Below are 288,358 nucleotides of genomic sequence, written 5' to 3' on the forward strand. Positions count from 1 at the left end.
AAGCAATTTACAAAAGAAAGAGGTTTAATTGGACTTACAGTTCAATTAAAATGGGCTTTAATTGGCTGGGAAAGCCTCACAATCATGGTGAAAGGCAAGGAGGAACAAGTCACATCTTACGTGGATGGTGGCAGGCAAAAAATGAGAGAGCTTGTTCAGGGGAACACCTCTTTATAAACCATCAGATCTTGTGAAACTTACTCACTGTCACAAGAACAGCGTTTGAATGACTTGCCCCTATCATTCAATTGTCTCCCACCGGGTTCTCACACAACAAGGGGGAATTCAAGATGAGATTTGGATGGGGACACAGCCAAACCATATCCCCATGGTTTTGTTTATCTCATACTTATAGTATTATAGACAGAACTACCATTATAATGTTATTGTAAAATAAGTCACAGTTACTATAGCATGAAACATTTCTGAAATTATTTCACGTTGTGGTTTTAGGAAAGAGTTAACCGTGGATTTGTAAATTTTTTTTTATATTGTTTCTTTTTTAACCCTGAACCATCTCCTTCTAAATATTGACAGTTGGATTTATTAGATGAATAGTGAATGAGGATTCTGCATGGGTTGCTATGTACAGCTTACTGAACTTGGAATGGTTTAAGCGAGATATTTTTCTTTAAAAAATTTTCTGTAAATAATTCTGCAATCTATGGATCTCCTGACTGCAGCTGTACTGAGCAATGGTTAATCATACAGCCAGTACAGGGATATGAAACTAGCAAAGTACCAAAGTTGAGAGACCCCAAAGACCTATTAAAATCATCCTCTGGCAAGTAAAACACATTTTGGTATATATAGAAAAAGAAGATTTGATAAGCTATGTCTGGTGAATTCAGACTTGCTGGATTTAAAATGCCTTAGGCTGCTGTTCTTTTTTGGTATCTTTTGCAAATCATTTGTAAAGTTTGTATGTAAGTCTCTTTGATGATTTGGGTCTCTGTGATCATGCAATTTGTATAATATTTACTTTGTTCAAATGAAATCTTTATAAAAATTATATGATATTGGGTAGCACAGGTGTTACTAGCTACATTTCAGAAAGGGACTTATACTGTGGTGATAATAGCAGCACAAAGAAATCTAGAGTAGCAGCAATTTCTTTATAGCTGATATATGCCAGATTTTGTGTTAGGTAACTCATATGTTTTACAGTTATCCAGTATGAAGCCATCTATTTAACATGAATCTCATAAAGCTTAAGCTCCAGGACACTTCTTTTGCATGGGCTCCATTTAAGACCCTGGGAGGTCTCCTAGAAATATGTCTGCATGGTCATATTATTAGTAAAATTTGCCAGAGTAAGATTGACCATGATTAGTTAAGAACGTTGTTTTACCACTGCAACTACTCTTTGTCATTTCGCCTTTTGTTAGGTAGAGTGGAAGGGGCCAGCAAGGAGAAAATTCAAATATAGATTCATTTATTTGGGGTTTGTATACTATATTTACATGATGGGGTATAATTATACAACCTGTCATTATTTTATGTATATTAATGCCGGCAATCCTAGTGTAAATGGCTTTCTGGAATAACCCTGTCATCCACTGATATAGTTGGGATATGTGTCCACACTCAAATCTTATATTGAATTGTAATCCGCAGTGTTGGAGCTGGGACCTAATGTGGTGTAATTGGACCTGGGGGTGGATCCTTCATGAAGAGTTTACCAGCATCCTCTTGGGCTGTTTTTGTGATAGTGAGTTCTCATGAGATATGGTTATTTAAAAGTGTGTAGCACCTCCCCTCTCACTCTCTTTTGCACCTATTCCAGCCATGTGAGACGTCTCATTCTCACTTTGCCTTCTGCCATGATTGGAAGCTTCCTGAGGCTTCTCCAGAAGTAGAAACTGCTATTCTTCCTGTACAGCCTGCAGAACCATGAGCCAATTAAACCTATTTTCTTTATAAATTACTCAGTTTCATGTATTTCTTTATAGCAATGGAAGAATGAACTAATGATATGTTATGATGATCACAAAGAAGACTGAGTTTGTACCATGGCATCCATGTGTTTTATGGTTCCCAGAACATAAAATCTATAGGCAGTGGAGGAGAAACAAGATTTGAAATAAACAGAATCAGAAGCTAGTCTGTGGAAATTTCTCACAAATTTTGTAGTGCATATGAAATATATGTAATAGAGATTTTCCTAAATTTTTAAATAATCTAAAAATTTTATAATACTTACTTACCAATAACAAGACATGAAACAGAAATATTTCTAAGGTATCAATAAGAAACATTTTTTCACCTTGCATATTAGAGTATCTTACTCTATATTAAGTTAAATTATGAAATCTCTTATAAAGAGGCACTCAAAGAGACTGCAGCCAAAAATATAATATTAAAAAATCACAGAAGTGTTTCAGAAAGAAAAAACATTGTTTTCCCAGATTTCCTGTTTTTTTAACTTTTTAATAAAATTAATAATTTGTTGTAATATCTTTACTCATTATAGTCACTTCTGTACCTTGTGTTTGTAGTTTTATTTCTTAAAGTTAGATCAAATTTCATGTGCATTAAGTCCATGATTTACCCTGCCTTCAAGGTCAATACTGTTCTTTGTATTCATATGAATAACATACCTGCTGGGGCCAGGATTAAAATGTCATCTAACAAGTTTTTTCTATTCTGGTGAGCTTTCTTTTGTCTAGATTACATCAATCATAAGGGAGAGAAAAAAGTCTGACGTCCTGAAGAAGACTATATCTATATATGGAAAGAATATAAAAGCATAGACATTCAATTATCTATTCATTCTATTGAGTGCCAAATTAAAGTTTATTTGGTTTAAATGGATAACACTGCATCCCTGATGCAGGCTAATATGCAAAATATTCTGTTATTGCTATACTTTCATCATTATGTAAAATATGTAATTACAAAAATATCTCTTTGAAATTTTAAGTATAATCTACCTTTATTTTATAAATTCAGTATTACCATGTCCTTTTCACTATCTTATGCATGTGGGGGATTTAGACAACTTATCTCTGAATGGTAATATGTTTGTTCAGAAGTGTAAAACTGTTCTAATCTGGATGGTCAAGAAAGAATCAAAAGCTTTATCTGAAATTGAGAATAATTTGGAACCTATTTAAGAAAGAAAATGACCAATCCAGGTAGCCAAGACTTGAGTTTATTTATTGGATTCATATCTCCCTTCTTAAAAGGACATTTACAAACTCGATTTCAAAAATAAAAGAAATTCTTTATGACAAATTTCACTTTTTAATTTCAATATTACAGGTATGTTCTTTTGTCATAAATTATCAGTTGAAACTGTTCCAGTGAAATCTGGTATCAATTAATTTAACACTTTATATAAGAAATAAAACATTTATTTTCAAGTCTTACATATATTACTTAAAATAGATACAAAATTCAGTTTTTAATTTTTAAATTGTATTGCTATTTCAAGCTACCTTAAAGTAAATACCTTAGTGGAAAAAAAAGTTTAGATTTTCCTGAATGACTTAAAACAAATACTCTTAATAACAGTCCACCATATGTTATTCATTTAGCAATTAGGTAGGTCAAATGATTTATAAAATTATCTTGAAAGGAAAAAAGTAATATTTGTTGGGCAAGTAAAATAATTTTCGAGACTGTTATAATATGCAACTTAGAATCAAATTCAAGAACTTGATTGATAAGAAAATCTAACATTGCACAAATTCATAAATAATTGCTTAATTTCCATCTTTAATATTAACCTGCATTATTGAAGCACACTGAAAACAAGGAGATGAGATAACGTAGAAAAAAAGTATACATATGATTGTTTGCTTGACGGAGGCATTGATTTGTTAATATACTTTCTTACACACATTTCCCTGTCCAAAAATATAAACTTGCTTGTTTTCCATATATACAAGTATCCTGTGAAATCCTGGATTCTGAGAAGAAAAAGTTTGAGGTATAGCCTTGAATAAAGCATCAAAATGCATAATATTTTTGGCTGAAATTCAGCAAAATGACTGTCGGCAGAGAAGAGTTGATCAGAGTGTGCTTCCAAAAGTCTTCCAGATTTTTGCCCTCTGAGAATTTTGTTGGCGACATCAAATAATTGAACTCTTCAACATCAATATATACAAAGGCATTTTATTATTAACCAAAGAAAGGGACTTAGAGTCATCAGAAATTACAACTTTATTTTTTCATAATACATATATTTATTGCCATCAGAGTTCTGCAATTCTCATAAAATTAGAGTCAGATGGAATTCAGGGACACGTGCAAGTTTTGGAAATGGACACAGATAACAGTATAGAACTGTACACAAAATAATTACAATTTATTAAACACACTGTTTTAGTACATCCTGGATGGATGAGAATGAGCACCATATTTTTTATGAATATATATTTTTCTTTTTTTGTTTTCTACAGCACCAAAGAAATTCAAATAGGAAAAGGAGAGTTGAGAATTGGGAATCAAGAATCAGCCCTGTTTCCATCTTAGCCACACCAACTTATATCTTTATGATTTTCAAAGCTTTTGCCATGTGATTCTGCCCCCACAAAGGCATCGGTATTTCCTAAATGGTACCTGTATATGCAGCGTTGTTTTCTATACCATCCTTATTCAAAACTTGCATGTGGCACAAAATGGGTTGGTGGCACCAAGGTATATTTTCTGTTGATTTGATATGTTCTTTGTCTTAATCTTAGCCAAGAAAACAAACAGGACCAACTTCAAATCCGAACTTCTGATTCTGATCACCAAAGTCATTGATCATGACATCAACAATAGGTACTTGATCAATTTTTGGTGTATTGATTTCAATGACAGTCTTTTCATAGCCTTTTCTGGACTGTAAAATAAAGCAGAAATAAAAAGTTATACAATCTTTTAATATTTTTAAATGCATCTTATTTTTTCTTGGGCTTCTGAGTGGAGGTAAGAAGCTGAGAGAGAAGAGAATAGAAAAACAAATTTTCTATTATCTATGTAATAATTCTTATCACTGTATAGTTCTAAATTTTGAATATTGATTAGTACATTTAATACTTAGCTGTAATTACTTAACTATGATAGTGCTATATATTTTGTAATTAAAAAGAGTCTTGAGTTTCATAATAAATACAATTTAATATGAAAATTGATGTTGGTATTGAATCCTCATATATATATATATATATATATATATATTCTTTTTCTTTTCTTTCTTTTTTTTTTTTTGAGATGAAGTTTTGCTCTGTTGCTCAGGCTGGAGAGCAGTGATCTCAGCTCACTGCAACTTCTGCCTCCTGGTTTCAAGCCATTCTCCTGCCTCAGTCTCCTGAGTAGCTGGACCTACTGGCATGTGCCACCATGCCCAGCTACTTTTTGTATTTTTAGTAGATGAGGTTTCACTTTGTTGGCCAGGCTGGTCTTGAACTCCTGACCTCAGGTGATCTGCCCGCCATGGCTGCCCAAAGTTCTGGGATTACAGGGGTAAGACACCACACCCAGCCCCTCCAGTATAAATAATACATCTTTACCATTATAGTTAAGATATACATAGTCAAATTCTCTTACAGAAAAAGTTAAATACAGGTTCACAACTATAACACACAAGGTCAAATGTCAAAAAAATTTCTTCTGCTATATGTTAATTTTATGAATATTTAACAATAAACTATATTGGAAAAGCTTTTCCCAACTCTTGCTCCATTCATTTGCTTTACTCTCTCTTCTTCATTCTACTTGCACTCCACTCATTTTGATGAAAACATGAACTTACTTATTTACAATTGTGACTTCTCTTCAGTCATCAATACTCAGCTAAAGCAATGAACTTTTTAGGGCACCTATTTATTATTTTCTTATGTAAAATCTTATGTGTGTGAACAAGGTAGTTCTATAAGATAGAGATAACAATAATGATACTGGATCTCAAACTGATATAGTACAAATTAACAAGCTTCTTATAAACAAAATATAGGGCTAAAAATTATTGATATTATAAATGGTATAATGGTGATTCCTTTATCTGTCATTTTAAAATCAGCAATAAGGAGGCAAATGAAATAAGTGTTTTTATTTTCTTTTTCATTTTAGGAATAACTAGCTGTGATATGATTCAAATGTCAGAATAAAATAACATATAATCCAAGATTACCTTCTGTATGCCTTTAAAAATGTTTCAGAGTGTCTATGTGCATAACTGTGTGTGTGTTAACATTACTGGTTTCTCACATACCATAGTTTAACATGTCAAGATTAAGCAACAAATGTTAATAACAACTGACGTCCATTTCATGAGAAAAATCTGGCTAAGGACCGACTGAAACGGTGACATGCTGCCTATCATCTCTGTGAAGGGAGACAAGCAGAACTTATACTCACCGCACAACCATCATACAGTGTTTTGATAAAAGGATTATTGTCATAGGACATCTCCTCATCATTTGATCCCAGGAAGCGAAGTGCTTTGTCATAACTTCCTGATGACACATCATACCAGGCTGCTGACTGATGACAGTGGTAGGTGAAATTTTGCCGAGCAGAGGCAGTCAGAAGTTTCAGGAATGTCATTTGCACCATATTGATGGAATTTCCTTCAACATCTAAGTATGAAAGCTAGGAATAAAGGAATAAAAAGACACCTAATGACTCTTTTCCTCTTTTATGCTACAAAGAATTAAATCACTGCAGACAGTGAACTGTGATGCCAGAAGCATGTAGATGAATCAAAAGACCCACCTTAACCTAATGAAAAAAAGTGTACATTGAGGGTCAGAAGACCCAGAGACAAGATTTTATGAATTGTATCCCACCTAAGTTACTGTAGCCACTGCTTATCTTTGAAAAAACCACTTTATCTCTAAGTCTTAGTTTCCTAAACAGTAAACACTATAAAAAATGCTTTAGTTTCCAAGAAATGTTTCAATATATTTCTGTATCTTTTTGAAAAAAAAATTGGTAAAATAATGGAACAATGAAAACCAAGGAATCTCAGAATAATGCAAAGATTAGCTGGTTTTATGTTGTTTGATTTTGACTATTCCTTTCAAACATTTCAAAATGTATCAACTTTACCCAAATCTGTAAACATGTTCCTACACTTTTCATTTTGGGGCTATAGTCCTCAAAGGTTATTAATATTTTCAGAAATGCCTGTTTATCTATTTTTAGATGATGTGTGTATTCAACATTGTATTGCCAGCAGCAGGCATAATGTGCAAGACAAGGCAAGTTAATATTTGTTGAGTCAATACTTATTCTGAAATTATAGCAGGAAAATAGTCTCAGTTGTAATTTATTAGCAACTGTCTCATATCATCTTTATAAATTGTCTTATTTTTGGTAATAAAAATATCTGAGTTCAGCTGTAACATATACACTTAAATTTGAAAAAAAAAAGGTTAAGATGTTCACCTAGATTATAGATTAGGTCAATGTAAAGGCAGTTATTTGTTACTTTCTTCCTTAAAACAGATTTTACTTAGTTCTTACTGAATAGTAGGTCAGATCATGAGTATTCTTGGGGGTTGAAGAAAAAAATCTACTGGGAAAATTCAATCCACACACATAGAGTTCTATCTGTATATATTTTTAAACTTATACAAAGATAATAATGTAATATGGATATTTAATATGCAACTTGAAGACTGTAATAGAGAATTATAACTCCAGTGGAGAGTGTCAATAAAAGTGGTTAATATGCATGAGTTTGTATAGAAATAATAACTGTATAAATAATCATAAATGGAAAATAATAGCTTTTCAAAGAAAATTAAACAACTGAATAATTATCTGGATAACTGGAAAACACTTTAAATTCAATAACTTCTAAATAAAATACTTTAAACACATGTATATGATTAAACACCTTTTAAAGATTAATTTAATTTTGACATCTAATCTTAAAATATCTTTAGAAAATTATTGAAATGAACTGGTAATTGTATGGAAATCTTTAAATTTGTGCCAGAACAATCAGAAAAAGTTGCACATTCCAACTTATTGATATGAAGAATAAAGAAGGAATTAGGTTTCAAGCAGACAGAAAGTGAAATAATAGGAAGATATTAAGTAGATATTATATTCTTTATACCTGATATTTCTAACATAATCAATTTTTATGATGTCTATCTCAGGTACTTAATAAATTGTATGCATGATTTGATCCTTGTTTTCCATAAATTTAGCATATTTCCATTTACTTTTATACAAAAATGTTAGGTTGCTTTAAGATACCACAGTGGTCTAAGAGATATTAAGTGGAACAAACTAGAGACCACAGGGAATCCTCATTTAGCATAATTTAGACTTTCACTGTTAAAGTCCAGAAATACATAATCAGAATGTCACTTCTTGAGTTCGTGAAAAATCGTTTCATGTTGAGGTAATAACATACCAGTTTTCCCCTCTTAAATTCACTAAACCAACTTCCTGGTTTCTCCTTTGGCCATGATGAAATTCTTACCTGTTGCAAAGGAACAGAAAAGTTAGTGAGTAGGTGAAAATTTACAATATAAACAGTATTTTTATATACATATAATTCATTTTCAGTAAGACTAAGAAAATAAAGAGTGCTTAAAATCGTTTTAAAATGACACAAATTAGATTATACAAAATGAGACAAAGAGAAAAATTTGAGATAGATCCTGTACATTCTATGTAGTGAAGATTGAGTCATTTCCTTTTTGTTGTCTTTATCAGCTCTAAAGGAAAAGGGGAAAGACAACCGGGTATAGGCATACTAAGGGTTATAGGGGACATTGGTGGAACACTCAGAAACCCTTTGCAAAGGAAATCCTCAAAATGTCAGTCAGCTTCATCAAGCAAGGCAGGTACCATCTTCACTCCATAGCCAAGGAACATGTTTGAAAGTATTTAGCCAGTAGCTAAGGAGATATACTGTGTGAAAGGCACTGATTGGAAGCAACCTGAATTACTCCCTGCTGGTTAGAATATTTAGAATCTTATAGATCTGCATTTATTGTTCTGCTTTGTGAAGAACAGCAAAGGGTATATAAGTCTTCACAATAGGGAACTCGAGTTATCTGTGTAAGAAACAACATTTTCTGTTTTTCCACATTTCTCTGGAGGCTAGGGGAGCTTTACTGTGCTTCATTACATGCCAAGTAGTGTTGGAAGATGGAAGTTGTTTTTTCTCCTGCCCTTACTACCCACTCTTTACTCAGAAACTTAACTTTTCTCCCAAAACCATTAGTCACACATAAAGCTACTTGTTTTGCCTTAAGGAGTTTCTGTGCCTCTATTGTCCACACCATTTACTAGGAAGAATGAGATTTATTACATGAATACCAATAAAGACAAAATGTCCACTTATAAAATGTTTGGAGAATATAGTTATGCTCGTGAACAAACTTTCTTTACATTAATGATTTGCATTTAGCTTTGAAGACAGAACTCAGTGTACTGGTAATAATGTTAGGTAAAAATTAAAGAATTTGTTTAAAGAAACTAAATATTTAAAAAATATGTAAGTGCAGAAAAGACTTGTATATAAAAGTTTAATTCTTTATAAAATTAGATATTTTGGGTGTAATATGCAGCTGTGAGGTCTCTGATGTGGTAATTGGGCAGAAGAACACTTTAGTGGCACTAAAATTTGAGATTCAGCTGTGCTGTGTCATGGAAATCCATAGAATTTTAGTGAGCAAGCAGGTGCAGAAAGAATACATCTGGGTAAAAAATAAAGAAGAGAAGTATTTGTTAACTCTGTGCATCAATTTGGTGCTTATTCATGTTTATGCAAATGAAGTACTCTAATTATTTTGTAAGAAAAGCAGATAAATGAAAATATGACAGTATAATTTTCCTGTTTAGTTCAATATTGCAAAACATGGCAGGAACTGTCAACATTCACCACCAAAACAGATTGGTACTTACTCCCTCAGATTTTTTGTCTGGATAAATGCAAGTCTCACCACCAGATGTGAAATTACAGTAAACTTTGAAGGAATCTCCTGAGCAACCTTGGTTAGGATCAATCCAATATTCACCTAGAAGGTAGCAAAAAATATGTCATATAAAAATTCATTGACATCATTGTTGAATGCATTAGATGTCAAATTTTGTTAGAAAGAGAAATAAGGAAAATACATATTAATAGATCTTTTGCCTTTTAAGCTTTTGGGCATATTGGGGTACGGTTTTTAATAAAGAGTGATACTTTCTCTTGTCTGCCTCAAAGCTTTGCAAATGCCCCATATGTTCTACCTGGAATACCTTTTTAAAATTCTTAGCATGCCTATCACTTTTTGGTTTCAACTTAAATATCATCTCCTCAAATATTAACATTCCATTTATCCCTGTGTAATAAATTGCATGCATATTGAAATAAGATATACTTGACTCCAAATCTCATAAGTATTATTTACTACTTAAGTAATCTGAGTAGTGTAATCAATATATTTTCTTCCTAGTTTATTCATTTGTAACAGTGGAGGTGATATCGTATCTACTTAGCCTCAGAGATCATACCTCTGCCTTATTTTATAAAAAAAAAAAACTTCTTGCAATAAATGTACTCTCTCTTTGAAGGGGGGTCCTAAGAAGGACTACTTTATATTTTAATGCAGCCTGCTATTAATGCCATTGCTGAAATGTTGCAGAACACATTTTATTATGTGAATAATCATCACCATTCATTTGGTGTTATGTGAGTAAGCATGGAAAATAGTGGGAGTAACAAAGTTATTCTTTAGATAACTGACAATACGGCTTTAGTTAACAAAAGTTACTAGGAGCCAAAAGTGATATACATGTAAACATTACTTTGCTTCCTTCTGTTGGGACTCAGAAAATGATACCCCAAAGTGAAAGCCGCTGAGGCAGTTTTTCTCTGACCTCTGCCCTCCTGTCTCTCATCCCTCATTCTCCCTCGAGGCAAGTCATGGAAATTAGAATCCCTCCTCCCCAAAGTGGGTCATAGAAACCAGAACCCCTTTTTTGCAAAGCCAGCTATAAAACCTAAACATACTACTCTAACTGTTATAGTAGGTAGTCAGACATAAACAGGGCAGGAGAGCCCTGCCAATCCCACCAGGAATGTCAGGCGACCATCAGATGAAGGTCAGGCAGTTGTTAAACTGTCTTGCTAAAACAATTGGTTGCAGCTGGTGCCAGGGAATGGCAGTCTTCCTGTTCCTCATAGAAAACACCTGAAACTGGTGACCAGCAGCTTCTTTATACGATCTCAGGAGGTGGGCTACTGGGCTCAAGCATGTGCACTAAGATGCAAATGGTTGGAGTTTAACTGGTAAATAACCTTCCTCTGGGAACACTAAACTGACGCCTCAAGTGAGCATGCGCACAGCTCCAGGAAACAAAATGTGTGTGTGGCCCCTCCCAAGTGCTGGCAGCCCACTGCACTTGTGGGCAGCCCACCCCAAGGGAGGAATCAGGCGAGAAGAGATGCAAACCTCAGAAGCATGCCAATGTAGAAAACCCCAAGTCAAAGGTCAAACCATGCACTTGAAGCCCTCCAGTCGTCCGCTTGACCCTCTTCCAAGTGTACTTTACTTTCTTTCATTTCTGTTCTGAAACTTTTTAATAAACTTTCACTCCTATAACCCTTAGTATACCATATGGATTTGCCACTGTTAACATAACCTTCACCCACCTTTCTGTGTAACAGCTGGCCATAAAGAAATTAAAACCCTTATTCCAGAGGGGTTCTACCCCGTACCTGGGAGGATGGAATACTACAACACAGGCCAGGGAGTATCTGAACAGAAGGCCTTACTAGGTTTCCCTACTCGGATTAGTATCATTAGCTCATACCCTTTTTTTGTCCAATATTATATTGCATTTCTACACAGCTGTCCCTGCCTTATCGAACCTAAGCATAAAATCAGATAGCTTCCTCTGTATCTTTCGAGCTTGAATCTGAAGGCGCCTATGTTATGTTGAACTATAATCAAATACATTTTTAATATTTTTCTCTTGTTAACCTTTTTTTTTATAGGGGTGTCAGCTTTGACCTTTATACTGAGAAGGAAAGGAATCGAATTATTTCTACCTTTATACTTCCAACTGTTTTTCATGCTGCCACTTCATTTGAAATATTTGAATTATATAAGTCCACTGGTTATGAACTTTTAATATTTTAAAAGCTCAAATTGCTTATCTTGGTGCTGGAACTCTAAACAATGCAATATCAACCTGCTTTATCTTCTGCTACTACTTGTATATAAACAGGAAAAGTATTCTAATAGTCGCATAACTTTAATATCTTTAACAAAAACATCTATATTTTTTCAGATTATACCATTAATATAATCATGTCTGAAACAAATTAGAATTCCCAGGAAAAAAATACAAGGAAATAAAAAAAATCATCTAAGATTTTACCAAGTAGAGATAACCACTGTAAACCTTTGATATATCTTACATGGTTTTTAGGAGTATATAACATTGAATTATCTAAATCATCTACATCTTTTGCTTAAATAACACCAGTTAAAAGTAAATCTCCTTATAAATCACTAAACTAAATGTATATTTTTCAGATAAACATATTATAAACATGAAGATGTTAGATACCAGTTTGTATAGGAACGCTAATAATTACCTGTGTTTTACCTTTAACAGGCTATGCTTGATTAAGATAAGAAGATTTTTGTGACATCCTTTTTTTTATGCTGGCTGTTTCTGAACTACACTGAACTTTTCTATCTGCATTGAGTTACTTAGATCACAGTTATAACTGACATTATATGATTGGTAGTGCAAAACAATATTTTCTACAGAGTAAAGGGGAGACAAAATAGTTCAACATGCAGTGGGAAATTTAAAAATCAGATGAAGATCTGCCCCTTGCTACTTTAATAATTGTAAGAGTTTAGTCAACTAACTTAGCAACCTGAAACTCTTTCTTTCTCTGACCAATAGGTATATAAAGGTTTTGTCAAAGAGTTGGTATGATGAATTATCCTAATTGTTATTAGTAAGTAAGCTATTCACAGCTGTTTGGAATATCTGTGGCTCAATTAAAGATACATTTTTGCCCCAAGCTATCCCAGTTCTTAATATTCTGTTCACCAAATCATTGCCAAACTGATAGATCAAATATACATCAGTTATGCTATTTACACATATCCATATATTCATATTAATCTAAAATAATAATCATATTAATGTAAGTATTCACATTAACATGAAGTTAGTAATCATATTACAATATACACATGTGTGTATACACAGTATCCATTCTGTGATAGTTATTACAAGCAAAGTACATTTGTGTTAGCTGTAATCATCCAAAAATGATCTTGTCATAATTTAATAAAATCCCATTTAACAGACAAGGATTTTCCAAAGCAAATCTTGATTTATGCAGTATAAATGATTTTTTCTGTCTAGAAGATAATTAATAACTGTTTCATTTTATTTAGAGACTGTATTAAACATTTAACTAGAATGAATGAGCTGCCAATGCACCTCAGAAACTCAGGGGCTCGGTACATTTGCTTTGTCATGTATTATTTACATACCATCTGGGAAGTCAGGATGGCTGAGTTGCAGGTCTTTACAAGTTCGGGCTGGATTGGTCTGAGTACCCATTGGAAATTTCATATGCTCAATGTCTTGTTTCAGGGAATTGAGGGAACCAAATATTTCTTCCATTCCATCCGAGTAATCAAGAATATTATCATCTGCATCTGCTTGCATGCCTTCAGTATGTCTTCTCGTTTTTTTGGAGGACAAGATTGGTAAAGGCTGAATGACTTCACCAGGTGGACCCTGTAAAGAAGATAATGTGAGTGCAATTGTTTCATAAAGTGGAATATTCTGCAGATATTAATTATTACTGGTTATGTTTTTGTTATAAGAAATTAGAGTTGGTTTAGCTTTTCATTAGCTACAAAATTTATGCTATAGGATAAGTTTATAAATATATAAACGTCATAGATTCTTCTATGATGAACTTGGTGGAGATATTGAGGTAGGTGAATAAGTTAGATGATTTCTCACCCTTTATCTATACAATAATATAGCACAGATTTGTGTAGATATGTTATATATGTTAGTCTCTTGTTTATTAATTAGTCATCATTTATATGCCCTAACTCCACAACTAGATTGTAAAGTCTCTGAGGATTAGAACAGCACTTTAAAGCTATTGCGCTATCTAATCAACTGTGTATTATATTTGATGATAATTTATATTATAAAACATTAAACTTTAAAAAATATGTACACATTAGTTTGCTTCAAATATGTGTGACTTAAATCATTATAAATTAACAAACTTAAAATCAATGCAACCCGACTTGAATTTACATTACGAGCAGAGCTATATCAAATAGTTATCATATTGTCATGGGTTGAATTGTATCCCACAAAAATTTGTAATGTTGAAGTCCTAATTCTCAGTATCTCAGAATGTAATCCCATTTGGAAATACAGTCACTGAAAATATAATTAGTTAAGATAACATCGCTAGAGTGGGCCCTAATCCAATATAAGTGATATTCTTATAAAAAGGAGAAATTTAAACACAGATACACCCAAAGAGGGAAGATAATGTGAAGAGACACAGGGGAAAGACAGCCACCACAAGCCAAGAAGAGAAGTGCAGAACAGACCCTTCCGCCATGGACCTCAGAAGGAACCAACACTGCTGACACCTTGTTCTAGGACTTCTAGCCTCCAACACTGGGAGACAATACATTTTTGTGGTTTGAGCCACCGACTCTGTGGTACTTTGCTATGGTAGCCCTAGCAAACTAGTATACATATAGTTGGAAAGATTTTAGCTCAAGAAAGAAGAATAACATTTCTTTCACATGGACCTATATTTTAATTCTACCATTTAATTAGTTATGTGAAGCCTAGAACATTTTAGTATTAATAAAGTGGTAGCTATTACTATTGTTTTTATTAGTATCTTTATAATGCACTAGGAAAAAATGTGAAGCATCTGAATTTTTGTCATTATTCCTAGAGTCAAGTAAAAATGTATCTTTACGGCATAAAATAAGTTGGTTTCATTAACGTGACAAAATAGTATATGATTCTCTTGAAAAAATAATAAAAACAAGACTATAATATACAATTAAGGCATTTATATTTGAAGAGTGAAATCAATTAAAATTTAAGTCTTGGCATGTAGATTTGATTACTTAAATGATATAATGTTTCCTATAAAATCAGCACTTTTGGCAGAATGTGCTTTTTGTCTATCTTATAAGTTCAGAGAAATCATTGGCAGCTTCCAGATGCAAACTGTCAGAACATCACTCTTGTTAACATATACTTACTGGAGACCCAGGAGGCCCTGGAAGACCACTGTCACCTTTCTGGCCAGCGGGTCCCTGTTAGAAAGAAGAGAGAGGACATAAATAAAGAAGAGGCAATTAAATAGGTTTCAATGCAAAATTAAATTGTCAAAGGGAAAAGTACTTACAGTAGAGCCTTTGTTACCCTTTGGGCCTTGAGGACCCTACAAAATGCAAATGCAAAAGCACAGATAAAAATCTGGAGCATTTGTGTCTCTGTTATATTTGTAACTTAACCCTACCTTATAAGGTTATTTTGTCTTGTACTTACTGGTAAACCTGGAGGACCAGGTGGACCTAAGGGACCAGCAGGACCAGGAATTCCCTAGAGAGAGAATCAGCCAATTTAAAGGGATTTTCTCAGCTATTTCATTTTCATGTTTTCATAACTTTTCAATATTTTCATAACAGCATACACTGTAAAATTTAGAGAATGCAAAAATATTTATGAATGGCTTAAACATTTTTCCATGGTGAATCTAAAAAATAACTTGTGCAAAATAATCAGGATTTTTCCTATGTTGCTACAATATCAATGAGGTTTTTGTTTTCAATCTATATGTGTTAATGTGTATATTCCTTTATCCCTCAGAATATGATTTACAGGTGATGGGAATTTAGTACATGTTTGTTTAAATAATACTCAACTGTAATTTTTATGGTTTCTAACTTAAATATTTTAAAATTTATTTACTCTAGGGCTGAATAAAAATATCTTTTTAAGAACATTACTGACTTAAATTAGAATTAAGACACTCTAAATTCTTTCTTTGATCATACTTAAAGGACTGTGTGTGTGTGTGTGTGTGTGTGTGTATTATTGGAAATGAGTAGAAAAAATAACCTATATTTTTACTCACCCCATCCCCTTTTGCTCCTGGAGATCCTTGAGTTCCAGGGAGCCCTCGGTCACCTTTTTCCCCTTGTTCTCCTGGAGGACCAATCAGGCCAATTAAACCAGGATGTCCCTTTGAAAGGCAGAGAAAAAAAATAATAACATGTACATTACTATCTTCATAAAATTTTAGTTATAAAATATTTGCACATTAAATTTCTAAAGCATAAAAATGAACAATGCTGATAAAACAACATTAAAATACCCTTCTGAATGAAATATACAGTTAAGAATCTCCTTCTCATCACCTAACTGGATCTTTTACTGCTTACTTTAAGTGAGGGCTTTATTAAGCATTGGAAATATTACAAAACAAAATGCTTTCTAAAAATATCATTTTAAGTGTTCCATTTGAGGAATCTCTAAACCAATAATGATCTCCTATAATATAAGTTGAATAAATAACAGAAAACTCATTATTTTAATAGGCATCTCATTTAATATGAAATAATTTCTACTCTTCAGAGACTCTGCAGTCTTTAAAAGGCATTTGAAGATTTAAAAATAATCCAAACAATAATAATACCATTTTTAAAAAGGCTAATTTCTCTAAGTACTTGGTGCAACTCAGCATAAATTCTAGTACATCAAATTAGTATTTGAAAGATATTTCTAGTTTAAAATTTTTATTTTCACATTTAAAAACATAAAAATAGATATTTTGTTATTCAGTCTGTTTATTTTCTGAATAGTTATTTTAGTATAACCATATGCTTTCTACATATGGTTGCTATAATGGAACCTTGAGAAGATATAGCACTGAATTCCAGCACATTTTTCACTATTTGCATATTTTCTCCCCTCTACATACATCTGGGAAGCTAAGGATTGAAGCTTTTTTCAGGGTTAGAATGAAGATATTGTTTGAAATTTTCTTTTGAATGATTTTAATCTGCAAAAGCAGGGCTATTAGTATATAAAAGCATATTCTTTTATTAATAACACATTCTTTTATTCTCACCTTTTCACCCTTGGAGCCAGGGTCACCTTTGAGACCAGGTAAGCCAGGAGGTCCCTAAATAATAACAAAAAAAAAACCCCAAAACAAAAACAGAGTAGGTATGAATTAGAGAATCCTATAACTAGTCACAGACCTAGTTTAGTTTTGAAAATACGGAGTTGAAAATAGTAATGATTAATGTTGCTTTATTTTTAAGGCTTCTAAGTAAATTTATATATTTAAAACACTATGGTTTAATTTGTAACCATAATATTGATAATTTTGATTAAATGAATGTAAAGTTAGAAATAGAACATGGTTATATGGCTTTTCAGTTAAGAATAAAGTGTCAATTTTTAAGTACACTAGTTTTGGAAGGGATTTCCAAATTATATATCCAGTTACTCAAACATTTTTATGTTACATGAATTTAAAAGTTTATGATATTTTTAGTAACATTTTTGAAAAAACTCAATAAACTTTTGAACAGTCAATAGATCTTTGATAACCACAGGAAAAAAAATAGACAAAATTTTAATACACTGTTTGGTTTGTATTTAAATAACAACCTCTATTTGTATATGTTAGAATGGTTGCCTAATAATATTCTATAGAATAAGAAGATAATTCCTATATATACTAAATTAAAACATGGAACTCTGTAATTCTTCTAGGCCATGGCCAATTTTCTGAATTCTGATCTCAATTCTTATTCTTTGTTCTCTTGAAATCAGATGTCCTTCACTATGATTACTGGAGAGAGACATATACTACGAATACTTAATAATCCCAATAAAATATTGCATGTATATTATTCATGAAGAAGTTAGAGATCATGACTATTAATTTCTCTAAGCTAAAGTATAAGACGTTACAAACTACATCAAGATGGTACTTTCAGCTGTAATTTCTAAATTGCACCTCATATCTAAATGATTTATGAAATTAATAAAGAAATTTATTTTTTATATAAATATACTTCTATTTCAATAATTTAACGTTTTTAATAGTCCCAGACTAAGACATTTATCCTTTTAACTTACATTCTATGAAAATTATGGCATGACTTTAGCAACCAACTCTGTCCTGCCCCCCCGCCCAAGGAAATTTTCATACTGATGACTTTCGAACAAACTGTTTTATCTATAAATTGTTGTACTCTAGGCCAGGCACAATGGCTCACACCTGTAATCCTAGCAATTTGAGAGCCTGAGGTGGGAGGACCGCTTGAACCTAGGAATTTGCAACCAGCCTGGGTAACACAGTGAGACATTTTGTCTACAAAAAAAAAAAAAAAAGCAAAAACTAGAATAATTGGTGGTGTGCACCTGCTGTCCCAGCTACTTGAGAGGCTAAGGGAGGAGGGTCACTTGAACCCATGAGTTTGAGGCTTCGGTGAGCTAAGATCACACCACTGCACTCCTGCATGGGTGACAGAGGAACACCCTGTCGCTAGAGAAAGTAAACAAAACAAAACACAAAAACACACCACACTAACAAGCCAAATTGTTGTACTACAATTTTGAAGACAACACAAAATACAGTCCTTGTGAAATTATACAAGTGAAACTACGCAGGCAACAGATGCTGTTGGAAGTGAAACTGATGCTAAAAAAATGATTTATATGTGACTTATGAAATTAGGGCCACGATAACCTAGATATGTCACTATGTCACTACTGCTTGCCGCAAGTCCTAAGGCACCCAGCAACAAAAGCAAACTGTTCATATGGTTTCTCTATGAATTAGAATTATTTTGATAGAATTCAATTAGCTCAATTATAATTTCAGTAATAATTTTCATCATGGCTCTATGACAGCAAATTGTTTTAACTTTTTACCAAAGTACATCATGAGTCACCACTATTGTATCTTCTACAAGGCTACCATGAGTAATATTTTCCTCTATCTGGAAACACTATTTCTTCAGTGTAAAACAGCACATTATATCCTGGTCCATAATTTTTGTGAATTTAAAGCCTTAAGAACTATGGATCTGATCCAAGCAGTATGATGTACTAGGAAAAGTATGGGTTCAGAATAGATAAGGTCTGGCATAGATACCAAACTCTCTTCTTAGCTACTTAAATTAATTGGACAAATAGAGCTTCAGTTTTCTCATCTACAAGCTGGGGACTACAATTCCTATCTCATAGAGCTGCTGCATGAATGAGGATGGGCCCTCCCTATTCTTTAGTTTCTGAAGCCTGCTTCTCAAACCAAAACTGTGAATATCAGGAAAGAGCAAGAATAGTGTTAATATAAATTAGCCCTTGTGTAACAATGGTATTTTAGACTATTATTAGGTATACTTATGTTTTTTAATTCATAACTGAATTTGGAATTCTCTAAGTATTAAAGTGGACAATTTCCCTATATTATTCAATTAACAACAGACAAAAGTTATTTTCATACAAGCACATGCAGTTTTAAGTGTAGATATGCTTAATAATAATCTTCTAATAAGGAGAAAATTACTAATCCTCAGAGTCAAATTTATATGAATTTAGTTACATTCTCTTTTGTATAAGAATAAACAATCATCCTGCCCTGTTAAATCTCAGACAAAAAGACCACAATGAAATTGTCAAATTCACTTTCAAGTATATAGTTATCTCCCCATTACTGGGGCTTTGCTCTCCATAGTAAAAATTGTATAAACAGTGAAGCATAATATAAATTTGAATTATTATCATTAGTTTTAGATATGCTACAGATAAATACCTGTCAACTTTCTCATCCCATTCTAATAGAAAAAGCTAAAATGGCAAGAAAAGAACTACTAGTGATTCTAATTGCTCAAGCTTAGTGAAAAATATATTAGACATTATTTGTGTTTTAAATGCATTAAAAATCCTTTCCATAAATATTATTCATGAAGTTAAAGATAATGAATATTAATTTATCTAAGCTAATAATCTCTCTTAACATTATAAACTACATCTAAAGATGAGTTTGCCAAACAAAATCAGTTTTTATTTTCATCAGCTGGAAATAGAAATTGGTATGATATCGAGAGCAGTTATAAATAACCCTTTGAACCTGAAACAGATCAAAAACATCAACTCTGCATATAAAAATGTTATTCTAACTATACATATTTTCTATTTTTCTCTTTCGGATATTGTAAATTGAAAACCCCCAGGGAAATACATAATTCATAAGTAATAAAGTGAAAAGGAAAACAGGGATGATACATTCTTAAGTGTCTAGAATACACAAGCAAACATTTTCCCCTGCAGTATTATACTTTCTGGAATATTTGCTTTGATCTGCATTTCAAAACTCTAGTTCATTGAAATTTAAAGAAACTGCAGATCCTACACTTTATTTAAAATATAAAATTGTGGAATAATATTTAATCTGGTGAAAAGCAAATGCTTTTTTATTTAAACCTTTTTAATCATTGTGGAATGCTACCCATATCACCCTTGTCTACAGATAACTTAAATGTAGGATTAAAGAAATAAACTCTAATTCAGTATCCCATCCTATCTTTTAAGTTTTTATTGTTTAAAAAATAATGCTATCAGATATTTTATTTAACATTTTGTTATCAAAAGCAGAAATGTGTGATAATACTAAATAATCTTTTTTGAACATAAATGCTGAATAATTTTTCAGCTGCATTAAAACAAATAGAGTCTTAAAAGAATACAAAACAAAACAAAATAAAACCTTAAAGCTAAGACAGATGTTAATTCTGACTTCAAAAAATCAAATACATTTTAGTTTTAAAAGTGACTAAATCATTTTAATTTTGACTTTGTATCAGAGGGTAGAATTTAGACATCTTCATTCTTCTCTTTAAAACACTCAATTGGCCAGGCTTGGTGGCTCACGCCTGTAATCCCAGCACTTTGGGAGACAGAGGTGGATGGATCGCTTGAGCCCTGGAGTCCAAGAGCAGCCTGGGCAACTGTCAAAAACCTATCTGTACTAAAAATGACAAAAATTAGCCTGGTGCAGTGGCACAAACCTGCAGCCCCAGCTAACCGAGAGGCTGAGGCGGGAGGATCACCTAAGCCTAGAAGGACAAGGTTGTAGTGACTCGTGATTGTGCCACTGCACTCCAGCCCCGGTGATAGAGTGAGACTCTGTCTCAATAAATAAATACTGAAACATTCAGTCTTATTCCCATTTAATGTTGGTTGACTACTAAAATAGTAGTATAATTCAACCAATACAAAATTCTAATGAAAATTTTAAAAATCCTTTAAGAAACCCTAATAAAATTATATTATACCGACTCTAGCAGAGTCCCACTTAAAAAAACAAACTCCAATAGAGTTATTTATATAGGCTGATCATCATCCTTAGCTTTTGATTAGCTTCCATATGTGCTATTTATCTTTTTTATTTTTGAAACAGAGTCTCGCTCAGTCACCCAGGCTGGAGTGCAATGGTGTGATCTTGGCTTACTGAAACCTCCGCCTCCCAGGTTCAAGCTATTCTCCCACCTCAGCCTCCCGAGTAGCTGGGATTACAGGCGTGAGCCACCATGCCCAACCCTTATGTGCTATTTGTCAATCTTCAGTTCCATACGGTGATCTAAGTACACATTTGTAGTGTGTGTGAGTGTGTGTGTGTACACCTATACACATATACAAATGTAAATATATGTTGAATTCATGTTTATAAACAAGTTTTTTACCATGTGAAATATGTACTTTTTCAAGTAAAAAATAAATACTATATCACATCTGACTCTAGTAGAGCTGATAACATAGTGTGGGCAGACACCAAGCAGAAATCATTTTAAGAGTTTAAAAAATCAGTTTGTTTTACTCTACCCCAAAGAATTTCATATCCAGAAACTTCCTATAAAATTGTTAAACTTATCTATGTGTCTAATGGATGCTCTGTTAGATATTTCAATTGTCTAAATAGGTAGCTGCCAATCTGGAGAGATGAAAGTAGGTAAGTTGTACTTACTGAACAGCTAGGTTGTATTTAAAAGGTGGGGAAAAGGGGAATGTCTTGGTAGCTTTATCTCACCAGTAGAAACAATACAGTAGGTAGTTACAGGCAGCTTCTAGAAGGGGAAAAGAGACCCAATAGGTACTTGTGGAACTCCAATGATAAGCAAATTGAAGCCTGTGTAGATTTGGATATGGATGTGAATATATGTTATAATGAGGAAAAAATTCATCATGGAGAAAGTATTATTATTATAGCTTTCACACAGATTAATTTCAGAGATTAATAGAAACCTCTATGAATTTCCAAATCTCGTTAATCTCACAGCCACTGTGTTATCCACACTTACACCTCTCTGTTCCTTCTTTAATAATCGTATCATATTTCTAAACAGGGAAGGGTCCCTAGAGGAAATTACATTTAAATGGTCCAACTCTGTGTATATCTAGTATCCTCTGCTTGAGTCTATCATAGTACTTAACATGTTAACACTCTAACTTTTCTAAGTATAATTGTACTTGTTGATCTCTTCCATTTGCTTTAATAGTCAACAACTTGCATAAGGTTTATTGATGACACACATGCATGAATGAGGTCAAATTTAGTTACTTTCCACTAAGAATATAAAATTGATTGGTTTTCAACATATTTATCATTATTTCATTCATTTAATGATTCTTGATTTGGTGCTACTAGTGCTAATTGTTGATATAAAAGTGATTTACAAGCAATTCATTTAATTAACTTAAGAACCCCATGGGGTAGAAGATATCCATATCCCAATTGAACTCACTTAAACTTTAGAAATATCACTGGATAGAGGCTAGCAATATTCCCATTTTATAAATGAAGAACTTAAAGCCAAAAAAAAAAAAAAGGTAATGTTCCTAAAGTCATCCACCAAGTAAGTGGTAGTGATTGTTTCTGAACCCAGGAGTTTGGCTCTAGAGTCGATAACCTTAACTAGTAACCATAATAAGTTACTTCTCATTCTGATTTAAAAATTACCTACTAAAATAGATCTTTCTTAGTTGAGTTGAAAGGCTCATTAAATTGCCATAAATGGCATTTTGAAGATGATTTATCTGCCCATCCTCACCTCATGAAGACCAAGTAGCATTTTCATTGAGATTACATATCACAAGTCAAGACTAATTAAAGCTATGAAAAAACTACACATTATATTCACATCGTAAGTACTCGCCATAAAACAAGCAGTCAGAATGGAATGTGCCCATGCAGCCCACTTCTGATGTTTATCATTCCGCTTTACCTAAAGGATTTGGAAATTATTCTGTCCTCTTGCGCTGTAAACTCACATTTATTTAAAAGACAAAAATACAAAAGTTTGTATGCCAAATCAGGTGGTATGTCAGAAGGTTTTATTTTTAATATTAGCTGAAGGAAATCTCCAGCATGGTGCTTTTTATTTCATCTGCAGAAAGGTCAAAATATTTACCGGAAAATCTGAAATAACAAGAAAAAATCTCTGGCAAATTTTAGAGTGACATTAAGGCAAGGTATTTTTTCCTTCCAGGCTCTGACTCTGGGCAGTTATGAGTTTATCATATCTAAGGAGAATATTCATAAGTAATGGTACAGATGTGGAGCTGATCCTGCTTCAACCGGGGCCCTTTTCCTAAGCTGATGAGATAATGGGCAGAACTGATCATCTCCTGCTTGAAATCTACCAAAATTTGATAACTTTTATCTAGTTACTAAATAAGTGATCTTTAAATTCTTCAGTGAAAGTTTAAATAATCTCTTTAAAACTTATGAAATATTTGGTAGGTATGCTTTGCATACCAAAGATGCTGTGGCATCTTTGTTAAAAGGAATAACCAAAATTTTTCCTGAATGAACTGTGAATCCCAGTTGTGATGGCTTTGTGCGTATGTTTCTATCTCTGAGATAATTAATATATTTATGATAAAAGGCATTTGAATAAATTTTAAAATACCATATAGCAGGACTTAACTAATACTCACCACACATACGAGTGCTATATGTATGATTTGCCATTTTGATTAATCACTCCACACTTAACTATTACTGGATAATGACACTCAAAAATCTCTACCATAAGAAAAAAAAATATATATATATATAAAGCAACTAAGTCACCTAGTAAGGAATTATTTTAAAGGGCAAGTCTTTTATTCTCACTTTTTGCCCAAATTTGTATCAAGTATAGCCTCAGATCCTATAATAAACTCCACCTATGAATAGTATCCCAGTCAACAAAATACTTTATTGCATTTCTCAAGCATGTTGTTTGCACACAGATTTAATGATAGTGACCAAGCTTCAGTGTTACAGTAGCCATATCTTTTTTCACTGAGTTTTACTGTTTTATGTTTCAGCCTGTATGACTCACGAAGAGAACAATTTGTTTCGTCAAAGAATCACTCTATGCTGGTGCCAGCATACTTTTTAAAGTGAAATGCCAGGAAAATAAGTGTAACTGCAAACGTTTTAGGGAACTATCCAGACTAGGAAAAACACTGGCTGGATCATTAGTGGCATTTCATTCAGAGTGGAAATATTTTTTCATCCAAAGTGCATAAGAAAGAAACAAATCTTCTGATCAAGTGGTTTATTTTCCATATACCTATCAGTTAGGATTACTTTCCTCTAAGACAAAATAATATACTTCTTGGACTATTAGAAAAAATACAAACCTATTTATAAACTAAAATGTCAAAAATTCTAGCTAATAAACAATTTTGTTTTAGAAATTCTCACTTTTTAAATGACTGAAAAGATCTTACTCACCATAGGACCAGGTGGTCCATCTTGGCCTGCAGCTCCAGGGAGACCTTGTTCTCCCTAGAGAAAATAAAAATGATTGATTTTTAAAATTAATAAAATAATACATATTTATTTATTTATTTTAAATTTTAGAAATACAATAAGAAAACAAAGGAAATATCACCCTTAAGTTCCACCATATGGAGGACATCTACAAATATTGTAAATAATTTTGTGTCTTTAATATGTGTATATGTCTATATTCAAATACACACCTATATATACATATACATAGGTTATATATAAACATTTCACATCATTGAAATTTTAAAATTTGGTTTTCTATTTTCTCTTTATAAGTTAGTGTTTCACCATGAACTTATTAAATAAATGATATACTTAAATATATGAAGAATATCTTTTTTACATTATATTTACAGAATTCCCACAAAATTATCCACGTTATAACTTATGAAATAATGCTAACATAGACACCTTCATTCAAAATTTTTTTAAAATAAAAATGTTATTTTCAAAATGGCATCTTTTTAACACAGATGCTCACCACAGGACCAGGGATGCCCCGAAGACCTTCTGGACCAGGCTTTCCTGCAGGTCCCTGAGGACCGACTGGGCCGGTTTTTCCAGGAGGACCTTCTGCACCTGCTTCCCCCTGTTAGAAAGTAAAATATGGGAGCACATTAGTGATGAGAAAATACTTTTATTATTTTATTAAATGCACTGAAAAAAGTAGATCAGTTTATGCATGAAATTTTCAAATATAATACCTTGTATATATAATATATAATATATATTATGTATATATTATTTTTTTTTTACCTTAGCACCTTTTTCACCTTGTCTTCCCTCTGCACCTGCAGCTCCAGGAGGACCCTATAGACATAAGATTTATTGTAAAATATGTATCACATATAAAAGTAATGTTAATGAGCACTTGTTTACAAACACTAAACTTTAGTTTGTAACAGATGAATAAATTGTAGTTTTCTATCACTATTTGGTTTAAAACATAATAACGAAAATCAAAACCCATTTTATGTACAAACTTCCTCTTAGAATACTGAAAAACAGCACAAATTAAGTATACAACAATCACTTCACATCAATATAAGAAAGCAGTAAAAATAAAGTTTTTAAAGAAATGCTGATGAATTAAAATCGCCACCCTGAGTGTGTTAAATACTGATATATCATTTATGTTTATTATTAGAAATTAATTTAATATATCTACTTGTATTCTACTTTTATTCTCATATGTGTTTTAAGAATGGCCCCTTCCTTAATCTTAGAATATGTATATGTTCATGCATTCTTACAGGATCACATAACAACTAAAGAAACACAATATTTTAAATTATGATGGTCAACAGACACAGTATTTTCATTTTTGAGAACTATGCAGTTCACATAAATAGGTAAAATGAAAGCAAATATCACTTTTTAAATCCTAATATTAGAAGTAAAATTGAAAAAAAAATTACACTTTAGATGCCATCCAAAAGCATAAGTACAGAATGACTGAAAAAGAAACTTAATGATCTCTAAGAAACTGCTTTTCATTTTTTTCCCTCAGACTGTCTTGTTTTTCCATTCATTTACCTTAATTTTCATAATAAATTGTGCTCAAAATCATTAACTGAGATTGGGGTTGGTGGTTGCAGAGAGTAGTCATGGTGGTGTTAATTGGTGAGAATAAGGTGAGGCAGGAGGGTGACTGTTCCTTTTCAGATGCCATATTAATATTTTAATGGTGAATATATCCCAGCCTTTTATATCGTATTTTAAACTGAGTATCAATAGTGGTGGATGATGAGAGGTTGCTTGGAGGGTACAACGTGCATTGCTTCAGTGATGGATGCACTGAAGGCCCAGACTTCATCACAATGTAATATCAGTATAGCAAAATTGCACGTGTACCCCATGAATTTATACACAAAGTAAAGATGAATAAAATGAGTATCAAGCACTTCAATTCCACGAACTCATTTTATCTCAGAAAGAGTCAATGATGACATCATTAGTAATGATTTTCTCAATATCATTCCTATAACTATCTATTATTAGACATTCATTGTACCTCAACCCAAAGATAAAAAATGTATAAATTCTATGGGTAATCTCTTGAGGTGGAATCAATATGCTAATAATAATATATACATTAAAACTTCAAAGGACATCTTTCAAATTTCATATTTAAGCAAAAGGAATTCTGTGTTGAGCCATGAATTTCAAATTTGTTCTATTGTTAAAATGTTGAGCCAGAAATTATTTTGGTGTGATCTTTAAAATAATAACATATGCAAAGTAGATACAACAATAATAATGATTATTATTTGGGAAATAGAAATAATGACATTCAATGAAATAATAGCTTTTCCTTATTCAATGACAGTTTTTCCTTAAACTAGTAACATAATGATATGTGGGCTTAACCTGAAAAGATTGCATTTACAAACATGAAGTTTATAGTAGAAAAGATATATCAATACATGGCTTTTAAAAAAGCAAGCCATCTATTGTCTAAAATTGGAAGGAAAATATCACCTTTACTTCAAAGGAGAAAGAAAATCAGTATTAGAAGAGCCCAGAGAATTTTAACATAACTAAATGACAATACAGCAACTAAGTTGTGATTAAAATAAAGGGCTTCTTGTCTAAATAATTTCTTCCTTCTGTGAACAAATATCTGTCATAGTAAAAATTTTATTAAATGACTTTGTTCTGTTCTTTTTCTCATTTTTCCCAATTTTATTTATTCCTTATATGTTTTCCAGATGACAAAAAAATAAGAAAAATGACGACAAAAGCAGATATACTTTTCCTGAGAGAGTAGTAAGTCAAGTGGGACCTAATAGAAGGTGTTAAGGTCATGAGGGCTCATGAATTGATTAATAATAAATATAAAAGGGCTGAGGCAGCCAGGCACAGCAGTTCATTCCTGTAATCCCAGCATTTTGGGAGACCAAGGCAGGCGGATCGCCTCAGGCCAGGAGTTCGAGACCAGCTGGGCCAACACAGTGAAACCCGTCTCTACTAAAAATACAAAAAATTAGCTGGGCGTGGTGGTGGGCACCTGTAATCCCAGCTACTCGGGAGGCTGAGGCAGGAGAATCGCTTGAACCCGGGAGGCAGAACTTGCAGTGAGCCGAGATTGCACGATTGTGCTCCAGCCTGGGAAATAAAAGCAAAACTCTGTCTAAAAAAAAAAAAAAAAAACTGAGGCTGTGAATTTGATGTCTTGCTCTTTCAAGTCTGCTCCTTGTCCTTCCACCATGGTATGACACTGCAACAAGGCCCTTGCAAAATGTGGCCACTCAATCTTGGATGTCCCATCCTTCAGCCAATAAATCTGTGCTTATTATACATTACAGAGTCTGTGTTATTCTGTTATAGTAGTACAAAACAAAGAATGCCTACGGACAAATTGTTGTCCCAATAACTTATTCCTCATATGTTTGCATAAACGAAGGGGCAGAAACTTAATCTGGTGAGCTCTTGCTGCACTTTGATGAAGTAATGAGTGTTCTTATTGAAAAATACCTCATAAAAACATAACCCACTAAAATAGGGCCTAGTTAATTCTCCACCAGTAGTTATTGTTATAACAGATTTTTCTACTCAAGAGAACTATTCTTCATATAAAGCATCTAATATAATCTTCTTTTCACTATTCAAGTTTTACAGTATGATTCTGTAATTTAATCATTTTTCCACTCATGTCACAAACATTTAAATATCCCTTATATTCCAGAATGTGCTATGCATATACATAACATGTAAAATCAAATCCCTAAGAAATTCACAGAATTTAGTCACAAACACAGATACAAAAATTAACAAATAGAACACTGTAAAATAAACAAAGATGATATCAGTGTACAAAATAGGTACAATGATCCAGTTTGGCAGTATAGAGGATTTTCCTAAAAACCTAGTCTCTGATCTGAATCTTACAGTGTGAGTTGATGAGAGAGGGATGGCTTCTTCTAACACTTTACCTTCTGATCACTCACGTGCATGCTTAAAGGAATAAGAATGGAAAGTACATGATAGTCTCTATGGACCTGTTAAGAGTTCACTTAGGCCAGTAGCTAAGCATCTATGCATTTGTCTTGCTATGAGTCAGAATATTAGGGTGCATGAGTATGTGGTGACTTGAGAGTTAGGGAGGAAAAAAGAGAATTGGAGAAAGGCAGAGTCTTGGCATATGGAGATCTTGATTTTTTAATATTAGCAAAATAAACTGCCAAATTTAGTATACAGTTAGCTATTTGGATAAACAGACATTTTTGAACATGTTAAATGAACAAGAATTTTTGTTTCCCCACATTAAAAAATTAGAACAATTTTCCCAAAAGTATTAAAAACATTAATATTTAAAATAGCTTAAAAATAAATAAATTTGATTCAAAATTTTTAGAACCTTTAATACTCTTCTTGAACTATGAATCTCCTAGAAAGGTATATAATCTCTTCAGTGATTCTCAAATTAAATGCAGACCTTGTTTTCATAATGACCTTACTTGGAAGGCACAGTTTTGTACCACACAGAAATTTTAAGAGGATTTATAATTTATTTTATTATTACAATGTACTTTCTATCTATACATTTATATTAGAATTTTTCAAAGGACTTTGTAAAAGAAAATGTCTGAATTTGAAATTTGAATTAATACTATATATAATAATACTTTATATGTGTGTGCATATATATATATACACACACATAGTACATGCATATACAAGGTACACACACATATATATATACTATATTATATATATGATGTGTGTGTGCATAATAAGTTAAAACTTCATCTGTCATTATAACCAGTTAATAACAACAGTTACCATTTTAATTTTTTATTGTGAACTTCCCTTTGGCAATATGAGCCGAATTCAAATTTCCATTTAATATGTGCATTTTCAGGTTATAATGCTTAAATTATTTTGGTCAGCTCTAGATTTTTTTTTCAGTAAAAGGACATGGAACTAGCTAAAATGATAACTTTAGTATTAGAAGTCCATGGCTTATTGAAACAAGCTGTACAAATCTTCCAGTCCCTTAAGGAAATATACATTCATTCTCAAGTATTACAAATGCATGACAGAAAGTACATGTACTATGAATGATAATGTAATTCTCCTACTTGTTTAATAACCACTAGAATTTTCTTTCTCAGTATCACTGCCACTTACAACATTATGATCAATATTCTGTTAGGAAGTTTTATTATCATTCATGCGTAAGATTCAATCACAGAAAAAAAGTGGTAATACTTTTGAACACATTTCTTGTCATTGCTACTTCCGCCATAAGATATTATAAAAAAAATTGTGGCTTTTTTATTGTTTCCACAGTGGGAAAGTAAGGATCTGAGAAATGTTAATTTCCACAAAATATATACAAACCTAATTTAAGATTAACATTTCTAGATGGACTAAAGGGAAACAGATTGTAAGGCAAATCTGTATTCAACCAAAGCACAAGCCTGTAGAACAGATATTACCTTACTGCATAGAAATATGCTCTTGCTATTTTCACAAAAGTGGTATTAAATTGATTGCTGCATCAGATATTGAACTCAAAGGTTTGTGGTGACAGTATTCTCAAATCAGTTTCAATTCATAGAATTCACTCTGCATTATACCCCTCTATGATTAGATGTTTGTGTTCACCTGTGGTATAGACAAAGTGACCTCACATATGTACAGTGTATAAACAGAGTGATCTCACTTATGTACAGTACTTTCTTCTTTTCGACACAGGGTCTCACTCAGTTGCTCAGGCTGGACAGCAGTGGTGCTATCTTGGCTCACTGCAGCCTCGAACTCCTGGGCTCAAGCTATTCTCCCACCTCAGCCTCAGAGTACCTAGGACTACAGGCTCATGTCATCATACCTGACTAATTTTTGTATTTTTTTGTAGAGACAGGGTTTCACCATGTTGCCCAGGCTGATCTCCTACTCCTGAGCTCAAGTGATCCTCTTGCTTCAGCCTCTCAAAGTGCTGGGATCTTGAATTAAATTTTGTATAAGGTGTAAGGAAGGGATCCAGTTTTAGCTTTCTACATATGGCTAGCCAGTTTTATACAAAAATTAATTCAAGATGGATTAAAGACTTAAATGTTAGACCTAAAACCATATAAACCACAGAAGAAAACCTAGGCAATACTATTCAGGACATAGGCATGGGCAAGGACTTCATGTCTAAAACACCAAAAGCAATGGCAACAAAAGCCAAAATTGACAAATGGGATCTAATTAAACTAAAGAGATTCTGCACAGCAAAAGAAACTACCATCAGAGTGAACAGGCAACCTACAGAATGGGAGAAAATTTTTGCAACCTACTTATCTGACAAAGGGCTAATATCCAGAATCTACAATGAACTCAAACAAATTTACAAGAAAAAAACAAACAACCCCATCAAAAAGTGGGTGAAGGATATGAACAGACAGTTCTCAAAAGAAGATATTTATGCAGCCAAAAAACACATGAAAAAATGCTCATCATCACTGGCCATCAGAGAAATGCAAATCAAAACCACAATGAGATACCATCTCACACCAGTTAGAATGGTGATCATTAAAAAGTCAGGAAACAACAGGTGCTGGAGAGGATGTGGAGAAATAGGAACACTTTTACACTGTTGGTGGGACTGTAAACTAGTTCAACCATTGTGGAAGTCGGTGTGGCAATTCCTCAGGGATCTAGAACTAGAAATACCATTTGACCCAGCCATCCCATTACTGGGTATATACCCAAAGGATTATAAATCATGCTGCTATAGACACATGCACACATATGTTTATAGCGGCACTATTCACAATAGCAAAGACTTGGAACCAACCTAAATGTCTGACAACAATAGACTGGATTAAGAAAATGTGGTACATATACACCATGGAATACTATGCAGCCATAAAAAATGATGAGTTCATGTCCTTTGTAGGGACATGGATGAAACTGGAAACCATCATTCTCAGCAAACTATCGCAAGGACAAAAAACCAAACACCGCATGTTCTCACTCATAGGTGGGAACTGAACAATGAGAACACATGGACACAGGAAAGGGAACATCACACACCAGGGACTGTTGTGGGGTGGGGGGAGGGGGGAGGGATAGCATTAGGAGATATACCTAATGCTAAATGACGAGTTACTGGGTGCAGCACACCAACATGGCACATGTATACATATGTAACAAACCTACAGGTTGTGCACATGTACCCTAAAACTTAAAGTATAATAATAATAAAATAAAAATTAAAAAAAAAGGAAAGAGAGAGAAAGGAAGGAAGGAAGAAAGGAAGAAAAGAAGGAGGGAGGGAGGAAGGAAAATTAGTGGTGCCTTTATTTGTACCCTGAGTTGCTAAAGCACCCATATAAGTTAAAAAAAAAAAAAAAAGTGCTGGGATCGTGGGTGTGACCAAATACCTCTTTCTCAGTTGACTCATAGTTTAATAACTTTATTATTTCTTAAACTGGTCTTAAATATCTACTGTTTGACAAATCCATTTTATTAAAATATACATGAAGTTGTCATGAGTTTAAATGCTTCTATTTTTGGTAATTGTTCTCATAGGAAATTCTTTACCATATATGTCACATGAATTTGTACCAAGGGATAACCAATTTATATTAGTATTACAAATATAAATTTCCTTAAAATCACAATATACTATACTCTGAAAGTGCAGTTAATTAATATTCTATATCCTTTTTGTATGTGTATCACCCAGTTAGTTCAGTATTGGTCACTGCTGAACTCAAACAACAAAGCAAAATCAACAATAAACAAAACTAACTTTACCATGAATTTATTGCTAACGAGCTATCATTTCATGTATACAACTAGGATATTGGAAGAAAATATTTTACTCCTTATTTTATATTTTATTTAATAATAGGTTTATTTAGTTTATAAATGATACTACAATTGGAAACCCTTATTCAATGCTTAATAATAACATCCACTGTTTGAGATTCTGATAGATTCAGGCATTAGGCTTTGTGCTTTAAATATACATTTTCTTAATTTAGTCCTCACTTCAGTATTGTAAATTAGTTATTATGCCTGCTTTTTAAATGAGAAAACTGAGACTCAAATAAATTAACTTATCCCAAGTCACATTTTTAAGTAGCAAGGATTTGAAACAAGTTCTGTCTGATTCTGATGCAACAGCATTCTGGTCTCTACTTTTCAGTGAAATTAAGATAAAAGGAGTGTCAGTTTATAGGTTGCAAATAATGTTAGTAAGTAATTTGGGCTTCAATTTTTGGGTTTACTTTTTGTTTTCTTGAGAGAGGGTCTCCCTCTGTTGTTCAGATTGGAGTACAGTAGAACAATCATGACTCACTGCAGCCTGGACCTCCCAGGCTCATGCAATCCTCCCACCTCAGCCTCCCAAGTAGCTGGGACTACAGGCATGTGCCACCACACCTGGGTAATTTTTAAAAGTTTCTGTGAAGATGAGGGTCTCACTATGTTGTCTCAAAGTCCTGGGCTTAAGCAATACTCCTGCCTAAGTCTCTGAAAGTGCTGGGATTACAGGTGTCAGCCACTGCACTTGACCTGTGTTTCCATTTTTTTTTTCTTTTTCTTTTTCTTTTTTCAAGCTAAGCCACCTATTTGTTTATGTTGAGGTAGAGTTATTGACTAAATTAACTAGTGCTGTAGGCTGTAAATTAATGGTGCAAGCATTAATTGCTAGTGTTAAATCAGAACAAATCATAGTTTTGGTAATAAGATTGTTGACATAAGAGTAATTTTTCACACCATTAAAATATATTTTACTCTGGTGAAGAAAATAGATTATTATGTAAAACAGAAAGAAGCAATTAAGCATGCCAGTTTATCCAAACCTAATATAGAAAACAATTTAACATATTGTGTTAAATGGTTTTCAGTTTCAATTTATTGTTGCCATATTTTAAAAGAGAAAACCCTGCATATTATGCTCGATCGGGCTGACCTAAGGTTGATTTTTCTATTATATGAAAATGAATGTGAATAGCTTTGTAAGCAATGCATAGTCACCACCGTTCTCATGTTATTATTAATTCATGAATACAAAGCCTTCTAATTTTGTTTACAAAGTGACTAGAATGGATTAAAATAGCTCATCATCTTTCTATAAATTGTAATTTAAAAAGAGAGGATAGAACAGTGCTAAAATTTTTATGAGGTTATTTTAAAATAATTTATCAAAAATCAAAGGGAACTCAACTAATGTACTATCTCATAATGTTAAAGAACATATGCTAGAATGACTCAATATTATATTATTTTAGGCTTTCAACCTAAATGCACTACATAATACAGTATCATTAACTTAGAAGCTTCCTACATACCACTCGTAACAATTGCAACCCACTTTTTTTCCACAGAAGTAACTACCATCCTAAATTTTTGTTAATCATTGGCTTATGTTTCTTTATCATGTTTACCACTTATGTTAAAATGCTAAACATATCTGTAACAATTCTGCATATTATATAAATGAAATAATGTAATATATATTTTCCAGTTCAACGTTATATACACATACACACACAAGACATACATATACACATACACATATTTATTCTGCTTAATGTTTAATATTAGATTTTGAGATTCATCTGTTATGCATGCATCTGTAGTGCATTTATTTTATTAGCATACAAAATTTTAGTTTATTAATATACTTCAATTAACTTATATTGTCTACAGTTATTATTAACAAGGATAACAAAACATTATTCCTTGAGTCTTTTGGTGGATATGTGCAAAATGTCATCTAGGATATGTGCTTAGAAATGGAATTACCAGATGACAGAAAAAGTTCATGTTAGATTCTATTAGGTAACATAGAACTATTTCCCTAAAGTGGCAGTGCCCAGTAACTCAAAACAGCCATGCATAATAATCTTCACTGTTTTTTGAAAACATTCTTCCCAATACTTGGTTTGTCAGAGTACATTTTTGTTAATTGGTGTATGTGATATAGTATCTCAGTGTAATTTCTGGTACACACTTTCCTGATTTCTACAAATATTTTTTCTTGTTTCATGGGGTATTTGTGTCAAATACTTTTTCATGCCTTTGGCATATTTTTTTCTATTGTTTTTTCTTGCTATTATAATTTGTAAGAAATACTTAGATATTCTAACAAATTATTCTATGCATGTTTCCTGTATGTTACAAATATTTTCTCCTAATCGGATCTTTTTGTTCCAATGTCTTCTAAGTATTTTTGGATAAATAGGAAATTTCAATGGTCATATATTTGATACATCAATCTATTCCTTTCTGATTACACCTGTGTGATCAGAATTTATGACTGGAGGTCAAAAAATTACTCTCAAATAATTTTTGGTAAAATATTTCAAAGTTTACCTTTGACATTTATGATTATAAATCAATTAGAACTGAATTCTGTTAAATGAGCTAGATGAGGTATATTTAATCTTTTTCCATATAGAAAATCATTTCTCCCAGCAGAATTTTTTCAATAGTCTATCCACTTTCCATTGATGTGTAATGTCCAATTTGTTACAAATAAGGTTTACATATACCCTTAGGTATTTTCTGGTCTTTTTCTTCAATGAGACCATTGCCTATATATCTATATAAAAAAATCAAGTATAACTTTGCAAGTAAATTATCTTAATTTCTTATTTTTTACCCACCTCATAAATCCACTTAACCATAATTTTATTTTTTTAAGGGTTTTTAAATACATTTTAATCAGGGGAGTTAACAATGTTGTCTAGTTAGAAATACTGGCAGGAATGAGAGTAACATAATTTTTCTATTTTCTAATTGTATTTGACATTTATATCTAAAGAAAAATTTACCAATTGCTTACAATTTCACAATATCATGTAATCTTTAATTTTGGATGAAAAAATAATTATTGATTATTGCTATAATATGGATATTTCTCCCCTCCAAACCTCATGTTGAAATTTTATTCCAAATCTTGGCGGTAGAGCCCAATAGGAGGTGTCTGAGTCATGGGGATGGATTTCTTATGAATAGATTAATACCTTTCCAGGATGGGTGTGAGTGGCTTCTCACTCTGTTAGTTCCTGAGAGAGCTGGTTGTTAAAAAGTGCCTGGCACCTCTGCTGCCCCTTCTTGCTTCCTCTGTCACCTTGTTATCACTGCACACACCCCCTCTGCTTCTCCTTCCAGCATGAGTGGGAGCAGCCTGAGGCCCTCACCAGAAGCAGATGTTGGCATCATGCTTCCTGTAGAGCCTGCAGAACTGTGAGCTAGATAAACCTCTTTTCTTTATAAATTACCCAGCCTCAGGTATTCTTTTATAGCAACACTAAATGTACTAAAAAAGGATGCTTCATGTTCTTAAAGCAACAAATAACTAAATTTTTTTGTACATTATATTTTCATTAATATACTACTATATTTTATTATAACTGATTATTTCTAATATATGAAAATGCATCCTTCATTATAAGAGACAAGAATTAAGAATCAGCAATTAACTCATGTTTTAAAATTATATCTCATTTAACTAGAAATTGCAGAGGTCCAACTCAGATGTAAATGAATAAGAATGTAAATACATGGACTTTCTCTTACTCAAAACTACTTCGGTGTTGTAGAGCAAATATATAATCTAAATCTGAATATGTATTGAATTTTCTACGATATTTTCTCAATTCCAGAATTGAGGGGAGGTCTTCCTAGGAGTCTGAGTTATTCACTAAAATTATAATTGTCGATCATTATCCATTCCAAAGTAATAAACACAAATATATTTTAAAAATATGTTATAATAAAGAATAAAAATTTGCTGCATTATATTATCATGATTTTAAAATTAGTAAATATGACTGAAAATATTTTGAAAGTTTATAATATCAATAGCGTCAACATTATTATGTCAAAATAGCTTCACACAACAGTTTAATAGTTTTAACATATAATATTTTTATGTGATAGTTATAGGTTTATATATAAGTTTTGGGTCATATTATTATACTAAAAGGCTCATGAGATTTACTGGTTCACACATATATGTCTCTTTTTTATGTTTGCATTAATACTCTTTAATAGGTTATTTTATTCTATTACTTAAAAAATTTTTCAAAAATATTCAGTTGTTTTCAAAATGAATAATTCATGTGACCCACCACTGAATGGCTAAAGAAACAAATACATTCTATAACTCTGTTACCATGTTAAGATACTTCATCTCAAATATCAAATGATAATTACTTAAATTTATTAAAAAATATAAATATGTACTTTTTTGACATATTTTAAAATGAAACTAGACTAGATAGCACTTGCTGAGAGTTTGACTTGAGTAATGAAATGAGCTGAGAAGCTGCCAATATGTAATAGAATATTTAAAATCAATTTTGATATAGTCTCTCCTTTTCTAGCTGCTACCACATTTTGAAGCAAGGTTTAATTTCCTTGCTTATATTAAAAGCATCATACTTTATACTTGTATGATGATTATCCCTGTGCTCAGAAGTGTTTAATAACTATGCCATAACTCAGTGCTAACACAGCAACAGTTATGAGGTGATTTTTTTTTTTATTGTGTTACATGATTTATCTTATGTTCAACCCAACACTAGGGTGGGTGTTAGGTCCTCTGAGAAACAGAAAATACACAATTTGCCCAACGTAATACAGGTAATAACTGGTGTAGCTGGGTTGAAAGCCAGCTATTGTGACTGCATTGTTCTACTAACCACATTATATAGCATCCCACCATCTGAGGCCAGAAAAAAGATAAAAAAAATGATTTCCTGTTGTTCCAAGAAGTATTTCAACTCATTCTCAAGGATGTTTTTTATAGTTATTCTTCCAAAAGGTCTGAAATAGTATAATAGACAGCTATGCATCACAGTTTTATGAGCAGCTGGACTTACAGCAGAAAGAGGCAATGGATATCAAAAATCATGTACACTTTCCAATTACTTTCTAAGAATAATAGTCCCATGGTTGTTTGGGGATAAATCTATTGACACTGAGACCATGCTTTGGGGTTGTAGACACAATAATAATAATAAAAGAAAATGTAAGAAAATGTACTTGGCCAATGAAGAGCAAATTGTTTTCAGAGACAAGTTTTATTATAAATTAAATATATTTTTGGAAAGAGAAATGTTTGTAAATATTGATTCAAATTTGTATTGCTGAGAGACAAGTAAAACCCATTCACATTCTATGTTTAATGTGAGGATATTCAGTGTGAAAAATACCCCTGAAATAAAGATACCATTAGAAAACAGTAGTGGCCCCAATTGCCCTGTGACTTTGGATTACTGAAGAGGGAATCAGCCTCATAAATATATTTTGATGTTTATCACATATTTTACTCATGTGCCGGTTTGAAAATAGACTGCAGGTGGTACAGAAGAACACGCTAAAGTGAGATAGCTGCTGTAAGAGGCAGGTCTGCAGAGATTGCTTTATTATGAAAAGAATGCATCAGTGAGAAAAGGACAGGAAAGTAAATCTCCTAGGGTCTACTGTGGCCAATATTGTCAGCAATACCTATTTATTTATATTTTGCTATAGCACATCATTAAAATACTGTTTCCGAGCCAGAGAAGTTTGACAGTGTAAAGCAATTTAACATTATATACTGATTCCTGAGCTCATTTCACCTCATTTCATTGATGCATTCATGTTTTTACAATGTTTTAAGCTAGCACTGGACTTTTGACAGCTCATCCCCATGTATTACAATAGGAGTTAATGTTCAGGATACCACCAAAGTCTTTTATAATAATCTACTACATTTGTACAAAGGGGAGTTCTAAGCACAGAGGAGTGGAAAGCTCTTTAAGTAGAAGTTGTTTTTCTCATTTTTATTGTGACAGTGAAATAGTTAGAATATGTTCTATTTTAGTTATTATTTGGCACATTTAAAAATTGTTTTTAGGATTTATGATATTTCTCATTATTCTTATAACATGCTGCCTGCAGCTTACACACATTATATAAATTTATCCATGGTGACTAATGAGCATATGTTTCAAATAAAGAATTAAAGAAACTTACTCGTTTTCCAGGAGGACCTGGTGGGCCAGCCTCACCAGATGGGCCAGGAGGACCCTATAAAATGTGAAAAAATACCTTTAACAAAATTGGATATTATTTTGTGGCCCACATAAATTTTCAAAATCTGGATGGAAACCAACCCTCTTTCTTCATTTCCACATGTCAATATTTCCTGGAAAATCTCAGCCCTATTTCAGATACCTAAACTTCCTCTAGATATTTATAGTTAGAGCTGGTAAATTTAGATGGTAAAATTATTTATAGTTAGAACAAAGTGAATCAAATTCTCTTTATTTAAAACTGTGTCCTATTAAAAAGTGCTAATTTATATCTGGCAAGCATTAAACAGGCATGCTAATTAATATAATCATATGGTTAATAATTCTGCTCATATCACATAAATATGTGAAAACATAATACTATTACTTTTAAATTTATTTTTGTACAACACTAACATTCTATGCCAAGTTGTATATAACATACTGATATGGTTTGGCTGTGTCCCTACCCAAATCTCATCTTGAATTGTAGTTCCTATAATCCCCATGTATCCTGAGAGGGACCCAGTGGGAGGTAATTGAGTGATGGGGGTGGTTACTCACATTCTGTTCTTGTGATAGTGAGTGAGTTCTCACGAGATCTGATGGTTTAATAAGTGGCTTTTCACCCTTCACTTTGCACTCCTCTCTCCTACTGCCATGTGAAGAAAGACATGCTTGCTTCGCCTTCCACCATATTGTAAGTTTCCTGAGGCCTTCCCAGCCATGCAGAATTGTGAGTCAATTAAACCTCTTTCCATTATAAATTACCCATTCTTGTGTACCTCACAGCAGTATGAGAATGGACTAATACACATGCTGAGATATGATCCACAGGTCTGTCTATGCAGAATAAGCCTGTATCTGTGATAGCAAAGCATCTAGTGGGAATGGCCCCAGAGACAAAATTGTGTTGAGGGACCATTGTCTTTGGCTCCTAAAGTGAGTTCCCTCCCTTACTTTCTCCCTAAATAACTAAATGTGGTCAAAGTACACTCCTGTATCATTCACAAGTTTTTTTTAAAAAGGCCTATACTATGTTGAGAGTTCATTTAGGTTCACAATTAATATAATTCATGCTAATGATGGGATAATAACTTTTGCTAATGATAGGAAATAACTTTGCTTTTAGTATTATTAGTGATTTTAATTTTTTAACACAATGGATAGATAACTGAATTTGATATATTGTGACAACCTTATTAGTATAATATGATTACACTTTTCATTATAAATACTGTTTATTAATTTACATCAAATAAGAAACACTCCATGTAAGATTGATTTTTAATGGGAATTCAAAAATTTTTTTGATAATTCTTTCAAAAAAGTGCATATACATAGAGCTATGTTTTTCAAAGGCTGATTACTTCTAATTATCTCATTAAAATGCCTTGAGACTATGTAAAAACTTAAAAATAAATTAGTGCATTTACTCACCGGTTGACCAGGATCTCCATCTTCACCCTTGTCACCACCAACACCATCTTGACCCTATAAGAGGCAATAAAATATGAAGCAAGATATATCTCAGTATCAATAAATCACACTACTTATCAGGAAAAAAGTATGTTAGGCCATCTCTTGAGAAAAATTATCAGATGGACAAGTAAAATCATTATATTCTTTTAACCTTTTTTAAAAAGATTGTGGTACCTCTCACTCTCCGCAAAAAAATTTGTAAAACTGCTACTATTAATATATCAAATTTAAAATCCAGCATGCTCTTTATATAAGGAAGAAAGAAGATGTCATTAGTATACAATGTCAGTGAATCATTTCACCATGAACAAATATGGTATAGTTTGAAATAGGATTTGCATTATAGAAGAGAAACAGAAAAGCAAAGATCCTGTAACTTTGAAATAATAATAATGATGCTACTCAGATAACTTGTTTTTACAACCCATCAAAGTCTAGGAATCTAATCCAATTGTTGTACCTATGTTGCATGAAGAGCTTAATCACTTAGTGTTGGTGCAATAGTCTCCAACTATATGGATTTTCCTGCATTTGCAATTACTTTTTATGTTTTCTTTTTCTTTCTGTTTTTGGGAGTTCACTTAGGTTATTAGATTTTTTTTTCTTTATTAACAATACAGAAATTGGAAACATTCACTCCAAAATAATTTCTTGATTTTTCCCTGATACTTACTGCAGGGCCAGGTTCCCCAGGAGGACCAGGATCTCCAGGAAAACCAACAGGACCCTAGAATGACGTTTTGAAAGAAAAAGAAATAAATGAAAAATAAATTTTTATAAAATTATGACATTCTGGAGGTGAAGAGGTTAAAGTCATGACAAAACCTGCTGAGAATATTTCTCTTCTCCCGCCAAAAAATTTCTAAAGAATTAATTCAATTGAGAATGCTTACGAATATATGAAATGATGAAAAGTCAGATTTACCATCTATGTTCCAGAGTCTCAGGATTTCAAATCTTTCTAAGAAAAGCTCCAAGGTGAGTTTGGCATAAATGCCACATTAGAGGGGACCAAACTCACTTACCGGGTTACCCTTAGGGCCATCATCACCTGGTGGCCCCTTGGCACCTGGAGGTCCAGCAGCTCCAGGTGGACCAGCTTCCCCTTTCTCTCCTCTTTCTCCTTTGGGACCCTAAACAATGTTAAAAAAAAAAAAAGAAGAAGAAGGAAAGAAGAGTTATCTTACAAGTTTTGCATAAAAGTTTATTAACCTTGGCACACTGGGCCAGAATATATTTTTTTTTTAGACGGAATATCACTTTGTCACCAAGTTGGAGTGTAGTGGCACAATCTCAGCTCACTGCAACCTCTGCCTCCCAGGTTCAAGCGATTCTCCTGCCTCAGCCTCCCAAGTAGCTGGGACTACAGGCACGCGCCACCAGGCCCGGCTAATTTTTGTACTTTTTAGTAGAGACGGGGTTTTACCACGTTGGGCCAGACAATTTTTGCTGTGGGGAGCTGTTCTCTGCCCTTTAAGAAGTCCAATGGTATCCCTGGCCTTTACTAACTGGATACCAACCCTCCACGTTTGAAGACCAAAAGTGTCTCCAGATATTGTCAAATATTTCCTGGTGGGCAAATTTAATCGCGTTTTAAACTAATTAGAATAATATAGTCACAATACAATTGACACGTTTATTTAAGGCAGCAGGACTTCTTTGTTTGTTCCTTTTATGGACAGTTCATCAAAGGGAATGTATACAGTAAACAGCCCATAGTTTTAATGTTCTAACTTCAGCAAATATGATATTTTTTCAATTTGTTTATCAATCCACATATGTAAAGATATCCAAAGTTATTAAACAAGGCTTTGTATTTGTGATTTTCCTTAATGAGTTGGGAAGGGAAAGTAAAATTCGAACCACAGCTAAGAGTTGTTACATGTTTGTAATGCTGTAAAAGAAATTCCCAAACCAATAATACACTATGTTAACAATAACACAGTACTTACGCCTACACCTGCTTCCCCAGGAGGCCCTGGGTTCCCTGCTTCTCCAGGTTCACCCTATATAGAGAAGATCAAATTAGTATTAGAATACAGAGATGATCTTTTACATTTATAAAATTCAAATGTTATCATATCATTTTAGATTAGCCCTTATTTTTTTATATTATTTAAAAGGCATTGAAAAACTTTAATAACAAAAATAAATTTTTCTATCAGTGACTCCAGTGCTTTTATTTCTCAGGTGAGTAGACAGAAATATGCAGGCTTGATGCTGTAGTTGTCACTGGTTGGTTAATAGTTGGCATATTAATCCAGATTACCACAAAACCATCATAACAGACATATGCATGTTTCCTAAAATATTGTGTATTTGCACTGTGTCAATATTCATATTACAATAAAGTTTATTGAGTGAACACTTTCAAATTGTTGTTTGCTAAAATGTAAATTTATTTATCTTAACTACAACAAATCAACAGATGACTTGCTGGTACATATGTTGATATTTTATAGGATTTGTTTAGTAGGAATCTAAAGAACTTAGAGGAAAGACAATAATTATAATATATGTAAAGGTACTTAGACGTTAATTAAAATTGCTCCATTTGAGTATACACATAAATGTGATAGCCTTTATTATCTCCCTGTTTACATATGAATGGCTTTTTTTCTAGCCCAGTGGACTAATAAATAAATCTCTGTAACTAGTAGGGTTTAGCTATGAAAGTCTGTTGCTAATGCCCCACAATTCAAAATGCACAAAAATATAACATCTTGTTCAAGTAATCATTTAAGTAAAACAATACATTCATTTACCATGTTTCCACTCAAAATCAGTCACACTAGTGGTCTCAGCAATTGTGAGGTGGAAATTGTTCTTTTAAATTGAAAAAGAAGTGAGGCCTAAATTTCCCTTACTTTTTAACTCTAATATTTCCAATATTCCTGACACAAATCCACTGCTCTTAAATAAATGTGTCATATTACATACAAACATAATTTCAGGGCAGAGACTATTTTGTGTACATAGTTTCTTACTGTGAGAATACACAAATATTTTAAATTCTTAAATTACCCACTTAATGGTGGAGACATCAAGTACTTTTCCAGAGTTTATTATAAGTAGTGTGATGTGTAAATTATTTCATCTCTCAAGATGAACAGCAAATACTTCCAGAATTTTTGGATAACTCTTACAAAAAAAAATTGCATTTATATTATTTATAAAGAGAGGTATCATTCATCTCAGTAGAATGTAATGATGTTAGTGATGTTTCCAAGGGCTGATATTCATATCTTAAAAATGAAACAAGTAGTTTGGCATTGAAATCAATTGTAAAATGTCCATGTTAAAATATTTATTTAGAAATATGATAAGTCTATTGAGCATGTACATTGAACATGCCATTTTTCATATAATTAGAAAAAAAACCTAAAATTCACAGGAAACCAAAAAAAGAGTCTTATTGCCAAAGCAATCTTAAGCAAAAAGAACAAAACTGGAGGCATCACACTACCTGACTTCAAATTCAACTACAAGGCTGTAGTAACTAAAAAAGCATATTTACAGCAAACTAATCTTTGACAAAGTTGACAAAAACAAAAAGGAAAAGATCCTCTTTTCAATAAATGGTGCTGAGAAATCTGATTTGCCTTAAGCAGAAGAATTAAACTAGACTCCTATCTCTTACCATATACAAAAATCAACTCAAGAAGGATTCAAGAATTTAAACATAAGACCTGAAACTATAAAAATACTAAAAGAAAACATAGGGAAAACTCTTCTGGACATTGGTCTAGGCAAATAATTCATGACTAAGACCTCAAAAGCACAGGCAAAAGAAACCCCCAACTAGACAAATGAGATTTAATTAAACTAAAAAGCTTCTGCACAGCAAAAGAAATAACCAAAATGTTTTCTTATGTACCACATTAATTCATGGTAACATCACAGAAAGTTAGAAATGCAGAAGAAATAGTTGAAATATTTCGTAGTAACCCTCTATATGTTTTGTTGTTCTCTTTTCGTTCTTATCAACTATAAAGTTAAATTTATGGATATTGTGAAAAGATTATTTTCTTTTTATTAAATGAGTGAAATGATATGTGGTAAAAAGATAGGTTTAAATAATCTTAGAATTTATGTATGTGCTTTCTAATGATAAATGCTTGAGGTGATAAAAAATTTAAAATATATTCTGCTTCAAAAAAAGTATGAGCTTTTTACTACAAAGTTTCATTTTTAGAATAATATATTAATATTCATTTGTCCAAAATATATGAAAACTACCATTTAGTATGTTAGATCCAAGTGTGCACAATGTAAAATGACAATTAGCTAAAATGAAATTTAAAATTTATCTAAAATGTTTCATTTAAAAGAAAGGTGGGACAAAATCACAAATCAATAAATCATTGCAACAAGACTAATGTTATATAAATTAAGTCTATATTTCTAATACCAAAATGCTACAAACTATTCATTCTGAAGAATAATAATTAATATGTTTTATGATAGAGCACTGATATATGAAGGAGATGTTAGATTATGAAGTCTTCATCACTTATCGTGTAACTATTTACCTCATTATATAAAGCACTTGTTTAGGTACATATTTTTTCAGAAAGAACAACAAATTACTCTGTATGTACAAAGTTATAAAATATGTATAAATCTTAAGAAAATATCCTGACATATTTCCAAGTATTGACAAAATTAGTGAAGTGCAAAAGTTATTTATAGCAATTTTACAGTACATGAAGAACAGGTTAAATATATTTAGACAAAATGCAATGTGACTAAAAGATACTGGTTTTTTTATTCTTCATTGTCAGTGACTGGAAATAAATTTTCCAATTAGAAATGGGTATACATTCAGCCAGAATCAAAGCTGATGTTAGAAATTTGTAATCTATTAGAAATTATACTATTCTTGATTAAAAAACATCAACAACAACAAAAAACAAACAAACAAACAAAAAAATGAAGGTTAGAATTCTGCTTCTATCGTGCTGTCACATAAAAAAAAATCAAAAGAAAGGAGCAAAATTAAAACTGTGTTTTTTAGTGTAACTCATTTTGACTGGGATTGATTCAAAATGATTCAGATTGACTGAATTATTCTCATAAGAGTCAAAGTTGGCAAAGTGTTACTATAATATACATAGGCTTTAAATTAAATGGAAACAATGTGGAAGGAAGTTTCTCAGAACTAAACACCTGGCATTCATGCCTATTTTCAAGAGTAGCACTGAAATAATGACAACTTTCCCTCTGCATTCAAATTCTTTAGGAAACAAGATAAGCCGATAAAAGCTAATAATCCTAGAGACTAGCTCCCACAACAATTGAGTCAGCATTAGAGCCAAAAGGAGATGATGCAAAGAGAAGAGGAAAAGGTGTGTGCCTTGGTGCCTTTTGTCTAATCTGATGATATCCTCAGAGACAAGTGCTCTCCCATAGGAGACTAAGCAAGATGAAAAATGTTTTCTAGGACAACTGAATGGAATGAAAAGTGTGTTTTCAGTTTCAACACCAACTACTGGAACAGTTTCAACACACAACTTTAAATTTAAGAATATATTAAAAAAGGCAGTCAATCAAAGAATGCAGTAAGATTTATCTAATGAGTTAAAAATTATCTTAATCAAATAATGATTATAATCAAAATACTAGAATACAGGTGTCAAGCTGAAGTAGATATCAAAATATAATAACAATCTAATCTTATTACATTTTTCTGAGAATTAAATGCTTTAATTAAAAGAAATAAATTTAAATATAATATAAAATACACAAAAAACTTGAGACCAAGAAAGGAAATCATTTTTAAGAATAGAGTAAGTCTACACTGCAGATATCCTTTAACAAGTAGCATATTAAGGAATTTTTTAGTGTTTTCACTGCATAATATATGATGTTATAAATATAATTCTTCCCTTTCTGAAAATTGGTAGTTTATTTTTTAAAGCACGCAAATATCCATGATAATTTTCTTGAAAATTCTATTAAGAAGTGAGCATGAATGCATAAATAAGAAATCAATGAATCATTTTGACATTTTTATAAAAGGAAGAGCAGACCTTTAAATGAAATCATGTTCACAAGAAAAAAAAAGCTATTCTGAGCCCAGATATTGTGGTTCATGCCAAATATTTTGACAAGTGACAAGGATAGGTCAGAGTATTCGTAATGAAAATATAACTCAAAATATAACAAAATGAATGATTCATTCCTTTGTGGCTTGCAGGATTCCTTTTTCCCTTTAAGTCAGTTACATCAACCAATCTCTTCTATTTTGAGTACTATTACTAGACATTCATGGACTGCAGTGTATCCTAGCTTAGTCACTTTCTAAGGAAAATCTTTGATGAAATTACAGGAATCCTCTAGGGCTCAGCTTTCTCAGCTTATAAATGTGGATATTAAGGACACCGTAATTGTGAGGTTCCTGCTTAAAGAACATAATGCCTGCACTCATTCAATATAATAATTGGCAACCAAAACACAATATTGCAAAATCATTTTAACTTTAATTTTTGCAACTACTAGATGACATGTGAATCATATAACTATGTAAAAGGCTTAGAAACACACATACTAGAAGCACTTAAACTACTACCCAATATTATTACAGTTCTTAATTCATGCTGTTTCAAACTGTGTGTCACTAACATATTTACCTTTTCTCCAACACCACCAACTGAACCAACAGACCCTGGGGGTCCTTGTGGTCCCTGCAGTGTAGAAAAAGGAATGTAATTATCCATATTCTTATTAAAATAATGCATTCGTAAACATATGTCTAGTTGTTCTCAAAAAAGAGAAATAGATGCATGAGTATTCTTAGTCATTTAAAGAATGAGACTAAATGATGCTTAATAGAATTGTCAAATGTGTTGGAAAGCAAATAATTCAATATATTACACTGATTTTCAAATTCACTATAATTTTGAAGATAAAGCAGGAGACTTTCAAACTCTGGTTGATTCCTGAAACATAATTTCAATCTCTTTGCCAATAGAATAGTCAGATTGGTTTTAGGCGGTGATTTTGTAGTGAATCAAAATTATGACACTGGTTAAGAATTACATAATCCACGCAAGAAACAAACCCCTTATAACATCTTTTAGCTTTTAAATTACCTAAGAAGAATGAAAATCTAAAAACTCTTTTAATTCCTCTCTTTCTAGTCTATTTTTACTCAGTTCTGGCCTGCCAGAATTAAAGCAGATATTAAATAATGAAGAAAATGAAGACCAGAGACATGAAGGAAACATAGACTTCTTCATTGTGAAAAGTTGGCCAGAAGGAAAAATATCATCAAAGCCATGGATCCATTAATGGTAACAGTAAGATAAATATGGCATTATATTTCAAAATCTTATAACATTAAAATAATTTTTAAGCTTGGAGAATATCATCTTTATACAATTAAGAGAAAACATTTTACATGATAAAGGGTGCACCTATCACGCACATATTGCTGTAACATTATATAGTCTGAAAATACAAAATGCAAAGCTTTTACATGAAAGCCACTGTTAACAAGTGCATAAGAGTTATCATATGCAAGGCACAGTCTAAGTATGTTGGTTTGAACAATGTAGTAATTTTAATATACACAACATTATAACATTTCTCAGTCACCAGTAAATATCTATTGAATGGAAAATGTGTACCTATGTTACATTTTCCATGATTTGTTCACTATAAATTCCATTTATTTCATTGTATAATAAAGTGGAGTGAATAGGTGACCCTTGAGTTCTTAACCACTTAATATTAAACAATAGTTTAATATTGTTATAACTCACAAAGAGCATCTGCTATAAAATAACAATACCTATATAACTTCAAAATAATTAACATATATTTCAGAGTTCTTACATCAGCTCCATTGGGACCTTGAGGGCCTCTTGGGCCTGGAGGACCAGGTGGCCCCTGTAAGAGAGAAATATTGAGGTTTACAAAGACCAAATTCAAATGTGTTTCCAACATTTTCATTTTATGACTGAAAAATCTAAAAGAAGTTTAAGCTTGTAAAAACTATAGTTAGTGAAGCACATCAGGGTTATAAGTCATCCTTCATGGATACAACATCATGTTAGCAAATGAGCCTTTACACATAGCTATGAGGAAATTAGGATTTCAAGAGAAACAATTTGATTAGAAAATGGGCCAAGAAAGCCTATTGCTACTGTCTGGTATAATGTGTTCACAATATAACTAGATATATTTCATGCTAGAATATGTTACAACATAAAGAGAATGTAAAGTTGGAAAAATAAATGGTGCTTGAATAGAATTAGAATTCATTAACTCAATAGAAGTATTTTTTGTTGATAGGTATTTTTAGCTTTTTCTATGTCAACTCTTAGGTTCTATATGCTAGAATTAGAAATAAGAATAATTATTTAATTTCATTGTAAAACAAAGATTTTCTCTCCTGACAGTGCAGTAAAATTAACTTGGAAAACTTTTTATAAAATACTGATGCCAGAAACTCCTATCTCAAAGTTGTGATTAAAATAGTCTACAGCGAATTTGTTTTTCACTGTACATTAGTACATTTCACTGGACATTAGTATTTTTAAAAGATCTCAGTTTATTCTAATGCCATGGTTGAAAAGCTTTTCTGTTATTATCTACTACCGTGTAATCAGGAAGAATATATCAATGATTCATGGAACGATGGTAACCATATCTGGAAAGGAACTTGCTATGTATCTGTTACTGCTTGGAAGTATTAACCAGTTATTTGAATCAGAAAAGTGGTTTTTTTCTGAGACGGAGTCTTGCTCTGTCGCCCAGGCTGGAGTGCAGTGGCGCGATCTCGGCTCACTGCAAGCTCCGCCTCCTGGGTTCACGCCATTCTTCTGTCTCAGCCTCCCGAGTAGCTGGGACTACAGGCACACGCCACCATGCCCGGCTAATTTTGTTTTGTATTTTTAGTAGAGACGGGGTTTCACCGTGTTAGCCAGGATGGTCTCGATCTCCTGACATCGTGATCCGCCCGCCTCGGCCTCCCAAAGTGCTGGGATTACAGGCGTGAGCCACCGCTCCCGGCCAGCAAAGTTTTTTATGCATTTCTTATATCTAGGTTTATTAATGATGATATGGATCATTTCAAAGAATATAATAGATTTGAGTGTAATTCCTAAGGAGAATAAAACCTAACAGACAAGTGTTAAAATTTCAAAATGTGTATTTTGAAGGAAGTGAAAATTGGGGGCAATGTTGAAGGAAAGGGCCACTTAAGACATGCAGTCATCACATTTCATTATGGATTTCAATTACCTTTGCTAATTATTTTCTTATCTAAGGTAGTGCTTCATAAACAATTATATGCATTTCAAATTTTCAGTTCAGGTCTTAGAGAGCCAGAATCAATAAATGCAAATAATTATAAGTCATAGCATTCTAATTAAGACAGAATTATTAAATTAAGAATTTGTTTCAAAGTAGTTAATTTTTGATTCTGTATAAATTGCTAATTATCTAAATCTTGAGTGAATATTACCTATTCTCTACCTGCTCCAAATCAAAATCCAGAGCTAAAGACTAATATATAACTAAATCATGTCAGTTGCTTATATACACCTCAATAATATATACATAGTAATGAAAGAACACATAATACTTTACAAACCAGTGACTGCCATGCATATAACACATACCCATCAAACACCAAAAATAAAAACTTACCATGGGACCAACATCCCCATTTTCACCTTTTTCACCAGGTGGGCCTGGCAGACCCTAAGAAAATATAATAGAAAAATAATAAAAGTCACTGATGTCTTTAAAAAAAAAAGTTTGGTCAATTTCTAAGATAAAATCAAGTATAAAGTTCAATAAGTACATGGAAATTAAGATTCAGATACTAACATTTGTTAAAATACCTACTATGCAAATGTTGACCACATGTGATAAAATCTTACACCTACATTTACAAATAAAATTTATGTTTTGTATAATATTATATTGTTTATTTTTAGTTATAATAACTAAATATTAATTTGATCTGGGAATTTATGAACACCCAACCATTTGCTCAGTCCCGTACAAATAATATATAGAACTTCCCTGGTACAGATTTCTGGAATCTTTTGACTCAAAATATTTTAGTATATGAGGTTTTTATAGTTAGGTACCAGTCTGGTAAAATAAATATTCCAATACATTTCAAAGGTTATAAATATCTTCTGAATTTTTGACCTGTTAATTCAATTTCTGAATCTTACAAATCAATGAGCCCATGAAACCTACTATATTATACTTTTAAAAATTCTTTCAGGCCGGGCGCAGTGGCTCACGGCTGTAATCCCAGCACTTTGGGAGGCTGAGGCGGGCGGATCACGAGGTCAGGAGATCGAGACCATCCTGGCTAACACCGGTGAAACCCCGTCTCAACTAAAAATACAAAAAAAAAAAAAAAAAATTAGCCGGGCGTGGTGGCAGGCGACTGTAGTCACAGCTACTCGGGAGGCTGAGGCAGGAGAATGGTGTGAACTCCGGAGGTGGAGCTTGCAGTGAACCAAGATCGTGCCACTGCACTCCAACCTGGGTGACAGAGCAAGACTCCGTCTCCAAAAGACAAAAAAATTCTTTCAAATCTATTTCCATTGTATTCAATTGCACTGTAACTGATATTTAGGAAAAGCTCTGTGTTACAGTATAAAGGAAGACAGAAAGATTGCACTCAAATTTCATCTGTCTATGTCTTCACCGAAAAATTATTTTAGTTCTTGACTACTTATTTGATCTTCCCAAAAATTATTCCATGAAGATTATTATTTCCTCTTTCATGTCACAACAATACTTTGTACATACTTCAATTGTACATTTATAAATTTTCTTATGTCACTTTTGTGTATATTTACAGTCATGAACTACTCTGGGGCATGCATTCATCAGTGATCTTTTAGGTGTTAACTGTTTAGGAACTAGCAGAGGAGCAATCAAAAATTAAAATGTTTGTTGAATGAATGAACTCTAAGAAAATAAACTAATAAGGATAGCTACATTCAATAAAATGTTTCTTGCTAACAGTAGCTATGATACTGAAAATCCTGTCATTCCAAAAGTTTAATCTTAGAAAAAAGAACTAAAGAAATTCAGTTACATAAAGTAGTGGAATGTTATGTGACTATTAATGTGATACTAATACTCTAAACATGAATAATATATACAACAAATAAAAAATACAAATGAATATGCATAAGTTTAACTGTAAAATATGTAGGTAGAATAGGTATGCTAATTATCAGACAAATAGCAAACATAGTAATCGTTTCTAATATTGTAGGATTATGGATTTTTTTCAGTTTTTCATGTTTTTAGTGTATAATTATTTATATATTAATACATCTTATATATGCTATACATAATTAATTTTTAATGTTTGCATAATATTTTAGATGTAATCTATTTTAGACATAAAAATACAATGTAAAAGCTCTAAATAACTGCTAGTACTTTCGTGACATTACTGACTTCTTGACACTGCACTGTAATTGCTGAATATTATTTGACTGTGAGCCACTGTGAAAAATGTATTTTACTTAATGCTCCCTAACCATGCGCATGTAAAGTAGCTGAAACATGAGTTTCAAAAAAGCAGTACTTAGCCTTTTGCATAGATGATAGCCTTTGATATTTTCATTCTATTTTACCTTATCATGTTCTATTTCATTTTTTCAATGCTGGTAATGATCCACAAAATTTTTTTATAACCTACTATATCCACATGACTTTCAGTTTGTAAAGAAGGAACTTTACTGAATATATTTATATATTTGTTTAATTGTGGCATATATTCATTTTTATGAGGAAATCTTAGTTACTAATTTGTAACAAAAAATATGTACCAGAATTTCATTTTTTTCTCAAATGTCAGTAAGATGTCTAAGAAAAGAGACTGCTATATATACTTCCCAAACTGTTACCATCATCTGATGACTGTTTCTAGAATTATAAGTGAAGTTTCTGGAAGAAAAAGACAGGTAGTATTTCTCAGATCTTATAGACCTAAAAATTGTAGGTGACTGCAAAAAATTTTAGGTTCTAAATCAGTCAATTTCAGAAATTCAAAATCTGAATTTGATGAAACACATAAACTTAAATTCTTAAACATGCATGTATATTTTAACACAGTTTAAATAAATATTTCACTTTAACACCATTTTCTTAAATAGCATACACTGCAACTTAAACATAATTAAGTTTCCAAAAACACCATAAATTTAAAATTACATTCCTTATTTTTTGTCCAGGTTTTCACACCCTTTTAGGATAGAGTGCATCTAATTTAGTATCCCCAAATTAAAAGGTATGTCAATATTAATTCACAGTTTTTTTATTACAAACCCAGTTGTGCATTTTCATCTTTTTTATGCATATAATTATTCCAATTAGTTCAATAAAAATATCCCAATAGAAAAAAATTTATTTATTTTTAATTCAGTTAGATCATAGTTTGTATTGATTAAGACAAAAAATTATTATTATTACAATTAGTGGAGACACAATGAGTCAAAATCTCTTGTTGCATGGAACTAAACACTCTGAAAAGCACTCTAGGGTTAATCCATTCTCATGAAATGTCCTACCTTTCTCCAAAGAGGTAATTTATGCGTGGAGAGATTCTGTTTTAAGGTCTGTCAATTTAAAATCATTGCCACTTAAATGATGAGTTGAAAAATGAAGTTAGGCCAAGAATGCACACTCTCTCTCACTCCATATATGTGTGTGTGTGTATATATCCTTCATATGCAGATGACAGTAAACATCAAATTGAAAAATCAAGACATGTAACCTGAATATTAGATTATTTTATTTATGTCTATTATAATTGCTAATATCTATTCTGCCATGAAGACTCAATTAAAGGAGGCAGATGCAATTGTGAACATGTTAATTACATTAGCATCATTCAGTTTCCTGATTTACAGAAGTAGCTGTGGGAAAATGCAATCACTTTTTTAAATGAATTGATTTCTTGAGTCACCCTCATCAAAGAGCACATTTCTTCGTGAAAATGAAGATGATGTTTATTGAATATTTTATAAACATAATCTACAAGACACCTACTTTAATCATGAGAACTGTTTCTAAATTACAGTTTTATAGGATTCAGAGTAGTCAAATAAAAAAAAGAAAATGAATATTAATGTACCCATTGACAATCTAATTTTAATGCCTTGTTTTCAAATATGTATGCTTCACACACATATTGATATGTGGTACTTATGACTGTTTACGTATAATTGTCTAACAAGTATAACCTAAACATGACAAATATGAAAGTGAAGTTTTTGCACTCTCCAAGTTTAAAAAGAATTATTTTGACCTTAAAATGAGATAAATAAAAAATCTTGTTATCTGATAAACATTTATTAAGTGTTTTAACAGTAATAATTCATTATATTGTGTTCATGATGCAATTTGTGTAATTATGCACATAAGATATTTAATATCAACACAGTAATTTTATAATCATATTTATAAAAATAAAGATACAAATTTTTTATATAAATTCAATTTACATAGGCTTTTCTACAAGTTCACAAATTTCTAGGTTCAGTGAACTAGATGACTTAATTTACCATTTCTAATACAAATAATATACCATAAGTTACCCTCATGTGGGACCTCAATATCATTTAAGACAAAATGCTATAATCTTTCCGTGGATCACTAGGAAGAGACAGAATAAGCAAGTGGAAGAAAAAAGCTCAACGTTTCCAAGGTTTATAGGAAGCAGTGAACATCAAGCGGAAGGTAAAAAAACAAGCCAGAATACGGCCAGGCGCAGTGGCTCACGCCTGTAATCCCAGCACTTTGGGAGGCTGAGGTGGGCGGATCACGAGGTCAGGAGATCGAGACCATCCTGGCTAACACGGTGAAACCCCGTCTCCGGAGAATGGCATGAACCTGGGAAGCGGAGCTTGCAGTGAGCCGAGAGCAGGCCACTGCACTGCAGCCTGGGTGACAGCGTGAGACGCCGTCTCAAAAAAACAAAAAAAAAACCAAAAACCCAGAATAGAAGGTATCTGTTCTGGAACATGTTGTTTAAGAGTCCAATTGTAAGATATATTTGAACAGAGGCTGTAGTGTTCTACAATTTAATATTTATTTTCCTGGATATGTTTCATAAAATTCAAATTACAATTTTAAAATGATAATAATCGATCTTAAATGATCGACTTAATTTATTTTACCTATTATTGTTTAACATGTGCTGTTGGCAGTTGCTTTTGGCAGGATCCCATTTCTCAAAATGCTTTCAATTTTTTTAGCCATCTTGAAAGTAAAGAGTCATAGGTCGAGTTTCTCCGGGGAAAGGAAGCGAAAGTGTCTCCAGATCCGCCCCTGTCTGCCTGGGACTTCGTGTTCCTCCTATTGCTATCAATCTGAAGTACTAACTTATCTTGTTATGAGTCCTATGAGAGGACCCTTCTAATATCTTACTTTTTTTTTTATTATACTTTAAGTTTTAGGGTACATGTGCACATTGTGCAGGTTAGTTACATATGTATACATGTGCAATGCTGGTGTGCTGCACCCACTAACTCGTCATCTAGCATTAGGTATATCTCCCAATGCTATCCCTCCCCTCTCCCCCCACCCCACCACAGTCCCCAGAGTGTGATATTCCCCTTCCTGTGTCCATGTGATCTCATTGTTCAATTCCCACCTATGAGTGAGAATATGCGGTGTTTGGTTTTTTGTTCTTGCGATAGTTTACTGAGAATGATGATTTCCAATTTCATCCATGTCCCTACAAAGGACATGAACTCATCATTTTTTATGGCTGCATAGTATTTCATGGTGTATATGTGCCACATTTTATTAATCCAGTCTATCATTGTTGGACATTTGGGTTGGTTCCAAGTCTTTGCTGTTGTCAATAGTGCTACAATAAACATACGTGTGCATGTACAGCAGCATGATTTCTAATCCTTTGCATATATACCCAGTAATGGGATAGCTGGGTCAAATGGTATTTCTAGTTCTAGATCCCTGAGGAATCGCCACACTGACTTCGACAATGGTTGAACTAGTGTACAGTCCCACCAACAGTGTAAAAGTGTTCCTATTTCTCCACATCCTCTCCAGCACCTGTTGTTTCCTGACTTTTTAATGATTGCCATTCTAACTGGTGTGAGATGGTATCTCATTGTGGTTTTGATTTGCATTTCTCTGATGGCCAGTGATGATGAGCATTTTTTCATGTGTTTTTTGGCTGCATAGATGTCTTCTTTTGAGAAGTGTCTGTTCATGTCCTTTGCCCACTTTTTGATGGGGTTGTTTTTTTCTTGTAAATTTGTTTGAGTTCATTGTAGATTCTGGATATTAGCCCTTTGTCAGATGAGTAGGTTGTGAAAATTTTCTCCCATTTTGTAGGTTGCCTGTTCACTCTGACGGTAGTTTATTTTGCTGTGCAGAAGCTCTTTAGTTTAATTAGATCCCATTTGTCAATTTTGGCTTTTGTTGCCATTGCTTTTGGTGTTTTAGACATGAAGTCCTTGCCCATGCCTATGTCCTGAATGGTAATGCCTAGGTTTTCTCCTAGGGTTTTTATGGTTTTAGGTCTAACGTTTAAGTCTTTAATCCATCTTGAATTGATTTTTGTATAAGGTGTAAGGAAGGGATCCATTTTCAGCTTTCTACATATGGCTAGCCAGTTCTCCCAGCACCATTTATTAAATAGGGAATCCTTTCCCCATTGTTTGTTTTTCTCAGGTTTGTCAAAGAACAGATAGTTGTAGATATGCGGCATTATTTCTGAGGGCTCTGTTCTGTTCCATTGATCTATATCTCTGTTTTGGTACCAGTACCATGCTGTTTTGGTTACTGTAGCCTTGTAGTATAGTTTGAAGTCAGGTAGTGTAATGCCTCCAGCTTTGTTTTTTTGGCTTAGGATTGACTTGGCAATGCGGGCTCTTTTTTGGTTCCATATGAACTTTAAAGTAGTTTTTTCCAATTCTGTGAAGAAAGGCATTGGTAGCTTGATGGGGATGGCATTGAATCTGTAAATTACCTTGGGCAGTATGGCCATTTTCATGATATTGATTCTTCCTACCCATTTGCATGGAATGTTCTTCCATTTGTTTGTATCCTCTTTTATTTCATTGAGCAGTGGTTTGTATTTCTCCTTGAAGAGGACCTTCACATCCTTGTAAGTTGGATTCCTAGGTATTTTATTCTCTTTGAAGCAATTGTGAATGGGAGTTCACTCATAATTTGGCTCTCTGTTTGTCTGTTGTTGGTGCATAAGAATGCTTGTGATTTTAGTACATTGATTTTGTATCCTGAGACTTTGCTAAAGTTGCTTATCAGCTTAAGGAGATTTTGGGCTGAGACAATGGGGTTTTCTAGATATACAATCATGTCATCTGCAAACAGGGACAATTTGACTTCCTCTTTTCCTAATTGAATACCCTTTATTTCCTTCTCCTGCCTAACTGCCCTGGCCAGAACTTTCAACACTATGTTGAATAGGAGTGGTGAGAGAAGGCATCCCTGTCTTGTGCCCGTTTTCAAAGGGAATACTTCCAGTTTTTGCCCATTCAGTATGATATTGGCTGTGGGTTTGTCATAGATAGCTCTTATTATTTTGAAATACGTCCCATCAATACCTAATTTATTGAGAGTTTTTAGCATGAATGGTTGTTGAATTTTGTCAAAGGCTTTTTCTGCATCTATTGAGATAATCATGTGGTTTTTGTCTTTGGCTCTGTTTATATGCTGGATTACATTTATTGATTTGCGTATATTGAACCAGCCTTGCATCCCAGGGATGAAGCCCACTTCATCATGGTGGATAAGCTTTTTGATGTGCTGCTGGATTCATTTTGCCAGTATTTTATTGAGGATTTTTGCATCAATGTTCATCAAGGATATTGGTCTAAAATTCTCTTTTTTGGTTGTGTCTCTGCCCGGCTTTAGTATCAGAATGATGCTGGCCTCATAAAATGAATTAGGGAGGATTCCCTCTTTTTCTGTTGATTGGAATAGTTTCAGAAGGAATGGTACCAGTTCCTCCTTGTACCTCTGGTAGAATTCGGCTGTGAATCCATCTGGTCCTGCACTCTTTTTGGTTGGTAAGCTATTGATTATTGCCACAATTTCAGATCCTGTTATTGGTCTATTCAGAGATTCAACTTCTTCCTGGTTTAGTCTTGGGAGAGTGTATGTGTCAAGGAATTTATCCATTTCTTCTAGATTTTCTAGTTTATTTGCGTAGAGGTGTTTGCAGTATTCTCTGATGGTAGTTTGTATTTCTGTGGGATCGGTGGTGATATCCCCTTTATCATTTTTTATTGCGTCTATTTGATTCTTCTCTCTTTTTTTCTTTATTAGTCTTGCTAGGGGTCTATCAATTTTGTTGATCCTTTCAAAAAACCAGCTCCTGGATTCATTAATTTTTTGAAGGGTTTTTTGTGTCTCTATTTCCTTCAGTTCTGCTCTGATTTTAGTTATTTCTTGCCTTCTGCTAGCTTTTGAATGTGTTTGCTCTTGCTTTTCTAGTTCTTTTAATTGTGATGTTAGGGTGTCAATTTTGGATCTTTCCTGCTTTCTCTTGTGGGCATTTAGTGCTATAAATTTCCCTCTACCCACTGCTTTGAATGCGTCCCAGAGATTCTGGTATATTGTGTCTTTGTTCTCATTGGTTTCAAAGAACATCTTTATTTCTGCCTTCATTTTGTTATGTACCCAGTAGTCATTCAGGAGCAGGTTGTTCAGTTTCCATGTAGTTGAGCGGTTTTGAGTGAGATTCTTAATCCTGAGTTCTAGTTTGATTGCACTGTGGTCTGAGAGATAGTTTGTTATAATCTCTCTTCTTATACATTTGCTGAGGAGAGCTTTACTTCCAAGTATGTGGTCAATTTTGGAATAGGTGTTTTGTGGTGCTGAAAAAAATGTATATTCTGTTGATTTGGGGTAGAGAGTTCTGTAGATGTCTATTAGGTCCACTTGGTGCAGAGCTGAGTTCAATTCCTGGGTATCCTTGTTGACTTTCTGTCTCGTTGATCTGTCTAATGTTGACAGTGGGGTGTTAAAGTCTCCCATTATTAATGTGTGGGAGTTAAGTCTCTTTGTAGGTCACTCAGGACTTGCTTTATGAATCTTGGTGCTCCTGTATTGGGTGCATATATATTTAGGATAGTTAGCTCTTCTTGTTGAATTGATCCCTTTAGCATTATGTAATGGCCTTCTTTGTCTCTTTTGATCTTTGTTGGTTTAAAGTCTGTTTTATCAGAGACTAGGATTGCAAGCCCTGCCTTTTTTTGTTTTCCATTTGCTTGGTAGATCTTCCTCCATCCTTTTATTTTGAGCCTATGTGTGTCTCTGCACGTGAGATGGGTTTCCTGAATACAGCACACTGATGGGTCTTGACTCTTTATCCAATTTGCCAGTCTGTGTCTTTTAATTGGAGCATTTAGTCCATTTACATTTAAAGTTAATATTGTTATGTGTGAATTTGATCCTGTCATTATGATGTTAGCTGGTTATTTTGCTCGTTAGTTGATGCACTTTCTTCCTAGTCTCGATGGTCTTTACATTTTGGCCTGATTTTGCAGTGGCTGGTGCCGGTTGTTCCTTTCCATGTTTAGCACTGCCTTCAGGAGCTCTTTTAGGGCAGGCCTGGTGGTGACAAAATCTCTCAGCATTTGCTTGTCTGTAAAGGATTTTATTTCTCCTTCACTTATGAAGGTTAGTTTGGCTGGATATGAAGTTCTGGGTTGAAAATTCTTTTCTTTAAGATGTTGAATATTGGCCCCCACTCTCTTCTGGCTTGTAGGGCTTCTGCCGAGAGATCCGCTGTTAGTCTGATGGGCTTCCCTTTGAGGGTAACCCGACCTTTCTCTCTGGCTGCCCTTAACATTTTTTCCTTCATTTCAACTTTGGTGAATCTGACAATTATGTGTCTTGGAGTTGTTCTTCTCGTGGAGTGTCTTTGTGGCATTCTCTGTATTTCCTGAATCTGAACATTGGCCTGCCTTGCTAGATTGGGGAAGTTCTCCTGGATAATATCCTGCAGAGTGTTTTCCAACTTGGTTCCATTCTCCCTATCACTTTCAGGTACACCAATCAGACGTAGATTTGGTCTTTTCACATAGTCCCATATTTCTTGGAGGCTTTGCTCATTTCTTTTTATTCTTTTTTCTCTAAACTTCCCTTCTTGCTTCATTTCATTCATTTCATCTTCCCTCGCTGATACCCTTTCTTCCAGTTGATCGCATCGGCTCCTGAGGCTTCTGCATTCTTCACGTAGTTCTCGAGCCTTGGTTTTCAGCTCCATCAGCTCCTTTAAGCACTTCCCTGTATTGGTTATTCTAGTTATACCTTCTTCTAAATTTTTTTCAAAGTTTTCAACTTCTTTGCCTTTGGTTTGAATGTCCTCCCGTAGCTCAGAGTAATTTGATCGTCTGAAGCCTTCTTCTCTCAGCTCATCAAAGTCATTCTCCATCCAGCTTTGTTCCATTGCTGGTGAGGAACTGCGTTCCTTTGGAGGAGGAGAGGTGCTCTGCTTTTTAGAGTTTCCAGTTTTTCTGTTCTGTTTTTTCCCCATCTTTGTGGTTTTATCTACTTTTGGTCTTTGATGATGGTGATGTACAGATGGGTTTTTGGTGTGGATGTCCTTTCTGTTTGTTAGTTTTCCTTCTAACAGACAGGACCCTCAGCTACAGGTCTGTTGGAATACCCTGCCGTGTGAGGTGTCAGTGTGCCCCTGCTGGGGGGTGCCTCCCAGTTAGGCTGCTCGGGGGTCAGGGGTCAGGGACCCACTTGAGGAGGCAGTCTGCCTGTTCTCAGATCTCCAGCTGCGTGCTGGGAGAACCACTGCTCTCTTAAAAGCTTTCAGACAGGGACATTTAAGTCTGCAGAGGTTACTGTTGTCTTGTTTGTCAGTGCTCTGCCCCCCAGAGGTGGAGCCTACAGAGGCAGGCAGGCCTCCTTGAGCTGTGGTGGGCTCCACCCAGCTCGAGCTTCCTGGCTGCTTTGTTTACCTAAGCAAGCCTGGGCAATGGCGGGCGCCCCTCCCCCAGCCTCGCTGCCACCTTGCAGTTTGATCTCAGACTGCTGTGCTAGCAATCAGCGAGACTCCGTGGGCGTAGGACCCTCTGAGCCAGGTGCCGGATATAATCTCGTGGTGCGCCGTTTTTTAAGCCGGTCGGAAAAGTGCAGTATTCCGGTGGGAGTGACCCGATTTTCCAGGTGAGTCCGTCACCCCTTTCTTTGACTCAGAAAGGGAACTCCCTGACCCCTTTTGCTTCCCAAGTGAGGCAATGCCTGGCCCTGCTTCGGCTCGCACACGGTGCGCGCACCCACTGACCTGCGCCCACTGTCTGGCACTCCCTAGTGAGATGAACCCGGTACCTCAGATGAAAATGCAGAAATCACCTGTATTCTGCGTCGCTCACGCTGGGAGCTGTAGACTGGAGCTGTTCCTATTCGGCCATCTTGGCTCCTCCTATCTTACTTTTAAGTATCAGACTTAGGCAAGGTTGTAATTCATTTTCCAAACAAAATGGGAGTGAAGAAAGGAAGTGTAATAATTAAGGTGGGTCTAAAAATACTCCAGAATCAGGAGCGAGGGCTGATACATGTTCAGGAGAATTAATCATACATGATAAAATGATTTCAAGTTCAGCTGCTCATTTAAAAATAAAATGATCTTTATGGATAAACATTGTACCCAAGTTCTTACGTAGAAAAAAAGAAAAAAATACTTTGTTTTACATCCACCAGAAAACCTGGTGAGAAGTAGGTAGAAATGATGGAGTAAACAATGACAGGATCATCTTACCTGAAGACCTATTGGACCAGGAGGTCCAGGGAAGCCTCTGGCACCCTCATCACCTTTTTGCCCAAACATCCCCTGCTGTCCTCTAGGACCTGGTTCACCATCACCTCCCTAGAGAAGAGAAAGAAACATTATCACAAACTGGAAAAAATCATTACGATATGAGTCATTAAAAAATGTGGCCATTTCTAATTTAATCAAAGCAGATGTATTTAAGAATAACCAAGTAAAAAGTAGACTGAATGCCCATTATCTGCTCCAATATACTATTGTTTGTTTTGCTTATTTTCTTTGCTTCTGGATCATAACTGATTTTGATTTGATCCTGTATACCAAGTGAAGTAAAAGCTGTCTAATAACGGAAATAATTTTCTGAATTATTATCTATTAAGGAATTCTCAACAAATTATTACTTACTTTCAAATGAAGTTACAATATGTTTTGTTTCTAAGAATCAGCACGGCTAGCTATATTTGATAATTTAAATTTGATTTAATGTCAAACATACAAACAAAACTTATTACCCCACAAAATTGACTGGTTATGGGACAGTATACAAATTTAATCAGGGAGCTGTAAGGATTTAGATTTGCTGAACAATGTGGAATACTCACAGCAATTCCAGGGGCACCAACTGGTCCTTGAAGACCTGGGGGACCGGGAGGGCCCTGCAGTGAGATAAAAATAAGTAATTTTTAAAGTGAAGCCAGAAGAGCCTCAGCCATATGAAACAGAACATTTAGCCTACCAAGATCAAACACTTCTGCACTCCTTTGGAAAAAAAGAAGCATCACATAGAATTATTTTGCATTTACTGCAATCATTATTTATTTTACTCCTTGAGACTCAAGCTTTCACATTTGAAATCAATTTTAAGTTGACATTTGTTGAAAACACTCTCATTTGTAATGTTGTGAATCTTCAAGATAGATTTCTATGCTATCAGACATCAAGTTGTAAGATTCGCATTTGAAAATTTTCAAAGTATCAGATTTCTTTAATGAGATAAATATGATTAGGAAAGGGCCCATGAAAAAATTGTCTATATACTGTCTTCTGAGTGAATATCAGAATTCTGAGGGTTCTATACAGATAGAATGTAGTAATATATGAAAATTTGGAATTTTCACATATGCGTACACATGTAAACTAATTGTTATATATTAAGTACACCAGGACCTCTTATTTTGAGCAATAGTTTTCAAAAGACATTATGAGTCTTACATGCATAGATATTTCTTCATTGTCTCATTTTCTTACATTAGTAACGGGTCAGGCAATATAAAAGGTTCAGGCATTAAAGAAATAAAACTGTCATTGAACTGTATTGTTCTGTATTGTAACTACTACTTGTGGGGGAACTGTTAAAGCAAGATTTTGAAAAGCTGGTTCATGGGCCATTGGGAGTTCTTGATATGCTTTTAGGATTCTGCTAGTTCATAACTCTTCTCATAACAACAGTAAGGCATTTTTTGTCCTTTAACTATATAGACTTTTGCACTAATGATGTAAAATCCGTGGTGAATAAAGTTGCTGGTAACTTAGCGCTTATCATGTTGGTAGCTACCATTTGTAATAGCATTAATTGTATTTTACCACGATATACTTTCAATCAACACAAAAATGGCTGTTCCATCTAAGAATGTCATGGATGTAATTGTATTGATGAGGCTTTGAAAGTTATTAATATTATTAAATATTGACCTTGAATATGTGTCTTTTCATATTCATTTGACAAACTGAAGACATACATAAAGTATGTTTGCCTCATACTGAAGTACAGTGCTTGTCTCAAAAAAAAAAAAAAGCCCTACAAACATTTGGATTATAGTTTGAAATGCTGGCTGAACTTTTACATGGAACACTAACTTTTACATGGAACGCTATTTTTACTTGAAAGAGCGGCTGACAGAAAAACTATGATTTTTTAGTTATAAATAATAAATGTGATTATAAATAATCAGTTATAAATAATAAGTGTGATTATAAATAGTAAGTATGATTTTGGCAGATGTTATTCAATATAAAGGAAGCCTTGGATTTCAAAGAAAACAACTGACAGTATTTACTGTCAATAACGTTCAAACTTTAAAGCAAAAATTAGAATTTTGGAAATGTCTCATCTGCCATTGCAGGCTTTATATCTTCCCAATCTGAAAGTATTTTCCTATGATATTAATATCGCATAAAGAATTGTGTCAACACTTTGAGGACCTTACCCAGGAAATCAATAATTTCCAAATTATCAATGAAGGATATTACAAAATTATGTATGAAACATAGTCATCAACGTGCAAGATAGAGCAGTGGAATATAATGTAATAGCACAAAAAGCTCACTGTTTTTGTTTCAAATTCTGTTGTGCAATTGACCCTTAAGAAAAACTACCACTTATAAAATTTCTATGTAAAATCAAAGAATATTCAAAATTATCTGAAAAGGTACTGAAAATGCCCCTCCCTTTTATAACTACATAATTTATGTGAGCTTAGATTTTCTTCATGCTTTCAACCAAAAAAACATGTCACCACAGGCTGAACTAGATATGAGAATATAGCTTCTTCTATTAAGCTAGACAAAACAAATGTAACAATGGTACTCTTGGGACTATATATTTTTATTTGCAAAAATATAGCTAGTTTTTATTAAAAGTGCTTTGGGCTTATTATTCTTAATTATAAATAAATCAATACATAAATATTTTAAATATATCAGCTTTCATTCATATGATAGTAACCCACATAGACAAAAGCTTTTTGGGCTCCTAAAAACCTTTCCGAGTATGCAAGGGTCCTAAGGCAAAAATATTTGAGATTTGCTGGCCCATATAATGGCCATGCAGTCATTTTAGCATTGCTTTTAAGGAGTAAATAAAACTTTTAAAAATGTGGCTTCTGTCGAGTGTATAAGGTAGTCTAATTAAATCCATAGTATTTATTTATAATTAAGAAATCTAAATGGAATCTAAAGTAATTTACTGCTATCGTTTGGATATGGTTTGTCCCCACTAAAACTCATGTTGAAATTTAATTCCCAGTGTTGGGGGTGGGGCCTAAATGGAGGTGTTTTGGTTCTTAAGGTGGATCCATCAGGAATAGCTGCATAGCGATTGAGTTCTTGCTCTGGGGAGATTGAATTGTTTCTTGAAGGAATGAATTAGTTCCCATGAAAGAGGGTTGTTTTAAAGTCAGCACTCCTGTAGGGTTTGGTCCCTCCTTGTTCAGGCCCGGTTCCCCTTTGAACTTCTCTGCCATGTTTTGACACAGAACAAAAGCCCTCACCATAAGCCAAGCAGATGCCAGCCCCAGGCTTCTTTGTACAACCTGCTGAACTGTAAGCCAAGTAACCCTATTTTCCTTATAAATTATCCAGCCTCGGGTATTCATTTATAGTAACACAAAACAGACTAAGGCAGATACCAAAATACATTTTGTAAATGTATAGTCAATACTAACTGCATCAAACATATGCAGCCGGTTTTCTGTACACAATTTCTTGTCATAATTTTACAGCATGGATCTGGAGTATCAGTGCTATCACCTGTTTGTTGGTGTTTTGTTTCACTGCATATAAAAATGAATTATGCATTAAATACTACAATTATTACTACAAGCTTTTTCTCTTTTCATTCTAGTGTTTTCTTTTTAGTTAGAAAAATTCATCTCATAGGACTATGGTAACTCTTCAGTTTGGGATTCCATCAATTCTAATAAAAATCTTCTTTCCGTTATGTGTTAATGTAGGCAGTAAATCCAACCCTAAAAGCATCAGACTGATGGATCACAAAATAGAACCAGACTGGTCTGTTAGAATGAAATTGCTGGGGATAATGTATAAACTTCCATACTAGGTGAAAAAAAAAACTTGAAGGACATATCTCTGTACTCCCCCAATTTATGTTTCTATCAGAGAGCAAATACATGAACACTTAAAGGGAAAAAAAAATTAAAAAAAAAGAACTTAGAAAATAATGTCCACAGATATTCTTTAGAGAGTATAAATTAGTAAGGAAGTGCTGAAGCATGTGACAGTATCATCATCTAACATATTTCATTTAAGAAGTAGGAACATGTTTAAATACATAATTTAAAGAGAATATATACTGGTAGTGACCAAAGAAAAACATCATAAAGACAAGAGTGAACACACCATTTGAATGAACAACCAAAATTATATTGAAGTTTTATGATTTAAATGAAAAATTTTAAAATAAGTATTTATAACATATGGGAATAAGTGACCAATTTGTATACATGTAGAACATAGTAATACTGTTAATTTTGGTAAATATATGTATACAAAATTTCTCATAATCATACAAAAAAGACTATTTCATTATGTTACTCTTTCATGTGCTATAGCAGAGTTATAAATAATGGCCTTACAATCATCATACTTTACTTAATCACAGAAATAGAAAACTTCACAAATATATAAAATTATAGAATGATATAACTGCAGAGGTAATGTAGTATTGGTATTATAAGTATTGGCTAGGAAAGTAAGTAGCACTATATAAAAATATCAATGGTAAACAGTAAAAGTTGTTAAATAAATAATGTTCTCTCAGTAAGAAGTAGGAAACTCACATTTTCTCCCTTGTCACCCTTGCTGCCTTTTTGTCCCGGCTCACCAATTTCACCCTGAAATTGAAAGATTTGACTTAGAGTTTATCTCTAACATGCTATTGCATTGTCTTAATTATCATCAAACAGTTAAATTTTACCTTTAATATAATTACATGCTAGTGTGTAATGTCACTGTTTAAAATGGAAAATCTTGGGTTCCCACTGCTTCTAGCTTTCTAATATTGACTAATATGTTAACAGACAAGTCCGTTTAACTTCAAAGTATACTACAACTGAATTTATAATTCAAAAATCAATTTTGTCTCAAATATTACCTGTATAAACTGGTAACGGAAATACACTGACATATAAAATCTATAATTACACATTAATCAAAAATTACTTTACCAGCTAGGTTCTGGGTCGCGCACCTGTAATCCCAGGTTTTGGGAGGTTGAGGTGAAAGGTTGGGCCCAGGAGTTTAAGATCAGCCTAGGAAGCATAGTGAGACCCTGTCCTACAAATAAATGTTTTTAAAAAGTTAGCTGCACATGGTGAGGCATGCTTGTAGTCTCAGCTACTTGGGAAGCTGAGGTGGGAGGATCGCTCAAGTCCAGGAGTTTGAGGCTGCAGTGAGCCCTGTTGCACCACTGCACTCCAGCCTGGGCGACAAAAAAAGACTCTCTCTCTCAAAAAAGTAAAAAATAAAAATAAAAACAAAATAATGGAAAAAATTCTTTTCTGCTAATTTTCCAGATGCTAAAATGATGCACATTATCAGAGTGCTGGTTTAAAAATTTTTAAATAATATTTTAAAATAATATAATGATGTATTCAATTGAAACATTTAACACACAGCCATACATTTGGAATTAGGAGCTTAGAGTCTGTACTCACATGTTGGTAAATGATAACAGGATTATGAAGTAAATATGTAGCTCATTCTTAAGTCTTATTGTACAATATCCAAGACATGAGGACTAACCATATACATGTAATTAATTTTTTTATTTTATATTCATTTCAGAAGGATATTCTTAAAAATAAATAAATTTTGGCATCTACTAGTTTTTCTCACTACCACTGTTCTTTTAATTGAGTTTTCTGTTTATGTATCACATACTATTTTATGGAACAGATACTAATTCTGAACCTCTTAAATAAAACTTTTGAGCATATGAAAATGTGTGTGAAACTTTGAAAAAGGTAACCTTTCACCTGGCGCCTAATCATAAAGATTAGAATTATCTAGAATTCTTGACAAAAATTAAGCTTTTTCACAGGATCTACTAACACGAATAATGAATACCAACCTTGTCTCCGTCTTCCCCAGGGGAGCCGGCAGGACCAGCTGGCCCTGGGAGACCAACAGGACCTTGAACTCCATCTCTCCCTGCAGGCCCTTGGGGACCTTTTTCTCCCTGTATTGAATATCCAAAGATCATTAATTTTACAGTTTTGAAGTGCAGCTACAAGAGTAATAATCTAGCTTCTATATTTGACAAGGATATTGTTTAATGTTTTTTAGAAAAACATTTTAAAGAATAAATGATACATGTTCCCTACCTTCATTTGTGACTAAGAATACTATTTTTTTAAATCACTTATAAATCTTAGGCTATGATACACAAAAATAATTAGGACCCAACTTAGAATTTTTCTTTCAAACATGCAATTATTATATATTGACAAATCAGATTTCTTACATTTGCAAAACTTTGCTGAGCCTCTTCTCCCCTTCCTTAGTGCCACTGGCATAGCTGTGCAATGGGTATTAGGCTTTAGAAATCAAAAAATGCAGTTGCTCATATGTCCAACTTTGCCATATGCTTTATATGTTTCATATGTAACTTTCTTATTTTTAAGTGTTTGTTTTGGTTCTCCTGGTTTTTAAAAATGGCATTATTTTCATGTTTAAATTTACCTATACTGTGTAATTTTTTAAAAGTGCCTTGATAATGAACTCAACTTCTGTTTCCGATAAAATATATTTTTGTAATTTAAAATAAATTATTTTCTAAGAGTCAAAATTTCATCAGTTTTGCACAAGATAATATTTTTGATTGCATTCAGAGGTCCTTTCTGTCCTTCTGTTATACAAGCTGGGAATCTACAAGTCATTAGGTTTTGCCTTTTCATTACCCCACTTTCCCTCACTTCCCTTAACATCTCCTGCTCCTTTAAAATGACTTAGTTTTAGACATTTTATCTCCTAATTATCTCTTGAATATATTGACTTTATCTCCATCACTGACACCTTACTCTATAATACTGGTATCCTTGTTCTGAGCTACTGAAAAAAACCTCCTGCCTTTCCCCATACGTATTCTTACTTCCTTCCAATCTATTCATCACACTGCATCCAGAAAGCCAATCAGATCATGTTACCTACATTCTTAGGTCAATTTACTTGTTTACTTTTCCTCAGATAAAGACTTCATGGCTTAGGGCAGCCTACCATGATCTAGCTCCTGCTACCTGCCCAAACACATCTAGCCTCCCCTAACCCTTGCTCTCTGCATTCCAACCCTTCTAGACATTTTTCTCAGTCCCTTAAATCTGATGCCATGTCCATTCCTGTGACATTGCCTGAGCACATTTTTTTCCTCTGGCCTGGAATGCCCCTATGAGAACTCTTTGCATAGTTAATTCCTTCTCATCTTTTACATCTCACCATCAATGCCTTGTCCAAGGAAAGTCCCCAATTCTAGCAGGTCTCTCTACTATAATCTGACATACACTATTACATTCCATTCATATGAGTAACCTGAGTTTGCCATTATATATGTATTTAGTGATTCTTTGCATATTATCAAATTGCCCTATCAGATAATAAACTATGTGAGGGTAGGAATTGTGTCTGATTTTGCATTCTATTATATATCTCTGGCCTGTGGACCAGAGTAGTCACTTAAGGAACTGTTGCTACATTACTTAATTAATGACAACAAAAGTAACAACATTAATAAGGCAAAATTAAATTGTTAACTAATTTATTACTTGCCTGGGTTTCATATGTTCTTGTTTTTCAAAAGGATGCCATAATTATTATAAGAAGGATGCCCCTGATGTCACTCTGGAGACCTTTTATCTTCTTCAAATAAATATGATATTTCAAATCTATCAATACTCATAGGATGTGCTGTGCTATTCACAGTAAACTTCACTATATTAAATACAATAGTTGATTCAGATAGTTCCCCTTAATTTGAATTCCCTTGCTAGCCTTAAACTCTAAAAGTCAATCCTTTTGTATAAGGTTTCCTGTAAATAAGGCAGATATATTCTCTTCTGCCTTCATTATAGTACACATAATCTCTAGCCAGGAATCACTTGCCATTCATTTCTTCTGACCCTGGTCTGTGTGATGTTGGGAGAAATTCAACAGATCTACAGCACTCTAAATTTATATTAGCCATTTATAATTCCTCAAGATGACATAACTCTTCCTCCATTATGTATCTCTTGGCCCACAATCTGCACAACTACTGGAAACATTCATCTCTCCTTGTAACCGTTCTTTATTTCACCACTTCTAACATTCCATTTACGTTAATAACTAAATCTTTCCTTAAAAAATGATAGAATTAGCTAAACATCCCCATGTCTTTTGTTTGATTTGGCATGGTCTTATATTTAACCTATACTCACACCCACAACTTTTATTACAATTCACAAAATCCATCACTCCTTCCTCAAAAGCTCATTTGTGTATTCATTCTCAGTTTATTATTTCATCCTTTTTTATGGCACTCTGATTCACACACTGATGGTAATGATAATACTACTACTAATAGTAATGATTATTCTGAACACTTCTCACAACTTATCACAATTCTGAAAAATGATTTAGAACTATAATTTTATCTAGTCCTCACAAAATACTGTGATTATCTTCTTTTCAGAGATGGCCATCTTCTTTTCAGAGTTGAGAAAACAGAGGTTTTGATTTTAAATAACTTAACCAAAATCATGAACTAAATAAATGATAGGGGTAGCTCCCAACCCACTTCTGGTTGTCTTCAAGCAGGCAACTTGAGTCTACTCTCATTTCCTTAACTCCTTAACTTTTCCACTGACTATTTTCTTATTATTGATAAAGTAGATAAATATATGCACCACATAATAATAATAATGAGGCAACGCATTCAATCTTATTAGTACTTCCACCTATGGCTCATTTTTCTATGGGTTCCATGCCCTGCTTGAGGTGATTTACATGTCCCTACTCCACTCCTCTATAGTCCATTTTTTTTCTTTTTGAATCAATTTAGAATTAATCTAAAGGTATAAATACCCAGCAGGTAAAATCCCAGTCTCTTTATTTCTTTGTCTTTCGGATTTCAGTATTCTCGATCTTTTACATCCCACAAAAGGGAACTTGTTTATGTCTTGTTCTGTTTGATGGCATGCCTCTGGAGATACACACACACACACATACACACACACACACACACACACACACACACACAAACAACCTCATGGACTATTTTTCTCTCTTATTAGATGCTTTCAGAACTTACACCCATTATAATTCTCCATTAAGACTTGAGTCCAGGCTTCTGTTTTCTCTCAACACTACATCACGTGGTAATCCAAAAATATGCTTTTAAACATCACTCTTATTTTAAATGACTCCCAGACTTACAATTCTGGCACTGATTATTTTCTCTGCAATTATACACACATACATGCTAGAAATTGTAAATAAGTATTTGAAGAATACTTTTCCTAAAATTTCAAACTGCTATTGCCTAATTCAGTTATAGTTAGTGCATTGACTTCACTGTGTTTTAGATCTAGCTCTTCCCCCCAATTTCTACAACTGTCCCCAAATAGATGCATAGTTAAAATCACTTCTTCTCTGTAATCTTTGCATCCAGTAACTAATAGTTTTCATTAGAATCAGTTTCCCTATCAAAATTTTCTATCAATGAAATTAAATTGGAGAAGGTTTTAGCCCCTTTCTTCTTACCTGCTTTCCAGACTCACCTCCTAGAGTTTCTAATCTAACTGATTAATAATATAGGGATGCTAATTAGGACATTTCTCCATTCTAGGAAGCAGGGTTGATGGGTAGGTAGACCAAGGGCTTGTCTTCCACAGGTCACATCTTGCCTTTCTTTTAATGCAAATGTAAACCTGCTGATAACTGCATAACATTTTTATAAGATAAGCTGCTCAGCAGAGGTAAGATCTAAAATTTATATTTGAAAAGAGGAAGAAGTAAAGTCTAGATATAACATTTTGCCCAACATTTTCATCAGTTTTTATTAAACTTCTGAATGGATATCTATAACTCCTTTCACTGAACACTCTTATTACCCACTTTATGTTACTGTCCCTAAGCAGACAGCTCCTTCAAAAGTATAATGCTAACAATACAGTGCCTACCCCTTAGTTATTCTAAATAGCTAATTTTGGCTAATAGAAAATGGAATGAGCATGCTGGAGTTGTTGTCCTTGGCTGGGATAACTGAAAGAGGATGGGGAAGCAAGGCATTCCCTTTTCCCTTCTCTAGTTATGATATCACTAATTACCAACAAAACTCAGGCCTGAATCCTGGCTCTTACAAAGGCTAATGTCAATAATTTTTCATCTGTCTCACCTAATTAATTTCTTATCGGTTTCAATGTTTTTTGATATTCTGATCTTTATTTCAATAACTTACTTATTCTTCATAAATCTAAGGTTTTTATCCACTTTAAAATCTACCATTCAATATATTATCTTCACAGAAATATTGACTTATCTAATTAGTATATTCTCAATTTGTATACAAAGCAATTTATGTCTATTTTCTCTGTATGCATTATTTAGTGTATTGTGCAAAATATGTGTTCCCTATATTTTTTAATTAATTTGTATTAAAGGAACTGAATCTATTTTCTATCTTCTCCTAGTACACAGTACACTATAAAATATATTTTCTCAGCATATTAAAAGTGCTTTTTCTGTCACCTAAAAGTTCTATCCACAGGTGGCATGGCCCATTCCAACATTCTAACTCTTTCTGAAAGGTAATGGATTACAGAAAACATTTTTTTTTTATTTGCTACAGTTTGAATGTGTCACCAAAAAAACATCTTTTGGAAACTTAATTCCCAGTGCAACAGTGTGGGGGAGTAGGGCCTAATGAAAGCTGATTAGGCCATGAGGGCAAAATGAAATTAATTAATGCCGTTATTGCATTAGTGGGTTCATTAAAACAAAGGGAATTTGTTTTCTTTTTACTCTCTCTCTCTCTCTCTCTCTCTCTCTCTCTCTCTCTCTAGCCCTGTCTTTCTCCATCTACCATGGGATGATGTGCCAAGAAGTTCTTTACCAGATGTGGCCCCACTATCTTGGACTTTCCATCCACCAGCACCATGAGCCAATATATTTTTGTTCATTATAAATTACCCAGTCTGTGGTATTCTGTTATAACTGCACAAAATGGTCTCAAACAGAAATATTGGAATAATATCACAGAATAATCAGAGAAAATGCATAGACAATGAAAGCAAATCAACTTGATAAAACTGAAGTCTTAGTGATAGAGGAGTATTTTTGAATATAAGCTTAAGCTTAATTTTATATATCAATACTTACCAGTATACAAAAATATTCAACTTATATTTTTGTGTATCAGAGCCAATACTTTTTATCTACATTTACTGAAACAGTTTGTGTTTTAATCTTGTAGGAAGAGAGAATCATTTTTAAAAAATACAATCATATCAAAAGCAGGAAAAAAAATAGAGAAGAAATCTTAACAAAGAAACCTAAACATAATGAGTGGAATAGTCCATAGTCATGTAAATATAAACTGAGTATATACCCAAAGGACTATAAATCATGCTGCCATAAAGACACATGCACACGTATGTTTATTGCGGCACTATTCACAATAGCAAAGACTTGGAACCAACCCAAATGTCCAACAATGATAGACTGGATTAAGAAAATGTGGCACACATACACCATGGAATACTATGCAGCCATAAAAAATGATGAGTTCATGTCCTTTGTAGGGACATGGATGAAATTGGAAATCATCATTCTCAGTAAACTATCGCAAGGACAAAAAACCAAACACCAGATGTTCTCACTCATAGATGGGAACTGAACAATGAGAACACATGGACACAGGAAGGAGAACATGACACTCTGGGGACTGTTGTGGGGTGGGGGGAGGGGGGAGGGATAGCATTAGGAGATATACCTAATGCTAAATGACGAGTTAATGGGTGCAGCACACCAGCATGGCACATGTATACATATGTAACTAACCTGCACATTGTGGACATGTACCCTAAAACTTAAAGTATAATAAACCCCCCCCCAAAAAATGTTAAAATCCAATAGATATTAGATGAAATAATTAGTGAGATGTTCCCTGTCTCACTCACTGGCGATCGGAGCTCAGATTACATGAGAAGGGCAGCTATTTTCTATGAGTCTTATTTACAGACTATGGAAATGCTTGAAATTGAATTTGTATTACAAGAGGTGTAAAAAGTTCACACTTTTCTAATGTAAAGCAGCAAGGTATAGCTTCAATAAAAAACTCACAACTTTTTTTTTTTAAAAAAAGCAAAATGAAAAGCCTTTTACATTAATAATATCCAACTCCCTCACAGGTATTACGGTTTCATAAAGTGTGGGAAAATGTCATCTCATTTAATTGAATTTGAAATTTTCTCTATTATACATATACGAGCCAGGGTATTTACATGCCAGACACATATGCAGAGAGAATACGGTGGTGTATGAAAAGCTAATATTATTGAATAAAAAGTAATAACGTGTACAGGGTAGCAGCATAATATATTTTCTCCTAGACATTACTTACAGGAGCACCTTTCTCTCCAGCTGGACCAGGAGGACCCTGAGGTCCCGGGCGCCCTGGTAAACCAATTGGGCCAGCTGTACCTGCTGACCCACGTTCTCCTGGTGAGCCCTAGTATACAGGAAAAGAAGTATTTTGTTATTAAAGAAAGTAATACTGGCTTAAGAATCACTTATTTAACAATAGCTTCTTACAGTCTAGTAAATTATGTTAAAGAAACATTTAGAGTTTAGATAATTTTAAGATCCCAAAGAGAAACAGTTGAATCCACTATTTGAGAGACTAATTTCCAGCCCCAATATTAAGCATAGATGTTGATGTTAGAAAATATTGATGAGATGAAAAAATACATCAAAATTAGATGTATTTAATATTTATTTAATGTTATCTGTTTCCATTTAAGTGTTCATAATTGTGCACAATGCTTTATAAAAAATATATCTAATAACCTCCTACATAAATTTCTCCCTGTATTATAATGAATTGGCAGAATACAATCCCTAAACTAGTGTTTCTTGAAGTAATTTCTAGGCTTTTTTTCAAATGTGCTGAACCAAGGTTTCAAAATAAAAAAAATGGGTTCAGAAATTCTTTGCATTAGGATACACACAAAATTTTTTACAAAATAACATTTGATAATCACTATCCTAAAGTCTGGACGTTTTCCCAAAGGATAAGCTATTAAATTCAACTTAGAGTTCTATAGGACCACTGGGTCTTATGAACACTGATGAGATCATTTGAATCTGATTAGGTTTTTTAATTTTTTTTAACTGAGTTTCAAAAAAGATGTAATGCTTTTAACTAGTTTGCTTTTTTAAAAAACCTCATATATATAGATTTTTGAAAATAATCACATGGATACTGCTTTTATAGTAATTATCTGTACCAACAATTTAAGAAAACATTATTAAAACAAGAATAAAAGAAATGCAAACATACATACTAAGTATTGTAAAGCTCAAGTATAATCTATTTCTACTTCCAATTTTAGTTACTAAAAGATAACAAAAAATTGTCTTTGGATTCTCAGAGGGGTGATTGAATTACAATTTATCTTTTTATTTTATGTTTAAACTAAATGTAAAATATTAGAAAATATAATTGTTAGTATTTTTTCTTAATAATTAACATACTTAGATAACATCATCATTTCAAAACTCAGAGAAAATTATTTATAAAAGCTGGAAAATATACTACTTTATGTTTTCTACTATTATACTTAATGATATATTAGAAATCATTTTATTATACAAATTTACATTATTGACTTTGTTCTAATTTGTATTTTTATTAACCAGGAAACTAATTACATGTGATAAAAATGGTAACTATACCAACAACTTGTATTAACATAATGCTTTACAATTCACAAATCAGTTTAACTTTCATCTTATTTTATTCTCACAACAATTCCAGGTAGTTTATAGAGCTGTTGTAGCATCTGTTTTAAAAATGAAGAATCTCTGGCTCAAAGAAGTTAACCGTCCTTCCTGTAATCATATAACTAGTTAAGAGAACCCTGAGCTTGGACTCTACTCTGATTTCTTGACAAAGCCACCCATTGGTTCTTTCTAATGAGGACATCAATGTTTGTAATTATTGGGTATCTTAAAGTTAGTTGATAGAAATAATTTGGAGAGACATTGCCAAAAATATAATTAAGGAAATTGTGAAATTTGAGCTTTATATAAACAAAAGTGGCATTTTTGAGCTGTGAGTAAGTATATATTCAAAAACTAATCTAGGGAATATTCTTATATTGCATAATAAATGAGTTGTATGTAAACTCTATTTTTACCAATGAAGTATTCCAAATACTAAAGAGGAGGCTATAGTTATAAGAGAAAATTGCAGTTAGTACTTTTTTGATAATAAACATATACTTTTTCATCAATGTATTTTTTAATTTAATAATATTAAAATATTTTATGAATAAAATAGTCAACCACAAGTTGTATTACTGTTAACCAGGTAACAGACTCCTGTTGAATGATTATAGAAGTCAATGCAGTAGAAAAAATAATAGAATCCTCCTACTGTTGCACATTCAAAATGAGCAACCCTAAGAGTAAAAAGAACACAAATATTTGCCTCTAATTCTTTGAGAGGGAGGTCAGGAAGGAAGAAAAAAGTATAGGAGGTGGATAAGAAGAAGAGCAAGAAGAGCAAGGTCTATGAATTGAGAGGAATGCAAAGGTGTCCCTTGAATTACTAAAAAGAGAGAAAAGAAAAAAGTCAGTAATAAAAGTGCTCCTTTTTTGGTAACAGAAACACATCAACAGAAGACAACACATGATGCAACTAGGGTTATTCTACTCAAGTTAAAATTAATACCACTAAAGATAAATCTCCACTAATCTGAAACACTGATTTATTGAGGATCAATGTACATATAAGGTGACTATATTACAATTTTGTTTAGTATTTCACTTCTAACCCTCACAAAATGATTGCTATCCATTAGTTTTATCAAATCTAGAATAAGCATTCAATTTAACTTCTGCAGTATTTTATTTGTAATTGGCTATACAAAAAGAGGTGCGATTTTAATTTGTCGGGCCATAAAATTTTTCTCTCTTTAATCCTGTTTAAACCCTAACTGTTCAAAGAATACCCTAGGAAGATATCACACTAGGCTATGGCGAAGTTGATGGGTACTAGACTAGAATGAAAAAGGGAGAATCAACAAAAGTTTGAAGTCCATTTTAAGAGAATTAACTGACTTACAATTATTATACCTACTAATTAACAATTATTGTGCTAAGTGCTTTGCATATGCAATATAATTTTATTGCTGTATGACTTGTATATTTTTAAGTTAAAAACCATGGACTCAAGGTCTGTGTGCCCTAATTCACTACCAAGTATTTTCTACAACGCTTAGCAGTTTATAAATGGTGAAAACAAAATTTCCTTGACTCATTGTACCCATACAACTCATGGGTACAATGAATTGTGCTAAATTTTAATAAATGGAAGAAATATAGCCACTTAAGAGCCACTTCTACCAAAACAAGCTCATTTTGGTTGAACATTGTGTAAAACAAACAAAAAACTTAAAGGAATTGATGAAAATGCTTGTCTCCTTTATCCAAATAATCATTCTCCATCATTCATTCAGTTCATTTGACCTTTGATACACAATTCATTAGAATCTCTGCTCTTGGCTGGGCACTGTGTCTCATGCCTGTAATCTCAGCACTTTGGGAGGCCAAGGTGGGCAGATTGCTTGAGGCCAGGAGTTCAAGACCTGGATAACATGGTGAAACCCCCTCTCTAATAAAAATACAAAAATTATCTGGGTGTAGTGGCATGCACCTATAGTCAGCTACTCAGGACAGGAGGGTCACCTGAGCCCAGGGAGGTCAAGGCTGCAGTGAGCTGTGATTATACTGCTGCACTCCAGCCTAGGTGACAGAGCAGGACTCTGTCTCGAAAGAAAAAAGAAGTCTCTGCTCTTTGTCATATTGTTTATAAGTTTATTTGTAATTTTCAACAACAAAGGACGTTTTCACTTTTGGTAATTTTTCAACACATTTCACTGGAGACACCATGGTACTTTTTCATCTGCCTTCACTCCTTATTTCAGAGTTCACCTATGCTGAACTCTGAAATAGTGTGGGTTAATGCATCTTTTTGAGAATATATTTATCCTCAGTCATCCTAGAAAATATTCAACTCACATTCTTAGAATTTTTTTTTTACTTTATATCTTAGCATTCTACTTTGAACATTATTTTATCCTAAAATATTACATCTCTCACTGTCTCTCTAACACAATATGTCCAATTTTCACTTCTGAATATTTGGTCACACTTATCTTCTGACATGGAAAGTCTTTGGTCTTTTCCTATACTACTAAAATTCCAGCCTCTTTTTTTTGACCCAGGTCAATAACCATCTGATATGCTTAGGCTTTGTGTCCCCACCCAAATCTCATCTTGCTTTATAACCTCCATAATCCTCATTATCCCCACCTGTCAAGGGAGAGATTAAGTGAAGACAATGGAATCATGAGGTCAGTTTCCCCCATGCTGTTCTCCTGACAATGAGTGAGTTCTTATGGGATCTGATGGTTTATAAGGGGCTCTTCCCCCTTTGCTAGGCACTTCTTCCTGCTTACTTGTGAAGAAGGTGCCTTGCTTCCCCTTTGCCTTCCACCATGATTGTAAGTTTCCCGAGGCTTCCCCAGCCGTGCTGTACTGTGAGTCAATTAAACCTCTTTCCTTTATAAATTATCTAGTCTCGGGCAGTTCTTTATAGCAGCACGAAAATGGACTGATATACCATCTTACCAAAAAATTGTATTTTCCTGAGAATTAGAAGCATGAGATCCTTCAAAGTATTTCTTATACACTTTCTTATAGAACCTTGGTTTTCTACCATTATTTTTGGAGTGAATTAATGCAGCACTTGGCACTACATTCTGAGTAGTAAATATCTCCATGTCTCTTAATTCATATTAACAAACAATAATATATTGACTGTATGCATTAAATAACTATAATGCATTTGTGTTTTTATTATGTATGCAAACATGTTGAACATGTTAAAAATTTAGGCGTCACGCCGGGAGTGGTGGCTCACACCTGTAATCCCAGCACTTTGGGAGGCCAAGGCGGGCGGATCACGAGGTCAGGAGATTGAGACCATCCTGGCTAACACGGTGAAACCCTGTCTCTACCAAATACAATAAATTAGCTGGGCGTGGTGGCGTCTCTACTAAAAACACAAAAAATTAGCCGGGTGTGGTGGCAGGTGGTAGGTGATAGTCCCAGCTACTCGGGAGGCTGAGGCAGGAGAATAGCGTGAATCCGGGAGGTGGAGCTTGCAGTGAGCCGATATCGCGCCACTGCACTCCAGAGCCTGGGCAACGGAGCCAGACTCCGTCTTAAAAAAATAAAATAAAATAAAATAAAATAAAAATTAGGCTTCAAATGTACACACATGTAGTCAAGAGAAATTTTTCAAATTTGCAGGAAAATTGCTATTGAATGTATATTTTCCCTGTAAGAAATGGTTTCAAAATGAAAGAAAATAAATATTACCTTAACTGGATGCATTATGATTGACATGTTATATGAAAGTAAGCCATGGCTTTTACTTATGAAAATAATGCTTATTAAATTTATACCGAAGTATGTTTATTATTTAAAATTAATTGAAATATTTTAATAATTATTTTAACATATATCAAGAAGAGACAGAATGCTGATTTGACTCTATGGCAATGTGTGTAGTTTGTAGATACTGTATACTATTTTTTTTTGAGATGGAGTCTTGCTCTGTCACCAGGCTGAAGTGCAGTGGTGCGATCTTGGCTCACTGCAACCTCCACCTCCCAGGTTCAAACGATTCTCCTGCCTTAGCCTTCTGAGTAGCAGAGACTACAGGCACCCGCCACCACGTCCAGGTAATTTTTGTATTTTTAGTAGAGACAGGGTTTCACCATGTTGGCCAGGATGGTCTCGATCTCTTGACCTCGTGATCCACCTGTCTTGGCCTCCCAAAGTGCTGGAATTACAGGTGTGAGCCACCGTGCCCAGCCAGATACTGTATACTATTTTTTATTTAAAAGCTTAACTGTTTTAATTTCTCCCTTGGAGCATTCATAAGATTAAATTTCAGATTGTCATCTTGCTTGTGGAAGCTGCATTAAAATTAGTGTAGAGAATATATTACTTTTCTGTAGTTAAAATATTGCTCATGATCTTGTCACAGCTCATAAACTTTGAAACAACAGATGAAAACAAGAGAAGACTTTTGGAATGTATATCCATGCCCTAAAGTACAACTGCAATTTCTTTTTCTATTAGTTACTTCAAACACTCTCAAAGCCTAGATGTTTGTAATAACAGCATGCTCTGCTATAATTTTATTTTATATATCTATAAATGAAAAGTGAAAATCTCTGATGGTACCTACCCATTAAGCAAATGACATAGCAAACTTGCAAATCTTATTTAAATATTCTCATGCCAACTTTAAAAGAATAAGCCTATGAATCCTTTAATCTCAACAGAATCACTGGAGAAGTTATATTTTTTAAGCAAAAATTTAAGCCCAATATGAAAAGAAGGTACCATTTAGACATTCAACTAAAAACTCCATGTTCAACACTAATGAGAATCTATTCTCTTGGGACACTTGATTGTGAATATGAAATGTATTATGGCAGGAAGCAGCCCTTGAGAAACTCACATTGTGTATATACTTTTTTTGTTTGCATAAAGAGTAGGCATATATAGTGAGACATTTTTGTATTGCTGTATAGCTGGCTAAAGAACAAGGGACTTTATAATTGTCAGATAAATAAACTATTATATCTAAACTGAATGATTGTCTTTAAGCATAGGTAAAATAGATAATGATCAACTTCACAAAGGTAGAGGTTTTTGATTTTTCTTTTTTTTTCTTTTTTCAATGATCTCCAGCAGTTTGAGTAGTTACTGGCACATAGTATGCCATAAATAAGTGTGTCAATTAAGTGTATGATCTTTCCCTCTCTAGCACTGGAACCACTAGCTTTCTGATCTGGAGCAAACTCTCTATGGGCCACTTTTGTTGCCATAGATGGAGAGAAATAGTTTGTCATCAGGTTTTTGTCATGTTTACTATGATACATCTAAAGTTATTTCAACAATGCCTGTCATAATAGAGACAGAAATAGTTTGTCATCAGGTTTTAGTCATATTTAATATAACTAAAGTTCTTTGAACAATGCCTGTCAAAAAGTATAAATGTAATAGATGTTAGAGGACTGTAAGTGAACAGTTATATATTCCAAAAATAGATATAAAATCTCAAATAATTGTAGAAGTAAAATTTTACAGAAAAGTAAACTAAGATCCAGAAAATTATATGGCATATTTAATACATTAATAAATGAATATCAAAACAACAGGTATAAAATACCCTGTTAAAAGAAGGGTAGGGCTTTTTCCACCATTAATATGGCATTGTTAATCCTAACTTTTAACTATTTGTATACTTGTCTCTCTGTAAGAAGGATAGATATTTTACACATTGAAAGTGCTTAGCTAGAAAGAACTCAAAGGAGGGACTAAAAATTATAGCAATATTATTTTCTTAATATGTGATTTAAATGACAATAAAAACATGTTTCCCAAAGGCAATAATATCTGTTTAATTTCATGAATTACAATGACCATAATATCATAAGTGTTCTGTTATTTCGGTACTAAATATTAACAACTATGGAAAACATGCCATTTTTCTCTTGTTTTGAACTGAAAAGTGAACATTTACATGCTTTTAAAAGGGAAGAATTTACCTTTCTCTACTTAGTTACCTTTCTTTACTTGTGTATTAGCTTTATCCCCTTCTGCAGCCCTTCCCCTAAATCCTGCTGCACCTTCATCTAAAACTTACAATGATAATGAAACAAGAAGCAATAGCATTGGTCTATATTCCTGGAGCAATGAGAATAGAAAGTATTCCCCTAATCCCTCACACAGATGAGAACACCAAAATAAATGTTTTATCAGTTATTTTCACTGGATGTTTCATATTCTGAGGAGCATTTGTAAAGTAAATGAAAGTGATAGACAAATCACCTCATCAGCATTCAGTTAAGATGCCGCCCACTAGAGAGAAAAATAGAAGCATAAACACATAAAGTGCTTACAAACCAGAGCTATACAACTAGAGGGCAAAAACACGTCTGCTCTGTCTTTTTAAAAAGTTGACCTTCAGCCAGGCACCTTGGCTCACGCCTGTAATCCCAACACTTTGGGAGGCCGAAGCGGGTGGATCACCTGAGGTCAGAAGCCCGAGACCAGCCTGGCCAATATAGTGAAACCCCGTTTCTACGAAAAATACAAAAATTATCCGGGTTGGTGGTGGGTGCCTGCAATCCCAGCTACTCGGGAGGCTGAGACAGGAGAATCACTTGAACCTAGGAGGCGGAGGTTGCAGTGAGGCGAGATTGCGTCACTGCATTCCAGACTGGGCGACAAGAGCGAAACTCCCTCTTGAAATAAAAAAAAAAAAAAAAGAAGTTGACCTTCATGTCAAAACTATGAAGTACTTTCACTCTCTACATGACATACATTTTAGATTACGTGAACTAAAAATTCAGATGAACTATCAAGCATTATCAGAATTTAAAGCATAGACTCTGATGATCAAAGTCAAATCAAATACCTCAGATTTTGATCACTGGTCCCCATCACTATTGCTACATTTATCTCATCCCTAGTTGGATGTAATCATAGTCCACTAAGGTCTACCTGGGTCACAATGGAGAAAATGGACTTTATCTTAAAATGTATAGAGTCTGACTTGGCATGTCGGTACATGACATCCTTTTAAACCTTGGTTATTCCCTTGCTGGAAGAATAAGTAAAAGCCAAGGAAAAGAAGGTTCTCAGAAATAGGATGAAGAAAAAAAAATAAGAGGAATAGGAATTATGATAGGAAGAGAATGTGAACTCTTAGAGAAGCAAGAGAAGAAGAAGAAATAATAAATAAAGAGGAAAATAAAGTCAGAATCATGGGGGGATGGTCACATAATAGGAGTCACAGGAAAACAGCAAAGACTGCTATACCGCACAATTTTGAAATATTGGACATATATTCTGTACCAGCTATCTGGCTCCTCTCATATACTTTCTGCATGTTAACTTCCACAACTCCTAGGGATAAAATATACATGTGATTGTAAAGATAGAAGGCTTTTACAAAACATACTACTATATTTGTTTTAATCTCATTTTTAGATAAATAACTGTTGTTAATGAGATTGTTCTCTACCATAAAGAATATCTGGAGGAGAGATTATTTAGGGAAAATATATTTTCCCTAAATATTATTTTCCTTGATTTTGTTTTATAAAAATATATGCAGTAGGTGAAATCTGAGAATTTGTTGCATGATATATTTACATATATCTGTTTACATACATAGAAAACATTTACTCAGTTTATATTCATCATGCAGAAAAATGCTGCACTGCCTTACTCTCTTGATGTTCAGTCTCTTGCTACTTTCTGCCTTGTGTGTGCATCAAGACATCCATTTAGTGACTACATCCCCTGAGATCAGAAGACATGCCCTGGATTTGATTGGCATCTGTTACCAGTTCTTGGATACAACATCACGTATACAGGGAACACTTGGTTTTCCTAGACTTTAAAATCCCAACGTCACAGCACCCTATTGGTATAATTTTGTCATAAGTGGTAGCACGACAGAACGTTCCTCAGTATACAATAACTCCCAGGACCAAAACCTTTAGATAACCCTAACCTTGAAATACTAGTTCTTTACTAAGAGGACAAAAAGTGATGAGCAGTTCAAGACTAAATTTAGCACACAAAAAGGCTGCTTTTCATAGATAAAACTGGTTTTTATTTACAGCTTCAATTCAAACATAATTTCCTTAGGCAAAAAACATTGTTCTCACCTTTGTGTTTTCTGTTCTTTTAGTATATTCTTATTATTTACTATGTTATTTTATCTGCTCTTTGTCCTCCTCAGTAAACCATAAGCTCTTTGCAGGAAGGTCCATTTTATGAATCAATATAACTTCAGTTTAATAGATTGTCTGATATTTTCTGGTATTTATTTCTTTATGGTACTTTCACAGAAAAAGACTTATAGCAGCTTAAATAGTATGCATAAAATATTAGACAATATAAATTTTAAAATAGGTAAGCAAGGAAAACAGGTAAGCAAATAACTTTTTATTGAAGTAAAATGGAGCCAGTAGTAGTAGTAAACTAAAAATGCATACCAAGACCAAGGATTTTTCTAACTGTAGGTTATGCTCCATGAGTAGGTTATGAGGTAAATTTCACAGGTCTTGCCCAGTATTTAAAAATATTAACTATAACAAAATATAATAGAAAATATTAAAGTATATCATAGGTACTTTTGATAGTAAGTTGTGTTCAAAAAGTTTTTACAATAGTTATCAAACATTATCTTCTGTACCGTCTCTATTTTGACTCCATTATTTCTGTAAGCCAAAGTGAAAAGAATTCTAAGTTTTGTAATTCAAACTGACTAAAAAAAAAACCAAGTCAGTTAATATTTAAAAAAATTTTAAATATTCTATAAAAAGCATACTTGAAAAAAAGAAATTGCAAATATTTTTAAAGCTATGGTTAGCAAGAGATTTCTTCCAAGGATATTCATAAAGATGACCCTGTATAAAGCAATATCCCATATCTTCAAACAGATTTTTTTAGTTTATTTGTTTTACAAATAAAGTTTCTCTAAATATAAGTCAATGACATACACCTAGACCTACCTGAGTACAGTAAATCCACTTCTATGGAGTGTCATAATAACGACCTATGTTTCAGACTAAATGGATTATAAATAAAGAGAATAGATGCTAAATATACTTATAAATGAATAGATAGAACACTTGAATGGATACATTAGAATTAAATATTATATTTGTTCTTTTTGCAGATTAGAGTCATATAGTAAGGATATAGTGCATAAGCTACATAATTGGGACACATACAAACTTTGCAAATATCACTGTGAGCAATAAGGTTAGCTGATTAAAGCTCTGCTTAGGACTTTTAGTTTTAGTTCATCAGTATCCTGTGCAATGAGGGAATTTATTATTTCCCTAGCAATCCAGAAATACACAGCACAACTACATTCCTTATGAATTGCATTATAGGTGAAAGAAACTAAGAGTTCAATGGCATTCTGACAAACATCTTGTCATTAAAAAATCAACCTGTATATTAGTTTAATCAGTTTCATCTTCGATTCATTCAAAATAAGCAATAGTTATAGAGAATATGTAGTAATATTAAAGCCTAGGTAGTTGAAATACTAACTCTTCTCACTCTCTTTTGACAAAATTGTTCACAGAGATTTAGAAGGGTCAAGATGACTTGAAAATGAGTTTATGTAAAGTGCTATCATGGATATTTGCCCAGATAATTTGGGCAAGCTCTATACTTCTTCAAGCCTCAGATCTTTTGTCTTTAAATATGGAATGGTAAAATAGAAAAAAAAAATCTACCATTCCAAGTTGCAAGAATAAGAATAACAGATATAAAATACCTAGCATAAGAGTTGAAAGAATAAACACTCAATATTACTTCATTTCCCTTTTCTATTTCCTTTAGACTTCACATTCTCTTCCTCAGAACTCATCACTTTGCTTTGCTTTTTCCTTAATACAAATAACCACTGAATACTCATCACTCTGTTTCTGTGAATTCCTGTCTTGCACTTACAATTATTTGGTCAATATTCTAAAGGTAAAGTTAACATAAGATTGATATAAACTCAGACATATACATTATAAAATGAATTTTTAGAAGATGTTCTTATGCCTTTATTCCTTATGACTCAGAATTTTATCATTTCTCACCAACTGATCAAATACTTCCCCTTTAATATTTTGCCATCACCTTTTCTATTAACATTGCAAAGCAGAACTTGTTACCTTTTAAAGAAATCCCTACTCCTGATTCTTTTTTTTTTCAATATTAATTGCAAGGGAAACTCATAGTAAGTTTTGAACCTCAAAAAATAAGAATTGACATTATTAATTTTCTAGATAAATTATACTTCACATCTAGAAAACCATCCAGTTTTTGTTTTATCTGTCATTTGGAATTAAAAAATTCAAAATCAAATTTTATGTGATGTAATCACTTTAAATGGAGTAAACTAAGGCTCGCTCAGCACTTGTTATGAACTGAGTCATCATCATGCACCGCTTCACTAGATTCTGCAGCAATTAAAACAATAGTGTTAGGAACTAATAAATGTGTATGGTGTCTTCCTTTTAGTGAATCCTTTTCCAACAACTTTAAGGAATAATTTTAATTGGTTGATGTTTGCATATTTGATTTGCAAATATAAGAATGGTTATTAATTTCAAATAAACACAGTGAGCATCTATCAAGCATATCTATTAGCAAAGTATAAAATCCTTTGTAATTTTTTGTGACTGCCAAGAGGTTTTAAAAGTTTTTGTGTGTGAATATTTCTGGTTTTTGTTTGTTCTTGCTCTTGATGAGGTAAAATTGCTCTAGGCATGGAAGGCGTCACCAAACTGTCATTCTCTCAAGGACATAAGCTTGAGGTCATTGTTCAGTTTTCATTTGTCCTCACTGCCCACATCAAATCTTAGTCATAAATCCTACTACCTCGCCCCCTCCGTGTTTGCTACATCTGCAATGTCCTTGGATTCCACGTTGCCCAAGTCATCGGCTCACTCCAATGTTGACATTGGTCACTGGACTTTTGTGATCTATTCTCTCCTATCTCTGTTAGATATTAAACATTAATGACAGATTTGTTTTCTTAAAACTTCAATTTGTTTACTCCACTTGTTCTGTACATTTCAAATATTCAAATGACTACATCTTGCAATTTCAGAGCTTCAGTAATTATATGTTGTATTAGTGATTTAGTTTTTTATTATGTAAAATAGCAGAGTGCTTAGATGCTAGCAAGAATTCAACAAATGTTAGTCCATCTCCCAAATTTTGTCCCACTTGGGCAAAAACAGATACTAATTAAACATCACATCTCTTTCCTAGTATTTTCTCGCTCTTCAACGATTTTGTAATCTGCACTCTGTGAAGCCAAGTTCGAGGGTCACCTTTTCCACATGGCCCTTCCCCTTATTTATATTCTCTTTCTACCTCCCTCATAGAATTAACATTTATTGTTTGTATGTCATTAGGCATTTAATCACCAACCAACTTACAGTGCTATTTAGTCTTTGGTGTATTTCTTTTCAAAATTGTTTATCCTATTTTATCTCAAAGAATATCTACTGTGATGTTCAGTTGCATATAACAAAGTAAGTAATAATTCTCAAATACACAGTTGAAGCCAAATAAATAAAAGTACATTTAATGTTATTCTACATGTAACTATACATATTTCAATTAACATTTTGAAAATTGTATCCCCTGGACATAGTATGCAGCCTACAAATACACTGGTTTCAACTGTTCCCAACCCTTGAGAGAGCTTCAGTGCTTGGTTCCTAAAAAATAACTTAAAACAATTTAATCCTTATAGTCACAGCTCAGATGATTAGTTCAGTGTGCATTTTTCTTAAAACATCATTTATTCCTAGAAGATATCTTTAGAATCTGAAGGTCTGGTTAAATGGATTGCATTTTACTGAAATTTTAGAAGATTCTATATCTAAATAAGAACTTTTGTCTTATTAAGTTGTTGTTGCTGCTAATGCTACTGTCACTAACTTTTGAGGACATTAGAAAATGTTCATAATTTTATGAACTCCAGTGTAAGTCTAATACAGTTATCAAAATATATTTTCTTTAAAAAATATCTTTGCCACATTTCCATAATTATGTCAATGGTTGTTATATGATGTGAGTGAAGTAAAGAGTAAGTATCATGTGAATCAATCTGAAAAATGATACACTTGTTGTATTCCCAGTATTAAGTAATGCTATATAAAATTTATTCCAATATTAGGTATTCATAATAATTCAAATGGGTAAGTGTGAGATGATTACTGTGCTTCAGGCACCGTATTTTGAGTAACCAAAATAATACTGGTAACTCACAGCCTAATGCGAGAGACAGCCAACTATATTCCAATGTAATTTCTAAAAATGGAGATATAATAAAGGTCACTGGGTGTGTGTGTGGGGGGGGGAATTTTTACAAATACATGAAATGGAGGCAAATTATCCAAAGATGACTTTATAGAGATTTAACATTTAAGAGTTATCTTTATGGTTGGGTAGGATCTTTGTCAAGTAGAGAAAGAAAAACTGGAGTTTCCTGGAGAAAGGGGAAAGGTGTACAGTATACTCTTCTCAAAATAGAAAAGGTCATGGTTTTGAGAAGCAAGACAACATTCAATGCATTAAGTTGGGTAGAATTAAAAGGGAGGCATGAAGGGAAAAAAAAAGGACTATAGCAATTGGGGTTGAACTATGAAGATGACTTGCTGGCTAGGATAAGGAGCTTGGTTTCCAAAGGCAGTGTGGAACTATAGGATGGGTATGATAGAGGAATGCCATAGTTAAGGATGTATGTTAAACTAGTATTCTATAGGTGAAACTGACTGAAGGGGATAAGAAAATGAATCAAAAGATAAGATGTTATTAGTCAAAGAGAAAGGAAGAGGAAAGAGTCTGAACAAAATGGTGGTGGTAGAAATGAAGAAAGCGGAAAAATTAGTAAAATATTTTGGAAGCAAAACTAATGAATATTGTGTGAAAGGAAGTTGAGAGGGCCTTTAAGGCAACTTTCAGCTTTTTAGATTGGTGAAATAAGAAAATGAGAAGAAGACACTAAATATGGCAGTTTGGCTGTTATAGTGAAATTTCAGTGTGCAGATAAGAATAAAGGTGAATTTATTAAAAAATGAAGCATACATTCAATTGTTTTCTGAGGGATTGATATGTATCTCAAGAAAAAAATGAGGTAAAAATCTGATATTTACTAATTTGCCAATTATTTCATAATGTTTTGATTAAATAAAGCAATATGCATAATATATAAGATTGTGCTTATGGGTTTTATGCTTTTATGCTTATGTTTTTTGTATCATTGACAAATTCAAGTCTCATCAAGTACTTATAAACAAATTAAATATGTTTTATAATAAATGAATGATAGAATATAATTTATAAGAAATCAAATCTTATTTTATAAGTACTTCTAAAATAATAGATGTAAATGAAGTAAAAATTTCAAACTACAGCCTCTCCAGGCATTCCGTGACTATGAGCTTCTATTACTCATAATGAGGATTTATTTCCTTGGGAACCGTAAGAAGCAAGATATCTCCTTTTACCTCCTGACAGCAGCAGAAGCAAATATTTCCAATCATCCAAACCCTTCTGTTTCTGCATTCATTAGTGCATGCAATTAGTGGGAACTAGGCATTGACTGATTTGATTGACATGTGTTTATTTTCTCTCCCACACACTGTGGAATCACAGCATGAGAGTAATGAAAGAAGAGCTGTAATTCACAACCATGATTGTCTGGCTATTTATTATCATCATACTTACAACTGGACCTGGTGGGCCCTGGGGACCTTCCCCTCCTTTCAGTCCAGGTGCACCCTGGGAAAAGTGAAAAAAATAAAGAAAATGAATCCATATGAATTGAATACCAATAGGAGGAGATATCTGATTAGTAAAATAAGGATGTCAGGTAATGTTTATAGACATAACTACATATATACACATATATGTAATGATAATCAAATATATATGTTTATATATCTTCCCTTAATCATCACTTCTTAAGTTCTGAGAAAAAATGCTTCTAATAAACAATTGGAATCACTTGCTTTATCTATATAGATATTGATTATACCTGAGCTCCAGGAAGACCTCTTTCCCCTGGGAAACCACGTAATCCTGCTGGTCCATCTTTCCCTGAGATACCTTGAGGACCTGGATCACCCTAAAGAATATAATAAACATCGTCAAGACAGATTAATTTCTACACATCTTTCTACAAACAAAATTGTGATTACCTCTAAACTACTGTAAGTAAAATGTGAATATTATTTAATGATGAGAATATTGGGTGGAATGCCATATGCATTAAAATGAACTACCCACTACCTACATTTAACGTTACATATATATTAAAGATTTTATGGTCAACGGAGCTAACGGTCTTATATAAATGTTGAGCAATATCTTGGAGTACAATAAACGCACATTAAATATTTTCCTGACACATCTTCTGACATTCATTTAAATGGAATCTGTAGACAAGGGGTGAGTATAGTTAAACATAAATTAAAGTTTTGGGCCAAAAAAAGTTTTCTGAAGCATGTTGTACCTTTGCACCTTCTTTTCCTGCAGCACCAGGAAGACCTTGCTCACCAGGAGGGCCAGGAGGGCCAGGATGCCCACGTTCCCCTATTGGACCAGTCTCACCGGTTGGTCCCTAAATTAGATAAGCAAAATCACTTTAGATTGCTCTTTTATTTTTGGCAAAGATAACACAAACTCAAAAACAGTATTATTACATTTACAAAAGTTTATCATCCTCACTTATTCTCATGATGTCCTACAAAACACTTCACATAAAGCACTGAAAGTAGCATATCAAGTAAGAGTCTAAAAAGATTTTATATAATCTTGGTTAGAATCTGAGTGTAAAAGGAAAGTACATAAATAAAGTCCAAAAAGATGTTTTCTTTGCTTAATACAATAATTTCTGCAGAGTGTGGCCAGTCCAAGTATTATGAAAACTATGATTTTTAATTACAGTTTTATCCCATTCCTTCTTTTCATATGAGGTGTCAAATCAGCTTAGTAGTAAAGAGGCATAGAAACCACATTGGTAGCCACTCAATGAATCACTGCTTGAAAATAAACTTAGGGCCATGAGAACCCAAAAAGCCAGTGGTTCTCCCTGGAATTTCCATGGACTGAAAATTTCTCTACTATTAATCTATATTCATTTGACAAAGTCTAGGGAATGTGGCATGGGATCCTGAAGGCAGTGAGTATGGGTCAGCAGTTCCTCTCGGCCAAAGGCTGTAACAAATGGTCAGCTGCCTTAAATTGCAGCAAATGCCAAAGTGAACAATATCAGGTCATTTACGTGTCCCCTGAGTGGTGCTGTTTTGTGGTGCTTGAGTATAGCAGGCTTTCATGTATAAATAGAGGATGGTGATCAGTTGCTCTCTATCTTAATAAAAAGCAAAATGAAGGGTTTAAGTTAAACAAAGAGAAAATTTTTAGATGCTAAGGTTGTTAAACAGGAGAATGTGTTCCTGCACTTGCTTATGAAGTATAAATATTTTTTTCCTAAAAATGCAACATAGTCTTAACTATTTATCTTGGATAAGGTATACACCTGTCCCAATTTGGGTATACATTTCTAGGTTTAAATTTCTTTAATTATACAATTGCTGTAATTTCTCAACTTAACATTAATGTGTAAACATTTATCCAAAACATGATGTTTTCTTAACTATCTGAACACCAGAATTTGAACAGTAAGGAATACAGAATTAACCATAATTGAACAGCGATCACCGAGACAAAAATGATCAGAGATTCACATAACTGTTTAAAGAAAAGGGTGCATATTCAGTATTGCAATCTATATTATTCCCATTAAACCAAATCTTTTGTCTTCACATGAAAGTATGGCTACATTTAAAATAGGCTGTTGGTTTTTTTTCTCTTAAAAAGGACCAATAAAAAATGTAATTCAAGGAAGGTGCATCTTCAGTAAAACACCAGTATTTTTATGCCTTCATGTAAAGAGGGGAACGAAAAAAGAACACAAGTCTCAGAAGTTTTAGATGACCACATTGAACAGAATTGTATTTTTGAAAGATGTGAGGTCCTAAAATATTTAGTTACATTCCATGATGTTTATATTTTAGTTAAGAGTCTAATTCCATTTCTGTTTATGGATATTAAGTATAATAGGAATAATTTTTCTAGTTAAATTTTCTCACAGAAAATAGTTATAAAGTTGTTTTAAACAGGAAAAATGAAAGTATTTTTGGAGGAAGCTTTCTAATTACTGAGAAAGTATATATAATGTTTTAACTAAAACTGATAAGCAGTTAAAAAGAAGCCTTCAGCACAAGTAAGTAGTCATGTTTACACACTCTATAAAATAACATCGTATTTCCCTTGCCTCAGGGTTAACCTCTGAAATAAAATAATCAATAAATCCAATGATTCTTCATTTTTGCTTCTGTTATACATATTCCTAAAAACAAGATGCAGTTTTGTTGTTTCTCTAGGGGTGTGTGTGTGTGTGTGTGTGTGTATGTGTTTGGATGTGCATGTGTGTGTCCGTGTGCGCATGTGTGTGTGTATGTGTGTGAGTTACAGTGTTGAGAACTATTTAGAGACAGAGAAAAGACTAAACCAATTAAATAATTAAAATACGTATTCACCTGCTTTTGCTCCTTTGTTATAATTTGGTATTAGCAGGGGCTAAATTCCAGTCCAGAAACTAAATGTGTTCTGCCCATTCAATATGCTTTGCCAGGGAAGAAAAACATTATTTTCTATTACCATGAATTACTCTTTGTAGTTATTTTATACTATAACTCAGGATACTGCACCAATTTTTGAGACTTCTTCTGCCACCTATCTTGAAATAAATACTTGTCTTTTCCACTATTTTGTATATCCTCAAAGATAATTAATATTTTATTTCTGATATTCATTATTATGAAGGCAAAAATCTTAAGAAACACCTAATATGTTACAAATATTAAAATTTTAGAATGTATATTTCTAAATCTAATTTATACTCAAAACCATGAAGTCATTTTATAATTTAAAATTCTAGAAAAAGATAATGGCCCACCTATTTACAAAGAACTTTGTATTTTTATTAGTAGATGGTGTCATAGTCAGGCTTTAGTGTTAAATTCAGTGTGAACTTTCTGATTTACTTTCATTTATTTTATTCTTCTCTTTTATTCTTACAGGCAATTGAAAAGTTGCTTTAGTTAGGTAATAGTTTGTTGGTTTCATTTGATGTACGAAAGCTGCATATATTTAAATGCAATCTGAAATAAAAAATACATCATTTTGAATCATAATAAATTTAGAAGATTTTACACAACTTAGGAAGGTTAAAATGTAAACAAAAAATAAATCTTGCTTGGGAAATAAAGCAAAGGAACATACCTGTGGTCCAACCACTCCCCCTGGCCCAGGAGGGCCGGTCTTGCCTTGAAATCCCTAAGGAGGCAAAGTATTATTTGTAAAAGCTACATACAACACAAAGCATAAATCAAAATTCTATGAGATAGCTGAATAAGTCACATTAAAAGAAAGTCACCTATTGACTAAAAATATTTATTTTCAAATGCTTAAATATGTTTAATATGTTAAACTTATTTCAGTTTTCATTAAAATTCAAAACTTGCCATTTCAATATTTCACATGGTAGGGCAATAATTACCTTTAATAAATGAAGCTAGAGTAAAAATGTGTTCTTAGCCCCATTCCACTAGGTCAAACAACATACAGAATTTTAACCCAGTAATGTTTATGGATGAAGTAAATGATGATTTAGACATTCTTTGAAACAGTTTACTGATTGTTTATACAAAGGTAAATTCACAGCCTGTGATATTAATACATTTCTCTCTATTGTATTCCAAAAATCTCATAAAACAAGATATAAAAATAGATCTACTAAAATAATGCTTTGCATAGTTAGTAATTATTTTAGCGTTTATCAATATTCTTTCTTGTAAGAAACTCAAGAGATATAGTCATAAATGCATTTTGAAAATAATTCAGTCATTAAAATATCATCTGGTTGATTTGAGCAGAATATACTCACTAAATAAAACTTCTGGGCATATATTCTGGTATTTATTTTTCTCTAGGCTGTGGGTTATTCATTCCACATAATTGTGTGAATATAGGTAAATTTCTTACCCATGAGAGTTAAGTTACTTTTAACAGCTGGAGAAGTAGATAGAAAATATTGGGAGAAGTTTCGAAAGAACTGAATATTTTATTCCCTACAACATCTGGTCAGACTGAAAATAATAAGATTAGAAAAAAAATGGGTAGGAACTAGCAGTCTCACGTTAGTATCACAATGTTCCCAATAACTATGAATGAATTATTTACAATAATAAAATTGTATAAGTAGGTAAAGAGTCTGTAATTATTGCAATTGATGCTACAGGGAAAGAAAATAGAGTTCTATTTTAAAAATCTATTAATTCAGACTTTCAGGGTTCTATTTGAGCTATCATTATGAATAGCAAAAGCAATCATTTCTGGGGGGAAATGTCATAAAATTTATTTAGCATTTTATAAGCATATTAGTCGCTTAATTTTTTCATCAACCAGTTGGTTTGGAAATCTGTTGTCAGATTTACATACACACATACCTAAACACATATATACATGTGTGCATATGTGTATGTGTGTCCCTGGATTATCTCAACAACCTCCATCACCACAATTGCCATCTCTATGCTGATGAACTCCTCCATTCCCAACTATTTATAAACCTCTAATCAGTATGAGCCCTAAAACTCTCTCAGTAAGTGCCTACTAGAAATTTCCAGTTGTATATCATGCTCTCTCTTCAACATTCCTAACATGGAACTTGCTGAATGTATCTTCTCCTTTGATTTTCCTTCTATGTTCTTCCCCTTTTTAATGGCGTGTCTTCAGATTCCAGACTTTTCTTCAGTGCCCATGCTTAATCAGTTATTTTATCTGAATGTGTCACGTGAGAAGGTCCCTCAAATACAGCTTCTTCTCTCTTATCCTAGTAGACCTGTCTTATTCAAACTATAATCATCTCTTTCCTTCACCATTGTTGAGTTTTCAAATAAGGTTTACTAACTTGTTTACATTAGGCAGAATCATCACCCACAAAACCAAACATAATAAATTCTTTTTTTTTTTTTTTTTTTTTTTTTTTTTTTGAGACGGAGTCTCGCTCTGTCGCCCAGGCTGGAGTGCAGTGGCGCGATCTCGGCTCACTGCAAGCTCCGCCTCCCAGGTTCACGCCATTCTCCTGCTTCAGCCTCCAGAGTAGCTGGGACTACAGGCACCCGCCACCAAGCCCGGCTAATTTTTTGTAGTTTTAGTAGAGACGGGGTTTCACCGTGTTAGAAAGGATGGTCTCGATCTCCTGACTTCGTGATCCGCCCGCCTCGGCCTCCCAAAGTGCTGGGATTACAGGCGTGAGCCACCACGCCCAGCCAATAAATTCATTTTTAAACATATAGATGACAAAGTTCTAGCCAATAGGGGCCCAGTATGCAAATTCAGTTACTTCCTTTGCTTTGATAATGTATCCTAAATTCTAGCCATGCTGATCTTCCTACCTTTTTCTGAATAGCCACACACCATATATTTGTATGACCTGTTTCCTCTGTCTGGGTTATTCTTCCTCCAATTTTTAATCATTAAATTCAACAGGAAGATATAAAGGCAATTCCAAACTTTTTAAAAAAGTCTTATAAAGCATTTTGTCTTACTAACTGTGAGAGCAAGAATCACACACAAAATATTGCAATAATAATTAAATGTAATAGATTAAAAATCAATACTTAATTGCAGAAAGTCTCGACAAAATTACAACATAGACTTGCACTCATACATCCTAAGGGGAGAGAGGAAGTCTTGGCTGCTAGCCCATTTGTGTGAGTGATGGATTTGGGAAAGCTGGAAGACAGCATTGCCCATATGTCTGCTCATTCAATCCATTCAGAGTGTTTGCAAGTATCTAATACATTTGATCTTGGGGATCTTACAAACAAACTACACAGGAAAACTTTTACAGTTCACAACAAGTTGTGCTTGTTCAATATTGTCATGTAATAAGACTACACTTGCCACTTAATTTCAGAGTAGCTAGTCAAATTATGTTTTTCAAAGTTGCTGAAAATGGAAATTAATTGGACATATTCATGGGTAGTTTGAAAAATATGCTGTTACAATCCAACAGAAATGTGATTCCTATTCTGATAATCTTTAAAAGACTAAGCCAATTTTAGGACCAATACAGCATTTGGCACTATGTTTCTGAGACAAATTTGGGTCATTTCAATATAATAGAAACCATTTCTGAAGCTGTTTAAGGCCACCAGGAAAAATTGGGAATAGTTTCTATTATACTGAAACAACCCAAATGAATGTAAGATGTCAGAACAAACATTTAATTAATGGATTTCTGGCTGGAGACAAATCTCAAATATAATTCAAAAATTTATCCATTTAAATAAGATAATAAATATATGGCAAAGAATGCCCACTCTAGATTGTGACTCCTGTACAAGGTGATCCTTTGAATCTGGGTCAGCAGAGAACAAAGTGAGAAAGAAAGCTTTGAGGCTATAGGACGATTCACTATTCCCTTAAAGTGGATGTGAAATCGGGAATATAATTTTTTCAGAAATAATCCTGGCTTTTATCTGTGAAAAGCTACAAAACAGAAACATTCATTCTAGAAACATTATGCTGTTTTTCTTCTATGTTTAAATCTCAATGTTATATGTGATATAATTATTTTTGTTAGAAGTGGAAGCTCCAGATTAAATCATAGACATAAAGGACTTTATAACAGTAATTCTCTGGGTATCCTTTCCCCACAAGACATTTTGGAATATTCTATAGTTATTCCCAGAAAGTTATACAATGACTTCATTAAAAATGATTTGGCTGAAAGATTTGAATGATAATGCATTTGCAAATTGAGTGTTGACTCTCCTTTAGAAAGTTTATTTCTGCTCCTCATACAGATATCTTTCCCAAGAGGATATCCAAACAGTTTTTTCTTTTGTCTCACTAAATCATATTTCAATTTTGCTTTTGAAATCCAAGACTCCAAAGTTTCTCATCTGGCTAAAACTAAGAAATGGTGAAACTAAGAATTGCCACATGGTAAGCAAGGCAAAATTGGGTGGCTGCTGACAAATTGTTTCCTCCATAGCAGAAAAATCATATTTTTTTCAGATTTCAGATTTATTATAGTACATTGCTATGCAACTCCAATATGTATTCAGGGTGCCCCCTACCCTAACATGATTTTCAACCACATAGTCAAAGGTAGTCTGCATTTGTGGTTTCCTTGAGAAGTCTGGATAAAAGTAATCATTGGTGAGAAGCAAGAATTGATTCCATGGAAATATGCCAATCCATGATGATTTCTGATTAGAATGACAATCCACTGGGATAGCCAGATGTCTGATTTTGAAAGGGGCAAAATAAATAAACTCACCAGGATTCTTAAACCATCACTGAGCTGCCAGTTTCCTCTCTGCCCAAATTGTTATACACATGGTAAGTTGTTCAGTCAATTTGTTTACTGTTATATTCTTTATAGGTTTTAAGTAAAATTTAGTGACCGTTTTTGATTTACTTTTTCCTATTTCACATGGAAAGATGCTTTTGACATAGTTCCCAACCAGTTATAGCCGATGGGTCCAATATCAGCAAGTATTTAATCCCTTAGTTCTAGATAAAAGAATGTGGTATTATGATCATGGCTATTCGTAATCTGTTGCCTTTAGAGTGGAGAGATGATGGGTTTGAGTGGAATGTATCTATAAACAGTCTTCAGTGAAAAGAGTGAGAGGGAAAATCTTGAGGAGATGTCCAAAAAATAATGGTGTCTTCTCCATCAGCTCATCCTTAAAATGCTGCTATTGACAATAAAAACAATCATATCAACTAACATCCTATTTCCTGAAGTATATTTCTTGTATCTATTTTTGTATTTATATATATATGTATATTTCAATAAAAGGCTTAATGGAATTAATTTTTCCATTTTTCTCAACCTAGTAATTGAAATGTTCATAATAAAGTAGCTTTCTATGTATGAACTGATGAGGTGCTAGAGATGGAAATTTTTAATAAGAGTAACAAGGTCACTTACAGTCTCCCCACGTTGCCCAGGGTGTCCTGGCAGCCCATCCTTCCCAGGTGGTCCCTGAAATTACAAATATTAAATACCACATGTCATAAATATTTAATTATTTTATAGTCTAAATGTGACATGTTAGAAAATTTTCTTTTCTTTTTATATTTCCATTAGCTATTTTACTTTGCTCTTCTGTTGATTTTATATATGATAATATGCACATATATCTCTTCAATATAATTCTGTAGCTATAGCTGAAACCAAAATAAAATAGTTGAACTCTTTTCTGAATATTTTACATTTAAATATATTTCATTTGCATCAATCATTTGTAAAATAATATTTGCAAAGGTTTGTATTTTCGTTTTTGTGAAAAATATTACTTCTTTAGCACTTCACAAATGAGTATTTCCCCCTTTTTGGTGATTTGTTCCTAATTCAATTCCCGGTGCATCAAAACTTGGATAACAGAGAGAAATAGTGCCCTCTAGTGGTAATCCGAGCTTCTAACTGACAAGAAGGCAAAAGAAGGCCGGGCAGGGTGGCTGACACCTGTAATCCCAGCACTTTGGGAGGTCGAGGCGGGAGGATCAAGAGGTCAGAGGATCAAGACCATTCTGACCAACATGCTGAAACCCCGTCTCTACTAAAAAACAAAAAAGTAGCCGGGCGTGGTGGCACACGCCTGTAGTCGCAGCTACTCGGGAGGCTGAGGCAGGGGAATCCCTTGAACCTGGGAGGCGGAGGTTGCAGTGAGCTGAGATGGCGCCACTGCACTCCGAGCGAGACCGTCTCAAAAAACAAAAAACAAAACAAAACAAACAAAAAAAAACCAAGAATGCAAAATAAATACAAACTCATAAAAAATGGCATTTTATCTCTCAAATTTTTTCAAGTAAAGGAAACAATACGTTATACTCAATTCTAGAAGTCATCAGGACAAATTTTTCCCAGTAGATTTTCTTAAATGTCCTCTTGGAAGCATAATGTTTGTGAAGTACCACAGAGCAAATCTGCTGCTATCACTTTGTATAAAGGATGCTGTCTTTGTCATGGCTTAAGAAATAAATGAAGCAATTAACTACAAACAAAGTGAACAACTCTGTGAGGGTCCTATATTTTAAATACTTAGTAGAAAGAAACTGCTTCTTTAGACTGCCTTATGGATTATTCATTCTACTCAGTAACCATTACGTATCAAGTTCAAATTTCAAAACATGGTCAACGGGTAGAGATAAAAATACTATCACCCTTCTAGATGAATGAAGAGAAATGATTCTTTTAATAATAATATTTTAAATTATAACAGGTACACCTCTCATTGTATGTTAATTATTTAAATAAAATTGTTTTTGAACATCTATTTTTAATATATGTTCTTATAGAGTGAGTATGAAAAACAGGCTTTGTTCCAAAATGTTATTTTCTCAAATAGCTTTCTTCCAACTGAGGGAGACTTTTTCCAGGTTGGCTAGTTACTTCAGGAGAAAGGTTCTTGGTGGTGCCAGAACCATCTTTGCTCCCTTAAGTCATGTGTATTGACATCCTGGGTGCCCTGTAAATTAACAACTCTAATTAAAATCCGTTATGCTACTTCACAACATCATGGCTTGCTCAGTGACTTCTTCAGGTTTTCCAGGGCTACTACTGCCATCCTCTTCTTCAAAAAACAAAACTGGAGTGTTTTTAACCAAGGACCCAAAACATTCTTGGATGTCATTTAACCATGGCTTCTTTAAAAAACATATATTACATACCCACGTATCATTTACTAGGTGTATACTAATGCTAAGACTTAGTTTTGCCCTCAGTTTGGAGGTGACATACAGAAATAAGTATTTAGTTGATTGGTAGTAGACTTCATTGAGGTCCAGTTTTACAAAATAGCAAATAAAACAATTTCTGTGCCTTATCACTGGTTTGATATATTTGGCAATAAACTTGCTTTCAATTCTGGGCAATAATAAAAGTTTTATAGAGAGGATGACAGCTGAAGGATATCAATTATGTCTGGCTTTTTTTTCCACCATACTAAAGTGCTTCTTAAATGATGTACTTTGCCACTAATACAAGACTTACTTTTTTTTAACAAAGCTGTAAATATAAGATTAAATATCTCATATTTGCTGACATAGATAACACATTCATTGCAAAATATTATAATACTTTAAAATAGCGATCTTAGGTCTAAGCGATCACATCCTGGGAAGAATGCAACATAATATTTAATGGCTTTCCTAGATAGACTGAGGGAGTAGTGTTAATATACTGCATTAAGAATTGGTGTCATTATCATTTTTCTTGATTTAAGTATGTACTTCTAATATCAAGCAATTAGCCCTAAATAAATATAAAGGCCACAAACTATTAACCAATGAAATAAGCAGACTAATTACCAAATAATTTCACGGTATCTATGTAAAAGTAATAATTTTTTCATCAAAATAGGCTTCCCAGGCTTCCCCTTTGATCTAGCTGGTACAGGACAGAGAGAACAAATTCATCTAAATGAGGGTATGCAGATTTGGCGAGAAAATCTGTGAAAACTTGTAGGTAATTGTTTAAGGATGTTTTCTCACTTCTCATTGGCACTGAGTTTTGACTTTTTCTATTCTAAATAGAATGTTTCTCATACTAGTCATGCTATAATTCTTAATCATTTCAAGTTAATGTGTTTTTTAAATGGATGGCTGCATATTCCCAAAATATGCCGATATGGGCATGATATTAACAGAATCTGAAGGGAATATTTAGATCCATATATATATATGTCTGTGTGAATATACATCATATATATATAAAATTTTTTCCTGCTATGATGAAGGAGATGAACCAATTAATTTACAGGAAGAGGTTTTTTCTATCTCTCTACCCCAACTTCTTCTTTCTATATCAAACAGATGAAGCCAATTCTGTCCCAAACTGCATAAAACTGCATACTAGAGAAATGGGGTATTTTTATTTCATGCTCTAATGTTTCACTTGTTAGAGAAACATAGTATAAAAATCACTTTGTTTATCAGTGAAAGAAATACTCCTTCTTGTCTCTCCTACTAGAATGCATGCTTCTCAAGTGTAGGCATTTATTATGCTTCTGATACCTCTTACAGACAAAATGCATGCACGATCAATGGCTCAAAACATGTTGAAAGACACATAACACAATGGGCTGAAAAAGTCTGATAAAAAAATGAGTCAAATGGGTTTCTTTGACAATGAAACAATATTACATGAGCCAAGCAGTTCTCAACAATACATACAAACATAAATGGTACAATACTGAGGTTATATACGTCACTAAACTTTATGTTCCTAAACAATAATCTAATATACAGCTTAAAATAATTATAAGAATGTTTATAAAAATATACATACAGTGACTTTTGAAACTGTTTTCATTTCTCTGTGAAACTTTGCAGAGTCTTCATGTTACATTTGGAGCAAAACTGACATAGTAGGTAAGCATTATATGCAGGTAGTACCAAGGTTACTTTATATTTAACACTAGCCATATGTATCGATCTTTCTATAACCTTGTAATACAGATAACAATACTTTCCTAATATCTTTGCAGTAATAATGCAAAACTCTTCAGTGGTAAATAATAATTTAAGCAGGGTCTAAAAATTATTGTAAAAAGTTAAGGATTGTCTTAATATTTGATGTTTAATTATTTCAAAATAAATAATTCACCAATATGACTTGTGTGCACATTAAAGTATGGGTAGTATTGTTCATCTGGACTAGCACAGAGGTTCACACACTTTAACATGCATCAGAACTGTCTAGAGGGTGTTTTAAAATATAGACTTGGCCCCTGCCCCTCTCCAGAATTGTGATTTGGTCAGTGGAACATTTCTAACAATATCCCAAGAGCTGTGGATGCTGCTGGGCCAGGGACTACATTTGAGAACCACTGTCCTAGACAGGTGGGTAAGCTGACTCCCACTCTCTTAAAGAAACTGAGGAGGTTGCAAAACAAACAAACAAAAACAAAAAAGACCCCAGTATGTTCTATGTCCCCACAAATATTTAAATATGAAAACAAAGTATTTCAATTAACTTTATGAAGATGCTTGATGAACATTCAAGTGTTGCTCTAAACACATTTCATAAAAGGGTTAAGATTTAATGAGAATTCTCATTACATTTTCTAAAAAGAAGGGATTATAGAGACAGATATAATATTAATATAAATAGATTTTAGCATGACTTAAGTAATATCACAATGTTGGAGGGATTTAGGAAGTGATATTTGAAGAAGGTTATTTTGATGATGGAAGATAAAGATAAATTCGAATATACCAAATATTTAAGAGTTGATAACAATTTGTAATGTCATCAATTATATTCATTGCAGTAAAGGAGCAGCTGAGAGAATGATATTCATGTTTTTCTAGTCTTCGGTATACTGTCAAAAAATACTTAATAAGAGATGTTGAAATTATATTCAGAAACGATCTATGAACCTTATAAATTAAAAATGTCTACTTTCTTTGACATCAATTGTAATTTTACAGAGATTTTATCAATATTATATCTAACAAATATATAAATGTAAGCTGTGACTCTCAAAAATGTAAAAATATCAAATGAAGAAAGAGAAAGAGAAGCTCTGACACTTACAGGAGGGCCTTTTGGTCCAGGGAATCCAACTGGACCCTGAGGTCCTTGAGGACCCTGGAAATAAAAAGCAGTGGGGAGAAGTTAACAATATGCCTTAGAAGATGCATCTTTATACTTTGAGGTTTATTTACATAGACAAAATACAATGTATCATACAGCTTCTTCATCACAGTGACAGAACTATGGTAATACAACACGATAGTAAGTGCTAATCTAAAAGTAAAATGGATACATTTTCACACTATTTCTACTCAAAACTACACATCACATCAATGTTACCTCAGGAACACTGTAAATATTTAGAATTCATATCAATTAAAAGTGAATAGAACATGTAAGTATTGAGAAGTTCTGCAGTGTCTTTACTTTTAACATTGGCTAGAAACATTCATACAAGGAAGATATTTTGATTCAATTCAATTCCACAGCCCCGCTTAAAAAAAAAAAAAAAAACTGTTTTAAAACTTATTCTATCTTCTATCCCTGTTCTGTATCTAGCCGTATATTCCAAAACTAAAAGAGAAAGTATGTGACTATCTCAAAAAGACCACAGAAGATGCCTTTATTCTCCATATCTAAAATATATTTATTTTGGATGATGTCAATATATTTTTTACTCATGTATAAATTTCTTTTGTAGATAAGGTAAAAATAACTTTATTGTGTAGTTATTAACGTTCAGTCCAAATAAAAATTATAATATCATTCTTGGCTTGATTTTTAATTAACTATATTATTCATCTCTCAAATTTACCTATTTTTAAAAAGTGCATAAAGTCCCATTACAGTGACTCCATTGTTGGCAGAAAAAGTAATTGGTAAGAGATAATCCTCTATATGCCCAGAACGTAATAGTTACATTTATTTAAGAAGATTTATGAAAGATAACATAAGTAAAATGTCTTAAGTAATACATTTAGGGTAGGATTTATGTATTTTTCTAATCAAAAATAGAGTTTACTGAAGTTGGCCTTCAATAGAATTTACTCTTTCTATTTATCAATCTAGCCTTCCCAAGAAAAATCTCATTACCATTCATAAGCCAATGTTAGTTCAGAAATCATCACAAGTTTTTATTATTACCAGCATCTTATATTTAAAAAGTAACTTCAAAGTTATATATAAAGTTAACAAAAATAGATTTCACATGAAACTACCAAAACTACTGGGCAAATCTTAGGAACTTACAAAATTTTAAACTCTTATTAAACTATGACACTATGATTCCTAAATAAAAATCCATTTTAAGTACAAATTTTTAAAAATAGTATTCTTTTGGTTATGTAGCAAACTATTTTCCTGATTTATTAAAATGTCATGTTTTTGCTTCCTAAAATTTTGCTGCCTTTCAAATGCAATTTGAATTTAAAATCTTTTAAGAAAGAAACATTCCAAAAATCATTACTTTAAAATAAAAATGAAAAATTGAGTCTTTATAAAATTTCACAGAAAACGTTGGCTTTTTTTTTTTTTTTTTTTTTTTTTTTGAGACAGAGTCTTGCTCTGTTGCCCAGGCTGGAGTGCGGTGGCACGATCTTGGCTCACTGCAACCTCCGCCTCCTGGGTTCAAGCAATTCTCCTGCTTCAGCCTCCTGAGTAGCTGGGATTACAGGCACCCACCACCATGCCCAGCTAATTTTTGTGCTTTTAGTAGAGGCAGGGTTTCACCATGTTGGCCAGGCTGGTCTCGAACTCCTGACCTCAGGTAATCTGCCCACCTCTGCCTCCCAAAGTGCTGGGATTACAGGTGTGAGCCATCGCGCCTGGCTGGCGTATTCTTTTCCTAATAATCAAAATAGTTTCCAGGTGGGATTTTAAGAAATCCATAATGACTCAGTGTACAGATGGTGTTGAAACCAGATGACTAGATAAAATATCCAGTGCCTAAATTTGAGCTTTAAATAAATAATGAATAATTTTAATATGTCCTAAATATCATGAGACATAGTTGTGACAAAAATGACTTATTCTTTATATAAAATTCAAATTTATCCAGGTGTCTTGGTTCTGTTGTTCCATTTTTGTTTTGTTTTCACTTAATTTGGTAACCTTAGACCTAACTAAAAGATATATTTAACCTTTAATAACCAGCATCCATGATCTGCAAATTATGATTATGAGGGATTACATTTAATTTGTAGAATACTTTAATAAAAGTTTATGTATACATATATATATGCATGCCATGTATAACTGTATAGTTAAATATAAATATAATGATCATGAGAGAGTCCTTTGAAATGGGCAAAAATAGTTATTTCATTTTCTAATCCAATGGTACTACAGAACTAATTCCCTGAACTTTCCCCAACTCATATATTTTGAGGAAAATATTTTATGGCATTACTTTTGCCATTTTTCAACTGTGTGCTCAAGACGTGAACTAAATAGTTTAAGATAATTAAAAATTCTTGGCAGAAAATGAAGGCATACTTGGGATGAAATGTCTCATCAACCACAAGGAACATAGGAAATATGTTCTTCCTGTATAGACATTGAAAACATATATGAATAGTTATTGAAAATGAATCCACCTAGATTACTAAAACAACAAAACAAAACAAAAATTCCCAAGAGGTACTTGTCTCACTCTCAAAGTGTTTTTAAAAGTAATCATACTGTTGGATGACAGTATTGCTGTTTTTCAAATTAAAATGCAGTATCAGCAAAAGCATATTCACTTGTAAGGAAATATTATTGATCATAACATTTTGGAAGACAAAACCAAATGCATGAGAGAATCAGTGGTGCTCTAAAAACAAAACTCACAGTTGTGCTAATTTTTGTTAAATTGTTCTACTCCATTTAATTATTTAGCCTTTTTAATTAATTTAAATGTCCCTTATTAAAATGACTGACCATAAAATACTTCAAATGAATGTATTATTTATGAGCTCAAAAATTACAGGATAGACTTAATTTGGGAACAGTTCATCGAGAGTGAGAAACATTTAGCGGAAAATTAATTAAATATGAGCCAAAGACTTAACACAACTCTAATTAAATGTTTATTCTTGTGTGTTATCTACTCCCATTTTCGTCACAAATAAAAACTCAAGTTTTGCTCATTGCTCCTACTCAAATAAAAATTATTCATTTTCAATTTTAGGTTATGCATTGCAAGGTATTTCTGTCTTGTGTAAAATGCCTATTATACATTTCAAATCATAATATACAAAAATATATTAACCTGACTCCATAATACTGAAAATTATTATAGAATATGAAGAAATGATTCTAATTTTTTAAAGGAATACAGATTATAATACTTAAACTTATATCAGGAGGATAGCTTTTTTAAAAATCTGGCTACAAAAATGTTATATTTTGCCAAAAAATCCAAACAAAGGGCATGCTTGTTCATATGTATTTGGCTACATCTTACATCAATTAAAAATCAATTTACTAAATAGCTATTCTATTTACTGGAATAGATGTTTTATCTTGAGTTGAATGTATATTGATTCTGGCTTAATGGCTACTAGTAGCTTGTTTTTTACCAGCATAATTTTGCTGCCAGCTCTGTGAACAAAATGAGTATCAATATGGAAAGCAAGCTGATTGGAGAAGAGGGCAAAGATGTTTCAAGTGTATTTAAAATTTAAAAAATATCTATTTTTGTCTTGACTATAAGAGTGATATCTTAGTCCAGTTACACACATTTTTCTCATTTCTATAACAAAATTAGTAGAACATATTGATTAAGCTTTTTTATTGGTGAAGAGGAATAAATTAAAAAATAAGCGTTTTTAAATTCAGACTAGATTTTGTGGATAGACATGCACATGTATTAGCAGACATATATCTTTTCTCTGAAATCTAAATACTTGCAGAAATACTAATTTTCATTTTATATTATGTGGCTGTATCATACGTACTCTTTCACCTGGAGGGCCAGGAGGGCCATCGCCACCTGAAGTGCCCTGGCACCAAGAAAAGAAAAGAAAAATCAGTTTGAATTCTTTCTCATAGCATCTGCCTGGAAAAAAAATCTACAGTAACATCCAAACAGAAAAAGTACAGGTGATACCTTTGGCCCAGGTTTCCCAGTGGGACCTCTTGCACCTCTTGAACCTCGAGGACCCTGCAGATGAGAACAAAAGATGAACCCAAACTAATGCCAGACAAATCCAAAGACACTAAATCAATTTTTATTTTTGAAAAATAAATTATCTTGATACACTAAATTCAATATGAAAAATGTACATCATTTTAAATCAAGGCACCTACCGTTGGACCACGCTGACCCCGAGGGCCTGGTTTGCCAGCTACTCCCTAGCAAAGACAGTTCAATTTCAATATGCAGTATATCACAGTAAATTATGAGCCTGGTGCTGAGACTGAGTAGTCATGCAAGAACATCATTCATTCATTCATTCATTCGTATTCATTTAGAGACAGACTTGCTATGCTGCCCAGGCTGGCCTGGAACTCCGGGATTCAAGCAATCCTCCACCTGAGCCTCACAAATATCTGGGAATACAGGCACACACCACTATGTCCAGCTAAGAACACTTATATACATAGTTCAAAACATATTTATATATCATACCCGTGCACCTTTCTCTCCATTGGCACCTGGAAACCCAGGGAATCCAGTGGAACCCTACAATAATAAAAGTAAATAATGAATAAACATGGCAATTAACATTTTCAGTCACAAGATGTAATTTATTTTGGAACAGAGTGATTTTCACACAGCTGTTAATATTTAAATCAAATATAGAAATTTTAAGATATCATCGAAGTAATTGAAAATGAACTTACAATGACATCTGAAATCCTGGAAGCATTGAAAGCACAAATTGATAAAACATTTTAGTTTTTAACCTTCTGAGTAAATGAATTAATCAAGTATTATTTCATCTCTTGTTATAAAACAGTAATTATAGGACATTTTATAGAAAATGTATTGCAATGTAAAATTCTTTGTATTTGCTTCAACTCTAAAGAAAAATCCTATTTTCACAAACAGGAATAGTCAAATATTAAAATAGGAATTTTAGAAAATGTTTTTCCTGAATTAATATTATCATATGTCTATAGTTACCACTTTTGAGTTGAGTATTTTTACACTTTTAAAACTGGATCAATTCATAGACTAAAAACCTTCCTCCACTTTTTCGATTTGGTATTTGAATACAACTATATCTAGCTGAAAGTCTATTTCAGGCACCCAAGCATTAAAACTCTGTTTTTTAGAATTCTGAAGACATAATTTTGAGATTTATGTTAGTTATGCATCAGCTAAATGTATCAGCTAAGTAAGTTTGGTACATTACTTATGCGCATCAAGTATAGATTTTTCTTCTGCAAAGTGAGGGCAGTAATACACACCTTACAGGTAATTTGAAATTTGTGGGACTGAAAAAAAGAATGCTTGGTATAAAAATAATAATAATGTATAATTAATAATTATTTTAAAATGAAATGTTTATAAAAACACTATTTCATTTACAAATGGCCACATTTTACAGATGGAATACAATATAATCCCCAATAACCAAATTTCCCATATGATCTTGCACATATATCTAAATTTTTATCTTCTCATTTAGTTGATCATGATTGTGATTAGCTTCCCTCATCACTGTATCATAAAATAGAGAAGATTAGTGTTCACATCCTTGCTGCTCAACTTGTTAATTATGAGACCCTGAAAAGGAAGAAGTGGAGAGTTTTCCTGTTTAGATCACTGTATGGATTAAGTGCAATAATACGTAAAATGTCTAGCCTCTGTGAGAATACTAGACATCAAATTTTACAAACTTCCCCATATATTAAGGGAAATATAACAAAGCCTTGTTTGACTTGAATACACCTTTCTTTTTTTAATCCACTCACTTGCATTGAAATACCCCTAAAAATAATGTTTCTCCAAGTGATACATGGCTCCTCTGTATCAGAATAATCTAGAGTAGTTGCTAAAAATATGGATTGCTAAGGCACACTCCACATCTACTGAAACTGAAACAGACTCTCTGGCAGTGAGGTCCAGGAATCTGAATTTTTACCAACCTCTCGGGGTCACATGTACTGTGAAATCTTAGAAGTCTTGAAGCTGTATTCTCAGGCATGTACAGTTGGAATAGCCAGGTGTAGAGTATTACCTACTCACAGGAGGTAACTATTTGGCCCTATTCCCAATTTGAAAGCAGTGAATATTACACACTTATCAGGAAGGTAAGATGCTAGCAATTTGTATTTCCTACATGATGCTATTAAAGCAGGTCAATAAAATTGTATGTGATGCCCTATGGCAGCTGATAGTCAAAATAATAACCTGAAGGATGCACTGCTAAGCTGTTTTTTATAACATGTTTTCCTGTATGTTTCAATACATGCCTATACAGCTAACTTGTGATCAACCTGAGAACAATTATTAGGATGTGTAATATTCACGTACTGGGGAAAAAAATCTCTGCACATTACATTTTGAAGAGCTTTCAAAATCTCTTTTCTTTCTCTACACAGAATCAGTTAGCTACGTCTAGCACAGTATTACTATGTGACTATTACAGGAATTGGACAAATGATTATAATACAGTATGAAAATAAAAATTTTGAGGGGGGGGACAAATATTCAGTTCTGTCCTGACTAGAAGAGGTAACAGCATATTTATAGATACTTCATTTAAGCAAAGAGATATTATGCACCAATTTTGTTTTTCATAAATGTATATACTTACGTAGAGTTTCTACTCTAGGAAATTGATAGAAAACACAGAAAAATGACCAACCTACCCAATTAATCAGTTGAATATATGGAAATGTTATTTTTTGCTTCCCATATAAGGAATTATCACCAAAATATATAATTTCTATGAAACAGTATTACCCGTTTTTATATGGAAACACACAAAGGCCATAAAGTCAAAGATTAATTGTGAAATTGGCTCAGTCAATAAATGTGAAACTAAAAATGTGAAATTTTTAAAATGCTGTCTGAAATATAAAGGTATCCTACCTTAAAATAGATTTTATTTTAGAAACAGCTATCATTTTATAGCACATGTGGTGCTACATCTTTTTAATACCTTTATGGTTTATATTGCTACTAAGCAATTAATAAGATGTCAAATTACAGGCCTTAATCTGCTTGAAAGAGACTGGTAAAGGCATTTCATTTTAGTAAAAAAAAAATTTAAATTTATTCAAAATTCATCAGCTTACACATAGGAAAAAATACGAAGCTATCTTTCATTTTGGATGTCCCAGTTTTTCATTTTTGATGTCCCAGTTTTTCATTTTAGAACAGAGAAACTTTAAAGCTTTTTGATCATAGAAATAATAAATGAGTTATGAAGAGAAGCAATATGAAGAAATAAAGAATAAAATTCCAGACATTTCAGTAAAAGGATTAAAAAATGTTGGATACCTCTAGGAGGAAACATTTCTGTTGTTATTCTGTTGCATTTTGTTAATAAAAACAATTCAAAGATTATTGATCAGAGAACTTAGGGAAAAAACGGGATTTTAAATAAATTCATAAAATAAAATTCTACTCATTCATGTAATATTGTGACAGATTCCTATATTTTTAAATCAAAACAAAACAATTGCAATTTAACTTAATAAATAGATCAAGAATGCATGAAGTGATGTAAGGATAGCTTGAGGTCCTGGATTATGCAGTGAATGGCTTCTTTTACTGATAATATTTGTGAAAATGCTTGACATTTGAAAGGAAGCTAACTGGGAGACAGAGCAGTATATTAGAGATAATATTTAAATGATAAAAAGTATTAATCAGTGTCCTGAGTACAGCCAGAAAATATTTAAATTATGCCTGTATTATTTTTAAATCACAGATGCCGTAAATCTTATTTTAGAAGGGTTCAAAAGCATTATATTTATCCCCTGCTACTCAAGGAAGTATTTTTGGGGAAACTCAATGAAAAAATTGTAAGACAAAGCTGTATAGCAAGCCTAAGACAGTGTTATCACGTGGCAATGAGGGAACACAATGACATGCAGTTTACATATTCAGGGAGAAGGATATTTTTGTCTCCCATAATTACATGTGAAACTTATGAATAGACACACGTTTAAGAATGTTACAGAAACAGGATTTGCCATACCTATTGTTTCTGTTATGCCTGAATGGGTCAAACTCAATAAACTGATAGATTGATATAATCTCATGTACATATAACTAAAAGAATGATAAAACTGAAACTATCCCGCACTTCTCTGTCTCCCTCCTGTATCATAACCATTCTGTAATTAATAATCAACATTTATATATTAATTCACTTAACAGGCTTAACTACTGAATGCATCAAGTGCATTCACTTAACTACTGAATGCATCAAGTGCATCCTTAACAAAGTTTTATGATAGGTTTGAGAAAAATTAGTACACCGAGGTAAATATGCATTTTGAAAACCATATTTTTTATGCTTAAAACATGTATATTTCAAATAGCCAAAAATGAGATTTGAGTGATGCAGCGAATTGAATGGTGGCTCCTGAAAATTTATATCCATATACAAATCTATGGAATCTGTGAATGTTACCTTACTTGGAAAAGAAAAAAAAGTCTTGCCAAATGCTATTAAATTAAGGAAATGGGATCCACCTGGATTGCCTAGGTGGTCCCTAAATCCAATGGCGAGTGTTCTTACAAGAGACAGAAGAGAATAAGACACACAGAAAAAAGGCCAGTTAAGAAGGGAACAGAGATTGGAGTCATGAAGTCACAAGCCAAGGAATGCCTGGGGCCACCAGAAGCTGGGAGAGGCAAGGACAGATTCTTTACTAGAAACTCTGGAGGGAGCATGGCCCTATGACACCATGATTTCATACTTCTGTCCTCCAGAACTGTAAGGCAGTGAATTTCTGTTGTTTTAAGTTAATACGTTTGTGGAGATTTGTCATAGCAACCCTGGAAAAAAAATACTCATGGAAATGAGGGTAATAGTGTGAAAGGTGTATTAATTTTAAAAACTCAAGTGGTAATTTAAACCCTTAGGATAATAGAAAGGAAATCAAAAGCCGTTATGCATCAAATGTCTTCCATGTTAAAACTTCCAGATATACTAGGATATTTCTTGTTCCAATTACAAAGAATTACCGATTATGCCTTCGTTTCATGATTCCTTCTCCTAAAATACTGCAATCCATAATCACCTAAGCTCTTTGAGCTCCCTGCACTCCAGGCGTCCACACACTCTATGATTTTCCTTGTGAAATTATTTTTAAGTACTCATGATAATATAGAGATGTTACAAATTGTAAGGTAATCATAAGTGATTAATATTATCTTCACGAAATGTTAATAAACTATAAATATCAAGCTGTTTTACCTTTGGACCTTGTCTTCCTGGATATCCTGGTAATCCTGGAACTCCAAGTTTTCCCTACAGTTAAAATATATAATAATCAAAGTAATATTTTAAGTTGAATTAAGCTTAAATAATGATTTCAATTTTTTTTAAATATTAGAATCACATATTGTACACTCAAAAGGAAGATTTGCAGATTTTTGTCATTATTTACCTTCATTATATTTCTTCACGTGAATAAGAAAATTGTTGCTTTGAACATATTTCTAATGTTATAATGTTGCCTAACTTAACCTTTATTATATAAGTGGTAGTGCCTTCTTTAGGTACATGAACCCTGAGGTTTTAAAGAGAACTCTGCACTTCTTTGTGAATTCTAAAGCATGGTTAAAAATACTTCTAAGCTTTTTCAACATTAAATACTATTTTAAATTAGTGATGTAACTGGCACAATATTTAGATTTTATCCCTTCAACCAGAGTAAATCTTTTTGATACAGTTATTTCATTTACCCCAGTCTAAATATAAAACAAGGGATCATGAGTTACTTAACTTTTCTCAATGAGTAAGTAAACCTAGATATGCAAAGAAATTCAGAATTAAATTTTAAGACAAATTTCTTCTTTCACTCTAACATGCTGAAATATCTGGACTAATAAATATAATATGTGTTGAGAGCTTTAGCTAATAATGATGGTTTTTGTGGAGTGTTTATTCCTCCAAGCAGGGAACTGAATATACTATTTTGTTCCAGTGCAATAAGGTTACCTTTCAATCTGAAAGTGCTAAAACAAAATTTAAGTTATAATGAAGTCCAACAATGTGTAACAAATACCAGATGGTTTCAAATATTATCCTAAACAATTTACTTCCCTATGATTTCTATCTGAACAAAACATTAATTAAAAAAAAACACAGGTAAAAAGATAAAAAAAGAATTGAATAAAATATGTATGTGGAATTTTACTGTGCATCCATTTACCTAATAAGATACTTACAAAAGCACACTTCATTTATAAAATATTATTTACTAATGTCTTAAACATTAGAAAGCATAATGTATCATTATTTTCAATGTACATTGAACAACTAAAAATGGAAAACAAACACAAGTTCAAATTTGTATGTGCATTGATAAAAGATGAACAGAAGCTTATAAATAAAAATAAGTATTTTACTGGATGAAATAAGGCAAAAAATTAAGAACATGGTTTATGACCTTGTTAGTACAGATTGAACTAAAGAGTTGTCCAAGTCATGATCAGCATTACATAGATAAGTAGTCTTCAGATGGAAAATATCAAACAAACCCTAAGAAGCATACTTATAATGATGTTCCCTTGGATATATTAAGTTATCACAGCTTGTTTTACACCATCAATTTCAGGATAAGTAAAATTATCTAATTCTGATCACAAGCTATTTGTTTTCTTTGGTAATTACCACATTAGAATGTATGTATATACTCTAATTCATTTTAGAGTCATTTTAAAATAAATTCTGGCAGAAAGTTTGTATTTTCAACAGGATGATAGGCAACTTCAATAAACTAACATATACTAATGAAATGTTAAAGAAGAAAAGAACTGTGGGGTAGTTTAAGCTCCTGATTTATCACAATAGCTTGTGTGACTGTTTACACATGATAGAGCCTAAGAAGACAGGAAGGTCCCAGGATACCCTTTTAACCACTGGCCTTGAGCATTTTAAGGGAAAGGGTTTAAACGCCCCATAAGGCCTTGTTTTCCCCTGATCTTTTTCTTTTGCTGCCAAATCACTATAACATTGCTCATTAATTTACAATTAGCAATGTTTTTTCAAAGTGTGAAACTGTAGAAGTTGCAAAGTATGAAACCCGATAAGAACTGTCACATTAGATGATTCATAAGGACATGAGGAATTTTCTTTTTGACTATTCACACTCTCTATCTAATACCTATATCATATATTTTCTTTCTGAGATAGAACGGTGGGGGCTTCTATTTGTAATTTTCTTAAATAGCATTATTGCGGCACTATTCACAATAGCAAAGACTTGGAACCAACCCAAATGTTCAACAATGATAGACTGGATTAAGAAAATGTGGCACATATACACCATGGAATACTATGCAGCCATAAAAATGATGAGTTCATGTCCTTTGTAGGGACATGGATGAAGCTGGAAACCATCCTTCTCAGCAAACTATCGCAAGGACAAAAAACCAAGCACCGCATGTTCTCACTCACAGGTGGGAATTGAACAATGAGAACACATGGACACAGGAAGGGGAACGTCACACACCAGGGCCTGTTGTGGGGTGGGGGGAGGGGGGAGGGATAGCATTAGGAGATATACCTAATGTAAATGAAGAGTTAATGGGTGCAGCACACCAACATGGCACATGTATACATATGTAACTAACCTGCACGTTGTGCATTAAAGTATAGTAAAAAATAAAATAAAGAAATTATGGAATGTTTGTTGTAGAAAATATAGACATATACATATAGAAAAGGAAACATTTGAATTATACCAGCAAGAGATTACTGATATTTTGCTTTAGTGTATATAATGTAATAACACTTGTCATAGACAGTTCTTGCTTGTCATCATAGACAAATGTTATTACATTATAACATGAAGTCAAATTTCAATGTTGCCTAATATTATATTGAAATATAAATGTAATGGTTGCAAATCTTTTTGACGCAACACATAATGCCCCGTGTCTCTCAAACAATGAATATGATAATTATCTGGGGATGTTTTAAAACATATTGATATTGTGTCAAGCCCAGATTAAAATTAAAATCTCTTGAAGTTGGGCCTGAATACCAGTATTTTTTAATAGACTTATTATGTGAAATGCATGTTTAAGTGGAAAAAATAAAAGATGATTCTACTTGGTGTAAAACCTTAAGTAGAACCTCTTTCATTGATTCTTTCATCCTTTAATCACACATCCTTTAATTCTCAACATCTAATGTGGAAGAACTCTAAGAGTAGCTGATTCCACATGGCCGAGGAGGGCATAGAAGACTAGAAAATAAGGAGAAGTGACAAAAGAAGTGTTCATCTCATAATTATACCTCTTAGGAGTATTTAATAGGAATTTAACAGAATTCCCTATTTAATATAGACATATACATGTAGGATATATATATATATGTATGTATATGAAAGAAAAGGAATCATTTTAATTCTATCCATAAGATATTATATTTTGCTTTAGTGTATATAATGTGATAACACTTGTCATAGACATTTCTTGCTTTTTTTTTTTTAAATTTAACTTCACAGTACATTATAGAAAATTTAAGGTGTCACTAAATACTTTCTGGAGGCAAATTTTAATGTTGCCTAATATTACACTGAAACGTAAATGTAATGGTTGCAAATTTAAAATGATAATGAAACATTTTATCTTTAATGTAGTAAGAACTCAATTTCTGACACCAGTTATTGAAAGAAATTTAAATGATAATGAAACATCAGCTGCAAGAGTACCAGTGAATTTAAAGTCATTTACCAACCTTTTCTCCTGCTTGACCTGAAGGACCTGGGTCTCCAGTTGGGCCTGCTCGACCTTTGGGTCCTTCAGGGCCATCTTCCCCTCTTGGGCCAATTTGACCAACTTCTCCCTGAGGCACAGAATAACAACATTCTTATGAGTGAAACGTCCTTTACAAAAATTGTAACAGGGAAAAAATTATGACAGTGAAAGAGATCTGATATAATAAACTCCATCTTGCCTTTTACCTTCAAACTGCCCTTGATCGTTCCTGGGCATGGAGCAAGCTAACATTGGGAGAAATGTACTTTATAGTTTAAATGATGATAGTCTTTCCCCAAACAAATCTGCCTTTATAAAAACTAATACAAAGCCACAAGGTTAGAATTATGAGAGGGGTGTGAATTCCACTAAAATGTAGTCATAGTAAAAAATTACCAGCCATTGTTCCGAAAGTTACAATGTTTATAACTTCCCCAATTACTCCTGTAAATAACATCACTACGTAGAACATAAGATTAGCCTTTTGAGATGTCTTTTCAGACTTTTGCATTTCTGACAACCAGCTGACTCCACTCAGACCCATGATTCGTGATTTAACTGGCCTCATGTTCCCCAGCCAGAAGCTGAATCAGCACACAAGGACCATTTTCCATACCCCTATGATTGCATCCTCAACCAAGCAGCAGTTCTCATTTCCTAGCCTCCTGCTCACCAAACTATCTTTAAAAAACCCTATCCTCCAAATTTTTGTGGAGGCTAATTTGAGTAATAATAAAACTCTAGTCTCCTATTCAGCTAACTGTATGCATAGAGAAAGAGTTTGCAATTCCCCTGTCTGGATAAATAGGCCCTGTCTGGGCAGCAGGCAAGATAAACCCATCAGGCAGTTACAAAAATATATTTGGAGATTGAAAGGCATAAATTACAGTCTGTTGAAAGTCAGAGTTTTCAACTTTGGTGTGTTTACTCATGTTTTTGTTCATGAAAAAGAGGCTTGAAAGTGTTTGACTTAATCAATCTTTTCATATTTAATAAACAACTGAATATAGTCTGATATTTGAAAATCTACAAAAGCTGAATCATATCATATATGACATTAAATTGCTTTTAATGCACCTGTGTTATAGAGAGAGGGAAAAATAATAATAAAGATTGTTCAGCAGCTTTGGAAATTACTGTTTGGAACACAAGAAAAATGTCTCTCTTTTGTACGTGGCTTTTATCTTTAACGTTTAAGAACTTGTATATGGATGTTATTGCCCCCAATCCTGCATGCAGACTTCATTTGAATTTTAGGAAAAGAAATATTTTCTATAGAATGCTTCTTTATTCAGATGTATTAGGTACTAGTATATTACTTAAAAATAAATCTTCCCAATAAAGCATTTAATTTGCTTTAGATAACTAATATTTCTGTTTGTTTTCTATAATGTATTACTAGAAAAAACTACTATTTTTACATTCAAAAATTGAACACCACCATATAATGAAAATTCATGAAAGTTACAGACGTATACTTTCCAGGCAGCATAGCTCATTATATATGAACAAAATTTAGAGCAAACTTATCAAATTACTTCTAGTAATTTGATCTAACTTTCTAATGTCCTGTGTATAAATACTAACACGTGTGTGTGCATGTGTGTGTGTGTGTGTGCACGCGTGCATGCTCATGTTTATTATGGAACCTATGGAAATATAACATCTAAAAGACAATTGATACTACACTATCTCCACAAAAATTAAAATCCTTAAATCTTTGTATAAAAACTTAAATGAGTAAAGACTTAGGTAGTACAAACATTTTATTTATCATATGCTTACTATATTTAAAGATAAGCAAAGGAAAAAATATATATATATATTAAATTTTGTGTACTGGTGTACATTTTCTCTATACTTACTCTGTCACCTTTTAGACCCATGTCACCTTTGAATCCTGGAAAACCATCTTCACCCTAAAACATTATAAAAGGAATTAAATAGGAGTTTAATCAGTCCTTTGGAGTAACCTAAAATATTGCTATAAAAATTTATGTGCTGATAACGAGGGAAAATTATTTTTGAGAAATGTGCATGGTAGTTGTGAAACTTCCTCCTCCCTTTTCCAACTCCAGCCACAGATTCTGATCCCCAATATCATCTCATATTTTCACATTTATTGGCTATAAATTACCCTAGGACATTTTTCACAAATATGTTCATTAAATCTTATTTTATGAGGGAAATAACCATTCTCCCATAACAACATGTATTCTATACTGGTTAAACAAATAAAAAGTAAATATTTAGCCAGGTGTGGTGGTTCACACCTGTAATCCCCACACTTTGGTAGGCGGAGGCGGGCAGATTATTCGAGCCCAGGAGTTTGAGGCCAACCTGGGCCACATGGCAAAACCCATCTCTACAAAAAATACAAAAATTAGCCAGGTGTGTGGGTGCATGACTGTAATCTCAGCCACTAAAAAAGCTGAGGTGGGAGGATTGCTTAAGCCCAGGAGGTCAAGGCTGCAGTGAGCCGTGATTGTGCTACTGTACTCAAGCCTGGTGACAGAGCAAGAACTTCTCCCCCCAACAACAACAACAAGAACAACAACAACAAAAGGAAACACTTAATTATCATTTTAACTTTGTATTACAAGAGCTCTGGAGTAGCACACAGAATGAATAAAATGATTTTCCCTTAATTTACTAATTTATGCCTATAAATTTTATATTGTATTTTTTTTTAAAATCATGTCCATTAGATAAATGCCTTCTAGCTCAATGGGTTCTGTATCTTACAATCTTCTTTCAGGTAAAATTAATTATATAAAATAGGAATTAATAATATCCTTTACAGGTAGAATTGCTAATTGTAGCACTATACACACAGAGCAACAATGCTGAAAATGAAGTCATTTAATGAAGAGAGGAACGATTTGGGCTACGGAAATATTTTCTATCATTCTTATTGAAACCTAGATTTTTAAGTAAGTTGCATAAACAACCTTATTATCTCTTAAGTTCAAGAAAAAAAAATTAAATTACTAAGAAATAGTCATTCATGTGTTCAATAAAATTAATTGAGCAATTACTCATTCAAAGTGCTGCGGAGTATTTTGAGGTTTTTGTTTTACCAGTAAAATCTAAAAGTGGGCCAGGCACAGTGGCTCATGCCTGTAATCCCAGCAGTTTGGGAGGCTGAGGCAGGTGGATCATCTGAGGTAAGGAGTTCGAGACCAGCCTGGCCAACATGGTGAAACCCTGTCTCTACTAAAAATAGAAAAATTAGCCAGGCATGGTTGTGGGTGCCTATTATCCCAGCTACTCGGGAGGCTGAGGCAGGAGAATTGCTTGAACCTAGGAGGTAGAGGTTGCAGCGAACCAAGATCACTCCGCTGCACTCCAGGCTTGGCAACAGAGGGAGACTCCATCTCAAAAACAAAACAAAACAAAACAAACAAACAACTGAAAGTGGGACATTTGCAGTTATTTTGGTACAGATGAAGTAGAAAGGGTGTCTGGAGAAGAATGCCAAAATAATGATAATGATGATGATGTATGGTGCTTGTGGAGGAGGTGGTGAGGCAGGAGGTTAATAGGGAGGGTTTGATGGAGGGGTTTTTATTTCAGTTGGTAGAAATGAATTTGATTTGATAATTTCAGAAAAGAACATTTTGGGCTGTGTATGAAAACAAAGCTAGGAAGGATAGGCACAAATGCTTCCACATCTCGCTGCCAAAATGATCTCTTTAAAATACAAAACTGGTCACATCAATTTTTACTTTAAAATATCCTAATCGTATCAAATTGCTAATAATCAATATAAGGCACCTCCCTTCACCACGTGATCTAGCCCTTCTTCACTTCTTCAGTCTTTTGTCTTGAACTCCTCCTAAAATTAACCTCTCCATCTTGTGGCCTTCACTGAATAATTATTATTGCAACAATATGCCGTCCTGCATTTTCTAGATCATAGGTTGTTTTCCTTCTGCTAAATGGCCGAACACAAGAATCCTGCCTAATTAACCTGTGAGTCTCCAGTGTCAAACATGTTTTGGACCTTCAGTAACCACAATGTTCAATAAACATTTACTAAATGCCTCAGTGTGAGTTTAGCAAGGTATATTAAAGTCCAGAAAATACCAAATACTGGGTACTTGTGAATATGAGACCTAACCCTGGAAAGAGATTCAAACTGTTATCTTGCATACTCAAAGAACTCTAGCATGCCAGGAATTTTTTTTTTTTTTTTCAAGAGAAAGTCATGCCATTTTCACCATCCTGCCCAGGATGCTCTCTGTACTGAATGTGATTGGGCAATGGCAGAGGCTTAAGAGCTGTAAATGACCACTGAACTTGCTATTGACAACGTCTTCATTACCTCCTCCCTAGAGAAAAACATAATTACACAGCTGCCATGCTTAGTTTAAAGAACACTGCACTCTATGTCTAAAAATCACTTATAGACTCTGACTATAGACAGAATTTTATTTTTAAATTATTTTTAAAGTGAGAATTCAGTCTACAGGGAGGCTATTTTTCTCATGTTTTAGTTTTCAGCATATTCACGTTTAAAAAACAATTAGATGATTTAATTAGGTATTTCCTTATAACAAATGTCATTTTTTAGCAAGTGACGTATCAAGTTATTAAGATTTCTAGTATTAAAATTATCAGATAAAGAAAAAAAGAAGAAAACATAGTTTTAGAAGATGTATAAAAGTGGAATTCATCTATGCCACCTAATTTATTGAGCTGTGTTGCTCCAGACTTAAGCGACAAATCTAAGGCTAAAAAAGAGAGAATTTTAGTCATAATTAGAGTACTAACTTGCTATATCACCTTTGGTTAACAATTAACATCATTATATATAAAATATTTTCCATTTTCTTCTATCTCGTAAGAGATAAATGATCAATTATCTTGCATACTCAGAAAAATGAAATAAATAAGGCATATTAAAAAGTCATCAGGGCTTAATCCTTCACAGAGTTTGAAAATATGGAGAATTCTTACCATTAAAAATTCTACAAATATTTATACAAAGTTTCTCTAAATCTATAATTTAGAAAACTAAATTGTAATCTATAATAAAACATAATTTACTACTTGATTGGTATATTAGATAGAATAAAAGCTATAGCTGAAAAATACCTTTAAATTTTTTTAGGGAATTTTCTTTATTTTACAGACTTCAAATGAGGCTCAGAAAAAGTAACTAGAAAAACTAGAATAATAACCCAGAACTTTTGGTTCCCAATTTAAAATTTTACTTATTTTCCTCTATACATACTTGCATCTTCTGAGACCATACACCCTAAAAACAATGAGCAATTGTTAATAAGCTTTCCTATGTACAAAAAATGTATCTTATTTTTTTTTCCTGTATGGCTTTGTCCTCATATATATCTAGTCATTTATAATTTTATTTGCCTCTGTCACTTTACAACTCTCCTAGCAAGTTTCAGCAGTTAACAACATCCCCACCCCAGTCAGGCAATTTTCTTTTAAACACTGCCTAGCCCCTCTAAAAATCCTTGATGGATACTAATTCCAGAGAAAAACATTTGCATTTTTACTTACATTTCTTAACAAGAAAAATTCTAAACAGAGACATTATTTTTCGTATAGGCAACCTACAAATTACATGTTAAACCCTACCTGACTCACCACTGTGCTCCTTTGTCAATTCAGTGAGACACTATACAGTCTTCTCTTGGTATCTAGGGGTGATTGGTTCCAGGACCCCAACCCAACTTCCTATATCAAAATCTGTGGATGCTCCAGTTCTTGATATAAAAGGCTATAGTATTTATTTATAGCCTACCCACATCCTTCTCCTTTATACTTTAAATCACCTCTAGAATACTGATAATACCTAAGAAAATCTAAATGCTATATAAATAGTTGTTATTTTTTCATTTGTATTATTGTATATTGTTGTACTATAACTTTTTTTGACAGGGTCTCAGTCTGTCACCCTGGCTGGAGTACAGTAGCTTAGTCATGGCTTATTGCAGCCTTGACCTCCTGAGCTCAAGCAACTCTCCCTCCTTAGCCTCCCAAGTAGCTGGGACCACAGGTGCGCATCACAGTACCTGGCTAATTTTAAAAGTATTTTGTAGAGATGACGTCTCACTACTTTGCCCAGGCTGGTCTTGAACTACTGGGCTCAAACAATTCTACTGCCTTAGCCACCCAAAGTGTTGGGATTATAGGCATGTGCCACTGTGCCCAGTCATATTATAATTTTTTAATTTAATTTTTTGTTTTTCTAGTATCTTTGATCTATGGTTTATTGAATCCATGGATGCAGAACCCATAGGGAGAGCCAACTGGTACTCTGAAGTTCATCTAGGTGATCAGGATGAACTGAGATTACCGTTAAGTAGGTGAGCTAATGTGAAATGCATGGCCTTTTTCATGTAATAAATCTGACAACATAGTTGTTTACTTTTAGTATATAACAGTAGCTTTTTCCAGATAAAGTATAATGGATATAATAAATCCATCCCTTTTTGTTATCCATTCCCTATTGGTATCAAATCCACACATAAGCCTTTTGATAATATTGTAACCATGAAAATAAATGACTGTCCTTGAAAAAATATTAGCATGTGATATAATTTGGATATTTACCCACCCAAATCTCATGTTGAAACGTAATCCCCAATGTTGAAAGTGGGACCTGGTGGGGGGTGATAGGATCACGGGGGTGGATTTCCATTGAATGGTTTAGCACCATCTCCTTGATGCTGTCCTCCTGATAGTGAGTGCCTTCTCAGGAGATTTGATTGTTTAAAAGCATGTGGCACCTTCTTCACCCCCTCCTGCTCCTGCTCCCAGCACATAGGATGCCTGTGCCCTCTTTGCCTTCCACTGGAAGCTCCCTGAGGCCTTCCAAGAAGCAGATGCCACTATGCTTCCTGTACAGCCTGCACAACCATAAGCCAATTAAACCTCTTTTTTATAAATTACCCAGTCTCAGGTATTTCTTATAGCAGTGCAAGGACAGTCTAATAGAGTATGTTCTTATGAGTATGATATTAACAATAGTTAATATCCATGTATATCTTACCAAACCTACCAATATTTATGCTATGCAACTATGTGTTGTTTTAACTTTGTATGAAATTTTGTAGTAAGAATTAATTCAATACTGATTCTGAGTGTATTAGTCCGCTTTTACATTGCTATAAAGATACTACCTGAGACTGCGTAATTTATAAGGGAAAGAGGTTTAATTGACTCACAGTTCTGCATGGCTGGGGAATCCTCAAGAAACTTACAATCATGGTAGAAGGCAAAGGAGAAACAAGTACCTTCTTTACAAGGTGGAGGAGAAAAAGAAAGAGAGAAAGGGGAAGTACCAGGCACTTATCAAACAACCAGATCTTGTTAAGAACACACTCACTATCAGGAGAACATCATGAGGGAAACCGCCCCCATGATCTCATCACCTCCCACCATGTGCCTCCCTGGACAGGTGGGAATTACAATTTGGATTAGAATTCAAGATGAGATTTGGGTGGGCATACAGCTAAACTCTATCACTGAGTAATGTCATTCCCTTTGCATTTCATCATAATCTTTGAAGGATTTGGGGCTTTGCAGGCCTGCTAAATGTATCCTTGAAAAAAATCTGAATGTCATGTTCTTCAGCAAAAGCCAATTACCTATAAATGCCCTATAAAAGATGCCATATGCATTCATAGTTTTAGGTACATTTTTTCATTCACTTCTGTCTGGTTGTAATTTTTATCTCTCTCATTAACACTATTGATTTGTGTGTAATACTATATAGAAAGACTTCCTCTTTCCCCAATTAATTTAGTGTACTTCTAACTTTCCTGTTTTGTGCTGAATTTGTTTAAACATTTTGGGGATTTCAGTAGGGAAAAAAGGAATAAATATTCATATGTTATGCATCTAACTAGATAACATCTAAATCCTGCAGCAAATCCATTCGTAAGGCCAACCCTATGATTAACAAAACTTAAGCACATGTAAAAAAAAAAAAAGAAAAAGGATGCAGAATTAATTCTCTTAGGTAACATAATTTAGTTTCTGTTCTGGTATTTAACCCTTATCACAAGATATAAGACATTGTTTTTAAGTTGTGAGGATAAAGAATACAAAATTATACTAGCATTGCGTAGTATGTAGTAATCACTCATATATTCAAGAAATAAAATGTCTGTTGAATAAATTTAAATGTTAACATAATACACAGAAATTAATACCATCTAAACAATTAAATTTTACCTTTTCACCTTTAGATCCCTTGAGACCTCTGACACCATCTGCTCCCTGTGGAATAAATTAGAAGTATTAAGTGAATATAACATTTCACTTTGAAAGTAAATAATGTGAAAACAATTTAACGTTACCTTTACTCCCCGGGGGCCCGGGTATCCAATAGGACCTTGTGGACCAGGGGGACCCTGAAATAGATGAATTACCACTTATACGTGTAATAAATTGAAAGTGCTACTCATTTACATACTATAATTTTACCAACTAATCTACAAGGATATGGTTTTTTTCTACTGCTAATATTTGATAAAGACTTTTTGGTAGTTTACTCTTTATTTCTAGAAACAGATATGATGAGAAAAACATGTAACTAGCACTACTCACTCCAAATTTATTATGTCATATATTCATACTAAAAATACAATATTGAAATGGACTAATAAGGCAAATCTTACAAGCATGTAAAATAATGTAAACAATTCAAAAATTAATAACTAGATTTTTAACCTAAAATATGCTATACTAATGTCTATAAAAGACAGTTATTGAAAAACTAACAAGATTGATAATTTCAAATAGAAAATTATAAATTAGTAGCATTCACTTCATCAAGAATATAATCAAAATTATATATCTTCCAAAAGCTGGTTTTTTCTCTAGTCTATCTAGATAAAATGTTCTATCAATCATAATTTATAATTTCCTCAGTAATGCTGAAATTTTAATGCTGTTTTAAAATAATTAAAAACAACTGTAAACAAAATGATCCTACCCCTGCTACTGTAATCTAAAGTACTAACATTGAATATGCACATATTACATTTCACTTTGATATTTTAATAGCCATTGGTCTTAATTTAACATTTAATTAGATAATGGTTACCAGAAAGTAATAAGTAATAATAAAATTGGGGTTACATAAGCAGTTCAGTAATATTGAGTAATTCTTGCCCAATTTCATTGTTTATATTATTATCATTTACTCCATATATAATACACATGAAAAATATGCACGTATTCCTAGCCATGGGAATATTTTTTAAAAAGAGAGAACATAGTCTAATTTCTAAAATTACTGATATAAAATTAAAAGTAGTCTAAGATATCTTTTTTATACCCAAAATAACTATATGAACGTGATTTATATATATGAGATGACCAAATTAAGGCATTTTCTCTTGGAAATTTATTAATAGGACATTTAAATGGATACTTTGGAACCTACCAGAGCCCCCTTTTCTCCAGACTGGCCTTCTTTCCCAGGATGACCCTATATTTAGCAAAAACATACACTGATAAGATGTAATATAAACATAGTTGATAATACTACGAAAGTATTTCTTTTGTTATTAAATCTACTAAGATCTTACTCTTTAAGTTTCAAAAACATTGAACACTTTTGCATCAGTGTGTATGGCTTTAAATAAATTGGAAACTATGGCATTTGGAAGTAAACATGACAAGCTTATATTTGATGGATGTAAGTTTCTTCAAATACATAATGCATTTGAGAGAGCTTAGAAAAAGCACATAAAATAATACATATCATTCATTAACAATTCAACCCCAGCCTCAATTAAAGCCTTACATAAAGGTATTTAAATCTGCCTTATATTTAGCAAATTAATCAAATGATCATACATGCACCTTCAAAGGGGCACTAAGACATGTGGATGAGACATCTGAAAATACAGCGAGATCATAAATGCTAACAGTGTTAATAATCAACTTATTGAGATTCAGTAAATAAAAATGTATAGCCATATCACAATTATACCCAATAACAAGGAAAGGTAGGATGAGAAATCTTATATCCTAGTACTACAAAATCTGCATATGTAGTTTAAAGAGGAAAAAAATCTGTAAATAACAAATGTTTTAATATAATAACTGTAGAGATTACATAATTTCATTGTTTATTACTATTTAAAGGGAAATAATAAATATTACTATATTTCTAGAAAAGAAAGAAATCTGTGAAGGCTGAGATATTTTCATGAAAGATGTCTGAGAAAATTTATGAATGGTGAGGAACTTCACCTGGACTCATAGAAACAGATACTTTGAAAAGGAGGAGAAGATGGAAGGGCTTTCTAGGAGAGGAAACAGCTTGGGAAAGGTAAGGTGATAGAAAATTTAGATCATGCAAGAATATGTGAGTGGACCTGCTTACCTGGAGCTAATGGTTAAGGAGGAAATGAAAAAAAATATGAGATTCTGGGGAGGTTCTGGCTTGGAGTGCCAAATGAGTTTCCACAAAAGCCACCGTGAGCTCATTAAAGATTTTGCAATATGGAAGTGATATGATGAAAGGTATTTTAGAGAGATCAATGTTTAATTACTGGCTCAATTTATTTTTATTACTAACCTCATATAATCATTTCTAAAACACATGTAAAATCTATTTTTAAAGATAATGTAAAGAAATTTTAATGACCAGGTAGCTGTTACTTACAGGAGGCCCATCAGCACCAGGAAGTCCAGCAAGTCCTGGTTTTCCTTGTGGTCCCTTATAGAGAAAAAAAAAATATTAAAAAGATAAAAATAATTTTAAAAAGCTTTAACGTGTACATATACTATGAATGAAATTCTTATCCTGAGTCACTGGCTTCAATTCATAAGTAATAACCATTTAAATAACTTTTAAATATATTATTTGGAGGAAATGCCATGTAAAGATAAATTAAAACTAAATTTAACATGTCAAAGGTATGCTAGGTTTTAGCCTGCTTATAATCTTAGATAGGTCTTTTTTTAAATTAGCAAATTAGTTTTTGAATACCACAATAAACTGAAGCTTAGAGAACAAAAAGGAAAGCAATATAGGCCAGAAATATATTGATTCATATCATTAAAGAGGTAAAGATTGTATTATTTCCCTCAATAATATTAGTAAGTACTAATTCAAAAAATTACATAGTAACATTGATGAAACACCATTATTAAAATATTTTGTGCAATGTTATGGTATGATAGTTATTCATAGGAAATGAAGGAAAGTAAATCGATTTTAATGTAAAAAGAACATATCCTAATAGGTACCCAATAAGATAATAATAAAGTAATAATTCAACAGATTAATCCCTGTTTAACCACACAGAGTTTCAAATCACATTGAACATGACCATTTCTAAATTTGGAACATGGTAAGAATCACTACTACAAGAATCAGACCTTTTCTTGGGAGAAAAGTAGACATTCTTCTAAGAATATTAAATTTATCAAGTTCCCAGAGCCCAGGTCATCGTTATTGACACATCAAGTTATTGTCCAGGATTCAGAATCAATGAGAAGGTCAAGGACATATCAGCAAGCCTAAATGCTGGACATATTTTTGGGCTTTTTCCATTCTCAGGGAGTAAAGTACAATCATTGTATTCATATTGCCTGCCATTGCAGTTTTACAAGAAAATTTCAACCAAATCAGCATAGAACAAAAATGAATTAAAAGTAACCTTTAAATTGAAAAGTGAAGATTTTTTAACCAAATGTGGCAGCGTTGCAATCTGGATGAACTTAGGTTCCTATCCACGTCTTCAAAGTTCCTCCCTTTAACTAATATTTATTTTGTGTCTTGTTATTTTATACTGGACTCAGAGAGTTATGTAACATCAATTGCTACTAAGCAATTAATATATGAGTGAACTCGGAAATTAAATCACAGGAAATATTTAGGAGATATCACAATTTATCATAGGATGTATTTGGTATATTTATCAAAAATGTCAGAAAAATATAATATATTATCTATTTTAGTTAATTAACTTAAATTTTATGAAATATTTTTACCAAAAATAAAAGCACAGGCTATGATAAGTTAGTACAAAAAATTGCTCTTGGATTGTAAAAACATATGACATTAGTTAAATTGTATTAAAATGTTAAATTATACCATGATACAATTAAACATTACTATTTACCAAATTTTCGAAGCGAAGGCTCTTGAGCCAGAATAAATAAATCATAGTTATCATTAAAAACAAAAGTAATAGCTTCTACTTTTTTAATATAGATGTAATACAACATTTATATTGTAAATACATTATCATTAAAAAGTGTTTTCCTCATATTTTTGAGTACCTTTCTCCTTTTGATGGTAAGAGATTGATTTTGAACCTACAGGCTGGATATATTCAGATCAGAGGCAGAAGCAGTATTACATAAAACAGCTCTCTTCTTACCACCGGAAATGCAGTAAACTAGATTATACATTTTATCTGGCTTGGCACAGGTAATTCAGATATAACAACTTTTCCTAAGAGCAAATTCCTCTTAATAATCTAGTACATACATGATAAAATCATGGTAGAAAATTTAATAGGTGCATGTGTCAAGTGCAATACAAAATAAATATAGTATATTTTTAATGCACTAATCTAAAATATGAGTGACCCAGATTAAACTCCCTGATCTAAATATTAAAAATAACCTTTAGAACCTAACATAACTAATAGGACATTTTCCAATAGTGCTGTGCAGCTATGTCTAAAACATCCACAGAAAAAAGTACTTTCAAAACCACTTAAATCTGATATGTCTGCTCTTACAACTCAATATTAAGATAAATAATCCAATTAGAATATTAACCAAAAGAGTTTAACAGCTATTTTATCAAAGAAGTTATAGAAATGGCCAATAAGCATGTGAAAAGATGTTCAACAAAAGTAGTGATTAGGAAAATGCAAATTACAACCACAATGAGATAACATTTCACACCAACGAGAATGATCGTAATCAAGAAGACAGACAATAACAAGCATTAGTGAGAATGTGCAGAAATGACTATCCTCATACATGGTTACTTGGAAGGGAAAATGGTACAATCGATATGGAAAAGAGTGGAATTCACAAAATATTGAATATAAGTTTACCATAACACAAGAATTCTGCTTCTAAGTATATACCAAAAAGAATGAAAACACATCTATACAAAGACTTGTATGCAATTATTCACTACAGCACCGGTATGGAGAATAGCGAAAAAGTATAAACTACACCTATTCTATCAACTGCCAAGTAAAAGTAAACAGAACCTGGTATACCCAATCAATGGAATACTATGAGAACAAAATAAGGAGCAAAGTACTAATATATGTATGCTACAGCATGGATGAACCTAAAATGAAAGAAGTCAGACATAAAGGTCACATACACATTCATATGATTAAATCATAAATTTATTCATAAGTTTCATTCACATGAAATATTCAGAAAACTCAAATCTACAGAGACAGAAAGCAAATTAATTGTTAGCTAGGTCTGAGGGGGTGGAAACATGGACTGAATATTAACACGAGGATTATTTCTGGAGTGGTATAAGTATTCCGAAACTTAGATTGCAGCACATCTGTAAATTTAGTAAAAATAATTCACTTGTACACTTAAAACAAGGGAATATTTATAGTATTTAAATTACACTTCGATAAAGCTATTAGTTTTTTTTAATTAATATGTTTGTAGAAATCAACAAAAATAATGAAAGAAAAAAGGTGTTGGAAAGAGCCAGATAGAAATGTGCTATGACTACAGGGGACAAAATATTACTCAAGGAATCTCACAGTGGAGATCAGGGAAAAAGACATGTGTTTAATTATAGATTTATTCTTGTTTTGATCCAGACATTGAGTTATTAACAAGAACATCATTTGCTATTCATATATGAGATATAATGGCAATGACAACTTCACAACTTTCCTTTCATCATGTCTTCCTACAAATCTTTTGTCACAAGCAAACTTAATTACTTTTTTGTAAAATAATGAGAAAGAAAAGGAGACCTAAAATAAAGAGAAAATATTCACTCATACCGTTATGTTCCTGAAATTAACATAGCTGAGAATGCCACATTTGGAAGCTGTTTAAATGGTAACTGAAGTTTTATCATTCTCAGTTTAAGAACACATGAATGAAATCTCCCCACACTATATTTCCATGTCGACTCCAGATTAATTCCTTATGTGCTGAGCTATCTAGATATCTTAACAAAAACAGAAGGCAGACCTTATACCTGCCTAAGATTGCTAAAACAAACATGTTCACCAGGCTTTACGAGAACAACAGAGTAACTTACTTTTTCACCAGGAGGACCAATTGGACCTTGTGGACCAGGAAGACCCTATTTTAAAAGAATTTATTTCATATATCAGATATCAAATCACAGTAATATGCTTTTAAAACAGCAAATTATTAGCTCACTATAGTACACAGTGAGTTATAAGAATCTGTATATATTCCCATACACCCCAAGGAATTTTAGAACACGATGAGGAGTTTTACACAAGCTGCTCTTTTTTGCAAAGGGACTATAATGCGATCCTATTCAGAACCCTCCTGCAGGTGGCTATTAGTCCTGGCATTCCCTAAACATTGAATGAGTCATTTTTCCCTGGGAAGAGAGGGGCTTCTGCAAGTTTGCTCAAATTTTTTTAAAAAAAGAAAAGTATGTATTTTCCTACATTCACATTTTAAATATTGCTAGGACTACATAGAAAATTGTGAGACTGTCGATTTTCTTATAGAAAGATAGCATCTTCCCCCCATTATTTCAAAGGAGCTGCAGTGGCTTAGACTTACCTGAGGTCCTGGATTCCCTTGTTGACCTGGAGGCCCAGGCTCCCCTTGGGGACCCTGCCAGAGGAAAATATAAAAAGTTTTTAATGGGCTATATTACACAATAGATTTTTGTTCTTCTCAATTGGAAAATACCTCTACCCACCCTCAAACAGTTTTCCCTCATGAGATTCTGGAAAATATTTCAAAATATTAATGCAAGCTGTATCTAATATACTTAGCAAAATGTAATAAATCATTATATTTTAGATTTAACAACAAAAAATGGTTTCTTAGGGCTTATATTCAAATATGAGTTATTTTATCACTATTTGCTACATACCATGTTCCCTTTTGGTCCTGGGGGGCCATCTACACCTGCCATACCCTGCAATGAAGAAAAAGTATTTATGGTTGTTTATATGTTTTGATGCTAAAACAGAAAATCAAAAAGACTAATCTAATATCATGATATTCACTACCCTAAGCAACTAAAAATCATTTTAGGATTTAATGGAAACGAAGAAGAGACAAGACCTATACTTTCTTTTCCATGTCCACATTGGAGACAATCTAGCAACATTTTCCTCTGCATGCTGGGGATGTATCATGAAAACACTAAGATAGATAATCAAAAGGAAGATAGAAGAAAAGGAGGGAATGATGAGTTAAAGTGAAAGGCAGCAACAATAGATCTTCAAACATAACAAGGCAATAAACTCTTGGCTCTCTACTGAGGGCTTTTATGGCCTCTAAAAGGTTGGCAACAAGCTTTCCCTAGAAAATCTTCAATGTTTCCAGCAATACATACAGGCTGCCCTGGAGCTCCTGGAGTTCCCCTTGGACCCAGCAAACCTCGTGGGCCCTAGGAGAAAAAGAAAAAGCACGCCTTTATTAAAAAAAAAAAATGTCCTAATAACATGCCTCTTTCAATGAAGAAATCCTAAGGTTATTTTTAGAATAAAAATATTTGGACATCTTTTATTAACACACTGAAAGTGATGTCCATAACATAAATATCTAGTGTTTATACTGATCCAAAAGCCAGAATAAATAACAGTTTTTAGTACAGAAACTGTGTTTCTTTGATTCTATAATATTACATATGAATCACTTGGGGAATTTTTAAAATAGGAAACAGTTTAATATTTTCTATAAGACACTTTTGTGTCATTTTTTGATTTCAGTGACAGCATCGAACATTATTATTCAATCAGATATACTACATAAATAGAAGAGTCTTGATTCTCATTTATTGTACATTTAGGTAAATTTCATCTTAAGACAGCATTCACTGAGGAAAGAAAACGATCATCTGTGTAACTATATATGCAGATTACAGAAACCATTTTTCGAGGTTTCTTAAATTATTATTATTCACACTTGATTTCTCCTTCTCTTCTTTTTCCCCCTCCTGCACCTGCTCACCTTCTTTTCCTTCTTTAGAAAAGCCAATAAAATAATCTAATTTCTCTCCCATTTGCTTGAACTTACTTGACAAGGATCTAAAATGTGGCGCAAGGTAGAATGCAGCAATTTAAAACCAAAATTAGGAGGCCTATTTCCAGTTTAGTTATTTTGTTAGCTAGCTTCAAGTAAACCTTCCCAGATCAGTTTCCTCATTTGTAATATTTGGTGGAGAAAAGTGATATATTCCATATGTCTGGTATATTCCAAGTGACATATTATTTTTTTTCTTCTGGTAATAGGATTCATTTCTTCTCAGTACATAAATTTCGGAGCTATTGATGACAGCACAAAAAACAAAACAAAGAAACAGCAACAAAAACTAGGTAAGGTAACTTTTTTGGCTGGAAATGTTACATTCCACAGATTTTTCCCTCAATTGTCTAAGATTTTCTCTGTAACAAAAGGAGCTCTATATATCCTTTTTAATTTTTTTCGCATGGCAATTATCTGGTTAGCTTAGCTAAGACTGCAATGTTTACCTGGGTTTATCATTGTTTTTATATGTGTAACACCAGTCACTAGTCCTAAAAACTAGAAATATTACTTAAAAATAAAAAGTAAGTTGCTTACAGCTTCACCTGGAAGACCTCTTGGTCCAATTTCTCCATCTTCTCCCTGTCATTGACAAAATGAATGAGAGTATAGAACATTTGGACAATGTATCATTTCAACATGATTTTGTTTTATTATGTTTTAATTTTAAATATTTCTTAAGAAAAGAAGTATTAACATACCCTCATTCCATCATCACCAGGAGGACCTGGAGGACCTTGAGGACCTCGTTCACCCTGTTAAATCAATACAAATAAGATTAGCATATGGAAAGAAGTAGAATGTTTACAAGTCTATCAGGTAGCTATCCAAACCAAATAAAACAGGACATTTGGCAGGGAAAATATATGCTTTATTTACCCTCCTCAAAAAATTTTGCAGATAAATCATAATTTAACAACTTTAACTGGCTTTACATGTTAGTATGCTAATAATATTTTATAATTATAATATTTTCTCTCAATTTTCAATACAAAAGAGTTATGTAAAATAAGTATCTTAAATCGTTTTCAGACATTTAATTATTTTAAGCTAAATTGTTCAGAAACTTATTTTGCTGATGATTGTATTAAATATGGATATATTTTGGTGATTTTGACTTAAATATTTTCTACTTCTAAGTAATTTATATTAAATCAGCATAACTCAGGTGACTAAAGAAATCTGGTATTTTTTAAATGGATACAATTATGTCTTGATCTTAACATGTTAGACACATACTATATGTTCTGTCAGACATTCATAGGGTTTTCTTTCCTTTTACTATTTTTTTCTTCTCCAATTTACTTAAAGCTTATCTTATTCTCATTATTAATGCTGTTAAAGAAAGATGTGAAGATCTAAAGCTGATCTTTTTCTGAGAGATTGTCTGCATAGTTTCCTACTAAAATTATCTACTGGAATACTGTTCAGAATCATGGTTTCTTTAGCCTTCACAAATTACAAGTTCTTGCCTTGTACTGAAAGTTTTTACCATCACCAAAAAATAATATAGTGCCTAGTATATTACTGTATTAATGACAAACCACCTACAGATGTCTTCTTTTGAGTATATGTCCACAGGCAAAAAGCAATGAAAAGGTTGAAGGAATTATTAAAAAATTAGAGGTAAAATTAAATGTCCACATTGCTCTTCTGTTTATGTGATATTTTCCAGGTAAATGTATATAAAGATTCTGATTCAATTTATGTTTGCATAAAAGGAATATTATAATGTCTAAAAATATTCAAAGAACTTACACTGATACCACATGTGTAATTTTACCTATTTTCCTTCTAGTATCTATTAGATTATTAAGTGGATTCACAAACGTTAAAATTAATTTTTCTTCTTTTTCTGATTTTGCAAATTGTTATCAATTCTAAAATATTTTATAACATTCCCTGGAAAAAAAGGAATAGATGTATCTTACCCTGTGACCTTTGTCACCTGGCAGACCCGGAAGTCCATCAAACCCTCGATCTCCCTGTAAAACCATCATCATCATCATCATCATCATCATCATCACAATTCCAGTCTAGATATGTACTGCAATTTAAATGCGAAATATTCTCTCAGATTCAGAAAATGGATTTTTAAATATAAAATTTTCCAGAGTGAACTGACACAGGATGTGAATATAAAAATATGTGAGCTCCTGACCTTTGCCCCAGGTTCTCCTGGCATTCCTCTTCCTCCATCTGCACCTGGACGACCCTAATAATGCCAACAGCATGATTAAGCGAAGTGACTTTTATTACTAGCAAGGAAGTAAAATAAATAAATAAATAAATAAATAAATAAAACTAATGATCATGGCAGATGCCTTCAAAATGCACAATGAAAATAAGCCATACCCTTTTTCCAGGTTTTCCCGTTGGACCAGGGGGACCCTGGACGCCTCGAGGGCCCTATATCAAGACATCATAATTAAACCATATTATAGAATTCTTGATCAATAAACTCAATAGCATCAAGAGAGATGGTTTCAGAAACTAATATCCTCTTAGCGTTACCTTAATCATTCAAACACAAGAAAATTATTTCCATGTAAAAGTTCAGATAAAGCAGAAGACAAAAGGTTCATATCAAATAAATACCTATTTTTTCTAAATGGCTCCATTTTTTTTTTTTTTTTTTTTTTTTTTTTTGAGACGGAGTCTAGCTCTGTCGCCTAGGCTGGAGCCCAGCGGCGCGATCTCGGCTCACTGCAAGCTCTGCCTCCCAGGTTCACACCATTCTCCTGCCTCAGCCTCCCAAGTAGCTGGGACTACAGGCGCCCGCCACTATGCCCGGCTAATTTTTTGTATTTTTAGTAGAGATGGGGTTTCACCAGCATGGTCTCGGTCTCCTGACCTTGTGATCCACCCATCTCGGCCTCCCAAAATGCTGGGATTACAGGCGTGAGCCACCGCGCCCGGCCCTTATCACTTATTAATTATATATGTAGACATGAGGTTACATTTAAATAAAAGAAATAATTACACATTTTATTCCCCAAACCTTGGGGTTTTACATTTCCCTTGATGGAACACACTCTTAACTATCCATTCCATTTCTCTTCTCTTTCCAATCCCCTTTCTTTCACTTTCTCTCATTTGTTGGATGTTCTTTACTAGATATTTCTCCTTTCATTGCGCTTATAATGTTGGATTGTAATGGTCTTTTCTCATGTTTGAATCTCCCATTTAGATTGTGAACTGCTAAAGTCTTTAACCTATTTTTCCCCACTATACTCCTAAAATTTAGCACAGTGCCTGGTACACATCTCTTTTAATTAGCTACAAAATTTTGGAGGACAATTTGCCAATCCCTGAAGCAAATTATTGACTGGCACCATACTATGTCAGATTAAAGGTTTAAAATTCTCATTATCTTTTTCTTCAGTAGCAGTACACCATAATGTGTCAATATATACTTTTCGTGGGGATCGATATACATATTTTAAAATAAAAGTGTACAGCTAATAATAGGTCAAATGTAGTTTCACTATAAATATTACATAGGCCTTCATATTTAACTAACTACATATACTATTTAAAGTTAATTGAAACAATATGCATATAATAAACATGGTAGAAAAAAATGAAACCCAAATTTGAAAATATAAATAATTTTTATAATCACTGTGAAATGTTCATTCTAGAAATATAAAATTAAGACTGTCTAAAGACCCAGCGCGGTGAATCATTCCTATAATCCTAGCACTTTCGGAGGCCCAGGAGGGCAGATTGCTTGAGCTCAGGAGTTTGAGACCAGACTGGGCAACATGGTGAAACCCCAACTCTAGAAAAAATGCAAAAAAATTTGCCGGGCATGGTGGCGCATGCCTGTAGTCCCAGCTACTTGGGAGGCTAAAGTAGGAGGATCCTTTGAACCCAGGAGGCAGAGGTTGCAGTGAGCCAAGATTATGCCACTGCACACTCCAGCCTGGGCAACAGAGCAGAGTGAGACTCTGTCTCAAAAAAAAAAAAAAAAAAAAGATTGTCTACAGGTTAAAGAGTATGTAGCTTTGTAATGAGAAGACTGTACTCTGAACTCCAGTCTGAAGGCATGGGCCAACAATAACAGTACAAATTTTTTTTTAGTTTTTAAATGAAAATAATCCTTCCTTTGATAACACATTTCTCTTTTTGGATTAAAGGAGTCAAGGAAAACTAAAATCCAAAACAATTACTGCAATATGTTTTCAGCTTCATCTATTTTATAAAAAGAAAGTGTTGAGCAAAAAGTTCACAAACTTTGGGAAAAAATAAACTCTCTACATTTTCATATAGTCTAATATCAGTATTTTTACACGATTCCCAGTTAAGCTGCATTTTCCATCCTTTTAATGGCAAAGTTAACCCAACATAAAAAAGAAGGCTACTATATCTTGAATCACCCAAATATCGTAATCAGTTTTCTCTGAATTTTTTAATTTCAAAATAAACCCTCATACATCAATGGAATACTACTCAGGAACAAAAAAAAAATTAACTATTGATGCATTCTCGAAGGAATTATGCTGTATCAAAGAAGCCAGTCAAGAATAAAAAGTCAAATTTTTATTTTTTACCTGAGGACCTGGATCACCACTCTCACCTTTGGCCCCAGATGAACCAGGCCCCCCCTATAGAGAAAAAGTGAAGATATTTCACTTAATTTAGCAATTTCCTAACTACTTTTATCCTGCCAATTGCACCTGAAATAATTAAACATTATTCAAAATATATTTAATCATATTAGCATTAACTTATTAATTAACACAGTAAAATTTTCCAGCACTTGCATTGAAATATATCTCTTCTCAATGTTGATTACATTCCAATTTGTGAGCAATAAAGGTCTATATTTTATGTAGCACTACACAGAAGCTAACCTCATGAAATCACATTGAAATTGTCTTTTGTGTGTGCACTATCAGAACTCATATGATGACACACAAAGCATTATTTATGACTACACTGTGATGTAGTAGTAGAGTAACCCATTATTACCAAATCAGATATACATGTAATCCATTTATACTGTAAGGACTTGACAAAATGTTACTGCTTTTATATTCAGATTTTTTTAGACTCTGAATTGTATGATAATAAAATGGCAAGAACCTGGTGTTATTGATACTATTATAATTGCCGTGAAATAGTGTTAACACATTTTTCCCAGGTTGGTTTGTTTTTTCCCATGAGAATAAGTCTGTATAACAAACATCTCTTAAATACATTTACATAATTAAGAAGGTGACCAGGCATGGTGGCTCACGCCTGTAATCCCAGCACTTTGGGAGGCCAAGGCAGGTAGATCACCTGAGGTCAGGAGTTCGAGACCAGACTGGCCAATATAGTGAAACTCCGTCTCTACTAAAAATACAAAAATTGGCTGGGCATGGCATCGGGTGCCTGTAATCCCAGCTACTCAGGAGGCTGAGACAGAAGAATTGCTTGAAACGGACAGGCAGAGCTTGCAGAGAGCCAAGATAGCACCACTGCATTCCAGCCTAGGTGCCAAGAGCAAAACTCCATCTCAAAAAATAAATAAATAAAAATAACTAAAATGTAAAAGGTGTAACAACAACCTGGCATGTGTACTAAAATAAATAAACAAAACATAAAATTGCTTTATAAACAAGTTGTGAGGTTTAAAATTAAACACTAGGCAACACATATCCCCAAAAACTTTCAGAACATTAAAAATAAACATGGTGATTATAGTTACTTCATGCTGAAATACTGTGTGTTCTAAAAGATTCTAATTTATTTAAATCCATACACATTCCATTAAATACTACATCGTATAAAGTATGACAGAGATTTAAATTATGCTAAATCTGAAAAATGGTAGCAATTTATAGTCTCCTGGTGACTCCAAAGTAAAAGAAATATTAACGATGCCCACAAAATACAAAAAGTCAAGTAACATGAATTTTCTAATCTTTAAAATTAAGAGAATAATGACTTTCAAGCTTCCAATGAAGAATTATTGCAAATAAACTTCTGCAAGAAAAAAACTGGGGTTCTACATTAAATCAGATTATTAATCACTGAATTGAATGCAATTATGCAATTATAGAATGGACTATTTTTAATTAATCGACTGTATTACATTCTCTGTATATAAGCACTACCTACTCAACAGATTATAATTCTTTTGCTCCAACATTTATTCTAAAAAATGTCACACAGTCATTGACTATAAAATAATAGGGAAAAAACAGATTTTCTACACTTCCTGAATGTTTTATGATACAGTCCTCCATTTGTCTATAAAGATAACTAGATGTAAACAATTGGTTAAAATAATTTTCATAGGAAAAATGTACAGATGTCAAAATATCGATGTAGACTTTCTTTTCTAAATCTTAATCTAGTGAATACTTTTTTAGACTATAGAATTAAGAGATATTTGGAAGACTAATAATTTAATGTTTTGATGCAAACATCAAATTTGCATGTTTTGAAATGGTAAAAAGAAACAATATGATTTTTTTCTCTCAATACCTACCTTCAATAATTAAGGAAGCTAAAACTTTCATATCAAAGTGATAAGTAGATAAAATTAATTAATTTTGCCTATGACTTTGAGAATGTGTTTATGGGTGTCAATATTTTCTCTTTGCCAACAGTCTCTGGAAAATTGGCTGGCTCTTAATGGTTGTTTAATGAAAATAAGAACTGCTAATATAATGTGCCTCCCTTGTTTCTGCTCATTGCTGCCGTTAGCCTCTATGAATCCATTTCCTTGTGTTTTTCAAGATAATAAATGAAATTTATTTGAATAATAGAGTTTTAGATATCCTAGGACTGATATTTGTAAATTTTTTTTTTTTTTTGAGACGGAGTCTAGCTCTGTCGCCAAGGCTGGAGTGCAGTGGCACAATCTCAGCTCACAGCAACCTCCACATCCCGGGTTCAAGCCATTCTCCTGCCTCAGCCTCCCGAGTAGCTGGGATTACAGGCATGTGCCACCACACCCGGCGAATTTTCTATTTTTAGTAGAAACGGGGTTTCTCCATGTTGGTCAGGCTGGTCTCGAACTCCCAACCTTAGGTGATCCGCCCGCCTTGGCCTCCCAAAGTGCTGGGATTACAGGTGCGAGCCACCGCGCCCAGCCTGATATTTGTAAATTAAATCAAATATGGCACTGTTTCTCAAATATCTTTGGCCATAGGAATCAACCTGGTGCACGTATTAAAATTACAGTCGCTGGTTCCAATCCTGAATCTACAACATTACAGTCTTAAGTTCAGAGTCCCAGAAAGTTTTATTTTTAATAAAATACCTAGGTTAATTCTTCTGACCCCAAATTTCATAATACACTAACATACTACTTACTTTCCTGTTATGTAAATTTGAGTCATTAACAAATAATTAAAAATTAACTCTATTTCATTGGTTAAGTGATATAGAATCTGCCATATTACTGTATTTTGGAAAGGCAAAGCATGATAAAATACATGATAAACATTTAATAATGTGTTAAATTATATAATTTAAATTCTATGAAACATAGTATCAGAATATGTGTTCCCCGTGAGCTTATATGATTGAATGTATATTCCTGCAAAATATATATAAAATTTTATGACTAAATTATGGTAAATATAAATATAAGGAAATCTACATAATAAAATCTTCGATAAAATACATGAAGAAAAACTATTATCCTAATATAATCAGTAAAACAGACTAAATAATTAGAAGGCAAAGTACTTGATTTAAATTTGAATACAATAGTTTTGCTGCAAGTGTCTACTATGTACAATACAGATAAGATTTTAACTTTCAGAATAATACGTTCTGTAAATAGCAGAAAAAATTTATACAAAAAACAAATATTTAAAATATAAATTATTTATCCATCTATTCTAAAATTAATGAGAATCCTGGTTTGAATCCTGTGAACTGCTACACCACTTAACATTAGTATATTCTAGTGTATTTGAAGATTTTTTAGACAAAAATATTTGAAATATCTTAGCTTGCTATCACGCTAGTGAGAAAAAAATAATACTTTGTTATTTCCAAGAATTTCTACAAGAGAAAATACTCTCTCTAATAGTTGAAGCACCTTGTGGAATACTGAGGCAACCTGCGGTTTAAAAAGTATCTTGCTTGCCCTAAGATTGTGTCATAATTTTCATTGGCCTCAAATAAATTTTTCTTTTTTAACAAACATTTTGTTTAATATAAAATTAAGGCTCAAGGATTTAATGTAAAACATAATTTTGGAAGCTGAATATTAGGCAAATGAATGATACTTATAGTTTAAGAAATTAATAGTTGGATATGACTCAATTACATTTTTAATTTTATTTATTCAATTTAAAATTTTTTACTGAGACCTTTTGATCAAAATGTACAGAAAACTGAATTGAGAAGGATTTTTTTAATGGAAACAACAGCAAGCATGAAAACATACCCTATTGTCACCAACCATAGATATGCACAATCCCTGGAAGAAGTTGCACAGGGAACTGCTAATTTGAAAATTTTAACATATATTATCTTTGTTGGGGTAACCTACCACAGGACCTGGTCTTCCAGTTAGACCCATTGGGCCAGGTGGGCCTCTCAGAGCAATCTAGAAAACAAAATATATCAAATTCAGTAATATTCTCCTGGAAGAGCACATTAAAGTACAATATGAATCTGCACAAGCTGCCCTTAAGTAATACATGATCAACACAGATTTAATAACTACATGCTAGAAAGAGTGTCAGGTTACTGAAGAACTGCAAATTTCTAGAATGACAAAAGAGGTAAATATCAGACATTTTAAAAACTTTTTAACATATAAAATCTTGTAATATATATTGCTATGACTTAATCAAAAATAAAAGTTAAACTAGATTTTAGAACAACTAATATCTGATAATTTACTATTCTGAATTTACTCAAGAATAATGCATAGCCTTTTTCTCTTAAATGTGTAGGCACAATTTGAGAGGCTTTAAATAAAATTCTTTTAGCAATATTTTAGGAAAAATTATGATAACCAAAGCCAGACACCATAAAACAAAACTGGTCAGGAAGTGTTATGATAATATGTGCCTTTTAACAAATCTCAGATATAATGCTATAGAGAAGAATGTTTTATTTTGTATAATCATACGCATAATAAACTGATTACATGCACTATTGTTACACTGAATATTAGAAATGTGAAATTAGCATACTTGAAAAGCTGAAACACATACAGTACAAAAGATAAAAATTTGATAGATGTTAAATTAGTATTGTGTGCTACTTTTGAATATTAGAGAGCTCAACAGATGAACACTTAGATTTATCACAAAGATATCAAAAATAATACAACAGAAATAAATGCAAAATCATATTAGAAAAGTGCACGAGATGAAAACAGTAGGATCTCCAAAATCACTACTGACTCACCATGAGATTTTTGACAATATACTTCTTAATCCTTGAGATTAAATATCTGAAAAATTGAATTATAATGCTTGCTACCTATTTTTCAAGTAGGTTAAGAGGACTAATAAAGTGAGGAATTCAATGACCTCATAAAATATTTAAGTTCAAATAATTACCTTAAAATCGTTCAAAAGAATATATTTTATAAAATAAGTTATAGAAATCTTTAGTAAATTATTTTAAATAATTTTAGATTTGCATTATGCCAAAATCTAATAAACAAATATTTTAATTTTTCATTATCTTTAAACATGATACAATCAAATAATGATATATTTTCAGATTAATAGACTTAGGAAAGACATAAACAAATATTGAGGATGAATTACAATTTTTACTCATGTTTTCAGATATTTTTACACATGCTGCATAAATTCATCATGATGCATAAAAATTTTATCACAGAAGTGATTTATATTGGTTAGAAAGTGGGTAACCATATCCATACCAAACAAAAATCCTTTATTTCCTTCTTCCTTAAAAAGAAAACCAATACTATGAATAAAAATGTTATATGAATTCCATTTCCTTCCTGGTCTATCCTTTTGATTTTCTTGTGTATATTCTAATTTCAATGAAACTAATTAAAAAACATAAATGTAATTCTATATTTTATAAGTCTACAAGTAGTGGAAGCTTTAAACTAAAAAACATAAATTGAAATTTTAAAAATACTACAGATTATAAAGATTAGGGTTGGTAAGAAATTTGAAGGTTTCTTTTTTATATATGATGCCCAAAAAATTTAATTTTCTGTGTTATCCATGATATGTTAAATAATCCAGAAAATTAAGAACAAATGTATTTCAAATTTTATTCTCTTAATTATAACCAATCATTGACTTATAAGTTAGCAGAGTAAAACTGGATGTGAAAGATAAGGTGCACTAGGTGTAAATATATCAATACTCTTGGGAAAAAAAAATAGAAATCTTGCGTGTTATGGTGGGAAACTGCTAGAATTATATAATGGCAACATTGCATTGGTCAACTACCTAACTATAATTTTCAATTAATAAACATTACTACTAGAAAAACAAATAAAATTTTAGCAGTTTTCCAAGTAAGTTTAACACAGTATTCGGAAGTAAATATTCTATTAATAATGGTAGCATCTTCCGTATGTACACACATATATACTTGATACAGAGTCAGTCATCTTGTGGGAATGCAAGTTTATCCTGTCTTACCCGAGCCTGCTGAAGAATAGCTTGAGCCTGAGCTTCCTGAGCAGAGATGGTTGGTCCTTTGGAACCATCACCACCATAACGGAACTTGGAAGAGATAACATTAAGAAATTCAAAATTAGCTTTGTCAAACATGTTGAATTACGTGCTTTGATCATTAGATAAAAACCACTTATTAAAATGGTGGGATTTTACAAAATTACAAAGTAACTCCGTAATGAATCATGAGATCTAGTTTGTATTGTTTTTGCTCTTTCCATTTCTTCTGGAAGTTCTTTACACTACAGGTTACCATTTGTAGAAGAAGAAACTAGAAACTCTGTTTCAATTTTAAATGCTATAATTTCTATACCTCTGGAATAAACCATTGTGACTTTTTTTTAAGCACAAATGTTACCCATTTTATTGATTCATTTGTATAAAATTCCAAATATACCAAGTTCAGTGACAGTTACAGCTCAATCTCTATTTTGTTTGTCAAAATTTTTGGAATATCCATTAATACACAGGAAATTTTCCTTGTGATTTATTTATTTTGTTCACCCATTCTTAAGTACTTATGTTATAAAACAGATCTTCTGTAATATTCCTCTATAAAATTTGCTCCATTTTAACTCAAAATGCAGTAGGAGTCAATTTTTCATTCTAAGTAATTATTTCTTGAAACTTTGTTCATTACATTGAAATTGATAAATAAAATATGCATTTTTTTCCCAAAACACCAGGGCAACAAAAACTTTACAAAGGAATCTTACAGTAAAGCAAATAATTTTTGAGCAATGAATAATAACACTACAAATAAATACTATTTATGACTATATAGATAATAGATGGTAAATAGTATATTAATGTTATGTTAAATAACATATGAAAAACATGTTAATACTGTGACTCAGGATAAACCACAATTGGAAATATTGTCAAAAACTCTGTTGCTAAGAGTGTAATCAAATAATGAATTCTTAGTTTTAATGCAGAGATTGATACCATAATTTTGTTTTGTAAAATTTCCCTGAATTTCCAAATGCTGCTTAATTTCAAGTATTTCTACCTTGTACAATGGTTTTTAGTTGATTGCTCTTCAATATGGTTCAACAATAAACTTCAGAAAAAAGATGACAAGATATCAAGTCATCTCTATAACATAAAAAAGAACATACCGGTAACATCAACATAGTACCAGGAGGACCAGGTAGACCATCAGCCCCTGGTAAGCCAGGACGTCCTGGGGGGCCCTAGAAAAATAAATGAAATAACCAAAATAAATAAATATCAAAATAATATTTACTAGAACTAGAATAACTTATAACGTAAGTCTACTTTATCTAATTTGCATTTGCCCTTTCCACCTTATTTAGTCTGTTTTTAGTAAGTATACCTAGACAGAATTCTATTCTGTTGCACTAGTTTTAGATGATTTTAATAATGTTCGGTTATTAATATATAATCCAATTAAGCTATAAATTTTGCTCAAACTTTGTTCACAGCCTAAAACTGTGTAAGATGAAGAGTTCACATATATTTTAAGGGAAAGTAATGTGAGAAAAACAAGTAGTACAAGCCTGGTTCTTACAGTTAGATAAAAACAGATTTAAGTAAATAATGAAAGTTTTATTTAAAAATTACTAGGTTTAAGGTATATTTTAGTATTCTTTAACAGATACATAAATAGTATTTATTTTGTAGAATACTTAACTACATACTATATTTTAATAGACAATAGATACTATCTTCAAGAGAGATACTTTTTAACATAGATAATGACTAATTTTAGCATGTTAATGTTAATCATAATCACTAATTTATTTTAAATGTTTACTGATTAAATATACTCAGTGTATGTATGTGTGCATGCATACATACATGTACATTTAGAAGTTTAGGTGTGACTATGCTGTCCAGAAATCCAAGATATGGATATGAATATAGAAAATATTAAATATGTAATATATACATCTGTTGATAAGTATGTGACTCATAGATATAAGGTATATGTCCATAAGCTTTCAATATAAGGAGACATTTCTACATAGCCATGTCATACTTGTCAGGGAAGCAAGTAAATTCAAAAATTAATAAATAACTAGATACAAAATGCTATAACTCAAAGCGCCCAACCAATATATAAAAAAATGCAGCAGCACTTTTCAAATGTGAATTTCTCATAAAAAGTTAACTCCTAGGAAAGTGTTAACATTGATTCTAGATTGGCAAAATTATATTTTATTTAGAATATTATTTCAATAGATTCTGTACAAGTTTCAAGGAACTGTTAAAGTAAGTTCAAATAATGGCTTCTATAAAGAAATAATTTTTTAAAATCCTAACAAATCTAGCTTGAATGGTATAATTTCCTATTACTAAAATATTTCCTACATTTTTAGATCATTTATATGTCTCTATTTATAAGGCACAGTGTAAAGAGATGAATTTCTCACCTGATATAGAGTTTAAGGTGAGTAAATTACAGAATATAAAAAGGTCTTATGAAAATATGGTGGGATTTAAAAATATTAACTAAAATGACTATTACACATAAATGTCTCCAAGAAACTGGACATATCAAATTAAGTAAGCAGAGCATGTAAGAACTAACTTTATGAACTTTATTTTAAATAAAAAGTTTCATAATGTTTGCATAATACACTTCTTATGTCCTCTGACCTTAAATAGCTGTTACTCAGTCCAGAATTTCTGAAATAGTTAAAAATCTTCCTTCATTAAATTTAAATTAAAAAGTTTTTACATTATTTAAATTGTAATTATATGAAAAGTATAAGTTATTTGCATCTCTGATCCTCTAAAGAACAAAAGAAAGAAAGTACAAAGTTATTGGCTACTCAAGGATGTGGGGAAAAAAGGGAAGGTTATTTTATGAGAAGAGTTTGGAGAGACTTAACACAAATGAGATATTTCAGCATGTAACCCAGGGTTTGATCCTCAAAGTAGAATTTAGATTTATTAACTTATTCTGTCAGCATCCAAATAAATATAAATGGAAATATCTGGAAAATATGACTGGAATTCAAATTTGAAGACCAGAATCCCTAATGTAATGAGTTCATATCAATATGGATGTTGGGTGAAATAAAAGTTTTCTTACTAATTATGCCATAGATAAATGCACATTGTTTTCCTCACTTCAAAATAATATTTAAAATGTTAACTAAAATGTTGTGCAGCACTGAATTCATGCTGCCTTTACCCCTCCCACACGCAGTAAGATAACATGTTATACTTGTAGAATACATTTTAATTATTTAAGTCTGTATGACATGCATTTGTAATGAGATATCATGTCCATTCACTTACCCTATCGCCAGGGTCACCAGGGGGTCCAGTGGGGCCTTGTAGACCTGGAGGACCCATAATACCCTATAGAGAAACACACCATATCTTAATCAGATTCCTAATCTCATTAATATTTAGATGAATTCACTCTAGTCCTATCGAAGAGTTCGTTTATATTTTATAAATATACACTAGAGTTCTAAACAGTTGCCCTATTTATCTTCCTGTGAAAAGACAACATATAGAAACCAATTTGTAGCTAGTTCAGCTGCTCTCAGGGTGGAGGCAAACATTTCAAGGAAAAACAGGAAAGAAGAATATGCCAATGTAAAGTCTCTAAGGTCATATTTGGTCCCAGTTCTAACTGAAGAAATGGAACACTCATAAAATTAGATCTCAAAAATTTGATAGCCAAGTTGAACATGTAGAAATCATTTAGGTTAGAGGCAATTATGTTTCCTTTTATGGGTAAACATATTTAAATGCATCAGTATCATATATTATTTTAGACGACAAGAGTTTAATTAATTCCACAAAAGACAGAGGATTTATTACAAGGTCTTATCAGTGCAATCACCTGAGAATAAACACACTGAGTAACATCAGCCTTATCAGGATACCACAATGGAATCTGATAATTACTCCACACAGAGGTATAGATAAGGCAGCTGCAGTCTACCTAGAAGTTGAGATTCCATTTGTTAAGATACAATTATACCTCTGCAATGAAAATAAGGATGACTTTTCTTTACTTTCATATATTTCAGTAGAAAGACGAAAATGAGTTTAGAAGATGCAGAGGTATCTAAGCCACAAAAATATTTAAAACAAAATTTAAAGAGTATTACTTGGATAGACAAATCAGAAGGCAGTTCAAAGGCACCAGCTCCTCTGAACAAATGTTTTTCTCTATAATTCAATATTCTAATTAGTCTAAAATGTTCTCATTCAGTAATTAATAGAAATCTTATATATGATTACTTTAAATAGACAAAAATAATCTTAAAACATTTACATACTGCAGGTCCTGCTGGTCCTGGTGGTCCTTCGACAAGCATACCCTATAACAGGAAAAGAGAACATCTCTACCAGGGAAATATAACCCCCAACCTCTTAATTACATGAATATAAGAGAACACTATATCATTGCATATTAAATAGTGAATTATCTATTCATACCACTTAAATTAATTACAAATGTTTTTGCACAGGGAAGGAAAGAAATTCAAAATTATAGAAGATATAGACTGTGCCCTCAGAGAATGTGTGAATTAAGTGGAGTGGAAATGAATATTTAGATGAATAATATTACAAAGGAGAATATGCTAAGTGCTCCCAGGAAGAGTACAGACAAAACAATCTACCAAGGTTTTTTATTTTTTGTTTTTCGTTTGTTTGTAGCCCACAGAATAATACCTGGCATAAAACAGAAACTTAGTAAATATTTGCTGTGTAAATGAAAGAATGGAAAATAAGCACTTTAATTCAGGGAAATTACAGAAAAATCCAGGCAAAAGGAAAATGAATAAATATGATATAAGCTCTTTATAAGCAAAGGAATAAAGAGCTATTCAGAATAAGAACTCAGTTCTAAAACATTTATGATTCCACTCCATCTTTGGACTGCTGAAAAGCTATAATGTCATTTAAAAAGGGGGTTAAAACTTTTTATAATAAGGACTGATTCATTCTGAAAAAAATATTTTCAACACTTTTTGTGAGCATGTTGCATGATTTTGGAGTAATGAGTAGATGGCCAACAAGGTCCTTAAAATTGTCTCTTTTTATTCCTTTTTTTTATTATTATACTTTAAGTTTTAGGGTACATGTGCACAATGTGCAGGTTAGTTACATATGTATACATGTGCCATGTTGGTGTGCTGCATCCACTAACTCGTCATCTAGCATTAGGTATATCTCCCAATGCTATCCCTCCCCCCTCCCCCCACCCCACAACAGTCCCCAGAGTGTGATGTTCCCCTTCCTGTGTCCATGTGATCTCATTGTTCAATTCCCACCTATGAGTGAGAATACGCAGTGTTTGGTTTTTTGTTCTTGTGATAGTTTACCGAGAATGATGGTTTCCAATTTCATCCATGTCCCTACAAAGGACATGAACTCATCATTTTTTATGGCTGCATAGTATTCCATGGTGTATATGTGCCACATTTTCTTAATCCAGTCTATCCTTGTTGGACATTTGGGTTGGTTCCAAGTCTTTGCTATTGTGAATAATGCCGCAATAAACATACATGTGCATGTATCTTTATAGCAGCATGATTTATAGTCCTTTGGGTATATACTCAGTAATGGGATGGGTGGGTCAAATGGTATTTCTAGTTTTAGATCCCTGAGGAATTGCCACACTGACTTCCACAATGGTTGAAATAGTTTACAGTCCCACCAACAGTGTAAAAGTGTTCCTATTTCTCCACATCCTCTCCAGCACCTGTTGTTTCCTGACTTTTTAATGATTGCCATTCTAACTGGTGTGAGATGGTATCTCATTGTGGTTTTGATTTGCATTTCTCTGATGGCCAGTGATGATGAGCATTTTTTCATGTGTTTTTTGGCTGCATAGATGTCTTCTTTTGAGAAGTGTCTGTTCATGTCCTTCGCCCACTTTTTGATGGGGTTGTTTGTTTTTTTCTTGTAAATTTGTTTGAGTTCATTGTAGATTCTGGATATTAGCCCTTTGTCAGATGAGTAGGTTGCGAAAATTTTCTCCCATTTTGTAGGTTGCCTGTTCACTCTGATGGTAGTTTCTTTTGCTGTGCAGAAGCTCTTTAGTTTAATTAGATCCCATTTGTCAATTTTGTCTTTTGTTGCCATTGCTTTTGGTGTTTTAGACATGAAGTCCTTGCCCATGCCTATGTCCTGAATGGTAATGCCTAGGTTTTCTTCTAGGGTTTTTATGGTTTTAGGTCTAACGTTTAAGTCTTTAATCCATCTTGAATTGATTTTTGTATAAGGTGTAAGGAAGGGATCCAGTTTCAGCTTTCTATATATGGCTAGCCAGTTTTCCCAGCACCATTTATTAAATAGGGAATCCTTTCCCCATTGCTTGTTTTTGTCAGGTTTGTCAAAGGTCAGATAGTTGTAGATATGCAGCGTTATTTCTGAGGGCTCTGTTCTGTCAATGGAACAGAACAGAGCCCTCAGAAATAACGCTGCATATCTACAACTATCTTTTTATTCTTTATCATTTTTCTTTCTCTGTTTTTTTTTGAAATTTTTATGTCCTTACAATTTCTGAAATGATTTTCGTGTTGTTCTACCTTCAGTTCTAATACATTAGTTTTTCTGAATTGTTTATTAGCAGGAAACAATGGCAAAACCGCTTCCAAGTAAGAATCTGTTTCTTAGCAATATTATTAGTAATAATATTGATATAAATTTTAAAAGATTAATTTGGAGTGAATTAGAGATTCTTCTGTAGATGAAAAGGAAGTAAAAAATATCATATGACACAATTTGGATATGTAACAAATATATGTTATATATTTCAAATAATGTGAAGTCATAGAGATTAGAGAAAAATATCATTGGATTGGAAAGTAGGAAAGCTAAAAGTCCTATTATATCTCATTGATCAAACATTTGATACCTCAGGAAAATTACTTAAGTCCTTTAGATCTCTGGTTCTTTAGTTTTAAAATGAGAGAATTAGACAAGACAAATTTCAGCTACTTTCAAATTCTGAATTTCTGCAGCTCTATAATGTTTTGTTTTATTGAAATTCTCCTTTCTAGACAAGACCTTATTAACTTACTTATTTGTGGTGAATTGCAAACATCTGGACATCAAGATTATCATTGGTAAAACACGAACATACATAATAATTTAACATAATCGTGGCTCATAAGCAATTTTACCAACCTTTAAAGTGTATTCACACTACTACTTACAGGCTCAACCACTGCTGGTTCTCCTTTCTGTCCTTTCTCTCCATATGCACCATGGCCATTTATCTGTTGAATGAAATATTCAAAACAGCCTAAATGTCTGTAAGACCATTTCTTTCTTTCTTTCTTTTCTTCTTTTTTTTTTTCTTTCTTTCTTTTTTGAAGACGGAGTCTCCCTCTGTTGCCCAGGTTAGAGTGCAGTGGCTCGATCTCCGCTCACTGCAAGCTCGCCTGCCGGGTTCACGCCATTCTCCTGCCTCAGCCTCCCGAGTAGCTGAGACTACAGGCGCCCGCCACCACACCTAGCTAATTTTTTTTTTTTTTGTATTTTTAGTAGAGATCGGTTTTCGCCGTGTTGCCCAAGCTGGTTTAGAATGCCTGAGCTCAGGTAATCCGCCCGCCTCTGCCTCCCAAAGTGCTAGGATTACAGGCGTGAACCAAAGCACCCGGCCGGCCATTTGTTTTTAAAAAGATAATTTAGTAAACTAAACACATTTAAAACAACCTATTAAAATATATTTTTAAATATGAAGACCTATTGAAGGCTTAAATATGGCAAAAATTAAAAGAGAGGCATAAGAAGCATTAATACTGAATCTTAAAATGAGATTGAACGATTGCCTCTTATAAACATGTTTTATAATGACATCTATAGATGTCAGTTATTATTCCCAGGCATTAAGAAATGTCATCAAATTAAATTTAAAAAATAGTCTAAAAATCAGAAATAAAAAATCAGACTTGCTACTTGGAATAAAAACAACTATGGTTTAATCTTATCAATGACAAAATTTCTGATGCAATTCTATTCAAGATTTTACTTTCAAATAATGACTCCAAAAGTATGGCCAAAGATACAACTGCTGAAGATTCCCATGTGAAAGAATCTAACAAGGTGTCCTAGTGGTAATAGGCATTCATAATTTACATAAAAATTCAACCTGCATTTTAAACCTGAAAAGACATTAAGATGGACATGGACATAAAAATATCCCATAAATAAGACATACAATGACACAGTGCATAGTATCAACTTACGCTTGTTTCTGTAATATCAGTTTCTGCTGGTACACCTGGACCAAATTCTTCATTAGGGGGGCTTGTTGGTTTATCTTCATATTCTTTATATTCATAAAAATCATATTCGCCTAAATCTCCATCTACCAGAAGATCAGAATCCCTGCCGTCTATTTCTTTGTTTTCATATAGTGTATCCTCAGAATTTTTCCTCTGGGAATCATAATCCTCTCCCGTTAGATATTCTTCAGTAAATATTTCTTCAACTGGATTTGGCTATTAATTTAAATTGCAAGGAATTGAGGAACATGAAGTTTATTGTTAGTAAAGCAAGGTAAGCATTTAAATTACAATTTGATAGCGTGTGATGGGATGCGATTTTGTTACTACTCAAGCAACTCTAAACACCTGGAAAGTAGGCTTTCAGTATCATTGAAAGAAATATATTTGTACATTGCTATGTACAAAGAGATATTGCTTTCAAAGCACTTTCTCCAATAAACTGCAAATATTCACATGGAATTAACATGTGTATTTGCTTGTTCCATTGGAAAAAACATGTTAGTCAATTTCATATTTACTTCACAGTTTAAGATTTGAACAATAAAAAAGGTATGGAGTTAAAGCTTTGCTTAATGTTTTTTTCTTTCTTTTTTTTTTTTGAGATGGATGGAGTTTCACTCTTGTTGTGCAAGGGCGCAATCTTGGTTCACAGCAACCTCCACCTCCTGGGTTCAAGTGATTCTCCTGCCTCAGCCTCCCGAGTAGCTAGGATTACAGGCATGCACCACCATGCCTGGGTAATTTTGTATATTTGGTAGAGACGGGTTTTCTCCATGTTGATCAGGCTGGTCTCGAACTCCCGACCTGAGGTGATCCACCCGCCTTGGTCTCCCAAAGTGTTGGGATTACATGTGCGAGCCTCCACACCCTGGCAGCTTTGCCTAATTTTTAAATCTTACAGAACATCATTATGAAATACATTTGCTAAAAGGATAAGCCATATAAGTTTGAGTCTCATCCCATAAATAAAATAATAATATGCCAATATCAGTATAAATAGAGATGTATCATTACAATGATTATGTAGAGTATCTCATATGTAGGGAAGTAGTATTACACCAAAGAGTTCTTTAAAGCAAATAAAATAAATGATAGCTAGCAACATTTAGGACAATGAAATATAAAATATCACTGTACAATTCTCAAGAAGAGTAAGGAATAAATATTAATTAATACTTACAAGTAAGAATTATGTCAATAATACTTCCTCAGAGACATAGACAAAAACTGATACCTTTTTTTCTCATAATTCCTTACTAGTAGAATAAACCTGAATCCGACTTATCATGTGAATATTTGGTTTTATTATGATCATGATGAGGCTCAAATTAAATAACTTATCTTGCTACTTTTTATTTTTTGAGATGGGGTCTCAATCTGTCACCCAGGCTGGAGTTGAGTGGTACAATCATACCTCACTGCAGCCTGGGACTCCTGGGCTTACATGATCATCCTGCCTCAGCCTCCTGTGTAGCTGGGACTACAGGCATGCACCAGCATGCCCAGCTTATTCATTGATTGATTTATTTGTAAAGACAGGATCTTATTGTATTGCCTAGGCTTATCTTGCCAATTTGTAAATTTCATTTTTAAGTAACTCATTTTCTATTCCATAGTAAATCTAGATGATAGAGTAATATTAGATAATAGTATTACACAATCTTGTGAATGAAAATATGTAGATAAATGATGAGTAATTTTTCACTAAAATTAAATGTCCAATAACCGTAATTTTTTTTGTATTCTTAGATAAGGAGTATATGCTGTCTACAGAGACTGCATAATATCTATGGTGAGAATATTGCTATAATCATAGCTCTGAACTAAAATGCTGGATGAATTTGGTTAGGTAAATGGACATCTTGAATCAAAATACTCATTTTTTTTGAAAATTATTAATTTCATCTAAAAGAAAGTTAAAATCCATTCTCACCCTAAACATTTATTATTCACAATTTTGTGTTTTCACATAAATCTATTTGCCTAATTGAGAGACATTTTACATAAATTTTCTTAAAACTAAATTACATTTCTTATATTCATTTCCTGATAAAATTATACCAAAATGTATACCAGATATTTAACAAAGTTAAACTGAATTGTATGTTGTATTCTTCATGATCAGAATGCATGTGAAATATGAATTTCAGGAAGATTAATTTTTACCTACATGTACTTAAATATTTTCATAGAAAATAATGGAAAGATTAAGATATATTAGTTTAATAAGAATTAATATTACATTCCTAACAAGTTTGAAAATGTAAATAGTTATTTAAGTCCACTAAGACTACATTTTCTCAAAATGCTTGCTGTCATAAAATGCATGATTATTCATCAGAGGGAGTAAAATTCTAATTGTATCCTTCGATGATACAATTTTCACTTTAGAGGATTCTTCTCACAGAAGAAACATGTTGTGAATACCCTTAGTCACAACATGTTGAAAAGCTTGCTCAATTCCAGGAGCAATTAAGAAAATAATAGCGGCCAATTCAGTTTGATCAATTTAGCATCTGCATGAAGCAAAGAGTCACGCAAAACCTGAATTGGCATTGATTTCAGATGAACTGCTTTTAGTAATAGTGAACCATTGCTATTGTTTCTCTTACTTTAGTAAAAGAATAAAAACATCAGATGTTTGAGAAATTATAGATTCTTCCAGAGTGAAGTATATCAAAATAAATTACATATTTAAAAAGTGGGACTGTGATTTAATACTGTCTATACGTATTACCTCATTTGTCCCAGAAACATGCCTAGGAGCTTCTGTCTGGTAACTTTCCATTGTTCCATAGTTGTATTCTTGAAAATCATCAACGATGTTTGCCTAATGGTAAATTCAGAAGAGAATTAGTAAACATGTAAGGTGATCCCAAATGTATGGAAATCATGATTTAATTGGGTTATAGTATTAGCCAAGTGAGTATTTATCTAGTTGGGTTAAGACTATGATTCATGATCAGAGATCTTCCAGCTTATCTAGGATAGATCTTGATTGCTTTTTCTTCGCTACCTTTACCCCTAGTTTGGCTTTTGCTGATGCTTGATAACTTTTCTTCTTCTTGGATGAAAATTTTTCAGATTTGGGGGGTGTAAACTTTTTGGATTTTTCCTTTGATTTAGTAGCCACTGTCCTCATCTTCTTTTTGAAATTGGATTTCTTTTTCTGTAAAATGTGGTGAAAGATGGAATGGAAAACATAAATAAACGAGGAGGGAAATATAGAGCACAGATGAAAGGAAGGCTAAGCAAAAGTGAAATGGACATCATTCTTCAAAACGGCTACTGTCAAATAAAAATCACAGTTATTGGTTCAGAGAAATAAGATGAATGAAAGGTTTATGGTAAGTTTGAGGAACAGTCAACATAAGGAACCACAGGATGACGAACAGCAGGACACCACATACACAGGCACTGCTTTGTTTTTACCTCCGTCTGTGCTATTGTCTCCTCAGTTACAGTGGGTCCCTCTGTTACACTTTCAGCCTCTTTATACTCTGCTTCCCCATACTCATAGTCATATTCGATTATATCCTCTGGTGCATACTACATTGCAAAGGAAAAAATATCAGGCAATTGTGTTAGTGGCAAAATACTATTCACAAAGTGAGAACCATCTTAACTTTTACATAGTGTAAATGTTAAGAGATAAGAAATTAATGTTATTGATGAGTTATTTTTGTATTACATAGAAGTATTATACTGTCTTATACAGAGTATAATAACATAGGAGTGACAAAGCACATTTCCTATGAGCAGAATAGTAGTTAGTATCACGAGAAAACAAAAAATTTGGAATAATAATTCAAACTCTTAATTATGGAATGTTAATTGAAACACAGTAATTATGTACTTGGACATAGATGTCAAATATTCATTAATTTTGATTTGTAAAAATTGCTATGCAATGTTTCTCTATAAGAGCGCTACAGTAATTTCAATGGGAATTTTAAATTAAGCTACATATCTAAAAATAAAAATGTAGAGAGTAGTCTTCCTAAGTATGAAAGGATTTTCATATCTATTGAGAGACGGGAAAGAGGGGAGGAGGGAAAGGGAATACAAAGAATATGAAATAAGTATATACTGTATTAAAATACTGTAACCAATGGGAAAATAAAATCTAAAATGTATTAAGAAATTCCTAATTTCCTTTAGACTTTCCTAAGATCAAAAAGAGCACAAAATCCTTGTGAGACATTAAAAGATTCAAAATTAGATGTGCTTATAATTAATACATAATTTTAATATTTAAAATCACTGCCTTTTTCTCTATTAAAAAAGGCATAACACTTAGCTTTCTTAAAATACTTATAATAAATTCACACTGGAAATAGTATTTTATACTAATTTCTTCTGTATTAAAAGATTTTAATTAAGGAGAGATATGTTTCTTAATAGAGGGAGTTAAAAGACAATTGTACATATTAAATAATGAGCAAAATAGTGTGCTCAAATCCAAAGCTCAATATCTTTATAAAAATTTTAATTTTCAATCAAGATATAGATATTATTAAACATAAGTTAAATTCAGTTTTTAATAAAAATAACTAAATACACTAAGTCATATGTAGCATAAAAAGCAGTAAACTCAACAAGTTAAAACTCTAATATATATATATATATATATATATATATATATATATATATATATATATGCATGCATGCCGGGGCAATTTATATATAATTGCCTAGGGCAAACATATATGATAATACATATAATATGTATACTTAATATATATTTTCCAGGGGCAATCTACACATAATTCCTTAAGTAGTGTATTTGATACGATTCCAATTATGTCTCAACTGGATCTCTCTTTGCATTTTAACCATTCCCTTTTAATCTTCCAGCAAAAGAACTGTTGACCACAAATGTTTTAGAAAATTGTGATCACAGTGCCTTCTAATAATAAGCTCTAGTAGCTTAAGAGGAGTTATGAATTACAAAAACAATAAGTAAATGCATAAAGGGCCAATTTTAAACCTGGACAACTTAAACGTATTTTAATTGAAATCTGCTATTCAAGGATATATACAGACCTGTACCAAAGTAGTCAATTTTATATCATTTTTTCTCTTATAGGACAAATTATCTTCTAACTTTCATAATTCTGTCCTTTATTTAAACTCTCCAAATGTTGACTAACCAGGCTGGTTTTGAAATAATGGAGGAAATAACATGTTAACTGCCCTAGACACTACAGCACATCTTTCTGTTTTTTGTTTGTTTGTTTTTTGTTTTGTTTTGTTTTGTTTTTGAGATGGAGTCGCGCTCTGTCGCCCAGGCTGGAGTGCAAGTGGCATGATCTCGGCTCACTGCAACCTCCACCTCCCGGGTTCAAGCGATTCTCTTGCTTCAGCCTCCTGAGTAGCTAGGATTACAGGCGCCTGACACCATGCCCGGCTAATTTTTTAAACATTTTTAGTAGAGAGAGGGTTTCACCAAGTTGGCCAGGCTGCTCTTGAACTCCTGACCTCAGGTGATCCGCCCGCTTCGGCCTCCCAAATTGTTGGGATTACAGGCGTGAGTCACTGCGCCCAGCCGGCACATCTTTCTTTTAGAGCTTATTCACTCCTGGTTCTCCTTTATCTGCACAGCTTCCTCCGTGTGGTGGTCATGAATATACTCAAGACATTGCTTAGTATATTCGCAATATATATACATTGCTACGTAAAGCCTCATAACATATTTTTGGAGATAATTCTCTCCCCTCATTATGGAATTCTAAGGATGGCTTGAGACAAGTAGAGAAAAAAGAACTAGTTATAATCAATCAGACAAATATATGCAAAAAGACAGGCAGTAATGGAATAATTTCAACTTTGTCGGTATTCTAACAGAAATTAGAGTAGGTTAGGAGAAAGGATCTTCCAGAAATGTCATAATGTCTGTTCTTACATAATTTGTAAGAAAACTGGTGACATCAGTAAAAACCTGTGCATCTAATGAATGTATGATACATATTAAGTGAAAAGATAATATATTTTGAAAAGCTAATTGTTTTGTAAATTCCTTTATAAAAGATTGTCACTTCATTTTCTGTTTTCATCCTTTTTTAAGAAAGAATATCAAAAGGAATCATATAGATTTAACATCTAATTTTTTATAAGATAGGAAGATAATTTCACTTGATAAGAAAATCCCAACTCCATCATAATTTTAATATTAGCTTGTCACCTATTTAAATGGCACTGTGTAGGTTCAAATAAAATTAAAATGTGATGATATTATGATTAAATTAAAATCTGTCTACATTATAGATCTCTTTCTCCATGGTGATGGTTGTAAAGTTATGTCAAGCATATAACAATGTGAATCTTAAGAATAGATTAGGATATGCTACTTAGAGGATACTAAGTAGACAAAATTATAAGCTGAAAAAAGCATATCGGTTGACTTATAAAATAAATTGACATATTTATTAATCCAAATTAGAATAATAAACATGCAATGCCAGAAGTTTATTAGTGAACAAGTAAGTAATATAAAGTACATGTATGGCTGATGCTCCATATTGCACTTTATGTTCTTTATTCATTGGCAACCAACATTGCATTATTAATTTATATAGGTAGAACTTCTGAAGATGAATTATTTATATGCGTTATCATATAATGACATATTAATAGATATAGTTTAAAATTAATATAAGCACTACTTACTAATTCAATTAAGTAGTTTTTGATGCTGGTATAGATGCTTATCTTATTATTGAAGGATCAACATAATTTAGAGTTAGAGAAAAAAGGGAAAGCTAATTCTTTCTTAAAGAAAAAACTTTTTCATTATGACTTACTCAATCTAAAAAAAGGTAAAAATGCTATATATTATTGCATTACCCAACAAGATTGTCATGCAGTTTCTACTGTAACAATGTGCTGTTTTTCTCATCAAATGCTTCTAGTAAAACCAAGTTTGACATCTCAACAGAATGTTAAATATACATGTCAACAACTAAAATAGTAAATGGCAAGTTCATTTTTAAATGAACTTAAGAAGATGGATACAAATTACCTTGATAAAATAACAGCTTACCTGACATAATAGCATTACAACATGGGAACAAAACACCTCAAAGTGATATATTAAGAATGCAAACCTCCCTTCTTCCAAAAATCAGAGCCATATCTGTTGCTAAAAAGAATAATATGCCTTATCTTTCTTTATAAAGGAGCAAAACAGATCTCATCAACCTTGAAAATATACAGTAAATGCTATAAATTTTAATATTAAGTCAGCACATAACCTCTTAGATATAAAAACACTAAACCTGATAATTATTTTATCTATCACTTCAGAATTCACAGAAAACATATTTGGTGAATCATGAGAGAATAAAAAGAATGAAGTACATGATAACTGTGAAACAGGTAAATAAAATATCCCAGTAATTTATCTTTACACTCTCATATTTGCCTTCCTGTTAGGTTCTTAAAATTTTACCCTGTTTTTTAAACAAAAACTAACATTAAGTCATGGAAAATATCAGTGCAACAGAATTCATTATTAAACCTTAAAAAGTAAAGTAGTGTCAAAAACATACTTCTAGCATTGAAAGTGAAAAATCCGACCTGAATTCACATGCAGAACTAACAATTAAGATAAAAGATTTTGACCCATTGTAAACAGTAAAACTCAAATGGTGGCACCTAATAGTACATTTAAAAGGGAAGAAAAATACTACCTGATTCATTTTTAGAACAGTTTTGATATTTTCAAATTTCTACTTCCTTTTTAAAACTCTAAGTCTTAAAAATTCAAAATCCAAAAAAAAAAAATCCAAAAATATAGTTTTGCTCCCAACTGAGGCTTAAATTCCTTCCATTTCACATGCTTTTAAATTTTCCTATGAGAAAATTTTTTTTAAAAACCCTCTAATTGTTCAACACAGCCTGAAAACTTTAAGATAGTTCTAATGTCACTTTCTCATTTGTATGCATTGCCAAAGGCCTAGGGAGATGGCATGTACACCAGAAAATATGTTATTCTATCTTGAGGCTGTTAATTATTTAAATGCTAATGGTCGAAATATCGCTATTACATATTATCTTCTTCTCACCCCCTCCAAAATGGAATATGTGCATATACACAGTATACAAGTGAAGCACCATTATTGCTAATAAATTTATGTAATCAAATGCTTAAACAGCAAGAAAACAAGTACCAAATATATTCAAGTCACTTTTTCCTGGAAATATTACAACACAATTAAAATACAAAGCATAGCTTAATTAAAATGGAATAAATAAGTATAAGTTCAAAAACTGCACTGCGATGTCCATATCACTGAAATACGAAGACCTTCTCTGGTCTTGTGCTCCTCACCTCATCTATCTGAGGTTCCTGAGCTTGAGCAGCCTTGGGTGCTGAAGAGTCACAGTCTGGACTATAATGCTCACAGTAGTCATATGCTGCCTTGGGATCACCTGTGATCAAAAACTGCTGAATGTCCCCCTGGGAAAAAAAAAAAAACAAAAACAAACAGACACAGATTCAGTTAGCATATTAAAGTACACATATACCAAAGCGAGATGTGGTTTATTTTTAAATATTTGAAGAAGAAAAATGACCTACTTATATTTCAATGTTAAGAAGAGTCTTATAGGATTGAAAGAGAAACACCTATTTTACAAATCGGCTGTAAATATTAGGCTGTTATTCTATGTTATCTTCTGGCTCAGGAAATCTATACTACATTCATTCATTTTTCAAAACTCAATTTTACTCCACTGGTAATTTATACTGCATGGTAAAGAACAAATAAAATGTGAGCAAAAGGCTAATTTTAAAAGTCAACACATTTTAAAAACTGTGCATATATAAAGACAGTAATGTAATAGTAATACTAAATAAGTAAAAAGCTCAATAAGCTTAAAAGGAATTATTGTTAGGAAATTTATATGAAATTTTTAGAGTAAATATATAGATCCAACTATTATGTTCTGTTAGAAAAATTAGTATCAAAAGAAATCCCTACCTACAAAGATGAATGAGAAATGAAGACACCAGAAAAATCCAGATTAAAAATAAAAAAAGCATGAGTTTGATGCATTTATATTAAGAAAAAAAAAAGTGTTCCTAAGGATACATTAAACATCACCTATCAATAAATTTGTATGATTTCAATAAAATCAAAACATTAGTAATATTTAATAATAGAATTACCTAAAGAGTTTTAATTTCAAGAGCTTTTGGAAACTGCAAACAAGAGAAAAATCCAAATATTCTGCTCTTGATGTAATGTGGCTACTTCCATCTGGACTTTATTTCATCATGAAACTAATTTAATATAAATCTGTGTGTCATGACCATATTAATTCAGAATTACACTCAGGCCTAGAGTAATATCTGGGCTGATAGCCATTTAACTTGAGCATTCAATTCCCTGTAAGTTTGAGCACATAAATCTGATTCATAAAACTCCCGACTCCATATTTAATAACTTAAAAGTCATGCTAGCTTTCTTTGCATCTTATCAACAGGGATTATTTAGAACTTGATAAAAATATGGAAATTAAATTACAAAAATCTTTAAAAATTAAAGAATGTGGAAATAATTCATTCTACATTTATACCACAATATTCATTTTTTTATTAACAGATACTTATTGAGAAAGTATTATACACAAAATATTGAACCTGTGGGTGTAGAAACACATATTTGATATAATCTTTGCACTTTGGAGAGTGCAAATTAGTGGTTAAGAATATTTAAACTCTAGCATAAGGTGGAATAAAATTAATAACTTGAAAAGATATAATCAAATAGTGTAAGAAGTGCCAAGAAAGGAATAAGTTAATTAGTTAATTAGAATTGAGTATAAGTTATTTAATAAGAATTAAGATATTTAATCCTAGCAGGCAATTTCTTAGTAAATACTGTGGTTACTACCTGTGGTGTGGTTGGCACTTATTTTTATTTGTATCATTCTTTCTTCTGTCTAAAACTGTGTTCATTCTCACCCTTAGAATTAGGATTTATTTTTAAGGTTCAAAAATTTATATTTCTATGCTTACATTTCTCTTCTTTAAAAATAACAGTTATTGAGCTGTTCACACCGTTCACATATAAAATCAATTATAATGGATTTAATTAATTCACATATAAAATCCATTCTTTTAAAATTTACAATACAGTGGGCTTAGTACAGCCACAGCCTTGTCCAACCATCACTACTAATTGCAGAAAAATTTCATGACACCTAAAAGTTACCCTGCAACCAGTGGCAGTCACTCTCTATCCTTCCCTTTTCCTGGCCCCTTGTAAAAATTGGGCATTTCACCTAAATTCAACCATACAACATGTGGCCTTTTTCAATTGGCTTCTTTCATTTATCATAATGTCTTCAAGATTGATGCACGTTGTACCATGTGTTAGTACTTCATTCCTCTTTTCAAGTAACATTCCCTTTTATGGACATGCCGCAGTTTATCTATCAGTTTCTGGAAATTTGAGTTGTTTTTATTTATTATTTTGCTATTTGTTTTCTACGTTTTCTGCCTTTGTATTAATATTACGTTATTCTTCCATTACTGCCTTTTTTGAGTTGAATAGATATTTACTATTTTAAAATTTGACTTATCTTATGTTTTTACTATAGCCTTATAGGTTTCGTTAGTGGTTACTCTTAGAATTATTATTACTTTATTACAACCTTTTTCAAATTAATACTAACTTCATGTCAATCCTACACAAAAATGTTATCTTATGTAGCTCTAATCCCTCCTCCCACCTTGTAGCTATTATTGTTGTATAAATTACATCTTTACATACTATGAGCCTATCAACACAGTTTTATAATTATTGTTTTATGCAATTTTGTTTTTAATCTAAAAAGAGAAATATTATAAACAAGAACAATCTTTTATATTTACCTTTCCCAGATAACTGTACCAGTGTTCTTTATTTGAGTTAGTGTCCAGTAATCTTCCATTTCAATCTGAGAGACTTTATATTTCTTGAAAGGGAACTTTATTAGTGAACATTCTTTTAAATATGGGAATGTCTTAATTTTTCTTTGTTTTAAGAGTGGTGTCTTATTATGTTGCCCAAAGCTGGTATTGAAATCCTGGACTCCAGCTATCTTCCGACTTCAGCCTCCTAATTAGCTGGGTCTATAAGTGCATGCCACTGCACCTGGCTGTTTCCTTTGCATTTGAGAGTCAGTTTTGCTGGCTATAAAATTTTTAGATGAAGTCTTTCCCCCTACCCCCCAGAACTATGAATATGTTACCCTACTACTTCATGCCCTCCACAGTATATGGTAGGGAATCAGCTATTAATCTAAATGAGAATCCTTTATATGTTATCAGTCACTTCACTCTTGAAGTTTTGAAGATTCTCTCATAGTCTTTGTTTTTTGATGTTTGATTATGATGTATCTGGATGTAGATTTTACAAGTTTATCAGATTAAGTTGTTGAGAGTCTTGACCATGTAGATTAAGGTGTTTCATCAACTTTGAGAAGTGTTCAGTCATTACTTTGTTAAATATGTTTTCTGCCCTTACTTTTTCTGGGACTCCTATTATGCCTATTTTGGAATGTTCGGTGGTGTCCCGCACTGAGGCTGTCAACTTTTTTTAATGTATTTTTCCCCCTTATTCTCATTGTAGATAATATCAACTGATTTGTCTTCAAGTACACTGATTCTTTATTTTGTCAGCTCAAATTCTTTGTTGAACTTCTCTAGTCAATTTTTCATTGTATGTTATACTTTTCAACTACAGTACTACAATTTAGTATTTTTAGTAGTATATATCTTTATTGCTACTTTCTATTTGGTAAGACAACATTGTCATACTTGCTGTTAGTTATTTAGTCATGTTTTTTACGTTTTTTTTAACATAACCATAATTGTTCATTTAATGTCTTTGTTGGGGAAGTCCAATGTCTGTGCTTCTTCAAGGACAGATCCTCTTAACTGTTTTGCTTTGCTTTTTACTTTGTATGGCACTTAATTTTCATTTTTTTTTGTTGTCTCATGATGTTGAAAGTATTTTTGTTGAAAGTTGAACATATTAAATAACAACCCTGAAATCAGATACTATCCTCCCCTTCCGCCAGGCCTACTGTTATTTTTCTTTGTAGTTGTTGGTGCTTGTTCATTTAGTGATTTCCTTGAAGTAATTCTCTAAGTAAGTAGTCTTTGCTGCCTGTGGCCAATGAGGTCTCTGGTTAGGTTAATGATCAGTAAATGATTAGAGTGAGATTTCCTTAAATCTTGGAATTGAATGGAACCAATTAGTATCCCAAGAGACTTTCTGTGTGCCTTGGCAAACACTTTCAACACTCCTACAGTTTACAACACTGTCTTAGCTCTCACTTTTTGCTAGGTAGATCCTCAAAGTCAACCATATTTGAAATAGCAGGGCCTTCTCCTCAGGTCTTTCCTGGACAGTCACACAGGTATCCTAGATGATCAGATTAATGTTTGAGCCTTTCAAGTCTCCTTTTGGGCATCTCATTTTAAATCTTCTTTTTAGTGTTTTAAGCTGATCCCCTTTTGATCCATATTTTGACATTTAATTTCTTATTGCCAACTACCTGTTAATCTTCATCTAGAATGTCTCATTATCACCACAAAAATGAGCAACATTACATCACAAAAATGACTCAAAAACACACATCCACTAATAAAAATTGTGCTGACATAAATGAAATATTATGTTTATTCATCTTCACGATAAATTTTGTGGACTTCAGAAATATCTCCACTGATATCTCAGATTGTGCTATATTTATGCAAGTTTTTTACTCATTTTATTTAATCGTTTTTAATTCATTCACTCTCTCAAATAGTGCTTTAAAAATACATGTAATATGCTAGTATGTCCTAGTAACACCCAAATAAGGAAACATCTTCTTTAATTTATGATGAAGCATAACATAAAGCAGAAGTAGAAAATATTCATCTAGACAACCATATTTAAAATCATCATAAGTATTATTAGTACTTCTAAACTTGAAAATATTTATTTTTACATGTCATGAAATAATATAAATAACTGATAATAAAATTAGTTTCTGAGTTTTTTTGTAAATTATTTTTAAGTAGGAGCATCTCTAATATTGCCTAATACCTACTAATTTTAAATAGACACATAGCAAATAAATACAAGTTCTTAAAATATACTGATAGTATTTCTCAAATTCCAACTGAACAATTCAGAACACTGAGTAACCATACCTGAATTGTTATAAATGAAAAAAAGCAAAGAGAAATTTGAATACAAAATTATTAATATTTAAAACAAATAAGGAGGCACTATTGAGTACATGACAATATGACTGAGTAATGGAATCACTGAGGGTTTTGATTACAAACTCTGCTTCCTAAATTTTCTCCTAGCTTTGCCATTAACTACTTGGAATTGTGCATCACTTAATTTATCATTTGTAAAATGAATGCACTGAGAGATAATAGCTAAGTTCCTTTCCAGGGATAGAAATTCTAGAATGCCATACTTAATTATATACAAATTATAATGAATCAAGTGAATCTATTGCTGAAAAACAAAAAAGTTGCTATCGTATATATATATATATATATATATATATATGATACTTATGTATATAAATATATATTATATATAATATAAATATATATCTATATATGCATCATGTATGTTTATAGTACTTTTAAATAATATATATTTTTAAATAATGCTGGTTTAAGTAGTTACTATTCTATTTACAGTCCTAACTTGACTAAATGGAATCCTGCCAACTTTTCCAATATAAATTCTTATTTCAGGTGTTTAATAGTCATAAAATATACTAGAAAGAAACTGGAAAAATTCAATAAAAAACTTACAGTCCTATTTTTTCCCAGAAGGCATTTTACAGTGTTTTATGTTAATCGTATGACATGTTTTAAGACACTCTGTAAACAAGCTCATTGTTACAGATTGAATGAACTATAAATATTTAGATTCAATAGTGCCATAAAAATTTTCACAGCTAAAAAAGGTAAAGTTATTGAGTAAAACTGGCATCTTTAGCATACAAGGCATCCTCCTCCTTTAATGGTCCACAAAACCAAGATTAAGGTACAGTTGATGCAATTACTTTGTGATCTCCAGCTGTGTCAACTGGGTTTATACTATAGTGTTTGCCTATAGACAGTATGGGTATAGAGTGAAAGCAAATAAAATGTAAGAAAACTAAATAGAAACTGTCTACACAGATGATGTTCTTGTGAATGTCACATGCATTGCAAAAGGATCTCACTATTTTTTTTATCAAAATCAAATTATATAAGTAATAGCATACTTTTAAAACCAAACAAATAATGCACATATGCTAACTTTTTTTGTTCATTTTTTTACTTTGGTTTGCATATATATAATTTTATATATATATATATAAAGTCTATATAAGGCATAGCTGTTTCAATTTTCTGTGCTATGAATGTAATTACATAATGGTCTATGAAATACACAAGTAAAGATACATTTAGATTGTGTGTGTGTGTGTGTGTGTGTGTGTGTGTGTGTAAAGAATCACATTTATTGGAAAAGTATGGTAAATAATATTGGTCTAATGTCTTAAGGTCACATGTCAATGTGTTAGTGCTAAGGATCTGAATTTCAGATTGAACTCCTTGTCTTATGTGAAGCCAACCAGTGATTGGTTTATGTTAGTTCTCAGCCTGAGCATCCACTGAATTGCACAGCAAAGCAGCTGCCTCTAGAGAATGAGCAATGAAAAACCAGCCTGTGATACTGTCTTGTTCAATTCCATCTGATTGAATAATGTGACTTGTAGATGGATTATGTGTTTGGACCTTAATAGGATCACAAAAAAGGCAGAAGAAATTTAGATATAACTAAAACAGTTAATGCAGATGTTGAATCAGTGCTCAATTATAATTGAAAAATGATCTTCTCTCTTAAATTTTAATCTAACAACTGGTGACTGCACAATTCCACAAGGCTTTCAATTCTACTCTGAATCTCACAAGATCTAAACTTTTAATATTAACATTTAAAGTTTTTTATTCTAAGAGAGCAATTTTTTGTAAGATCTGGAAAATAACACTGTAACGATTGACTATATACCTTATTGAACTACAGAAATATCTAAGATTAGATATTTCATCTCCCTAAATGCTAGAGTAAATCACACAGCTATAATTTTGTTCCATAAAATCATCTAGATTCCAAATTTCTTATAGTTCATTCTTGTCTCCATTAACTTGCAACATACAGGTATCTCAATGAGAATGAACATTTTCATGAAACGGTTCTTGGAAAAATCTTGATGATTTGTTAAAAGCAAATAGGAGTTAGCCTAATGAAGGGGATGGAGGTAAAATAGCATTAAACATAAAAAGCATCTTAAACAAAACTTTTGAGGGATGAAACTGTATGACGAATTCAGAGACGTAGGTCAGGTGTAGTGGCTCACACCAGTAATACTAGCACTTCGGGAGGCTGAGGTGGGTGGATCACCTGAGGTCAGGACTTCAAAGCCAGCCTGACCAACATGGTGAAACCCATTCTCCACCAAAAAAATACGAAAGTTAGCTGGGCATGGTGGCGCATGCTTGTAGTCCTAGCTACTTGGGAGGCTGAGTCAGGAAAATCGCTTGAACCCGGGAGGTGGAGGTTACAGTGAGCCAAGATCGCGCCACTGCCACTGCACTCAGCCTGCTCGACAAAGCGAGACTCTTTCTCCAAAAAGAGAGAGAGCGAGAGAGAGAGAGAGAAGTATATATAGTGCAGCACATTAGAGGGAAGGACTTACATGGTGATGATAAAGAGTGAGGGTAAAGAGTAGATATTTATTTTTAAGTTAGGAACCAATTTAAGAAAAGCCTTGCATGTGAACTGAAACTCAAAAGATGTCATTTGAGTGTCATTTGAGGACTCTGATAAATGAAATAGATTGATCAATGTTGTATTTTAAAAAAATCACTTTGACAGCAAAAGGGAGGATAATTTGGAAGCAGCCAGTTTGGAGTCAGATAAATCAATTAGGAGTTGATTTCAATAAAAGTGTTGAGAATTGAAGCCAAGTCAGCCATACTAGGAATGGAATAGATGGAACAGACAGTACATATATTAGTAAAAAATATATCTGTGAGATTTGGAAACTGACTGGATGCTGATGATGGAGTGAGACGAGAATGATAAGGAAATATGGAGCAAAGTGTTAACAGAGGAACGTAGAGCAATTCTGCAGTTTCTCAAGTAAGCAATGGTAGGATGGCAAAGCCATTTACTCAAATAGAACTACAATAAAAGGAAAAAATTGGAGGGTCAATCTCTTAAGTCTAAGAAGTAGAATAATAACTAACAGTCATTTCTGGAGTAAGGTCAGTTTATCACTTAAGACAGTGACTTTTATTTATTTTTGAACTGTATCTCTCCTATACCTGCAGACTATCAGACTGCATCATTGAAACCAAACCAAGTTTCAAGAATCAATAATAATTGGCAGAAAATTTCCCTTTGATATGACAGTCCGTACTTCTTTCTGTAGCAATCTTATACCTATTTTTTTCATTGTTTATCAAGAACAGGATGAGCTTGCCCAGACTGAGTGCTAAGGGTTAAATTGTGTCCCCTCGAATTTGTATGTTGAAATCCTAATTCCCAATACCTCACATTGTGACTGTATTTGGAGACAGGGTCTTTAAGAAGGTAATTAAGGTTAAACGAAGCCACTAGTATGGTCCTGATTGAATCTGACTGGTCTCCTTTAAGAAAGGAGTAAGACACAAACACACACAGAGGAAAGACCATGTAAAGACACAGGGAGAAGACAACCATTTCCAAGCCAAGGCAAGAACGCTCGGACAGAAGAAAACGACTCTGTCAACACCTGGATCTTGGACTGGTAGCCTCCAGAACTTTGAAAAAATAAGTTTCTGTTATTTAAGCCACTGAGGCTGTGGCAATTTATTATGGCAGCCCTAAAAAACTAATATAAATCAGTTAATACTAGGGTTTTTTTTTTATTCGTCTGAAGTTCTGTCTTTGTAACAGAGCAAAGGTCATTTCAATTGAAAAAAAATACAAAATGGATATTTGTTTATTTATAACAAAAGTAATAACTGACTATATCCAGGGTCCGGTATTAAGTAGATGCTGTAGAAATATTGGCTGATTTAATTTGGCAAGTAGCTAGAATACAGGGTAATCAGAAGTTATACACCTGACAGTATCATCATCATAGACACCCCTCAGTCCACTGAAGAAAATAGAAAATAAGAAATGTAAAAAAGCATCATTCCAACTACAAATAAAGAATTTAAAGAGGACAAATTTTTAAGAAATATCCATAAAATAGTCTTATTTTTAAAATACATTTTATTGTGCTAGTAAAAGATTAAAATAATTTTGTTTGTATCATTAATTCCATCTTAATAAAGTTATATTGTAATCCTACTTCATGTCGACAATAGAAAACAAAAAATGCTAGAAAAACATACCCCTAATATTTGAACTATGTGTGTATACATTTATATATATTCCAATTATATATATTATATATAGACAGAGTTCAAATATATAGTTCAAAAAGTACATATTCTCATATTAATCTCAAAATATATATTAAAGTATATGTTCTGATAATCTCAGATTATATACTTTTTTGTATTCTTTGTTTCATTTTATCAGTTTATGTTAACATGAATCAAGACTAAACATGTTTAGTTCCTTGTTGATTTAAGGAAACTCTTATGTAAAAATTTAAATTACAATTCTAAAAAATACTTAGAGATGATTCTCAGATTACAAAAGGATTCTTCATATCAATGTTTCTTTAAATGATTAACATTTAAAATGTTACCACAGTTTGATCCCCCTCCCAAAATAAATTCATCTGATACATTTTAAAAACATTTGTTGTCCAAAATAATATGATTGAAATTAACATTTAAAATACTAAAGAGGATTTTAAAACAAAATGAAAATCATTTTGAGACCTCTTTTTAAAAAATCAATTTGAGAAAAATTATTCATATGTAAGGAAACAAGTATGTAATATTTTTATTTTTCTTTAACTTTTATCATACATTTTACATAATATATTCAAAACATATAATTTCAATTTGTATTTAACATAAAAGCTATTAATTATTATTCCTACCATGTTTTTGAAAGATTATGTATATTTTACATTTAGAGCACATCTCAATTTGAATGCTAATTATTAATGATAAATTCTTAATCAGTATTTATTTTTAATGTGCTTTTTAATTTTTATATTTTTATTTTGAATTGACACATAATGATTAACTTTTATTTTAACACTTAGACTCAAAAGACAAGTTCATATAATTAATATCATTGTGAAGGTCAAATATGGCCTTTGCATTAGGTAGTACTTTCACTGCCTGTTTCACAGAGTTAGCATTAGAATTTGACATTTACATTTTATTTCATAGTATTTAACTTGGCAGTAAATTTTAGATTTATTTTTAAAGTAATTGTTATTTTTGGAATATGAAAGAAATTATAGACTATTTTCACTATTTCATAAAGAGTTAACAGTTGAACTGACACGTTTATTCCTCCAACACAATACCAGATATTTGGGTATCAGCTTTTTACATATCAATTTTTAGCATCATCCTTTTTTTTTGGTGCCTGTTCTAAGTCCCTCAGAGAAAATACCTGTCAGAGAATAAAAATAAATAATTGGTAATTGCATTTCTATATATTTATTATTTTAATTTTATATAAAGTGGTACTATCCCAGAAATAACAGGTCTTTTAAAAATAGTCCCTTATTTTTGCTCTGTTGCAATCCTCTATAACAATGAATGATACATTCATTCTTTAGAGAATTGAAGTCTCTTTAAATCTAAATCGGCTACTTTATAAAGTATGTAATTCGGAGAGGACTTTTAAAGTATGCATATATATAATATAATCAGCATACCTTTATTTTTTCAAATTCTGAAACAAAAATTATGTTTTGGTGTCAAATGTGAAAACCTGTTTCCTCTACAAAATATAGTCAGTTTGTGCCTTGAACATGCAATATCTGTTGAACAGTAAACGATGGAAGGCTTGCTCAAAATTGAAAGCGAGAATTCCCTACTGATATGGGTATATTTTGGAAAAACTGTATTTTGGTTGAAGGCAAAAACAATCTGTTATACAACATTGTTGTATAACAATATAGGTTCGTTATTTTAGGAAAAGCTATATTTTGTTCCCAAAACAAAATGTTTTCTTTTGTGTGTATTATAACAAGTTAATAGGCTAAGATATATTATAAATAAGATAGTAATTATATTTCTCCTATAACTTTTAATTCTAACTTGTACAAGGATTTTAACAGCCAGGTTACTTTGAGAATATTTGTCTTTGACTGTTTACCAATCATTCATCTATCAATTAATTCAATAAATATTTATGGAGGCAAAGTATCATGCCGACACTATGAATAGGAGGAAAATAAACCTCCTCTCAAATACTTATAGACTGGTTATTCAGATTATTATACACAAATAAATAAGATATGAGACACATATTTCTTTACTACCTGCTATATTCCAATTATGAAGATATAAGAAATTTGAAATAACTTTCACCTGAGAAAATTAGAGGATTTATCTAGAATTTCCTGGCATAATTTATGTGAAAGTGGTCAGTTTTTCTTTTAAATAAAGGAATACTTGTTATTCACTGTTGGCACCCCAATTCCTATTACTAACATTTCTGTCTCTTACTCTGTGCCTGCAAGAATCTGACCCCTAAAGTCTGCATCACCAGACTCTCCCGCAGGTTGGTTTCCGGGACAGACATGGAAGCTACCACCAGGAGTTTGGAAGTTGGGAAGGGAAAAAGGTTGGCATTGTTTACCCCCATACTTTCCTAGCTTGTCACAGTAGTCTGGGACCCTTATCACTATTGACACTGCTAGAAAGTACTTCTACAGAACTACAGCTCCTCACTGAGCACTGTATCAGTATTTATGCCCCTTGCCCCTTTAGTCCTCAGGAAGGTAATGCTAATTACTAGATTTCCCAGCCTCCCTGCTCAAACTTCTGAAACTACCTGAAGAGAGTTCTGTTTTCTGTGGGAACTCAGAGTGAACCCAAAAGAATATGAGAAGTTGGGGAAACACCATCTACTTGAAGACCTAATATAGAAATTGGTATCATGTATATAAATATATATATATATGAAATACATCATATATATGAAATAGATCATATATGTGAAATATATATGATATATATTAAATACATCATATATATGAAATATATATGATATATATTAAATACATCATATATATGAAACATATATAATGAATACATGAAATACATCATATATATGAAATATATATAATGAATACCTGAAATACATCATATATATGAAATATATATAATGAATACCTGAAATACATCATATATATGAAATATATATAATGTATATATGAAATACATCATATATATGAAATATATATATAATGTATATATGAAATACATCATATATATGAAATATATATTTTATATGTATATCTGGATGACCAAACAGTAAGTTTAAGGATTTGAATAACCAGTATGTGTGTCACATGTCAGGAAGGTATAGCATCTCTACAAGACAATAAAAGGCATAGTTTACAGCCTGGGCTCCTTACTTAACCAGTCAATCTATTTTGTTCAATTAAATTCACTGGAATATAAACTTCATGAGAGCAGGGACTTTTCAGTTTTGTTGTCAGAGATTTTCACAATTCCTGGACTAGGCCTTCTCATAGTGAGTACTCAATAAATGATCAATAAATGGATCTCCTGGCCAATAATTTATTCACCATTGAAAGACTTTATTTCAACACCTGTAAATGAAGAATACTATTACTTGTATTTCCTCAGAAATTCTAAACACAACTAATATAGATTTAAGCTGTTTATAAACTGTAAAGTATATACAAATATAAGATATTTTATTCCAGTGTTTGGAGTCAATTAAAGGAAAACAAACCTTTAAGTGGCAGACTTCTAGTTATAATTTTTCTAAAAATAAGTTCCAGTTTCAGGAGTCTTAAAGTCATTATTCTATAAATCAAACACATGAGGAAAAATGTAATAGAAAGAAAATAAAAATACATTTAGGTAAGTAGCCTTGTATGTGCCAGTGTAAAATAAATAGCCTAACAACATTCTATAATATTTTCATAAGATAGCCCCTAGACCCTAAAACTTCTGCTCACATTTGATATTAGAGCTTTCAGGAAAAGTCTGGTGGCTCTTGGCAGAGTTTTTGATTGCATATACAAGGCTGAAATTAAATCTTAAATGTGGCATAAAATTCTTAAGAAGTAACTACCATAATCAGAAGATTAATGAAAACCTATGCTTCCTGTCTACTTAGAATTCTGAATTTGCCAAGGCATTAACTCTCACCAGTTTTTTTTTTTTTCAAACACCCCATACAGTTAATGATTTTTTTTTCTCAACTGTTTTCTGTGGTAAAGGAAAGTTGCCAAAATGCTTAGAATTTTAGTGTAATTGAAAAACGCATCAGAGATTGCATTTGAACCATAATTCAAAGGAAAAAATGAGGGAAACCATATAATCACAGACATAACTACTTCCCACACAGCCCTTGTATTGCGCAGAATCCCAAAACTAACTTAAGAAACCAGCTTTGAGAAAATTAGCAGTGTCTTATATTACTTGAATGTACTTCTAATTCAACATCTGCTTACCAAGTACTACAGAAAATGCCAAAAGTTGGATAAAACACTATGAAAAAACTGTACGTTTATCTTATACTTTCTAGGTTATCAATGTTAAACAAGGATTCTTACTAAAGCATAACTACCAATATGGCTCTATTGCATCAAATAAATTTAATTAATTAAAAGGTTATAAAAAGGTAACAGATCTTGCTTCCCACTTCCTTGTCTGCTATAGATGACCTATACCCTTTGAATTAATAAGTGCTAGAAAATATATTTATTCATTCACTAAAAAATACTAGTATTACATGTCAGGTACTATTTTAGATTTTGTGGACACAGCACAAAGCTCCTGCATTCTAGGAGTTTATATTCCAGAGGGAGAAACAAAATAAGAATAATGTAGTATGCCAGAAAGTAATAAATGCTGTAAAGAACATAAAGTAAGAAAGGATAGCGAATATATGTCAGAAAGTAGGATACTCTATTATAAAGTGCAATCATGGAAAGTTTCACTGATTAAGAGACACTGAGACAGAGACACTTGAGGAACTGAGGAAATAAAAAATGCTATATCTAAGAGAGAGCTTTCCAGGCAGAAGGACTAATGAATGTCCAGGCCCCATGGCACAAGCAGCCCCAAGGCAAGAGATTAATTAATATATTCAAGTGAGGGACACCTTGTGAACCAACAATCCACAGGTAGCAACATGGAGAGGAGACACTGATAAACTCTAACAGGAGAGGCAGAGGGTGTGGTATGGGTCACATAAGGTCCTGCAGACTATTGGAATAACTTTACAAATGAAATGAAATGCCACTGGAAGATTATGAGCAAAGAGGTGGCACACTTCATTCATTCATTTGTTCTTTTGGCCAGGTGCTACTTGAAAGAAATAGACTTGCTTTTCTAGTTATGCTGCTTAGAGAACAGATGAAATGGCAAAAGCAGAAAGATCAATTAAAGGCTCTTGCAATTATCCAAGGAACAAGTAATACTGATAGTTATAATAATAGACAATACTTAGTTGGCACTCACTATATACCTGCCACTCTTCTAAGAACTATATACAGTCAAATCATAAACAGAAATAGAGTAGTTTATGCTTTAAAAACATCAAGGTCTTAAAAAACTTACTTAAACAATAATTTAAATAATATATCAATATTCTTTTTTTAATTTTATTATTATTATACTTTAAGTTTTAGGGTACATGTGCACAACGTGCAGGTTTGTTACGTATGTAGACGTGTGCCATATTGGTGTGCTGCACCCACTAACTCCTCATTTAGCATTAGGTATATCTCCTAATGCTATCCCTCCCCCCTACCCCCACCCCACAACAGTCCCCGGTGTGTGACGTTCCCCTTCCTGTGTCCATGTGTTCTTATTATTCAATTCCCACCTGAGTGAGAAAATGCAGTGTTTGGTTTTTTGTCCTTGTGACAGTTTGCTGAGAACGATGGTTTCCAGCTTCATCCATGTCCCTACAAAGGACATGAACTCATCATTTTTTTATGGCTGCATAGTATTCCATGGTGTATATGTGCCACATTTTTCTTAATCCAGTCTATCGTTGTTGGACATTTGGGTTGGTTCCAAGTCTTTGCTATTTTGAATAGTGCTGCAATAAACATACGTGTGCATGTGTCTTTATAGCAGCATGATTTATAATCCTTTAGGTATACACCCACTAATGGGATGACTGGGTCAAATGGTATTTCTAGTTCTAGATCCCTGAGGAACTGCCACACTGACTTCCACAATGGTTGAACTAGTTTACAGTCCCACCAACAGTGTAAAAGTGTTCCTATTTCTCCACATCCTCTCCAGCACCTTTTTAATGATTGCCATTCTAACTGGTGTGAGATGGTATCTCATTGTGGTTTTGATTTGCATTTCTCTGATGGCCAGTGATTATGAACATTTTTTCATGTGTTTTTTGGCTGCATAAATGTCTTGTTTTGAGAAGTGTCTGTTCATATCCTTTGCCCACTTTTTGATGGGGTTGTTAGTTTTTTTCTTGTAAATTTGTTTGAGTTCATTGTAGATTCTGGATATTAGCCCTTTGTCAGATGAATAGGTTGCAAAAATTTTCTCCCATTCTGTAGGTTGCCTGTTCACTCTGATGGTAGTTTCTTTTGCTGTGCAGAAGCTCTTTAGTTTAATTAGATCCCATTTGTCAATTTTGTCTTTTGTTGCCATTGCTTTTGGTGTTTTAGACATGAAGTCCTTGCCCGTGCCTATGTCCTGAATGGTAATGCCTAGGTTTTCTTCTAGGGTTTTTATGGTTTTAGGTCTAACGTTTAAGTCTTTAATCCATCTTGAATTGATTTTTGTATAAGGTGTAAGGAAGGGATCCAGTTTCAGCTTTCTACATATGGCTAGCCAGTTTTCCCAGCACCATTTATTAAATAGGGAATCCTTTCCCCATTGCTTGTTTTTGTCAGGTTTGTCAAAGATCAGATAGCTGTAGATATGCGGCATTATTTCTGAGGGCTCTGTTCTGTTCCATTGGTCTATATCTCTATTTTGGTACAAGTACCATGTTGTTTTGGTTACTGTAGCCTTGTAGTATAGTTTGAAGTCAGGTAGTGGGATGCCTCCAGCTTTGTTATTTTGGCTTGGGATTGACTTGGTGATGCGGGCTCTTTTTTGGTTCCATATGAACTTTAAAGTAGTTTTCTTCCAATTCTGTGTAGAAAGTCATTGGTAGCCCAATGGGGACGGCATTGAATCTGTAAATTACCTTGGGCAGTATGGCCAATTTCACGATATTGATTTTTCCTACCCATGAGCATGGAATGTTCTTCCATTTGTTTGTATCCTCTTTTATTTCATTGAGCAGTGGTTTGTAGTTATCCTTGAAGAGGTCCTTCACATCCCTTGTAAGTTGGATTCCTAGGTATTTTATTCTCTTTGTAAAAATTGTGAGTGGGAATTCACTCATGATTTGGCTCTCTGTCTGTTATTGGTGTATAAGAATGTTTGTGATTTTTGCACATTGATTTTGTATCCTGAGACTTTGCTGAGGTTGCTTATCAGCTTAAGGAGATTTTGGGCTGAGACGATGGGGTTTTCTGGATATACAATCATGTCATCTGCAAACAGGGACAATTTGACTTCCTCTTTTCCTAATTGAATACCCTTTATTTCCTTCTCCTGCCTGATTGCCCTAGGCAGAACTTCCAACGCTATGTTGAATAGGAGTGGTGAGAGAGGGCATCCCTGTCTTGTTCCAGTTTTCAAAGAGAATGCTTCCAGTTTTTGCCCATTCAGTATGATATTGGCTGTGGTTTGTCATAGATAGCTCTTATTATTTTGAGATATGACCCATCAATACCTAATTTATTGAGAGTTTTTAGCATGAAGGGTTGTTGAATTTTGTCAAAGGCCTTTTCAGCATCTATTGAGATAATCATGTAGTTTTTGTCTTTGATTCTGTTTATATGCTGGATTACCTTTATTGATTTGCGTCTGTTGAACAAGCCTTGCATCCCAGGGATGAAGCCCACTTGATCATGGTGGATAAGCTTTTTTATGTGCTGCTGGATTCAGTTTGCCAGTATTTTATTGAGGATTTTTGCATCAATGTTCATCAAGGATATTGGTCTAAAATTCTCATTTTTGATTGTGTCTCTGCCAGGCTTTGGTATCAGGATGATGCTGGCCTCATAAAATGAGTTAGGGAGGATTCCCTCTTTTTCTATTGATTGGAATAGTTTCAGAAGGAATGGTACCAGCTCCTCCTTGTACCTCTGGTAGAATTTGGCTGTGAATCCATCTGGTCCTGGACTTTTTTTGGTTGTTAAGCTATTGATTATTGCCTTAATTTCAGAGCCTGTTATTGGTCTATTCAGAGATTCAACTTCTTCCTGGTTTATTCTTGGGAGGATGTATGTGTCGAGGAATTTATCCATTTCTTCTAGATTTTCTAGTTTATTTGCATAGAGGTGTTTATAGTATTTTCTGATGGTAGTTTGTATTTCTGTGGGATCGGTGGTGATATCCCCTTTATCATTTTTTATTGCGTCTATTCTTCTCTCTTTTCTTCTTTATTAGTCTTGCTAGCAGTCTATCTATTTTGTTGATCTTTTCAGAAAACCAGCTCCTGGACTCACTGATTTTTTGAAGGGTTTTGTGTGTCTCTATTTCCTTCAGTTCTGCTCTAATCTTAGTTATTTCTTGCTTTATGCTAGCTTTTGAATGTGTTTGCTCTTGCTTCTCTAGTTCTTTTAATTGTGATGTTAGGGTGTCAATTTTGGATCTTTCCTGCTTTCTCTTGTGGGCTTTTAGTGCTATAAATTTCCCTCTACACACTGCTTTGAATATGTCCTAGAGATTCTGGTATGTTGTGTCTTTTTTCTTGTTGGTTTCTAAGAATATCTTTATTTCTGCCTTCATTTCGTTATGTACCCAGTAGTGACTCAGGAGCAGGTTGTTCAGTTTCCATGTAGTTGAGCGGTTTTGAGTGAGTTTCTTAATCCTGGGTTCTAGTTTGATTGCACTGTGGTCTGAGAGACAGTTTGGTATAATTTCTGTTCTTTTACATTTGCTGAGGAGTGCTTTACTTCCAAATATGTGGTCAATTTTGGAATAGGTGTGGTGTGGTGCTGAGAAGAATGTATATGCTGTTGATTTGGGGTGGAGAGTTCTGCAGATGTCTATTAGGTCCACTTGGTGCAGAGCTGAGTTCAATTCCTGGGTATCCTTGTTAACCTTCTGTCTCGTTGATCTGTCTAATGTTGACAGTGGGGTGTTAAAGTCTCCCATTATTATTGTGTGGGAGTCTAAGTCTCTTTGTAGGTCACTAAGGACTTCCTTTATGAATCTGGGTGCTCCTGTATTGGGTGCATATATACTTAGGATAGTTAGCTCTTCTTGTTGAATTGATCCCTTTACCATTATGTAATGGCCTTCTTTGTCTCTTTTGATCTTTGTTGGTTTAAAGTCTGTTTTATCAGAGACTAGCATTGCAACCCCTGCCTTTTTCTGTTTTCGATTTGCTTGGTAGATCTTCCTCCATCCTTTTATTTTGAGCCTATGTGTATCTCTGCAGGTGAGATGGGTTTCCTGAATACAGCACACTGATGGGTCTTGACTCTTTATCCAATTTGCCAGTCTGTGTCTTTTAATTGGAGCATTTAGCCCATTTACATTCAAAGTTAATATCGTTATGTGTTAATTTGATCCTGCCATTATGATGTCAGCTGGCTATTTTGCTCATTAGTTGATGCAGTTTCTTCCTAGCCTTGATGGTCTTTACAATTTGGCATGTTTTTGCAGTGGCTGATACCGATTTTTCCTTTACATGTTTAGTGCTTCCTTCAGGAGCTCTTGTAGGGTAGGCCTGGTGGTGACAAAATCTCTCAGCATTTGCTTGTCTGTAAAGTATTTTATTTCTCCTTCACTTATGAAGCTTTGATTCGCTGGAAATGAAATCCTGGGCTGAAAATTCTTTTCTTTAAGAATGTTGAATATTGGCCCCCACTCTCTTCTGGCTTGTAGAGTTTCTGCCGAGAGATCAGCTGTTAATCTGATGGGCTTCCCTTTGTGGGTAACCCGACCTTTCTCTCTGGCTGCCCTTAACATTTTTTCCTTCATTTCAACTTTGGTGAATCTGACAATTATGTTTCTTGGAGTTGCTCTTCTCAAGGACTATCTTTGTGAGGTTCTCTGTATTTCCTAAATTTGAATGTTGGCCCTGCCTTGCTAGATTGGGGAAGTTCTCCTGGATAATATCCTGCAGAGTGTTTTCCAACTTGGTTCCATTCTCCCCGTCACTTTCAGGTACACCAGTCAGAGGTAGATTTGGTCTTTTCACATAGTCCCATATTTCTTGGAGGCTTTGTTCATTTCTTTTTATTCTTTTTTCTCTAAACTTCTCTTCTCACTTCATTTCATTCATTTCATCTTCCATCACTGATACCCTTTCTTCCAGTTGATCGCATCGGCTACTGAGGATTCTGCATTCATCACGTAGTTCTCGTGCCTTGGTTTTCAGTTCCATCAGGTCCTTTAAGGACTTCTCTGCATTGGTTATTCTAGTTATCCATTCGTCTAATTTTTTTTCAAAGTTTTTAACTTCTTTGCCATTGGTTCGAACTTCCTCCTGTGGCTCGGAGTAGTTTGATCGTCTGAAGCCTTCTTCTCTCAACTCGTCAAAGTCATTCTCCATCCAGCTTTTTTCCATTGCTGGTGAGGAGCTGTGTTCCTTTGGAGGAGGAGAGGTCCTCTGATTTTTAGAGTTTCCAGTTTTTCTGCTCTGTTTTTTCCCCATCTTTGTGGTTTTATCTACCTTTGGTCTTTGATGATGGTGACGTACAGATGGGTTTTTGGTGTGGATGTCCTTCCTGTTTGTTAGTTTTCCTTCTAACAGACAGGTCCGTCAGCTGCAGGTCTGTTGGAGTTTGCTAGAGGTCCACTCCAGACACTGTTTGCCTGGGTATCAGCAGCAGAGGCTGCAGAACAGTGGATATTGGTGAACCACAAATGCTGCGGCCTGATTGTTCCTCTGGAAGTTTTGTCTCAGAGGAGTACCTGGCCCTGTGAGGTGTCAGTCTGCCCCTACTGGGGGATGCCTCCCAGTTAGGCTACTCGGGGGTCAGGGACCCACTTGAGGAGGCAGTCTGCCCATTCTCAGATCTCAAGCTGCGTGCTGGGTGAACCATTACTCTCTTCAAAGCTGTCAGACAGGGACATTTAAGTCTGCAGAGGTTACTGCTGTCTTTTTGTTTGTCTGTGCCCTGCCCCCAGAGGTGGAGCCTACAGAGGCAGGCAGGCCTCCTTGAGCTGTGGTGGTCTCCACCCAGTTTGAGCTTCCTGGCCGCTTTGTTTACCTAATCAAGTCTTGGCAATGGCGGGTGCCCCTCCCCCAGCCTCGCTGCCACCTTGCAGTTTGATCTCAGACTGCTGTGCTAGCAATCAGTGAGACTCCGTGGGCACGTAGGACCCTCTGAGCCATGTGCGGGATATAATCTCCTGGTGTGCCATTTTTTAAGCCCATTGGGAAAGCACAGTATTAGGGTGGGAGTGACCTGATTTTCCAGGTGCCATCTGTCACCCCTTTCTTTGACTAGGAAAGGGAATTCCCTGACCCCTTGTGCTTCCCGGGTAAGGTGATGCCTCGCCTTGCTTCGGCTTATGCATGGTGCACTGCACCCACTGTCCTGCACCCACTGTCTGGCACACCCCAGTGAGATGAACCCGGTACCTCAGTTGGAAATGCAGAAATCACCTGTCTTCTGCATCGCTCACGCTGGGAGCTGTAGACTGGAGCTGTTCCCATTTGGCCATCTTGGCTCCTCCCTATATCAATATTCTTATTACACTTCTTTTAGCTAATAACAATCTCACATTAACTGTGTGTTTACTATAAAACTCAAGAAGTATAGAAAAGATGGTGAAATGATTCTTTGGCTCAGGATAGTTCCACAGCCTTTTACTAGTTTAAAGCATGGTTTAAAACACATAGTTCATAAGTAATATGAAAGATAGTTAAAGTCCTCTACATTCAGCTCAAATTTAAACAGTTTGTATATGTAAAAAGTAAATATCACCTATTTGTTACCTATGTGCTAAAGGCCAAAAATATTAAGTTCCTCCCTCCCATTACCTCTCATATCCTAACAGTCCCCAAGACCTACCAGTTCTATTCCATATTGAAAATAAGACCCTTTTCTCCATTTATTCTGCTATGGCCTTGTCTCTACTCTAAGTACCTTTTATTTGAACCAATATTCAACAATTCATGTTTTCTTTTTTTTAAGTCAGATTCTTCCAATTCTAAACTAGCTCCTTCACTGTCACAAAAAGAATTCTAAAAAAAACCTTAATGTTTAATTCCTCTACTTAAGGAATGTTCTCATAGCCTATAGTTTAAAGTTCAACCACCTTAGTATGGTATAAAAGACAAATGGGCTTTTACACACTAACCCAGGTCTCCTCCCAAATGCCCCCAAACCACATTACATTTCTCAGAACTGCTGGGCTTATTACAAATCTTCATCTTTTACATGTGTTCTCACCTTTAAATGTCCTTTTATTTTTACTACTCTAGGTTTAGTTATTATTCCCCCCTTGAATATTTTTATGTCTTTATTATGTAACACAAGTCTTTTATTACAACTATGTTTCTATATCCCTTACTTAAGCACAACAATTGACACATAATGTTTATTTTATTTCAACAGAGAATAATCAACTTAAGTGAACACCTAGCTTTTGAATAACATATGCTATCTTACAGCTTTCCCAACCCTTTATTCTCCCTGATACTTCTAACAAAGCCTTAGCCATTTCTGGGTAAAGCATTCATTCATGCATTTACTAATCTTTATTAACTATAAACACCGTGACAAACTTTGGGATTGATGTTGCTCCTGGAATGGTAAAGTAATGGAATATAAAAATCTAGCACTCAAGAAATACGTAGTCCAATAAGGAAGCTGTACATTAATAGGTAATTCTAAAACAACCTGGTAATTACAGACAAACAAGAATGCAAATGTAAGATGATTTCTTCTTTAAAAAGTTAATAAAGTACTGCAGGCTAATAATAGACCTTAAAAGGGGGAAATAAAACTAAGGTCATCAATACAGAGACAATATTTGTAAAAGAGGAAACATAAAATGTATGAAACACTATTGTGCATTGCCGGCAGTAGCTAATCCAATGACGCACTAATCAGCAAAATAGAAATCCAAATTAAACAGGGCAATGCCCCTTTTAGAGGACAAGTAGCATCCTATATAAACTGTGGTACTTTGGATCTCTATAGAGCTCAGAAATCTAAATTTGCCTTAAATGCGTCATTGAGCTTCTTGAAACAGTTTTAGCCACAAATCCTACTAAATATAAAATTATAACAAAAGGTCAATAAAGTCCCAAAATATGGGACTTTATTTGCATATCACAATACAATGGTGCTGATCTGATTCCAGATGGTCTGACTGGCAACAGGATACCTTGAGGCTGTTGTATAGTAAAGTACAGTAGCATCTAGAAAGGAGAACTGAGAAAATCCATTTCAAATTCAGCCCTACAGAATCACTGAAGCTTGGTCATAAATAATGTGGCACATTTTTGTTTGTTGTTTTTCACTACACTTGACAGACAAATTCAGTGTGCAGCAATAAAGAATGTAATTATACATAAAACAGCCAAAAACAGATGCGCTTTTGAGTCTTGGCTAAGGATAACTCTCAAAAAAGAATTACATCAAAGTTGTGGCTCTGTCTACTCTTATACAAGTGGTCAGTAGTGGAACTTAAATATCTCCTAAAAACAAAAATCAAAAGAGAAAAATTTTTATGTGGAATCTCAATTTGTTAATAATAGTCTAATAAAATCTAACAAATGCTCAACTTATTGCCATAAAAACATCTTACATTTTAAATACTGCTAAAAGATACTATCATGTAAATACATTTGACTATTTCTTCACGAAAACTATAAAACCTCCTTTTAGAAAGAACAACTGCATATATTGTTCTATATTAAAGAAATTCAACATGTTTGTGAATGCAGTGAGGCTTTATATTATTTTTGTTACAAAACTCTAATTTACCTGGGTGTGTGGTATCCCCTGAGATTTTCACACTAATGTGCATTGAATTTGTGTGTCACACTGAATTTGGAATTGGATTGTTTTTGAATATCAAGTCTACCACATTTTTACCTAATGTTTGTTGTCCACAGTTTATTTCTGTTAAAATTGTACATTAATTTCTGATTTTAGAAAGTAATTTTGTTGTTTTAATACATTATACAAAAAATGAATCATGAAACAGATTCCAGACAATATTTTCAATAATTAAAAAGCCACAGCTACATTGCGAAATGCACATGCGAACCAAAGATCTACAGACAAGAATTAAACTTAACACCCATAAGTAAACTCAAAGCTTCCTTGCTTTTCTCTTTTGCTGACTCTATGCTACTCTAACAAGAGTAAATGATAAAGTACCACGTTCAAATGGCATTTTGCTTTTGCCTTCAGGTATTGAAGGCTTCTTTAAAATAATAAACTATAAACCTGAGTCTTTTACAAAGCCAAATGTGGCTCCTATGTTAACCATATCTGTGTTTTTCACTTAAATTCAGCAATAATAAATGAAAAAAGGGTGTTTTGTTGTTGTTGTTGTTGTTTCTAAAAAAAAGAAAAAAAAAGCCAACAGGTCAGGCACGGTGGCTCATGTCTGTAATCTCAGCACTTTGGGAGGCCGAGGTGGATGGATTGCCTGAGGTCGGGAGTTCGAGACCAGCCTCGCCAACGTGGTAAAACCTTGTCTCTACTAAAATTACAAAATTAGCCAGGCATGGTGGTGCATGCCTGTAATCCCAGATACTCTGGACTATGAGGCAGGAGAATCACTTGAACATGGGAGGCAGAGGTTGCAGTGAGCCAAGATCATGCCATTGCACTCCAGCCTGGGCAACAAAAGTGAAACTCTGTCTCAAAAAAAATTAAAAAGAAAAAAAGCAAACACTCATAAAACACTCAATACTGCAACACACAGATTAAAGTATTTTACAAACATTAATTTAATTTCCAAACGGCTCTATAGGATGCATAGCACTGTTATTCCATTTTACAGATGAGGAAGGAAACAGGGAGACTGGATATCTTGTCTGTAATCTCAGAGCTGGTTAATTTCCAAAACCAAAATTCAAGCCAGGGCTGTCTGACTCCAGAGTCAACATTGTTAACTACCATGTGTGTGATTTTAAAATGCAAATACTTAAATTATCATCATTTCATCATTATTATAATCTTTTTCATTCAACCATACCTGTACTTGTTAGATACTGTATGATACCCTTACCTTCATCTTTTATTTCTCAATTAAACAATAAATATTATGTTATCATCTGTGCCTACTCACATCCAACATTCTGCTTAAGTTCATATTTTATGGAAGACCTTCTACACATTTACAAAGATAGTATTTAGAGAAATAATTAGTGAACACACCTTTATATTTTAAAATCCAGATAGAAAACATATAATGTTAATTTTTTTAAATAGTGATAGCTTATTTTGTTTTCTTTCTTAATTAAAGAAGTTCCACAGAGAAGACAGAGCAAGGAGGATTCAGACTTAACTGTGAGATAATAGAATTGTACCAATTTTAGGGATTTGGAAGATGAGGCAAGAGCAAGTACCATGCTTATCTCTTTAATGGTATACATTAAGCTTGTCCAACCCATGAACCACATCCACATGAGGCCCAGGAGGCTTTGAATGTGGCCCAAAACAAATTCATAAACTTTCTTAAAATACTAGCTTTCATTAGTCTTAGTGTATTTTATGTGTGCCCCAAGACAATTCTTCTCTTCCAATGTGGCCCAGGAAAGCCAAACGATTGGACACCTCTGGTATACATTTTTCATAAGAAATGAACACTTTTCAAACGTTCGTATCTTGGGAAAGCCAATACTCCTATGACTGTGTGAGCCCGCTACAGCCCAACTCTCTTGCTGTTGAAAACTATAAACTCTGAACAAAATGCAATAAACAACTAGCTGACAATTCTGTAAATTATGCAGATTATAGAAGAGAGTCAAAATTTGGAGAAATTAGCCTACAGGTATAACTTACTTGTGTTTTATTTTGTTTTGTTTTTGTTTTTGTTTCATATTTTATCAAGGTTTTGTCCCAAGGGTGGAATCCAGTAGCTGAGCAGAACAACTGTTGTCTGCCTAAAACTTTGAAAGAAACCCTGTGTTTTTGGACATAGGAACTAGGGGAAAAATGCAGGTTAGAAAGTGTACGGGAATCTGAGATGAGAAAAATGAAGAGGGGAATTGCCTAATTTTTGTATGAACCATAAAAACCTCAGGCTATCTCCAGAATTAAGCATGTGTAACAGACCCAAACCAATTGAGGAAAAACTTAAGGAATTGAACTGAAATTAAAACTACCTATATGAGGTCTCCTAATAGCTTCTGAATTTATGTTATGTGAGAGAGAAAATACCAATATTCTGACAGTTAAAACTTCCAAGAGTTAAAAACACCAAGGAGACTCAGTCATGGGGGAATCCTGCACTTTTGTGAGTTTTACTTGGAAGAGCTCTATAAGGCCTGTAAGTGAATATCATAAAGACTTCCTCTCATGCTTCTGGAAGTGGGAGGAGAAAAGGAATCATGTTGAAAACACCAGAACATTCTGTTCTTCTTAAAAAAAGCATGCCCTCAGAGTAACCTGCTGGGATTTCATCATAGTTTAACCTAACTTGAGAAAGGGAAATACAAGCATAACTTGAAGATATCGCATGTTCAGTTCCAGACCACCACAATAAAGAAAATATTGCCAAGATTTTTTTCAGTTTCTCAGTACATATAAAAGTTATGTTTACACTATTCTGTTGTCTATTAAATGTACAAAAACATTCAGTGTAAAATAAATGTATGTATCTTAATATAAAAATACTTTACTGCTAAAAAATACTAACGATTATTTGAACCTTCAGCAAACTGTAATATTTTTGCTGGTGGAGGGTCTCACCTCTGTGTCTATAACTGCTTAGGGTGGTGGTTGCTGAGGTTTGAGGTTGCTGTATCAATTTCTTAAAATAAGGCAATGATGAAGTTTGCCACATCAATTGACTCTTCCTTTCATAAAAGATTTCTCTGTAGCATGTGATGCTTTTTGATAGCATTTTACCCACAATAGAACTTCTTCCAAAACTGGAGTATTTTCAAACTCTGTTGCTGCTTTATCAACTAACTTTATATAATATTCTAAATCCTTTGATGTCATTTAACAATATTCACAACCTCTTCACCAGAAGTAGATTCCATCTCAGAAAAAAACACTTTATTTCCTTATCCATAAGAAGCAACTCATCTGTTCAAGTTTTATCATGAGGTTACAGCAGTTCAGTTACATCCTTGAGCTCCATTTCCAATTCTAGTTCTCTTGCTATTTCTGCCGCATCGGCATTGACTTCCCTACTGACATCTTGAATGCTTCAAACTCATTTTGAAACAAACTTCTCCTCCTATGAATCACAAATGTTCTTATTGACATCTGGAATGGTGAATCTTTTCTAGAAAGTTTCTAATTTACTGTGTCCAGATTCATCATAGGAATCACTATGTATGGCAGCCATAGCATTATGAAAAGTATTTCTTAAATAGGAAGGCTTGAAAGTTGAAATTACTATTGATCCATGGGCTATTGATGTTGTGTTAGCAAGCATGAAAACAACATTAATCTCCTTACACATCTACATCAGAGATCTTGGGTGACCAGGTTTATTGTCAATGAGCAGTAATATTTTGAAAAGAATCATTTTTTTTCTCAGCAGTAGGTCACAACTGTAGGCTTAAAATATTCAGTAAACCATGATGCAAATGAATGTGCTGCCATTCAGACTTTGTGGTTCCATTTATAGAGTACAGCAGGATTGATTTAGTATAATTCTTAAGGGTCCCAGGATTTTTAAAATGGTAAGTGAGCACTGGCTTCAACTTAAAGTAGCCAGCTGCATTATCCCCTAACAAGAGAGTTTGAAGCTGTCCTTTGAAGCTTTAAAGCCAGGCATTGATTTCTGTTCTCTAGGAACATCTTAGATGGTATCTTCTTCCAACAGAAGGCTGTTTTGTTTACATTGGAAATCTGTTGTTTAGTGTAGCAGCTTTCAACAATTTACCTTAGCTAGATCTTCTGGATAATTGTCTACAGCTTCTATATCAGCACTTGCTGTTTCACTTTGCACTTTATATTGTGAAGACAACTTATTTTCTTAAACATCATGAACTGGCTTCTGCTAGATTTGATCTTTTCTTCTGAAGCTTCCTCACTTCTCTGAGCTTTCACAGAATTGAAGAGAGTTAAGGCCTTGTTCTGGATTAAGCTGCGGCATAAGAGAATGTTGTGGCTGGTTTGATCTTCTATTAGACTACTCAAACTTTCTCCATATCAGCAATAAGACTGTTTTGCTTCCTTACCATTCATATGTTCACTAGAGTAGTACTTTTAATTTCTTTAAAAATATTTTCCTTTGCATTCATAACTCTTGGATTCACAGGGCACAAAAGGCCTGGCCTTTGGCTTATCTCAGCTTTCAACATTCCTTCCTCACTAAGCTTAATCATTTCTAGCTTTTGATCTCAAGTGACTCTTGAACACTTGAACCTGTGACTCTTCCTTTCCCTTGAACACACATAGGTCATTGTGGGGTTACTAAATGACCTAATTTCAATATTGCTGTGTCTCAGGCAATAGAGAGCCTCAAGGAGGAGAGAATTTGAGAATAGCTGGTCAGTTGAGCCAGTTGAGCAGTCAGAACACACAAAACATTTATCACTTAAGTTTACCATCTTATTGTGTACATTATTATTATATATAAGATGGTATATGCTCATTTCATGTCTCTGTAACTTATTTTGGTAATTCTCATGACATTTCAAATCTTTTCATTTTTATAACTGCTATGGTGATCTGTGATCAGGGATCTTTAATGTTACAGTTGTAATTGTTTTGGGGTCTCATAAACCATACTTATAATAATAATAAAAAGTTTAAAATATTGTGAGAATTATTGAAATGTGACACAGTCATGATGTGAGCACATGCTGCTGGAAAAAAATGATGCCAACAGACTTGCTTGATTCAAGGTTGCCACAAACTTTCAATTTGTAACAAGAGCAATATCCACAAAGCATAAAGAAAAGCATGATATAACAATGTATGTTGTGCCTAACTGCAGTGCAGCATTATCCTTCAGTGTGAAAGAAAGGAAATTCCCTACTACAGCTCCCTCTGGTCTTCCATGTGGAAGAAGGAAAATAACCCCAGCCACCTTCAGCCATCCTGTTCCACCTAAGGTCATGGGGTGAGGGACTGTGAAGCACTGATAAAATTCACAGTCCAGGGCTCAGGCTCACCAAAATCTGAGACCTAATCATAGAATGAGTCCTTCCCGTTTCACCTTACCAACACATAGCTAAGGGCTTATTAAAAAAAAACAAAACATAGTTTCTTTTACCCAGTGCATCATGTTCACCTTTCAACACAAAATTAAAAGGCATACTGCAAGGAAAAGAAACTACAGTTTAAAGAGACTGAATAAGCATCAAACCAGAGTCAGATATGGCAGAAAGGTTGGAATTATCATTCTAGGAATTTTTCAAACTATGATTCCCGTGCTAAGAACTTTAATAAAAAAGTAGACAACAGGCAGGAACAGAATGGCTAATGTAAGCAGAAAGATGATAACTGTAACAAAGAATCAAAAATAAATGCTGTAGATAAAAAACACCATAATTGAAATGAAGCATACATTTGATGGGCTCATTAGTAAATTAGACACTGCTAAGGAAAGAATCTGAGTTTGAGGAGGTGATAATCAAAACTTCCAAAACTAAAAGCAAAGAGAAAAAAAGCTGGGAAATACAAAACTAAACAGGATATCTAAAAGCTTTGGGACAACAACAAAATATGTAATTACACACAATAGGAATACAAGGAGAAAGAGAGAAAAGAATAGAACCAACATTTGAAGCAATAGTGACTGAGAATTTGCCCAAATTAATGTCAGACATCAAACCAAAATTCCAGAAGTATAATATTCAAATATCAGACCAAAAATCTGGGAATATCATTTTCAAATATCAGAAAATCTAAGATAAATTTAAAAATATTAAAAGAACCCAGAGGGGAAAAAAACCAACTTACCTATACAAGCGAAGATAAGAATTACATCTGACTTATCAGAAATCATACAAGAAAGAGAGACTAAAGTGAAATATATAGTGTTGAGAGAAAAATACCACCAAACTAGAATTCTGTACCCTGAGAAATCATTCTTCAAAAGTGAAGGAGAAATATAGACTTTCTCAGACAAACAAAAATTGAGGAATTTGCTGCCAGTAGGCCTGCCTTGCAAGCAATGTTAAAATAAGCTTTTCAGAAATAATAAAAATTATATAAGTGAGAAGCTTAAATCTACATAAACTATTCAGAGAATGAATAAGTGAAGGTAAAATATTTTTTATTATTATTAATTGATCTAAGGTATGAGTTTTTTCAAAATAATAATAGCAATAATGGATTTCACTGCATATATGCTTATGTATAAGTAAAATGAATGATTGCAATGACAGAAAAGGCAGGAGAGAGGAATTTGAAATATTTTATAAGATACTTGCTTGCATTACTCATAAATCAGTATAGTGTTATTTAAAAGTTGACTTGGAATAGGTGTAAGTTCATATTTAAAAACCTAGCCAGGTGAGGCGGCACATGCATTTAATCCCAGCATTTTGGGAGGCCAAGGCTGGTGGATTTATTGAACCCAGGAGTTTGAGACAAGCCTGGGCAACACAGTGAGACCCTATCTCTACAAAAAAATAGAAAAGAATCAGCCAGGCATGGTGGTACTGGAAGGATCACCTGAGCCCAGGGTAATAAATGGAACATAATAACATATATGGTGAATATTATTCTAACTATATATATAATTGCCTTAAATATGAATGATTTAAATACACTCATTAAAGACAGGTTGTCAGAGTGGATCAAAAAAAAACCAAGGCTCAATTACATGTTGTCTACAAGAGACACACTTTAAATATAAAAACACATACAAAGTAAAAGGAAGGGTATAAAGGTATAACATTCTAAAACTAATAAAAAGAAAACAGGAGTAGCTAAATTAATTTCACACAGTGCAAACTTTGGAGCAGGGAAAATTATTAGAGATAAAGTGAGGCATTACATGATAATAAGGGTAAAAAGGTCAGTGCACCAAAAAGACATAAATCTTTAATGCATATGCACCTAACAAAATACATGAAGCAAAATCTAATAGATATGGAAGGAAAAATAGATGAATCCACTATTACATTTAAATGGTAAACACCATTCTAACAGAAATGAAAATATACAGCAGGCAGAAATTAGTAAGGACAAAGTTGAACTAAAAACACTATTAATCAAAAAAGATAATTTTCATATATATACTCCTATAACCAATAACAGCAGATTACTTATCGTTCTAAAGTTCACATGGACATTCCTCAAGATATACTACATTCATGGCCAAAAAGAAAACTCTTAAAAATTTGAACAAATATACATAATCCAATAACTGCTCTCAAACCGTAACAGAAAGATAACTGGGAAATCCCAAAATAATTGGAAATGTAAAAACATACTTCTAACTAATACATGGATTGAAGACAAAATCTCAGGAATAATTTAAAAATATTATAAACAAAATAAAAATCAAAATATAACTTTTCTTTGAGGGAAATCTATAGCATTGAATGAATATATTAGAAAAGAGGAAAGATCTAAAATCAACTGTCTAAGCTTCTATCCTAAGAATCTAAACAAAAAAGAGGAAAATAAATCTGAAATAAACAGAACAAAAGAAAATTAAATTACACCAGAAGTAATAAAACAGACAGCAGAAAGTCACCATAGAATTAGCATCCAAACCAAAACCTGATTCTTTCAGAATGTTAATAAAATTTATAAGCCTCTAGCTAAGCCAACTAAGTAAGAGATAAGTTACAAATTATTATTGGCAGGAAAAAGAGGAGATATCACCACAGATCCCATGGACATTAAAAGGATGATAAAAGAATATTATGAAAAACTCTGTGCCCACAAATTTGATAAATTAGATGAAATAAGTCAATTCCTTGGTAGATCCAATCTGTAAAAACTCATAAATAAAGAATTAGAAAATCTGAAAAGGTCCAATAAGAAGATTGAATCAAAAATTAATAAACTTTCTAAAGAGAAAGCATCAGAACAAGATGGGTTCACTGTTGAAGTCTATCAAACATTTAAGGAAAAAGATATACCAATTCTCTGCAACCTTTTTCAGAATATAGAAGCGAAAGGAATATTACTAACTGATCTTATGAGGTCACATCACCCTAATATCAAAACCAGGTGAAAACATTAAAAGAAAATAATACTACAGACCAATATCTCTCATGAACATAAATGCAAAAATCCTTAACAAAATATTATCAAATTGAATCCCAAGGTATATAAAATAAGTAAATGCCATAGTCAAGTGGAATTTATCCCAGGTATGCCAGGCTGTTTCAATATTTGAAAATAAATTAGTATCACCATCAACAAGCTAAAGAAAAAATAAATAAATTATCATATCATAGATGCAGGAAAGCATTTGACAAAATACAGCATTCATTCATGATTTTAAAACATGTTCTGAAAACTAGGAACAGAAGGACATTTTCTCAAACTGATCAGAAAGAAGGCAAGGATGTCCTCTGTTAATATTGCATTTCTACATCATACTGGGAGTCCTAGTTGATGCAGTAAGACAAGAAAAGGAAATAAAATGTATTCAGATGGGGAAGAGAAAAATTAAACTTTTCCACAGATTACATAATTGTCTAGGTAAAAAATCCAAAATAATTGACAAAAAAATTGGAAATAATAAATGATTGTTACAAGGTTGTGTATACAAGGTATATAAAACATCAATCATTTTCTTAAGAAGAATTTGAAATTTATCACTCAACACTATTTACATGAGCACTCAAAAAAGAAATACATATGTATAAATGTAACAAAATAAATATAAGATCTATATGAAGAAAACTACAAAACTCTGATGAAGGATATCGAACAACTTTAAAAATAAAAATATTCTATGTTCATGGATAGAATGACTCAATACTGTCAAGATGTCAGTTCTCCTCAACTTGATCTATAGATTCAATACACTCACAATTAATTTCCCAGCATGTTATTTTGTGGATCTTTCCAAACATATTCCAAATTCATAAGAAGAAAAACATCCAGAATAGTCAATTAACTCAATATTAAAGGTAAAGAACAAAGACAGAGAACTGACATTATCTGACTTTAAGACTTAATATAATATTACAATAATGAATACAACGTAGTATTGGTGGAAGAACTGATAAGTAGATCAATGGAATAGAATAAAGATCCTAGAAAAAGATCCATATAAATATACTAAACTGATCTTTGACAAAAGGAGCAAATGAAATACAATGGAGCAATGATAATCTTTTCAACTAATAGTGCTGGAACAACTGGACAGCCACATGCAAAAAAATATCTAAATACAAACCTTAAATTGTTCAGAAAAATTAAGTCATAATGGTTCATAAATGTAAAACACAAAACCATGAAACTCCTAGAAGACAATATAGGAGAAAACCTAAATAACCTTGGGTATGGTGATGACTCTTCAGACACAACACCAAAGATATATTCCATGAAAGAATTTATTGATAATCTAGGCTTTATTAAAATTTAAAACTTCTATTCTGAAAAGACAATATCAAGAGAATCAGAAAATACACCACACAGCAGGTGCATGTGTTTGCAAAAGACATACCTGATAAAGGACTGTTATCCAAAACATACAAAAAGTTCAATATTCAACAATAAAAAAGCTAACAATCTGACTTAAAAATGCACAAATATGTTGAACACCTCAACAAGGAAGATATACAGATGGAAAGTAAGCCTATGAAAATATGTTCAACATCATATGTCATTAGAGAATTGCAAATTAAAACAACAATGAGAAACCACAACATACCAAAAGAAAATAGGGCTGTTTTGGGGCAAATTCAAAACAGTGATGACAAAAACTCCTGGAAAAGCTGTGAAGCAAAACAAACTCTCGTTCCTTGCTGGCGGGAATCCAAAAGGGTTTATTTAGCAAGACAGTTTGGCAGTTTCTCATAAAACAAAGCATATTCATACAACAATCACACTTCTTGGTATTTATCCAAATGATTTGAAAATTTATGCCTACATGAAAACTGCACATAATTATCTAGTAGCTTTATTCATAGTTTCCAAAATTTAGAAGCAACCAAGATGTCTTTTAGTAGGTAAACTGATAAATATGTACCACATCCGGCTAGTAGAATGTTATTCAGCAGTAAGAAGAAATGAGCCTACCAGTCATGAAAATACATAGAAGAGGGCCAGGCGCGGTGGCTCATGCCTGTAATCCCAGCACTTTGGGGGCTGAGGCGGGTGGATCACGAGGTCAGGAGATCAAGACCATCGTGGCTAACACGGTGAAAACCTGTCTTCACTAAAAACACAAAAAAAATTAGCCAGGCGTGGTGGTGGGTGCCTGTAGTCCCAGCTATTTGGGAGGCTGAGGCAGGAGAATGGTGTGAACCCGGGAGGCGGAGCTTGCAGTGAGCCTAGGTTGCGCCACTGCACTCAGCCTGGGAGACAGAGCCAGACTCCATCTCAAAAAAAAAAGAAAAAAAAAAAAAAAGAGAATACATAGAAGAACCTTAAATGCATATTACTTGGCGAAAGGGGCTAAACTGAAAAGGCTGCATACTGTATGACTGCAACTAATACATCCTGGAAAAGTCAAAATTATAGAGGCAGTAAAAAAAAAAAAAATCGCAACTTCCAGGGGTTAATCAGGGAGAGAAGGATGAATAGGTAGAGAAAGGAAGATTAGGTAGAGAAAGAAAGATTTTTAGTGCAGTAAAATTATTCTTTTAGGTACTAATATGGTGAGTACATGTCATTACATATTTGTCTACACTCTTAGAATGTACAACACCAAGAGTGAACATGTAAACTATAGACTTTGGGTGATAATGATGAGTCAATGTAGTTTCATCTGTTGTAATAAATTCCTACTCTCATATGGGATATTGATAATAGGGAAGGTTATATGTTGGGGTGGGGCAAATAGTATATGGGAACTCCCCGTCCTTTCTGCTCAACTTTGGAACCTACACCTACTCTAAAATAAAGATTGTTTATTAACAACAACAGCAATTGGCCGGGCACGGTGGCTCACGCCTATAATCCCAGCACTTTGGGAGGCCGAGGCGGGAGGATCACGAGGTCAGGAGACCAAGACCATCCCGGCTAACACGGTGAAACCCCGTCTCTACTAAAAATACAAAAAATTAGCCGGGCGTGTTGGCAGGCGCCTGTAGTCCCAGCTACTCAGGAGGCTGAGGCAGGAGAATGGCATGAACCCGGGAGGCGGAGCTTGCAATGAGCCCAGATCGCGCCACTACACTCCAGCCTGGGCGACAGAAGAGCGAGACTCCGTCTCAAAAAAAAAAAAAAAAAAAAAAAAAGAAAGCAAACAAACAAACAAACAAACAAAAAAAATAGCAACAAAGGCAATAAACAGATGCCAACCCTGAGATAGGGTGGACATTGAAACTCTCAGGAAGAGTTTTTAAAACAGCTATTATAACTCTCCTCCAAGAAGCAAGTGATACACTATTGAAAAGAATGAAAATATAAGAATATTTAGCAGCAAAGTAGAAACTTTAAAGAGTGAAGGCTTCCTAAATTTGTTGAAAAATATTCATTTACAGATGTAAGATGCTTAATAAACCCGAAACAGAATAAATTAAAACAAAATTATGACAATCTACTGAAGTCAATCTACTGAAAAGCAAACACGGAGAAAAAAAAAATCTTAATAGCAGCTAAAGTGGTACATCAAGTACATGATAACAACAATGTGAATGTGAGTTGTGCATCAGAAAACACAGGGACCAGAGACAAAACATTTTTACAGTCCTAAAATAATAAAACTGTCAACCCAGAATTCTATGGTCAGTGAAAATATCCTTCTGTAATGAAGGCAAAAGAACAACATTCTCACATATAAGAAAACTAAGAGATACATCAGTAGCATATCTGTTGTATAAGAAATGTTAAAGAAAACTTTTTAGACTGATGGAAAAGTGTATCCTAGAAAAATATGGAGCTTCAGAAATAAAAGATAAACAGAAATAACAAATATTTACTTAGATATAAAATTATATTTTTATCTTAAAAGCTTTAAAATATACGATTATTTAAAGCAAAAATAACATTTGGTGGTATGTTCAATATATACAGGTCTAATAAGTATGACAACTGTACCACAAAGATCAGTATGACAAGGAGATTGAAATGTTTCTGCATTACATACATACAATGATACAATATTAGCAAGAAATATATCATAACATTTTGGTACAAATTTTACAATTATTATAAAAAGTATTTCTTAAATAAAAAAATAGCAAAAATCCAATAAGTAAAACAAAATGGAATACTACAAAATATTCAAATAAACCCTCAGCACCAAAAAAAAAAAAAAAGACTGGAGGCAGGAAAGGAAGAACAAAGAATCAGAAAACAGAGAGTACAAAGAAAATACAAATAATAAGATGCAGACTTAAATCCAGCCACATCAATAACAAATCAATGACATTTAGCATAACATTTAATGTAAATTATGTTATTAGTTTCATGACACCAATTAAAAGGCAGAAATTTATAGAGGGGATAAAAAAAGGCCCCCCAGTAACCTGACTCTAACAGGCACACTTTAACTATGCAGACACATAATTTGAAAATAAATGGACATAAAAATATATATAGCATTCAAATTGTAGGTTAACAAGAAAAGGAGTGGCCATTCTAATATCACATAAAGTAGACGTCAAGGCAAAAAATACTAGTGGAGATAGAGAGCTATTTCACAGTAAAAAGTGACAAGCAGAAAGATCTAACAATGATAAATGTGCACATGCCTGAGAATGCAATACATGCCGCAAAAAATGGCAAAATGAAAAGGAAGATACCCAATTACACAATTATGGTAGAAAATTTTAACACTCCTCAACAACTGATAGAACAAGTAGACAAAAAAATAAGAAATATAAGGAAAGATCTAAGTGACATTTATAAAAGTCTGCATCGAACAATTTCACAATGCACTTTCTTTTTAAGGGCATTATTACATTAACTGAGATAGACTACATGTTAGACCATATATCAAACCTCAATAAATCTAAATGGATTGAGATCATACCAAATTTATTCTCAGAAGACAACAGAATTAGACACCAATACCAATAAGCTCTCTAAGAAAAGCTCAAGTATCTAGATATTAAACATCACTGTATAATTAGTGGGCTGGAAATAAAATAAAAAAAGAAATTGAAAATTATTTTAACTAAATAACCATCAAAAATGACATAGTAAAATTGTGTTACGCAGCTAAAACTGTGTTTAGAGAGAAATGTGTAATTTTAAATTTTTATACTGGGAAAAAAGCAAATCTCGAAGTAATAACCCTATACTTTGAGAGGCTAGAGAAACAATTTTTCTTTTTCAAATCTATGATAGGAAAAAATAATTATGAAATAGAAAAGAGTCTGTTAAGAGTGACAATTAACAGAGCCTGAAACTGGTTTGTTGAGAATATCAACAAAAGTTTCAAGTACCTGTTCAAATTATTGATCTGGGGGGAAAATACAAATTATTAATATAAAGAATAAAAAGTAGTTTTCAGTAGAAATTTTAAAGATATTAAAATTTAAAATAATGAAATGCTACAAACAGCTTTATATGAACAAATCCAACAACTTAGTTGAACTAGAAAAATTTCTTGAAAAATAAAACTTAACATGATCAACACAAGAAGAAACAGAAAAACCGAATTAACCTGTATCGAGTAAAGAAATTGAATATGTTAAAACAATTCTAAAAAGAAAACTCAGGGCCCTGAAATTTTCACTGGTTAATTCTATCCAGTATTCAAGAAGGAAATAACATCAGTAATATAAGAAAGTTTTCAGAAAATAGATAAGGAGAGATCACTGCACAGATGAGTTTATGAAGCCAGTATAACCCTATCAAAACCTGACAAAGACATTATAAATACAGAGATTCATAGACTAGTATTCCTCATTAATATAGACTAAAACTTTTTAAAGATATTTTACAAAATGGAATTATATGTTACATTAATAAGATAACATACTGCATGACTACAGTGGAATCTATACACCTTTAAGGAATGCAAAGTTATTTCTAAATATTTGAAAAATCAATCAATGTAATTCAACATACTAACAGGAAAAAAAACCCGCATGATCATTTCAATAGGTGTAGAAAAAGCGTTTTATAAAATTTAGTACATGTTCTTGATAACAAATATTTAGGAAACTAAGACAAACAGTAAATTTCAAACTGATAAACAGAATCCAATGAAAACTTTCAGCCAACATCATACTTAATGCTGAAAGACTGAATTATTTTCCACATGAGGTCAGAAAAAAAAGTAAGAATACCTGCTTACACAAGATATATTCAATATATATAAAAGTTATATTCGATGTATATCCCATTCATTGCCGTAAGAAAAATAAGTAAAAAGCATAAAGATAGAAAACTTGCAAAATGGTCCCTACTTTCAGATTATATAACTTTTTACACTAAAAAAAAACCCTGAACTAATAAATGAATTTAACAAGGCTATAGGATACAAGGTTAATATAAAAAATCGTGTTTTCTATATTAGGAAGAAAATATTCAAATATGACATTAGAAACAAATTCATTTACTCTAGCACTAAAAAAAAATACTTAGGAAAAAATTAAATAAAAGATGTCCAAGACATTTACCCTGAAAACTAGAAAACATTGTAAAAAAAAATTAAACAAGACCAAAATAAATGGAGTTATATTATGTACAGGAAATAGAAAACTCCATGATTTTTAAAAATTTCAATTGTCTTCATTATGATCTGTAGGTTAAATGAAATCCCCATTAAAACCACAACTTCTTGTAGAAGTTAATAAGCTTATTCTAACATGTGTGTAGAAATGAAAATGACCCAAAATTGCTACAACAATGTTTTACAAAGAATAAAAAGTAGGAGTATTTACCCACATGATTTTAAAATGTTTTCTAAAACTACAGTAATCAAGATATTATGGTAGTAGTAAAAAAAATGAATAAATAATAAGGTAGAGAGTTCAGTAATAGGTGCACTAATTGGTAGTCAATTAATTTCTGATTTAAAGACCAAGGCAATATAAATCATGAAAAGAAAGTCGTTTCAGAAAAATGTGCTGAATGAACTGGATATGATTATGTAGAAAACAGTGAACATTGACCTTTACCTTACATCATACACAAATATTAACTCAAAATGGGTCATGACCCATGTGCAAATCCTGAAACAACAACGTTCTGATACTAAAAATAGAAGAAAATCTTTGTGATCTTGGAGTAAAAGTTTCTTAGAACACAAAGAGTGTCAAACATAACAACAAAATTGATAAATTAAACTTTATCAAAATTAAAAGCATTTACACTTGGAAAGACACCAATAAGAAAACAAAAAAAAGGCAAGTCACATACTGGAAAAAATATTTGCAAACATATATCAGACAAAAAATCTTTATGCAGGATAAAGTTTTATATACTCTTAAAACTCCTTAAACTAAAACAAACAGCTCAATTTTTTAAATGGGCAAAAAATTTGAAAAGACACCTCACAAAACAATATGCATAAATGGCCCACAAGAACCTGGCAAAATGCAGACATCATCAGTCAAGGGAGAAGCGTAAATTAAAACCACAATGTAACACTACAATGCGTCTAGTTAGAATGCCTAAAATGAAAAAGACTGAGCATATCAGAGGTTGGCAAGGAGACATAATGACTGGAACTCTCATACACTGCTGAAGGGAGTATAAAATGGTTAATGCCACTTTGAAAAATAGTTTGATAATTTTCTTTTTTTTTAATGTTAATCATGAACCTACCAAATAACCCATGCATTCCACATCTAGGTATTCAACCAAACAAACCAAAATGTAGACATGAATGTTTATAGTGGCTTTATAGATGCCATAACCTGGAAGTAACACAAATGCCCACTAATAGGGTGAATGGATGAAAAAATTTTGGTGTAGCTATGTGTTAAAATCCTACTCAGCAAAATAATAATAATAATAATAATAATAATAATATTAAATACAATAAACATGGGTAATTCTTAAGATCATTATACTAAGTAAGAACTGAATTGTATGTAATATAAATAAGACAACATACTACATCACCAGTACAGTCTATAGACCTCTAAAGATTGAAAAGTTGTTTTTAAATATTTGAAAAACCAATCAACATAATTCGACATACTATTAATAACAAGGGAAAAAAAACGAGTTAAAACGAGTTAAGTTAAAATGAGTGCACCCAGTATAATTCCATTTGTAAAAGTCCCAGAAAAGCTACAGTGATAAAAAGCTACTTCATGATTGTCTGGGGTTAGGATGGAAGAAGGAATGAATTAAAAAAGATGATAAGGAATCTCTTGGGTGAGATGGCAATGTTTATTTTCTTGATTATGATGATGGTTTCACAGCTGTATACATAAGTCACAACTGATCAAATGGTATACTTTTAATATTTGCAGTTTATTGTGATTCAATTGTAACTCAATAAATTTAGAAAAAAAATCACAAGGACCAAGAACTAAATGCATCTAGACTGGGTAAAGTGGATAAATGGAAAGGTTATCTCCATCTTATAACATTGTTCTATAGGAAAACCATGTCTACTAAAATTCAACTTTTAAGTGTGTATATTGGATAATATATGCATTAAAAAGATATATGGACACCATAAAGCAATAATCAAGCTCTTAATGGCTTTTGAGATGGCTTTAGTATTGGCCATCTCAAACGCCATCTCAAAAAAGTTTGCTAATCTTACTTTTTTCAGGCCTTGTACAGTTATCAAATAGCATAGTTGTTATAAATTATTATTCATTGATTTCTCCACAGAAAATTGAATTCAAAATATTTTCTGAGGAGTTTAAAAAAATGCAAAATGTCCATCACAAAGCTTTTCTACTCAAATAGCCATCATATGTCATATTCTACTCATTGCTTCCACGAAATAAATAATCTCCCCAAAGATGGCTATTTGTTAAAAAATATGAAAGACCTGCAATAATCTGTTTTGATTATTTTAAAAAATTAGGAAACAGAAATAATGATGTTTTGAAAACTTGAGCAATGGCTATAACTTGCTATTTAATAAGGAAATTTTCCTGTTTAAAAGACTCCAAAAATAATTGTATTGACAATAAATACAAGCAATACAACTTTTCTAATTTAATTTTCCTCACATCTTTGAATCTTATTTAGCAGGAAAAAAAAATCAAGGCTGTTGATTTGTGTTGGTAGGACTTTTTTTTTTTTTTTTTTTTTTTTTTTGCCTGCATGGAAATATTCATTCAATCAGACCACACTCCATTTATTAAGGTCTGTACTCAGGTGTTACCTCTGTCTAGAGGGGACAAATGTATCTAATCTCTACAAGGTAATTTGTAAAATTGCAGTAGGCCAGAAAAGAAGTACTTCATTTAGAACACAGACAGACGGACCCATGAGGACTTTTAGCAGACAGACAGAGGGACCCACGAGGACTTCTGACTGACAGATGGGTCACTGTTAGTTGCCCATATCAAAAGTTGAAATGTCATGGTTGTAAAATCATAAGAAAAAGAAGTAATAATAATGTTTGTAAAACTACACATTAATGGATAATTAAGTTAACATACAACCACATTTATATTACATATGTGTTTGTATATATATATATATATATATATTTATACTAGTATCTTAAAGACTGTACATACATCAGCTCATTTTTTTTCTATAAATCCTTATGAGGAAGATTCTGTTATATTTCCCATTTGAAACTGATATAGAGTAATTATATAGAGAAGGTTGAATATTAAGCTATATGCTGGGATTCAAAATCGGATTTTTGTCATCCCCAAATCAATTCATATACTCACTCTGCTATGCTGAAATTATAAAATCTGAATTATGAGTCTATATGCTCTTCTTGTGGTGAGCATATGATGAGCATAATATGTAAACTATAATTGTTCCAACTTTAAAATCATCTTCAGTTTTGCATTTAGCTGTATAAAGTTGAATTCTAAAAAGTCATTAGATTGAAATTCAAATATGACCATGTTTAATATTTTTACCATAGTAGTACCATTCTATTAATGTAGGGCAGTGTATACATGAAATTACATATACCAAACAAATCTGCAACTAAATCTGACTTATGCTATGCCTGAAAAAGTGACATTTCTAGTTTTCAGACTAATGAATCACTGGTATTATCATATTATCTTCATCATCACAACTATTTATAAAACACTAACATAATATATAGACAGTACAATTTCTATCTCCTGTCATTTTCAGTTTAAATTCTATGTGTTTACTTGCAAAGATTCATAAGTATATAGGTATTATAATATAAACCAAAAATAAAAGGAAAAACATACTCGAATAAGTTTTTAAGAAAAGAGATATTAACATCAGGTAGAATGAACTAATTTTACAAAATGGTGGAAATTTCTAAATTTGGACTAAACATCCATATATTTGAATTACTTATTTTCTTCATGCACTATTTTCAAGTGGAAAGAGACCAAATTGTTTTTGAAATTTCATATATACATACAATAATATAATTTAGAAAGTAAGACCTGAATCTTATATCTGATGGCTGTTTGAGTATATGAATTAGATAAATACTAAATTTCATCCAATTCAAAGATTCCTACTCTACAGACTTCTAAATATTTTATTAAGTAAAAATTGTTTCCCCTTTAACTGGTCAAAGATTGTAAAAGATAAACTGAGAGAGTAAGTTCTTTATTCATTAACATTTTAAAAACTAACTACACTTAATAGTAAATAAATGTTTTATTTAAAACTTCATAGGGTTTCATGAAACTCTAGGATGCGAAGTAGCTTAATAAACTTATTTTTCACTACTCACTGTCATATTCACTAAGGGTTTCATTAAAGAATCCTTTCAACATTACTTTTCTTAATGTTTTAATAGCTTCTCCAACTAAAGAGCTGAAGTTACTCCAGGATTCAGAATGTGGGATATAGTTTTACAAAGTTAAGCATCAATTTTTAAAAAAGGAAAGAAATTCCACTGATACTGTGCTTTTGTCTTACACATTTATGTTCCTGGAAAATAAGGTGTGGGTTACAAAAATAAATTATAATTTATTCATAATTCACATGCAACTTATGTTTATGAATAGTTTTATTTTTAAAATAATGCTTTTCAAGATTAGAAATTATATTAATATTTATTTGCCTAATGAATAAATAATTGTTTATCATAATGTGCATGCAATCAGTGTTGGATATTGGGATATCTGAGAGTATATTACCATTATAAACTACCTGAATCAGTTTATTATTTACATAATCTAGCATGATATGATAGTTTAAAATATTTTATGTAGAATTAAAGGCTTTGGTACACACTAGTGGATAAAAGTCAGAAACGATAGCATCTCAAATAAATAATATGGAACTTTCACAAATGTTTATTATAATAATAATTTTAAATAAAACTACACTGTAGGATATATTTATAAGTACAGGAATGAAATAGTCTAGCTGATGCTCTGAATGAACATTGTTCTGTTTATGAAAATACATACTGTCTGTATGTTTGTATATATATATGTGTGTGTACACATCTGTGTATGTATAGTCACACATCAAAAAATATAGCAAATCTCCAGGTGAAACTGTCTATTAATTTGTAATATATTACACAGCTTTACTTTGTTACACCTTGACAAAGAAACGACTCAAATTGTTTAAAAACAATCACAGAAATAATAAATAATGTCTCGAGAGTGCATCCTTTAATGGTGTCAGAATTCAGGTCATTTGTTCTTTTAAAAAGTGACTAAATGAAAGTTAAAGCATAAGTTGTCATATCCAATGATTGGAGGACTAAAAGAATGTGATTATCATAATTAGTGAAATATAATTTGATGGAAATATCTTACCATGATCTTTACATATTTTTTAAAGTGATTTAAACACTTAAAATTTATATTTTGCAATATGATCTCTATTTTACCTTAAAAAACATTCACAAAGAACAGAGGAAGGCAAAATATATGACTTGCGCATCTCTCTAAATTAACCTCCCATAGAATGAAATGAAGAAAATGTTCTTTTCTGCAAAGAAAATAATACAAACTACTAAGAGTTAAGCCGTTTGTCCTTCCCAGGAGAATAGCATGTCTGTGTTCAAATCAACCAATCCCTGTAAATGTTTCCCAGGCGTTACGGTCACCATTGTCTGGTCATTCTCTTACTGAACAATAGAAAACATCACCACTATACTCACAGAGGAAGAAACTAGGTCACCCTTTAGAGTTTTCAACTTTGCTTTATAACGTATTGCTATAAAGCGATATTTTTACTGTTGTTAACCCAGTTCATCTGATTTGTCAATATTCAGCTTAGAGTTGGATTTATTTTTACCTCAAAAACTTCTTCATCCAAAATCCTTGTTCCAAAAACCGTGATTCCATTGGTATCAACAATTGCTCTCTCACTTCTATCAAGTGGTTTCGTGGTTTTCTTCTTACAATCAACAATCATTGTCACAGTTTTCTTCTCCACGCTGATTGCTACCCGATGCCACCTAAAAAAGACAAGTAATTCTTTTGTAAGCTTCAAAGAAACAGTGGTTGCCAAAGCAGTATTCACATAAAAATGCTGTGTATTTTAAATTATAAAAATGAGCTAAAATCATACAAAAAATGTAGGCTCATTTATTAAGCAGCCAGTTAACAGATGACTACTTACTCGTTACCCAACAGTACTAGGTACCCAAAAGGACACAAGCAGCATAAAATGCACAGTAGAATTAGCTGTCTGTGCTGATAAGGAAGTGCCCATCCTTTGCTTCACTTTGTGTTGTAGTAACAAAAGCTTAATCTCACTGTGTCCTGATGAAGGTATTTGATAGAGATTAGGGTGGGATATGGGGTAAGTAATAGTTTCCAAGTACATAAATGCTTTCTTCCAAAGTGGAATTCCATTTAAAAAAACTCCGCTCTAGTGATCCCCTGAGATTGACTGTAACAGGGTATGTCTACTAATTGAATGAGCGCTCCATCTAGAGCAAGTCAACGTCCTAATTGTAAAACACAATGTGCTTCTCTGTCTTTATTCACATTTATTTCAAGTGCTTTCATTATTTTTCCACTTTAATTTCAAGACAGTTATAGATCACTACTGTAGGCAGGATCCAAGACTGAGACACAATATCTTTCCTTCTTTCCAGGGTTGGCAGATGTGGAAAACTGAAAGAAAACATAGTCAACGCATGTGTGGAATGAGACTCTCAATTCACTCTGCAGCTACTGCTCCAGCTAATTTAGAGCAGTGATGACAGGCTTGGCTGGGGAGACATGGCCAGCCCTTTGGAAATGCACATTCCCTAACCATACTGTAAAATGGTGGGTTTTATTAACAATGTATAGTGCTAACATAAACCATTAAATGAAGCCCACTCAATTCTGCAAGCCAGTCTGGTTTATATTTTATTTTTTTTCCAAATGAAAAGTGCTAGATTAATATTCCAGAAGTGTCTAGGACTAGATCCATAAAATAAAATACCCAAAAAGTTGCAGGAGCCCTCGTAAAATGTCTGTTTCATGTGACTTGGCATGGTGACCAAGTGTATTTCCATATACACTTAATCTTTGGTCTTTCCACTAGAACATTCAACTGGCATAGGTGTCTGCTTGGTTTGAATTGAGCAAAGATTTATATAAGGAGCTACTTAATATAGTGAGAGTAAAATTTACACATACTTCATGCCAAGAAATCTGGGTCTTCACTTAAGCCATTCCCAGTATTATAGGTATGTGCTTTTCATTAACAGAAAATAAAAACAATTTCAATAATTAAAACTGATTAGAACTCTAAACTTGATATTTTTGTTTAATTAATGTAGGCTATGATAATGATATGTCATAATCATGGTGTCATATATAATATTCAAAATACCAAATTAACATTTAGCCTTAGAGGCATTCTTAATTATTCTCTTTTTCTCATACTACACACTCCTATAGTCAGAAAATTCTATCAGTTCATATATTCAAAAGTATAAACAGAATCCAATATCTCTCAATTTAGTACAAGCTGCCATCTCTCACAGCTAGACTCCTAACTGGCCTCTGCTTCTACTCTTATGCATCCAGAGCCACCTTTTAAAAATCTAAGTCAGATCAAGGATCTGCATTCTTAAAACTATCAAATACAATACTCACAGTAAAAGCTGAAGCCATTATTCTGCTTCACAGGAGGGTCCCCTATCCTTCTATGACCTCATGAGCTCAGACGCCCCCTGGACTCCTGGCATCCCAGCCACAAGGCTGCCTCTTTTTTGCCCCTTGCACATGTTCTTCACCCAGGCAGGATTGTTCTTTCTCCACATCCCTACATGGCTATTCTCTCACTTCCTTTGTGATTTTGCTCAATGCAACCTCACTCAAAAAAACATGAGTGAAACCTCATGTTTTACTTTGAGGATTCATTCATATTAAACTGTCCTATCTAAAATAGTACACTCTACATCTCTTATCTTGATTTATTTTCGTTCAAAGAACTATCAGCACTTCGCATATTTAAGCTCCAGGAGTGGAGGAACTTCACCTGGGTTGTTCATTGCTACAACTGCTGTGCTCTACAGACTGCCAGCCAAGCGGTGGCTAATAGATAAATACTTATGGAATGAATGTTCACTCATGATGAATGTCATGATTGTTCTTTAAAAACATCACAGTGTGCTTAAATACCAATATTTTTGCATCTAAATTATTATGGCAGTTGAGCTCAACAAGTATGTCACTTTTTAACTGTCTCAAGTAAAAGTATAGGACCTACCTAGCACACAGTAAGCATTTAATAAATTGTTATTGAAGGAATATACAAATGAAAAAAATTAATACTACTAGGTATTAACTGTATTCAACATATTATCAAGATAATATTTTACTACTGTGATATATGTAAATATAACTTCTGTTTGATAATCAATTAAAAATATTTATTGAACATTCTCCATTTTTTTATTTTTATTTTTTCATGTTTTACTTTAAGGATACATTCATAGTAAACACTACCTGCTAGTTTTGAATAGGATGTGGGCTGGGCTGCAATAAATTGATGTTTTTGTTTTTTTTTCTTCAGTTAGGAAAGCAGGATTAAGGAAAAATAAGGTGTGAATAATAAGATGAATTCAAAATATTTTCTACATTTACCAAATATAGATTAAAACCTTAGCATGGAGTTTGCTAACAGTCAAAAAAAGAAACACAACGTGCTATTATATCTAATTTGTTTATAGGATAATAATGTAAATTAGTTGTAAAAGCCTAAAGTTGTAAAGTCTCAGTAAAACTGAGACTTGAGAGTTTCTCTGTGGTCCTGACAAAAATATAATGAGTGTCAATGATCACTGCTACTTCCTTCTTATAGCTATAACCAAATGTGCTATTTTGGATAAAGCTGTTTTTAGAGGTCTGGATTCAGTGATAAAATATTGAGTAAATTTAATAAGCATTAATTTCTATTTAGCTGCTCCATAAGTGAAAGGAAACAACCACAATACATAATTCAGAATTCGACATGATTTGCAAAAGAGCGCAGTGCAAGCCTGACTTCCTGAGTTCAAACCCCATCTCTATCACTTTCCAACTATACGAACTTAGGCAAATTACTTAAACTCTCTGAGCCTCAGTTCCCTTACCAGGAAAATTAGTTTGTTAACATTACTTTCTTAAAGGAATCAATAAAACTAAATGAGTTAACAATGTATAAAGACCTTAGTACATGGCACATATCAGCACTCTATAATGCTTCCTCTGATCTCCAATATTAATATTATTAGTAAAACGTAAGTCAAATTAGATCATTCTTCTGCTCAAAAAGCCTCCAGTAACTTCCTGTTTCTCTCAGAGTAGAATCCAAAGTGCTTACGACCTCCTACAATGTGTTATACCATCTGGCCTCCCTCTGCTTCTCCATCCTCATCATCCCACTCTTCTCCTGCCATGCTGGTATCCTTGATGTTGCTTGGAACAAACTGGCCACACCCTGGAATCAGAGACTGTATTGGCTTCCTGCTTCTCCTGGAACACTAGTCTTTTAATGAACAGCATGGCATGCACTTTACCTTCTTTACATATCACTTTCTTAGTGGGATTTGGCTTGATGTCACTTCTTAAAACTACCCACCCCACTGCCACACCCTAACCTCTTTACTGCTCTCTTTTTCTTTCACACTTATTACCACCTGCTATACTACTTATTAGTAATTTATTTTGAAAACATTGTTTATTGTTTCCCTGTACACACTATAAATTATGTCTTTATGTATTTTTTGCTCATTTATTTATCACCAGCCTCTAGAAAAACCTTATCACACTTCATAAATATTTGTTAAGTGACTGAATAAAAAAAATGATTTTGGCATAGCTAAAACATTGTATTATTTTGTTACTTACTTCCCGTCAGCGATGTTAACAGTTCTGAAGAGGGGATAGTCTTCTGGGGCAGGTTTTCCAGTGTGGTCTTCAAACAGAAAAACAGGTGATCTCCCAACCTCAACACCAATTTGCTGAATACCATGCTCATTATATATAGATAAAAGGAAAGACTGAATTCCTTTTTTTGGTTTTACTGTAAATAGTATTGAAAAGTCTTCTGGGAAAGTTCCACCTGAGAAGAAAAGGCCAAAGAGTTAGAAATTTCCAATTTCCAATTTCTACTTTATTCCTAGATCACTGTGGTATTTTTGAAATTTCTACATGGCCTTTATAAATCAACTAACTTTGAATAGTAAACAGATTAATAAATAAATAGGGGTCCTCCATTAAGGTTTCTCTTCAATTTTTATCCAAGCTATAGTCAAACTTTAAAGACACTCACTTAAAGTACTTAAAGCACAATGTTTATGTGAAATTAAATTTGGTTTAGGCAACAGGATTATGATACCAGTAAATATCAAACACATAACCACCACTCTTAAAACATTTATTTAAGTGCTAATTTTGGCCTAAAGTTTGTATTTTTTGTCTTTGTCTAGTCCGTAGCCATACATGCCCACTTTAAAGAGGCATTGTAATGACCCAATTTACAAACGTATTCTTTCTGTTGTTTCTTTAAAAGCTTAAGAGTTTTCGATTAGTTCTTAATATCAAACAATGCAGTTTCACTGTATATTGCTTCTTATTAAAGAAGCATATGTCATTATGAGCCAGAACTATTAGGTAATTGGCTAACTTGATTTTAAATTCAAGAAGGCAGACTCTTTTTCTTTTCTTCTCTCTCTCAATCATATGCCAAATATCTAGCATACAGTCTGATCTACATTGGTCCTTACTAAGCATCTGTTATATAAATATATCAGTTAAACAATTACCCTAAGTATATCTCAAATAATTAAGTAATGAGTACTTATATTTTTATAAAACAATGTATATTAAGTTGCGGGTTTTATTTTTCAAAATAGTTTTACAAATATATCTTATTTGAGCCTCTTACTACTCTGGCATATAAATAAAGCAAGCATTATTATTTGAGAAATGAGATGCCTTTAGTTGAAAAGTTGTCTTTTTGCAAAACCATTGTGTATGTGCATGTGTAATCAACAATATCTAGCCTAATATCAAGGCCTTCCTTTTTCAATCCATTCATTCCAAATTCTATTACAGGCAGTAGTATAAATCTATAAAAGAAATATGATTATGTCTGGCTTGGATTCAAGTTCAAACAATTGTAGGAGATCAGCAATTCTACTTCTAAGAATGTATGGGGAGAGGATGCTTATGTGTAAATGTATTGTACTTTCAAATCACCAAAGTACTATTTATAATAATAAAATTTTATAATAAGCTGCAATGATTGAAACTGATTAAATAAAATACAAATATGTATGGTATGTAATAGAATCGTATGCAGCCACTTAATGTAGCAGAAAGATGTTTTATGAAGTGGAAATTATTAAAACATATTACAAAAGAAAAAACAGCAAGAGGCATGAATACATTTTTATGCTATAAATGTATGCATAGACTAGTTAAGTGGAAGACAGTACAGTATCTCAATTGAAAGTTCTGAATCTTGTCAGATCATTTGGCTCAAATCCCAGCCCTACCACATCCAAATAGGATTACATTTAACTAAAAAGTATTTACAAAGCAAAAGAAAAAATTAACAAAGTGAAGAGACAACCTTTAGAACAGGAGAAAATATTTGCAAACTATACATCTGATAAGGGGTTAATATTAAAAACATGTAAGGAACTCAAACAACTCAATAGAAAAAAACAAGTAATCCAATTAAAAATGGACAAGATGTCTGAATAAACATATCTTGAAGAAGACATACAAATGGCTAACGGGTATATGAAAAAAATGCTCAACATCGTTAATCATTAGGAATATGTAAATCAAAACTGCAATGAGCTATTACCCCACTCCAGTATGAATGGCAACTATCAAAAAGTCAAAAGATAAGTGTTGGTGCAGATGTAGAGAAAAAGGAACTGTTTCATACTATTGGTGAAAATGTAAATTAATACAGCCATATAGAAAATAGTAAAAAATTTCCTCAAAAAATTAGAGCTAGTGCCATCAATCGCACTACTGAGTATACATACAAAGGAAATGCAATCAGTATGTCAAAGAGATACCTGCACTCCTATGTTATATTATCCATCAACCCTACTACTGGGTATATGTCCCAAGTAAATGACATCAGGATGTTGAAGGGATATCTGCAGTCCAATATTTATTGCAATATTATTCATAATAGCCAATATATGGAATCAACCCACCATCTCCTAGCTATGTGTTCTTGGCAAATAAAATCCTACTTGCCCTTCCCATCCATTGGCTGGGCTAATAATTTAATCTGTCCCATGGAACTATTGTGGAAATTATATGAGACTGTATCATAAAGAAAGCAGTCAGATAATGTTGATTATATGGCTCTTATCACTTAAATATATAGTATTTAAAATTAGTTATATAAAATTAATGATTTTAAGTAACTACCACATTGGAATGCAGAACACACTGACCCTGAGATAATGAGCTAAAGTATAAAAATTGTAACCTGTAATCTGAGTAGTTCTAAAGGTTTTTAATTGGTATATTTTTCTTTGTTTTACTCTCTTCAAAATTCCCATCCCTTTTTCTATTAAGGATGCTTTAGGAAATGCAGCAGAGTGCACATAAATAGAAAAAGCAGCTTACCTTTTTACTTTTAATTTTTTTAAATCTATTTTTAAAATGTTTTATGGATTTAATAATCACTTTAACTTTTTTATTTTCAAAGTCAGAAAAAAAGTTCATTTTATTCTTTATATTTTCAGTTTGTTCTTGTTCACCACAAAGTATTGCAAAACAGAAAATATATTGGAAGAATCAGTGAACAATCAAAATAAATGTATTTCAATATATTTTAAAATGTCCTTCTATGAAAAGTGTACTGTGCTGTTTTGTAATGTTTTAATCCCTTGATTTATACTTGTTTTCTCTTGTTAGAAAACAGTTTCATATGAAGATAGGAAACTCAAATTTCCTCAAGCAGAGATAATATAGGATAATATGAAGAATTTAAATGATAAATTGCTGCTGAGAAGATCCCAAAGTGCCAGAAAGGACCATTTGATGACATATAAAATATATAGAGCAGAACAGACCTAGATTAAATATTGACTGCACATAACTTGGTCAAGTCAGAGAGCCTCTGTGAAATTCAGTTTCCTCCTCTGTTAAATAAGGATGAGAACACCCATCAACTGACCAATCAATAGATAACTGGTATGTATCAAATGGAGGCAAGCACAGTTAACAAGTTACCTGCTTTGAAAATATGAGGCTCGAAAATTGTCATTTCACCACTCAATTCCCTTTCTCCACATTATCATGATTTCTAGATAATTAGTGTTATTAGGTCAATTAGTGCTCTCATGGAAGGAAAAACAAATATTCAGCAAGTACTTTTCAGTACCATTATGAAAAACTGCCAGCTGATATTTTAAAAAAATCTCTAGTTTCAGGAGGGATAACTGTGAGATGTGACTAACTTTTCTTATATTTTAGATAAGAGCGGCATGAAAAAATAATGCAAAATTATTTGCAAAGAAAAAGTATCTCTTTCAACAGAAACATTTACCTTAATGTTAGGAAAACATGCACTAAGTATGTTTACATTCAAATGCCCATTAAATTAACTTAGAAAGTCATTAAGGGGAAAGATTCCCTCCTATACCCCAGTCACGATGAATAAGCTCTACCTAATTACAAGTAGAAATAGGCTAGATATAAAATGTTGTCTCCATATATTATGTACAAATAATGAAGTACTAAATGTTCAAATAAGAATATTTTCACAGAAATGTGATTGTGTTGAATTAAGACTGGCAATTATCAAATTTTTTGTTATTTTCATTACATTACTTTGGTGACCACAAGGTATTTGGTGTCTGATATAAGAAAGAATTGCATTTTACCATATAATTGCACATTATCTAACCTGATAAAAATACTAATTAGTAAAGAAATACTAAAAGTAGTTTTAGTAGTAACAAAAGTGTAATAACTTTTAGTAATAATAACAATAATAATAATAAAGTGAATATACCTGGAAATAACTGTTTTGTTGGGGCACTGAGTTGTGCTTGCTTTGAAACTCTGTAAGCAGTATCTGAGCCTTTAGAATTCTTTCTGTTTGTGCAAAATCCCGTTGTTTTTGATATTCCCTCTGGAGAATTGTGAAAATCTAGTGCTTTTAGTACATCAACTGGAGCAGCTGAAAAATAAGCAAACAATAAAAAACCAGAATTGAACAACGATCTGATATAACAATGAGTATTTTTAACACAGGATAGTATGTCATTTCATACCTTGAATCTATTTATCACTTGCCATGCTTCCCTAACATTTAGGTGGGAGTTTGGAGAGTGGGGCAGCAGGTAGTAATATAAACCATAACAACATTCTCAAATTCAAAATATCTCAAATCTGGAATCAAATTATGGTTAAGCAACACAGAAGGGGTGTCTGTGTGTGTGTGTGTGTCTGTGTCTGTGTGTGTGTGTGTGTGCGTGTGTGTGTACATAGGCATATGTGCATCTGGAATTTAAAGTTTCCTATATATGATTTATAAACATTCATATGTATCTCAATTATAATTTATAAAATATTTAATAATTCCAAGTAATAACATTATGTAGAATTAAAGTGAAAGCCAGCATTTGTAAATATTTCATTTTCCAACAGTTACTAATAAACTATTCATAATCTAAACAGAGGTGATTTTGAAGATTCAAATGTACAATGGATGTTATATGTAAACTCTGTAAAATGTGCACCTACTTAGTCATTTTGTATACACAAGAGAAGTTGAAAGAAAGGTGTTAAAAAAATAGGTAGCACAATACAATGCCTTTTTCAGTGCTTTCCTGAGTTAGTTATTTACAAATTATATACAGGTACTTATATATGCACACAAAGGTGTATGTATGTATCTATCTATATGTAATTTATCGATTTTTATTATCTCAACTTACCAGTCACTTCATGGATATTACTCCATACTTCATTATTTAGGCTGAAAGTCCCTGGAGATGAGTAATTTAGTAATTGTGCCCCTTCACATTTTTTTTGTAGTCTTAGGGTATGTAAAACTAGGCTACTTTTTAGTGGAAGCATAAATTTCCCAAATCTAATTCATTCCAGGTACTTGGTAGTTACTGTGACGTGGTCAATATAAAATATGTTTGGAACCTTAAACTTTCCCTTTGTAAGTGTGACCCATTTGTATAAACAGCTTTATCGGGTTATAATTCACATACCATACAAAACACCCACTTAAAAGCAAACAGTGGTTTTTGGTATATTGTACTATTATTATCTTTAATTGTGATCAATACATATAACATTAAATTTGCCATTTTAGATTTTTTAAGTGTACAATTCAGTAGCATTAATTACACTCACAATATTGTACAACTATAATTATCTATTTCTGAACATTTTTCATCAACTCAAACTTCATCACCATTATGCAATAACTCTTCACTCCTTCAACCTCCTACCCCCTGACAACCTCTTATATACTTTCTGTCTCTAGTTACTCATTCGAGAATTTTCATTTAAGTAGACTCATACAGAAGTGCCATATGACCCAGCAATTCCACTCCCACATATATGCCTAAAATAATTGAAAGCTGGGACTCAATCAAAAATTTGAACACAATGTTCACTGCAGCATTATTCACAATAGCCAAAAGGTGGAAACAATCCAAGTTTCTTTCAACAGATGAATGGATTAACCAAAAGTATCCAGCCATAAAAAGGAAAGAAGTCCTGATACAGGCTATAACACGGATCAACCTTCAAAACAGTACACTACATGAAATATGCCATTTAGAAAAAAAAAAAAAAACACTTTATCTTTTTTAGATCTTCAAGTTGTCTGGTCCATAATTACATATATATTTAAGTCACTAAGCAAGTCAGGACATGAATAATGCAGTTCAAGTATTATTTTAAAAACAGACTTTAGAACCCATATTACTCAATGTACAGTAAGTCCTCACTTAATATCCTCGATAGGCTCTTGGAAACTTCTACATTGAGCAAATCAACTTTAATGAAACCAATTTGACCATAGGCTCACTGATATAAACCAGAGTTAAGTTCCTACAGTCTATTTCTGATCACAAATACACCACCAAACTTCTAAATAAAGACTGAAAACACGTTTCATACTGAACATTGAACTAAATGTGAGCTACACATACATTTAAGAAAGATTAATGAAAAATGAAATAATTATTTATCCAATTTTTGGTGAATCAGTGAATGACGGTGGTCATAGTAGTGCTGGGTTAAATTAAGGTATAAACGTTTGAAAAGTGAAAATTGTAAGGAGCATGTCCTCCCACCATGCAGTTCAGAATCAATCACAAATATGATGAGCTCTGAGTGCTTTTGTACTGCATTATTTATTATGTGCATTTGGATAATTATGGTAGAGTTTACAGATTTTTATTTGATAACAATTTGTATTCATTCATTCATTTGTTCATTCATTTCCAACCTGCTTATCCCAGTTCAGGGCCCCAAATGGCTGGAGCCCAACCCAAACATTCAGGACGCAGGGCGGGAACCAGTCCTGGACAGGACACCATCTCATGGTAGGGCACATATACCCACTCAACCAGACTGGGACCATTTAGAGACAGCAATTCTCTGTACACATTTTGGGGATGTGGAAGGAAACCAGAGTGCCCAGTGAAATCCCACGGAGGCACAGGGAGAACATGTAATCGCCACATAGTGGCCCTGACTGGGAACGGACTTTTTTTTTTTCTTATCAACATTATCACTGAACGAGTTGAACAAAACAACAGTATTTGAGGACCTGCTTGACTTATATTCTATTGGCTTCATACCTATATTCAAAAACAAGCAAAACATTCAGAGTAGACCATATGCTGGCCAAATATCATTCAGCATGCCTGAGATATAAAAATTATAATGATGTTTGAGAACATTTTTTTGCACTAGTCCTGCTTGCAACGGCTATGTTTTTAAGCCAATAGGATATCTGTTTTATATGTGTTATTTTCTCTTACCTCATAACTAAGAAAATGCTAATCATAATAACTGCCAGGGAGAGCCTAATATGTGCCAGTCTCTGGACTAAGTTCTTTACAGGGATTAACCCTCACAAACCATATGTTCTTATCCGTCCTGTGCAGATTGAGATTTAAGAACCAGAGAACAAACTAAGATTACTCTTAAGATCTGTGTAAATACCAACTCTATGCTCCTTCCACTTCACCACTCACCCTGCTATACCCCAAAATAAAAACTCTGCAAAAATAAACTTAAAACATACATATAATATGTTTATGTTATTTGGGCCAGCTAATTGATTCCTGATGTTCATATTTATTTTAAACTAAACTCATTACTTGTTCTAGTATATAAATGACTCTGAAGAAGAATGTTTCTGAAAACCACAGCATTTTATCTGCTTAAATTATCTTATATTTTTGCTCTGAAGCCATTCTCCAAAGTAGAACTGAATAAAGACTTGAGGATAGACATGAACACATCTATGAAGGCTGTAATTTTTCTGAAAAGGAAAACAAAATGCATCCCCACTGTCATAATCACAATTGGGCAGAGGTAAATAATACATAAAATGGACTGCAAAGTCCACAACGTATCTATTTTGTTTGTTTGTTTGTTTGTTTTTGAGACGGAGTCTTGCTCTGTTGCCCAGGCTGGAGTGCAGTGGCGCGATCTCGGCTCGCTGCAAGCCCCGCCTCCCAGGTTCACGCCACTCTCCTGCCTCAGCCTCCTGAGTAGCTGGGACTCCAGGCGCCCGCCACCACGCCCGGCTAATTTTTTGTATTTTTAGTAGAGACGGGGTTTCACAGTGTTAGCCAGGATGGTCTTGATCTCCTGACTTCCTGATCCGCCCGCCTCGGCCTCCCAAAGTGCTGGGATTACAGGCGTGAGCCACCGCGCCCGGCAACAACGTATCTTTTAACACCATGACCTTATCCAAGTGTTCACTCCTCAAAAAACAATACAAGTAGAGACATATAATAAAGGTATCAACCAAGCCTTTTTTTTTTTCCCAAAAAGGCATTTCAAGTTACAAAAAAGTAAAACTCCATTAATTAAGTCCTTAAGTTTATTTTATTTCAAGTGAACTAAATAATGAATTAAGCTACTTTGAAATTCTGCCTGTTATTTGATCTCATAATCCTCATAGATATTGCGTTTAATAAATTGTCATTAAATGGATTCTACTGTTTTATACGCATACATACATATATGTGGGAAAGCTATTCTTTATATTTTGCTAACTGCAACTGTTCAAAGATTAAAAGAAGTAATTTTATGGCTAAATATGATATATGAAAAAAGTAAAATGTCCATATTCAAAGCAATTCTTAAATGACCTTAATATTTTAATTATCTCTATGTTGCCAACTGCTGGCACAAACCATGTGTATGCAATTCAGATGTATCCAATTCAGCACAATGTTTTGTTCAATTATATTTTCCTGTCCTTTATTGAATACCTATAGGTTTATTAAACGGGAGAATAGAATATCAGAGCCCAATGTGCTACTAAAATAGCCACTTAACTGGGTTCCATACTTTTTCCCATCAATCTTCATTCCACCAACTTGATTAAGCTTCCAAAAATCCATGTCTCATGTCACTCTGATGTTTAAATTCCTTCAAAGAACCCCACTGGCTCTCAGATGATTTCCACATTCCTTGAATATACAACTTGGATATCTGGACACTCCCACTTATCCTACCACTCTAAGCTCACTGAATGTACAGTCTTAGCTCTCATGAGTCCCTCATTCTGTCCTCATTCAGTGTTCTACCATACTAAACTCAGTCTTTCCAGAATCCACCATGTTCTCTGGCTTGCTTCTGGGCCTTTATAAACCCTACTCTCTGTTTCAAACACTTAGCTCCACCTCACCTGAAGGATAAGAATATACCTGGTAATGCATCTTCTGCAGAAAACATTCTCTGTCTCCCTAAGCTGGGTTAGATCTGCTAACCTCTATTATAGCACCTTTCATACTTTTTTAAAATTATTTGCCTTGTCTTTGCCAATTTTTGCAAACTAGTAAGGAACAGGTATACACACACAAACACACAGAGATTATGAAAATGTTGGTTGAATGTGAAACACGATAATGTGAAAATATATGGAAGGAACTTCCTCTGAAATCCTCAGGCTATCTAGTGTCGAAATTAAATTTTTTTAGGTCCTAATATGTACTTTTTATTGTAGTCTATTGACCTCTTAAACACCACCACCCTTTCACTGATCAGTTTGATCCCAAGTCTTTGATCCTTTCTCCCTTGTTGCCTTCACCATCCATATAGATTACTGATGAAACATCTCATAATACTTTGATTGTTTCATCTCTAATTCCTTCTCTAAGCTTCTTTGCACACTCCCATGACCAGTAGTGAACCGCATCATTACAGTGTTAAAGAGCAAAACTGCTTCTTAAGTCCACCTCTGCCTCTTAGCATCTGTGTGACTTGGACAGATTACTTAATTACTCTGGGCCTCCGTTTCTATATCAGTACAATGAGAATAACAAAAATATTTACTTCAAAGAGTTTTTTTTTGTCAGAACTAAATTGGTTTTTGTAACAATGCCTTCGAATGATGGTGGGGAAATCTGTGCCTGTGGGTATAGACCTCCCATAGACCTCCTTGCTGCCTATTTTTATATGGTACATGATGTAAGAATAATTGTACATTTTAAATGTTGAAAAATAAAAGGACAATATTTTGTGACACATGAAAACTATATGAAATTTCAGCTTTCATAAAGAAAGTTTTTATTGGAACATAGTCACACCCGTTCATTTATATATTGTCCATAGCTGCTTTTGTACTGCAACAGAGTTGCGTAGCTGCAACAGAGACTGTGTGCTCACAACAACTAAAATATCTACTACCTAGCCCTTTTAAGCTGAGTCCCTAGGGATAAATAGGAGTTCCTCAGTGAAGAAGAGAAGGAAAGAAACAGCAGATATGGTAGCACAGATACAAAGAGAGTAAAGAGTTCAAGGAAACCAGCCATGCTTGCCCAAGGAGACATGGACACGGAGAAAATTTAGCTCTCCAGATTATCCCTGGATGCACCATGGCTGCTGAGGACCACTGGAGAAAAATCATATCTTCATCATGCATTCACTGCCACAAACTCCAAGAGCCATCTCCAATAAAAACTATCGACTCGCCCATCCTGACATTTATTACTAGAACTGGAATAATTTTCAGTTTCTAAAATGTACCTTGCTGTCTTTATCTGTAGATTTTTTCCAGTCCTTCCTCAATTGGTTAAGGACAGTTGACTTATTTTTCAATCCTGTCAATAGAATCATCTGAAGAGTTTATAAAACCTATGAATGCCTGGAACCCACCCCAGAACTAATAAACTAGAATGATTGGGTACAGACATCCATATTTTTTAAGTTTCCCAGATGAGTTTAATGTGCAGCCAGGGTTGAAACTCGGTGGCTTCAGACCTAGTCAACCTTTTAGTGTAAACCTAAGCATGACTTATTCTAGGAGATTTATTCTTAGCTCATCCAAGAGGATGATGTGACCTCTTTATATGATCCCAGTGTCTTGTATTTCCCCTTAGATCACCCTACACTATTTTGTTCGCTTGCTTAATTATGTCTTTGGCTCTAGGCTGTATGCTCTCAGGCACAGCATCTGTCTAAATTATGGTCATGATTTTCTTGTTACATACTCACATCAGCTAATATTTTTCTCTCTCTGTTAAGCATGTAATTTATTGTTTAACATCTGCCTCCCTTGATACACTGTAAACCCTCTGACAGTGAACATCAGTGCTATTGATATTCACTATCAAATTGCAAAGACATAGCAGCTGAAGCACAGTAAATAATCAATGGAGAAATGTTTAATGGATGAATAAATGAGTAGCCACAAGCTGTCTCATAGTTGAAGCATTTTTCCTACCAGTTTGAGATGGGAAAGGAAGAGGATTGGAAGTGACCTTTACCAAGAACTTGAAGAGGTTTCCAAGTTTGTTTGTTGCCATTGTTTGATTCAGGTGTGGGAAGAATATAGGTGTGAAGCAGCGTGGTGGCCCACGCCTGTAATCTCAGCACTTTGGGAGGCCGAGGTGGGTGGATCACGAGGTCAGGAGTTCAAGTCCAGCCTGGCCAACATGGCGAAACCCTGTCTCTACTAAAAATACAAAAATTAGCCTGGCATGGTGGCATGCACCTGTAATCCCAGCTACTCCAAAGGCTGAGGCAGGAGAATCTCTTGAACCTTGGAGGCAGAGGTTGCAGCGAGCCGAGATCACACCACTGCACTCCAGCCTGGGACAGAACGAGGCTTTGTCTCAAAATAAATAAATAAATAAATAAATAATAAAATAAAATAAAATAAGTAACAATAATAAAGTAGCCTTCCTAATGTAGATATTTTCCCAACTTCTTGAGAGTCACTTATTCTCAACCCATACCTCACATCACAGACTATATGTGAGGCATACCATTATGGAACTAATAAAAATAAAATAATACAGAAGAAAGTTCTCAGCCATCTTCCACTCAGTCAAAAAACCAGTATTGCTACTATGAGCATGTGGTAGTGAGATGTAGGACTGACAAAAGAGAAAAGGATAGAAAATTGATTATTTCTTATAATTTTCCTACTACTAATATTCTGCTATATTTCAAAATCATGATGGCTCTTAAGAAAGAGTCTAAAAACTGGGACATGCCAAGCCTATAAACAACAATTGATAACTAGTTTCCACAGTAAGAACTGCCCAACAACTAATCCAAATTCAGTAGTTATTATTTCTATGACTTTGGATAAGCTATTTACCTCTCCAAGACTTAGTTTTCTCAATTTAGTCTCATTTTGAGAATTAAACGCTGTAAGGAATTTTAAACATAGAATGGTGTCTAATGCATAATACATATTCAATAAAAATATTATCTAAAATTATTATTCCATGAAAATGTCTACCTTTCTGAACATCTTTAATACCATCCACATTTCCCTAGAGCTATAATTAAATTGATTCCTGTTATCTGCTTCCTCAGACTACCTTGGGAAAGTTCTCTGCAGTTGAGTAGAATACTAAACAGTTTTGATCTCTAAATGTCCATTCAAAATCATCCATAAAAATTATGTACTGCTTAGCAATCTCTTCAGCATGTTCATATTGTATTCCAGATGCAAACAACCTCAGGAGGTTTCCTGGAATTTAGCTTAAGCAACCAAATAGATCTTAAATCTATATTTTCATGCTCAGCACTTCATTACCCCCTAGTAGTACAAATGGACATTAATACACTGATATCATTAGCATTTTTCTCTTTTCATTATTTTTTCTTTGCATTGCATAGAAATTGATATAACTATAGCTTAAACACAGCGGGCCTCATCTAAGCTATTTATTAAAGATTTAAAAATGTAATATTGTAGACCCTTTCCTCTGACACTGTTCTTTCATTTATTGTAAATACATATATTCCACATACCAACCATGAATTATATATGAATATAAAATATTAGAAAATTAAGCACATTGACTTAAATACTCCCATATTTGAAAAGATACAGAAGTTCATATTTAAATGATGATGTCACACAAATAATGCCAATAAAAATTACATAAACTTCCTACCCTCAATAGAACCCTTTTTGGATGAAATTACCAGATGTTTGACTTGTATGCTACAATCTAATCTTTGTAGTCAACACAAGTGCAAAATTAAAGAAATAAACTACTAAAATACATTAGTAAATTGTAAGATTATATATGAAGCCCTTACAGTTGTATAGTTTACATTAATTACTACAGGACATGGGAAGTGTTCCACAATATTATTTAGAGTTCAATTTTCCCCGAAGGGTTTTATAATCAACTAAGATGTGTTGTCATTAATAATGCTCTGTTTACTTAATATATTTCTCCACATATACACTAATATACACACGAATACTATAAATAAACAAATGTTGGCATAAAATGGCTTAAGATTTTGATAGGCACCTTGAAAAAAACTGCGTATTTCATATTCAAACAGTGAAGAGCACCAAACTGAGAATGACATAAGAAAGACAATATATATCAGTAACCTGGAGTTTTAGGAATTTTAGAGTTAATTTCATCAAACCAAACACATAACAAGCCTATTAGTACTATCTTTTCAGAAAATAGAAATCCAGTGAACAAATGTAAATGTATTTTCTTACAATTCCAGGAAAATTCCAGTTTAAAACAAAATGAACTGCATAGTGAAATTCATAATTAGAAAGGTCAATAAAAATACATAGTAAAATATTCTGAAGTGTAATTAATGAAAAAGTGTGACTTCCAGCAAAATCAATTGTATCAGCATCCCATTGTTGCCTATTTATAATTCTAACCTATTTAGGGATTGAGAGAAATAGTTGACCCTTGAACAATACTAATTTGAAATGTATAGGTCCAGTTATGTATGAATATGGTTCAATACATAAATTTAAAACACATTTTTGGAGATTTGTGACAATTTGAGAAACCTTCCAGAAGAACAAAGTAGGCTAAAAATATCAAAAACATTAAGAAAAAGTTAAGTATGTCATGAATGCACAAAATATATGTAGATACAAGTCTTTTATGGTTTACTACCATAAAATAGGCACAAATAAAGTATAAAAAGTCAAAATTTGTCAAATCTTATGCACACAAACACAGATCATACATGGCACCATTACACATGGCACCATTCATAGTGGAGAGAAATGTAAACAAACATAAAGATGCAGCAATAAATGAAAACTGCATAAGATTAAGTGTAGTGCATTCTGTACTACTGTAATCATTTGTTAGCCACCTCCTGTTGCTATTGTGGTGAACCCAAATGTGGCAAGTATCTGCTTAAATATCATTTCCACATGAGCAGTGGATCTCTCTAGTAAATTGCCTATCTCTGTAAAAAGTGATCTCTCATGTTTCTTGTGTGCTTTTCATCACATTTAGTGCGATATTGTAAACCTTGAAAAGCACCAGGGAACCTATCTGAAGTACCATTAATGTTTCACATACTCCCAAGAAGCAGAGAAAAGTCATGACACACACATACATACATACACAAAGTTGAATTGCTTGATATGTACTGTAGATTGAGGTCTGCTGTGGTTGCCTGCCATTTCAAGATAAATGAGTCCAGCATAAGGATCATTGTTCCAAAAACAAACAAACAAAAAAAAACAGAAAAAGACAAAAGAAAAGAAAGGAAATCCATGAATCCATCACTGCATCTATGCCAGTAAGTGCAAAAGCCTTGAACTTTTGCAAAACATCTTTTTTAAAATCTTATATTGAAAATGCAGCTTTATGTGGGTGAGGGTGGCTATGAGAAAGCCATTATATAGCTATGAAGTTCAATATGATTCAAGAAAAAGTGAAGTCATTATATGACAACTTAAAGCAAAAGCAAGGTGAAGAATCTAAAGCTGAAGAATTTAATGCCAAAAAGGGTGGTTCGATAATTTTAGAAAGAGGTCTGCTTTAAAAATGTCAAGATAACAGGAGAAGCACCTTTCGTTGATGAACAGGCAGCAAACCATTTCCCAGATACCATTAGAAAAACCACTGAGGAGAAAGAATAGCTGCCTGAACAGGTTTTTTCATGCATATGAAACAGCCCTATTCTGGAAAAAAAAATCCACAAAGGATATTTATTAGTAAGAAAGAAAAGTGAGCACCAGGATTTAAGGTAAGAAGAAACAGGCAAATTCTACAGTTGTGCAAATTCAGTCAGGTTTATGAGGAAGGCATCCCTTATCTATAAAGTTGCTAACCCCAAGCCTTGAAGGGAAAAGATAAACAGGAATGCCTGTCTTTCGGTAGTACAACAAGAAGGCTTGGACAAGAACCCTTTTTCTGGAGTGGTTCTGTCGATATTTTGTCCTTGAAGTTGGAAAATACATTGCCAGTAATAAACCGCCTTTTAAAGTTCTTTTGATATTGGACAATGCCCCTGGCCACCCATAACCCCATGAATTCAATGACAAAGGTGTTCAAGTGGTCTACTTGTCCAAAGTACATCTCTAATTCAACCTCTGTGTCATGGGGTCATAAGGATTTTTAAGGCTCACTCACATGGTACTGTATGGAAAGCACTGTCAATGCTATGGAAGAGAACGCTGATAGAAAGAACATCATGAAAGTCTGGAAGGGTTACACCATTGAAGATGTCATCATTGTTACAGAGAAAGCCTTGAAAGCCATCAAGCCTGAAGCAATAAATTCCTCCTGAAGAAAACTGTGGCCATATGTTATCCATGGCTTCACAGGATTTGCAGCAGAGCCAATAAAGGAAATCAGGAAAGAGATTGTGGATATGGAAAAAAAATGTGGAGGTGTGGGGGCAAAGGGTTTCAAGATATGGATCTTGGAAAAATTCAAGAGCTAATAGACACCACACAAGAGTAATTAGCAGAAGACAACTTGATGAGGATGAATGCTTCCAAACCAGTGTCAGAAGATGGGGAAGAAGAAATAGAAGAGGCAGTGTCAGAAAACAAATTGACATTAGACAATCTGGCAGAAGTGGTCTGATTATTCAAGACTGCTTTTGCCTTCTTTTATCACATAGACCCTTCTATGATATGGTAACTAAAATTAAAGCAAACAGTGGAGGAAGGATTGGTACCATATGAAAACATTTTTTAGAGATACAAAAAAGCAAAAAGTCAGACACCAATTACAATGTATAGCCCTAAAGTTGCACAGGTGTGTCTGCGTCTCCTGCCTCCCCTTCCACTTCTTCTGCCTCTGCCATCCCTGAGAAAAGATCAGCCCCTTGTCTTCCTCCTCCTCCTCAACATGAAGATGATGATGATGATAAGGAAAATCTTTATGATGATTCACTTACATTTAATGAATACTAAATATATTTTCTCATCCTTATGTTTCTTAAGAACATTTTCTGTTCTCTATTGTAAGAATACAGCATAAAATATATATAACATACAAAATATGTATTAATCAACTGTTTATTTTGTCAATAAGGCTTCCCATGAATGGTAGGCATTAGTAATGAAGTCTTAGGGGAGCCAAAAGTTATACATGGATTTTCAATGCACAGGGAGTTGGCTCCTCTTACTCTTATGTTGGTCAAAAGTCAACTCTACATAAAATACATGATTCTGAATTTATCTTTGATTAAGGGCAATACTACTTTCTAGGTAGCCATCACCATGGCTCTCTTAAACCAACAAAACAAAGTACAAAATGCCGTTACCATTTCTACACAGCTGTCATTTCTCAGAACACCTGAATTAACATGCATAGTGTCCATCAAATAAGAAAAAATGCTTTACTGTGTAGAATTTGGCTCTTATATTGACTATACTATGTATGTATGTCAATACTGCATAAAATGGAATAACAAACTATGGGAATTATTGGATATAGATGACCTAGATGCTGCTAACATCTAAAAGCTTAAATAATTTAAGGCAACATTTATACTCTAAAATTATCTAATTTTACATTTTACATAGAAAATTAACACAAACTCAGTATCTTTAAATGCACCATCATTTTCTATATGAAAAATATTTGATTAGTACTAAGGAAAAAATGAATCATAAAAAGATTATAGGGAGGGTTGCAAAGGCCTGGAAAATAATATCAAATAAAAAGAACAGGCAAGGCCTCAATAAGAAAATGATATTTGGGCAAAGTCTAGAAAGTCATAGGAAGTTCCTCTATCCTGCTATTCTTGCAGAACAGAATTCTAAGCAAAAGGAAAAATAAGTGCAAAGAACCCGAGACAATAGTTGGCCCAGAATGTTGAAAGAAATGCAAGGAGACAAATATGTCTCAACAAAGGGATCTTTTTTCAAAAAATTATCCCCCATACCCACTTCCTAATATTTTGGCTCTCTTTCCTGCTCAGGTCCCTTCATTTGTACATTGGATATTTTCTCATGTAAATTTGTGTAACAGAAAATATTGTTCAGTTTGGATAGAGAGCATGGAAAGTTAACAAAAAAAAAAGATAGCTGAACTTCAGATTGAAGAAATTTAGTTCCCTGTAAAGTTATTTTAAACTCTGTATTATATAAAAGCCAAAATCTTTCTATGTACTCTATGTGAATATGTGAATACTGCTATAAAAAAGATTGACTGCATGGACAAAACAAGAGTGAAAGAGCTGTGGTCAGAGAAGTAAAAGTGAGGATACACTGATAACAAGCTGTATAGGTCCTGTGGAATGTTCAGGGAGACTGGATTTTATTCTAAATGAGATTTAAAAACCATTGGAAGGTTAGGGGAGAAGGATGACTTGAATCAACTTTTTTTTTTAGACCAGTTTTAGGTTTACAGAAAAATTGAGAGGAAGGTGCAGATAGTTTCCATTCATTTTATGCTTTCAGACCACTGGGTCTGCTGTGTTGAGAAGAAACTCTAGGCTCACTCGAGTGGAATCAGGCGGCAGTGAGGAAGTAACTGCAATTTTCCAGATATAAAATGTTGCTTTCTTAGACTGAGACAGAAAGTAAGGGTCAGATTCTACATATATTCTGAAAGTGGAGCAGATAGGAGTTGCTGATAGGTAGAAAAGGAGATAAGAGAGAAAATGAGTAAAGCTTAGTTCAAGATTTGTAGCTGGAACATCATGATTGATTGGGTTGCCATTAAGTGAGATGGAGAAGGCTGTGAGAAGAACAGGTTTCAGGAGAGGAGTTCTGCAATTCAGTTTTGGGTATACTAAATGTGAGATGACTTAATAAATACTGTTAGAAATCATTGAGTAGGCAGTCAAGTATGCAAGTCTGAAGTTCAGGGTAAAGCAGGATAGAAATAAAACTTTAGGAGTTGACAGCCTACCAATGCTATCCAGAGCTACAATTAATCAATCAATGACATGATTACTTTAAAATTCTATTTGAATAATTTCCACTGAAAGAGAACTTTAAGACTTAAAAAAATGCTGACAATAAACAATTGGTCATCTCAAATAATCAAAATAGAGATCATGACCTCATATATTAATCTTAAGAAACAAAAATCATTGTTTGCAATTTTTGTTCTAAAAGCTGATATACTTTGGTTAATAACAAGAACAGTCACATAAGGTTTAGAAATGCTAAGTTATGTTTTTGTCTTATAGCAGATTTTATTTTAACATTTTTCTCATACTCCCTTATGAAGTGGAAGTTTACTTATATATTTTGCAAGACTACATGACCATAGCTCCATATAAAGTGTGACTTAAATGTACTAATTACTGTTGAGAACCCCAAGTGATTTGACAGTAGGGTTGGCTATTCCAGAAAAAACAACATGGCCCCAGTTCACTGACTGTCAGAGGATCCAATGGTAGGAATCAACTGGGACAACCTAGTTATGTGTTGATATCGAAGTATGCACTGACCCTGCTAACTTGGCAGTTTCCTTGTACTTTTTAATTAGTGACATGTTTCCATGCTATGCAGAAAAATCTATCTTTATGATCTTGTGTTATGTGTCCCCCGCCTTCTTCCCCAGCACCATCTCACGTTTTATCCCCACTGCTTCTTCTCCAGACATACTGCCATTTTTCAAGTCCTTTCTTCAAGTCCCTTATGGTGTCATCCTCCCTTCATAAAGGCCTTCACATCACTTCCTGGAATGCTCTTTCCTCTTCACTTTAGTTAATTAATCAATGCTCAATTGGTACTTTCTCAGGGAAGTTTTCTTCGACTTTACTAAACTTCTGTTTTGTATTCTCCAGGAACCATACACCTCTCCTTCAAAGCATCTAGCATAGCTGTAGTTTTATATTTACTTGTACCACTATTTGATTAATTACTGTCTCCTCAAGTAGACCATAATCACTACGAGGCAGGATTATAACTATCTTTGCCCACCAACTACCTTTAGCATATAATGAGCTTTTAACCTGTACTTGTCGAACGTGGCAATGAAATGAATGAATTAGTTTAGAATTCAGGAAGAGCATTTAATAGGGATTTAATAGATATTTGTTGAATAAGTAAATGAATGATTGCAGGTATTAATTAGCTTTTCACTCCATGAGAATAGAGATCATCATATTGTCTGTGTAGCCACAGCACTTAACACAGTGATTAACATAGAAGATAGTCATTTAACTTTTACAGTTATTGAACAGACTCAATCCTGAACTTTTTTATATCATAAAAGCTTGACCTGAAAGTGGAAAGCAAAAATGGCATCACAACTCTGAGTATGGTGAAGAAAAGAACAAAAACTAGTTGAGAGTATGACATTTTAAAAGTACAGCATTTCTAATTTACAAATAGCCAAGGCTGTTAAAAAAAAGATGTATTATAAAACTAAAATTATACTTCCAATATAACCATTTGACTTTAATACTGAGAAGAGCAATATTTATTGGCATTTAGTTTATTACATGCTCTGGAGAGAAGGATTAAAAGAAAGCATTTTCTATATTGTAATTAGTTGATCTCCTCAACTCAGTTATTGCAGAGCCACTACTGCTTAGCAATAGCATATTTATCAAATAATTTGTACATTATGATGAATAGCCTTTCACTCGACTTCCAGTGCCTAGTTATACAAGCCAGATACATTTCTATTTATTTATATATTGGTTTCCTGTTACAGAAGGTTTGTAAACCCCTGCTTCTGCATCAACATTATCTATGAAACTTTATAAAGCATCTATGCTTTGATGTCATACAAAATCTATTTCATCAAAATTTCCAGCGTTAGGATTGGAAATAATTATGATACTAAGCCACGGACCCCAGTCCTCTTGACTTTATTGAAAATATCTTGCTTATGAGTTCATTCATTCAAAAAATATTTACTGGCTATCTATTTTCCTCTAGATATGGTGACAGATGCCAGAATGTTTTGCATCAGTGAAAAAGATGTATTTCCTGCTTTCATTATACCATCAAAAATATTTTGAGATAAGTATTTGAGTTTTGGATAAGTATAGTGTGCTTTATAATGTTATGCCAGGCTAACTACCCCAATCTTCAATGCTTGAAGAAAGTTATTTCTAGAGGGAGACAATATCTAAATCTCAAGCAAAGAGGATTTTTACTTTCAGAAATAACAAAGTGGGAGAGTGCTTAGGGTAGAGGTCATAGGTTGGCCTAGAACCAAAATAGAGACTGATAGTCTCAGGAAATCACAATAATATCAGCAGAAATTGGTTCAAGATACTTCCATAGACATTGAGAGTAGGTGATACACATAGCTATATATCACATCTCAGGTGGTTAGGTTATGGACAATCAAGTCATTAGCAATGTCAACAACGCCCTCACTTCATTCAGCAAAGTTTTACCAAATGCCTACTATGTGGTGGATTCTGTTCTAGATGCTTTCTGTTCTAGATGGATTCTGTTCTAGATGAAATAAATCAGATAAACATACCTATACCAGTGATTTTAGTGTAACTAAAATATACCATGGATAGCAATATAGTATAAAAACTATGTAACTATATTCCAAAAGAATTTTACAACTATTGTCTATTAATCTTATTAAGCATTTTGAAGCTCTATATATTTCTTGTTTGGAGATGGTACTTCATAATATAATAATTCCAATATACATAAAACATATAATTTACTTTCTAACTTGAAGAATGAGTTTATTGAAATAAACATAAAGCACTTTATTTATACACACATGCACATGTACCCACACACATCCATACATTATATATATGGATATATATATATATATTATATATGGATAAACTGCTATTTCTAATAGCTAATAAGCAAAGTCAGACAACTAATCCCCAATAGCATACCAATCTGAGATGAAAGGTTCAATAATGAATATATGAGAGGACTATTTCCAATGATCGATTTTACAGATTGATATTATTCTCAGATTAAACTTTCTTGTTCACTAGTAGAAAAGTAAAATGATGATTTATGCTACGGTCAATACCACTACATATCTTAAGGTATTAACAAAACAAAGTTTTGGAGGTAATATAGTCACTCTGTAGCTACAAATATTCAGTGGCACCTTTGGAGAGAATGCAGAACTGTTTTCCATATGAAAAAGCTAGAGGTAAATTGAAATTTATTTACTTTTAGCAAATGAATTTAAAAAAGAGGAGTCACTACTCATGTCACTACCAACAGCATAATCTGAGGAGGTCCTCAAACTTTCAGTTCACACCATTCCAAGCTAACTCAATTTTAATCTTGTTCCAGTCTTCTGGGTAAAAAAAGAATATAATTAACCTAAATAGTTACTATATCAATGCTGTGTATTTTGTCACCATGGTAGACACTGGGGACACAAATAAAACTAGATCACAGTCACTACCCACCCAGGAACTCCTAGAAGAAGACTGACATAAGTGAGTAATTTTTAAAATAATGATGTTACATTCTCTCAGTTGATTACACTCCAAAAAAGCTTTTGGATAATCAACTCTGACATTTTTTATGCTGAAGACAGTTAAGAGAACTTCCATACACCAATCCCCAAAAGTAGAATAAGTCCTGATGACCTTTATAATGGATCCTGATTAGGACAAGCAATGATCTATAAGAGTTCTTTTACTTAATGAAACCAAGCCAACCACAACTGGAACTTTGAATACTAACAGATACATCTGTCAGCTTCTCCTTAAGTTAATCAAAGGAACAAAACTAATATTTGATGGCTCCCAGAAACTCCCCTTTCAATCCTCCACTACCACTGAGGCTGAGGTTTGTCCATAAAATGGTAAGAGTAATATGGTCTCTACCACTGAACTTAAGTGCAGGCTGAAGAGCTATCTGGATTCTAACATCACCTTTTACCAGAACCTCTTTTTATTTCTCCTTGAAGGCAGTCAAGTTATTCACCCAATGACCTGGTATTTTCTGTGGTTTAGCTGCATGATGTGTACATTAATATTAGGCCCCAGGGCACCATAATAATAAGATAAGCCTAGGAGGCTGTATAGAAGCATTAGAACACCCAGCAAAGTCAACATGGACAAGTGGCCAAAAGCAAGGGCCTTGGAGAAAGCTTGGCAGCATTCAAATTCTGGGTCTACTACTTACTAGCTGTGTGACTTTAGGCAAAATCTTTCACTTCTCTGTTTTTCAGTTATCTCATGGGTAAAATCAGTATTTTGATATCAGCTTACTTCCAGGAAAACTGTCTCAATTAAATAAGATTCTCTATGAAAGTGCATATGACAGAACCTTGTACATACTGAGCATGTATTTGGTATTAGGGCTCACCTGGAGATATAAGGAAAAGTTTTCTGGAGCTATGATATTTTACTTAAATTTCGAAGTATAAAGTAGGAGAAGGTGTTTGCTGATGGAAGAGAATGAGATAGACATTCCAGGGTGAGTGTTCAAAGATAGGGGAGAACACAGGCAAGAGGTTTAACATCACTAAAGTGCAAGGTAAATGGAAATGGGCTTGGGGAGGTGGGAAATGGCTGGTCTTGAGCCTGGACATAAAGATATGCCACATCCTGAAGGGCACTCTAACCCAATTAGACAACAAACTTATCCTAAAAGCCAGTGAAATAATTGAAGTTTCATTTGCATGCAAAAGGAAGAGTAACAGTCAGCAGTAGGTTGAGCTCCACTCTTAGACTCTAAAGACAGAAGTAAAGGAAAGACAGACACCACTTCAATATTTACATTTTTTTCTTTCTGTGCAGAGCTACCTAAGAGCACCAAGTATGAAAATGCACTAGAGTTCTTATTAGCAAGCTACTGCTCTTTCTGGCAGTCATCCTTTCAGGGAGTCTATGTGAAAATCTGAGTGAGGAAGGAAAGCCAACTACCTCACACAGTCTAAGGTTCACTCCTTTAAGCCCGGATGTCAGTTTACCAGTCAAACAGAGGAAGGAAGCTTCCCCTGATACTCTGTGCACTCAAGTTCTATGAATAGGGAGCTTCATTTGCCTGTACAGTACAGAGCCATTCAAGAGCAATTAAATTTGGTTAAAATAAGAAAGAAATGCTTTTTAAGAAAAAAAAAAAAGAAGATTTGAGGGGATTGCAAAAGTTAATTGTGCTAAAGCACTTTTACACAGGTTTGTTTTAGTTCTCAATTGTCAAGTCGTATTTAAGCTGGTCTCTTACTCTGAAATATGATAACCTTTCCTTTCTCTAAGTTCTTTCTCCTAAATTAATAGCACTGTCTCTAATTCCATGCGCAGCAAGCAAAGAGTTTATTTTACCAGATAACAGTAGGTCTGGTGATCAGCCAATGTCTAAAGAACCACTAGCCAAGTTAGTAGTAGGCCAAAGACTGCAACTGATAAATAGATATTACTCACTAAATCACTTTAAAATTGTCTTTCATCTTTGCTACAAGCTAGTATTATTCATGTTGAGTTCTGACACAAGTGAACATATAAAAGAATACACTTACCTATATCAATAAAACCATATTAGGGTTTTGAAGGAAGGAGAAAGAAATACATTAGATGCATTCTAAAACAGAAAGTATTTTAAAATGGAAAAAAAATACCTTTAGGTTTTGAATTAAATTGCAAGAGAATTTAGAAGGAATATGTCCTCATGTAGAAAGTGCGTTAGTGTATACTGAAAGCTACACTGAAAACTGCATTTAAAGTTGACTCTTTAGTGAAAGAACTTAGGGAACATTGCAACTTTTTATAACATCAGCGTTTATCTCTCTTCTTTGCTAAGGAACAAAACTTGAATGGTCAAAAAAGAAAAAGTTTGGTTTCCTCTCACCACTCCCAACTCAGGTCACATTTCCCCAGTATTACATGAGGGAAGTGAAGGAGTAAAAGCAGAAATGCTGACCAACGCTCAGTCCCCACTTGCAGTTGCCTTGAATTCCTAATGATCACGCCATCCATGCTTGATTACTTCTCCAAAAGTAAGGAGAAAATAAAAGTGTATCTAATAAAATTCTGGCTTTTAAATACCTAAACATAATCATTAAAAATTGTATACAATGATGGAGATATCTCAGCATTTTTTAAACTCCATATTTACATAAAATGGTATAGTTAATTGTGAGTATAAAAACTCATGATAAATGCTTTCACAGTATAATCTTCAGGACCCTATGGCCATGTATTGCTTTTCCCTAAAAACAGAAAGACTCTTAATTTGGTGGGAATACTAGTTGAAGACTGGACTTCTAGAAATAAATTTTGAGATAGAAAATCAAAATTTTCCTCCCTTACATCCCTGCAATTTCACATGTGGTAATTAAATTTGTAATAGTTGTTGACAACACAACAGATATCATGGTAGCCTACTAAGAGTGACTACTTCCTATACATTAACTGCCCATTTATGCCTAAGCTAACAGATACTTATGTAATTTCAGATACTTTGACAATCCAAAATAAAAACCTTTATTAGAATTTGCACTACTACGTTCTCTCCTATTTTTTTCTTCAGTTTGCCACTTGTTTAAAAAAAAACTGTTAAACAAACAACACACAAGTGTGTCATAATGATTATCTGACATTAATAAAAGTCATACTATATGTATACATAAAATATATGTCATCCAATCAATTGAAATTAACCTGAAAATATCAGAAATTTGCCATTTTTTATTTGAAATAAATATATAATTTTCTAAGCTTCTTAGAAATTCAAAGTTGGACCTAGTCTTCTATTAACAACTTTAGAGAGCATACAAAACTATGTTCTTAATCCAGCAATGAATAGAGTATTACGCCTTCTACTTTGATGTAATCTTATAAAATGACATAATTAAGAATACAAATGATCAAAAATTACCTTTCTTCAAAGGTAGTAAATAGAGTATTTAAAAAATTCATTCTGTAACTATTTTCTATTTAAATTTCTTTATATAAGACATTTTCACTATATCTACCTTCTCACTAATCTAAACTCTAGCAAATATATGGTCTAATAATTTCAGACTTCTGGAAATAAATATAGCGATAATATATCGAATTCTTTCTCTTTTACTTCCTTGTAATTTCACATATGGTAATTAAATTTGTAATAGTTGTTGATTGCACAACAGATATCATGGTAGTCCATTGAGAGTGAGTACTTCCCATAAATTAAATGTCAATTTTTTCCTGAGCTAAAAGGTACTTACATTAGTTTCAGGTGTTTTGACAATCCAAAATAAAACTTTAATTAGAACTTGCACTACTAAGTTCTCTCCTCTCATTCCATTGTCTCAGACTTCTATTATTTAAAATTCTTTTGATCACCATTACAGATCTTCACTCTACTCAGAAAAACCTTGAATATTACAAGAATATTTTTTATGAGGAAGAGTATTCAGCTGACAACTTTTTGTGTCTTAGTTTCCTCATTTATTGAGAAGGTAAGATTGATTAGCAATTTCTATAATTTCTAGTGCTAGCATTCTCTTTTAAAAATCTTATATAAACACCTTTTTTTAACCTTTTAAAAATTCAGCTTGTATTACACAGAGACTCTCAACCAAACTTGATTTAAATCCTTGTTATCATGAAATAGCCAGCATCTCACTAAATTAATCAGAGTGAAGAGAATTTATCCTAGGAAAAAGCAAATTTTTAGAAAAGAAAGGTGACTCTTTATACAATTTTCTTAGCTAGAAAGCCAACCCATAAATTTGAAAAGAGATGTTTGCTTTGCTGTATTTTAAGGATAACTTAACATGAACAACCATGTGGTTCTATTTTAGTCACAAATTGAAGAAAATAAAAAACCGAAAAAATATTAATTTTTTACCAATTATGTTATGCAAATACATTTCTCACTTTGCTACTGCATAACTTTGTTTAAAACTATACAAATACCTTTTAGAGAATAACTTCTATAAAGTATCCCCTCAGTTAAGTATTAATTATGAAGCAAATTGTCACTTTAAGATATTAAGAAACTTAATTTCAAAACTAATGGACAACTAGGTAAAAGAATCTGTGCCACCTAAACTGAAGCTATGTGTGTAAAGCATGCAGAAAGGTGTTTCTCTTTAGTCTATATTCTTTCTCTATTATAGTCCTGATCAATTTTGAATTTAAAAAACAAATGGAAAGACATAATATTAATGAGTTTAGCAAACACTGCATTTCTTATCAGAAGCATATCTGAGTTTCTGATTTCTGATTAAGGAACCAAATGGACAAATTCGATCTCTTTGCACTGTTGGACTAGCACATACTCTGGAAGCCAGGACCATTTCACCTGCTGATCCTGGGCACTCAAAACTACACTTCTTCAGGGCTCACTATCGATTCCTGACAAGCTTCCAAAGTTCCCAGTTTGATCAGCCTTTTACAAGATACAGTATTGGCTTAACTGCCAAAGGTTAAATGTAATTTTAATTAGTAAAAAGTGATTCAATTAGATTTTTTTTTTTTAGTGCTTCATTATAGCTAAGTCTAACTCTTACTTAAAACCCTTACATAAACTCATCTATCTTAAGATAATCATAGTGTGGTCACTATGAATTCCAGGTAAACCCCACCTCCTGTGAATAGTAAGTAATGGACTAACTGCCAAAGAATATCAATAAATCGCTGAGATACATCATTTACTTTAAAAATAAACATATATATGAAACATAAAATTGAAGTTAATGTAAATAAATATTTATAAAAATCACACTTAACCTTGTTATTCTAAATCACAGCAAGGATTGATTTTTAATGAGTATAATAAATATTTCCAAGTTATAGTTTGATTTTTCAAAGTAAAATAATATGACTAGGTATGAAGTCATAAATTTTCTTTAATCCATTCACTTCCAAGAAATTTCTCTATATTATTTTCTTTAGAGTCTAACTTTGTTTTGAACTCAGATGTTTTAAGGTTTTAATGTTTTAATTTTATATAAAAGTAGTATCTGTTTTAAATTATCTTTGTGCTTAATATCCAAATCTTATCACTGTACCTCAATGAAATCAATGTCATAGTATGATGCTGGGATATAATATCTTTATTTAGAAATTGGTATAAAATCTTACTTCAACCACAAATCTAAAGGTTATTATCAGAAGTGGACACTGGGTTTATTTTTCCCTTGTGTGGTGATTCAGGATTTGTAGCCAATGTTTTCTTTTTAAGCATTAATATACTATTATTCCCTTTTTGAAGTTAATTAAGGGATAAGAATGCCTACAAAAGTGGATTTATGTTAATATGTGGCCTCCCAGGAAAAATGAGCACTAAACAGCTTGATAAAACACATAACAAAATCTTAAAATATAAATATCTAAACTACCACTTAACTTTCAGGGCATTTCATGAAGAAGAAACCCAACAAAATCTAATCCTTATACTTTGCTATTTCTATCATTACTTGGCTTCATAAAAATAGGGAAAGTTGTTTTCCCACCATTTATTTGATGTGGTACTGGGATGCTGTTTAAAAGTGTTTCAGGTATGTTGCTAGACTGAAAATAGAAAATTTATGCATGAAAAGTACAGAAATTTGATATTAAAAAATATTCACATATCGCCACAGAAAGGCTCAATGTGGAAAATAAAAATAAATAGCTTCAGTAAAATAATCCCTGAATCCATGCAAAAGTGTCTCTCGGAGCTTGTATTTCATCCATCACCGAAGAAATTCTCAGTTCCTATAATTTTCAATAAATAGCTGCCATTACAATATTCTCATTTACATGCGTGTGTGACATGCTGAAAAAGAAATGGCATATCCATTTTTCCTTAATCAAAGGTCCTTTTCCAGTACCACTGTAGTTAAGAGGGACTTACAGAGGCCTCATGTCCCACGGTAGACGCAGGAATTCTAAATAATAAACAAAACCAGCAGAGGGCAGAACTGCTGACAGAATTGACCAATCCAACCGGTGACCAGGTACCAAAAGTAAAATACAAACTTTTTGATGGATTTCACTTTCAAAGACACTCTTATCTATCCTTGAAAATGTGGAAATGAATGAATCAACATAATTAATCAACATAATAACTCCTTTCAAAATTCAAATATAGTCCTAATAGGACTTTCACTGTATTTAGCAGGAAAAGTCACCCAAGGGAATAATCTAGCGCTGCCTGCTACTCGGGAAGCTGAAAGCCACTAAGCGTGTGGAAGGAATAACCTGGTCTCAGAGATCGGCCTCCGGGAGGGCTGACTCTCATTAGGGAGAGCTCAGATCTTGGCATCTAGACCCAGGGCCACACTCAAGTTTCTGCTAAAGCCTACGCATTTGGGCTTGACCATTTTTATCTCCCTTGACCCAACCTCGTCAGTCACCCTCCTTCCTATCCCCCAGCTTCTTTCTGCACTCCTCACAAAGCTTGCTTTCTACTCTAAGCTGTCTGGGCTCCCTGACCTCCAAAGGCTTTCGCCTGCCAGTCGATTCTAAGGCACCTAACGGACCGCTCCAGCCAGATGCCTTTTCGGGAAAGGGCGGGGGAAAGAGGGAGGGAGAAGGCGGAGGGGAGGAGTGAAGTCGCTCTCCCTCCGTGGGTACTGACAGGGTTGCAGACTTCCGAGCAGGTCTGGCCATTGAATATTTGGTGGTGCCACGTAGGAACTGTTCCTTACCTCTCTCCTCCCACCCTACCCACACCCCCTCCCCTTCCCTCCCAATCCCTAGTCCTCCGCCCCCACCCCATTTGCTTGGCGACTTTCATCATTCTCCAAGAGAACTGCACGTCCAACCTGCAAGAAGAAGCGGAGGGGTGGGGTGGGGGGAGTCACTGAAATTCAGGGGAAAGTGTTCTCCCTATCTTGAACCTATTCCTAATAATCTGCCAATTTTTGTCCACTTAAAATAGATTGACCCTCCCCCGCCCCCCAAACACACAGAGTGTTCCTAATCTTCTAGATTCACCCCCCTGGTTTCTCTTATATCCCCAAAACTAAAACAGCCTGCTTCTCACTTGGTTGCAGACAAAGAACTTTATCAAGGTTCATTTTATACCCTTTATATTTTCTCCTCAGCTCACCCTTAAAAAGATATTCCCATTAGTTAGAATCTGAAGAAACCAGATGTGTTCCAAGGGCAGTCTAAAGACTGTGCCTCAAACAAAAGCTTTGTATAACTGCCCTTGTGTTCAAGGTAATATTTTTCCTCTTTTCAAAGAGGCTGGAAAGTGGTGAAGGGCATTTTCAGCAGGCTCTCCTCCTGACAGATCTTTTTTTCCTGCTACCTACCTCGTCTCCCTTTATTGTCCCGCCTACATTCATCTCTTTCTCCAGTTTCCAATTCCAACCTGGTAGCAGCTACAATCTGGATTGTATTTAAGGGAATTGCTTTTTTTTTTTTTTCTTGAAGAGCGGGGAGGAAGGGTAAAGTGGGGGGAGGGGCGCAGAAGCAGTAGGACCGACGGCAATCTCCCACCTCCCCAAATCCATTTTTTCTTACCTCCTCTGACCTCTCTAGCTTGGAAGAGGAAGGTCAATGCGAGGGTTGTTACGGTGAAATCCCAGAGCCACCGTTTCGTTTTCCACCTAGAGGACCACGGCTCCATCTCCGAGCCCCGCACTCACAACTGTGAACTCAACCCACGAAATTGCGACTGCAGACCAACTTCGTCCTTTCCAAGGTATCGCCAGGGATGTTTGCTACACAGCCATTGGGGAGGGAGAGGGGGAAAAAGTCAAAGGGCTTTTTCTTCTAAATTTGATGGTTTGCGTTCTTCGTGTCTCTAGCCCTTTCCTCTCCCTCTGAGTTGGCCCCACCGGCCGGGACCCTCCGGCCGCGACCCTCTGATCCTTCCTCTGCCGGGCCCTGCCTTCAGAATGAAGGCAGATGAGGGGCTTCCACCAACAAGCTGAGAGTACTGTGTGCCCCTAAAGGCTTCATGCCGTCAGTGGGCTGGACGAGTGGCTCCGGGCAGCCCCCTCCTCCGCCCACTCCCCTCCCTGCTCCCAGCTCCCCCTCCCAGGGCGAAACTGACAAGCAGGCTGAGGGTCAGACCCAATCACACGACTCTGGGGCGGCCCCAAGCCCGCCCCCGCCTCCCTCAGCCCAAGAATGAGGACTCCGAGCAGGCCCAGCCCACCAACCACCCCCCATCTCCCCACTCCTCTCCTCCCTCCTCGCCTACCAAATCCCCGAGAAAAAATGGGAGGGAGTTACGGGGGACGCGTGCTTGGCTCCAGCACTTTGGGAATGAAAGGAATTGCAGGAGAGCCCCGGAGCACACGGAGTTTTCAAGGAGCTTCTGTATTCAATAAAAACAGCTACTTGTCTACTTGCACCCGTCTGTTAGCCTCTCGCTGGTCGGCGGGAGAGGGGAGGAGGCCAGCGCCTGATCGGCCACACCGCTGGAGTCCTGGGCTGGCAGCGGTAACCTTATCCTTGTGCAAAAATCTGCTTCGTATGGCAGACGTGGAACCAGTGGACTCATTGCGCTGCCTACTCTGAAAAGTGTTTTTATTTTTATTTTTTTAACCCAATAATTAGAAGAAAGGAATGAAGATAGAATGGAGGGACCCTAGAAGTCAAAACCTAGAGCATGTAGGGAAGTCCTCTTTGGAGATCTGAAACTGACAGGTTTATCTCTTAAACGTTTAAATTCAGCACTAGGTTCATTCAGTGGCTTTCCTCTTAAAAGAGTTGAACTGTACTCTGAGGGAGAAGGAGGAAAAAATTTATGGGAGCTGACATTAAGAGGGTGAGTAATTTAATTTTCCAGCTGATTCTGTTCTGATCCTGGATGAGGGGGTACTGAGGAGTGTGTAGAAAAGGCGAGGAAAGCAACTAGCAGAAATCTCCAAGAGGCTCGGCCCACAGCTCCTCATTAAGGGCCTGGCCCTGGCCCTCAGCCTCGGGAGCCAAAAACGTGGTCACTCCACAGTGAGAGTAATGAAGAGGGCAGGTTTCTAAATTCCCTCTCTACTTAACCCATCCTCAAAGTAATCCTCTTACACCTGGAATATAGATTCCCAAGTCACTTTTTCCACGTTAAAATCATTCCATTCTATTGACTCCTTTTTGTTCGTTAATAATTCCTAAGATGTTTCTCTCAAAGATTTTCTGGAACAGTGCCCATCAGGGTGCCAGCATACATTAGCCACTCAATAGAGATGGGTTGGATGAATGAACACATTTTTCTGTTGACAAAGACTAGAAGCATTGGCCAGGGCCTACTTTGAGTATTTAAGTCATTTAAATGCTTAAAGGCCCTCAACTAAGTTTACTGGGTACATATGTTCAATTCTACAGCTGCCACTAATCTTTAGGAACTCAGTTTTCTATTAGTCATCAAAATATGCCTCATGATCTATCAGATTACATCAAATCTCTTCATGCAGTTTAAAATTGGAAGAAAGGTGATCAAAGACTAGATTGAGCCCTTATAGGGGTATAACAGCATGAACAGAGACATATAAACTGAAGAAAGCAACTAGAAAATACCTTCAATATAAATATCACTCTCCATAACAAAGAACTACTCCTTTATCAAGAAGCTATCTCTTAGATCACAGGTAAAAAAATACTTGACATTTGTAATGCTGTTGGCAGAATGTTTGGGATGCCTCATATCAGCTGCAGAGAAATATCATCAACTAGTTCTTCAGATTACAACCTTAAACTGTTGGTTAAAATAATTTAATATCATATTGCATTTGAACCTGAAATGCACAATTACAAATTAAGACCCTTACAGTAAAAATATATGTATTTACCATCTTCATTATCCCTCATCGTCTCACAGATGGAAAATTTGTATATATTGGCTGTTTCCAAACTTGTGTACAAACTGATTTTTCTGTCGACTCTTCAGATATTTTAAAAATTACTTTTTACATCTTCTCTCAAATGTAAAATAGTGAAATGAATGCAAGTTTAGAAATACGTATTTGTGAAGCTGCCAGAATTCTAAATCAATTCAATAGCCAGAGAGAGTTACGGTGCTTGTAGCAACATGTACAAATGGTGTTCCAAATTGTCTCTTAATAGCTCTCAAATTTATTGAGAGTTCTGGGGCCTGATACTGTTCTAGAAGGTGAGAAATGATGCAGTCAATCTAGCAGTCCCTACTTTCTGGTCACAACTCAGACCTTCTCACTGCTGTGAAAGGGTCCTTTCAGGCAAAGCATCTTGGGTGAATAGAGTTATTACCACCTTATGCTCTCTGTACGTTGTGGTCTGAATTCCTCTGGCCACTGCCCAGCTAGGCATAATCTGGGTCTCAATGAATGCCTCTAGAAGGAAACATAGCAAATTCATGGTGAGGAATAATTATATCTAAGCCCTGTAGTCTGTTGCTAGATGCCAGATCTAGAGCCTCCCTAGGAACCAGCCCATGGATTTACAGGAGATTAACTCAGTGAAAGAAAGGATAATACTAAACAACAATGGGAGCAGGGGAAAGCCAGAAGAGAGGCACCTTAGCTAACTTCAACTTCACACAGGGGAACTTCCAATGGCATCATTTCCTGGGCCATCTTTCAACCAGTCCTTGCTAATTGTTTACGTGTAGATTCAAAATATAATAAAACAGGCAGTTTTCCTGACATAAGTCTTTAGTTTGAAGCACAATCGGTGATATTTTCCTATTTTGTCACATTTACAAATAATGATGTTTAAAGTTATTTTTTCAGCTTTGTAGAATTAGTTATTATTGGCAAGATTTTCAAAAACAGGATTTGAAAAGTAGAGAAAAAATAGTAATTTTTCTGTAGCAGCATTTTAAATTAACCATTCGTCCATATTGGCTTGTCAGAGAAACTGAGATAATAATTCGACAATGGATTGGGAGGTCAAAGTAAGGAAACTTAAAGTTCTAAACAATCTTCAGAGCCCACAGAACTTTATGAAACATTGTAAAAAGCTCATAAACCATCCTTCACATCTTCACAAATCTCTAGGAATCAGGGGAGCTGGACTCAGAACCAGTGTTTGAAACATTAAGACCTCTACAACCAAAGGGAGACTGAAGACACCTTGACAATAGCTGGATGCCCCTAATACAAATAGTATTAAAATATTGACAGAACTCTATAACAATCCTTAAATTACTACAGCTAGAATTAGGGGAAAGAAGAAGTATATTAGGTAACACGATTTTATAAACAGTGCATCATCTTTTAAGTCACTTGGCATGTATTCCCCTTTTCTCATACTGATGTTTCATCCCCCTATTTTTGATATAGATAGATAGATAGATAGATAGATAGATAGATATAAATTAGGTATTTTCTCTAAACATTTTACTTTAATTAAAATTATATCATCAAATATGATTTGTTGAATGAGAAATTATGGGGTGAGGGCTCTTGCACACACCAGAAATACTTAAAATGTTTAAAACAAAATTGCTTTTGCATGTAATCCCTCTCTTACTGTGCCTAAAGGTTTGCCTTTCTTGCCCTTTTCTAAACTTTAGGTCAATTATTTTGAGAAGGAAATGACTAAGCAGTCTGACATTCATTTTATAGTTTTTCTAATACATGAGTGGCTAGAAATTAGTCTCTGTTTAAAAGTAAAGTTAGTCTCTCTGACCTCACAGATGGGCCATTGTATTGTAGCGTGGTGGTGGAAGAGGGACAGAGAAATTTATTTCCATAGTCTAGCCTAGCTCACAAAAACCTTACAGTAAGGGTTGGGTAATTTTTGGCAACATTACTCTGAAATAACTTATAGAACATTAGAGGAATCCAAATTTAGCCCAATTTCCATTATACAACAATATCTTCAGATGAAGAAGATTTTTACCTTCTTCTGTTGGAGTGTTGAAAGAGACATCTCAGAGATGACAGATGTATCCTGTTTAAAAGGACCTAAAATAAAATTGGATCTAAATGAACACCAAACAAACAAGGAATATGGCCTTGTATGTTCATGTTATTTCTGTTAAAAAGATATTTTAGTTAGCTATATTCACAGGAAGCTATCAGAGTTCCTTTTCATAATTTTCCAATCAAAGATAGAAGGAAGAAACAGAGAATGGAGTAATTCAAGGTAAAAACTTAGATATATTTTGGACTTTTGTCAACATACCTTTACTCTCTGTATCTCTTTTTTTCTCAAATGAATGCATTTGGCATTTACTAAGCTCTTAGGGCATCCTGGGAATGTGTGTCAGCAAAAAATGTAACATGGCTTTTTACCAAGTTGTGTAGGGCAGCAGGAATACCTCTATTATTAGATGTGGAAGAATGGATTTTACATGTTTTAGTAAACCATTTTCTAAATGGTTAACTAAAGGAAGTGTACCACAACACTACTAATGTATAACCAAGATATTTTACTTTCTATAGTGTTCCAACTATCACTTGAGTAGTATTGACTTGATCCACATTGGTTATTCCTAACAAAATAAGTTTGCTGAAGGTAGAGATGTTAGCATCTTTAAAGGGATAATTTAAGAATTTATTCATAACAATTTCATAATTTTTTAAATTTAATTTTCATAGTTAAATGAGAATGTACCACTAATTTTCCTTTGACATTACTTTATAAATAACAAAAGGCAACAAGATACCAAATACATCATTACATTATTTCTAAAATAAGTAGGATCCTCTTTCTCACCTCTATCATTTCTTCACAGATTGATCCACCCTGATACCATTTGACAGTATTCTTGACTTGAAGTGAATATTATTTCTAGTGATCGTATGTAATTGTTTTATGCCTCCACCATTCGCACCTAATCATTTAAGTCTGAAACCAAATGCATCTGCATCAAAAATCTGAAGACTCACACCAGATACTTTTCTGAAACATATGCAATATTTCTGTTATTTTTATATGAGTCTTATACATTCCACAACAAATGCCAAATACAAGATTTAAGGCCGGCAAATATGGTTAAATATTGAAATAGATCTGATTTTTAAAACATCTGTATTAAATAACTTCAACTTAATTTGTTTTGCAGATTTTCAGTGTTTAGTAACCCTCCCAATATTATGCTTTTTGCCAGTAGTGGTATGGTGAAATTATTGCACTTTCAAATGCTGGACAAACAATAGATACTATTTCAAAAGCTTTCACAGTCTAATTTACAAAGACTGGAAAATTACATATGAATATAAATGGTTGGGTTCCAAAAAAAAACATTTAGTATAAGAGTATTTTGTTAAAAACAAAATGCATTTTCCAGCATAGGAAAATTCCTTTTATTTAAAATACTTAATGGTTTTTTGTTAGTCTTCATAACATCTTCATGAGATAGGAATGTAGCAATTTTAATGATTTCATTTTAATGTTGAGGTCTGGGATACTTAAAGTTCAAACTAGGAATACCGAAACAGATTTTATATGTGAAAACATTTATATTTTTACACATCTGCTCTCATTATTAATTCTGCTCTTATAAATTATGCATTTTAGAATTTGATTTATATTTTTATAAGTTAAATATTAAAATGAATGAAATCTCTTTAAATCTCTTAAATAAAGCTTAAAATTAAAAGATAATGCCATTGATTGTACCTAAAGCTTTCAAAATATCGAGTTATATCTGTGGATGAATTTTTATGAATAAAAAAGATAAATAATAATGAGCAATTTTTATCCTGATGCCAAACCTCAGGTTTCTCTTTCTCTTAGGATTTTAAAATCACTTTATAGCTTTATATGCATTTCCAAAGATAAAATACTGCTGGAATTAACCCAAAGTCATGTTTTATTTTCCAAGAAGAAAAAGAAAAAAAAGGAATTCAATGTGTTAAAGAGGTGAAATAAAATCATAATTATATCAATATTTTGTAAATACATGAACATCTTGAAAGCCGTAAGTACTAAGCAGGGACTTCTATTGCAAAGCATAACTCTCTAAATTGGAAAACATATCAAGTATTACATAACTGTTTTTGTATACCATAAATTCTTTGAGAGCAGAAATCCTCATTCTATACTATATTTTCAATGTCTTGGTTTCCCCTTCTTATTGTGCTCCATATGAATTTGGTAACATTTATCTTAGTTGCTCACTTTAATTTTCATTTATATTTAAAACACAAAAGTGCCAATTAAAATGATTTTGTCCATCATTTTAAAGCATTAGATCTTCAGATATGAATTACTATGTACCTAAGACCCAAGCTTGGATTGAAACTCCAGGATGTTACTGGTAATACCATGGGGCTTCTACCAATTTAGAAGGAAGACTAAACATCTATACCACCTGTGAAACTATCAAGACAAAGTTTGACATATTTCATGGGGTGGAGTTCATTGCAATATTTTACTAAGTCACAGTTGAAAACTTAAGGATCAATTCTGTTGATAGGATGTATTAAATGTAGGTCTCCTCCTCATCTCCACCATCTCATGAAAATAAGGATCCTGTATAGTTTGTGTGTAAACTTACATGAGCTCTGATATTGACAACCAAAAAGCACTACTTCCCGTGTTCTCCGTTGTCTTCCCTTGTTATTTCTACACAATAATTCCGCAACAGGATATCTGAATACATTTTGATAAGTGGATAACAATAGAAAAAATATCAAGAAATTCATTTTAGAATTTCAAATTTTGGAGTTACAAATAATAACTCAAAAGTGTATATTTTATATGTAAACATATTTATGTTGTAGTAACAGTAAAAATAGTTATACTAAAAAGTCATATATATGCATGGATAGTGATTTCATAAATATTTGAATAGGACATTGTCCTAAATTCTAGAACCTTATATTCTAGCACAGGAAAAAAATATATTAATAAATCAATTATGTAAGAAATGTATTAATAAGTGAATTAATTACATAGGAAAAATCACTTGCTGTAAGAAATCGCTTGCAAATTGTGATTTCTTACAGAAGACGACTTTTAAAATAAAATCTACATTCTTCAGTACTGTCTTCAACAGATCTTTGAGATTATAACTTAAATAAAATTTAATCGGCCAGGCGTGGTGGCTCACCCCTGTAATCCCAGCACTTTGGGAGGCCAAGGCGGGCAGATCACAAGATCAGGAGATCAAGATCATCCTGGCTAACACGGTGAAACACCATCTCTACTAAAAAATACAGAAAACTAGCCAGGTGTGGTGGCGGGCGCTTGTAGTCCCAGCTACTTGGGAGGCTGAGGCAGGAGAATGGCATGAACCTGGGAGGTGGAGCTTGCAGTGAGCCGAGATCGCGCCACTACACTCCAGCCTGGGCGACAGAGTGAGACTCTGTCTCAAAAGAAAAAAAAAATAATCATGTGATGATAGAAAATATTTTAAACACACACACAGAAACACTTAACTAGATAACATAAATAAATACTTTACTGAAATGTAAACATCATCCAAAAATTTAATGATATATATTATAGTGTTGGGAACAAATGTATAGTACTTTTTTATTGTTTTTAAATAACATTTTAGTCTCTAACCACAGAACATAAATGATACTTGTTATTTTTTAAAACCTGGTTCAGTCTTTACTCCAACCTACTTTGTAGCAATATTTCTGAGGAATATTCAGTATAAATGCCTTTGCTACTTTCTATTCTCATCATTTATAGATATTTTTATTCTATTTTTATTCCAAATCTATTGCCAAGACATTTTCCTGAATATTGTTGCCAGACAACATTATTGTTCAAAATCTTAGAGGTTAAAACAGGGATAAAAATATGAATGTTTTTTCAAGAAAACTAATCAACATGGGAGAAAATTGCACCTCTCAAGGGAAAATGCTAGGACATTGGTAGAAGAGAAAGATGAGCAGAAGGTATATGGGAATAGGAAAGAAAACACTCTTAGCAGTCTTTATAAGTGAGAAATATTGAAGGAATGGAGTGCTGCTCTATGATTCATTTTCTTAAGTATATCTATTTTCTTGCTTCAAGGAGAACCATTTAATTGCTTAGTAGTTTGGCCACTACAGAACTTGAGGTCTTCCTGCTGGAGACAGGTAACCTTGACTAAAACTATCTGGAGATGTACCATAAAATACAAAAGCTCAGCTGGGGAGTGGGGGTCTATAAACAGCCAATGGATAACTATCACCCATCACAAAGGAATTACAGGTGAGAAATTCCCGGCATCTCAGTGTGTGTGTGTGTGTGTGTAACCAATAAAATTCTGTGTCATTTATCTAAGAAGCATGACACTCAGCATGTATGTTCTGGGTTTCTAACATTTAAAAAAATTCTCATAATTCTGTGGATTTTTTAGGCTCAGCTAAGTTGTCCTGCTGTTCACTGTGTGTCAGCCAGGATCATCCAAGCACTCGAGCAATTAATTGCATTGAACTTGGGGGAGATTGGCTAGTCCTGATACATAAAAGACAGGTACATTCACATGTCTAGTGCCTCAGCCGAGGTGGCTGGAAATGCTGGAAGTGCTGAACTCTGACTGAACCCATCTCTCTATTAGGCTAGTTTGGCTTGCTAAATGTTAGTTCAGGGCTGCAAGAGAGTATAATCCGAAGCAGAAGCAGGAGACCTGTTTAATGCTAAGCTCAGAAGAAGTATAATCTCACTTCTGCAGCATTTCATAGGTCAAAACCAATAATGATGAAAACCCAGATTTAGTAGGAGGAAAAGAGTAATATACAATTACAGGCATGGCAAGAATTATCAGCAGCCTTTTTTGGACATAATTTAACACAGCCTATGCAAAGTACACTTACCTCCTCATAATTCCCCCAAACTTCATTCAATTATGTCATCAGCCTCAGAGTACAGTGTCTCATGATTGAATAAGATCCAGATGTAGATGAGATGTGGAGGTACATCTCCTCTTAATCTAGAAATCTGTGAACTAAAATGACAAGTTATCTGTCATCCACAATAGACAATCTCATTCAAAAAGGGAGGAACTGGAAGGCACAGAAATCACAGTCCATATAAGTTACGAAATTCAGCCTGATACTTTTGCCAGTTCTCTATGGGAGCTGGAGATTTTTTTTTATTACAACCAAATTATGCTATCTTAGAGTTGTTTGATAATTTGTTATTCTTTACAGTTATTGGTTCAACCTTCTGGGTTCCGTATATGCCCTGTGAGATGAACTTCTTCCATAAGAAAAGGTCTGTGTTTATAGCTCAGTAGCTTTCAGAGCTTTCCTCCTATTCATAAATAGTTGAGACTTTTAATGGCCTTTTTTCATTTTGACCTATATTTCTGCCTTTTAATCAACTGATGTTACATTTGTTAATAAAGTGTTCTTGAAACCTTTGTGGATTTCCTATGAATATTTTTGGAGTTCATTTGATTCACTCAAAGCCATATCCACAATTCTTCTAAGACAAACATTTACCTAATTTTGGCAATTCAACTTTCTGAAACCATGCCCTTAGGAAGTGTTTTGTTTAGCTGAGGGGTTATATAAAACATATCCTAAATGTTTATGAGATTTTCAGAAAGTTTTTTTACAGGTATAGCCTTGACTTTTTCTTGATTCACTCTGAGGTCCATGCAATTGGCTGAATTATTGATTTGATTTTTTCCTTGAGGTCCTCTCTTATCTTGAAAATCTTTTTGCTGAAGCCATCTATGTTTCCTAGGCCATCTATATTTCCTCTGAATTCTGTTTGAAATAAAATAGTGTTTTAGTTAGTTTATGTCTCTCTTAAAATATACTGTTAAACAGAAAACAATGGAATCAAATGCCAGTATCAATATTCTAATGAAAATCTCATTAACCAATTTTGATATTGTGAAATACATATTTGTTCTTCATCTCCATTTCTTGGCACACACCTTCTAAAACCCTTGAAATCTCTTAAGTGATAAGTTCCTTTATATATGCTAATGAGATAACTGGTTGTGGGGACTAGGGTTCTTAGACTCACAATGGGGGATAGTGAGGCAGGGAAAACATCCATGTCAGTAGAGGATTGGAACTTTTACTCTCATTCCCCAACCTCTGGAGAGGAAAGAAGAGTTGAAGATTGTGTTGATTGCCAGTGGACAATGACATAATCAATTATGACTTCTTCATTAAGCCTCCTACATTTAGCCTCCATAAAAATTCAAAAGGACTGAGTTTGGGGAGCAGTGGAGCTTTCAGATAACTTCATTTAACTCAGGTGCCTAGAGAGTAGCACCCCAGATAGGAAATGGAAGCTCCATGCCTCTTGATGCATACCTTGCCTTGTGCATTTCTTCCTTCTGGCTGTTTATCTGTATCCTTTATAATATCCTGTATAATAAGTGTGTAAATTAAAGTGTTTTCCTGAGCTCTGTTGAGCCACTCTTGCAAATTAATCAAAACTGAGGAAGGGGCCACGGGAACCCCAATTTTTAGCTGTTTAACCAGAAGCATGGGTCATAGTTTTAGGCTTGTGGTCAGCATCTACAGGTGAGGGGTACTCTTGTGGGACTGAGCTCTCAAGACTGGCTTCTTGGTTCATAGTTCAAAAATAATAATAAATAATAATAATTGCATCTGAGTATGTCTACCTTATTCAAGAGGGTTAAACTCATCACTGACAGTGTCCAATTGTAGCTAAATATAAGGCTAAAAATCAACAAAAACTTAAAATTTGTTATGCCTCCCTATTAACTATTTTCAATTTCATTTCTCTCAACACTATGGCAATCTCCCACTTGAAGCAAAACCAATTTTTTGGTGATTCTGGTTACATTTTAAACTTTTAATCTATTCAGCTGCTCTGGAAGCTCTTTCAAACAGATTTAGTATTCTCTTTCTACATACTACCCAAAATATTTGCTTTTAAAAAAAGACTGAATTATAACCAATATTTGTTAAATGATGCAAAAAAAGAATTAAAGAGCCCATGCAGAGATATCAATATTTATATAACAAATATTAGAATCATGAGCTGGGCACAGTGGCTCGTGCCGGTAATCCCAGCATTATAGGAGGCTGCGGTAGGGGGATCACTTGAGGCCAGGAGTTTGAGATGAGCCTGGCCAACACGGTGGAACCCAGGAAGCAGAGGTTGCAGTGAGCCGAGATCATCCCACTGCACTCCAGCCTGGGCAATGGAGCAAAACTCTGTCAAAAAAAAAATTCATGAAATTATTAATCTTCCACATATAATTAAACTATGATGACAATAAAACACAAAGAAAATTTTACGTTGGCCAATTTAGTACAATAAACAGATACTCTACTCTCTAACGTAGTTTTTGTTTTGTTTTGTTTTGTTTTTGAGATGGAGTTTCATTCTTGTTGCCCATGATGGAGTGCAATGGTGTAATCTCGGCTCACTGCAACCTCCGCCTCCCAGGTCCAAGTGATTCTTGTGCCTCAGCCTCCCAAGTAGCTGGCATTACCGGCATGCACCACCATGCCCAGCTAATTTTTGTATTTTTAGTAGAGACAGGTTTCACCATGTTGGTCAGCCTGGTCTCAAACTCCTGACCTCAAGTGATCCACCCGCCTTGGCCTCCCAAAGTGCTGGTTTTACAGGCATCAGCCACTGCGCCTGGCTTCTAACGTGGCATTTTAAGAGTGATGCATATCTGTATGATATAGATGTAACAATAGATCCATGTGATAGATCTGTTCTAACATTAATAAGAAAAGTAGTGACAAGCTAAGCTTAGGAATGAGAACACTTTTTATTTGCAAATACAAGAGTCATGCATATGTGTACAACTCCAAGTAGAACAGCAATAGTATGGTTTAGCGAAAACTTTTTTTTTTTTGAGTCGGAGTCTCACTCTGTCACCCAGGCTGGAGTGTAGTGGCATAATCTCAGCTCACTGCACCTCCGCCTCCTGGAGTCAAGCGATTCTCCTGCCTCAGCCTCCTGAGTAGCTGGGGTTACAGGCACCTGCCACTACATCTGGCTAATTGTTGTATTTTTAGTAGAGACGGGGTTTCACTATGTTGGCTAGGCTGGTCTTGAATTCCTGACCTCAAGTGATCCACCCTCTTAGGCCTCCCAAAGTGCTGGGATTACAGGCATGAGCCACCCTGCCCGGCCAGAAAACTGTTATTTTTTTACACCTATTAGACAGCAAAGTAAACCAAGTCATATTTTGGTTCTCTTGTAAAATATCCTGTAGACTATGTATCATTCAAATAAATTGAAGCCTGTGTCTCCTGCTTTTAAATAATGATCCTTGCGAACTAAAATCTTAAGTTATTGCAATTTTCAAAGCATGGTAAGTTAAGCATCTGTAGTGGGAAGAAAAACCTCCAATTCTGTCAAAGATGTTTAACTTCTAGTGATAATTATGTAATTACCAAAAGTTCAAAAAACCTCATATTTAAAAACTACTTTTGACATTTCAAATTTAATAGCTCAAGACAAAAACTCATAGAAGAATTAGAAGATGATAGCAAATAAGGCAGAGTAAACAGATCTAATGGCCTATCTCTCTAGAGAGAGATAAAAAAACCAAGCAGAACTGTTGGAATCAACTTTGTTAGAACTGAAAAATAAAGGTTTACAGAAACAGGAGAATGCTGAATCAAGAGAAAGGAAACATAAAAATTAAAAGAAGGATGTGTAGCATTTTTATTTGCATTTGCTTCATCTCCCACTGGCACAGCCTCTATTCCCAATGTGCCTGGCAGAGGGAGCAAAGCAGATCTCATTCTCAAAGAATGTTATCCTGTATGGGAGCTACCTGAAGGATTAATGAGAAGTGTTTGTCTTTATTTTATCTAACTCAGAACTCGCACTGGACTGAAAAACAGCAGGCATTCCTCAAGCATATCGTAAGGTAAACAAATAAACAAACAAAGAAAATGAACAATAAAAAACTGCAGCTGCCTAGGGCAAAAGATTAAGGTTGAAGAAAATATAATAAGAGTGCCCAAAGTCTGGAAGGAAAAGCTAAGGAAAGTGTTTCTTTGAATAATTATAACAATCTTAAGCAGCTCTATATTGTGGGGGAAATTTAGAAAGCAACAGCACATAATTTGGGCAAAACATTTACTCAGAAAAAGACCAGAGAAGACCCAAATCATTTATCCCTGGCTGACATCTAAGTGTTTGAAGGAAGGGAAGGCTAAGGTAGAGTTTTAAATGGACTGGCTAAGCAATAAAAGAGTATCCCAGCACAGAAGAAATCTGCAAAGACTGGGATGACAATCTCTCTGGCTCCCTTTCCTTCTTCCTCTCTTTATTTCTCTCTGTCTCCTCTTGGTTTATCAGAAAGTCTTTGACAAAACACTAGCTGTACACAAACTAAAGAAACAGGGATTTAAGAGGCAAAACATAAAGAAGTTACAGACCTTTAAAAATAGTTTAGAAAAGACACTAAACAAATATCCCTGTCCAAATTCCAATGGCCTCTTTTGCAGAAATGGAAAGGTTGGTACTCGGATTTCATACAGAACTGCAAGGGGTTTTAAATAGCCAAAACAATATGGAAAAAGCAGTGTTGGAGGGCTCAAAATCTTCCCAACTTCAGAACTTGCTAATCAAAACAGTGTGATATTAGACATATTGATCAATGGAATAAAATTGATCATCAAGAAACTGATCCATATATTTTATAAACAGTTAATTTTGACAAGGATGACAAGATCATTCATTAGGGAAAAAGTACTATCTTCAACAAATGGTGCTGAAATGATTGGATATCCATGTGCAAAAGAATGAAATTGGATTCTTACCTCACATCATATGCTAACATTAACTTGAAATGGATCAAGTAAATATAACAGCTAAAATAATAAAAATTCTTAGAAGAAAACATAAGGGTAGGCTTCAGGATCTTGAATTTGCCAAGGCATTCTTAGGTATGGCACCAAAACCAGGAACAGCAAAACAAAAAATAAATAAATATGACTTTGTCAAAATAAAAAATTTTGTTTATCAAAAGATACATTATCAAGAAAGTGAAAAGACGACCTACAAAATAAGCAAAAATATCTGCAAATCATGTATCTGATTGTCATCTAATATAGAATATATAAAGAGCTCTTACATTCAACAACAAAGATAAACAACCCAGTTTTCACCCATTTTGAATGGGCAACCCATTTTAAAACAACCAATTTTAAAATGGACAAATAACCTGAGTATACGTTTCTCTTAAGAATAGGTACAAATGGCCAAGAAGAACAAATAAGTATGTCCAACATTATTGACATTCAGGGAAATGCAAATCAAAACTCTGATGAGATGCCACTTCACAACCACTAGAATGGTGATAATTTTTATTTTTATTTTTATTTTATTTTGAGACAGGATCTTGCTGTGTCAATCACACTGCAGTGGCACAATCATAACTCACTGCAGCTTCAACCTCCTGGGCTCAAGTTATCTTCCCACCTCAGCCTCCCAAGTAGCTGGGACTACAGGTGTGCCACCACACCTGGCTTTTTTTTTTTCAGTAGAGATAAGGTCTTGCTATGTTGCCCAGGCTGTCTCTATCTCCTGAACTCAAGCAATTCTTCCTCTTCAGCTTCCCAAAGTGTATGCCTGTCCAGATAATTTTTTTAATGAAAACAACTAATATTGGCAGCAGTGTGAAGAAATGGGGAGCTTCTTTCTTAACTGGTGAGAATTTAAAATTTTTTAGCTGCTGTGGAGCTGGTTTCTAAAATAGTTGAACATAGAATTCACATATGAGCCAGTAATTTCACCCTCAAGGATATGCACAAAAGAATTGAAAGAAGTACTAAAAAAACATGTATACATATATTCATAGCAGCAATATTCACAATAGCCAAAAGGTGAAAATAATCCAAATGTCTATCAACAAAGGAATGGATAAACAAATTGTGACACATACATAAAATAGAACATTATTCAACCATAAAATGGAATTAAATCCCAATATATTACGGTATGGATGAATATTGAATATATTATGCTAAGTTGAAAGAATCCAAACACAAAAGATTGCATGCTATATGATTCATTTATATGAAGTATCTATAATAGTTAGGTCCATGGAGACAAAAAGCAAATGTGTCGGCAAGGGCTGGAGAGAGAGAGGAGTAAGAAGTAACTGCTTAATGAGTGTGGGATGTTCTTTTGTGGCAAGGAAAATGTTTTATAGCTAGATAGATATGGTGGTTGCACAACACTGTGATTGTACTAAATGCCACTGAATTGTTCATTTTAAAATAAATGATTGAATGTTATATGAATCTTATTTCAATTTTTTAAAAGTCTCTTACTATTGGGTACAACTTTTTTCTCACTTTGTAAAAATGGCTCAAATTTTTCTAGGAAAACATATGGCACAAAGACTAACATGTACTTATTTAACAGAAAGTACTTTAAAAAAAACATAAAATATTGCCAGAGATTTGGAGAAAAAAATAGACAAATTGCATAGTACCAGAGGTTTTCTGTTGAAAGAAAGAACAGATGTTTCTAACATGTCTCAGGTTATGATTTTGGTAGATGAACTGCCTCAATAATAAAACAGCAAGGATGAATTTTGTGGGTGTGGTCAATAAAAGCAAGATGTACTGGAAACAATTTAAAATAATCTTTAATAAAATAATGTTTATTAACAAAACAGTTTAACTGTTTTAGTGTGCCTGTTATGAAATCAATAAAGAAAAAGAAAGATTCTGAAGTTACATTCAGAAATATTATTATATGAAATACTCGTTTGCCAAATTATTCACAAAGAAACCATTGCAGTTAAGCAGTAGTAAATGAAAGGCACAAGGATGTCATCAATGAGAATAATGTTACTTTTTAAATATGTTTAAATATAGTGAACTATAATATACCATCTCTTCCTCTCCTTTGATTGCAATGTATGCAAAACAAACATGTTGAATCATCCAAATATGGAGGGATAATAAAACAATAGGCCACCTGTTTTTATAAGGTTTTATTTGAACATACAAAAAATATACCTGATATGATATTTCATAAGATTGGAAGTATTAAAGTATTTAAGAGATTGATGAGCACAATTAAAATTATAATTTTCTGTTATCACGCACCCCAAATCATCTCAAATTTACTGAACTTTTTTGATGATAAGTTGTCATTACTGTTTAATCTAAGAAAATTTTTAATCAATTTTTACATATTGAAATATCCCTTCAAGGTAAAAAGGACATTTTAATAATGACTAAGAAAGCAATAGCTTTTCAATAGAAAGAAAGTTATACTATGGAGAGAGCATTTTGAAAACAGAATTTTGGAAATGTTTCTGCTATTATGCAATCTTAATGGCCCAAAATACATGTTATTTACAAAATTCTCATATTGCTATTCCCCCAAAAATGGAAAGCGATTTTTTAGCTATCTAAAATCTTCCAAATAAATATTTTTAGTGGATTGGAAATCATTTTTAAAAAAATACCAATCAAAACTTCCTAAAATTTTCAAGATCATTTCCAACTTTAAGAAAAACAATTAGGTCATGAAAGACTAAGAAATGACAATCGTGATTGATTGATTATGGAGAGTAGATCTTGTCCACTTACAACAACTGAAATCAAGATAAATTAAATGTGGAGCAGTATCTTTGATGTTTCATATATCAGTAAGTAAAGTCAAGATTTTCAAAAATAATGAACCAATTTCTACCACATATTTCTCACTGACAATATTGTCCATTTTTTATATTTTAGAGAACAAATGTCAATACAATAGGAAAGAAATTTACCATTAAGAAATAATAATAAGGTTTAATTTTATTGTTTAGTCTATGTTTATCTATTTTTCCAGGTTTATTTTTGTATATATTTTAATATATTTAGAGTAAAATACATGAATATATAGCATTAAGATTTATGTATTAATATTCGTGTGTATGTGTATACATACACACATTACTAGGTTTTTTTTTGTATATATGCTACTATGACTCAGTAAATGTCAATTCCAAGTTGGTACCTTAGTTTGAAAGGGTATTCCATCACTCTCTTAGGCCAGCAACTTTTAGTGATGCAATATCTAGTAGAACTGGTGGATTCCACTGCCATGTGTTTATTGCTAAGCCTCCTTTGTTGCTGAAAAGTGGATTTCTGTGTCTGATGTAATGTTATGCATACTGTGTTGGTAAATTAAATACTCTGTAATCTAGCCGAGTCCATGTAGACAGGAAAGAATAACTTATACCTATGGATGTGATTTCATACAGTCAAGATGAATTGCTGCCACTCTGATGGTTTGTTATCAACTTACCACCAAGTGGCTGGTTGGTTTCTTTCAAAGATGATTCTATACGAGAGACTCAGTGCTGGTCATGCTTTTGGTTGAATACCATCAGTGGAAGTAATTTATCTGCTTTTTTTTTTTAGTGGGAGTCCACTCTTGGGCCCATACATAGCCCCAATTTCTGTCATCATGGTACTTCTATTATTAGGCTCATTGTGCCAGCACTGGGGTAGCCAATTATAGATGCTGGCTTTTGTCAACTAGCCAAATCATTTTGTCTAATTAGGTTAGTGTCTCTCTCACTGTGAATGTTCTCTTGAACATATTAACATGTAATACAAAGATCTTTAAACTGCATTCCTACACAAATGGCTCCAGATTCTTCAACTAAAGCTTTCTGTGTAAGTCAGACTTTTTTTTTGCCACTACTGATATTCTAATACCATAAGGGCTTCTGGTTACTATAGCTGAAACATCAGAGCTGCTTACTCCACAGCCTAGATGTACTGAAGAGCCCTATCCTGCTCTGAGCCCTATCCAAAGCTAGCAGCCCTTTTTTTTTTTTTTTAATCACCCAGTGAATAGACCAGGACAGCATTCATAAGTGTGGAATATACTGCCTCTAAAATTTGAAGAGACCTACCAAGTGTTATCTTTTCTTCTTAGTGGTGGAAGATATGACATGAAATGATTTTTCTTTTACTTTGGAGGAAATGTCCAGGCATGAAACAGGCAAATAGACCCATAAAATCTTTACTGATACAGCAGGCCCTGAATCTCCATATTTTTATCCCTCACCCTCTGTAGCACATATGACTTGTCAAGATCTCCAGCATAGTTAACACTATGGTTACTCAGTTTAATATGGTGTTATCAGTATAGTGGACAAATGCATAATTCTGCAGAATGGTCAGATTTTACAGCATCATCTGGCTGGCTATATTATGACAGAAGTTATGAGAGTTCATAAAGCCCTAGGTCTAGGCTGTAAATATATATTACTTTCTGTCCAAAATGAATTTGAAATGTTCCTAATCCTCTTCCTGATAGGGATGGAAAAAATGAATTCACAAAATCAATGACTGCATACCATGTATCTGAGGTTCACACTAATCTACTGTAACAAAAATGCCTATCTGAAACAGCAGTTGCAGCCTGCGTTTGTATCCTTCTCCAAGATCTAACTGCATGCTTTGGGACATCTACAACCACCTCAGCCCCATGACCAAGATGCGATATTGCTTTTGTTTTATAATCTTGACTGTGAGGGTATTAGTTTCCTAGTCTTGGGCTTGACTTTTCCTACTATAACAGCTCTTGTACCACAGAATAAGGAACCTATATGGAGGTTGTGCCAAGGATCAAGTATATACATTACAATTACATGTTCAAGGATGGAGTAACTGGCTACCAGAGTGCTTTCAGGGGGATTCAGACCTGGGCCACATATCCATATACCACCTAGCTCCTATATACTCCCACCCTTAAAGGGGGGCAGGAGGAATCCTTGACTTTGGTTTCCAAGGTATAAATATTTTTAATATTTTCAATATTTTATTTTCTCCATATGGTGCTGCATGGTTCTCCTCCTGGGGTCCTGATCTATTCATGAATTAATGAGATTTTAAGTCTGTGGATTGGTTTCATTCTGTAACCCAGCCAAGGAATTATTGAGAGGGCTGTTGTTAGTCTCGAGGTCATCATTCATCCGTCCTTGATTTTTGTTGTTGTTATAGATTGGGTAATAAACTTGTTGGAAACCCTTCTGTCTCGACTCTAGGGATGCTATATTTTATTAATCATCTCCATAGCTTTCTTCAGGCCAGACCTCTACTAGAAACTCCAACTATGCCACTTGTCACAAAATTGTACTCACCTTGCTTTTCATAGTTAGATACAACTACCTCCCCTCTATTATCTTCACATCTTACCAAACTGGTATTAAGGAACTCAGCTCAAAAACTATCTGTAATAGCATCTTTTGCTATCAGTACGGGACTATAGAAGACTGCCATCATTCGGTTACCATTCAGGACACAGGCATGGGCAAATACTGCATGATAAAGACACCAAAAGCAATTGCAACAAAAGCAAAAATTGGCATATGGGATCTAATTAAACTGAAGAGCTTCTGCACAGTAAAATAAACTATCAACAGAGTAAACAGAAAACCTACAGAATGGAAGAAAGTTTTTGCAACCATGCATCTGACAGAGTCTAATATAGAGCATTTACAAGGCACTTAAGACAAAGTTACAGGCCGGGCGCGGTGGCTCACGCCTGTAATCCCAGCACTTTGGGAGGCCGAGGCGGGCGGATCACGAGGTCAGGAGATCGAGACCATCCCGGCTAAAACGGTGAAACCCCGTCTCTACTAAAAATACAAAAAATTAGCCGGGCGTAGTGGCGGGCGCCTGTAGTCCCAGCTACTTGGGAGGCTGAGGCAGGAGAATGGCGTGAACCCGGGAGGCGGAGCTTGCAGTGAGCCGAGATCCTGCCACTGCACTCCAGCCTGGGCGACAGAGCGAGACTCCGTCTCAAAAAAAAAAAAAAAAAAAAAAGACAAAGTTACAATAAAACAACCAAACAGCCGCATTAAAAAGTGAGCAAAGGACATGAACAGACACTCCCAAAAGAAGACATACATGCAGCCAACAATCATTAAAAAAACTTAAAATCACTGATTAGAGAAATGCAAATAAAAATCACAATGAGATACCATCTCACACCAGTCAGAATGACTATTATTAAAAAGTCAAAAAATAACAGAAGGCTGGCAAGATTGTGGAGAAAAAGGAATGCTTATACACTGTTGAAGAGGGCGAATTTGTTCAACTGTTTTGGAAGACAGTGTGGCAATTCCTCAAATACCAAAAGACATAAATACCATTTGACTCAGCAATCTCATTACTAGGTATATGCCCTCAAATAATATAAATCATTCTATTATAAAGACACATGCACACACGTATGTTCATTGCAGCACTATTCACAATAGCAAAGACATGGAATAAACCTAAATGCCCATCAATGATAGATTAGATAAAGAAAATATGGCACATATACACCAAAGCTATAAAAAAAATGAGATTATGTCCTTTGAGAGAAGCTGCACATGGATGGAGCTGGAGGCCATTATCCTTAGCAAACTAACACAGGAAAAGAAAACTGAATATCGCATGTTCTCACTTATAAGTGGAAGCTAGATGATAAGAACACCTGAACACATAGAGGGGCACAAAAATTCAAAGAAATGGTGTTGTTATGGGTCCTGGAAGCATGAAGAATGTAGTATTTTCCATATTAAGAAAGTATGCTTTTCACTGGGGCCTGTTGAAGGGTGGAGGGTGGAAGGAGGAAGGGGATCAGGAAAAATAACTAATGGGTACTAGGCTTAATACCTGGCTGATTAAATAATCTGTACAACAACCCCCCATGACACAAGTTTACCTAGGTAGCAAATCTACACATGTACCCCTCAACTTAAAAGTTAAAAAAATAAATAAATTTTTGAAAGGAAGACTGCTATCGTTGAGCTTTTCAGCAATACCGATGCCCTTCTTAGCAGTACATTTCTTACTGCTTTGGTAAACGGAATGTCCCTTGTGTCTTTACATAGAACATGATTATCTGGTGTGTATTCCAGTCTCAGGCAGTATATCTATTTCAGTATTCCATTTCTCTGAGCCTTTTGGTACATTCTTGTACCGTCTTCCACAAAGACTAGATGTTCTAGCATTTCTATTTCACTTAATGTGGATGATATTTCTTCATGCTTCCAGGATCCACCCAGCACCATTTCTTTGAGTTTTTGCCAGGATTTGCAGGAATCTGAGGATTCACAATTATCTGGTATATTGAGTCAGTCATACCCATCCCATGTCTCATCACTTCTCATTTTCTCAATCAGGGCCCTGTCTGGCATAACAGACTTTCCCAGATTGAGTATTCAACCTCCTCTGGAACTCTGCTGCTCTTGCAATTGTGGTTTTGATGCTCAGTTTTTTCTGCCATAAACTTGAAAGAGATAGTAGTATTTTATTTATTACTAAGGAGGCCTTCTGGCTTTTGTGCCTAATTGGTTAATGTGTGATTAATCATTTCACACTTAGACTTACTTTTTTTCCTAATACATCCATTATATCAGCAATAACCATCCAATTTCACAGTTCTTACATATCCTGAATATCTGATATACCGGAGATATTGCACCTGCCTGTGTATTTGCTTCCATCAGTTTCAAATTTCAGTTTATCACAAGTGAAAGTTTTAACAATTATATCTCTCATGCCAGAGATTGATCATGCCTTCCATACCACTAGTAATAAAGTACTCATTTCCAGATGACTATCTGATGATTCAACTCCAAAATCCCTTTTTAGTTTCCACTTCCTTGAACCACTTCTGATTTCAGCCTTCTTAAAGTTCCTAGGCAACAGATTGAAACAAATTTGCTTATACCATGTTTATTGGAGACTACCTTCAGGATAGACACCTGTGGGAGAATGAAGGCCATGAGATTGGGCTGACAAAGTTGTTAAACTACTCTGCAACTGCAGTAAAGAACTCAGATGATTCTCCAGGGAGCTCTGGAGCTGGCTCAGACTTTGTGAACTGCCCAGAATTGACATAGTATGACATTTGCATCCCTTCGGTATCAATGTTATTGGATTCAGGTTGCCCACGGGAAGAAGAAATTCTTTTCTGGGTGTCAGAGAAATCATGCTAGCCAAAGACCCTCAGAAATTGGCAGAAATCTTGCAAACGGCATGCCATAAAGCCTCATTCTGGACCTGGGGTCTTAAAAATCCCTAATGATATATGAATTGTGTGTATATTACTTTTGGTGTTTGATTTCTCAGCTGTAATTAAGAGGATATATAATATTATTATTTTCCTTTAATTATTATTATTTTAGCAACTTCAAAGAAAAAAATCTCAAAATAATGTCTCAAATAATATCAGCATTCCTTGAAACATGGTGACATTTGTTTTTCCACCTCCCATTAAAATAACCTATTCTAGTTTCTCCAAGTGTATATATCATAATACTTTTTGGCAAACCATAAAAAAATTTATTAACAAATCAGATACTAATTCAGACTTGAGGTATGCAAAATAATTTAAAACTGAGAAATGTTACAAGTTTCTAAATATTGTCTTCCAGCATATTTTTTTTTTCTGCAGATAAGATAATGAATGCTTCAATGAATTTCAAGGTGATAGGCAGAGAAATTCAGTGTTAAGGATCATAATAGACCCCAGATACCTGCTTCCAATCTGTATGTTCCAAAAACTGGATTTCTCTGATTTCCAACATGCCTTGATAAAAATTGAATTCTTTTACAAAATATCAATTGCTCCAAAATTTGAGATAATCCCATTCAATTATTCTGACAACATTTGAAACTAAATACTTAATGGCTAAATGAGAATAAATTGTATATAAAGTATAATTTTTAATTCCTTCTTTTTGGTATATTTTCATATATGTCTTCATTTTTAGTGGCATTTCAGAGATTTTCTTATCAAATCTTGTTAATAATTTTTGAATATTCAATGTGTTTATTTTGATGCTTTATGTGCCCCACATATCATAATGCATTTTCCTAAGATTTCTAAGAGGTAGTTACTATACTATAGCATCCTCACTTTCTAGATGGCGAATAACACAGAGAGATTGAGAAATTTGTCTGAGACTATGTAGCTAAAACTAAGAAAATGCTGTTCCCTTGGTTATGCAAACGGCTGGCTAATTCTCAATTCTCATCTTGATGTCTCTGTTCAAATGTCACTTACTTCAAAAGACATGTCCTGATCATTCTATCTAAAGTAGAGTCATACAATCTACTCCATAGAAATTATCATAATCTGTAATTATACTATTCACTTTTCCTTGACTTGCCTATTTTCTATCTTGTCAGATTGCAAGATTCATGAAAAGAAGAAACTTCCTGTCTTTTGCTATGTCATGACTGCCCATCATATAATAAGAGGCTCATTGAATATTTTATAAATGAATGAATAAATATTCCATTTTAGTCTCATTTGGAATAAGTCCCTAATATACTTAGTCAATTAAAACAAATTGTGTCTTTATTTGAAAAAAAAATCCATAGGTTTTTGGGGAACATGTGGTATTTGGTTACATGAGTAAGTTCTTTAGTGGTGATTTGTGAGATTTTGGTGCACCCATCACTCGAGCAGTATACAACTGCACTCTATTTGTAGTCTTTTACCCCTCACACCCTTCCCACCCTTTCCTCTGAGTCCCCCAAGTCCATTATGTCATTCTTACGCCTTTTCTTCTTCATAGCTTAGCTCCCACTTATGAGTGAGAACACATGATGTTTGGTTTTCCATTCCAGATTTACTTCACTTAGAATAATAGTCTCCAATTTCATCCAGGTCACTGTGAATGCCATTAATTAATTCCTTTTTATGGCTGATTAGTATGCCATCGTATATATGCATATATATATGTCTCTCTCACAGTTTGTTCATCTACTCATTGATTGATGGACATTTGGGTTGGTTCCATATTTTTGCAATTGCAAATTGGGCTGCTGTAAACAAGCATGGGAATCTTTTTCATATGATGACTTCTTTTCCTCTGGGTAAATACCCAGCAGTGGAATTGCTGGATCGAAGTTAGTTCTACTTTTATTTCTTTAAGGAATATTCACACTGTTTTCCATAGCGGCTGTATTAGTTTACATACCCACCAGCAGTGTAGAAGTGTCCCCTGTTCACTGCATCCATGCCAACATCTATGTTGTTGTTTTGTTGTGTTTTGTTTTTGTTTTTTTCTTTTGTTTAATTTATTTTTTTATTAGTTTTAGGGTATATGTGCACAACGTGCAGGTTAGTTACATATGTATACATGTGCCATGCTAGTGTGCTGCACCCAGTAACTCGTCATTTAACATTAGGTATATCTCCAAATGCTATCCCTGCCCCCTCCCCCCACCCCACAACAGGACCTGGTGTGTGATGTTCCCCTTCCTGTGTCCATGTGTTCTCCTTGTTCAATTCCCACCTATGAGTGAGAACATGCGGTGTTTGTTTTTTTGTCCTTGCGATAGTTTGCTGAGAATGATGGTTTCCAGCTTCAGACATGCCCCTACAAAGGACATGAACTCATCATTTTTTATGGCTGCATAGTATTCCATGGTGCATATGTGCCACATTTTCTTATCCAGTCTATCACTGTTGGACATTTGGGTTGGTTCCAAGTCTTTGCTATTGTGAATAGTGCCGCAATAAACATACGTGTGCATGTGTCTTTATAGCAGCATGTTTTGCAATCCTTTGGGTATATACCCAGTAATTGCACGGCTGGATCAAATGGTATTTCTACTTCTAGTTATAGATCCCTGAGGAATCGCCACACTGACTTCCACAATGGTTGAACTAGTATACAGTCCCACCAACAGTGTAAAAGTGTTCCTATTTCTCCACATCCTCTCCAGCACCTGTTGTTTCCTGACTTTTTAATGATCACCACTCTAACTGGTGTGAGATGGTATCTCATTGTGGTTTTGATTTGCACTTCTCTGATGGCTAGTGATGATGAGCATTTTTTCATGTGTCTTTTGGCTGCATAAATGTCTTCTTTTGAGAAGTGAACAACCCTTCATGCTAAAAACTCTCAATAAATTAGGTATTGATGGGACGTATCTCAAAATAATAAGAGCTATCTATGACAAACCCACAGCCAATATCATACTGAATGCGCAAAAACTGGAAGCATTCCCTTTGAAAACTGGCACAAGACAGGGATGCCCTCTCTCACTACTCCTATTCAACATAGTGTTGGAAGTTCTGGCCAGGGAAATCAGGCAGGAGAAGGAAATATAGGGTAGTCAATTAGGAAAAGAGGAAGTCAAATTGTCTCTGTTTGCAGATGACATGATTGTATATCTAGAAAACCTTGTCCTCTCAGCCCAAAATCCCCTTAAGCTGATAAGCAACTTCAGCAAAGTCTCAGGATACAAAATCAATGTGCAAACATCACAAGCGTTCTTATACACCAATAACAGACAAACAGAGAGCCAAATCATGAGTGAACGCCCATTGACAATTGCTTCAAAGAGAATAAAATACCTAGGAATCCAACTTACAAGGGACATGAAGGACCTCTTCAAGGAGAACTACAACCACTGCTCAATGAAATAAAAGAGGATACAAACAAATGGAAGAACATTCCATGCTCATGGGTAGGAAGAATCAATATCATGAAAATGGCCATACTGCCCAAGGTAATTCATAGATTCAATGCCATCACCACCAAGCTACCAATGACTTTCTTCACAGAATGGGAAAAAAATACTTTAAAGTTCATATGGAACCAAAAAAAGGCCCGCATTGCCAAGTCAATCCTAAGCCAAAAGAACAAAACTGGAGGCATCACGCTACCTGAATTCAAACTATACTACAAGGCTACAGTAACCAAAACAGCATGGTACTGGTACCAAAACAGAAATATAGACCAATTGAACAGAACAGAACCCTCAGAAATAATGCCGCATATCTACAACTATCTGATCTTTGACAAATCTGACAAAAACAGGAAATGGGGAAAGGATTCTCTATTTAATAAATGGTGCTGGGAAAACTGGCTAGCCATACGTAGAAAGCTGAAACTGGATGCCTTCCTTACACCTAATACAAAAATCAATTCAAGATGGATTAAAGACTTAAATGTTGGACCTAAAACCATAAAAACCACAGAAGAAAACCTAGGCAATACCATTCAGGACATAGGCATGGGCAAGGACTTCATGTCTAAAACAGCAAAAGCAATGGCAACAAAAGCCAAAATTGACAAATCTGATTTAATTAAACTAAAGAGCTTCTGCACAGCAAAAGAAACTACCATCAGAGTGAACAGGCAACCTACAAAATGGGAGAGAATTTTTGCAATCTACTCATCTGACAAAGGGCTAATATCCAGAATCTACAATGAACTCCAACAAGTTTACAAGAAAAAAACAAACAACCCCATCAAAAAGTGGGTGAAGGATATGAACAGATACCTGTCAAAAGAAGACATTTATGTTTTTGTTTTTTCATTATGGTCGTTCTTGCAGGAGTAAGGTGACATCACATGTTGGTTTTTATTTGCATTTCCCTGATCATTAGTGATGTTGAGCATTTTTTCCTAAGTTTGTTGGCCATTTGTATATTCTTTTGAGAATTGTCTATTCATTTTCATAGCCCACTTTTTGATGGAATTGATTGTTTTCTTCTTACTGATTTGTTTGAGTTCATTGTAGATTCTGGAAATTAGTTATTTGTCAAGTGTATAGATTGTGAAGATTTTCTCCCACTCCGTGGGTTGTCTGTTTACTCTGCCAACTGTTCCTTTTGCTGTGGAAAATCTCTGTAGTTTAATTAAGTCCCACCTGTTTATCTTTGTTTTTATTGCATTTGCTTTTGTGTTCTTGGTCATGAAATCCTTGCCTAAGCCAATGTCTAAAAGGGTTTTTCAAATGTTATCTTCTAGAATTTTATCTATTTCATGTCTTAGATTTAAGTCCTTAATCCAACTTGAGTTGGTTTTTGTATAAGGTGAGAGATGAGGATCCAGTTTCATTCTCCTACATGTGGCTAGCCACTTATCCCAGCACCATTTAAAACAAATGTGTCTTGAATTTTTACTCCTTTATTCTTCCATATAAATTTTGGTATCATTTTGCTCAAGTTTGCTTGAAATTATAGTAAATAAAACTAATTTAGTTTAGATTTTTGTTTTGCAAAATTTAGTTTTTAAAATCCAAGAACATGATATGTTTTTAATGTATTTTATTTTTTTCTAATTTTTAGGTGATTTTCTGTTTTTTTTCATTGAGGCTTTTTTCATTCATCACCCCTTGCTCTTTATTGCCATCATTGACTAGTGGTAAGAGAAGCAGTAGTCGCACTCATGTGGTAGTATTAAAACAAGAAGTAAGAGTAAAGTTGGATTAGGAATAAAAGTCGTAAGTGCTGGAATTAGCATGGAAGCAGTAGGAGTTATTGCCATGTAATGGAATTTCCTCTTCCAATTTTTTTTTCTTTTTTTGGAGGTTTATTTTATTTATTATACTTTATGTTCTAGGGTACATGTGCACAATGTACAGTTTTGTTACATAGGTATACATGTGCGATGTTAGTTTGCTGCACCCATTAACTTGTCATTTACATTAGGTTTTTCTCCTAATGCTATCGCTTCCCCTACCCCCCGCCCCATTACAGGCCCTGGGGTGTGATGTTCCCCACCCTGTGTCCAAGTGTTCTCATTGTTCAATTCCCACCTATGAGTGAGAGCATGCAGTGTTTGGATTTCTGTCCTTGTGATAGTTTGTTCAGAATTATGGTTTCTAGCGGCATCCATGTCCCTGCAAAGGACATGAACTCATCATTTTTTCTGGCTGCTTAGTATTCCATGGTGCATATGTGCCACATTTTCTTAATCCAGTCTACCATTGATGGACATTTGGGTTGGTTCCAAGTCTTTGCTATTGTGAATAGTGCCACAATAAACATACATGTGCATGTGTCTTTATAGTAGCATGATTTATAATCCTTTGGGTATATACCCAGTAATGAGATGGCTGGGTCAAATGGCATTTCTAGTTATAGATCCTTGAGGAATTGCCACACTGTCTTCCACAATGGTTGAACAAGTTTACACTTCCACCAACCGTGTAAAAGTGTTCCTATTTCTCCACATCCTCCCCAGCACCTGTTGTTTCCTGAGTTTTTAATGATTGTCATTCTAACTGGTGTGAGATGATATCTCATTGTGGTTTTGATTTGCATTACTCTGATGGCCAGTGATGATGAGCATTTTTTCATGTGTCTTTTGGCTGCATAAATGTCTTCTTTTGAGAAGTGTCTGTTCATGTCCTTTCCCCACTTGTTGATGGGGTTGTTTTTTTCTTGTAAATTTGTTTAAGTTCTCTGTACATTCTGGATATTAGCCCTTTGTCAGATGGGTAGTTTGCAAACATTTTCTCCCATTCTGTAGGTTGCCTGCTCACTCTGATGGTAGTTTCTTTTGCTGTGCAGAAGCTCTTTAGTTTAATTAGATCCCATTTGTCAATTTTGGCTTTTGTTGCCTTTGCTTTTGGTGTTTTAGTTATGAAGTCCTTGCCCATGCCTATGTCCTGAATGGTATTGCCTAGGTTTTATTCTAGGGTTTTTATGGTTTTACATCTAACATTTAAGTTTTTAATCCATCTTGAATTAATTTTTGTATAAGGTGTAAGGAAGGCATCCAGTTTCAGCTTTCTACATATGGCTAGCCAGTTTTCCCAGCACCATTTATTAAATAGGGAATCTTTTCACCATTTCTTGTTTTTGTCAGGTTTGTCAAAGATCAGATGGTTGTAGATGTGTGGTGTTATTTTTGAGGCCTCTGTTCTGTTCCATAGGTCTATATATCTGTTTTGGTAGCAGTGCCATGCTATTTTGGTTACTGTAGCCTTGTCGTATAGTTTGAAGTCAGGTAGCATGATGCCTCCAGCTTTGTTCTTTTTGCGTAGGATTGTCTTGGCAATACAGGCTCTTTTTTGGTTCCATATGAACTTTAAGGTAGTTTTTTTTCCAATTCTGTGAAGAAAGTCATTGGTAGCTTGATGGGGATGGCATTGAATGTGTAAATTACCTTGGGCAGATAGCATTGAATGTATAAATTACCTTGGGCAGTATGGCCATTTTCACGATATTGATTCTTCTTATCCATGAGCATGGAATGTTCTTCCATTTGTTTGCATCGTTTTTATTTCATTGAGCAGTGGTTTGTAGTTCTCCTTGAAGAGGTCCTTCACATCCCTTGTAAGTTAGATTTGTATGTATTTTATTCTCTTTGTAGCAATTGTGAATGGGAGTTCACTCATGATTTGGCCCTCTGTTTGTCTGTTATTGGTGTATAGGAATGCTTGTGATTTTTGCACATTCTTTTGTCTCCTGAGACTTTGCTGAAGTTGCTTATCAGCTTAAGGAGATTTGGGGCTGAGACAATGGAGTTTCCTAAATATACAATCATGTCATCTGCAAACAGGGACAATTTGACTTCCTCTTTTCCTAATTGAATATCCTTTATTTCTTTCTCTTGCCTGATTGCCCTGATTAGTATTCATTAACAAAACAACAGTTATTAACCTTCATCAATATAGAACTGTTTTATAAGTTTTAATGGGTTTTCAACTGATATCTTGGGTTTTATGAAGGTATGACATTATTTCATCCTTTCCAAATCTGTAATTCTTCTTTCTGTTTGTGCTGGTTCTGGCATGTTTGCTTACAGATCCGTTCCTTTGGCTGCTCTTTCTTTCATGTGGTAAATGACCCCTGTAGGCATCATTTTTCAAGCTCCTGTATTAAACAGCTTTTGGCTGGTATAGCCAATGATAGGTATTAGTAGAGCTTGAGAGATAAACTATAGGGAGACTCCAGTGTATCTTTTCTCCCCTCTCTGCTGGTACCCCTGGCATTAGAGACAGTACCATGAATGGCTGCCAATCTCTGGGGTGCCTATTGAGCTTCACAGATCTTCCACCCTTACAAATTTAAAATTATACTGATTTTAATGTCAATACTGATATTGACAAATGAAGTTCCACCCATGCTAAGTTTACAAAAAAATTAAGTGAAATACGTAAATACTTAGGAGTGCATTTGGTGCCTCCGGTCCTGTTTAAAAACAGCCAAAATATAAAGCAAAACACTGCTTTAAGCGACATAGGTGGTTCCTGTCAAATCACTCATGAATTGATTAAATTTTGCTCAATATAAAGTTATTCAATCATGTCATAAATGCCTCAGAAATTATTAATACATGATTTAGACATTAAAGTTGAAGATTTTTATTTAAATTCTAAATATAAGTGACTAAACACCTTCTATAAGTAGAGAGTAAAGAGCTTATTGATGAAACCTAAGGTTTATTCTTATCTGGAAAGTAGAAAATCCACCAGCAAGGTTAGACAAAAAATACAGTGATAGCAAATGTAGGCAATTTTGTGATGTAGACAGTAAACAACACATGAGATACATCCTAGGAAAAAATGCATGCAAATTGTATATCTCTTATGCAATAAGCATGTTAGATTTTCAGTTGAAAACTAAATATAGAAAACAAAAAAGCAAATGAAACAAATGAAATGTTATAATAAAGAACTAAATGAAGATAAAGTTTAAGCATAAAAAAAAAAAAATTCCAACTCCAAACTAACAGAATGTAAGAAATAACCAAAATCAGAGCTGAACTAATGGAGCTAGAGATATGAAAACTATATAAAAGATCAATGAATCCAGAAGCTTGTTTTTTGAAAAAATTAATAAGTGATAGACCACTAGCTAGACTAATAAAGAAGAAAAGAGAGAAGGTCCAAATAAACACAATTAGAAATGACAAAGGGGACGTTACCCTTGACCCCAAAGAGATGCAAATAAATACCAGAGACTACTATGAAAATCTCTATGCCCACAAACTAGAAAATCAAAGAGAAATGGATAAATTCCTGGACACATACATCCTCCCAAGACTGAACCAGGAAGAAATTGAATCCCTGAAGACACCAATAATGAGCTCTGAAGTTGAATTAGTAATAAATAGACTACCAACCAGAAAAAACACAAAAAACAAAAAAAAAGCCGAAGACCAGATGGATACACACCCAAATTCTACCAGATGAACAAAGAAGAGCTGATAGCATTCCTACTGAAGCTATTCAAAAAAATTGAAAAGGAGGGACTCCTCCCCATTTCATTCTATCTATGAGGCCAGCATCATCCTTAAAGCAAAACCTGGCAGAGACACAACAACAACAGAAAAAGAAAACTTCAGGCCAATAACCTTGATGAACATAGATGCAAAAATCCTCAGCAAAATACTGACAATGATGAAGTAGGATTTATCACTGGGATGCAAAGTTGGGTCAACATACACAAATCACTAAATGTGATTTGTCACTTATACAGAACTAAAGACAAAACCTACATGATTATCTCAGTAGATGCAGAAAAGGCTTTCAATAAAATTCAGCATTCCTTCATGTTAAAACTCCCAATAAACCAGGCACTGAAGGAGCATACTTCAAAATAATAACAACCTTTTATGACAAACCCACAGCCAACATCTTGCTGAATGGGCCAAAGCTTAAAGCATTCCCCTTGAAAACTGGAACCAGACAAGGATAACCACTCCCATCACTTCTCTTCAATATAGTATTGAAAGTCCTGGCCAGAGCAATCAGGCAAAAGAAAGAAAATAGAAGGCATCCAAATAGGAAGAGAGAAAGTAAAACTATCTCTGCTTTCAGACAACATGATTTTATATTTAGAAAACCTCAGAGTCTCAGCCCAAAAGCAACTTGAGCAAAATTTTGGGATACAGAATCTGTGTACAAAAATCAGTAGCATTCCTATACACTAACAGAACCCAAGTCTAGAGCCAAATCAGGGATGCAATCTCATTCACAACTGCCACAAAAAGAATAAAGTACCTAGGAATACAGAAAACCAGGGAGGTGAAAGATCTCTATAATGAAAATTGCAAAAAACTGATCAAACAAATCAGTGATGACACGAACGAGTGAAAGAAGATTTCATGCTCATGGATAGGAAGAATTAATATCCTTAAAATGTCCATACTGCCTAAAGTAATCTATAGATTCAAAGCTCTTCCTATCAAACTACCAATGACACTCTTCACAGAACTACAAAAAAAAAAAAAACTATTCTAAAATTCATATGGAACCAAAAAAAGAAAGAGCACAAATAGCCAAGTCAGTCCTAAGAAATGGTGTCACAGCTGTAGGAATCACATTGCCTGACTTCAAACTGAACTACAAGGCAACAGTAACCAAAACAGCATGGTACTGGTACAAAAACAGACACATAGACCAATGGAACAGAATGGAGAACCTTAAAATTAATCCACACACCTACAACCATCTGATCTTTGACAAAACTGATAAAAATAAGCAACAGGGAAAGAAGTTCCTATTCAATAAATGCTGTTGGGATAACTGGCTAGCTATATGCAGGAGATTGAACCTGGTCCCTTCCTTTAAAACTTATGCAAAAATCAACTCAATATGGATCAACGGCTTAATTATAAAATCTAATCCTATAAAAACCTTGGAAGATAACCTAGGAAATACCATTTTGGACATAGGAACTGGCAAAGATTTCATGATGAAAATGCCAAAAGCAATTGCAACACAAGCAAAAATGGGCAAATGCAACTGAATTAAACTAAAGAGCTTCTGCACAGCAAAAGAAACTATCAGCAGAGTAAAATAGGCAACTTGAAGAATGGGAGAAAATATTTGCAAATTATATATCTGACCAAGGTGTAATATCCAGAATCTACAAGGAACTTAAACAAACATACAAGCAATAAATAAACAACCCATTCAAAAGTAGACAAAGAGCATGAACAGAAACTTTTCCAAAGAAGACATACATGTGGTAAAGAAACATATGAAAAATGCTCAATATCACGAATCATTAGAGAAATGCAAATGGAAATCACAATTAGATGCCATCTTTCATGAGTCAGAATGACTATTATTAAAAAAGTCAAAAAATAACAGATGCTGGTAAGGTTGTGGCAAAAAGGGAACACTTATACACTGCTGGCAGGAGTGCAAATAAATTCACTGCTTTACTCAATGGTAGACTTGATAAAGAAAATGTGGTACTTATACACCATGAAATACTATGCAGCCATACAAGTCAATGAGATCATGTCCTTTACAGGAACATGGATGGAACTGTAGGCCATTATCCTTACCAAACTAACACAGGAAAAGAAGATCAAATACTGCATGTTCTTACTTATAAGTGAGAGCTAAATTATGAGAAAGCATGGAGAAAGAAGTGAACAGCAGACACTAGGGTCTACTTGAGGGAGGAAGTTGAGAGGAGGGTGAGGTTGAGAAAGAAAAGAAAGCAACTGTCAGGTAAGATGCATAGTACCCAGGTAATAAAACAATCTGTACACCAAACCCCTGAGTCATGAGTTTACCTATATAACAAACCTGCAATATACCCTTGAACGTGAAATTAGTCAAAATATTTAAAAAAGTCATCTATTTCCTCTGGGGACTGTGTGTATCAAATAAATACGTTAAATTTATATTGTCAGTTATTAATATTTCCTCACAAATTTGGCAATACTTCTAGTGTACAGAGTAATGTTTGATTCCAAGTCTATTTCCCTATGCCAGAAACTACTTTGGCAATTATCAGAGTGATTTTCTGGGTTGCTGTAAGATATAGACACTGAAAAACTGAGTCTATTTTACTCAGTAAAATGCAGTTTTCTGAGGATGAAGTGGTTTATGGAATGATTTTATCAATATTAATGATCCATTGTTCTCCACATTCACAAATTACAAAATAAGAAACTTCAATTTTGATATGATTTTACATAAATGTTGTAAAATACTGGAATACATCAAAATACATAAAATATTTAATGACAATCATTAAACATTGGTTTAATAAATATATTTCAGAAATTATTTGGACATAGTATGGAAAGAAAGCAAATTAATACACAACATATTCTTTCAGTGTATTTAAGTTATAATTTTACTTACTTTGTTTCCGTTTATTTTGCGCCATTATCTCAAAAAAGTATTGTTGAATGTTATAAATTCTTCATAACTATCTACCTGGCATTCAACAAACCATATCTATAATCTAATAAGAAATATTTCTCTTGATAAGTTTACAGTTTTGCTGGTAAGATTGTTTCTTTTCTTAAGGAAAACAATAAACATAAATTGTAATTTTGAAAACCAAGGTTTCTGGACACAATTTAGACTAAAGAAAAACAGAGTTAATTTGGTCTTCTTAATAAATCTACAGAGATGTGGTAGTAGGTTTTCCTCAGATATTTATCAAGTAAAGAATTGGGGTTATGATTTATACCTGAAAGAAGAAGAAGTGGTGGAGGCTTCAGCAACATAATGATAGGCAAAGAATGAGGTGATGACAGGCAACATGATATTTCTTTGTGGTGGAACTGGTTAGGACCTTTAAAACCACAAGGATGTCAGCTGGGTGTGGTGGTGCATGCCTATAGTCCCAACTACTTGGGAGGCTGAGGCAGGAAGATCCCTTGAGCCCAGGAGCTGGAATCCAGCGTGGGCAACACAGTGAGAACTTTTTCTCTTAAAAAAAAAAAAGAGAGATTTGCATTTCTCTGATGACAGTGATAATGAGCATTTTTTCACGTGTCTGTTGGCTGCATAAATGTCTTCTTTTGAAAAGTGTCTGTTCATATCCTTTGCCCATTTTTTGATGGGGTTGTTTGATTTGCACTTGTAGCCTAGAACTTAAAGTATAATGAGGGAGAGAGATAGAGAGAGAGAGAGTGAGGGAGAGAGAGAGAGAGAGAAGAAAAAGATGCCTAATAATTTTTTTAAAAAGGAAGAAATATTACATTAAAAATTGCTGATCATAGCAGGCAATGAGGTGGTATGTGTTCTTGGAAAGTAAGCTGGAGAAAAGGAAAAAGCCACACAACTTGGAGTACTGATGAGAATATAGAGAACTTTAGAAAAGAGTTTGAGAGTGGGCTGCTTAGATACAAGAGGTATCCCATGTACACTCCCTCTCTGTCCAATAAAATATTTGCAGAGGGATCTCCATATACATATTTGGAGGCCCTTCTCCATATGCAAGGAAGATGACAGTACTTGTTTATGTTTTTGAATATTTAAATATAGGGTCACTCCTGGAAGACATGAGGACTTTGGATCATCAAGGCATCTTGATTAAGTTTGTTGAATACTAAGCTACAGATATGATAATACAAGATAATTATATTATATATATTATATATATATGACATAAAGACTATTTTATAAAAGCTTTTTTCAACTACCTTGGGGAGGACACATGGCTTGCGATTTGAATGAGGAGATAATAATGAGAGTATGCATGAAGGAATTCTGTCTCATCTAGATATACCAAGCGTATCAAACACGCTTTAAAATAATAAGTGACATTAAAATCTACATACAACTATATGTTAAATAAATAATACATTTCAGCTGAAAAGCTTAACATTTTATAAGAATATGAATACTTGGAATGATTAAAACTCATCTAATCCTCCAGGAAAGAAGCAGAATGACATTTACTTTATAGGCTAGACAAGTAACTCACTCAAAATCAAGCCTTTGAGAATCAGGCTGAGAAGCATAGCTTCTTGGATAATATTATCAAATGTGTGGAAAATTTAACTATATTTTTCAGAACAGTATCACTGCTCCTTTTAAATGAAGAGATTTTAGAATATTTCCTGCATTCTTATGGTGTAATTTGGGATCATCTTTTCCCTTTTGATCAGAGTACATCTCTAGGTTAATAACTGAAGTACTTCCTAACTGTACTTATACAGTGACATTATGTATTTTTCCCATATCTTTTGCCAGTGTTTGAAGGAGAAATGAAAAACAAGCTGTAAACTATGTTGGAGACACGTAGGATGGACATGGAGTTGATTATATGTGTACAATATGTTTTAGCTGAAGCTACCAATACCACAGTTGTCTTTTAATGAGATTGAGGAATAAAATTGTCCTCTCACATTTGCCTTGGAAAGTTCATACATGGATCTTGGAGTGAAAAAATTGAAAGATACTGATTTACAGGAATGGAGATAATAAAATTTAACTAAAAATAATTATATTTTATTTTAAAATACATTTTACTTTAAAAAAAACCATAGATTTTTTTTTACTATTAATTCAGGCATTGAACAAATATTCATTGCGGACATACAACTATGTGCCACACATTACATTACCTCCTAGACTTAAAAAAGGAAATAGGAAAACAAAATCTCTGTCAATAAGTGTTCAGTTTTTTGATATCTAGTTTGGCAAATTAACTTTACCATATTCAGAAAAACTCTTGTCAAAATATGACACAGTGGAAAATATTATAAAAGCATAAACTGCAATGGAAAAATTATGTAATCTTAAAATTAAATGTATCCTGATGAATGGGCAAGGCTTAAAATTAATAAAGTAGAGTTGTTACAAAAACTATTGAATCTAAGCAGGCAAAGGGATATGGAAAATTCCACCTAGGATGAAGTGGGTCTAGAAATTCAGTTCCATTGCTTCAAGGATGAGTTATTATAGGACAGTCTAAATATGGCGGAAAAATTCTGATCATGAAACCAAACTAACTTCTTTCTTTGTGACAAATACTCTATTTCTGGAAAATATGCATTTCAAAGCACCATGAAAGGCTGAAATTATGAAAGAGGAATTCAAAAGTTTGAAAGCTCAGCTGGTCTGAGGTGAGGAAAAGAATGTGAGGTTTGAAACACCAAAGTCAAATACTCTAGGCATGAACTCTGGGAAATCAAAGACCATACCCTAGAACGACCCTTTTCAGGTTTAGGATGTACTAAATATTACTACTTATGATTGTTCAACTTAAATTTTATATCTGTTACTTTTTATTCACATCTTTTTCTACTATACAAAATCCATTTGGATGAAAATATTTAGTTTGAAAAGACTTCATTATTTTTCAGTAAGGAAATGCATTACAATTGACTACTAACACTTGATCCTACTAAATATTAGCATAAGTATACTTACAAGAACATGATATACATTTTACAAATAAAAGCAACGATGGGCGCTAAACAGCATTTTAAAATATCACAGTCTTTTTGAACACTAAAACAAAATTATTCGTTGTTGGTATTTTGTTGAAATTTAAAAATATATATTTAATCACTTGTTTCCTACTAAGGTTTTAAAATGTGATAAATATATAAATGATCATAAAGAATTTTATTTGGAATTCTTAGCCTTGAGTTAGACAAATATTTTCAATTAATACACAGGGAGTCAAATCTTTTGCTTAACTTAAGTCAGTGTCATTAAAGCTATCATCTCTGTTAGAAAAAGAAATTAAAGTTAGCACATCTACAAGGCAATGAAGCTCGCCAAGTCCCTGTGTCTGCAGGCAGGCTGCCCAAACAAACAAAAAGTAAATAAATAAAATAATTAATGTCACTTTTAGCTATTTGTGCTGAAGCACAGTGTTACTCTTTGGTTGAATGGTGCTAGTGGAAGGAGTTTGAAAACAGGAAATGGAAAGGGAAAAAAGAGGCTCTTTCATGAATTACTGAATCTCTAGACACCAAACTGCCTTAACCTCTGAATTCTCTGCTTGGAAAAATGCTTATTTACCTTTACTCTTGAAAACTAAAAACTATGCTACACATTAATAGTATGAGATAACTTAAAATGTAAAAGTTAGTTGTATATTTTTTAATAATTTTACCCTGTCACTGTCTCGCCAGAGAATCTGAATAAGCTCCTTATGAACAGTACCTCTAAAAGATGCTATTTTTCAAAGAGATGAAAAATAGTCTAATTTCATGGACAGATAATAGGTCTCCATTAGTAGAAAACTACATTTTTGGTTTCTAATTTCCATGAAATTTCTTAAATTATTTTTTTTTTTAGTTTCAAAGTCCATAAAAGGAAGGAAAAGTGCATTTTTTAAGTGTGTGGGCTGTTTTTAATTTTTCCAGCCTACTTTAGTTGACTACAAGCATGAAAGAAAACCAAAAAACTATTTCACACTAAATGTACTGTAGGAAGGGAGTGGTGTTAGTGGTTAGAGTGTGGGCCTCATAGCTCAATTTCTTGAGTTCTATTTTGGGTTTCATGCCTGGCAAATCCTGTGGTTTTGTGATAGTTGCTTATATGGTCATATATGGGCTTGCCTATCTGAGGATTGGGTGTTGGGAGTTCTCTCCACTTCTAAGAAGTGGTGTTAAGTAGAGTCTTGCATTAAATTCCTTACCCAACTAGAACTAAGATTGTATTTCAAACTTGTCACCTGACCCCACTTCTTGAGATACAATTCTTAAAATATTTTATTTCCAGATGTCTACTCACAATGTTCTCTTGTACTTAATATGTGCAATAACGACTAGATATTGAAATTATACATGTTCTCCCATATTCAGACTGTACCTCATTTTATCCTAATTACTAAATTTCATTTGGTTGTGAAGAATAGGAATGTCTTCTTGGCCAACTTAGATCACAAATACATTTGCTTGAAAGGGTTCATCAGTATTTCACCGAATCCCAAGACAAATTAATCAGCCAAGCACTAGGAAACATGGGAATTAGGCTAGTTTCTGATCCTTAGTAGAAAGAATTCACAAATTGTTCCACTGGGTTAACGTCAGTAGTATGATCATGCATCTACGATTCCACAAGCCCTTTTGTCTCAATTTCATGCTATAAATTCCCAGATAAGTACTATGATAGGTCTGAAACTATGAAGAGTCTCATCTCTGGATTAGTTATCTGAGGTGTAGGATTGAGATTATTTTCTTAGCAGAATAACTGATATAGTAGCCATATATGGGTAACAGGAAAGACAATTCTCAAAAGTGAGTCTTGGAGACCAACCTATAGGTCTCCATTATATTCACCGTTTATCTACTCATTCAACAAATCTACAGGCTTCTTATAACCTACTAGATACTATGATAAGGACTTAGAAAAATGCCCGGTCTATTTGTGCAAGAAGATAAATAACTATACATTGTACAACTACTCTAAGACAAGTATGAAAAAATAATTATATGAGATGAAAAAGTATAAAAGGGGGAACAATTAACTCCCTAAAAAGAGCATGGAAATTATACTGGATAAAAAGTATTATACTGGAAATTATACTGGATACAATTATATAGGTTGCAAGTTTGTTTCTGTTTTTTTCTACTGGAAAGAATTACCTCAGGTTGCAAGTTACAAAAAAACAAACTAAACAAAGGAAGGTAGCTTTTTTTTCTTAATAACATAGTAAGAATTCCAAAGGTATTTGGCTATTCACATTAGGTCTGCAGTTCTGTGAATGATGTCAAGATCTTTTCCTTATAATCACAAGAAGTCTGAAGGAACTCGCTCTATAAAAGAGCTAAATCTATTTTTGTTGTTGTTGTTGTTTTGTTTTATGTTTTTTCTTTTGTATTTTTTAATAAAGAAGGCAAAACCTGGAAATTGTTTATTTCTCATGTCCACGGATCAATTATAAATGTAAAGGAGGCTTTAATAAGAAAAGGTGTGTATTTGGTTTCCTTGAGACTTTAGAAGCCATATCACTGATAACCCATACACTAAGGGACTACGGAAACCCTTCTACAACCTTGCAGAGAGTTTGACTGTCTCTTCCTGCATCCTCTGCTAACTTTCCAAGTTGTATTCACATAGTGTTATGCTAACATTACACATTTCTTTGCAGAACCTCCTCTCCTTCATATTCTTTACATTGTGCTCTTATGAAGTCTATTTTATGATATAAGAACTCCCCTTCATCCTCAACCTCTTCACAGAATGTCCTCTTCTTTTTCCCTGACTGAAAATAAGTTTCCATACCTTAGGACCAAAAGGTGAGGTTAACTTCCTATTTGTTTCTCAACCACTGCTTAGGGATTATTACTTCTCCATCCTTACATAAAACTCATACACATTTCAGGCGTTAGACTTTTTAGCAACTTGGTTTTCTATCTCTCCTCCTTGTTTTACTGCTACACACCCTGAATACCAAATATTTCACAATTAATTTAGGATTTCTCTCTCCACTTTACTCTCTGCCTTCATCTTAGAGGATTGTAATATCCAAATAAACAGCCGATCTAAAACACTGCTCTCAGTTTTTGGTTTTTCTCTTCTTTGGTAGTATAATAACTATCATAATTAATATAATGTATAGTGTTATGTAATAATATATAGCATATGTTATTTTAATGAAGTATAAATATTATATTAGCCTTGGCACAGTGGCTCATGGCTGTAATCACACTTTGAGAGGCAGAGGCAGAGGCAGGAGGAAACTTAAGCCCAGGAGTTCAAGAACAGCCTATACAATATAGCAAGACCCTGTGTGTACAAAAACGAAAAAAATTTAGCTGAGTATGGTGACATGTTCCTATAGTCCAAGCTACTTAGGAGGCTGAGGCAGGAGCATCACTGGAGCCCAGGAGGTCAAGACTACAGTGGGCCATGCTTGTGCCACTGCAGTCCAACCTGGACAACAGAGTGAGAACCTGCCTCAAAATAAATTTTTAAAAATATTATAGTAATACTAAACTCACAAATTTGTCATGAATAGAAAAAATATAATAAATATATCCAGCACTGCACCTGCTACATAGGCAAAAATAAATCTTACTACTTTTTTTTCAATCTCTGGAGACTAACTTCATGGCTAGATCCTTGATCTTCTCAATGTTCAAACTGCTCACTTTTTGAAATGTTAACTTTAAACATCTCAGCTACTAGCTTCTGTTTTTTTGTCTCTTCCTTAAAGCTATTCTTCCTATAGCTTATTTTACTTCACACCAACCTTGATTCCCTAGATCGTCTGATTTTGTGTCCATTAATCCTTTCTTGTTCAATGCAATATTCCCTTTTCTAGCTTAAATTTCATAGTTCTTTATCTGAACCACCTCCTCACCACTATTCTCAACACTATCACTCAATTAGCTTTTTTTGTAACATTCTAGAAAAGACCCAACCACAGATTAATACAAGAGTCCAGCCTCTTCCATTTCTATAACAACTTTAATTCTGAAATTAATAAAGCTACCCAGCTTTCTCCTGAATTGCGTTACCTAATATCTTGGTCCATTACTTTCCTTTTTATCGTTGTGTGTATCTATATTTAAGATGGGTTTCTTTTAGACAACATATAGTTGGGCATTATTTTTTTCACTCCAAAAATCTCTGTCTTTTAACTGGTAAAGCTCATCGACATTCAAAATGGTGATTAATGTAGGTGGAATAATATCTTCCGTATATGTTATGGTTTTCTTTGTTGCCCTTCTTTGTTTCTATTTTTTTCACTCATTTCCTGCCTTTTGTGGTTTTAATAGAGCATTTTATAACATTCCATTATCTCTCCAGTCTCAGCATATCAATTAAACTTTATTTTTTACTTTTTAAAGTGAAAAACAAAAAAAATGAAAAATATTACCCTGGAGTTTACAATAGACATTTACAACTAAAGAGAATCTACTTTCAAAAAACACCATACGGTTTCATATGTAGTGCAAGTACAAATATTCCCAATTCCTCCTTTTCATCCCTTGTGTCATTGCTGTCATTTGTATACATTGACATTGTATAATCATTGAAAACATTGTTGCTATTAATATTATTATTGTGAACACTGTTATCTGTTAGATCAATTAAGAATTTTAAAAAGTTTCATTTTACCTTCACTTATTCCTTCTCTAATTCTCTTCCTCTCTTTATGTAGAAATATTTCTTCCCTATTATTCTTATCCCTGAAGAACTTTTTAAAATTTTCTTGCAAGATAAGTCTACTCATAACAAATTCCCTCAATGTTTGTCTCAGAAAGATTTCATCTCTCCTTAACTTTTGAAGGATAATTCCACAGAATACAGAATTCTAGGTGGATTTTTTTGTTGTTTGTTTTTGTCTCTCAACATTTTAAATATTTTGCTCTCTTCTCTTCTTGCTTACATGATTAGCAGAAGTCAGATGTTATTCTCATTGTTGACTCCCTATACCTAATGCTTTGTTTCCTCTTTCTTCTTTCAAGACTTATTTACTTTAGATTTTCTGTGCTTTGCATATGATATGCCTAGGTGTAGTCTTACTTTTGCTGTTGTCATTGTTTCTGTTTTTGTTGGTTTGTTTTTATCCTGCTCAGTGTTCTCTGAGCATTCTCAACCTGCAGTTTGGTATCTAACATTGTTTTGGGGACAATTATTTGGGGACAATCAGTTATTATTGCTTCCAATTACTAATTTTATAAATTTTATGTTGTCAGATATAGGATTTCCATATATATTTATTATTGAGATTTGATTTGTGACACAGTAATTTTGAAACAGTGTAACCATTTGGGGTTGTGTTTAAAATGTATTAAGCAATAAGATATTATCATTAGTTGGGGGCAAATTATTCCCTCACAACTGTAGTGACCAAGTGTCCCGGTTTGTCTGTGACTGTCCTGTTTTCAGTATTAAACATCTCATATCCCTGAAACTCTTCCACTCACAATACAATAGTTGATCACTGTACCACTTCCAAGATAAGGCACTCTTGGATGCTCTACCCAATGTCCCATGGATCTACGTTTCCCTAGTAGGAACAGACACTTTCTCTCTGCATATCTCTCATCTCCAGTACTGTCCTGTAAACTCTAATGTCATGTTCTCTGTGGACTGTCAGCTTTTTCTTCTCAACTTAGTGGGTCTTCCTCATTCTACCTGGCTTTACACTTTCATGGCATTGCTCAGAAAAACTCTCCCAGCAATTATAAGAAACAATAATAACTCATATTTCATTTGTTTTTCACTTTTCAGCGATCACTATCCTTTCTTGCCTGATGCTTTATGTCTTAAAACTTTTGCCTCATGTATTTTTTTTAAGTTTTTAATTGTTTCAGGTAGTAGAGTAGATTGAATCATTGTTACACTATCTATATTGGAAGCAGAAATCATTCTATTGACTTTTAAAACTATCTATCTTTAAAAGGCTTGTTCACATTGACTTTCACCATCAAACATAGTAAAATTATATCTTCAAGAATAATTTCAAATGTAAATATTCCTATGTGTACTAATTCTATCAATTAGCTTTTATAAACTCCTCAAAATACCATTCGATGATGCCATTCAGGCAGCATCAGCACTAGTGTGAAGCAAGGCAATCATCTAGAGTGCAAAATTTAATGAGGCATTCATTCTCCGGGTCATTTAAGTGCACAACCTTGAGGATTCATGCCTTTTTAAGACTGAGTCTGTGAGAAACAGATTCTCTCATTATTTCTTAATATATAAATACAAGTCAAATGCTTATTCATTGGAAGTCCTGAAAGTCTTATGGAGCCACATTCAGATTCCATGTAGTTTTATGTTATTAAAGTGCACATTGGTTATATATTTATTTTTCCAAAATTGTGACCTGGAAAAGTGGAGAAATGTGTTTTATTTACTTTCCACAAGTCTGAATTAAGATACTTTTTGTCCAGAGTCTGAAGATTGTTGATTCTTGTTGTCATTATTGTTTTTGGTACTGGATATTTATTTAAGCACGTGATCAGAGAATGAACAGAATAGATTTAATAGTTGGTATAGGCAGGTTTATCTCCTACTTTATTCAAAGTGTAGGGTTGCTTGGTGTGATGTAACTTGAAATGAACTGTACATTTTCTATACACTGAGTATGGTAGATAATGGTAATTGTACATTTAGACCACTGTCTAGTACAATAAACAGCTCTGAAACTTTGGGTAAGAGCCTCTAAAAGAAGCTACTTCTGGGAGAAATCCCCTGCATTGGAAGTCTTGAATTTTTTTCCTGTTATTTCAAAGGCTTCGGAGATAACTTGTGAAATGTCAAAACTCAAACTTGTACTATACAGAATTAGAGAGGACCTTCCAAATATTCTGAAGCAAGAGCCACATAATTAGCGTCACTTTCATGAGATTGGAATTGGTGTGTCAACAAGGAATATTAATACTTTTTGGCAATCAAATAATTTCTACTCTAAGCTATATATTCACCTGGGCACTGGGTACTTTCAAATGTTCAAAAGACACTACTGATGTCTTCATGGGGCTTACAGTATGTTAGAGAAAACAGATCTCTTGAAAATATGACATAATAAATGTAAGTGCTACACAAGAGATGTAGCTATTGTGACAGCTAAAAATGGAAACATTTCCACTTGCCAGGGTAAGTGTCCCTAGGAAGTGATATTCGAATGAATGAAATTCAGAGTCTGAATCATCAATGCAAAAAGAACAAGGAATAATATTTCAGAAAGGGAGATCAACACACAGATGGAGGGAGAAAAAAAGTAGAAAAGACTGAAAGAAGACTGGTGTATCTTGACTGAGAGAGAATGAGGAGGCACAAGGGCAATAAGACTTTGGAGATAACTTAGGGATAAATTATGTGAAAGCCTCTTGGTCAAGTTATTATACCAGCAATGAGAACCCAACAAAATATTTTAGACAGAATATAACAATTATCATACTTATATTTCAAAATCTTTGCCTTGGATATAGTATGGAGAACAGTTTGGAGTTGCGTCAGAGTGGTGTTTGGAGACCATTTAAGGAGCAATTGAAGTATCCATTGCAGAGATAATGTGAGCCTAAAGATAAAGGGTGGTAAAAATGGAAATAAATGAATAGATTCAAGAGATGTTTTGAAGGCAAAATTGACAGTTTTAACTCTGTAAGTTAGTGAAGCTGTTGATAGAAGAATCACACATATAATTTAAACTCTGTGCAGTGAATCTTTGTGGGAATACGTATTTACCAGAATATCTTAATTTCAGTAGTTCGTGGAGAATGGAAGATTTTAGATATATAACCTGGGACCAATATGGAGGGTAGCCCAGACAGAATTCACATGTAATTTGAGAGATATGTCAAAAAATACATGGAAAGAGGTAGAGGTAGATAAAAAGATGAGGTAAGGAGATTTTGTGATATAGTTTTTTTTTTTTTAATAACATAAAAAGCAGGAAATTTAAATTAAAAAGATTCAGAATCAAGTTATTACTGTTATCACATTCTGGCTCTAAGATTTGGGCAGACCACCTAATACCTGGATCTTAACTCAGAGATACTGTGGGCAGAGACTCAGAACAAGATAATGTAATTAGAAATAAATTTAACCAAGGAGGTGTAAGATCTGTACTCTGGAAACTATAAGATATTGATTAAAGACATTGAAGAAGATACAAATAGAATGATTGCTTGTGTTCATTATTAACATTGTAATATAATTAATATTATAAAAATGGCCATTCCACTCAAAAAGAACTATAGACTCCGTGCAATCCTTATCAAAATCCCAATGGCATTCTTCAGAGAAATAAGAAAAAAATTCCAAAATTTGTATTGAATCAGGAAAGATTCAAGGTAGCCAAAGCAATCTTGAGAAAGAAGAACAAATCTGGAGTAATCACACTTTCTAATTTCAAAGTGCATTACAATGCTACAGTAATCAAACTAGTGTGGTACTTGCATAAAAACAGACACATAGACCATTGCAATAGAATGAACAACTCAGAAATAAACTCAGGCGTATATGGTCAACTAATATTTGACAAGAGTGTCAACAATACAGAAAATGGGGACATGATAATCTCTTCAATAAATGGTGTTGGGAAATTGGCTATCTTCATTAAAATAAATAAAATTAGATGGCTATTGTACATCACTCATAAAAATTAACTTGAAATAGATTAAACTTAAATGCAAGCTCTGAAACTATAAAAGCAGGGAAAAAGAACATAAGGTAAAAGCTTTTGACAATGCTCTTTGCAATGACTTTTTGGATACAACACCAAAAGCACAAGAAACAAAAGCAAAAATAAGTAAGTGGGACTATATCAAGTTAAAGTTTCTGTGAGGCAAAGAAACAATCAGCTAAATGAAAAGTAAATAAATTTTATCTTACTGTTATAGAGTAAAATAAAATATCCGTTATATGGTTTGGCTTTGTGTCCCCATCTAAATTTCATCTCAAACTGTAGTCCTTTCTCAACACCTCGATTACAATTAGAGATGAGATTTGGGAGGGACACAAAACCAAACCATATCACAGATATTTTGAGAGGTAGGAGGTGATTGGGTCATGGGGGCTGTTTCCCCCATGCAGTTCTCATGATGGTTAGAGAGTTATCGTGAAATCTGATGGTTTTGTAAGTGTTTGGCAAGTTCCTCCTTCACTCACACTTCTCCCTTCTGCTGGCTTGTAAAGAAGGCGCCTGCTTCCCTTTCACCTTCCAACATGATTGTAAATTTCCTGAAGCTTCCCCAGCCATGTGGAACTGTGAGTCAATTAAGCCTCTTTCATTTATAAATTACCTAATCTCAGGTATTTCTTCATAGCAGTGTGAGAACAGACTAATACAATCTGCAAGCCATATGTCCAATAAGGTTTTAATATCCAGAATATGTAAGAAACTCATACAACTCAATAGCAAAAATTAGTCAAACAAACAAATATCAAAAACAAATAATTCAACTAAAAACGGGAGAAAGCGCTTGAATAGACATTTATCCAAAGTAAGTATACAAACGACCAACATGTACATGAAAAAGATGCTCAACTAATCACCAGGAAATGTTATTCAAACCCAGAATGAATTATTACTTCACACCTGTTAGGATGACTGCTATGAAAAAGTTTAAGATATAACAAATTTGGCAAAGAGATAGAGAAAAGGGAACGCTTGTATACTATGAAGAAGGTGGTGATGCAAATTGATACAGTTGTTATGGAAAACAGTATGGAGTTTCCTCAAAAAATTATAAATAGAACTACCGTATAACCCAACAATCTCACTTCTGGATATATATCTGAAGGAACAAAATCAATAGTTTGAAGAGATATGTGCACTCCCATGTTCATTGCAGCATTACTCACAATAGACAAGACATGGAAACTACTTAAGTGTTCACTGACAGATGAATGAAGAAATTGTGGTGTGCATATATGTGTGTGTATGTATGTGTGTGTGTATATATATGTGTGTGGGTGTGCATATATAGATCAATTAAATATTTTAATATTGTAATTATGGCCCTTTAAAAATTTTAGAAAAAAATACATTTGTGTCACAAGTTCTCCACAGCAAAAGAAACAAGTTTTTTTGTTGTTATTATCTCTAGAAAAGAAAGAACAAGTTAAGATAAAATAATTAAATACCACAGAGCCATTTGTGTTAGGTTTGTAGTTACAAACATACCTTGGAACTTGAGAGGGTAGAAAAATGCTAGTAATGTCTCAGAACATAGACCTCATGCTTGTAGAAACTTTTTATTATTCCGTGCATTCTTTTTTTTTTTAGACGGACTTTCGCTTTTGTGGCCCAGGCTGGAGTGCAGTGGCGCAATCTCGGCTCACGGCAACCTCCGCCTCCCGGGGTTCAGCGATTCTCCTGCCTCAGCGTCCCGAGTAGCTGGGGTTACAGGCATGCACTACCACGCCCAGCTAATTTTGTATTTTTTGTAGAGATGGGGTTTCTCCATGTTGGTCAGGATGGTCTGGAACTCCGGACCTCAGGTGATCCGCCTGCCTTGGCCTCCCAAAGTGCTGGAATTACAGGCATGAGCCACCGCGCCCGGCCTAATCTGTGCATTCTATTGAAAATTTATTTAAATTAGAGTGAAGGAAAAAAATAGACATCCACCTACAAAGAAAAAAAGAAACAGAGTAGATATAACAAACATTTAATATCAATAAAATTCTAGAAGCCAGAAAATGGTTGGAAAGTGGTACTTTCATTTAGAAGATGGTAAAAAAATAAAATCTAAGTGTTCAGAGAGCAAGCCAACAAGTAAGACCTTCATGTCAAAGAATCCACTAAGTCTTAGTACTTAGAGACACCAGGTACCTCTGGAAAATAACCATTAATAAATTTTGAAGTTTATAAGAAATATGTAGATCCTCTAAGCCTTTCCTCTGTTTGAAAAAACAGACACATTTTCTGGCGACCTCTGGCAAAAGAATATGGAAAGACTGAACAAGACAAACGGTATTTAGGGATAAAAGAGAATGGGCATGAAACACGGTTTTTAAGAAAAATAGTGGAAAATAGTAAATTTTAATATTGAAGTCCCTTATACCTCTGGATTCTCAATATTCCTAATTGCATTGCTTTGTGCCAAATGAGGCACAAGAAAATGAAGATCTTCTGTCTACTGTTATTGCTATGAGCAATAAAATGTCCTTTTTTCTTGGATCCTCTAGTCTTGTGTTTTCTGCCAACATTCATGAAAATGAGGCATGTTAATGTGCTAGCTTGCAATTAGGGCAAAATATCAGCCACTTCATAATTCTTAATGGTCACATATTTACAAATCAGAAAACATGGCTCACAAGGTTAGGTGATATGTTCAAGGTCACATAACTAACAGAGCATAAGGTCAGATATGAACCTGCCTATATGACTCCAACTTCACCAACAGATATGTTATTTGAGTTAACTATTTGATAAGCAAGACATCTTAGTAAAAAGGATTTAGTGATGGGGGAAGTTATCTGTGTAACACATTCACATAGGATATATCGGGCTTTCATTGGCATGGTTATTAAGAATTATCTATAAATACTTCGGAAGAAGAAGCTTTACCTTCCCTTAAAGCAAGCAAAACTCTAAGGATGGTCTTCTTAAAAATCTGCAATGGACCCTGGAACAGTAAACTTTTCCTGAGTGTTATTATAATATATTCTTCTTTTGAAAGATTTCTGGATGACATTAATTATAACAATGAGGTATTAAAGTAATGTGATGTCCAAGAACGCTACTCTTTATTATCCTTAACTTCAAAACAAGAGTGGCAAGTGTTTAGTCCAACAGAAAATAAAAATCAAACTGGAAAAACCACAAAGTGATTTCAAACACATGAAGCTGCTGCTACTGCTGAATAATGGTTAGCCTTGACCAACATCTCTCTTTCCCACTTCTTCTGATTGCCTTCCAATTACAGGAACCACAGGAATTAACTCTAGGCAAACAAAGCCCTGGACGTGTGATAATAATCTTTGCCACAAAATACATGAGCTAGTCTGGAAAACCTCACCTTCAGAAGAGGACTTTCATTTTTGTTAATGCATTGCAAACTTTTTCGGAGATGCCTGCGCTGAGTAGAACTCAATGAAGTTGTATGGTGGGTAACAATAAGAAGAGATACATAATAGTTCCTGGAAAATCTAGAAAAACACTTTCTTCCCAATAGTCTTCCTTTTCATTCTTTAAAGCTCCTATTACAGAGCTAAAAAAAAGGATGTTCCACTATTAAAAAAAAAGTTATTGTTAAAAATTCAAATTTGTCTTGGTACCCAAAGATTCCCTAATGTCTTTGGACTTCTCAAGGGAGTCCAGCAGCCTCCAGAGGCTGGGAGGAGCAGAGTAACATACTCTTATGCTTATTTCTCCTCAACAATGGTCTCAGCTTCCAAATCTATTTCTCTAGGCATTTAAGTATCAAGATATGTTATTAGTGACAGACTCAAGATTCAAATCCAATACACCTTAACCCCTAAATTGCAATATTTATATTTCTTATTTTTAAATTAAATAAGCAGTAATTGGGCTAAGGCTGTCTCTATGCTTTGAGTTCCCATAGGGAAAATAACAACAACAACAAACCAACAATAAAAGCTCTGTAACTAACTTATTATGTAAACACATCAAAACCTAACTTAGGAGGATATATATATATATAAATTTTATATATAATAAATTATATATATAAATTAGCTAGGTTTTCAATCACAGACAGGTAAGCTTCATCCAATCATAGACAACAAACTGATCAGATCATAACCAAATAAGGTAAATGCCTCATCACACCACACCCAAATAAGGCAAATGCCTAGCTTTAGCCAATCAGGTGATTGCTCTACTCTGCCTGATGGCTGGCTTGTAAAAGTTCTCTGCTCATGCTTCTGGGTAGAGCTCACTAAACTTCTGGTTCTGAGTGCTGCCAGATTCATGAATTGTTCTTTGCTAAAATAAACTGTGTGAAATTTAATTTGTGTAAGGTTTTTAACATTATGCTGTCTTCCCACTGGAAAATGCCTCAATGGAAGATAGAGACAAGGATCCACTAAAATGGCAATAAACAGCACCAAAACTCAAATTTGCCTTATTTTAGAATTTTCCATAGTGATTTCATATAGCCCTCAAAACTCAAAAGAATAATAAAAAATAAACAGAAGTCACAGATTATTCAGGAGCAAACTAAGGCCATATCAAAAACTTCAATATGATATTTTTAGCTAAAGTCTTCTTCAATTAATTTTTCTTACAGGAAAAGCACTGTGGAAGTGAATGTAAGAATTATGCTTATCAATATGCATAAGCATGTAAGCGTCAAAGTATTTGATGCTGAAGTTTAGTGCCCAGAAAAGTGCTGGTCATTTAGCAAATTACTGATTGATAAAAGTTAAATATGTGAATAAATGAATGAGTGATTAAACTAATTTTTGTTTCTGTCTTCAACTTCAGCTAATCCTATGACTAAACTCATTCACACCACATTTTCTGAACTAACCCAGATCATATCTGGAAGTTTATTAGAAGCTTCATCTTCATTAGTAGGTAGAGTCTAGAATTAATCTTGAGCCCCTGTCTAGGTGCTCCACAAGCCTGTGATTTGCTTTTAAGCTCTCCTGAACCATCTAAGCAGCACATTTCTACTTTAGCCTCCATTGCATAAATCAGGTCCATATGAGTAAGTTCCTTCTAGGATCAGAGATCCACCTTAATGAGTGAACTTTTGATCTTCATTCTAACCCCATCTTCTTGCCACAGAGGCTCATACTCATACTTTGTTCTAGCAACTGATTGGTTTGTTATCTTGCTAGGGATATCAACTACCACACCTTACTCATCATACGAAACCTATTAGATATTATGCAGTGTTTTATATTACTTAATGTATTTAAAGTTTTCCCTAGATAATACCTTCTTCAAAAGCAATGATTTTCTTGTTTTGTTTAATCCATTTGTTGAATACTATGCTAGGGCTATAATATATATTCAATAAATGCTTGTTCATCGACTAAACATTTTTTGTTCTAGCAATTTTTCTCTGATATGCAATATGATAGAGCATTAATTTTTCTGTTCAGTAATAATTCAGATTAATCATGATTATTTTGAATTATTTTATTCTACTGACACATAATAAATGCACATATTTTCAAGACAAAGGTGATAATTTAATACATTCATGTATTAGTAAAGATCAAATCAGTGTAATTGTGACATCTGTGGCCTTAAATGTTTGTCCTTTCTTTACATTAGAAAACTTCAAGTTATTCTCTTCCAGCTAATTGAAATTAGCATTTCTAATTTTAAGCTATGTTTTCTAAAAGCTATTATAATTTTATTTAGTCCTATATCCACTGCTCATAATATTATTTTCTCAGCATTCCCATCAACGACACTCATTTTAAACTTTCAACAGGCAATTTTAGTTTATATTAAGTAGTCTTAATAAAGTTTTGAATAAAGCAATCAATATTATCAATGTGCTCAGCAAAAAAGAATAAAGAATATAATTTTAGAAGTACTTATCTGAATTAATAAATTTTAGATAGCTATCATTTAGAAGACAAAATCAACAAATACTTATTAAACATCTTTGCCTTGTACATTGTTAGATCCTGGGAAGGAGATAAATAAGTTAAAGGAAATTATTTCTGCCTCTACGGAGCTAAGGAACCATGTGAGTAACATGTATATCTAAGTTTAAAATAACAATTATCTGTACACCAATTCGAGGTTCAGATAAACAAGAGATCAGTGTAGGTTAGAGGGTATAAAAGAACCTCCTCTGGACATGAGAATTAACCCTAAGCCTTTTGAGGTGGATATAAATAGAGTGGAGGAAATTAACCATGTGGAGCAAGAACACTAGCACATATATAAGGAATAGAAAGATGGCTATTTTCTTAAGACAAAAAAGATATAAAGCTGAAAAGGAATCTTGGTACAGACTGCAGTGCAGTAAAAATGATGTTAAAGCACTATTTTCTCTATTGAATGTGCATTTTAAAAGAGAGAGAGAGAAAGAAATCTGAAATTAGCAATAAGAGGATACTGTACTTACTGGACATATAAGGCACCTCCTAAAAGGTCTATTTTATTAGTTGAGAATTCAGCAGGAAATAGGTGGCTCATTCACAGGATGTAGTTAAAGAGCATTTAATGAAGGAGCTATTTACAGGATTGTGGGGGTTTAAGGAATCCACAAGGGCTGGTGAATCACCCAGAGAGTAGCAACAGTGGGAAGCTGCTACCATCTTAGGCTTGATGTGGTAAGGGGAGAGAATGCTATTAACAGGAACCCAGAGAGAAACAGAACACTGGAAGAGGATCTCCAGATGGAAGCCACAAATGGACCTACTGAAAAGCTATTGCCTAGCAAGGGCTAGGGTATGGTCAATAGACCACCTCTCCTTTTCATTGCGTCTATTTGTTAACCCAGTGGTTCATAATGGGGATATCTTTGGGAGTGTCTGGAGACATTTCTAATTGCTGCAACTGGAGGAATGAGAGCATTGGCATCTGGTGGATTGAGGACAGAGGTGCTGATAAACATCCTGCAATGCACAGAATAAACCACCTCTCACCCCCACCACCCGACAAATAATTATTCAGCTGAAAATGTCAATAGTGTCCAGGTTGAGAGATTTGGTTGAATTAACCAAATCTAATTGGAAGCCAAAGGAAAAGGGGACTAAATGATATAGCCCATTGGCATCAGCCTTTTGGGAAAAAATTAGTGCACAGAAGGGCAGAATAAAGCTCAGAAAGTTGATGTCAAAATAAAAAATAACAAGGACAGGATCAGTTTTTTCTATATTTTCAAAATGATCAACTAGTTTGATGATAATTTAGTAAAAATATACAATTAAAAATATTTGCTATTGAAAGTAATATGCCATTTGTTGCAATATCTTATAAGTTAGCAGGTCAATTTGAAAAGAGGAGAATTAAGTTAAACAGTCTTAATGCCATAATCAGGGCAAAGTAAGAGGAAAACATCATTAAATATAATTGTTCCTTTAGTAAATGGGTCAATAGCTTATGGAATTGTTTCAATTTAGAAAATACATTTCAGGCCAGGCGTGGTGGGTCATGCCTGTAATCCCAGCACTTTGGGAGGCCGAGGCAGGCAGATCACCTGAGGTCGGGAGTTCGAGACCAGCCTGACCAACATGACCAACATTGAGAAACCCTGTCTCTGCTAAAAATAAAAAAGTAGCTGGGCATGGTGGTGCATTCCTGTAATCCCAACTACTCCGGAGGCTAAGGCAGAAGAATCACTTGAACCTGGGAGGCGGAGGTTGCGGTGAGCCAAGATTGCACCATTGCACTCCAGCCAGAGCAACAACAGCAAAACTCTTCCTCAAAAAAAAAAAAAAAAAAAGAAAAAAAATTAACTTATTTAAATAATAAATTTTAAAAAGCCAATATTTAAATATTTGTTTTTACATTT

General features: G+C 33.5%; 1 protein-coding gene and 1 pseudogene across 10 annotated transcripts, besides 1 other annotated feature; both read right to left on the minus strand.

Moving 5' to 3' along the window:
• COL11A1 (collagen type XI alpha 1 chain) lies at nt 3,139-235,188 on the minus strand. Of its 10 annotated transcripts, none has more exons than NR_134980.2 (68): nt 234,739-235,188; nt 209,471-209,638; nt 205,324-205,537; nt 201,284-201,446; nt 157,782-157,910; nt 152,882-152,998; nt 152,187-152,279; nt 149,408-149,662; nt 148,373-148,435; nt 145,484-145,525; nt 144,486-144,548; nt 142,334-142,408; nt 141,177-141,260; nt 139,079-139,135; nt 135,129-135,182; nt 132,928-132,981; nt 132,734-132,787; nt 132,504-132,557; nt 131,274-131,327; nt 131,110-131,154; nt 129,881-129,934; nt 129,413-129,457; nt 129,094-129,147; nt 128,591-128,635; nt 124,976-125,029; nt 123,746-123,790; nt 122,655-122,708; nt 122,530-122,574; nt 116,184-116,237; nt 114,299-114,406; nt 110,804-110,857; nt 106,263-106,278; nt 106,048-106,101; nt 105,726-105,770; nt 105,526-105,579; nt 105,374-105,418; nt 101,496-101,549; nt 96,885-96,938; nt 92,153-92,206; nt 89,319-89,426; nt 88,842-88,931; nt 88,532-88,585; nt 73,515-73,622; nt 66,993-67,100; nt 65,701-65,754; nt 61,726-61,779; nt 61,115-61,222; nt 50,002-50,055; nt 48,184-48,237; nt 46,977-47,030; nt 42,297-42,350; nt 41,370-41,477; nt 41,018-41,071; nt 40,303-40,356; nt 38,825-38,878; nt 25,607-25,660; nt 25,332-25,439; nt 24,791-24,844; nt 17,117-17,170; nt 16,121-16,228; nt 15,532-15,585; nt 15,389-15,424; nt 15,243-15,296; nt 13,473-13,722; nt 9,865-9,977; nt 8,363-8,431; nt 6,349-6,582; nt 3,139-4,831 (listed from the first exon to the last, which is right to left on the minus strand). NR_134980.2 is itself a non-coding variant. In XM_017000335.2 (68 exons), the coding sequence occupies exons 1-68, from the start codon at nt 234,842-234,844 to the stop codon at nt 4,685-4,687; spliced, it is 5,568 nt and encodes a 1,855-aa protein (XP_016855824.1). In that variant the 5' UTR covers nt 234,845-235,188; the 3' UTR covers nt 3,139-4,684. The 10 variants fall into 10 exon arrangements, 8 of the variants coding, with proteins under 8 accessions (XP_016855824.1, XP_016855823.1, NP_542196.2 ...); XM_017000335.2 differs by lacking the exon at nt 106,263-106,278 and adding an exon at nt 152,472-152,618; XM_017000334.2 differs by lacking the exon at nt 106,263-106,278 and adding an exon at nt 152,466-152,618.
• Nucleotides 6,038-7,237: an enhancer, noted in NCBI's record as "P300/CBP strongly-dependent group 1 enhancer chr1:103344928-103346127 (GRCh37/hg19 assembly coordinates)". NCBI's record gives its function as "activates an origin of replication core promoter dependent on BRD2, BRD4, P300/CBP, MED14 and CDK7 cofactors, with strong dependence on P300/CBP, by STARR-seq in HCT116 cells {active_cell/tissue: HCT116}" and the evidence as "EXISTENCE:reporter gene assay evidence [ECO:0000049][PMID:35650434]".
• Nucleotides 226,806-227,373, minus strand: SOD2P1 (superoxide dismutase 2 pseudogene 1; annotated as a pseudogene).

Source organism: Homo sapiens, chromosome 1 (genome assembly GCF_000001405.40).
Source record: "Homo sapiens chromosome 1, GRCh38.p14 Primary Assembly".
Classification (NCBI taxonomy): Eukaryota; Metazoa; Chordata; class Mammalia; order Primates; family Hominidae; genus Homo; species Homo sapiens.

Bases quoted from the DNA above. Each gene is read 5' to 3' on its own strand.
- COL11A1 (XM_017000334.2), bottom strand. From the start codon at position 234,844: ATGGAGCCGTGGTCCTCTAGGTGGAAAACGAAACGGTGGCTCTGGGAT. The intron at 139,136-141,176 runs GTAAGACAGGAT...TTTGTTTTCTAG, and splicing joins CTATTCTTCAGCAGGCTCGG to ATTGCTCTGAGAGGCCCACC. The intron at 17,171-24,790 runs GTGAGTAAGATC...GTTATTATTTAG, and splicing joins ATGGACCACCTGGTCCTATG to GGACCTCCTGGCTTACCTGG.